Source organism: Osmerus mordax, chromosome 3 (assembly GCF_038355195.1).
Source record: "Osmerus mordax isolate fOsmMor3 chromosome 3, fOsmMor3.pri, whole genome shotgun sequence".
In the NCBI taxonomy this organism is placed as follows: Eukaryota; Metazoa; Chordata; class Actinopteri; order Osmeriformes; family Osmeridae; genus Osmerus; species Osmerus mordax.
This window is the reverse complement of record NC_090052.1, coordinates 8,747,632-9,004,436: the sequence shown is the minus strand read 5'-3', so window position 1 is coordinate 9,004,436 and position 256,805 is coordinate 8,747,632. Positions and strand designations below refer to the sequence as shown.

At 41.6% G+C, this 256,805-nt stretch overlaps 1 protein-coding gene and 1 long non-coding RNA gene across 6 annotated transcripts; one reads left to right on the top strand and one right to left on the bottom strand.

Annotated features, from left to right (window-relative positions):
• The first annotated feature begins 20,943 nt into the window (after positions 1-20,943).
• Positions 20,944-246,403, top strand: septin12 (septin 12). Of its 5 annotated transcripts, none has more exons than XM_067232400.1 (11): positions 20,944-21,194; positions 73,498-75,093; positions 156,448-156,828; positions 179,202-179,330; positions 205,887-205,968; positions 225,863-226,000; positions 227,099-227,216; positions 228,834-228,929; positions 229,207-229,303; positions 244,494-244,545; positions 245,576-246,401. In XM_067232400.1, exons 1-11 carry the CDS (start codon positions 21,137-21,139, stop codon positions 245,730-245,732), a joined length of 2,904 nt encoding a protein of 967 aa, XP_067088501.1. In that variant the 5' UTR covers positions 20,944-21,136; the 3' UTR covers positions 245,733-246,401. The 5 variants fall into 5 exon arrangements, with proteins under 5 accessions (XP_067088501.1, XP_067088503.1, XP_067088502.1 ...); XM_067232402.1 differs by having other exon boundaries at positions 229,207-229,251; positions 245,576-245,711; XM_067232401.1 differs by lacking the exon at positions 179,202-179,330 and having other exon boundaries at positions 245,576-246,403.
• LOC136941247 (uncharacterized) lies at positions 232,683-233,810 on the bottom strand. Its single transcript, XR_010876467.1, has 5 exons — positions 233,758-233,810; positions 233,569-233,646; positions 233,121-233,310; positions 232,942-233,044; positions 232,683-232,753 (listed from the first exon to the last, which is right to left on the bottom strand). It is a non-coding gene; the product is annotated as an uncharacterized lncRNA (long non-coding RNA).
• Positions 246,404-256,805: the final 10,402 nt, after the last annotated feature.

Genomic DNA, 256,805 nt, shown 5'->3' with positions numbered 1-256,805 from the left:
GGTTGAAAGTTTAAGTCTGTGTTTCTGTTTCCCCCACATAAAATTGAAGATTGCAACATGTAATCCAATCCAATAGCCACTGGGTGGTGCCAGAGGGAGCATAGAGCTGAAAAAGTTGATTTGTGTTAGAACATTCATTTTAATAACCGAATTACGAGAATGTAATGAGAGGGGAGAGGTGCTCCACCTTAATAGATCAGTTTTCTTACAATTAATTGACACAGTGCTTGTAACTGAGGGGTGGATAAAAAAAAACAAATATTTAAGGTTTGAACCACTGGTATATTTAATGGGAAAGCCATCTGTCTGGAAGAGTCGTATAAGGCCAATAGTGCAGATTTTCCCCAGTTAGTTTTGTAACCAGAGATCTGGCTGAAATTGTTGAAGACGTGTAGGAGGTGGGGAAGAGACTGAGGGACATTCTGAATAAAAAGCAGTATATCATCTGCATAGAGAGACATGTAGTGTTTGGTGTTGTGAACAGTAATAGGGTCATGATTAGTTGATTGCCGGAGAGCCTGGGCCACAGGTTCGAGGGATAGAGCAAATAGCAGAGGTGAGAGAGGGCAGCCTTGGTGAGAGCTATGTGAGACTGGAAATAGTTTGGAGCAAGTGTTACCTGTCATCACCATAGCTTTTGGGTTGGTATACAATAATTGCACCATCGCTAAAAATGATTTCCAAACCCCATGCGGCATAATACAGCCCATAAGAAGTGCCACTCGAGGTGGTCAAAAACCTTCTCCGCATCTAGAGACAGAATAGCATTTGATATTTCAGCAGTATGTGAAGTTTCCATAAAATGAAGAAGGTGACGTATATTGTCTGAGGCAAGACAATTTTTTATGAAACACGTTTGGTCTTCATGTACCAGAGAGGTCATAAATGTTCCCAGTCGAGAAGCTAGTATTTTAGCGTAAAGCTTCATATCTGTGTTCAAGATTGATAAAGGGTGGTAGCTTGAACAGAGAAATGGGTCTTTGCTGTTTTTTAGAAGCAAAGAGATAAGAGCTATGTTATTGTTATTAGAGAAAGATCCTTTGTAGCTTATCTCTGACGTATACAGAGCAGAGTAGAATATATGGAAACTGTCATTGATAGCCGCTGGGTTGGTACACAGATCACCCGTGGGGGATTTGACTGAAGTTATATTTGCAAGTTGTTCATTAGATTTCAGTTTAGAGGCCAGTAGGTGGCTTAGCTGTGCACTAAGGAGGTAATAATGTTGTCTAGTCCTGTGGATGAGGAAGTATGCTCTGAATCTAAGTGATTGATTAAAACCTTTATTGGGTGTGCTTTGCCTTCGGCAAGGGCACAACCTTTGTTCTCTCTCATATATATTTATTATTATTTATTTTCCCACCCCTAAGGGTCCCTCAATATTTGGACTACATAAGGCCGATATATGCTTCTGCGTTTTTCGAAAAACGGACACATGGGAATGCCCTCGTCTCAGTGGAACGCCCTCTACGAGCTCTCCGTCAGCCCTCGGAGAGCCCCGGAGAGCTCGACGTGCACCTCCTGAATTTTCTAACTATCCGTCGTAATTTCGGAGAGTGACGGAGAGCTACGGAGACCCCCTTGGCTGTGATTGGTCAGTATTAAGAACCGCTTGCGTCAGGGGCGGGGTTGCCGTGATAAACAGGACGAACAGAATCCTTTGACCGCCATTGCTGTAAGTTTTTACAATTCATATTTCAGCTAAACAGTACATGTAAATCAGCATCTGAATTAAAATGTGACGAGAAATGGGCAGTGTAGTTGCTGAAAATGTGCGTATTTTATTGATGAAACGGCTAATTTGTAAATTTGCTCCGACTTCTCGATAACCTAGGTAAATAAACACTCGACGACGACTTACAAAAAACCATTGAGCCACCTACTCTTCTGGCGGTGAATTGTTTTCAGCACCCACAGCCTACGGAGAACCATAAACAAAGTCTACCCGTCTGTATCCGTGCGTATCCGTGCGCCCGCCCATCCGTAAACGCACACGTTGTCGGCCTATAGACAACGTTGGTGTCAAAATGTTCGTCTTGGTCACGATTGCGTTGCTTGTATTGGGATTTATGTTCTGTTGCACGGTTTAGGACCATACAACGTTTTTGTGGCAAAATGTGCCTTGAATGCTATCTAGTTTGCTAGCCACTTCAGTGGTAGCCTAACGTCACAACGTCAGCACACGTTAGCAACAACGCATAGATACAACGTGCTTGTGAGACAGACAGCGATATCAGCGAGCCCTAGTACCGTAGCTAAAAGTTTAGGAAAGTTGAGGCTACTTTTAGCTAGGTACCTACAAACTAGTGCTGTCAAACGATTAAATATTTAATCGCGATTAATGTCATACTTAACTCACGATTAATCACAATTAATCGCACATTTTTATCTATTCTAAATGTCCCTTGATTTCTTTTTGTCCCATCATTTTTTCTCATTTTAATGCTCTTATCATCATGGAAAAGTGGATTGGATTGCTCGGTTCAACCGTTTTTTTTTATTGAAAACAACATTGCAATCGCCTGGCTTTGACGAGGGGGCGGAGAATTCGCATCAGCTGTGTGCTTGGCCATCAAGTAGTATTTCAGACTGGTAGTGCTGCGATGATAGCTCAGTTCACAACGACAAAACACACAGATCACTTTGGTCTTGTCAATGGAACCATTTGGCAACTTTTTAAAAGTAAACTTTTCATTCAGAATCTTATTGGCATCCATTTCGGCGTCTCGCACTCGCCATCCACTCAAAACGTAACGTTAGCCTACTACTCTTTAGCCGGCTTGCAAGACCAAACAAGTGTGCCTGTTGTTTTGTTTCCGGTCTAGCTAGATCCGGTGTGGTGTTGTAGTTTTTCTAACGTCAGTAGTTGTTGCAACTGTTGCAACAGCATGTGAAAAAAACTACAAAGTTTGCTAGGCCAAAAAGAACGTTAATCTTGTGATAAAAAAATGTACGCTGTTAAAATGGGTTTTCGTTAACGCCGTTAATAACGCGTTAAACTGACAGCACTACTACAAACATGTCTTAATCTGCTAGACATGTGGGTTCCCCTTCGTTCTTTTGGTGAGCAGTCTCACGAGCCCAACTTACCTGGCGTCATGGAGCCGAGCAGCTAAATACTTATTTACATTTACATTTAGTCATTTAGCAGACGCTCTTATCCAGAGCGACTTACAGTAAGTACAGGGACATTCCCCCGAGGCAAGTAGGGTGAAGTGCCTTGCCCAAGGACACAACGTCAGTTGGCATGACCGGGAATCGAACTGGCAACCTTCGGATTACTAACCCGACTCCCTCACCGCTCAGCCAACTATTTAGCACTAGCGTTGTTAGTGTAAGGGGAATCGTAAGGCCAGACCCTTGCGTTTGTCCCCAGCTGTGAAACAATTCGGTTAGATGTTCAGGGAGATAATTGACTCCTTAATATCTGACTCCAATGTAGAAATGTGCAAGTCCGTTACCTGTAACCTCGAGCGCTAAACAGTTAATGACATGAAACTCGGACGTCGGTAAAAATCGTCTGCCTGATCAGAGCACCGACCTTAAAGTATGCATACTCACCAATTAGCCGTTTATCTCTACTATGGATAAGGATTTAACCACTAACACAGTATGTAAACTGACCCCCAGAGTCTACGGTATTACCTTCGGAGCATGGAAAGTCCACTGTCAGAGACTCAGAGGCCTTAAGTTAAAACCTACTTCGAAAGTGTATGTCTAAAATTGCCTGGTTTACAATCTACCCAGACAATCTACCCAGACGCTCCCATGTTACCCCGCTCCTCATCTCTCTCCACTGACTACCTATCATGGCCCGTATCAGATTCAAGACCCTGGTACTGACCTTCCGAGCAGTGAACGGGACTGCACCCGTCTACATCAAGTCTCTCCTGCAGCCTTACACCCCCACCCGTCACCTACGGTCTTCTTCAGACAACCGCCTGGTGGTCCCACCGCTCAAGACCGCCCGGTCCGAACACAAGCTCTTCTCCTGTCTGGCCCCCCAGTGGTGGAATCAACTCCCCACCTCCATCAGAGACACTGACCGTCTCTCCACCTTCAAGAAAAGGCTCAAGACGCACTTGTTCCGGGAGTACAACGGTACTTAGGAATGGTTCGCTTGACCCGATGTTAGTTTCCTCAAGGATCACAATGACTCTTGCTTAGAGACTTGTTGCTCTTGTGGTTAGTGGTAACTGATTTAACATTTTTGTACTCGCTGTGATATATTGTTTTTATTATTGTTGTTGCTTGTTTTTTCCACAGGTACACTTGCACTTATAGCGGTTCATGTTGTTTAATTGGAACTTGTTTAACTACATGCTCTTATGGTTCTTCCCTTTGGCACTTACTTTGGTTGTTCACAATGTGTGCTTCATGTTTTGGCTACTCGCAATGTTTTTGTGGCTATCTTGTTGTTATGATCAGTGACCTATGCACTTTGTAAAGCTCTCTCTTGGAAGTCGCTTTGGATAAAAGCGTCTGCTAAATGAATAAATGTAAATGTAATGTAAATGTAAAATTAGTATTAGCCGTATCAACCCAACTAGATTAAGGTTCAGACAGGAGGACTCAGTATAGTATTTACTTGATACTTTATTTCACACGGTACAATACACGATTGTAATACTTCAATTTGGCATAATGGTTCTGCTCGCCGCGGCTCCCTGCCGCACCCAAAGGAGACACCGTCTCGACATCCAAGCAGAGAGCAGCGACGCATTCCCACCTAAGAAGATCAGGAGATACCTGTCTGAGCATTCCACCCAGCTGCTAGTCCAAGCACTTGCATATTGCAGGGACTCTAACCCTTGGAGAGGACTCTAACCTCCCCTTGGACAAAGACAACGAGTTCAGGGACTCTAACCCTTGGAGAGGACTCTAACCTCCCCTTGGACAAAGACAACGAGTTCAGGGACTCTAACCCTTGGAGAGGACTCTAACCTCCCCTTGGACAAAGACAACGAGTTCAGGGACTCTAACCCTTGGAGAGGACTCTAACCTCCCCTTGGACAAAGACAACGTGTAAACACGGTTGATTTCCCACCACTGTTGGTTTGATTAGGTACGGTGAAACATAGTAATTGTCTAAATTTGGTTCTCAGTTCCGAATAGCAGTACTTTGAATTAACAGGTGTCTGCTTACCTTTTTTTATGTTGAGGCGCCTCTGACGATTATGTCTGCCTCCTCGTACCGGTGTATGGGTCTTTCTCCCGATCTGTCGGTCGGGCCGCAACCCTCTGGACTCCCTCTTTTCAGCGTCGGGGTCACCATTTGAAGGATTCAAAATGTATGTGTCTATTCCAATATGTAATGATGGTATTCAATGACACAAATCTGTGTTCTAGAAAGAGTGGTCTGGAGTCGCAGAGGTCCGATAATATCAGCTTTAATGTAGCAGTTGGAAATCAACAAGTACAGAGCTCTGGGGTTGTCTAAGTTTCCCTACCCGCAACAGAGTTTTGGGCTGGTTCACGAAGTCCAACTGGCTATCTGTCCCTCCCCAGCATATATTTATACAGTGCAATTAAAACACAAGTATCAAAAAAGGGTTGAGCTTGTTCTCTCGTGCATCAGGGAGTTGTTCTTGCCTACGCGTCCCACCTGCTCGGGTGCCGTCTCCACCCGGTTTCAAGGTTGTTTCTGAAAATGAAGAGATAGAGACACAAAGAACAGCCTGCTTCCCACACCCAGTGTGAGACCCAATGTTTAAGCCTGAGCACACTTCTAAGTTCATAACTTTAATAAGCACAATGCGTAACTTTAATAAGCACAATATATTCTTTACCCCGGTAAATTGTAGAGCTACCTAACTACTACACTTCTGCTGTGTGTTTGCTTTCTTCCTTTTAAAAAACGTATCCATCACCACAAGCTGTCCCATGCGTTCTCTTGTCTCTAAGAAGGAATGAGGCAATTAGCTACTTGCTGCGACCCGGACGAATATTACATTACTCTGCCAGTCACTATATTACAGACACTCGACAATGGCATATTATTTGCAGATAACAATTAATAAGTGTTTTTTTTTCTTTAGACTAATCACCGTATGAATTGACTATTCATCCGGTTTGTTTTGGAAACGCTCTTTGACAATACTGTAAAAGAGGAGGGCCAAATGTAAAAATTAATACTAACCTTTTTATGTCGCCTTTTTACTTCACTTTTGGTCCCGTTTCCAAAACAAACCTCTCATCTGCTCTCTCTGGATCGTAAATCAAGCTGTTCCACTTAGCGCTCCCCCTAGAGGCCTGGATCACTTCCGTTGTGTAATCTGGATACAGCGTTTTTCAGTTTGAATTTGTTTTCGGGGTTTGCATGTGTTACGCCCCCTCCAATGGCTCGGAAGAGGAGGAGCACGTAACTGCCCAAGGCCACACAGTTGTCAGTGGTGAAGGGACAGGAGGGTTGCGCCAATCAAAGTATGCCACAACCAAAATACCGTACACACGGGTTTTAATAAGCACACAGATGCACGTAACATTTACATTATCACAAACAATAGGGAGGGAGGACCACAGACAAACGGTTAGGAGTAGGGCAGTGCCAGCGGTCTGTCAATTCAAAGAAATAATACAAAGAGACCCTGAGCTTCCCTACCCCTCTACTCCTGCCTGACACCTTCAATACATCACACCAAGTATCTCACACTTGCACTTAGTATCTCACAATACACTACACTACTCTATCTCACAGTATATTCTACAACTTACCTCACTGCTACAATACACAGGGTGACAGCTTCTGGCTTCTAACCTAGTGTATATAACAGAGAGTTACCTATGGGTATATGTAAACCCCAGGGTATCTTACCTAGCCCTACTCCACAGACGTCTAGGGTAAGGACCAGGGTTACAAACAGAGTAGGTCTACAAACAAACAAATAACAAAGCTTTCACAGTTCTCTCAATAACACACTTGCTCACACAAAGCTCTCGCCAACCTCCCTCCACCAACACATACACAAACTGACACTCTTATAGGGTGTGGAGCTCTCCTGATTGGCCAACGAGGAGCCTTGACGGACACGCCCACGTCATCAGCCGGAAACGCACCACATCTGAGAGGTACCAGATACGCTACGCGTACGAGCGTAGCATCGGACGCTCTCTGTGCAACGCGTACGCTCCGTGTGAATCCGTTAAATTCACTTCTGTTACGTCATGTACACCAACTACGTTACTATGACTTCATGTGCTAGCTCGCATCCCATCCAGCGACGGGATGTGCTAGTGTGGAAGAAATTGGGATTTCCTGTGTGCTTACATTAATCACTAATCAATAGAACTAGTCATTGGATACTAGTTAGTACGTTTATCATGTAAGATTGCTATTAATAACAGTATATTGTGTCTATGTGTCAGATTAATAGATGTTCGGGGTCAGGAGAAAGTACTGGCTAAACGGTCCTTGTCATGACTACAAGCAGAGCTCCAACTATGAACTCTCTAGTGTGAGAGTTGTTATGTGTTGGGAGCAGTGAATCTTTTTCTCTAAGACTGTTGTAACGTCATTCCTGCCTGACTGTCACAATCTATGTTTACATTCTTGTGCCCTATAAAAGATGGTCCTCCAGCTTTCGGAGCGGAGAGAGACCTGGTTGAGACCTAAGCTTGGTGTTGTGTTGTCATTTATGGTCAGAAGACTGGTTTTCTCTCCCAATCTGCAGATTGATAAATACGTATTAAAATCCAGAACTCAACTGAACTTAGTCACTCCGTTTATGAAGAGACGGACAAAACACTTTCTTCATCACTAGCACATCCCGTCGCTGTTACTATGACTTCATGCTAGCACATGAAGTCATAGTAACGTAGTTGGTGTACATGATGTAACAGAAGTGAATTTGACGGATTCACAGCATCAGCATCGGACGTAGCATTGGACGCTCTCTGTTTGTGGACAGAGAGCGTCCGATGCTACGCGTATGCTCGTACGCTCGCATCCAGTTCGGACAGGGTGTTAGTACGGTGGCCGACATGTGCAAACGCCCTGCAACTTAAGAAAACTAGTGCTGTCAAACGATTAAAATATTTAATCGCGAATAATCGCATTAATGTCATAGTCTACTCGCAATTAATCGCAATTAATCACACATTTTTATCTATTGTAAATGTCCCTTGATTTCTTTTTGTCCCATTATTTGTTCTCATTTTAATGCTCTTATCAACATGGAAAAGTGGATTGGATTGCATAGTTAGTGCAAATGTTTTTTTAAATATTGAAAGCAACATTGCCTGGCTTTGATGAGGGGGTGGAGAATTTGCATCAGCTGTGTGCTTGGCCATCAAGTGGTATTTCAGACTGGACGTGCTGCGATGATATCTCAGTTCACAACGACAAAACACACAGATCAATTTGGTCTTGTCAATGGAACCATTTGGCAACTTTTTAAAAGTAACCTTTCCATTCAGAATCTTATTGGCATCCATTTCGGCGTCTCGCGCTCGCTATCCACTCAAAACGTAACGTTAGCCTACTATTCTTTAGCCGGCTCGCAAGCCCAAACAAGTGTGTGCGGCGTGCCTGTTGTTTTGTTTCCGGTCTAGCTAGATCCGGTGTGGTGTTATAGTTTTTCTAACGTCAGTAGTCGTTGCAACAGCATGTGAAAAAAAATGAAAAAGTTTGCTAGGCCCAAAAGAACGTTAATCTCGCGATAACAAAATTAACGCCGTTAAAATGGGTTTGCGTTAACGCCATTAATAACGCGTTTAACTGACAGCACTAAAGAAAACGCATGCCAATTGACAAAACACAAGCAAATTAAAGGGTCGATTGATTGCAAAACCGATTTTATCTTGTCATAGTTGAAAAATTTGTAAAATAGACATACAGTGAATGTCAAAGTCCATTGAAACCTCTTTCCTATCAAAATATCACTTTTTGAAACTGCAACTTGCAAACGCCAGCTTTTGAAACAGATATATATGTTCCTGACTGTGTTTCATTTGAATAAATAACCCATACATGTGAAACTACAATTCACGATGCATGTTTGTCCAGAGCTTTGGTTATTTTTATCTAGCTAACTGAAGCTGAATTGAATCACGATATAGTTTGATTGCTAAGCTGTAATGTTCTACCCCCCTAAGTCGATCCAGTTTGCTTCGACAACAGAAGTGGAAACAACTAACGTAATCATTTCAAATGATATCTATTCGATCTGTTGAAAACAGTGTTGTGTAGACACAATAGATTTATTTGTACAATTTTATTTCAAGTCTCCACCTTCGTTGTTTCAGTGAGTGTTGGCCGTGTTGTAAACCAATCAATCAGCGCGCAGCTCATCTATATATTCATGAGCATATCATAAAAGGAGAAAACCTAGTGTTTTTTTCCCAGGAAAATTTCAGAGGATGTATCAGGGGGCATATAACAGTACCCGGGCCATTTTCAGCCCAACCAATGTTACATACCCTATTCGGAGACCTTAAGGAACAGTGTGAAATACCCCCAAAAAAACAGTCAATCACCCCTTTAAGAAAACATGTTCATTAATTTGACAACACATGCACAGCATTCAGCAAACGCGCTGCAAATATAGAAACGCACTGCAAATACACACAACACAACCAAATACATAAACACGGTATTTAGGCCAATTCCCTGACCTAAATACATCCACTGCAAACATGTATCATATTTTCATGTAGGCCTATATGTTAGTGCATGTAAACCAGCAGATACTATTTAAAAAAAAAATCCTGCATTAAAATAATGCATCATGACAGTTTGTATGATTTGAAATAGTCATTTCACACGAGCATTTAGTTATCGCGGCAAACAATTACACTGCACTGAACTGTAAGTAAAGTACAAAAAAGTTTAAATAACAAAACCAGTAATTATTACTTGTGAACGAATATCATTCACGTCTTACTAAACCTAGACACTCGAAAGAGACTTGTGAACGAGGTAAACAAATCCTTTCTGTTTCCTCTTCTGAGCCTATGCAGGTCACGTGAAAAATTATCCAAAGACCCGTACCCGAAGACCCAGTCAAAATGAATGAATCATTTCTGTTTCCTCTAGCTACCAGTACTGAGCCTATGCAGTAAATGTGAAAAATGAATCGTACCCGGCAGATGAACGAATCGTTCACCACCACCCGTGTCTTCGGATCAATGTTTCGTTCTTCTGCCAACCGAGTCTTCGGATCAATGACTCGATCATCGTTCAATCAGAGTTCATCAACCTAACAAAATATCAGAATTAGTCGATATTACCCCCTCCCTGAGTCACCACCTTACCGCGGTGGAGGGGTTTGCGTGTCCTAGTGATCCTGGAAGCTATGTTGTTGGGGGTTTTATGCCCCTGGTAGGGTCACCCAAGGCAAACAGGTTCCAGGTGAAGGACCAGACAAAGCGTGGCTCAAAAACCTACCATGAAGAAAACAAACAATGGTTCTCTGTTGCCCCTGCCCGGAAGCGGGTCACCGGGGCCCCCCCCTGGAGCCAGGCCCGGGGGTGGGGCTCGATGGCGAGCGTCTGGTGGCCGGGACTTTTCCCATGGGGCCCGGTCGGGCACAGCCCGAAGAGACAACGTGGGACCCCCTTCCAGTGGGCTCACCATCCGCAGGAGGGGTCATGGGGGTCGGGTGCAGTGTGAGACAGGCGGCGGCCGAAGGCGGTCCGATCCTCGGCTGCAGAAGCTAGCTCTAGGGACGTGGAACGTTACCTCGCTGGCGGGAAAGGAGCCGGAGCTGGTGCGCGAGGTAGAGAAGTTCCGGCTAGATATAGTCACAGCATCGGCTCCGGAACCAGTCTCCTTGAGAAGGGCTGGATTCTCTTCCACTCTGGAGTTGCCCTCGGTGAGAGGCGTCGAGCTGGGGTGGGAATACTTGTTTCCCCTCGGTTCGGCGCCTGTACGTTGGAGTTCACCCCGGTGGACGAGAGGGTAGCCTCCCTCCGCCTTCGGGTGGGGGGACGGGTCCTCACTGTTGTTTGTGCATACGCACCAAACGGCAGCGCAGAGTACCCACCCTTTTTGGAGTCTCTGGGAGGGGTGCTGGAAAGCGCTCCTCCCAGAGATGCCCTCGTCCTCCTGGGGGACCTCAATGCTCATGTGGGCAATGACAGTGAGACCTGGAGGGGCGTGATTGGGAGGAACGGCCCCCCCGATCTGAACCCGAGCAGTGTTTTGTTGTTGGACTTCTGTGCTAGACACGGCTTGTCCATAACGAACACCATGTTCAAGCATAAGGGTGTCCATATGTGCACTTGGCACCAGGACACCCGAGGTTTCAGTTCGATGATAGACTTTGTCGTCGAGTTGTCGGATCTGAGGCCGACTGTCTTGGACACTCGGGTGAGGAGAGGGGCGGAGCTGTCAACTGATCACCACCTGGTGGTGAGTTGGCTACGATGGTGGGGGAAGACGCCGGTCAGGCCTGGCAGGCCCAAACGTAATGTGAGGGTCTGCTGGGAACGGCTGGCAGAATCCCCTGTCAGAAGGAGCTTCAACTCCCACCTCCGGGAGAGCTTCGATCATGTCTCAGGGGAGGCCAGGGACATTGAGTCCGAATGGGCCATGTCCCACCGTGGATGACAAATCGCCAGCTTCTTTTGAGACAAATGATAATGTTAAAGCATCAGTTAACTGACGAATGATTCAGGTTCAAGATTTAGTAAAATAGTTTAACATTGGGTATAGATTTTAACTAAAAGATGTAGGTTAAAGTTTACCGGATTAATTTGTGATTGCCATCTATGTGCCAGAGGCAATTTGGTGCAGGAACATTATATTGATGGCGATATCAGAATCAGAATTCGGTTTATTCGCCATGTATGTTATACAAACACAGAATTTACTGTGGCAGGGAGGTGCAAAACACTAAACATATACAGATCTTAAATTAAGTAAAAGTACAAAAGTTTTCAGGAGGAGCAATGTGGTTTTCGTCCTGGCCGTGGAACTGTGGACCAGCTCTATACCCTCGGCAGGGTTCTGGAGGGTGCATGGGAGTTCGCCCAACCAGTCTACACATGTTTTGTGGATTTGGAAAAGGCGTTCGACTGTGTCCCTCGGGGGCTCATGTGGGGGGTGCTCCGGGAGTACGGGGTACCGGACTCCCTGATCGGGGCTGTTCGGTCCCTGTACGACCGGTGCCAGAGTTTGGTCCGCATTGCCGGAAGTAAGTCGAACTTGTTCCCGGTGAGGGTTGGACTCCGCCAGGGCTGCCCTTTGTCACCGATTCTGTTCATAACTTATATGGACAGAATTTCTAGGCGCAGCCAGGGCGTTGAGGGGGTCCGGTTTGGGGACCTCAGGATCGGGTCGCTGCTTTTTGCGGATGATGTGGTCCTGTTGGCTTCATCGGGCCGTGACCTCCAGCTCTCACTGGAGCGGTTCGCAACCGAATGCGAAGCGGCTGGGATTGGAATCAGCACCTCCAAATCTGAGGCCATGGTTATCGACCGGAGAAAGGTGGGGTGCAATCTCCGGGTCGGGGAGGAGATCTTGTCCCAAGCGGAGGAGTCCAAGTATCTCGGGGTCTTGTTCACGAGTGAGGGAAGGATGGAGCGCGAGATCGACAGGCGGATCGGTGCGGCGTCCGTAGTGATGCGGGCTCTGCATCGGTCCGTTGTGGTGAAGAAGGAGCTGAGTCGAAAGGCGAAGCTCTCTATTTACCAGTCGATCTACGTTCCTACCCTCACCTATGGTCACGAACTGTGGGTAGTGACCGAAAGAACGAGATCGCGAATACAAGCGGCCGAAATGAGTTTTCTCCGCAGGGTGTCCGGGCTCTCCCTTAGAGATAGGGTGAGAAGCTCGGTCATCCGGGAGGGGCTCAGAGTAGAACCGCTGCTCCTCCGCGTCGAGAGGGGCCAGTTGAGGTGGCTCGGGCATCTGATAAGGATGCCTCCTGGACGCCTCCCTGGTGAGGTGTTCTGGGCACGTCCCACTGGGAAGAGGCCCCGGGGAAGACCCAGGACACGCTGGAGGGACTATGTCTCTTGGCTGGCCTGGGAACACCTCGGGGTCCCCCAGGAAGAGCTGGTGGAAGTGGCCGGGGAGAGGAAAGTCTGGGCCTCCCTGCTTAGGTTGCTGCCCCCGCGACCCGACCCCCGGACAAGCGGAAGATGATGGATGGACAAAAGTTTAACTATTTCTAAGAAATAAACAATCTAAGAATACAACAATTTTAATATAAAATAAAATATATATAAACATAAGAATAGAATGAGCAGCGTGAATGGTCAACATAGTGCAATCGGATTCTGAGATAAAGTGGCTTATGCATACTGAATTGCCATTAGATGGACTTATAATAGTTAAATAAGTGAATGAATGTCAATGGGAGTCCTTGGCCTTGTTGAAGAGGCCAGTAGCAGATGGAAAGAAACTGTTCTTATGGCGTGAGGTTTTGGTCCTGATGGACCGCAGCCTTCTGCCAGAGGGGAGTAGCTGGAACAGGGAGTGACCAGGGTGCGAGGGGTCAGCCACAATCTTCCTCGCACGCCTCAGGGTCCTCGAGGTGTGCAGGTCCTCGAGGGTAGGCAGATTGCAGCCGATCACCTTCTCAGCAGTGCGGATGATACGCTGCAGTCTGCTCTTGTGCTTGGCAGTGGCAGCAGCGTACCAGATGGTGATGGAAGAGGTGAGGATGGACTCAATGATGGCTGTGTAGAAGTGCACCATCATTATCTTTGGCAGGTTGAATTTTTTCAGCTGCCGTAGGAAGTACTTCCTCTGTTGTGCTTTTTTGGTGAGGGAGCTGATGTTCAGTTCCCACTTGAGGTCCTGGGATAGGATGGTGCCCAGGAAGCGGAAGGACTCCACATTGTTGACTGGGGTGTCGCACAGGGTGATGGGGGTGAGTGGGGCTGTGTTCTTCCTGAAGTCCACAACCATCTCCACTGTCTTAAGAGCATTGAGCTCTAAGTTGTTCTGGCTACACCAGGTCACCAGGTTGTCAGCTTCCCACCTATAGTCAGACTCATCCCCGTCAGAGATGAGCCCAATGAGGGTGGTGTCGTCCGCAAACTTCAGAAGTTTGACAGACGGATGACTGGAGGTGCAGCTGTTGGTGTACAGGGAGAAGAGCAGAGGGGAAAGGACGCAGCCCTGAGGAGATCCGGTGCTGATGGACCGGGAGTCAGAGACTTGTGTTCCCAGCTTAACGCACTGCTTCCTGTCAGACAGGAAGTCTGTGATCCACCTACAGGTGGAGTCAGGCACGTTCAGCTGGGAGAGCTTGTCCTGAAGCAGGGCAGGGATGATGGTGTTGAAGGCAGAGCTGAAGTCCACAAACAGGATCCTGGCATAGGATGCTGGGGAGTCCAGGTGCTCTAGGGTGAAGTGGAGGGCCATGTTAACGGCGTCATCCACAGATCTGTTGGCTCTGTAGGCAAACTGCAGTGGGTCCAGGAAAGGGTCTGTGAGGTGTGCCAGCACAAGGCGCTCAAAAGACTTCATTACCACAGAGGTCAGGGCGACGGGTCTGTAGTCATTGAGTCCTGTTGGCCATGGCTTTTTGGGCACAGGGATGATGGTGGAGGACTTGAGACAGGCTGGCACATGGCATGTCTCCAGGGAGGTGTTAAAGATGTAGGAGAACACCGGAGACAGCTGGTCAGGGCAGTCCTTGAGGGTGGCAGGAGAGACAGAGTCCGGCCCAGCTGCTTTGCGGGGGTTCTACCTCTTGAAAAGTCTGTTAACTTCACCCTCCTGAATGGAGAGAGTTGTCACTGTAGAGGGGGGTGAGGGAGGAGGCCTCGTGGGTGGGAAGGGGTAGTTCAGGACAGTCCAATTGTCTTTCAAATCTACAGTAGAACTCATTCAGGTTGTTGGCCAGGCGGGGTCGGCGAGCATGCGTTGGGCCTCTTTAACCTGTGGACCCGGTGCCATGTAAACTCCGACCAAAATGAGTGACGCAAATTCTCGTGGCGAGTAAAAAGGTTTACAGTTTATAAAAAATGATTCCAGATCCGGAGAACAATGTTGCAGAATCACTGTCACATCTACACACCAGCCACTGTTGATGTAGAAACAAATACCACCGCCTTTGGTTTTGTCGGAGAGTGCAGTGTCCCGGTCAGCTCTCACGAGTTGAAAGCCTGCCAGATGTAATGCAGTGTCCGGGATCAAATCGCACAGCCATGTCTCCGTGAAGCACAAAACCGAAGATGAAAGAAAGTCCCTGTTTTTCACCATCAGTAACTGAAGTTCGTCCATTTTATTGCACAGTGAACGTACGTTGGAGAGGAAAAAACTTGGAAGCACTGTTCGGATTCCACGTCTTCGAAGCCGAACTAGCGCTCCCGCTCGCTTTCCCCTTCTTCGGTGTTTCACTGCATGAGCAAAGCCTAACGCGGCACTGGCTAGAATTCCCACTAAATCTGCTGCTGGAAGCAGAAAAGTGGGAAACAAATCCACAGGAGTTGTAGTCCTGATGTTTAGAAGTACTTCTCTTGTTAGATAACCCCGGAAATATTGGCAGAACACTGAATTAACAGACAAAACAAGACAAAACAAAGCGCACCTAGCAACCAAGGCAGCCACCATCGGCGCCATCTTGGATCTTTATAGTGTTAGGTTGGCAAGGGCTCAAAGTTCCTTGCCCTCTGGGTCTACTCTTTGGAGTGATTTGCTCACTCTTGCAAGGTCACACACATGGTAAAGGTAGGGAAATGTTATTTCATAATTGTATGACAACATATGAGATACGGTTTGAATGGAAAATAATATTAACAAATGTGATGTATACAGAAATTCACCTTGAAATTATAGAATAATAATGGAAGAACAATAATTGTGGGAGGGCCAAGCCTTAACAAGAAGCCTACATGTAAAAACTTACTTGGCACCAGATGACCTCTTGTACTGAGATAAGCTCTCATCATGCGGTATCCACTCTGTGGATGCTCTCAATGAAGTTCCAGCACCAGAGTATCCAGCTGTGCCTCTGTGACATCAGAATACATGGCTGACACGCTATTAGAGGAGAAAACCAGTTTGAGTAACATGAACCTTGTTAAGTAAATGATCATTGCAAACTGAAATAGACAACAGGGTTCTATCAGCAGTATAAGATGATGTAAACCAAGCTCAACTTATAGTTTGGATACTACTGACATGTATGGGTCAGTAGCCTCTACCTCTTCATATATTGTGGACACTTCTCTGGAAACATGACTTTGTAATATCCCCCTCCTCTGTCTTGTGTGGTACTGTTATTGATAGTGTGAAGCACTGAGACAGACTCGCGAGAGAGAAGGTAAGCCAAAGGTTTTTAATAGTACCTTTTGGGGTAAAACAAAAACAGTACTAAGAAAACTGAGAAATCTATGTCGGCGTGTCTCTTCGGTCTTCAAGGGTCTTAGCCTCTGGCCCTCCTGGCTCAATCGTTAGGGTTCTTCTCTCCTTACGGCGAGTCTGTGTAGCATAAAACATTTCCACATCAACCAACCTATCACCCCTTTTTGTCCCCTTTTGTACTCACCAGGAGTGGGGTAGATGAGCAACAGGTGTGCCTCGTTGAGGCTTTGCGTCTGTAACGAGGCCAACGGGCTGCCAGGCCCATGGCTGACAAGGCCCCCTGGTCACATATAGTCAGTTTAGGGTAACAGACTGTAAGTAACCTTGAACCCCACCCTACTTCAGATGTTAAATATATTGTAGTAGAATGTAAATTTAATATACATGTACAAATGCGGTTAGGGAAGCTAGTAATATGAAGGTTGCCAGTTCGATTCCCGGCCGTGCAAAATTACTTTGTGTCCTTGGGCAAGGCACTTCACCCTACTTGCCTCAGGGAGAATGTCCCTGTACTTACTGTAAGTCGCTCTGGATAAGAGCGTCTGTTAAATGACTAAATGTAAATGTAAATACATTCGACTGCTCAATCCTGGTTATTTCAGCCACTCTACTACAACACCCTGACATATCTTGTGCATGCATACTTATATCCAGTATCCTATTTACTATTCCTATAAAAGCTATTATAAACCTAGCTACTGTCAAATGTATTGTATGAATTAGCACACTTGCCTAATACAGTTGATTTTGACAGTAGGCTATAAACATCAAGTTAATTGTACAAACAGGGTAGAATAAACATAATGGAAAAAAATACGTTACCTCAGCCCATTTTTCTGCATTCTACGATGGATTGTAGTTATACTGACTCCGTACAGGGCTGCAATGTCTCTGTGCCACCTGTGGTGTCGAGGCCTGTTAGGGCAGAAAGTTCTTCCACCCTCTGGGAGATCATGTGCACCCTATCAAAAACATCAGTTAATGACACTGGATTTCCATGTACATCGTCTGCTAAGGCAGGGATTCCCAAACTTTTCAGCCCACGACCGCTAAAATAATGCTGCCAGTGACTCGCGACCCCCCGCATCCACGGAGGTGGTTTACGTATACGTGGGAGTAAAAATAGGCCCTGGACTTTGATACAGACCGGCCCACCAGAACCGGCCCCCGTATACGCCACCACAGTTAACCTGTTAATGAATGCACATTCTGTGTTTGATGTGATGCTGGAACTCGATAGTTAATGCGAATGCAAAAAAGTTTGCCTTTGTTTGAGCGCAAAAGAGTTTTAGAGCATTTTGTGTAAAATAAACATAGCCGTTTTTCAATTGGTAAAACCTTGTCTAGTGAAGATCTTTTTGTCTCCTTTTTCAGCCCCACCCTTACGTTTCTAAGCCTGGTTTTCCATCATTATTCTTCTCCCGGTGCTCCCGATGGCCAGTCCGCCTCTGCGGGGCTGTGTCCGCGGTGGTGGATTTTCAAGTCATATTATTTTAAATTCTCTTGCTGTCAGGGGGTGCTGCAGCACTCTCAGCATCCATTGTTCCCACGGCCATGGGTATTCCCTCTCCACTGACATCCAAAACTCAGCCAGTGTCTTGGCTGAGAACGTTGCCTTTAACGTTCGGTCGCTTGACAGTATAACTAATGCGTCCTCCTGGTCGGATGTCACATGGTTTGCCGTACTTACAGAGAATGGACAATCAAAAGGCTGGTGGCTTTTTTATTTGCATGCATTAATTTAACAATTTTTCACTTGTAAAAATGTTGGATAAAATATGCTATTTCTAATTGTTTTTAAATGTTCCTTAATTTCTGGAAATCATCTCGCGACTCCCTGAGATCATCTCGCGACCCACCGAGGGGTCACGACCCCCACTTTGGGAACCACTGTGCTAAGGCAGTGAGCGTTGCAACAAGTTCTTCTTTCGCCATAATGTTGTTAGCAACGAAGTTGAGTCTGTTTCCCCCCCCAAAAGACTACTCTGCCTCTGATTGGCTGGTACTAGTTACCTTCGTTGGCTAGGTTAGGTTTCGGCAGCATTTTTCTCTATGACTGGGTTTTCAGTTTTAGAGGTAGCCAATCAGAAGCAGAGTAGGGATGGGTCTTCCCCTGAATACTGGTGGGGACCCTCCTTGATGGGAGGACAGACAGATTGCATTCCCATTTGAATTTTGCAACAAAAAGAGTGTGATCAGAATCAGAATGGGTTTTATTCGCCATGAAAGTTCGCACAGACAAGGAATTTGCTTTGGCAGGAAGGTGCATACATAAAACATATAGGAATCTTACATTTAAATACTATACTAAGGGTACATAACTAGCAATACTAAGTGGAATTAGAATTAAAGTAAAATATACAATAGAATATAAAATTAAATATAAGTTGCCGCAATTTACAATATGAAAATACAAAAATACAAATATTTACAGAAAATACTAATGTTACAAGACACAATTGTGTGATGCAGTGCAAAAAGCAATGTGTTTTAAGGACATTAAGTCATAAAAGTCAGTGTGAACCCTTGGCCTTGTTGAAGAGGCCAACAGTGGAAGGGAAGAAACTGTAGATGCGAATGACTGGGGGCGCTGTTTTGCTACCACATTGAATTCCATTTGAATAAAGAGTCAAAAAAATCTTGCCAATATGATATGCAATGAGCTTTCATTCAAAATGTTAATCAAAATAATACTCACTGAATTGTGGATTGCATTTTGCATATTGAATTGTCATTTGACAACTGCTTTCCCATTTGAATTGCGGATTGCATTGCCACTTTGCACATTGAATTGCCATTTGACAAATGCATTATCATTTGAATAGAGTCGAAAAAACATTGTCAATATGAAATGCAATGCAATAAGCGTTCATTCAAAATTGTATTCAAAATAATACAAACTGAATTGCGGATTGCATTGTCATTTGCACATTGAATTGCCATTTGACAACTGTTTTTCCATTTGAATTGTGGATTGCATTGCCACTTTGCACTTTGAATTGCCATTTGAAAAATGCATTTCAATTTGAATAAAGACTCTAATATACTTCCATAATCATAGCTAACCACTCAGCAGGCATAGAGCTCAATAACGATGAGCTAATAGATTAAATTAGTCGATAATACACAACAATATTGTTTAAAGATCCTGTAAAGCAAATTCCATGATTTGCTTCTCAGTACATTATATACGTGTGAAATTAGTTCCTGAAAGCATATCTAAAGCGCGAAAACTTTGTCGCACTGAAATGTGGAGTTAGATCGTACAACAGTTTCTCTTCCGTTTTCAGATCAGGTTTTAATGGGCGGAGCCAGGAAATTGGCCATCTACGTCATTTTGACCCATCTACGTCAGATCACTGAATGGCTCCTCCTGCTGTACTGTTATTGTAGCCTACATCAGCTAGCTAGCTAGCTTCAGGATGTCTCCCTCCATCCGCAACTGCATCTTCCCTGGATGCAAGAACTTCAGCTGCGCTGCAACGCTATTTAATTTCCCTATTGATGAGGAAAGGAAAAATAGGTGGATTGATTTTGTGAAGAGCCATGCTGATGGAAAGCTTCGGATAAACTCCAACAGCCGCCTATGCAGTGACCATTTCACGGCGGATAATTTTAACATGGACCAGACAGACAGGGTTCAGGGACACACGGCTTCTCTTGCATTGCGGAGCCGTACCGAGCATCGCCCTCCCGGCCGTTCCTCCTCCGGTCGCACCTGGACCATCCACCGCCGCCAGCAGTTCATCACTCAGTTCTGTGTGCTTGTTATAATTATACAAAATAACTTTTCCAGAGGTCTCTGCTATGAGTTAATGCAAACCGCTAACTTGATATTAGGCTACTCGGTGTAGAATGATGGTATTTTGGTGAAATGGTAGATAATGTGCTAGAAGTAGATGGAGAGCTCAAATGGACACCAGAGACAGCTTTTACTCCTGTGTACCAGCTTTTACTCCTGCTCAGGGGAACATTTCATTTATATGCATTTGTATGTTTGACTCATTGAACAAATAAATTCTAATTATATACTGTTTTGTTCGGCTTGAAGTAGCGTCCATTATCCAGACATCCCAAGTCTCCCGGAAGGTCCGGGAGTCTCCCGCATTTCAATAGCGGCTCCCTGACGCCCGCAAATGCTGTACAATCTCCCGGAAATCGTGGATTTTGTATTTCGAGCGAGCAAGAGACTGTCTAATGGTCATTTCTGGTAGAGATAGGTGCATATCGCGCATTCTTAGGTGCATATAACACATTCTTCTGTGGTGTGGTGAACTTAAAACTCGTTTTCAATTCCACTTTACAGGATCTTTAAGCTGTAGCTGAAGGTCAACGCTGATGAACCGCTGGTATGAAGTGTTCCCCAGCACCCCGCCAGCTCTATTCTGCCAGAAAAAAACGCGGTGAACACGCCTCATAGCCTTTAAAACTTTCGGATGCCTGTTCTTCATCTCGCTTGTTTTCGAAAGTTTGTCTGGGGAGGGGGCGATCATTTGGGGACAGAAAGCAAAGGGAGATCGTATCTCGGTTCTAAGTTCTGCCTGTGGGTGCTATGTGAATTGAAGGTTTTTTTCTTCACATACCTATCATCTGCAAGGGGCAGGACTGTTTGCGGGGGAGTCGAGAGGGAGGCGCATTGGCCCAGAACCGCTCAAACTCACTAGAAGACAGACGGCGTTAATGCAGCGTGCACTCGGATGCGAGTCGAAAAACAAGAAAAACGCAACTCTTTTGTTGCAGCAGAAACCTTTCAGACAAAACCGTATTTTGTTAGGGCATTGCATAGGCTTTTTATTGATAAGGAATACAGCTTGGTGTTGAACTGCAACTTTTTCTCAGTGTTTTCCAGCAGCCAGCAGGCGTTTCTGTGCAGTCATGATGTCTGAAATTTCAGTGAATGACCACCTGGAGGGGATATTATCAGATTTTGAAGGTACGTAAGATGACACAACCTTTGAATTAAATACGCGCTACATCAAGAGAAGCTTCAATTTGAATGTCATTTTGTGAAACATGGCTTGGATAACGTCATAGTAAGGAAATCTGCCATCTTAGTAACGTCTAATTAGGTGCTGCAGAATGTACTAAACAGCACAGTAAATTCAGAAGCAAGTGTAATGTTATTGACCCAGATCAGGACGCAAAATGTCCTTCACTCTTGACTGTCGTACAAGGCCCAAACAAAAACAGGCTATGTAGTAAAATAATTTGTCCTTTCTACACTGTGCCAAAGCTATACAATGGTCTATGGTTGAGGGATTTAGGGGAACTAGTGCATAATGCCCGTGATGCAGTCGGTGATTAAGATGTCAGTGAAACACACATACAGATTACTTGAAGTATAGATTGTGCATAGTGCCCGTGATTGGTGGCACACACACACAGATACCTGGAATTATAGATAGGGCACAATGCCGGCGATTATGTCGGTGACACACACAGATGTCTGGAGTTCCCTTGATGCCGCTGGTGATGACAGTTCTTCTCAGTGGTTTTGGTACCTACAGTTAGGTCCATAAGTATTTGGACATTGACACAATTGTCGAAATGAAACAATCAAGATGTGCTTTAAGTGCAGACTTTCAGCTTTAATTTCAGGGTATTTACATCCAAATCAGGTGAACGGTGTAGGAATTACAACACATTTTATATGTGCCCCCCCCCCCATTTTTAATCAGAATCAGAATGGGATTTATTCGCCATGAAAGTTTGCACAGACAAGGAATTTGCTTTGGCAGGAAGGTGCATACAATAAACATATACCTAAAAATATGTGGACTAACTATACTAAGGGTACATAAACTAGCAGTACTAAGTGGGATTAGAATAGAATTAAATATACAATAAAATAAAATATAAATTGCAATAAATTACAATATAAAAATACAAATATTACAAAAAATACAAATGTACAAGATACCATGTTGTAATGCAGTGCAAAAAGCAGTGTGTTTTAAGCAAGAAGTCAGGGACCAAAAATAATTGGACAAACTAACATAATCATAAATCTAATTGTCACTTTTAATACTTGGTTGCAAATCCTTTGCAGTCAATGACAGCCTGAAGTCTGGAACCCATAGACATCACCAGACGCTGGGTTTCGTCCCTGGTGATGCTCTGCCAGGCCTCTACTGCAACTGTCTTCAGTTCCTGCTTGTTCTTGGGGCATTTTCCCTTCAGTTTTGTCTTTAGCAAGTGAAATGCATGCTCAATTGGATTTAGGTCAGGTGATTGACTTGGCCATTGCAGAACATTCCACTTCTTTACCTTAAAAAACTCTTTGGTTGCTTTCGCAGTATGCTTCGGGTCATTGTCCATCTGCACTGTGAAGTGCCGTCCTATGAGTTTTGAAGCATTTGGCTGAATCTGAGCAGATAATATTGCCCGAAACACTTCAGAATTCATCCTACTGCTTTTGTCAGCAGTCACATCATCGATAAATACAAGGGAACCAGTTCCATTGGCAGCCATACATGCCCACGCCATAACACTACCTCCACCATGCTTCACTGATGAGGTGGTATGCTTTGGATCATGAGCAGTTCCTTCCCTTCTCCATACTCTTCTCTTCCCATCATTCTGGTACAAGTTGATCTTGGTCTCATCTGTCCAAAGGATGTTGTTCCAGAACTGGACAGGCTCTTTTAGATGTTTTTTGGCAAACTCTAATCTGGTCTTCCTGTTTTTGAGACTCACCAATGGTTTACATCTTGTGGTGAACCCTCTGTATTTACTCTGGTGAAGTCTTCTCTTAATTGTTGACTTTGACACAGATACGCCTACCTCCTGGGGCCCGTTCTCCGTACGTCGCTAACTCAGTTAGCTGGATTTGATTGTTGACGATTTGTCATTATCTTGGATTGTTCGGTTCTTCGAAGCTCATCCTGGACTTGCTGTCATAGCAACAGGTCCGTAAGCTTAAACCTGCTCGGGAGCAGGTTTATTTTATGTAAACATGAATAGATTGAGGCTTTACAAGCAGAGGTGATACAGGAAGTCTGTCACAGACATGTCTTGTCCGTTTTTACTACAGGAACCTGTTGCAGAAGGTGCAAGAATAATTAGCAGAATTTAACATGAAACCGAATTAATTGCTCATTGCGTGATAGATAGGCTCCTTAAGCACAGCGCGATATGCTAGCCTATACTTTTTGAGAGGATAACCTATCGTTTTTTTGTGAGGATGTCATTTACATAATACATTTGTTGAAACCACATCATATGACATTAAAGATGATAAATGAAAATATGAAAGTATGAAAACAAAAAAAACATAGCTTACTGTAATAAGCGATAAAACACGTCACTCCTCTACATTTAATTTGGTCTGCTACTTTTTGCCAGCCCTCTTTCTTGGATTTTGCAGACTTTGAGGTGTTCCCTGGCGTTCTGATAAAATCTTCAAATTCGGAGTAACCTTCGAGCAAGCTGTTGCTCTGTTGGCTCTGTTGCGGAAAAAACAGGGCGCTCATTTTGGCCACGGTGAGCAGCCATAGACTTATGTGAGCAGCCAATAGCAGCGTTGCTGATCAAGGTTTCTACTATCGATACATACCCCCTTTTAGACCAACGTATAACTCAATCCAGCTATACTAATCATAAACAACAAGTGTGTTCGAAGAACCGAATTAGCCAGATCATGATAAGCAAGATGATGTCATCTTGGATGTGTCATTTGATCTCGGATGTAATAAGCGAACTGTTGTGAAGGGGTTTTTCTTCACCAGGGAAAGAATTCTTCTGTCATCCACCACAGTTGTTTTCCGTGGTCTTCCGGGTCTTTTGGTGTTGCTGAGCTCACCAGTGCGTTCTTTCTTTTTAAGAATGTACCAAACAGTTTATTTGGCCACACCTAATGTTTTTGCTATCTCTATGATAGGTTTGTTTTGATTTTTCAGCCTAACGATGGCTTGCTTCACTGATGGTGACAGCTCTTTGGACTTCATATTGAGAGTTGACAGCAACAGATTCCAAACACAAATACCATACTTGAAATGAACTCTAGACCTTTTATCTGCTCCTTGTCAATGAAATAACGAACTCCCTTTATGAGGGAATAACATACACCTGGCCATGGAACAGCTGAGCAGCCAATTGTCCAATTACTTTTGGTCCCTTAAAAAGGGGGGGGGCACATATAAAATGTATTGTAATTCCTACACCGTTCACCTGATTTGGATGTAAATACCCTGAAATTAAAGCTGAAAGTCTGCACTTAAAGCACATCTTGATTGTTTCATTTCAAATCCATTGTGGTGGTATACATAGCCAAAATGATGAAAATGGTGTCAATGTCCAAATACTTATGGACCTAACTGTAGTAGATGAACCTTTGGCTGCAATCACAGCACTGAGTCTGTGTGGATATGTCTCAATCAGACTGGCACATATGGATTTTTCTCCATTCTTCCTTGCAAAACAGCTCAAGCTCTGTCAGGTTGCTCGGGATCGGGCATGAACAGCTCTTTTCAAGTCCAGCCACAAATTCTCGATTGGACTGAGATCTGGGCTTTGACTTGGCCACTCCAGAACATTCACTTTGTCTTCGAACCATTTCTGTGTAGCTTTTACATTTACATTTAGTCATTTAGCAGACGCTCTTATCCAGAGCGACTTACAGTAAGTACAGGGACATTCCCCCGAGGCAAGTAGGGTGAAGTGTCTTGCCCAAGGACACAACGTCAGTTGACATGACCGGGAATCGAACTGGCAACCTTCGGATTACTAGCCCGACTCCCTCACCGCTCAGCCACCTGACTCAGCTTTTGCTGAATGCTTGGGGTAGTTGTCTTGCTGGAAAATAAATTTTCTCCCAAGTTGTAGTTCTCTTGCAGACTGAGTCCGATTATCCTCCAGGATTTGGCGATATTGTTCTGCATTCATGTTCCCCTCTACCTTTACAAGTCTTCCAGGGCCTGCTGCTGAGAGGCATCCCCAGAGCATGATTCTGCCACCACCATGCTTCACGATGGAGATGGTGTGTTTGTGGTGATGTGCAGTGTTTGGTGTTTGCCAAAGATTGTGTCTAGTCTGATGGCCTAAAAGCTAAATTTTTGTCTCATCAGACCAAATAACCGTATTCTAATTGACTTTGGAGTCTTCCACATGCCTTTGGGCAAATTTCAGGCGAGATTTCATATGAGCTTTTTTCAACAGTGGCTTTCTCTTTGCCCCTCTCCCATACAGCTTCGACTGGTGAATAACCCGGGCAACAGTTGTTGTATGTACAGTCTCTCCTATCTGAGCCACTGAAGACTGAAGCCTCCCTCACCAGTTTTGTTCTTGCCCGGTCACTCAGTTTGTGAGGACGGCCAGCTCTAGGCAGATTTAAACAAGTGCCGTACTCCTTCCATTTCTTAATGATGGATTTAACTTAACTCCGTGGGATGTCCATTGAGTTGGAAATCTTTTTGTAGCCATCTCCTGACTTATACTTTTCAATTATCTTTTCTCTGAGTTGCTTTGAGTGTTCTTTTTTCTTCATGTTGCAATTGTAGTAGGAATACTGATGAACCAGAGACTGGACCGCCCAGACACAGATGTTTTTATACTACAATCACTTGACACACATCAACTGCACTCAAGTGATCTCCATGAAATAAGCTTTTTTTGCAAATTCTTGTAAAAGGGTAATTATATGTACCATGATTTAATGTATAAAAGTAACAAAAAGGGAAAACATCCAAGGGGGTGAATACTTTTTATAGGCATTGTAAATGGTTTTGGACATTTGTATTTGTGTTCAGGTACAGTATTAAATGTGCATTGCCATCATCAGTAGTAGCTATGCGAGAGCAAGCACTTTTCTTCTCCAGAGTGACAAACCCTAACGAAAATGTATTGGATTTTTAAATGTAGAACTCCTTTCGTTTCTGGGCTACACGGAATGGGTGAGACCTTTAGACTGTGAGCGTTATAAGTACGAAGGTTCAAGTGGTATTTTATGGAAGCAAATCGTGACCAAAATTTAAATTAAAATGCATTTGCAGAAATGCTTTTTCATTTTAAGATTGCGGCTACATTATTCGACTCATAAATAAAATTAGTAATCAATCATTATATTTGCATTCTCTTCTTCAAGACTGCACATTTTATGCCATAATCAAAAAGAAAACAGAGCGGACATAGTTTTTTCGTTTTCGTGGTCTGCCCGCAAAGTACTATGGAAGCAAATCGTTACCAGAATGCAGAATGCAAATGCATTCCAGAAATGCATTAGCATTTTAAGAATGTGGCTGCATTATTTGACTCATAAATGAAATTAGTAATCAATCATCCTATTTGCATTTTAATTTTCTTCTTCGAGTGCTCAATCTTTCACTTAATTAAAATGAAAAAGAAAGACATTTGAGATTAAATTTTCAAAACATGCCCCAGCAAATAGATACCAAAATTCCATTTGAAATGTATAATTTGAAAATTAATTCATTTTAAGAACGTGGCTGCAAAATCGTGACCACAATTCAAATTCAAATGCATTTCCAGAAATGCATCTGTGTCTGGTACCGGTCCGTGGGTCATTTCGTACCGGGCCGCACAAAAAAGGATTAATAACATTATTTCCTTTTAATTGATTATCAGAGTCTGAAAGACGTTTTATTCTGAAAAATGACCTGATTCTCTCCTTCTCCGCGGGCCTTTTTCCCTGAGCAAAAAAGCTCTGCAAAGACGTGTGTTTACTAATTTTTTTGCAAGTTTGTGGGCTTTATTGAGTGGTATCATGCGCGTCTCTTCCTCTTGACACATGACAAGTGATAGTTACCACTCAATGAAGCCTGTTTGAGACAACAACTCTATCGGTGTTTTGGATGAAGGCTATCCTGAGATCGCCACTAAAGCACTGAAAACCCTGCTTCCATTTAACATCAAGCAGGATTTTCTGCCGTGACAGCAATCAAACAAAATTATGGAATAGGCCTAAACTGGATATAAGGAACGCACTTCGGGTGTCACTGTCGTAGCTTATAATCACACACAACAGTGGGACTGACTGACACATCGAAAGCTAGCTAGTAACAATATAACGATGGAAAACCAGGCTAAGAAACTTAAAGATGGGGCTTAAAAATTAAGAGACAAAAATACATCACATTCACTAGACATTGTTTTGTCAATTGAAAAAAACGTCTGTTTATTTTATATAAAACTCTCAAAACTATTTTTCGCTCAAATCAGCTAAACTATTTTTCTCGTGCGCTCCGCGCACTCGCATTAGGTTTGGAAGTCACTAACTAGGATCACATCAAACCCAGAATGTGCATGCATTTGCAGCACAGCTGTCCAGGGCCTATCTTTCCTCCCAGTCCGTCCCTGCCGGTCCGTGAAAATATGTCTTACATGAAAGCGGTCCGTGGCGCAAAAAAGGTTGGGGACCGCTGCTTTAGAGGACGCATAACAGATCATGGCCTTCCCTCAAATTGTGCAAACACTGTTAGAATTAGCTGAGCAGGTAGAATCAGTTTTTGCACAATTTGAGGGAGCGCCATGATCTGTGATGCGTCCTCTAAAGACCCGGCAATTCCATCAATTTCCCGGCACATTTGCAATGTAATGCAATGCAGATGTGCACACCGCCCCCTACCGAACAAGATGGGTAGCTCGGTCAGCAGGGAGCTGAAGAAGAGCGGCTACTGACGTCACTCTGCTGCGCCGCTCAGATTGCTTTTTCGTTTTTGAATTATGGGCAGTACTTTGCGGGCAGACCACAAAAACGACAAAGCAATGTCCGCTCTGTTTTCTTTTTGATTATGTCATAAAATGTGCAGTCTTGAAGAAGAAAATGCAAATAGAATTATTGATTACTAATTGTATTTATGAGTCCAATAATGCAGCCACATTCTTAAAATGAAAAAGCATTTCTGCAAATGCATTTTAATTTTCAAATTTTACATTTCAAATTGAATTTTGGTATCTATTTGCTGGGGCATATTTTGAAAATTAAATCTCAAATGTCTATTTATTTTTCATTTTAATTAAGTGAAAGATTGAGCACTCTTGAAGAAGAAAATTTAAATGCAAATAGGATGATTGATTCCTAATTTCATTTATGAGTCAGATAATGCAGCCACATTCTTAAAATGAAAAAACATTTCTGCAAATGCATTGTAATTGAAATTTTGGTCACAATTTGCTTCCATAGTATTGTACTGCGACCTTAGGAACATCGGCAACACAAAAGCAGGGAGCATATAAATGCCGACATAAGATTCAAGCTTCTGGGGAAAAAACGCTTAGACCCCAAATGTTTTTTTCTGTCTTCCCCCCCCAAATTTGTTACCAGCCGCCACTGCTATAGTTCTTAGATCACAATTGAAATTCTCTTGAAGTACTTGTTCAACCTCCACATCATCTATTCTAGTCAAATTTCCTGTAGCAGGGTTTGCTCGTTTAAGATTAGCAATATTTAATTTATAACAAAGTATCTAGTTCTGGGGGGACCACCTCATAATTTGTTTAAAGGGACTGAGGAAACCTTATTTAATAATATTTAATAATGGCCTTTCTAATGATAGTCTAATCTTAAAGATCCTGTAAAGTAAATTCCATGTTTTGCTTCTAAGTACATTATATACGTGTGAAATGAGTTCCTGAAAGCATGTGCAAAGCGCTAAAACTTTGACACACTGAAATGTGGACTTAAATCGAAGAACAGTTTCTCTTCCGTTTTCAGATCAGCTTTTAATGGGCGGAGCCAAAAAATGCCCTATCTACGTCATTTCGCCCTATCTACGTCAGATCACTGAATGGCTCCTCCTGCTGTACTGTTATTGTAGCCTACATCAGCTAGCTAGCTAGCTTCAGGATGTCTCCCACCACCCGCAACTGCATCTTCCCTGGATGCAAGAACTACAGCTGCGCTGCAAGGCCATTTAAGTTCACTATTGCTAATGAAAGGAAAAATAGGTGGATAGATTTTGTGAAGAGACACGTTCATGGAAAGCTTCGGATAAACTCCAACAGCCGCCTCTGCACTGACCATTTCACAGCGAACAGTTTTAACATGGACCACAGACAGACGGGGTTCACCAACACACGGCTTCTCTTGCAGCGCGGAGCCGTACCGAGCATAGCCCCTCCGGCCGTTCATCCTCCGGTCGCACCTGGACCATCCACCGCCGCCAGCAGTTCATCACTCAGTTCTGTGTGCTTGTTATAATTATACTAGATAACTTTTCCAGAGGTATCTCTGCTATGAGTTAGTGCAAACCGCTAAACTGATATTAGGCTACTCGGTGTAGAATGATGGTATTTTGGTGAAATGGTAGCTAATGTGTTAGAAGTAGCATAGTTGGAGAGCTCACTGTCTGCTGTCTCTGGTGTCCATTTTTACTGTTACAGCTCAGGGGAACATTTCATTTATATGCATCTGTATGTTTCACTCATTGAACAAATAAATACTAATTCTATACGGTTTTGTTCGGCTTGACATAGCGTCCATTATCCGGGTCGGAGGTAGGCACTAGGCAGCGAGGGGCGTAGCTTCAGCTTCTTTTAGTCGACACGCCCCCCCAGTCTCAAGGAGAGAAGACTGCAGATTTTTTCACGATTTCAAAGCCTAATTTAATATACTTGTCGGTTCTTTTTTCATTCGAATTTGGATGGGTAGTTAATAACACATTATTCTGTGATGTGGCGAACTTAAAACTAGTTTCCAGGTCCACTTTACAGGATCTTTAAGTAATGAATTCTATGAAAGTAGAGCAGATGGGATAACACGAGTATTATACACAATGATTTATTTAAGTAGATGTAATTATTATGAACAAATACCAGAGAAGTTATGGGTTAGTCTTGAGTTGAACAGTACAGTAGGGCCTAGCCTATACTATAATGAGAGCGAGATACACAATGGCTATGTGGAGAGCGCGTGGGGAGGGGGAAGGGAGAGAGAGAGATAGGCCTCTTTAGAACAATGGTGGACAGTCTATGAGTAACTCTAAACCTAAAGAAAGTTAGGTTAAACCATTTGCAAACTAAATCAAACAGACAAATTAAATCACAACATGCCAATGTCACAAGTAAGAAATGTAGCAATGTCGCTGTTACTTTTGTTGGTTTGAAGAAGAAGGGTCAAAGTTCCGTTTGTTGTTGTCAAACGATCCGTAGTGTAGAACAAAGGAAATCTTTCGTCAAAGTTCCTGGTGGTCTATTGAGTTGCTGATTGAGAAGAATAGGTTAGACTTGTCGCGAACACTTTCAGGTGAATCCTTACGAAAAAGCGGGCGTGACTGTGTGTTGTAGGTTTTTATAATCCAAAAGAAAGGGGGGGTATCCTTGTGAAGGTGAATTCTTTCTTTGGTCAGTTACTCCCCACCTGGGCGTCATCCTGAGATTCGCGTATAGGTGTGAAGTGGTTGATAACCTTTGAGTTCAGTATTTCAAATGTTCATGGAATGCTTATACTTCAAAATATAACAATACAACATTCATAAATGGTTTTGTTCGTATGATACAATTATTTGGATCTAAAATTGATCAATTCAATCAATTCAAACAACATTCACAATAATAAGAAAAGCACACATTACAACACATCAACTACTGTCATTGAAATAGTGTCCATGAATCGCGTCGTCCTTGGGATAATGTTTATAAATCCATGAAAAGTAAGTTTTCCTCAGATTCCTTTGTCTGAATTATGTGTGGCTTGTGTGGCCTACCTTCTGACCCCATGCTGGACCAGAAGCTTTGAAGCTTCTCCTGAAAATAAGAAAAGGGGGAAACCCCTTCCTCTTGTCGCGGGTAGGAGAAGGGTGTGTAGTACCGTGTTTTGTCTGTTGGCGCTGCGTTACATGCCAATGCTGTGGTAGCCTACTTTCATGCAAATGATTATGTAGCCTTCATTTGTCTGCTGTTTCCAACGTAATTAATAACTAGAATATAATCAAAATGTAGTATTTTGGTTCTCTGTTAAAACTAGAAGCACCAAGCCATTTTTTACTTATAGCACTGTTAGGGGTCAAATTGACCCATGAGTCTACAGACAGGGGCGTTGTTACTGATAGGTAATGATCGGTAGATGGCGCTTGTTGTACATGGTCTTAAAATGAACGTGCCTTTGTCAATCTGTCATTTATTTCCGTGTTGTTAGTCGGTGATTATTTCATTAGAGTGTTTGTTGTCATTCAGCAAAATTTCATTTATCGGCTAAAGAGTGTCAAACATGTTGTGGGTTAGGCTAGAATGCATGGTCTATAGTAGCCCGACATATCAACATTTTATAGTCGGCTGACAAGATTGCGCTGTCCCCAGTCAAAGGTATAAACAAACACAGGGACATCATAAACATTCAATGGTCTAATTAGATCCAGTTATACTGGCAAAACATGTAATGTTCTCCATTTGTTGTCAGAACACGGTCCAAGTATTGCAAAAATGAGACGTATGAGCGATGTATAATTGTTAGGAAATTCTAGGCTATAGGGTTTACTTACATACTTGATGTTAGCTCGTTGATGCTTAGCCTATTCAATTTAACAACTTTTGGAATGACAAGACACAGTGGATAATATGTAGAAATAATATCAATTTGGTTTTATGTAGGCTATTGTATTACTGTAACATTGGGACTCCAGTTTCAAGTGTAGATGGTGGGTTACGTAAGGGCAGTAGCGCATGTAGAACTAAAGTTGCATTTGAAAAATCAAGTAAACAGCTACAACATCTAATACAAATAGCCTAAGTTTTTTCCCTTTACATCTACGGACTAAATAAAATAAATAGGCTAATCTTGGGTACTGCATTTTTTCACAGGATTTCTTTTTTTTTTTGAGCTGGTAACCCGTGGATGCATCTTCCAGGCTGTTTGAAAGATGCGATCCCCCCTAATGATCGATTGCATAGTTAATCAATGCATTTGGTCTCAACAGTTCCTTTCAATGGTATAGCTTACTCAAATCCAGTTACGCAACATTCCAAGCATTCCATTCTGATAGGCCTACTTACAGCTCAAGAATAAATATAATTTAGCTTACTGTATGCAGGGAAAAGCGTAAGAGAGATTTGGTTTTAGTAGCCGAGGTGGGGGCAGATTAGCCTGGCTCTGCCCTCCTACGTACTTCCGCTCAATTTTATTTTTGCTTCTGTACATAGGTCTGGCCATGAGGTACGTAAGTCAGATTTTTCAGGTTGATTTTCTACCGGCGAATCAGCGAACAGAGGGAGTGGCTGAGAACGATGACGTTGATGTCGTGAGCTAGTTTGTGTTGTAGTTCCGTAATGGCGGCGGAGAAAGATGCGAGCAAAGCCATTCGGTCCGTTGTGGCAACGCTGACGAATATCCAACAGCTAAAGCCGGAGCAAGAACAAGTTTTGCTGAGTTTTGTTGGTGGCCATGATGTTGTGGCCCTCCTCCCCACGGGGTTCGGGAACAGTTTGATTTTCCTGCTACGGCAGCTAGCTCTGTTACAGTAGTGGTGAAGGAATTGGCTAAGGCGAACGCTAGCGATTGGTTATGGCAGATTAGAGTGGCTCTGGGCAGATCCAATAGTTTTAAACTTCAACAGAGTACCCGCCTACAAGGAAGTCAACGCTTGTCAATGGAGGGAGGCCAGACTCTCTGTACAAATGCAATGTATGAGAGTCTGGTTAGGACCAGGCTAGGGGCAGATTAGAGCAGTGGTAAATAAAATATTCTGCATCTAAGGGTGTGTTCACACTTGGCAGCTAGGTTTGGTTTGATAAAAACAAACTTTGATGCGATTGCTCTGTTAGCGAACCAGGAGTATAGGCTATAATACAATTTTGGGGTCCGGACCAAGAGATCCAAGAGAACCGAACTACAAGTGTGAACACGACAGTCATAAGGTCCACCAGCGATGAGCATCCTAATTAGAAACTAGCATAGAGTTTTTTCACAATTTCGTGTTGATATAAACACACAAGTCACAGTCACAACAATTTATTGTTCAGAGAGCAAACATTTGAGAGCAAGATAAACGGGAGAGCAAGCAGAGATCGTAGCTTCTGGCTTCAAAGTTCCAAACATATACTTCTCTCATTTTTGCAAAACTTGGATCGTGCCCTGTCAATAAAAAAAAGAACAATAACTGTTTTGCCAGGATAACTGGATCTATCAGACCCTTGAATGTTTATGAGACTATTTCAATAGCTCCTTCTGTAGACCTACTGATCGCAAACTGTAGATTGAGTATCCACTAATTCGCTTTACATACATATATTGTAAATTTTCATTTTATTGGCTAATGATTCATTTCATACAACTATCAATCCATAACTCAAGAAAGAATATGAAAGAGAGGCCTTCTTTTCTTCCCATAGTGATCTGTCATGACTAGGGACCCTGCAGGAACAATAGAACAATAGCTGCCCCTCACTCTCCCTCTTTGTTCTTCTCTCTTTCTCCCTCTTTCTCTCTGCATCCCAGTGTTTAGACAGGTGTTGATCTGTGGCACTAAACAAATTATCCGTGGCTCTAGCCACATAAACAGCGGTCATTATTGCATTTGTGTGCCTGAAAGGACTTTTTTTCCCCACCTCAAAAACATCACGTCAGTGTTGCAACATATTTTTTCTCATTTAGGTGGGTCTGTCAGGGTAGTTTACAATTTTGTAAAATCTAGTTGCCGGAATCCTAATTCCTCGCACATTACTCTTGTATGAGGGGAAAAACAGTGTTGGACCACAAAATATGAATACATTCCTACAGAATACAGATTTTTTAACTGCGTTAATTTTTTTAGCACACGATTAACGTTCTTTTGGGCCTAGCAAACTTTGTAGTTTTTTTTCCAAATGCTGTTGCAACGACTACTGACGTTAGAAAAACTACAACACCACACCGGATCTAGCTAGACCGGAAACAAAACAACAGGCACGCTGCACACACTTGTTTGGGCTTGCGAGCCGGCTAAAGAGTAGTAGGCTAACATTATGTTTTGAGTGGATAGCGAGCGTGAGACGCCGAAATGGATGCCAATAAGATTCTGAATGGAAAGGTTACTTTGAAAAAGTTGCCAAATGGTTCCATTGACAAGACCAAATTGATTTGTGTGTTTTGTCGTTGTGAGCTGCGCTATCGTCGCAGCACGTCCAGTCTGAAATACCACTTGATGGCCAACACACAGCTGATGCGAATTCTCCGCCCCCTCGTCAAAGCCAGGCAATGTTGCAATGTTGATTTCAATATAAAAAAAACATTTGCACTAACTAAGCAATCCAATCCACTTTTCCATGTTGATAAGAGCATTAAAATGAGAAAAAATTATGGGACAAAAAGAAATCAAGGGACATTTAGAATAGATAAAAATGTGCGATTAATTGCGATTAATCGCGAGTTAACTATGACATTAATGCGATTAATCGCTATTAAATATTTTAATAATTTGACAGCACTAATTCCTAATACTGTGAATATAGGCTGACAGTTGCACAGACAGATTGTTGTTTTTTTTCTGGTTGTTAAAATCTTTGGCTTAGCACACACCTAACATCGGGCCTTGACTAGGCTTTTTTTTTACCTAGGGTAGGGATGTCAACAGAGAATGTGAGCGTACACAGAAAATATGCATGAATTTGAGCACAAAATATTGTTTTTTGGGGGCGGGCGCTGGCGGGTTGTTTGCCCGGGGAGCCATACAAGCTAAAACCGCCTCTGCTTGGAAGCATTCAATGACTTAATCCAGAGAGTGTAAATGAGCCTCTTTTGGTTTTTAAAATCTGACACGTTAGCCTCTTCCATGTGCAGCATGAATGAAAAGAGACAAGCAACTGTTTTGGTATAAAACACAACTATGTGTCTTCCAAACCAGCACAAACACTCCTTACTCAACTCCACATGGGTCAGTGCCAACCATTTGCATAGGTAGCTGCTCTCATGTGACAGCCTCTTAATTCAAACTGCTCACAGAGGATTGATTCCCGCCGCTGACGGCTATGGCTGTTGGCCGACCGTCTGGGTGGGGGGATGGGGGGGAGAGTGTTCTGAAATGATCAGAGTTCCTGGTAAATCAGATTTATGGAAACTGGACTTACAGGACATGTGCTTTGGGGATATGTTATAGTAGGGCCACAACCGGGCTCTTTGAATAAAATAAAAAACAGCAGGGGTTACAGCTGCAGATAGAGTTTAGTAAAGTGAGTTATATGGTCCTTGGGTTGATGAGTGTGTGTGCATGTGTTTTGATGTGCTCATGTGATATGATTAGTGAAGTATGCAAAGGCAGGTATAAAACTTGAATGTGAAACTAAACAAAAAGTCGAATTAACTCTGATCTATTTTTAACCTATAGGGCTGAGATGAAAGTCTGTTAGTATTCCTTTGACAATAAAGACGTTTTTTGTCTAGACATGATGAATCTAGGTTCATACTTGCTCTGTATATTGTCCTTGAATTAAATCAGAAAGAAGTGAAAACATAGTGAGACCGGTTGTGGTTATTTGAATGTGAGTAATGTGTGACGTCCCAGTTTGACGGATTCGAGCATGTGCAGGTTAAGGGGGAGGGGGTCTGCCTGTCACATCCTGGTACTGCCATCAAAAAAAGGGCTCAGCCCCCAAATTGATCAGAGAAAGTCTTGACTCTCTGACCCAGTGACACACACTCACTCACACATATACAAAGGCCCTCAGCCAATAGTCCTTGGCTCTTCGGTCATGCTGATAAGTGGCCATCTATAAATATGAAGAGTATTTCTTGTCCCCCCTCCCCCACATACACACAAATACCTTACATGTACACCCCTCACATTCTAGGTGGTGTTACGGCATTCCACAGTTGCTGTAAAGATAGAAGCTAGACTCTCAAACTGTAGACACATCCTAAAGGCCGATATATGCTCCTCCGTTTTCCAAAAAACAGACACATGGGAACGCCCTCCTCTACGGGGAACGCCCTCTCCGAGCTCTCCGAGTACCCTCGGAGAGCCCCTTTTCTTGCGTTACTTGCGTTACTTGCATTACTGCAATCTGCAAATCGGGAGGAACAACAAATCAAACTTCCCTTTACAGTAGGCTACGTGTGTTTGCTTAACACTCATCGCTTGACTTGACTTGTAATGCTTGACAACTTTTAGGTTGATGTTCACAACTTTTTTGTCAGCTTTGCAGTATTGAAAAGCATAAAAGAGAGATCTGTCCTCATTATAATAAGAATTTGAGTTGATTTGGGCATATATATTGTTATTTGGCAAGTGCATCTCAGGTGATGTTACGGAGTAATCCAAAAGTAATGTAACTAGTTAGTGTAACTACTAGTGAGTAATCTAGTAAAGTAAAGCATTACTTTAAAAAAAGTAACTAGTAATGTGTAATCTATTACTTTTTTTGAGTAACTACCCCAACACTGTCCCCCACACATAAACAGTGGTTCTTCAACACATAATTAGCATTTTCCTGTTAAGAAGTGCGTCAAGATCTGCATGTGGGAAAATAACCATGGGTCTCCCTGGTATTGTGTGTGTGTGAATGTGTAGGGGCACTTGGGTGCTCGCCTTTATTGGAATGGTCAGAGACATTCTGTGTGGAATGTGGAGGAAGAGAAGGGAGCAAGTACCTGACAGGCCCGGGCGTGTCTCTCCTTGCATAGATGTCCACAGGCCAGTACTGCCTTTGGAAGGCCTGGTCCTCCAGCATAACTATTTTCCTGTAACTCTCCATATTCAAATCTTACCAAACTTTATTTATATTCCTTCAAAGCTATGTTCTACAAATTGCCATTTTAGAATTGTATAGAGTCGATGGATGTTTTTCTACAGGTACACTTTTGCACTTTTGAGTTTCATGTTGTTTAATTGTAACTTGTTTAACTGCATGCCCTTATGGTTCTTCCCTTTCTTGGTTATTTGGTTTTTCACAATATATGCTTCATGTTTTGGCTGCTCACAATGTTTGGGGCTATCTCGTTGTTATGATCAGTGACCTATGTATGCACTGTTGTAAAGCTCTATCTTGGAAGTCGCTTTGGATAAAAGCGTCTGCTAAATGCATAAATGTAAATGGATATTTCAACTTTAAGGAACAGCAATAGTATTCTGGGGTCAAATTGACCCGGGGCCTGTTTAACCATCCAGAAGTTGTAAAAAATGTATTTATAGCCCTAAATATAATGTTCAGATCAATTACTATCAATGTAATAAATATTTAGTGTAATAAAGTTTTTTTTACCGCTTACAGATCATGGTGTACGTGTGATTTTCACTTGTTTTTACCTTCTTTTTTTAATGCTCCGAAAAGTATTCCAAATATTTTTTATGTATTTTACTCTGAAACATAACGTGGGGGTTAAAAGTAATTTAAACGTTTTTTTCAGAAAATATATCTACTTATTTTTTCACTTGTTTTTATTTATATTCTTTGAAATAGTGTCAGTAATAACTTTCACAGAGTAAAAAAGTTGTTTTAGTTACATTTGGTGATAGAGTTTACAATAACGTCACTAGAATAAATATATTTTCAAAGACAAGATGGCTTGAGACTACTTTTTCCCTAAATAGGTTACTCTGAAGGCCTTTATACCCAGAGAGCTCATTTATCAACATCTTTAAGGTTATATACAAAGATACATTTACCTCTAGACTCTGGACTCACAATTAGAGGTGGATTAGTTAGTGTTTCTCTGTGTGTATGCGCTTGTGTGTGAGGGGTGTGGTAGAATGGGGGTTTGAGGAGAGTGTGTACAAACCATATGGTCTGGGGCTCCACTCTCACTCTGGCTGCTCCAAAAGCCCTCCCTCCTTGACTGCCTTGGGCGCAAGCTGAGTTGGGGTCTCAGTGACTGACACACACACAGTCCCCACATCTTAACTATTTGTTACCCTCATGACCTACAGGAGAGTGTGTGTGTGTAATGGGGCATGTTTGGGTACGTCTGTTTTACTCTGGCTGGGGCGGTACTTCCTCATGTGCCAAAGATTCCTCTTTTGATTTTCTGTCTTTCATAGTAGCGCCTAGGCTAAGCCTTGTCATGGCAGACTAAACCCTGTGTGTTTCTATTAGGTAGTAAGTGCATATACCTGCCAGCACACTGAACAGAATCCTGTCTGCAAAGGAAGACAGATACGCACGCGCACACACCCACACTCACCCCTACTCTTTGGTTAAAAAACATACTGTAAAGACACACACAATCATAACTATTCCATTGAAAGAAGTAAAGACACACAAACACGTACACACACACACCTACTCATTGAAAGACAGACACACTACACTGGAGAACATTACATGTCACAAATTGACTTCTTCAAGCAGTCAGAATGAATCTGCTTTTATTGGATAAATTGGGGAATTTCATCCCAACCACCACCGACTCTACCAACCAACCAGGGGTCTCTTATATTCCGGAGGCCTGTTCCATAAAGTGAGTTTACAGAATAGACCAGGCTTATGTCAGTTAGTCAGACTCATTTAAAGTTAAAGCCAGCTCAACGTAGTTCGAACTCAGTTACTATGGCAACTTATGCTTCGAAACTAGCCTGGTCCGGGGCAGGCTAACTGTCAGGTTTAGCCTGTGTTGTTGCTTAACCAGACATTCCTGTAACACTGATCCAATGGGAAAACGATGATTTACCACGGACATTCTCATTTTTTCATTCTCATCACTTCAATATGTAGGCTACGATAGAAAATCAACTTAAATACATAGGCTACAACTTCTAGCCTAATGCATTAAACAATGATGAACAATGATTTCAGAATGATACAAACCTACATAGCCCATGTTAAACATATGGTTATATGGTAGTTTGTGATTTCAAATGTTTAGGCATCAGGCATAGGCCTATATCTCAATCTAAATTATCCCAGTATAATTATCATAGCTACATATCTGTTATCAGTAGCCTACCATTGCAAAACGAACCTCAATCCATACATCTATCCTTCACTTTCCAGACACAAAAACCATGTTAAAAATTTAGGCTACTGGATAATGTATTGATTAATAGTAGGCTATTTATAAAACAATGTAAAAAAAGTCAATTTAATTGAATGTGTGAGGGTGTATGTATTTTTCATCAATGAAGTAAAGTCTATAAAAAAGGACCTTGACCTACGTAGCCTATCGTTCACGTCAATCATGGCGTGTCATTTTATTTTGATGAAGGATGAGGGAGCTGCTTAAAGGGAACGTCCTTTACGGAAGAAGACACGTGGTCTTGTGCATTGCTTTTTGCCGTGGTGGATCTATATAGTCCATGTTCTACCTCACGCGCAATTAGCTTGACTACTTAAATCTGACTTGAATTAGTAGGATTGAGTGAGCTGAAATTGGCATTAATGGAACTGCTTTAGCCCTGCTTGACTTGTTAAGCTAATTCAAGTCAGGTTTGGGAGCGGTCTTTATGGAACAGGCCTCAGATCCAGTGCTCTCCTTGCAACGTCGGCGTGTCTTTCAGGCTGGCTGCCAAACCTGCAGTATCTCATGGGGCTAACTATATTCCCTGTTACTGTACTGAATGTATTGCGTAACGCACACACACACAAACTAGCATCAAAACATTTTCCAGTTAAAAGTGAATAGGGACATTGTGCTTTGATAGGTTGATAACACAGAAATTATCTCCCATGGTGAATGCTGGCAAGAAAAACACAGTTTAATGACTTTAATGTTGTTTTCGCATTAGAGGAGATGTGACCCCCTAAAGAGTAGTATGTCAACAGGGTGAACTCCAGGAAAAGTGCTATCCTCACCTGAAGGGGGGCGGCCTGTTTCCCACAAACTGAACAACAAATTAGGAAAGAGACAAGAAAGCTACTTACTTTTTTCAAGTTCCACCAAAACAGCGGACACACACACACGGTCTGACATCCAAAAAACTAATTGTTCTCACAACTAAAACTAGAACAAGCACTAACTTTACACACACTCATTCCCAGAAAAAATCGGTGAATGCTTTGTGTGTCAGTACGTATGTGTAGTTTCTCAGGGTTTCCTGTTTTTATCAGATACAGCAGGCATTGTGTCAGAGAAAAGGATTAGGGTCTATACCACTGTGAAACCTTGAGGTAGTGGAGCCATAATACACGCACACATAGACACACTAAGAGAGAGCCAAGCAGAGACAGGGCGCTCAACTACCACCATGATTATTTCCCCTGTGTTTGACAGGGTGCCAGCAATTACCTGATACCAGCTCCTCTTTACCTCCAACTAGTCTAGGGCAGGTTCACACATGCAGCCCAGCCCAGCCTGGCCAAGTCCTGCCCTCCCTTTCTGACTGACTCCTGAAGCCCTACAACCCTTAACCAGTGGCCTCTGCTTTCCAAGCAAATGCAGTGAGTGACTTGTCGTTCGTGTTATCTTATGATAGTGATAATTGCACATCCAAACAGTGGACCAGCGAGGCTATGGAGGATCTGCGGGCATGCTTGGACTCTACTGACTGGGATATGTTGATGATTGCTACCAATAGTCTTTATGAACTCACAGAGACTGTGACGTTGTACATCAGCTTCTGTGAGGACTGCTGTATTCCAACACGCACTAGGGTGAACTTCAACAATGACAAGCCCTGGTTCTCTGCAAAACTCAGAAAGTTAAGGTTGGTGAAGGAGCAAGCGTTTAGGAGTGGGGATAGAGACAGATTCAAGGAGTCGACGAACAGGTTTAGCAAGGCGGTGAGAGGGGCTAAACGGCTGTACTCAGAGAGACTAAAACACAAATTCTCTGCTAACGACTCTGCTTCTGTCTGGAGAGGGCTCAGGCAGACTCCCGACTGGCAAACGACCTGAACGAGTTCTACTGCAGATTAGAAAGACAATTGGACTGTCCTGTACTAGGCCTCCCCCCCACCACGACTCTCTCCATTCAGGAGAGAGAAGTTAACAGACTTTTCAAGAGGCAGAACCTCCGCAAAGCAGCTGGGCCGTACTCTGTCTCTCCAGCCACCCTCAAGCACTGCGCTGACCAGCTGTCTCCGGTGTTCACCACCATCTTCAACACCTTCTTGGAGACATGCCATGTGCCAGCCTGTCTCAAGTCCTCCACCATCATCCCTGTGCCCAAAAAGGCCAAAAAGGACATAATGACTACAGACCCGTCACCCTGACCTCTGTGGTAATGAAGTCTTTTGAGCGCCTGGTGCTGGCACACCTCAAAGCCATCACAGACCCCCTCCTAGACCCCCTGCAGTTTGCCTACAGAGCCAACAGGTCTGTGGACGACACAGTTAACATGGCCCTCCACTTCACCCTACAGCACCTGGACATCCCAGCATCCTACGCCGGGATCCTGTTTGTGGACTTCAGCTCTGCCTTCAACGCCATCTTCCCCGCCCTGCTTCAGGACAAGCTCTCCCAGTTGAACGTGCCCGACTCCACCTGCAGGTGGATAACAGACTTCCTGTCTGACAGGAAGCAGTGCTTTAAGCTGGGAACACACATCTCTGACTCCCGGCCTCTTCAACAAGGCCAAGGACTCCCACTGACATTTAACTATTATCAATTATTAGTCCTTCCGACACCTGTTGCACTACGCACAAGCCACCTTATTTGCACTATTGCCCATTCATATTAATGTATATATTTTATTTATATTTGTGGAGGCTATCCTATAAGCCTCAGTGTGGACGGCAAAGTGTTCCCAACGCGTAGCAAATAATCCTTGGTCCAGACATGAGCTCTCTTTGGGTGGTGTTCCTGTTTATTATAAAGGTAGAAATGTGTACATAAAATTGGTCTTTTCACCCAGTGCTGTTTGCTTAATAAACAAGATTCTGTCGGTGAAGTGGGTTTCACGGCTACGGTAAGAACCGTGTGTTCCCCGCCATCCACACCTTTCCCTAATTGATTAATCACACCTGTAGATATACCCAATTCCCAGTGACATGCCACACCCAGTGCAATACTACCCCAAGTGGCTAAAATAAGTAATACTAAATAAACCTAACTAAAAGGTGGATAGAAATGGCTCCTACACACCGGCCCCATAATTGTGAATATTCAACCACAATTACCCAAATTACCCAATTAACTAAAGAAGCCATTTGTGCAGGGCTAATCTAAGTGTGAAATCTTCTTTTCATGAGCCTTTGAAATCACAAACTACCATATATGTTTTACTATAGAGAATCAGAATTCGGTTTATTCGCCATGTATGTTATACAAACACAGAATTTACTGTGGCAGGGAGGTGCAAAACACTAAACATATACAGATCTTAAATTAAGTAAAAGTACAAAAGTTTAACTATTTCTAAGAACTAAACAATCTAAGAATACAACAATTTAAATAAAATACAACAATTTAAATAACTGAGCCGTGTATTGATACCATTTAGAGTGATGCTTGTGAGTGATCCTCTATATAACCGAAAGTATCAGTAAAGAGTTTGTGAACTATATTCTCCTGCATGGTTATTCGTTTTTTAAGTGTAGAAACGTAACAGTTTATATGTTTATTGTTTGCACCTTCCGGCCACAGTAAATTCTGTGTTTGTGTAAACTTACATGGCGAATAAAAACAAATTCTGATTCTGATAAAGGCTAAACTATTCTGCTTAATCTGCTCATACACACGGCTGCGTAGCCATATTAAATGGCTTCAACAGGATATTAGAGCTAGCTAGTCAGTTTGGATTGTCATAGCTGCGGATTTTCATCTATGATGAAATCTAAGCCATCACTAAAATAACTACAAATAAGCCATAAACTAAAGTAAACTATCTACTGTACTTAGTCTAAACATTACAACCTTAACGTTTTGATGACATGGTTTTTAATGGTTGTATTGTACAGGGTAGTTTGTAGTCAATAGGAAATGAATGAAACTCATTATGTAAGAAAATAAGTACGTACACACACACTGAATTGGAAAGTCATCAAAGCTTTTGCAGTATGAACTGACATGCTGTTCATCCAATCATAAAAAGTATCCAAGTATCCAGAGAGCATTATTTGGGGGCAAAGACTCTTCAACAGCTCTGGTCTTTCGTGATGTTCGTTGGATAGAGACAGAAAGGGATAGTTGAGCCTTTTAGTAATATTACTTAATAGGGGAGGGGGGGGAAATCAATTTGCATTTGAATAATCGCGATTCAGTCTTTTTGGGATTCATATTGATTCACAAATTTCCCAAAATTATTATTTTTTGTATAACAATGAGTTTACTAAACTGCAAGAAAAACTATAAATTTCAAGGTTTTGATGCATTGTGATTTTTTTCTTCAATACTTAACAGCCTATCACAGTCATATAGAAACAAGGAACACTAAACTGGAATCAAATGTAAGCATATATTCAATCGAAGTTTGATTAAAAATCGAGACTGAGGAAGTATTTAATTCGTTTTCTTAGTTTTAGAAATTTATTTTTGTGTTCAGTTACTGTAATTTATTCAATTCGCCTTGCCATCATGAGTAGTGTGATATTAGCTAGCGGCGTGTACGAGAGCAAGCAATTTTCTCCTCCAGAATGACTAAACCTACCTAAAATGTTATGTAATATGATCGATAGGCTATACAGTATGATCATATCATATTTTCTACTTAGAGGTATGGAAAAAGGGGATCATCTTCAGATGTGTTACATTACCCCAGTTATATAGTAAATTTGCATTAGGTTTCTTGTAGGATTATTGCTTCAAACAACACGCGGTATGTTTTTTTTATGTATATATTTTTTTTATTTTTGTTTTGTTTATCATTGTTGTGATATCTGATCTTTTCAAGGCTAAGTACATTCCCCATTTCTCTTAGCCACATCTCAAAACTTGATACTGAGTCACTTTTCCACATAAGCACATTATTTATTTTTTTGCCACAACCATACCTAAAGAAACAGCTTGAGCTTCATATGTATTAGCCAAAAGTAGAGCCCCTGTCCCTCCTAAGATCGCAACCAATGGATCTGGTTTCAAATTCTTCTCAAAGGCTTTAGAGAAGCATTGGAAAATATCAAACCAGTAAGATGACAACTTAGTACAAGACCAAAGAGTAAGAGCAAGTGTTCCTTCAGAAATATTACATCTGTTACAAAGTGGGGATGTCGATGGGTCAAACTTATGTAACTTGGTCCTGCAATAGTACAACCGGTGTAATGTCTTAAACTGTATCAAGTTATGTCGGACATTAACTGAACAATCACTTATATTTGCCAGACATTGTTCCCAGAACCCCTCGCCTATCTCCTCATTTAACTCACTGGCCCATGCCTGTCTGTGAGCAGAGGAATCTGTAGGTGTACGCTCAGTGGCGGAACTAGAGTTTTATACATGGGGTGGCCAAGGCTACTTCAGGGGGTCCATAGTCCAGAGTCTTGGGTCACTGTTTTCATTAATATATACAGTATAATCTGGGTCTATAAGTGTTGGAACATCCAAAATATTTTTAGCCAAAAAAGCTCAAGCACCAGGGACTTATAATAGCATTTCTGTGTTACAGAAATAACACAGTGCATAGTTTATTTATAAAACAAAGTGAAATTACACACCCCAAATTTTTTGCAATTTGACTTGACAGGTAGCAGTAATCAAACAGAAATGGACTTGAAAAATATAAATAACTTGGTGCCCAACCACATTACAAATTTACAGTATAATATTTATGTTCATATATATTATGTTAACTAATAGCAAAGAAAAGTTTTGGAATTGGCCTAAACAAGACCAAATTAAATCTGTGTGATAAGAAACCCTTTGGATGTAAAATTTTAGAATGTCAGTGTACAAGCTAGTACACAGTGCAGGAATTATTTATTATACCTACTAACACAGATATAAACACAATGTTAGGCTAAATTGGGAACCGATCTCTCGTCTATCTGATTACCGTATTTTTCGGAAAATAAGCCGCATCGTGTATAACAGTGCGTTCACACTGCAGCGATGCGAGCGACAACATGTTTTCCATTCATTTTCTATGGAACCAGGCGAATCACTTGCGTAGTGCATTGTGGGTAGCGACGCGACCGAGTTGAGATTTTCTCAACTTTATGCAAATGAACAGCGATTTTCGCTAGCGATGGCCAATCGGAGTGTTTTCTTGTTTATCGTAACGTAGCAACCATGGTGAACATTTGTGTGGCTGCTTACCCAGTCCTGTACGATACATAGCTGTATTTGTACAGAGATGTTAATTTTTTTAAACGATGCATGGCGCAAGGTTGCCGAAGTTGTTGGTGCTTGTACTTTCAAATTCAGTTTAGTCACATTATGTAACTTTGTTCTGTGGTAACTAGCTAGCTAGCCCGGCTAGAACTCCCTACTGTATCGTATCGACAGATTAGCAGAGACTTCGGGTAATATAATAAAACGTTTTTAGAATTCAGAATAACACAATTTATAAGTCTTTGGTTTTTTTGTAACAATGATAAATTAAAACTTTTGGAGGGGGGGCCAGTAAAAATTGTCTTGGGGCCAGTAAGTTTCAAACCCACTGGCCCGGTGGGGCCAGTGCCAAACAAAAATTATGTTGAGCCCTAACATGTCAACGTGTATGTCTATTACGGCAATTCCATTAGAAATCTTCAGAGGCAACACTGTACCTGAGTGTTAAGTTAATATTCTCTACAGAAATACCTGCATTAGTGAAAAATAGAGGACAAACCTAAAATAATGGAATCTCATCTCCCTTGCGGCACAGTGTGAAATGTATTGTGCTTTCTTCTTGAATTTTGTCTCTCTCGCTCTCTCTCTTTCTCTAAATCCTTAAACAGTTTTGTATTTTGTATACAAGTTGTATTTTGATCAATGTTGCGAGTACTTAAACCCAAGTCTGCACACTTGGCCATGACAACTACAACAGTGACTTTAGAGAACTACATTCTACATTAATCTGTTAGAAACGCTCCGAGCGTGGTGAACTGCAGTGTGAACGCACTGTCAGAGTCAGACTCGGCTCGCCCACTGGCAGTGTGTAGTACTGTCTTCAATGCCACAGCTATGGCTAAACTTTATTATGTCAAAAGAAACATTCTCATTTCCGGCGCTTTCAAACCATCAGTGAAGTGTGGCTAGCAACAGCAGCTAGCTTGCCTCTAGCAAACTTCTTTTGAATTAGCCATGTCCCCCTAAATTAATGTCAAACTTGTTTTACGTTTTGGGGGGCATATTTTCAGTTAGTAGACGGTACTGTTTGAATCGCAATTCCATCTGAAGTACTGCCAGTGACAACGTTGTTACAGTAGCTTGTTTCAAAGGGGGTTCGATTGTTTCAAAGGGTGTTCTTAATGAATTATGCAATATGAGGAGGCTAAATGCTTGAAAATATCACTAGAAGGGAAAACGGACCCACCTGCAACCGACGCAAGCAAGCACACCCTACAATTTCCCCTGAAATTGTACCCTCTCTAGTTTTTTTTAGCTTTCCCACTTTGAAGAAAGTCAGGAGTCAGGTGGCTGAGCGTTTAAGGAATCGGGCTAGTAATCAGAAGGTTGCTGGTTCGATCCCCGGCTCTGCCAAATGACGTTGTGTCCTTGAAACAATACCTGACCAGCCATGCTAGCAGACAGCACCTGGTTTGCGTGACAGCTAAGCGGATGGTTGACAATCCATCTTCGAGGCCGTTGACCATGCTGGTCAGGAATTTAAATGTAGATGCCCATCCCAATCATTGCATGATTTATAACAACGGCATATCACGTAATTAAGACGGGCCAGCCGTTCGCCTCGTTCCCCCAGGCTATTGAACTGCAGCAGAAGAATGGTGTCGACTTGGGTACTTAGTATCATACTGATGAAATGCTATGGAAGCTTTTATATATTAGTATTGAGGGACCAGAGGTTTCAGTTTCAGCCAGACAGAGTTGTGCAGAGATGGCTGTCAGCAGGGAAGAGAGCACGTCATGTTTGAGGTTAAAAGTCAATAGTTTTGCTGACTATTACCTTTTTATTTTTTTATCACTAGAAATGTGATTTCATTTTTGTTCTTTTTATATCCAGGATGTGTTTAATAAATGGTTAAACATGTTAACAGAATAACACAACTTATAAGTCTTTGGTTTTGTTGTAACAATGATAAATTACAACTTTTGGAGGGGGGGCCAGTAAAAATTGTGTTATGTTGAGCCCTGACATGTCAACGTGTATGTCTATTACGGCAATTCCATTAGAAATCTTCAGAGGCAACACTGTACCTGAGTGTTAAGTTAATATTCTCTACAGAAATACCTGCATTAGTGAAAAATAGAGGACAAACCTAAAATAATGGAATCTCATCTCCCTTGCGGCACAGTGTGAAATGTATTGTGCTTTCTTCTTGAACTTTGTCTCTCTCGCTCTTTCTCTTTCTCTAAATCCTTAAACAGTTTTGTATTTTGTATACAAGTTGTATTTTGATCGATGTTGCGAGTACTTAAACCCAAGTCTGCACACTTGGCCATGACAACTACAACAGTGACTTTAGAGAACTACATTCTACATTAATCTGTTAGAAACGCCCCCGAGCGTGGTGAACTGTGGGAAGGCGAGCGATGGCAAGCGATTTGCGTCGCTGCAGTGTGAACGCAGCGTAAGGCGCAACCCCCCAGAATGAGCACTTTGTGTTTGTAAATCGGAGTATAAACCGCACTGGAATATAAGACGCACTTTGAAAGAAAACAACGTTACCGTTGCGCCAGTTAACGTTGAGCGCACCACTGCTCACGATTGATTACTTGCCATCTAACTAGACAACATTCCCAATCAGGGTGAACACTCAAATTCTCTAAAGACCATAGCATCACACATTTCAAAACAGAACGAACACAATTATAGAACTCCAAACAATGCTTATTGCTAATGCCCTTAACTAAGTAGCTTTTCAGCTTGCCGGGCATTCTGGGTACCAAGAGCAATGCACGAGTATAGACCAATTATCACCCTACGTCACACCACTGTCAAGCATGCTCAACTGCGCATGTCGGCTGCTAAAGACGAAATTCTCCCAGGTATAATACACTTGGAGTGTCGATCAGGTCATCATATATCTCTGGCCACTGGATTTTAGAGCTTGACATTAACTTTTTGAGGCACTTGTCCTTTGGACAAGTACATTTACGTTTCATTTGTCCATGCACAAAAGTCACTTGACCCCCGATACCTTTAAATAGCCTGACCAAGTGATAGGGCAAAACTAGCCTGGCTAACGGAGGTCGCTTTCTCAGGCAAATTAATGAAACAGGCTTGGTTACAGAAATCCGAGATGCTGGCTATCTTCACCAGGCTTGTATCTACAAAAGGCAGTCCTCCCTGACGTTTATAGTGTAGAATGCAGTGAAATACAACATTGTGCACACTGCCAGTGAGCGACCCAAGTCTGACTGAGGCTAACAACGTCCAAACAGTGTAACAGGGACACAGTCTCACTCAGATTTCCAGTTTTACACAAATCACAAAAATAAAGGGACCAGCTGGGGAAGGACTGAAATTCTTTGTGTCTATTCCAATTTGTAATGATGGTATTCAATGACACATCTGTGTTCTAGAAACAATGGTCTGGAGTCGCAGAGGTCCGATAATATCAGCTTTAATGCAACAGTTAGAAATCAACACGTCCAGAGCTCTGGGGTTGTCTACGTTTCCCTACCCGCAACAGAGTTTGGGTTGGTTCACGAAGTCCAACTGGCTATCTGTCGCTCCCCAGCATTTATTTATACAGTGCAATTAAAACAGAAAGATGAAAAGAGGGTTGAGCTTGTTCTCTCGTGCATCAGGGAGTTGTTGTTGCCTACGCGTCCCACCTGCTCGGGTGCCGTCTCCACCCGGATTAAAGGTTGTTTCTGAAAATGAAGAGATAGAGTTCCGTAGAGATCCGTCCACTGCAAACACGTATCATATTCTCATGTAGGTTAGTGCATGACATGTGCACCAGCAGATACTATTTTAAAAGAAATTCCTGCATTAAAATAATGTATCATGACAGTTTGTATGATTTGGTCATTTATTATCACACTAGCATTTAATTATCTCTGCAAACAAATTTCAATGCACTAAACTGTAAGTGTAAATGTAAAGTGAAAATAACAAAACCAGTCAGTATGATGACTTGAGCGAATATCATTCACGTCTTACTAAAACAGCGGCCACGCGAAAGTGAATGAGGAAACTGTTTCCTCTACTAAAAAATACAATGCGGGTCACGTGAAAAAAGGATCCAAAGACTCGTAGAAAGACTTAGTCGGGAAATGAACTAATAATTTCTGTTTACTTGGACGAGCCAAACCTTAAAACTTACTTCAAATATTATGCCTTTTTCAATTGCGAAAAGAGCTTGTGGAGCTGTGGAAATATTCTCTATTCTGCTGTCTTTTCTTCTGTATCTCGCAACAAACGTCTCTTCGATTTGAATAATGCACCGCAACACAGCAAAATAAATGCTTCTTTCAACAAGAGGTCAAATGAGATGTTAATCAGCATCAAATTTCCAGTAGCAAATTACATTTTGGGGTGGCCAATCAGATGTCAGGGGTGTCCAGTGCCACCCCGGACACCCCTGTGGCTCCGCTACTGTGTACGGTAAAGTTTGATAAAAAATATGAGACCGCCCCTTTCCAGAGGGGGTCAAATCTGTTGGTTAAATTTAGAATTTCATGGCAGGGTTTGTTTTGATAACTGGGTATGTGTTTTTTAGTGAATTCACATTTGAAAGTATCTGAACAGATTGGAAGCTGGAATTGAATACAAACTCTGGAGCTGAGCAAAAGAAGCAAAGATACCCTCTATGTATAGTGAATTTAATTCACATATCCCTCTCTCTTGCCACATCACAAAAACAAAGTTGTTCATGCCAGGGGTAAAGGCATGATTATTGCATATTGGGCTATCCAAATAAGTACCATGTGCTTTTATGTACCATTTGATATGACTCCATATTTTCAGAGTGCTGGCTATGATAGAGCTGCCACTGTAGCCTGTTTTTTCTACTTTGGTGGGGCTATTCAACAGGGCTGGGAGTGAAGTGCTCCTGCATAAAGAGCGTTCCAGTGTTAATCAAGCTGTACAATCATCTGAGTCAGCTGGAGGCCTTTTCTTCCACCAAGCTATGATGGACAGTTGAGTGGCCCAGTGATAGAGTTTGAAAAGAGGAAGACCAAAGCCTCCCTCCATTTTTGTCTGACACAGATGTGTTTTTTCTATACGCACTGTTTTATAGCTCCATATGAAGGGGATTGTTATTGAATCTAACTGCTTAAAGTATGATTGAGGTATATAGAATGGGATTCCTTGGAAAATAAAAATAAATTGAGGCAGCGCCACCATCTTAATTGCATTGATCCTCCAAACCAAAGAGGGACCCTATATCAACGACCTACAGCTAGAATCAAAATAAATGGAAGCCTATCTAACAAGTTCGATCTACAGAGATCAACCAGACAGGGATGCTGTTTGTCACCAACCCTGTTCGCATACAGCAAATGTTTACTCCTCGACAGGTCTGCAAACGCCTTTGTAAACCGAGATTTGTTAAAACATTTGTTAACCGGTCTCGGTTAACAAACCGTTAACAAACCAAATCGGAGGCGACAAAGCGTTTGCTGACCTGTCGAGGAGTAAACATTTGGTTTCTTATATACTACAACAATACGTGGGAAGATCACAAATCAAACAGGTCGAATCTGGAGCAGACGCCATGTTGTCCGAGCAATCAGCTGCACTTGCACTGGTGATGTCACTACATCTCCAAGGCAACATATCAACAACATCAATTCGTCTTCTGTCTGCTTCAGATACTTCTTTAAAACGGGAAGCGATTGCGGGGCCTTTGCGGACCTGTGCAAAAACCATATTTGGTTGTTTTAGTTTTTTGGGGGGCAATTTAGGCTACTTTGGGAGTCAGGTGGCTGAGCGGTGAGGGAATTGGGCTAGTAATCCGAAGGTTGCCAGTTCGATTCCCGGTCATGCCAACTGACGTTGTGTCCTTGGGCAAGGCACTTCACCCTACTTGCCTCGGGGGAATGTCCCTGTACTTACTGTAAGTCGCTCTGGATAAGAGCGTCTGCTAAATGACTAAATGTAAATGTACTTTGTTGCCGAGCAGATGCCACGTTGTTAAGGTCAATGGCTACATCTCCAAGGCAACCGCTTGTTGCTAGGTCCGTAAAAACGTTTATTTACCTCTGCGAACTTTCAGGAGGTATATAAACGGATTTATTAACTTTTGAGAACGTCTTCTGGACCAATAGGAACAGCGTATTGGTCCAATTATTACACTAGTATATAAGAAACTTTATTAAACCATTGGCCCAAGCCATACGCGAAAATAGACAAATCCAAGGGGTGACAGTGCGCGGTGTAGAACATAAGGTCGGCTTCTTCGCAGATGACATCATTGCATTCCTTGAGCGGCCTAGTAAATCGTTGCCTGAATTGCTAGACTCTTGAACACATATGGAGAGCTATCAGGATACAAGATAAATATTACTAAAATCCAAGTACTCACCATCAATTATACACCACCAAAGGAGATCACGGAAAAATTCAATTTAAATTGGAATCTAAAGAAAATTTATTATTTAGGGGTAGAAGTGACGAGAAACTTATCAGGACTATATAGGGCAAATTATGATTGGATTAACCGAGAATTATTAAAAGATATACATAGATGGACCACCCTAACATTGGATTTTAGCTCAAGGATTGAATTAATAAGAATGAATGTATTACCCAGGCTTTTATATTTGTTCCAAGCATTACCAATAGAGATACTGAACACAATTCATATCATGGGACAGGATGATATCCAGATTCATATGGGGGGGAAGAGGCCAAGAGTGAGATTCAGAACTCTCCAGCTAAAGAGGGAGAAGGGGGGCCTGAGTCTGCCGAACCTGAAAGAATACTTCCACGCGGCCCAGCTGAGATATGTTAATTGTTGGTGTAAACTGGATTATGAAGCAAAAGGGAAAGAAATTGAAAAATCATTTGGAATGTGTCCGATACAGAGTATTATAGGAGATAGGGAAACATTTAAGAAGGTTAGAAATCAAATAGATTCGATCACAAAATTTACCTTGGAATTATGGTTCAAATTACTTAGACATAATAAGGCGGAGAAGGGCGCAAATGTATTGAAATGGGTGGCTTTTGATAGCAGTTTTAAATCAGCTGGATGGAGTTGGGGATTCGGACAGTGGGTGGATAAGGGCATTACGGCATGGTGCACGCTGGTGGAAAAGTGGAAGATAATGAGTTTTCAAGACTTGAAAATGACATATGGCCTGGATTGGCGGGAATTGTACAAATATTTACAGATATGGGATTATTATGGGAAACGGATTGGACAGGGGCTCTCTCTAGAAGTGAACAAGGTGATACAAGTAATGATTGATACATATAAAGGAAATCGGGTCAGGACTACAACTACATTATATAAGGCATTGATGGATGGCAAAAGCACAACAAGGTATACAGTTAGGTCCATAAGTATTTGGACATTGACACAATTTTCATCATTTTGGCTCTGCATACCACCACAATGGATTTGAAATGAAACAATCAAGATGGGCTTTAAGTGCAGACTTTCAGCTTTAATTTCAGGGTATTTACATCCAAATCAGGTGAACGGTGTAGGAATTACAACACATTTTATATGTGCCCCCCCCCCCTTTTTAAGGGACCAAAAATAATTGGACAAACTAACATAATCATAAATCTAATTGTCACTTTTAATACTTGGTTGCAAATCCTTTGCAGTCAATGACAGCCTGAAGTCTGGAACCCATAGACATCACCAGACGCTGGGTTTCGTCTGGTGATGCTCTGCCAGGCCTCTACTGCAACTGTCTTCAGTTCCTGCTTGTTCTTGGGGCATTTTCCCTTTTCCATTTTCCCACAGTTTTGTCTTTAACAAGTGAAATGCATGCTCAATTGGATTTAGGTCAGGTGATTGACTTGGCCATTGCAGAACATTCCACTTCTTTGCCTTAAAAAACTCTTTGGTTGCTTTCGCAGTATGCTTCGGGTCATTGTCCATCTGCACTGTGAAGCGCCGTCCTATGAGTTCTGAAGCATTTGGCTGAATCTGAGCACATAATATTGCCCGAAACACTTCAGAATTCATCCTACTGCTTTTGTCAGCAGTCACATCATCGATAAATACAAGGGAACCAGTTCCATTGGCAGCCATACATGCCCACGCCATAACACTACCTCCACCATGCTTCACTGATGAGGTGGTATGCTTTGGATCATGAGCAGTTCCTTCCCTTCTCCATACTCTTCTCTTCCCATCATTCTGGTACAAGTTGATCTTGGTCTCATCTGTCCATAGGATGTTATTCCAGAACTGTACAGGCTCTTTTAGATGTTTTTTGGCAAACTCTAATCTGGTCTTCCTGTTTTTGAGACTCACCAATGGTTTACATCTTGTGGTGAACCCTCTGTATTTACTCTGGTGAAGTCTTCTCTTAATTGTTGACTTTGACACAGATACGCCTACTTCCTGGAGAGTGTTCTTGATCTGGCCAACTGTTGTGATGGGGTTTTTCTTCACCAGGGAAAGAATTCTTCTGTCATCCACCACAGTTGTTTTCCGTGGTCTTCCGGGTCTTTTGGTGTTGCTGAGCTCACCAGTGCGTTCTTTCTTTTTAAGAATGTACCAAACAGTTGATTTGGCCACACCTAATGTTTTTGCTATCTCTCTGATAGGTTTGTTTTGATTTTTCAGCCTAACGATGGCTTGCTTCACTGATGGTGACAGCTCTTTGGACTTCATATTGAGAGTTGACAGCAACAGATTCCAAACACAAATACCATACTTGAAATGAACTCTAGACCTTTTATCTGCTCCTTGTCAATGAAATAACGAACTCCCTTTATGAGGGAATAACATACACCTGGCCATGGAACAGCTGAGCAGCCTATTGTCCAATTACTTTTGGTTCCTTAAAAAGGGGGGGGCCACATATAAAATGCATTGTAATTCCTACACCGTTCACCTGATTTGGATGTAAATACCCTGATATTAAAGCTGAAAGTCTGCACTTAAAGCACATCTTGATTGTTTCATTTCAAATCCATTGTGGTGGTATACAGAGCCAAAATGATGAAAATTGTGTCAATGTCCAAATACTTATGGACCTAACTGTATAAAATAAAAATGGGAAAAAGAATTTGACATGGAAATATCTGACGATGAATGGAATAAGATGGGGGAAAAACATAAGACAACAACCTGTTCGCAAGCCTGGAGAGTTTACATTTACATTTAGTCATTTAGCAGACGCTCTTATCCAGAGCGACTTACAGTAAGTATAGGGACATTCCCCACAAGACAAGTAGGGTGAAGTGCCTTGCCCAAGGACACAACGTCATTTTGCACAGCCGTGAATCGAACTGGCAACCTTATGATTACAGGCCCGATTCCCTCACCACTCAGCCACCTGACTCCAGAGTTTTCCTGGAAACATCTGGTACGGTTCTTAATCACACCTAAAATATCAAATAACTATTCTGAAACAAGAAAGTCATGTTTGAGGAATTGTGGGTCATCTGAGGCTAACCGTGCACAATACATATATTCTGGAATTGTCACAAAATAATAGGGTTTTGGGGAATGATCCATAGGATAACACAAGAGATTCTGGGATACGAATTTCTTATGAATCATGAGATGATGTATCTGTGTATTTACACAGAGATCTATTCAAGATACTCATGGTTGCAGGTAAAAAGGCCATTACAAGGAAATGGAGGACTGAAGATCTACCCACTCAGACCCATTGGGTGGACACAGTAGAGGAAATATATATTATGGAAAGACTGGCACACAGGCTACGGCTGACCGGATCACAGATGGACAGTAAATGGAGGAAGTGGACTTTATGGCAGTTGACACAGACTTGACATGACAGCAGGTTTTTAATTTTTAATTTATGGTTGTCAATGTTGTTGATGACTTGTTGTATTGGTATTCTTATTGTTGAATAAAAAGAAAATACTTTTTTTTAAACGAGTCCAGTGGTAGCCTAGTGGTTTGATATAATATTGAAGAATTACATAAATTATAATATCTGGGTTTGGGTGTTATGTACCGTGTTGAATGGGTCTTGGTCTGGAAACGTCATGGTTAGTTGCAACCTTTCATTGCCAATATTGACAAAGCGTTAAGAAACTTGACTTTAATCGAACGATCGCCTCACTTTTCAATTTGAAACAGTAAATCCAAAGGTATGGGTAATGTCTTGAATGGTCTGGCTTCACTTCAGGTCTCACTAAATGGTACGACACCGGCATGGCATAATGGTGAGGCTAGATAGTTGTAGCTAGCTGCCTTCTTATCGACATAGCTATCAACATAGTGGCAAACTAACAACGTAGCGGTGGAAGTGATTGTCTGCTTTGGAGAAGTAGCGACGTAGCGGTGGCAGTGATTGTCTTCCTTAGGCGTAGCGACGGTTGCTAGCTTTTTTAGTTAACATTACCTGACACTAATCACCCCCATACTACCTGTAGCTACATCTTGCACACAAACACGGTGCTCGATCAGTCTTAGACATCGATCACAAAGTCTTAAATAGTTTATGTTTTGTAGAGCACTTATCCGTAATAAATGTAGTCTTTAAAAAAACGTCATTTTGAAATAGGTAAATGTATTTATTTATTGATGTAGGTAAATACATGGTTTATTTCATAGACATATTTATTTATGTATTTATTTACCTATCTATTTATTTAATTTTGAGTAACACAGCGTTCCATAGCTAGCGAACAGAACAAGAACATAAAGTGGAAACTTTCAGTATCAGTGAATTTTGTTACATAAATGTATTTACTGATGTGAAAGCCTACCGCGATTTAGCTAATGCGATTAACAAAGGCATTCACAATTAAATGAAACTAAGCAAGGAATAGGCCTATAGGGAAATTTGCTTTTACAACTGATATTCAGCTGCTTTCAAAGGGGCTGGCTAGCGAACAGAATGACAATATAAAGTGGATATACTTTCAGATATATCAGTGAATTGTTATAGAAATGAATGTGTTTACTGATTTCAAAACTGCCAGCACATTGCAAATGTACAAGCGCTGTATGGTGAATTAGGCATACAATTATGACAACTGGCTCATGACAACCATTGTGCATGTAATGACTTCTGTTATGAACTAAATGTTTAGATGTTAAGTCAAGTCAAATGTATTTATAAAGCACATTTAAAAACAACTTATGTCGACCAAAGTGCTGTACAGTCAAAATATATAACCAGCTAGACATATTTTCGGACATGACAAACAAACAAAAATTCCTACCCAATTGCAGACTCAAATGCTAAAGAAAAAAGATAGGTCTTAAGGTGGGGTTTAAAAACATTGCTACTAGTAGAGGACCTAATGTATAAAGGTAGGCTGTTCCACAATTATGGAGCAGCTACAGAAAAGGCACGATCTCCTTTAAACTTCAAACTAGACCGTGGAACGCACAAAAGCAGTTTGTTGGACGACCTAAGGGTCATTGAGGAAGAGGGCTGGCTGGCTAAGGAGGTCTGAAATATAGGAGGGTGCCGATCCATTTTGGGCATTAAAAACAAATAAAAGAACCTTAAAATCAATCCTATATTTAAAAGGTAGCCAGTGGAGAGAGGCCAGTACAGGAGTGATGCTTTCTCTTGTGCTGTTAAGACAAATTAACAGAGAACCAATATAGTACATTTTGATCAACATAACATAAGCAATTTATAACTTAGGAAACAGCTGACAAATGAAGGCTATATAATCATTTGCATGAATGTAGGCTACCACAGCATTAGCAATTTGACTAGAATAGATGTGGAGGTGAACAAGTACTTCAGAGATGACAGAGAATTGTATTTGTGATCTGAGAAATATAGGTACCAAAACCAATGAGGAGAAATGTCATCACAGGCTGCATCACGGGCACTGCACTATCTATCTATAATTCCAGAAATCTGTGTGTGTTCCACCAATTTTTTATCATGGGCACTATGCACTATCAATACTTCAAGGAATCTGTATTTGTGTGTTTCACTGACATCTTAATCACCGACTGCATCATGGGCACTGTGCACTAGTACTGCAGATTGAAAGTGGTCCTTGGCATGCCCTATGTGTGCAACAGACCTTGGATGTCTGAAAAGTGGAACATGTAACTGAAAATCGGTGTGTTATTGCATCATTATGAATTCTGATTCTGATTTCATTGAGCTGTCAGTTTGACTGGACAGCAGAGAAAACCTGTTGAGATTTTACTTCTGCTTTTCAACACCAAGCTGTACTGCCTAGACATACGGCATAATACAGTATGTGCACAGACACAGGAGCAATTTTTTTTGGGTGATATACACACACTGTGAATTTACATTTATTTCTCTCTGCTATGTCGAGATCCAAACCTATTAATTACACTGCACAAACACTTTCCCCAGACTGGTAAATAAAACACTGTAGTTTAGGTGTCTTTTGGTGATACCACATATATTCACACAGACACAGACAAACGCGCACACACACACACACACTCAACACAACAGTGGCAGTAGGAATGAGGGTCCTGGTCTTTACATGGTGATGTCATCTCAGCCTCAAAGGAAGATCAAACAACAAGGCCTGTAATTACCCCTGCCAGTCTCCCCCTAACGGCCCTCTGTCTGACTTGTTAGGATGTTCATACTGTTGCACAGGCTGACCTAGGCTGTAAACATCTAGAGTAGACCATGATTATCCATAGACCTGCCTCTAGACCTGTAGACCAATTATCACCCTACGTCACACCACTGTCAAGCATGCTCAACTGCGCATGTCGGCTGCTAAAGACGAAATTCTCCCAGGTATAATACACTTGGAGTGTCGATCAGGTCATCATATATCTCTGGCCACTGGATTTTAGAGCTTGACATTAACTTTTTGAGGCACTTGTCCTTTGGACAAGTACATTTACGTTTCATTTGTCCATGCACAAAAGTCACTTGACCCCCGATACCTTTAAATAGCCTGACCAAGTGATAGGGCAAAACTAGCCTGGCTAACGGAGGTCGCTTTCTCAGGCAAATTAATGAAACAGGCTTGGTTACAGAAATCCGAGATGCTGGCTATCTTCACCAGGCTTGTATCTACAAAAGGCAGTCCTCCCTGACGTTTATAGTGTAGAATGCAGTGAAATACAACATTGTGCACACTGCCAGTGAGCGACCCAAGTCTGACTGAGGCTAACAACGTCCAAACAGTGTAACAGGGACACAGTCTCACTCAGATTTCCAGTTTTACACAAATCACAAAAATAAAGGGACCAGCTGGGGAAGGACTGAAATTCTTTGTGTCTATTCCAATTTGTAATGATGGTATTCAATGACACATCTGTGTTCTAGAAACAATGGTCTGGAGTCGCAGAGGTCCGATAATATCAGCTTTAATGCAACAGTTAGAAATCAACACGTCCAGAGCTCTGGGGTTGTCTACGTTTCCCTACCCGCAACAGAGTTTGGGTTGGTTCACGAAGTCCAACTGGCTATCTGTCGCTCCCCAGCATTTATTTATACAGTGCAATTAAAACAGAAAGATGAAAAGAGGGTTGAGCTTGTTCTCTCGTGCATCAGGGAGTTGTTGTTGCCTACGCGTCCCACCTGCTCGGGTGCCGTCTCCACCCGGATTAAAGGTTGTTTCTGAAAATGAAGAGATAGAGTTCCGTAGAGATCCGTCCACTGCAAACACGTATCATATTCTCATGTAGGTTAGTGCATGACATGTGCACCAGCAGATACTATTTTAAAAGAAATTCCTGCATTAAAATAATGTATCATGACAGTTTGTATGATTTGGTCATTTATTATCACACTAGCATTTAATTATCTCTGCAAACAAATTTCAATGCACTAAACTGTAAGTGTAAATGTAAAGTGAAAATAACAAAACCAGTCAGTATGATGACTTGAGCGAATATCATTCACGTCTTACTAAAACAGCGGCCACGCGAAAGTGAATGAGGAAACTGTTTCCTCTACTAAAAAATACAATGCGGGTCACGTGAAAAAAGGATCCAAAGACTCGTAGAAAGACTTAGTCGGGAAATGAACGAATCTTTTGTTTCCTCTAGCTACCAGTACAGAGCCTATGCAGGTCACGTGAAAAATGATCCAAAGACTCGTACCCGAAGACCGAGTCGGGAAATGAACTAATAATTTCTGTTTACTTGGACGAGCCAAACCTTAAAACTTACTTCAAATATTATGCCTTTTTCAATTGCGAAAAGAGCTTGTGGAGCTGTGGAAATATTCTCTATTCTGCTGTCTTTTCTTCTGTATCTCGCAACAAACGTCTCTTCGATTTGAATAATGCACCGCAACACAGCAAAATAAATGCTTCTTTCAACAAGAGGTCAAATGAGATGTTAATCAGCATCAAATTTCCAGTAGCAAATTACATTTTGGGGTGGCCAATCAGATGTCAGGGGTGTCCAGTGCCACCCCGGACACCCCTGTGGCTCCGCTACTGTGTACGGTAAAGTTTGATAAAAAATATGAGACCGCCCCTTTCCAGAGGGGGTCAAATCTGTTGGTTAAATTTAGAATTTCATGGCAGGGTTTGTTTTGATAACTGGGTATGTGTTTTTTAGTGAATTCACATTTGAAAGTATCTGAACAGATTGGAAGCTGGAATTGAATACAAACTCTGGAGCTGAGCAAAAGAAGCAAAGATACCCTCTATGTATAGTGAATTTAATTCACATATCCCTCTCTCTTGCCACATCACAAAAACAAAGTTGTTCATGCCAGGGGTAAAGGCATGATTATTGCATATTGGGCTATCCAAATAAGTACCATGTGCTTTTATGTACCATTTGATATGACTCCATATTTTCAGAGTGCTGGCTATGATAGAGCTGCCACTGTAGCCTGTTTTTTCTACTTTGGTGGGGCTATTCAACAGGGCTGGGAGTGAAGTGCTCCTGCATAAAGAGCGTTCCAGTGTTAATCAAGCTGTACAATCATCTGAGTCAGCTGGAGGCCTTTTCTTCCACCAAGCTATGATGGACAGTTGAGTGGCCCAGTGATAGAGTTTGAAAAGAGGAAGACCAAAGCCTCCCTCCATTTTTGTCTGACACAGATGTGTTTTTTCTATACGCACTGTTTTATAGCTCCATATGAAGGGGATTGTTATTGAATCTAACTGCTTAAAGTATGATTGAGGTATATAGAATGGGATTCCTTGGAAAATAAAAATAAATTGAGGCAGCGCCACCATCTTAATTGCATTGATCCTCCAAACCAAAGAGGGACCCTATATCAACGACCTACAGCTAGAATCACAATAAATGGAAGCCTATCTAACAAGTTCGATCTACAGAGATCAACCAGACAGGGATGCTGTTTGTCACCAACCCTGTTCGCATACAGCAAATGTTTACTCCTCGACAGGTCTGCAAACGCCTTTGTAAACCGAGATTTGTTAAAACATTTGTTAACCGGTCTCGGTTAACAAACCGTTAACAAACCAAATCGGAGGCGACAAAGCGTTTGCTGACCTGTCGAGGAGTAAACATTTGGTTTCTTATATACTACAACAATACGTGGGAAGATCACAAATCAAACAGGTCGAATCTGGAGCAGACGCCATGTTGTCCGAGCAATCAGCTGCACTTGCACTGGTGATGTCACTACATCTCCAAGGCAACATATCAACAACATCAATTCGTCTTCTGTCTGCTTCAGATACTTCTTTAAAACGGGAAGCGATTGCGGGGCCTTTGCGGACCTGTGCAAAAACCATATTTGGTTGTTTTAGTTTTTTGGGGGGCAATTTAGGCTACTTTGGGAGTCAGGTGGCTGAGCGGTGAGGGAATTGGGCTAGTAATCCGAAGGTTGCCAGTTCGATTCCCGGTCATGCCAACTGACGTTGTGTCCTTGGGCAAGGCACTTCACCCTACTTGCCTCGGGGGAATGTCCCTGTACTTACTGTAAGTCGCTCTGGATAAGAGCGTCTGCTAAATGACTAAATGTAAATGTACTTTGTTGCCGAGCAGATGCCACGTTGTTAAGGTCAATGGCTACATCTCCAAGGCAACCGCTTGTTGCTAGGTCCGTAAAAACGTTTATTTACCTCTGCGAACTTTCAGGAGGTATATAAACGGATTTATTAACTTTTGAGAACGTCTTCTGGACCAATAGGAACAGCGTATTGGTCCAATTATTACACTAGTATATAAGAAACTTTATTAAACCATTGGCCCAAGCCATACGCGAAAATAGACAAATCCAAGGGGTGACAGTGCGCGGTGTAGAACATAAGGTCGGCTTCTTCGCAGATGACATCATTGCATTCCTTGAGCGGCCTAGTAAATCGTTGCCTGAATTGCTAGACTCTTGAACACATATGGAGAGCTATCAGGATACAAGATAAATATTACTAAAATCCAAGTACTCACCATCAATTATACACCACCAAAGGAGATCACGGAAAAATTCAATTTAAATTGGAATCTAAAGAAAATTTATTATTTAGGGGTAGAAGTGACGAGAAACTTATCAGGACTATATAGGGCAAATTATGATTGGATTAACCGAGAATTATTAAAAGATATACATAGATGGACCACCCTAACATTGGATTTTAGCTCAAGGATTGAATTAATAAGAATGAATGTATTACCCAGGCTTTTATATTTGTTCCAAGCATTACCAATAGAGATACTGAACACAATTCATATCATGGGACAGGATGATATCCAGATTCATATGGGGGGGAAGAGGCCAAGAGTGAGATTCAGAACTCTCCAGCTAAAGAGGGAGAAGGGGGGCCTGAGTCTGCCGAACCTGAAAGAATACTTCCACGCGGCCCAGCTGAGATATGTTAATTGTTGGTGTAAACTGGATTATGAAGCAAAAGGGAAAGAAATTGAAAAATCATTTGGAATGTGTCCGATACAGAGTATTATAGGAGATAGGGAAACATTTAAGAAGGTTAGAAATCAAATAGATTCGATCACAAAATTTACCTTGGAATTATGGTTCAAATTACTTAGACATAATAAGGCGGAGAAGGGCGCAAATGTATTGAAATGGGTGGCTTTTGATAGCAGTTTTAAATCAGCTGGATGGAGTTGGGGATTCGGACAGTGGGTGGATAAGGGCATTACGGCATGGTGCACGCTGGTGGAAAAGTGGAAGATAATGAGTTTTCAAGACTTGAAAATGACATATGGCCTGGATTGGCGGGAATTGTACAAATATTTACAGATATGGGATTATTATGGGAAACGGATTGGACAGGGGCTCTCTCTAGAAGTGAACAAGGTGATACAAGTAATGATTGATACATATAAAGGAAATCGGGTCAGGACTACAACTACATTATATAAGGCATTGATGGATGGCAAAAGCACAACAAGGTATACAGTTAGGTCCATAAGTATTTGGACATTGACACAATTTTCATCATTTTGGCTCTGCATACCACCACAATGGATTTGAAATGAAACAATCAAGATGGGCTTTAAGTGCAGACTTTCAGCTTTAATTTCAGGGTATTTACATCCAAATCAGGTGAACGGTGTAGGAATTACAACACATTTTATATGTGCCCCCCCCCCCCTTTTTAAGGGACCAAAAATAATTGGACAAACTAACATAATCATAAATCTAATTGTCACTTTTAATACTTGGTTGCAAATCCTTTGCAGTCAATGACAGCCTGAAGTCTGGAACCCATAGACATCACCAGACGCTGGGTTTCGTCTGGTGATGCTCTGCCAGGCCTCTACTGCAACTGTCTTCAGTTCCTGCTTGTTCTTGGGGCATTTTCCCTTTTCCATTTTCCCACAGTTTTGTCTTTAACAAGTGAAATGCATGCTCAATTGGATTTAGGTCAGGTGATTGACTTGGCCATTGCAGAACATTCCACTTCTTTGCCTTAAAAAACTCTTTGGTTGCTTTCGCAGTATGCTTCGGGTCATTGTCCATCTGCACTGTGAAGCGCCGTCCTATGAGTTCTGAAGCATTTGGCTGAATCTGAGCAGATAATATTGCCCGAAACACTTCAGAATTCATCCTACTGCTTTTGTCAGCAGTCACATCATCGATAAATACAAGGGAACCAGTTCCATTGGCAGCCATACATGCCCACGCCATAACACTACCTCCACCATGCTTCACTGATGAGGTGGTATGCTTTGGATCATGAGCAGTTCCTTCCCTTCTCCATACTCTTCTCTTCCCATCATTCTGGTACAAGTTGATCTTGGTCTCATCTGTCCATAGGATGTTATTCCAGAACTGTACAGGCTCTTTTAGATGTTTTTTGGCAAACTCTAATCTGGTCTTCCTGTTTTTGAGACTCACCAATGGTTTACATCTTGTGGTGAACCCTCTGTATTTACTCTGGTGAAGTCTTCTCTTAATTGTTGACTTTGACACAGATACGCCTACTTCCTGGAGAGTGTTCTTGATCTGGCCAACTGTTGTGATGGGGTTTTTCTTCACCAGGGAAAGAATTCTTCTGTCATCCACCACAGTTGTTTTCCGTGGTCTTCCGGGTCTTTTGGTGTTGCTGAGCTCACCAGTGCGTTCTTTCTTTTTAAGAATGTACCAAACAGTTGATTTGGCCACACCTAATGTTTTTGCTATCTCTCTGATAGGTTTGTTTTGATTTTTCAGCCTAACGATGGCTTGCTTCACTGATGGTGACAGCTCTTTGGACTTCATATTGAGAGTTGACAGCAACAGATTCCAAACACAAATACCATACTTGAAATGAACTCTAGACCTTTTATCTGCTCCTTGTCAATGAAATAACGAACTCCCTTTATGAGGGAATAACATACACCTGGCCATGGAACAGCTGAGCAGCCTATTGTCCAATTACTTTTGGTTCCTTAAAAAGGGGGGGGCCACATATAAAATGCATTGTAATTCCTACACCGTTCACCTGATTTGGATGTAAATACCCTGATATTAAAGCTGAAAGTCTGCACTTAAAGCACATCTTGATTGTTTCATTTCAAATCCATTGTGGTGGTATACAGAGCCAAAATGATGAAAATTGTGTCAATGTCCAAATACTTATGGACCTAACTGTATAAAATAAAAATGGGAAAAAGAATTTGACATGGAAATATCTGACGATGAATGGAATAAGATGGGGGAAAAACATAAGACAACAACCTGTTCGCAAGCCTGGAGAGTTTACATTTACATTTAGTCATTTAGCAGACGCTCTTATCCAGAGCGACTTACAGTAAGTATAGGGACATTCCCCACAAGACAAGTAGGGTGAAGTGCCTTGCCCAAGGACACAACGTCATTTTGCACAGCCGTGAATCGAACTGGCAACCTTATGATTACAGGCCCGATTCCCTCACCACTCAGCCACCTGACTCCAGAGTTTTCCTGGAAACATCTGGTACGGTTCTTAATCACACCTAAAATATCAAATAACTATTCTGAAACAAGAAAGTCATGTTTGAGGAATTGTGGGTCATCTGAGGCTAACCGTGCACAATACATATATTCTGGAATTGTCACAAAATAATAGGGTTTTGGGGAATGATCCATAGGATAACACAAGAGATTCTGGGATACGAATTTCTTATGAATCATGAGATGATGTATCTGTGTATTTACACAGAGATCTATTCAAGATACTCATGGTTGCAGGTAAAAAGGCCATTACAAGGAAATGGAGGACTGAAGATCTACCCACTCAGACCCATTGGGTGGACACAGTAGAGGAAATATATATTATGGAAAGACTGGCACACAGGCTACGGCTGACCGGATCACAGATGGACAGTAAATGGAGGAAGTGGACTTTATGGCAGTTGACACAGACTTGACATGACAGCAGGTTTTTAATTTTTAATTTATGGTTGTCAATGTTGTTGATGACTTGTTGTATTGGTATTCTTATTGTTGAATAAAAAGAAAATACTTTTTTTTAAACGAGTCCAGTGGTAGCCTAGTGGTTTGATATAATATTGAAGAATTACATAAATTATAATATCTGGGTTTGGGTGTTATGTACCGTGTTGAATGGGTCTTGGTCTGGAAACGTCATGGTTAGTTGCAACCTTTCATTGCCAATATTGACAAAGCGTTAAGAAACTTGACTTTAATCGAACGATCGCCTCACTTTTCAATTTGAAACAGTAAATCCAAAGGTATGGGTAATGTCTTGAATGGTCTGGCTTCACTTCAGGTCTCACTAAATGGTACGACACCGGCATGGCATAATGGTGAGGCTAGATAGTTGTAGCTAGCTGCCTTCTTATCGACATAGCTATCAACATAGTGGCAAACTAACAACGTAGCGGTGGAAGTGATTGTCTGCTTTGGAGAAGTAGCGACGTAGCGGTGGCAGTGATTGTCTTCCTTAGGCGTAGCGACGGTTGCTAGCTTTTTTAGTTAACATTACCTGACACTAATCACCCCCATACTACCTGTAGCTACATCTTGCACACAAACACGGTGCTCGATCAGTCTTAGACATCGATCACAAAGTCTTAAATAGTTTATGTTTTGTAGAGCACTTATCCGTAATAAATGTAGTCTTTAAAAAAACGTCATTTTGAAATAGGTAAATGTATTTATTTATTGATGTAGGTAAATACATGGTTTATTTCATAGACATATTTATTTATGTATTTATTTACCTATCTATTTATTTAATTTTGAGTAACACAGCGTTCCATAGCTAGCGAACAGAACAAGAACATAAAGTGGAAACTTTCAGTATCAGTGAATTTTGTTACATAAATGTATTTACTGATGTGAAAGCCTACCGCGATTTAGCTAATGCGATTAACAAAGGCATTCACAATTAAATGAAACTAAGCAAGGAATAGGCCTATAGGGAAATTTGCTTTTACAACTGATATTCAGCTGCTTTCAAAGGGGCTGGCTAGCGAACAGAATGACAATATAAAGTGGATATACTTTCAGATATATCAGTGAATTGTTATAGAAATGAATGTGTTTACTGATTTCAAAACTGCCAGCACATTGCAAATGTACAAGCGCTGTATGGTGAATTAGGCATACAATTATGACAACTGGCTCATGACAACCATTGTGCATGTAATGACTTCTGTTATGAACTAAATGTTTAGATGTTAAGTCAAGTCAAATGTATTTATAAAGCACATTTAAAAACAACTTATGTCGACCAAAGTGCTGTACAGTCAAAATATATAACCAGCTAGACATATTTTCGGACATGACAAACAAACAAAAATTCCTACCCAATTGCAGACTCAAATGCTAAAGAAAAAAGATAGGTCTTAAGGTGGGGTTTAAAAACATTGCTACTAGTAGAGGACCTAATGTATAAAGGTAGGCTGTTCCACAATTATGGAGCAGCTACAGAAAAGGCACGATCTCCTTTAAACTTCAAACTAGACCGTGGAACGCACAAAAGCAGTTTGTTGGACGACCTAAGGGTCATTGAGGAAGAGGGCTGGCTGGCTAAGGAGGTCTGAAATATAGGAGGGTGCCGATCCATTTTGGGCATTAAAAACAAATAAAAGAACCTTAAAATCAATCCTATATTTAAAAGGTAGCCAGTGGAGAGAGGCCAGTACAGGAGTGATGCTTTCTCTTGTGCTGTTAAGACAAATTAACAGAGAACCAATATAGTACATTTTGATCAACATAACATAAGCAATTTATAACTTAGGAAACAGCTGACAAATGAAGGCTATATAATCATTTGCATGAATGTAGGCTACCACAGCATTAGCAATTTGACTAGAATAGATGTGGAGGTGAACAAGTACTTCAGAGATGACAGAGAATTGTATTTGTGATCTGAGAAATATAGGTACCAAAACCAATGAGGAGAAATGTCATCACAGGCTGCATCACGGGCACTGCACTATCTATCTATAATTCCAGAAATCTGTGTGTGTTCCACCAATTTTTTATCATGGGCACTATGCACTATCAATACTTCAAGGAATCTGTATGTGTGTGTTTCACTGACATCTTAATCACCGACTGCATCATGGGCACTGTGCACTAGTACTGCAGATTGAAAGTGGTCCTTGGCATGCCCTATGTGTGCAACAGACCTTGGATGTCTGAAAAGTGGAACATGTAACTGAAAATCGGTGTGTTATTGCATCATTATGAATTCTGATTCTGATTTCATTGAGCTGTCAGTTTGACTGGACAGCAGAGAAAACCTGTTGAGATTTTACTTCTGCTTTTCAACACCAAGCTGTACTGCCTAGACATACGGCATAATACAGTATGTGCACAGACACAGGAGCAATTTTTTTTGGGTGATATACACACACTGTGAATTTACATTTATTTCTCTCTGCTATGTCGAGATCCAAACCTATTAATTACACTGCACAAACACTTTCCCCAGACTGGTAAATAAAACACTGTAGTTTAGGTGTCTTTTGGTGATACCACATATATTCACACAGACACAGACAAACGCGCACACACACACACACACTCAACACAACAGTGGCAGTAGGAATGAGGGTCCTGGTCTTTACATGGTGATGTCATCTCAGCCTCAAAGGAAGATCAAACAACAAGGCCTTTAATTACCCCTGCCAGTCTCCCCCTAACGGCCCTCTGTCTGACTTGTTAGGATGTTCATACTGTTGCACAGGCTGACCTAGGCTGTAAACATCTAGAGTAGACCATGATTATCCATAGACCTGCCTCTAGACCTGTAGACATGCCTCTACACCATTAGACCTGCCTCTAGACCTGTAGACATGTTGAAAAGAAATCGAGGTAGAAAGTTAATTGAGGTTCTATAATATAATTGTAATAGGCCTAGCTCACGCCTTTTCAAAGAAAAAGGAAAATCTGTGTGAATCAGAAAAAAGCTTTAACATGGAAAGCCTTCTTGAAAAAGCTTCAAATGACAGTGGCAAATGCAAGTTTAACAGTAAAATGTTGAAAACGTGGCTTCAATACTAGGACTTAACTGTCATTAAGAAACAGACGCACACAAATCCAAGAAGACCTCAACACCATACTTTCAAAAATATTGCTTCCAACGCTCCATGACATTCTCTGAACACCCCCTGGTGGTACCACCTCCATAGAGAAACACTTGTTTAGACCTGCTTTGCACCATTATACCTTTCTCTAGACCTGTAGACCTGTCTGTAGACCTGCCTCTACACATTAGATCTGTGTCTTAATACACATAATGTGGTCAGGGGGTAGAGAGGGTCGTCTGTTATCCGCAAGGTTGGCAGTTCGATCCCCGACTCCTCCAGAACATGCGCCTACGTGTCCTTGAACAAGACGTTGAACCCCCAAGTTGCTCCCGATGGGCAGGCTAGTGCCTTGCATGGCAGCTCTGCTGCCATCAGTGTATGAGTGTGAGTGTGAATGAGAGGCAAAAAATGTGTAGCCTTTCTGTTCCCTAAAGAAAGGGCCCTGAGTTATTTTAACTTCTATCATCTTCAACATTAGTTTGAGTTCCTGTATTTAACTTATATTAACTATTACACTCGATGAGCACACACACTTTCAAAGTAAAAGGAAATACACACTCAGGTATTTTTACTCTACATGCACCTTTAGTGTACTTTTAGAAAGAAACACATTGACCATACATCAATTGTATGCTTATATAGCTAATAATAATAATAATAATAAATATAGCTGCAAGCAGCAATGGGGTGGCCAAGCAGGTCAGATGACCCAGAAGAAACTTTAGACATCCTCAGAAGAGGGTTCCGAGTACACGCAGCAAGTTTGGTGTGAATCCATCAAAGATTTGCTGAGATACGACACAACTTTCTGTTTGGAGATTTCGATTGGCTGTACATAAATACATAATTTTTTTTAATCAAAAATTATTTTGATAATTTGTGTGAGAACTGCAGACATCCCAACCCCCCCCCCCCCCCCCCCCCGGGCGCAATATGCACCTGTCTCTACCATTGGACAGTCTCTCGCTCGCTCTAAATACAAAATCCCTGATTTCTGGGAGATTGTATAGCATTTGCAGGGAGCCACTATGGAAATGTGGGAGACTCCCGGAACATCCGGGAGACTTGGGATTTCTGGAATTTCTTTGACTCTATACAGCTAGACTACAGGTAGCTAGCGACTGTGGTGTACCTGGCTTCCTTTGCAGTGGCTTACAGTCTCGCTAAACAGTTAATTGGTGACATGACAGGCTCGTCGTCTTTGGCGAACCTCACACGGTGCCCTTGCCAGGACACCAACTTATCCTAGTGAGCTATTCTCAGTGCTGGAAAATAATGTGTTCAGTTACTGTGTAAAAATATAAGCAGTTTTTCCTGTGGCAAGCTGTTGTCAGATTTGGCCCAAGTTTAAACAGCTGTAATACAGTCCTATTTTGACATGTCAAAGTGATGGGGGTCTGTGATCCAAATTAGGTGAATATTGGATACATTTTGTAGGAGTAGGCAAAAAAACGTTTTATTCATTCATTCAAAATGACGGCCGCATCAATTTGGCTGGTATCACAAGTTAACATGTGTCAGACACGGGATCGCCCCCTAGAGGTTAGATGACACAACCTTTTGTGGACCTCTTTGGAACAAGGCCCTGAGCACCTGTATCAAGTTTGATGTTAATTCTGCAAATATTTCCTGAGATGATCTCACACCCTGTTTTGGCGGCTTCATCGCCAACTTTGATCGGCTATACCGGAAAAACAGTTTTGAAAATCTAAAACAATGTGAAATATGACCTCACTTCTTTTATGGTGGCTTGGTTGACGTCTTTGATTGGCTGTACCAGTCAAACGGTTTAGAAAATCAAAAAACCATGTGATATCTCTTGTGAGGCTTGGTCTGAAGATCTGTGCCAAATTTGGTGAAGATTGGACAAACTTTATAGGAGAAGTAGTGAAAAAAACTTTATATTCATTCATTCAAAATGGCGGCCGCATCAATTCGGCTGGTATCACAAATTAAAATGTGTCAGACACGGGATCTCCTAAGATATCACGAGACAAAGGAATCACTTAAATAAGACAAATGAATCAACAGTTATTGGTCAAAACAAATTGTTGCCTATTGTAGCCCCCCCTAGAGCTCAAATGACACTACCTTTTTCTCTTAATAACAGGGTCCTGACTCCATACACCAAGTTTGGAGTCATTGCATCAAAGATTGGCTAAGATATGACCTCACTTCCCTTTTGCCGGATAAGTTCCTGAATTTGATTCGCTGTAACTAACAAACGGTTTGTGAGGCTTAGTCTGAAGATCATCTGTGGCCATTTTGAAGAAGATTTGACAAGAAATGTAGGAGGAGTAGCGAAAAAACACTTTTCCTTAACATTGTCAAATGGCGGAGAATCTATATAACTGGGTATGATGTCATAGTGTGTTGAACTCGTCTTGATCCAGGGAATCCAACGATACCTCATTTTGGAAAATGAAGCCCTAGCAATTAGCCAAGCATGCATATTTCAAATATTCACAATAAATCTACTTTTCATCTTACATCCAACTTTTTCTCAGATTTGTGTACTAAACATTGTCAAGAGCCTTCATATGAACTTGTGATTGAATCAGAGTATCAGTTTTTGACCGGCGGATGTGTAAAGAATATTTTAGCGTTAGCGATAAATGAGATTTCCTTTAATTTACTCATTTTTGGAGATATGAAGTTGTGCAAAGGCACATGCACATGGTAACATGTTGTAGTGTCTTCCTCATGTGTGGAACAGATCAAGTCCCTAGGGCAATGTGGCACTTATTTATGGACACATGAAATATGTGCCACAGGTGCAAATTCAACCTTATGTTAATAATTTGACAATTTTGGAATATATTACACATTGCCTATCACAATATACAAAGACATATGTCTTACAAATCATTTTCGTGTTTCAAGTCAATCGGAGCTACGGTTCATGAGGAGAAGAATTGTGGCGTTTTGGACAAATCTTTATTGTACAGAAAAATCCTATATGGCAGCCGTTATAGGTTCTAGAGGCTTTTTTCTTCCTCATGAGAAATAAGGCATATGTAATACATTTCAGAATTTTGGGACAAATGGGTGCAAATAGCTTCACTTTCAAATTAGGCAAATAGAGGCGTGGCCTGTAGCACTACCTTCTGTCTAAAGTGGCCCATGTTTGGTATGATAGTTACTAATGTGCTGCAGTTTCAACATGCCAAATTTCACAACTTTTTCAATTACTGGTCTAGGGGATGCCATTGACTTCAATGTCACAAGAATAATAAATATAGCTGCAAGCAGCGATGTGGGTTCCTCCGCAAAATGGCAAAATATTATAAAAATGTACATTGTAGCAGATCAAGAGAGCAAAACTACTTCATGTTTGGCCAACAACAATAGGCTGAATGGGGATTTGAACTCATGAGCATAAGGTTACAAGTCAGTCTCTCTATCCTCTCTGCTACACACCATCTGTTAGGATGTTATGAATAGAAAGGGCAGAGTATTAGCTTTGAGACAAAGGTGAAGAAACGGTTGACATTTCAAGGTGAAATTGCATGAAATTGCGCATGGTATTTCAGAATGATGTCATCTTGTTAAGATGACATCATTACTAAACAGATAATCAACATTATGCTCAAAGGCTGTGGCTGGATTCAAACCTGTGACCTTACACATTGCAGGACACCGTCTCAGCCCATTGAGCTATTCTCAGTGTTGGGAATGAGTGTGGTCAGTTACTGTATTTAAAAAAGTAAGCCATTTCTCCTGTGGCAAGCATTGTTAGATTTGGCCAAAGTTTGAAACAGCTGTAATCCAATCATATTTTGACATATGAAGGTGAAATTGCGTATGGTACTTCAGAATTATGTCATCCTGTTTAACTAAACAGATAATCAAAATTATGACAGGCCCAAAGACTGGCTGGATTTGAACCTGACCTTACACTTTGTAGGACACAATCCCACCCCATTGATCTATTGGCATTTTGGAGTAACTGGGCGCAGGGGAAATCATGGGAAATCATGACTTTGGGCGTGGCTTATAGCGCCACCTAAGGGCGTATGTGGGCCATTAGCAGTCTGGGAGTAGTGAGTGACCTGTTATATCATTGGACCAAATTGTAAAAAATCGGGTCGGGGACTTTTTGAGGTATTGAGCCATTTCATGGAGAAGGGGAAAAATAATAATAAATATAGTTGCAAGCAGTGATGCAGGTTCCTCCGCAAAATGGCAAAATATTATAAAAATGTACATTGTAGTAGGTCAAGAGTTGGACAACAAGAGAGCAAAAGTACTTCATGTTTGGCAAACAACAACAAGCTGTATGGAGATTTGAACTCAAGAGCATGTGGTTGCAAGTCAGCCTCTCTGTCCTCTGCTACACATCAACTGTTGCATTTGGATGAATAGAAAAGGCAGAGTAATAGCTTTCGTCAGCTTTGGGACAAAGTTTAAGCAGCTGTAATTCAGTCATCTTTTGACATATCAAGATGAAATTGTGTATGGTACTTCAGAATGATGTCATCCTGTTTAACTAAACAGATAATCCAAATTATGACAATCATAAATTGAGGCTGGATTTGAACCTATGACCTTGCACTTTCCAGTCACCATCTCAGACCATTGTTGTTGGATTCAGCCAAAGTATAAACAGCTGTAATTCCAACATATGTTGACATATCAAGGTGAAATTGCATATGGTACTTCTGAATGATGTAATCCTGTTAAATTAAACCGATAATCAAAATTATGACCTGCAAAAAGATGAACCTGTGACCTTACACTTTGTAGGACACCATTCCAGACCATTGAACTATTCTCAGTGTTGAGAATTTGCAAGGTCAGTTACTGTATCAAAAAAAAGTATTGAAACATATGAGACGAATTCATCGTCCTCCAAAACACAGATTTTTCTAATCTAGACTACAGAATAGGCCTTAAATCTTAAATAACAGGATAAACATGCTTAGGCATTTGTTTTATAAAATATATATTAATAGGAGGGTGCTGAGCTTAATTATGCTGCTGTTCATATGCTAAACAAGTTGTAATGCACTGCTTATAACTAATGCAGTTTTGATAGACACTTGTGCACCTTTCAAAATAAAAGCGCACCATCAGATGTTTGGTAACTTTGGGTTTGGGGCCCACCAGTTGAGAAATACGGCTCTAGACTGAATACCTACCTCTAGACCCATACATTTATCTCTAGTTACCTCAAGAGATAAGCTAATGCTGACATACAGTAGTTGCTTTTGGACATGGGCCTACATCATATTCCCTTGCAGTGCTCAAATTAAATAATTATAATTAAATCTCATTAAGCAACTAATTACAGGCCATTCATTGACTACTGAAATCGTACTCCTGAGCTACACCCAATGGGGCAGTCTTAAAAATGTAAATGAGTAAAAAGGTTTGCCATGGCATCATAGATGTTTCTCTACATCCTTCCTGTTCCACTGATCCTTCTCTCCCTCCTCCCCCTCCCTGTAGCCCTGAAGCGATCATTCGACATTGAGGATGTGGACGACATCCCCGCCTTCTCTCCCACCTCCCCCATCCCCTCCCCCATCTCCCCGTCCACCCATCTCCTCAATAAGAGCAATGAGGGGCGGGGCCTCCTGCCCCCCTCCCACCACATTAGTGTCTCATCACCATCCTACCGACAGCGCATCAGCCTGGGCTCCTCCCCCAGCCTTGCCCAGAGCCCTGTTCTGAAGAGCCGCATGGTGTCCAGCTTCTCCTTCAACCGCGGCACTACCAACCGGTCCGCCGTTGCTGTCAACAACAACATTGATGGAGGAGGGGGTGGGAATGGCGGCATCGCCCGTGCAGCTTCCTTCCAGAGCCGGTTCAACCCAAATGGGTTCTCATCCTCTTTCATGTCCGGGCCTGGGAGCGACTACGACAGCCTTCACAGCTCCTCGTCCAGCTTGGACTACTCTGTCCAGGGAGGGGGAGGTGGAACCCCTCTCTCCCCTCTTCACAAGCTTGGGGGTGGTGGCTGCAGCCACTATTCCAGCCCCCTGCCACTTGGGGAGTATGGCAGGCCTCAGTACCCCCAGCAGCCCCAGTGTCTGGTTGGAGGGGAGGTGGCTCTAGGGAGTCCAGCCCTTAAGAAGTTCTCCTCCCACGGGAACGTGTTCCACTCCAACCTTGAAGGGCCCTTGGAGCTGAGGGCTTCGGAGCCCCATGGGGTCAGCCACGGATCCATGCCAAGCCTGGAACTCCAGATGGTGGACGCAGGTGGCAGGGTGGCAGAGGTGCGCAGAGTTGGGAGCAGCAGTGTTGGGGGTGGAGGAAGGATGTCGCCTGGGACAAAATATGCCAATGCTGGCGGGAATTGGAGTGGGACGGGCTCTGCCCACATGCGCCAGCATAACCCCAGCCTCTTCGGGAAGGATGGCTATTACTCTACCCCGGCTGGCCACAACCAGTTCCAGATCCAAGCCCAGGACTCAGCCAAGCCCAAGGAGACCCAGCGCCTGAACAAGTTCCCCCTGGACCTGGACAACCTGGTGGGCACCAGCGGCAGCTCTATGGGTCCGACCCCTGCCAGCCCCCCTGTACAACCTCCTCGGAGCCTCCCTATCCCTCTCCAGTGCCCCGGTGGCCCTCCCTCCGGCCCCAGAAGTCCCTTGGCCTCCCTCAGCAGCCTGGACAGTGCTGACACTACCCCTCTTCGCTCCTCCCCCCGCAGCCCCCCCTCCTGTCCCCCAGGCTCGTTCCTTGTTCCAGATGTGAGCCGCTCCCCGGTGCCCTTCTCCCCGGCCCAGACTCCTCGGACCCTTGACCTGCTCTCCCGGTTGCAGGTAGCCACTGCCAGACCTAGCCCCACCCTAGTGGAGATGGACGTGAACCAGACCAGTCAAGAGGTTAGGGAGAGCGTGAGCTCCATCCTACAGAGAATTGCTTCCTTTTCCAGTCCCGATGCTGCTCCCGCCACTGCGTTGCCGCAGCGCAGAATCCTAAGCAACGGGGTAAAAAGGAAGGGGACAACATCGCCCATGTTGATGTACCAGGAATGCGTGCCCATCCCTATGCCCGCTTTGGTACCATTGCAGATACAGGGACCGAAGAGAGAGCAAGGTAAGAGTGTACATACTGAAATGAAGGTGCAAATGTACAAGATACCATTATTGTAATGCAGTGCAAAAAGAAGTGTGTTTTAAGCAGGAAGTCATTAGAGTCAGTGTGGTCCCTTGGCCTTGTTGAAGAGGCCAACAGCGGAAGGGAAGGAACAGTTTTTGTGGCGTGAGGTATTGGTCCTGATGGACCGCAGCCTTCTGCCGGAGGGGAGTGACTGAAACAGGGAGTGTCCAGGGTGGGAGGAGTTGGCCACAATCTTCCTCGCTCGCCTCAGGGTCCTTGAGGTGTGCAGGTCCTCAAGGGTAGGCAGATTGCAGCCGATCACCTTCTCAGCAGTGCGGATGATACGCTGCCGCCTGCTCTTGTCCTTGGCAGTGGCAGCAGCGTACCAGACGGTGATGGAGGAGGTGAGGATGGACTCAATGATGGCTGAGTAGAAGTGCACCATCATTGTCTTTGGCAGGCTGAACTTCTTCAGCTGCCGAAGGATGTACATCCTCTGTTGTGCTTTCTTGATGAGGGAGCTGATGTTCAGTTCCCACTTGAGGTCCTGGGAGAGAATAGTGCCCAGGACGCGGAAGGACTCCACAGTGTTGACTGGGGAGTCGCACAGGGTGATGGGGGTGAGTGGGGCTGTATTCTTCCTCCAGTCCAAGTCCACAAGCATCTCCACTGTCTTAAGAGCATTGAGCTCTAAGTTGTTCTGGCTACACCAGGTCACCAGGTGGTCAGCTTCCCACCTATAGTCAGACTCATCCTCACCTGAGATTAACCTAATAAGGGTGGTGTCGTCCACAAACTTCATGCCTGCCTGTCTCCATTAAAAGCAGTCGTGCTGTATATTGTCTTTGCTGTCCCGATATACACAAATGCTGTATTCCAAAAGTTCATTACTGGAAACCCTGACAGACTTTTAGAAACAAAAAATTCAAACTCATGTCCAGTCCACTGATAGCACTAGGGCTCAGTCGACTAGTCGATTTACTGGTCATATGCTCTTGGTCGACTAAGATTTTTTTTAGTCGAGCTGCCGTATGGCAGTGTGAGATCTGATTCCCGCTTGTGTCATCATTGCTGAATTAACTAAATGTTCTATAGAAATTGTAGATTATATTATTTAAGACAAATAAAGCAACTCAAAATATATATAATTTAAAAGAAAAGGTGTTACTGGTTTCCCTTTCGTTAATCTGCGCTTTGTTTTGGTTTGGTATGTTGCACACGGCACAAGCACAATTGGCTGCCGAACTACAAACTCTGCCATAGCCTACTTTGTCTGTGTTATTAGTCAAAATGGCAAAGAAATCTTGGTATGGCAGCATTTCATTAAAGTACATTTACAATTACAAAGTACGGGGTGACTCGAAAAACGTTGAATGCAAACCCTACCAACAACGGTTTATTTTTCATAGTTCAACGTCGAATATGATGTAGCCTACCACCTGAAAAACGTAAGTTGTGCTCTACTAGAGCCGTGCTCTACTTCACTCATGCTAACGCGCTGGGTTGAAAAATTAATATGCCTATTATAAGAATCACATCCAAATCGAATGACATTATCTTCTCTGGCCAACAAAAGACAACAAAATCTTTCTCTGTTGCACCGTTCCCCACTCAGCTTCTACGTAAGTTCGCATGCTGCAAGTTTTCAGGCAGTGATAAGCGCGCTCTGATGATTTGCATGTTAAACAAACATTATTTATAATTTGTAGTACATTGTAAGAGATACTAAATACCATCGACATTCGGTTACAACAGGACTGGTGATACGAGTCTTATTATTAGTAGGCTATTAGCGGCTGAATCTGCAATGTCCAGCAGCCATTGAGTCAGATCGGGAAAATGTTTGTACGTTTTTTTTGGTGGAAAAAAAAGCGTTTCAAATTTCGATTAGTCGATTTTCAGACGTTTTAGTCAAGTCTTGGTCGACCAAAGAAAATCTTAGTCGGGGACAGCCCTAGATAGCACTGTAGAGCACTGTGGTTTCCTGTAAAGATCATATTGCTCTGAGTGTATGTGTGCACAATGTGCATGTGTGTTTGTATTAGTGAGTGTGTGAGAAAGAGAAAGACAATACCTCTTCAAAATAATTACATAATTCCTTCGTTAATAATTTGTTACACAAAACTTTATTATATTAAATATTAATAAAAAATTATTCACACCTTCACAAAAAACACACGCCCAACCCCAAATCCACACATTTAACACCCTATACAAAATTCACAACCCATTCAACTTTCTTTACCTCTACAAAATCCACACGCCGTACCAAAAATCTACACATCTTACACCCTATAATACCCCCTTTCCACCAAAGTGAACTGGGAGCTAGTTCGGAGCTGGTGCTAGAGCCAGTTCGGAGCTGGTTCAAGAACGGAGCCTTCTAAGAACCGGTTTGCTTTTCCACGGGCTAGACAGCCACCACAGAGCCACGTCATTACGTCACTATACATCTCATCTTTCCCAGCAACGCTAGCGCGGCAGCGTCAAACACAAAACAGAGCCCTTCGAAAGGCTGTTTATCAATCCGAAGAACGCAAGGTTGAGATGCGTGTTTTCTTGGCTATTGCACAACACCCTGGACTCGCAGCAGTATGACAACACTGGCATTATCAGCGCAACATTTTATAAACTTTTGCTGTGTAGTGCTTGTGTACTACATGTGTGTTAAATATAGGCTCAATAGCTCAAAACGTTTGTGTTTGTCATTTCACTCATTTGATAGGATTATGATAAAACACAGCAACTAGTGCCTGCACTAGTTTCTAACTAGGTTATCGAAAAGTTGGAGCAAATTTACAAATTAGCAGTTTCATCAATAAAATAAAAAGAATTCAGCAACTACACTGCCCACTTCTCGTTACATTTTAATTCAGATGCTGATTTGCAAGTACCGTTTTGCTGAAATATGAATTGTAAAAACTTAGAGCAATGGCGGTCAAAGGATTCTGTTTGTCTTGTTGGTCACGGTAACCCTGCCCCAAGCGGTTCTTACTTGGTTCTCAAACTAGTCCAGCTCCGCAGTGGTGCTATTTGCGAACCACGTACAAACCACTTTTCCGGTTCTCAGTCTATCGAAAGAGAAAGAACTGGGAGTCAGGTGGCTGAGCGGTGAGGGAATCGGGCTAGTAATCCGAAGGTTGCCAGTTCGATTCCCGGTCATGCCAACTGACGTTGTGTCCTTGGGCAAGGCACTTCACCCTACTTGCCTCGGGGGAATGTCCCTGTACTTACTGTAAGTCGCTCTGGATAAGAGCGTCTGCTAAATGAAAATATATGTATGTGTTGAACTTGTCAAACTTGTCTTATTCTTATTTCTTTGTAATATTTTACCTCCGCACGTGCTATATATGTAATTGCTAGCAGCACACGTTCGAGACATAACTTCACTGTGTCCAATCCCGACCGCCGTAAACTCCTATTGTCCAAACCCGAACGGGGTTTGGACAGTTTCCGGTCTTTTTGCCAGCATTTTCTTTTGTGATCGCCAGCAAAGTGTAAGTAGTATTATTTTAGGCATACCAAACAATCTACGTGTCAAATTTCATGAACATATATGGACGTTTACATGTCTAAATAATATAGGAAAGTTACTTTGGCCGAAAGACCACTCGGCGACACTCGGGCGACACTTGGGCGACGATCTTTACTCTGACAAGTGTGTCTGTGTTGTCATTGTACTGCTACTATATGGGTTAGCATATGAGTGTATTTCAACGCTAGCTTAACACTACTTTGTCTAGCCAATGAAAATACACGATCATGTGTGACATGATCTGTAGTCGAGGGGAGGAAGGGATGGGGGCTATCAAACTTTGAGAAGAGTTCAACAAAACATCCAGCAGGTGGTGGTATACAGTCAAATTGAGATTTTATCGCATAGTTTGGAGATGTTGAAGCGTGATATCTTATTGTGGAGGACATAACTACGTCCCCGGATATGTTGACAGCATTGATGGTCAGTTTGGTGACCCTGGATCAAGTTAATATCCCCATAAAAACAGCGGCGAGTGTTTACTACGAGGATAGAAGTGCGGTCTAGTTTGGACAAGGGTAGCGCACGGCTAATTTACCGGCGCCAGCGTCTTTTTACCGGCTCTAGTAAAGGCTAAGCTAACTCTAATTTTATTTAATTAACAATATTTAGCTTGAAGGGTAAGAAGTTAAAGCTTAACGTGAAATCAGTAAATCAGCTGAAAACGTGATACGATCATTTTTATCAATATTTGAAGTGGCATTTTATCAGAATGTTAGCTAAAAACCGGTCGGGATTGGACACAGTAACGTTAATTCCTTTGTGCTATAACCTGTGTGTATTGACATTGTTGTATTTGTGTATTCTTTTGTATAGTTTTACGGTGTCTACGTCAGACATCAGTGAGAACCCTCTGCCTCCTCGTGCTTCCACCAAGGGGTTGCTAACAGAAATTGTATATTATATTATTTAAGACAAATAAAGCAACTCAAAAAATATATAATTTAAAAGAAAAAGTGTTACTGTTTTCCCTTTCGTTAATCTGCGCTTTGTTTTGGGGTTTTTTGCACACGGCACGAGCACAATTGGCTGCCGAACTACAAACTCTGCCATAACCTACTTTGTCGGTGTTATTAGTCAAAATGGCAAACAAATCTGTGGTATGGCAGCATTTCATTAAAGTACATTTACAAAGTACCGGGTGACTCGAAAAAGTTGAATGCAAACTCTGCCAACAGTGGTTTATTTGTCATAGTTAGACGTCGAACATGATGTAGCCTACCACCTGAAAAACGTAAGTTGTGCTCTACTAGAGCCGTGCTCTACTTCGCTCATGCTAACGCGCTGGGTTGAAAAATGAATATGGCTATTATAAAAATCACATCCAATTCGAATGACATTAACTTCTCCGGCCAAGACAACAAAATATTTCTCTGTTGCACCGTTCCCCACTCGGCTTCTAGTAAGTTCGCATGCTGCACGTTTTCAGGCAGTGATCAGCGCGCTCTGATGATTTGCATGTTAAATAAACAATATTTTTAATTTGTAGTACACTGTAAGAGATAATACATAATAACCAATCAGGCATTTTGTATTATATCGGCATTCGGTAACAACAGGACTGGTGACACGAGACTTAGTAATTAGCTTATTTTATAGCGGCTGAATCTGGAATGTCCAGCAGCTACATTGAGTCAGATCGGGAAAATGTTTGTACATTTATGTTTGTCTAGTTGTCAATCTCCCTTCTTACGTAAGCTATGTATTTCTTTGATATTATCTCTTAAAACAGTGAGGTAAAACATCACACAAAAGGGTTTGATAAAAAACATTGTGACATTTATATAAAAAAAAAAAAAAACGTTTCAAATTTCGATTAGTCGATTTTCAGAAGTGTTTAGTCGAGTCTTGGTCGACCAAAGAAAATCTTAGTCGGGGACAGCCCTAGTATGATTGATCAGATAAGATTTGTACTGTCTCACACTGTTCCTAATTTTCCACTCCTAAATGCCTTTTACCAGTTCTGCTCTTCATGGAAAACTGTTTGAGGGCTTATGAGTCGTGTTTCACAAATATTCGCTGTGCTCTTATTGCTTTGCCGGAGAAGCTGGTTTGTACATGTTACAACGGCCTCTTTGACACCTTGGAGAATGTTCCAAACTTCGGGTCAGAAAAACAGGGCCTGCTCATTTCACTTGTGCTATCATGTGTGAAAGAGAGGGTATTTATGTGTCTGTTATGCACAAAGAGTGGCAGATGGGTCTCTCTTTTTCTCTTTCTGTCTTGCTCCCTTTTTTCTATCCTCAAGATATCCTATGCTATTCAAACTTTTATCTCTGCGCATTCTTATAGCAAGCCAGTGCCACTACACACAAATAATGTGATGAGATGTTCATGAGAAAATGTGCAAAAGCCAGATTACATTTATATTTTAGTCATTTAGCAGACGCTCTTATCCAGAGCGACTTACAGTAAGTACAGGGACATTCCCCCGAGGCAAGTAGGGTGAAGTGCCTTGCCCAAGGACACGTCAGTTTGCATGACCGGGAATCATACTGGCAACCTTCGGATTACTAGCCTGATTCCCTCACCGCTCAGCCACCTGACTCCCTACTGTTTACAGATGTCTGTGTAAGATTTTTGGGTGTGCAATGTGCTGGCTGAAATGACAATGCACTGTACACTCAGTACAGTATACGCGTATTTGTGGGTGTGTGCATTGGGAAATTGTATGTGCATGTGTGTTGCATACAAATGAAACTAGACTATACGATACTGTGCAAAGTCTTAGGCACCCAAGATTTTTGTAAATATTGGATGCCTACTTGTCTTGCAATGTAGAGAGACATTTTCATTAGTTCTTAAAACATTTTTGCTTTGGTTTCTAAATTATTTGTGCAAACACTTTTTCACAGTACTGTACATACCTGTGTGCGTGTGTGTGGCCTTGTTTATCTAACCTTGCGGGGAACAAATTTCTAGTGAAACATGAAAAACTTGACATTGTGACACAAGGTCAAGTTTATGAAATGCTTTTTCCAGAGGGATTTAGGGGTTAGAATTTGTGCTATTGTCAGAATTAAGGGTTAAGGTTAGGGATAAGTGGGTAGAGAGAACACAATTTTGAATGAGATTGAATGGTCAGGCCCCACTAGGATAGAAAAACAAACTCTCACATGGCAGTTATATCATTAATTTTGTTATGCAAGTTTGTGTGGGTGTAGGGTTGTGTTGCTGTTGTTTGTACTGTGTTTTGATGTGGGTTTGTGTCAGTGTTTGTGTGAGTCCAAAATTGTCCGACAAGTGTATTCTATGCATTGGTGGAGCTAAGGCATAGATTGACTGTATCTTGTGTCAAAGTTAAGGAGGGAGAGAGACGATAAAAGACATAGTAGGAAATAGTAAGGTATGAGGAGTCATAAGACGAGGATGTGCATAGGCAGGTCCTGGTAATAGGAGACTTTAACCCTGGGGGCCCGATATTCTCTCTAATCCCCCTTTTCTGGAGAAAGAGAGAGAATGATGGTAGATTGAGGGAGAAGGAAATGGGATGATTTGATGGGATTAATTAAATCCCTGCTTTTGAAATATTTCCTGTCACGGGGTAGGACATTCTCCAGGCATAAAATAGAATAGGAGCTTGTGTGTGTGTGTGTGCGCATGCACACATGCACGTGCCACTGTTCACATAGTATAGGTGTGTACTTGCAATCTGGTAAACCTCCCTTCTACCTTCAATGGAGGATGCCTACCGCCATAAATAGGATGCTTTAACAGCCAGGCTTTAACAGACATCTTTTTCCAAGCTCTCATGTCCTCCAATGACAAAATAGTCCTGAGGAATATCAACACTGACATGGTTTTACTACCGTATTTCTTCGATTAAACGCTGCAGCGTTTATTACACAATGATCATTTTTGGTGCAGAGTTTATTCGAGAGCGGCGTTTAATTAGTAAGAGATTTAGTGAATTGCAGCTGCAGTGCGGCCATAGACGAACAAAGAATAGACAAGGAGGTCAAACACAAAGCCTAGTGTAAAATTGAAGCCGCGCGTGTGCCTACATTGTGTAGAAATCTGAAGCAGCAGGCCGAAATGCGAACTTGGGGTTAATGAAAGGCGAATTTGCGAATGGTGAAGTCAGTTACCTCGCTATGTTGTACATGTAATTGTTGCAATTAAATTATAATAATGTATCATTTGTTTTCAACCAATGTCATAATTTAGAATTATATAATTGCATTCAATATAATTATGTGACTTTATTTGGTAAGAGTACAGTGCCGATAAAAGTTTAAGGTTGTTATAGCTGATGTTAGCGATCTAAGGAAACCTCTATTCCCTTGTGTACAGCATGCAGCCAACGAGGTATGTTGTTTTGTGTCTGTATTTTACTTTGGTGAATGTTATTTACATGCTGCGCATGTCATTGTATATTCATATTAAGCTAATGTGGTCTTTATTTTCTCGTTATACTGTGTGTTTAGTTTTCACAGTGGATTTGGAGAAGAAGCTTCAAATAAACCTGTAGCAAGAAAGCCACTTGTGTCTACCAGTGCTTTGAGGGAATTATAGTACACTTGTGATTTACTTGTGTAATAAATACAGTGTTTTAATTTAACCAATTAAATAACTGTTTTCATTTTTTTTGTTCATGTTCATTTTTGGTGCGGCGTTTATTCGAGGGCGGTGTTTATTTGAAGAAATACGGTAGTTTTTTAGAACATCATAAATTGTCGCCATTTTAACACGTCCCTCAGTTCCATCACAGACATGACTCCAGAAGTCCAGTTCTGATGAAATACATTGTGCATTCTTTCATAATCGGTCACATGTCACAATTGCTATTTCAGACTTACTGTGAGGAAAGGGATTGTTAAGTTATTGGTAAGGTATCTGGATGTGATCACTTCTCATGAAGATACTTTTCCTCTTTAATCTGTAGCTTTAATGTGTGCTGTAGCCCTGTGCTGCAGCCCTGCCTTGATAATGTTCTTGGTGGCCTGACATCATATTTACTTGTTCATTTTTGTTCTGAAACCTTCTCTATCTATAAAGAAGCTCTCACTTCGGAGAGTCTTTGCAAAGCCACCATCGAGACCCTTGTCTCATTGACTGTCTAAAGTTCAGTATTATTTTCTCTAGCTGAGGCCCTTAACCCTTGTGTTCTCTTCGGGTCATTCTGACCCATCAGCCATTGTTACCCACCGTCGTATTAAGACAACTTTACTGCATACAAAAACAAAGTGAAGCATTTTCTTTTAACCGTCGGGCTGTCTCAGACCCCCCACATTGTGAAGGTTAAAAGAAAATTCTTTTTATTTGTTTTTGTATTGGGTAAAATTGGGTAAACACAACGGTGGTTCGTTATGAAGCTTTGGGTCATGTGACCCGAAGGCAGCACAAGGGTTAAAAAGTTAGCTCCCAGCGTCAAGCGTCAAGGTTTCACCACCATTCAAACGTCCATTCCGTCAACACTGCAAGCAAGCCCAAGCGAAAAAATATCACACCTTATATGTATACTTACAAACTGGAAGTACAAGCACACTTACATATATGAAAGTTGTCCATAAGTATGTGAATATACAAATCTGGATTTTAAAATGTATACGTCGAGTTGTGCAGAAAATCTGTGTCAATTTATTCATCAATTTAATTAAATGTACTAAGCTCAAATTTAGTAAATTTTATATTACATTGAATAATGCTTTTTCCATAGGGAGTACAACAAGCAGTGCATGCATTAACTTATCATCATAATGCTTCTAGGGGGCTAGAGGTCTTCTTATTTATTTGAAGGATAGTTGACTTTATTTATCATGGGGGGTGAACCTTTGACACCACAATATCCCTCCACACACACACACTTCCCTTTCTTCTGTCCCTGTCTTCTCTCACACATGCATGCAAACATACAAGGGGAGAAAAGTCCAGTTATTCTATCAGCATTTCAGCATGAGTGGAATTTTTCTACCAATCATGTGTGTGTTTTCTTGGATTTTCTATCAGAAAGTGAGTCCAGTCTGGTATGTGTGTTTGTGTGCATGTGTATGAACCCCAAACCTGACCGACTGTGTGTCATGCTTTTGTGCTGAGTCACAGGCTCTTTCTCTATTGGCCAACAGCTAATCTAAAGTTTGCTTTGGTTGGTGAAGCCTCGGAGCATTGATCCGCAAGGTATGTGATGTTGGCTCAGGGTTTGCAGGCAGTTAACTGAGGATTTGCTTGCAGTTCTCTTTGGGTTTGTTGGGGATTAGATGTGTGGCCCAGATCCATTGTTTTGACTCATCATAGTCCTTAATCTTCAACAGTTATCCAGTAACATCATTGCTTGTAATGGCACAAGCTTGATTACCAACGGCTCTGGCAAATACCTGCCCACAAGCTTGATTGACATAAAATTAGACCAGTAGCCTACATCTCTCTTTTTTTTTGCTCTGGCGTTTCTGTACATGGGCTACTATAGTTAAGTTACTCCCTTCCCAAAAGCTACAATAAAGCTGAGGGTAGTATATGACCTGGAAATCAGAATAAGAATTGAGTTTAAAGGCCATATGGCAGGTTTATTTTTCCAACAAATTTGCACAATTTGCTTGTTGGTAATAAACATTTCAACTGTTATCCATTGTATTTGATATTGTTGGGTTTCACAAAACGGAATACGAAAACGTTGCTACTTTTTGCATTGGTTTTCTTTCCCCCACAATGCATGCATGACGTCACGTTGGGGAGACGACAGACCAAAGCCCGCTTACGGTGCGTTTACACTGCAGCGATGCGATGTGAGTGACAACAAGTTTTCCATTCATTTTCAATGGAGCCAGGCAAATCGCTTGCGTGGTGCATTGTGGGTAGCGACGCGATCGAGTTGAGATTTTCTCAACTTTATGCAAATGAAAAGCGATTTTCGCTAGCGATGGCCAATCTGAGTGTTTTCTTGTTTCTTGTAACGTAGCTACCATGGTGACCATTTATAGCTTTCTAGGTTTCAAGATGGAGGAGAAACTGCTTGTTTGAGTGGCTGGGTACCCAGTACTGTATGACACGCCTCTGTATTCGTACAGAGATGTTAATATAAAAAATGATGCATAGCGCAAGGTTGCCGAAATTGTCGGTGCTCCTGGTGGGTATTTTGTACTTTCAAATTCAGTCTAGTCACATTACGTAACTTCATTCTGTGGTAACTAGAGCTAGCTAGTTAGCCCGGCTGGGATTCCCTAGTTGTATCGACAGATTAGCAGACACTTCGAGCAGGGGCGGAGCAAGGGTTGTGTCTCAGGGGGGGCGGAAACTGATTTGGGGGCCCCCCTGTTATTAACATTTTGCAGTGCAATAAAATATAACAATAAAAAGTAACCAATGGCAACCTCTATTGTGAACAGCACATATTAGCCTATATAATAAATGTGTTCAGTCATCATAGCCCCTAATGTGCGAACAAAATGTAGGCCTAGGCCACTAGCCTCGCATTCAGCATTCATTAGAATCTTTCACACACAGTAGGCCTACACAAATCCATGCATAACATGGGTTTAATGATCTGTCCATTTACCAAATACACTATATTCAAACTCAACTATAAGAGGTCATAAGCCCCCCAAAATGAAGTTAAAGACAGTAGCCTATAGTCATCTTAACAGTGACAACTAGGGGTGGAACGGTACACTGAAGTCACTGTTAGGTTCATACCACGGTTCAGACATCACGGTGCAGTACGAGTTCGGTACAACGGAGGGAAAAGCAAAACAAACTAGGTTCCTCTACGAGTGAATACGGGCGCATTGAAGATGACATGTAAATTCCAATTGCGTCAGTAATTTTTTTGGCCGTATGTGTATCTAATGGCTTGTTAAGCACTGTAGGGAGGAGAAGTTGGACAGTTTTTTATGTCTCGTTCCAGTAATTGGCACACCTGGGTGATGGCGTCGGATATTTTTAGTCATTTAGCACACGCCAGATGCGTTATATGCGTTAGCATGTTAGATGTATTTCCACTCACATACCCCACAAGTTATGAAAGACAGATTACCTAATTTTTTGAATTAAATCGAGCTTTGAGAAATTCCTCAACTCTGTGATATCGGCAGACACCGCTGCTGTCATTTTGACTTGAATTTTGCGGGGATTACGCTTACAATGTAGCTGGTGTAATGACGTTAGCTGCGCAAATGTCCAGTAATATCTCGATTTTAATTGGTTCATGTTTGATACATAACGTAGGTGATTACTAGCATAACATATTTACGTGCAAAGGCACAGCAGAGTGCTTTTCAACGTACATGTTGAAGAATACAGGATCGAAGTGCTTGTCGTCCGCAGTGAATGGACAGTAAAGGCTTATTCTACAATTTTTTTTGTAGCCTATTTGATTATGCGTAACTGCTACATTTGTCATCGTAACGTCTAAACAATTGGAATAACACACATATTGCATAAACAGTAAAAATACAAATACAAGATTATTAAATAAAATGATTTAATAAACATTTTTCCGTTTGAATTTTGGCAGGGTAGGCAGTGCCTACCTTGCGTACCCAGACAGCGCGTCACTGCCCACAACTGCTGAACAACGCCGACACACAGTGCTTGTCTTATCCACCACTTTCTCGCCTGTACTACTGTAACTAAATGGGAAACCGAAGTTTTCCCAAACTTGCAATCTTAAAAAGGCCAGCGGGTCCTCTATCTCGCATGTGCCACCACCACTCGCCATACTCGTCCTTAGTGCTGCTAGCTAGCCCATCTCTGACTCACGGTGGCGCCAATCAGAGCTTCAGAGCTACAGATTAGATGTCCCTAAAGAACACGAGCATCTAACAGTAGTTCCGCATTACATTAATTAATTTGCACGCGAGTTTTATTTATTTTTATACCGTGTATTCTCCGTGTAATTTCATGCACCGAACTGTGACGCCCGTACGAATACATGTACCGTTCCACCCTTAGTGACAACTAATAATAAAAAACATAGGCCTATATAACAATTCTTTCAGCAACAATTTGGACAAGCTATACGCGAAACCAAGCCCCCATAAAAAAAAATGAGTGTGCAACTCACACACGCGTGACGCGCACTGCAGTTGACCACCTACTGGCATGCTACGATTGAACAAAAATTCCCCTAGACTATACATTTAGCAGACGCTCTTATCCAGAGAGACTTACAGTAAATACAGGGACATTCCCCCCGAGGCAAGTAGGGTGAAGTGCCTTGCCCAAGGACACAACATCAGTTGGCATGACCGGGAATCGAACTGGCAACCTTCGGATTACTAGCCCGATTCCCTCACCGCTCAGCCACCTGACTCCTCTGACTCCACTATAATCATTTTCTTTTCTGAACTGACATGTATTGTGCATCTCTCAAAACCAGCAAACTCATAGCCTACACACAGGTCAAACACAAACACATTATTTATAAATTTCAGACGGCTGAAAGTCCTCTCTGCCTTAGAATCAGAATCAGAATGGGATTTATTCGCCATGAAAGTTTGCACAGACAAGGAATTTGCTTTGGCAGGAAGGTGCATACAATAAACATATACAATATGTGGACTATCTATACTAAGGGTACATAAACTAGCAGTACTAAGTGGGATTAGAATAGAATTAAATATACAATAAAATAAAATATAAGTTGCCGTAAATTACAATATAAAAATACAAAAATACAAATATTACAAAAAATACAAATGTACAAGATACCATTGTTGTAATGCAGTGCAAAAAGCAGTGTGTTTTAAGCAGGAAGTCATTAGAGTCAGTGTGGTCTCTTGGCCTTATTGAAGAGGCCAACAGCGGAAGGGAAGAAACTGTTTTTGTGGCGTGAGGTATTGGTCCTGATGGACCGCAGCCTTCTGCCGGAGGGGAGTGACTGAAACAGGGAGTGTCCAGGGTGGGAGGAGTCGGCCACAATCTTCCTCGCTCGCCTCAGGGTCCTCGAGGTGTGCAGGTCCTCGAGGGTAGGCAGATTGCAGCCAATCACCTTCTCAGCAGTGCGGATGATACGCTGCAGTCTGCTCTTGTCCTTGGCAGTGGCAGCAGCGTACCAGACGGTGATGGAGGAGGTGAGGATGGACTCAATGATGGCTGAGTAGAAGTGCACCATCATTGTCTTTGGCAGGTTGAACTTCTTCAGCTGCCGAAGGAAGTACATCCTCTGTTGTGCTTTCTTGATGAGGGAGCTGATGTTCAGTTCCCACTTGAGGTCCTGGGAGAGGATAGTGCCCAGGAAGCGGAAGGACTCCACAGTGTTGACTGGGGAGTCACACAGGGTGATGGGGGTGAGTGGGGCTGTGTTCCTCCTGAAGTCCACAACCATCTCCACTGTCTTAAGAGCATTGAGCTCTAAGTTGTTCTGGCCGCACCAGGTCACCAGGTTGGCCGCTTCCCACCTATAATCAGACTCGTCTCCACCAGAGATGAGCCCAATAAGGGTGGTGTCGTCCGCAAACTTCAGGAGTTTGACGGACGGATGACTGGAGGTGCAACTGTTGGTGTACAGGGAGAAGAGCAGAGGAGAAAGGACGCAGCCCTGAGGTGATCCGGTGCTGATGGACCGGGAGTCAGAGACTTGTGTTCCCAGCTTAACGCACTGCTTCCTGTCAGACAGGAAGTCTGTGATCCACCTGCAGGTGGAATCAGGCACGTTCAGCTGGGAGAGCTTGTCCTGAAGCAGGGCGGGGATGATGGTATTGAAGGCAGAGCTGAAGTCCACAAACAGGATCCTGGCATAGGATGCTGGGGAGTCCAGGTGCTGTAGGGTGAAGTGGAGGGCCATGTTAACTGCATCGTCCACAGACCTGTTGGCTCTGTAGGCAAACTGCAGGGGGTCCAGTAGAGGGTCAGTGATGGATTTAAGGTGTGCCAGCACCAGGCGCTCGAAAGACTTCATTACCACAGAGGTCAGGGCGACGGGTCTGTAGTCATTATGTCCTGTTGGCCTTGGCTTTTTGGGCACAGGGATGATGGTGGAGGACTTGAGACAGGCTGGCACATGGCATGTCTCAAGGGAGGTGTTAAAGTTTTAGGTAAACACCAGAGACAGCTGGTCAGCGCAGTGCTTGAGGGTGGCTGGAGAGACAGAGTCCGGCCCAGCTGCTTTGCGAGGATTCTGCCTCTTGAAAAGTCTGTTAACTTCACCCTCCTGAATGGAGAGAGTCGTCACTGTAGAGGGGGGGAGGTGGGAGGCCTCCTGGGTGGGAAGGGGTAGTTCAGGACTGTCCAATTGTCTTTCAAATCTGCAGTAGAACTCATTCAGGTCGTTGGCCAGGCGGGAGTCGTTAGTGGAGTGGGGGGCTCTGGGCTTGTAGTTGGTAATCTGCCTGAGCCCTCTCCAGACAGAAGCAGAGTCGTTTGCAGAGAATTGGTGTTTTAGTCTCTCTGAGTACAGTCGTTTTGCCTCCCTCACCGCCTTGCTAAACCTGTTCTTCGACTCCTTGAAACTGTCTTTGTCCCCACTCCTAAACGCGGCCTCTTTCTCTGACCTCAACCTTCTGAGTTTAGCTGTAAACCAGGGTTTGTCGTTGTTGTAGCTTACCCTGGTGCATGTTGGTATACAGCAGTCCTCACAGAAGCTGATGTATGATGTCACAGCCTCTGTGAGCTCATCCAGACTATTGGTAGCAGTCGTGAACATGTCCCAGTCAGTGCAGTCCAAGCACGCCCGCAGATCCTCCATAGCTTCACTGGTCCACTGTTTTGATGTCCTCACAGCAGGCTTACAGCGCTTTAGCTTCTGCCTGTATGCAGGAATCAGGTGGACCATGGCGTGGTCAGAGTGACCCAGTGCTGCTCGGGGGACCGCATGGTATGCTTTGCTGATTGTAGAGTAGCAGTGATCCAAGGTGTTTCCTAGCACTGTTTATCGGAATTGTCATGTACCTAAATGCGATAAAGAATGGCAAGGTTGGGGAAAGCACGGTCCATGTTGTTGTCAATGAGAAATGGTAGGATGCTGTGTGTGTTTAGTTCATTATTTTCCATGCTCAGCTCACGGTACATAGTACGAAGTGTAACAAATTCATCAACCACATAATCGTCCTTAGACAGATATTCCGAATAGAACTCCGCAAGCGCTCTAACTTTCCGAGCAGCATCAGGGTGACAAAAAGAATTCGGGTTCATCACAGCAAATTTCTCAGCCATTCTCCTGAAATCAGCAAAGCAAACTGCAAAAGTTTACTCAACGTCTATCCTGTCTACTACGTCTCTACGTCATGTAAACAAATTGAAAATGTATATATATTTAGTAAAATTGTCTTTTAGTTCATCCCCATGCTTGATTGAGTAACAGGAATGAATGAGACACTAAAACCACCTGATGATCACGATAATCCTTGTTCATACTAGCCCAGGAACACTGCGCCACAATAATAATCTCACCTACAATGAAGGAATCTGATATATTTGCTAAGACATTGCACACAACTATATGGAAAAACTATATTTTGTAAAATTGTCATGGAATGGATGCCATGGCATGTCATGCCATGCCATGGATACAATCAACGTTTTGTTGCCAAAGAGAAATTATGAAAAAAGAAAAACAAAATCATATATCTCGGGCCCCCCTCGGGTGCAGGGCCCGGGGTTTACGGCGCCCCCACCCCCCTCCGCTACTGACTTCGAGTAATATAATACAACGTGTTTACACGTCAAAGTGTATGTCTATTAAACAGTTTTCAAATAATGTCTTTCTAGCTGAGGATTGCAAAAAAAAAAGGAAACATTTAAGGGACAGCTACAAGAGGGAAAATAACAAGGAGACAGAGTTGGGCAGGAGTGGAGCAGGCCTTTCAAATCACAAACCTTGGAAGTATGCTGCTGTGATGGGGTTCCTGGCTCCATTTATGGAGTACAGGGACTCCAGCAGCAACTTCCAGAGGCCTGCCACCACATCCTCAGTCAGCCAGGTCAGTGAGGATGAAATAGAGCAGACAGCCACACAGCCAGACAGCGAGCCAGGCGAGCCAGGAACCCCTGCCAGTGAGGCCAGAGCTTCCCCTGCTAGTCAGGCAGCAGCAACCACTAGCCAGCCCCCAGCATCCTCTGGTCGAAAGATGGTGCACAAAGAGAGGCTGTCGGCATTTGAGGAGAGGATGATTGGTGCTTTGGAGATGGCACAGACACCTGCTCCTCTTCCACCACCTCAAGCAGAGGACGAGGCTGAGCTTTTTTCTCCCTGTCCTGAAAAGACTGCCACCAGCTAAGCGGTCAGAATAAAAATTTTATATTCACCGCTTGTTTTTTGAGGCAGAGATGCAGGCCACTCAGTGATGTGTAATAAACCAAAAATTGTCACTGACAGAACTTTGTGTTCCTTTTATTGAATTGGGCTGTTAGGTATTAAGATACTATTATTTATTATGAATGGTTGGTAGTGAAAATTAATAATGATAAGAAAAACAACATGACCGCATAATGATTTAAGCTCATATTTTATGAAAAGAACATTCTGGAACTGTTTTCCTTTTTGTGATTAATGTGGATGGCTCTTAAAAGAGCCTTTGTTTCTCGATGACATTGGCTATACAACTGATTGCTGCCAGGGCACTGCACCTTCTGCGTTGAAATATGCAGTGAATGCATCCCTCACGTGAATTGCTGCACGTGCAGCATTGTTGCTGCTCAGTCGTGGAGCCTCCTGGAGACCTGCCAACTCCTCCTGGCCGGGTCTGGCTTCTGGACATCCACTGGCCCCTCTCCCTGGACCTCCGGATGAAGTTGTGGAGGATGCAGGTGGCCTTCACACACACCTCCGCTATTGCCGGGTTGACACAAATGACACGACGATACATTCTCCACTGGCTGGAGAGAATACCCAACGCACACTCGACTGTCAACCTGGCACGGCTGAGGCGGTAATTGAACATCTTCTTCTCCCTGGCGAGGTTTGTCCCAGGGAAGGGGCGCATGAGGTTGCTCCGCAGAGGAAAGGCCTCATCACCCACGAAGACGTGTGGCAGTGGTCCACGTGGCTCTGCTCCAGGGATGTTGCAGTTCTCTGGGAGGTCCAGGATTCCATCTTTCAGGGCCTCACCAAACGCAGAGTTCCCCAGGGTCCCACCGTCACTGTTCCATCCATAGCCACCGACATCGATGACCCGGAACATGTTGTCGGCGTCCACAACAGCAAGGAGAACGATGGAGAATGTCCCCTTGTAATTGCGGGGTCTTCTCCGGTAGTAGAGCAGGGCGATGAGCAGGGTTCTAAATTAACTTTTTTGATCACCAGCCAATTTGGCTGGTAACTTTCTAAAGTTGCCAATTTTTCTTATGTGTAGACTACATGCGGCAATCCTTACAAAACATGACAACATTTTCATTGTCAAACACAAGCCATTCCCGACCCGTCAGCCATTTGGCATAACATTTTATTTTCTTCGTTTCTCTAGTGCTATCAATATCCTCATCCCCTGCCTCGTTCCTCTTCTCGCCCCCAGAAGTTTGTCCTAACCACCGCCGCATTAAGTTAACTTTTTACTTTACTTTACTACTCTAGCTAGCTCTTATTACCTCCTATGATCCGCTATGCTTCGTTTTACTTCTTCCTTGTGTTTTCTGGTGGACGCTCCGTTCGTTTCCACGGTTTCTCGCGCCGGTTTAACTTCAACTGTGCGCAGCCAATGGGCGTATAAAACGTTATCACGTAGCATTACGGCACAGTGTTCATGGGAAACTTAGGAAGTACTGCCAGGGGGATAAATGACCAAGAACCATGCCGAGAACAGAGCCTTATGTATCATTCATCGAATGCCTCATGTATCACCGGCCAAACTGGCTAGTGAATATTTACCGCCAAAATGAATTTTAACCCGCATTTGGCGGGTTGGCGGGTGTTAATTTAGAACCCTGGCGATGAGAGCATTCCTCTGGACGTTATTCATGATGAATGATAGAATATTGATGGAGAGCACCTGTATTTATACCAATGTATTCCCCTCCAAAAATATATAAATAGCGGGAGGGAATTTAATTTGTTGGTTCTAAATACAGGGTGTGGTTATCTATAAAAATCCAGCTAGGCCTATACAGTTATTTACAATGTTACTGAAAACCTTGTTAAAGTGCTAGCTAGCTTGCAGAAATTGTAACTATTTCAATTCATTAATAATAAAAATGAGCTAAACACTATAAATACAACATTATACAACATGGACCATAGACAACTCTGCATTCCAGCCGGCTCAAAACCCGTTACATAGAGTGCGGATGGCATTTAATCTTTCACTCGGTCTAAAAAAGTTGGAAAAAAATAACCTATTGTGTGCAATAGATAAGATCATGTCAGATCTAGAAAGAGTATCGGATTTTTGCTTAATGTGTGTAAAAGTTATATTTTGTCTGCACACTTTGCCATGACATTATACGAACTACAGCAGTGACTTTAGAGAACTACAACTCTGCATTAATCTGTCTGACACGCTCGGCATCGCTTGCCATCGCTCGCCTTCCAAGCGATTCGCCTGGCTCCATAGAAAATTAATGGAAAACATCGCGTCGCTGCAGTGGACACGCACCGTAACGCTGCGTTCACACTGCAGCAGAGCGGGCGACGCGTCGGCTTCCAATTCATTTTCAATTAAACCAGGCGTTGACGCTTGCGTAGGGCATTGTGGGAAGGCGAGCGGAGCGTTGCAAGTTGGATTTTCTCAACTTTATGTAAATGAGGAGCGTGAAAACGCTAGCGTTGGCCAATCGGATTGGTTTCTTGTTTCTTGTAACGTGTTCGTCATGAACATTTCTAGGTTTGACAATTTCAAGATGGAGGAGAAACGTATGTGTCTGCACACCCAGTTCTGTTCAGAACAAAGTTACTAATGTGACGAGCCTGAATTTAAAGAATACATTAAACTAATAATGCATGGTGCATGGTTGCCGATGTCGTCATTGTTCCTAGTGTGTTTTTATAGCCTACTTTTAAATTTAGTCTCGTCACATTACGTGACTGTTCTGTGCCACTGCTAGCTCGCTAGCCCAGCCTACAAACGACTGGTTGAGTGACCGGTGGCGTAACATGTATTCTACTGTAATCTTGCACTTACATAAATGTTGTGTAAAAGTGGTATTTTGATCGATATTGTGTGAACACAGGTTTCACTGGTTTCATTGAAAATGAGTTGGAAGCCGACGCCCCCCGCCGCCCGCTCCGCTGCAGTGTGAACGCAGCGTTACAGTGCGTGTCCACTGCAGCGACGCGATGCAGAGTGTTTTCTTGTTTCTCGTAACGTAGCAACCATGGTGAACATTTCTAGCTTTCTAGGTTTCAAGGTGGAGGAGAAACTAATTGTTTGTGTGGCTGCTTACCCAATCCTGTACGATACATAGCTGTATTCGTACAGAGATGATAATAAAAAACGATGCATGGCGCAAGGTTGCCGAAGTTGTTGGTGCTTGTTAGTGATGGGCATTCCGGCTCTTTTTCGTGAGCCGGCTCGTATGGCTCATCTCACCAAAAAGAGCCTGCTCTTTTGGCTCCCGAACGGCTCTTTAAAAAATACATGTTTTAACTATGAATTTGACTATGATGGGTGTGAAAACAATTTGAATTAAATTATGAAATGAAATCATACTCGACCGTAACCACATATCTTTAAAAATGCATTGATTTGTCATGGCTCTCCTCCGAGTTTTGACTACTCTCTGACTGTGTGTGAGTTGGCTCGGCCCTTCCTCATGCAGGATTGACAGGAACAGAATGTGAGGATGATTGTGTGCGCCTTTAAGCCTACAAGTATTTTTTTGTTGTTCTTTGAATTAGTCAATTATTTTAAATACAATTAAAATTCATTATTTCATAATAATTTAGTTTTTATAGGCTGTATTAATCTATTAAAAATAGTCGGCTCTTCAGATATGCGAGCCAGCTCCCAACGTTCACCTTCAAGAGCCGGCTCTTAGAGCCGGATCGTTCGCGAACGACCCATCACTAGTGCTTGTACTTTCAAATTCAGTCTAGTCACATTACGTAACTTCGTTCTGTGGTAACTAACTAGCTAGCCCGGCTGGAACTCCCTATCGTATCGACAGATTAGCAGAGACTTTGAGTAATATAATAAAAGTTTTTTACACATGTCAACGTGTATGTCTATTAAACTGTTTTGTATTTTGTATACAAGTTGTATTTTGATCGATGTTGCGAGTACGTAAACCCAAGTCTGCACACTTGGCCATGACAACTACAACAGTGACTTTAGAGCACGGTTTCCCAAAGTTAGGGTCGCGACCCAAAATGGGTCACATACACTTTTGTATTGGATCGCCAAATGACAAAGAAAAAATGCATAACAATTCTATGATATGTGAAATAATTTTCCAAATTCAAATAGAAGATGAGCGTTCTTTTTGCTACACTAGTCTAGTCAGCACAGATGCTGCGTGCGAGGCGGTTTACCCCTCCCCCTTTCTTCTCACGATCCTGGTCCACGTTTACCCGCTCTCTCGCGGAGTCTGGGCTGAGGTAACATTAAGAGTGACTTCTGTGGTTCCCTTGGCATGCATTGCGAGATGTCAAAACGAAAATATAAAGAAGAGTTTATAAACGTTGGCTTCACCAAAGCCATTCGAAATGCAGAGGAGAGACCTCAGTGTGTTTTATGTGGGGAGGTGCTCAGTAATGAGAGCTTAAAAAGAAACAAATTGGACAGACATCTCCAAACGAGACATTCTCAGCATCGGGGCAAGTCAAAGGAATTTTTCCTGGGCAAAGAAGAGACTTTCAGCAGACAGTGTTTTGACAGCGGAAATGTAAGTAAGAAGCATTTGAAATGTTTTGTGTGTCTGTTAGTTACAGTGCAAATGGTTATTTTGTGACTAAAATGTATGTTGCTAGCTAACGTTACATATAGCTAACGGCGACAGCCAATGCCGCGCGACCTTCCGCCCCCGGCTTGTCCCTATGTGGATTAGGCCGCGAAGTGCATTTATTGGGTGTGCTCAAGCCTTCGGCGAGAGCCCAACCTTTGTTCTCTCACATATATATTTATTTATTTATTATTTATTTTCGCCCCCCTAAGGATCAGTCAATATTTGGACTACATACACAACGGCGGTGTCAAAAGGTTCGTCTTGGTAGCGATTGCGTTGGTTGTATTTTTATTTACGTTCCGTTGCATGGTTTAAGTAGAAATTGTGTTTTTGTGGTGAAAAGTGAAGCTAACGGTGGCTAATTTGCTAGCCACAGTCACTGACGTTACTAACGTCACTACGTCACTAACGTCACGAAAACACGCGTTACTACCTGTAGCAGAACATTCGTTTCACATCTGTTAACTTGGGGGATAGCTAGGCTAACTATAGCTTTACTGCAAGGCAGCTGCAGGAACGCCACAAGCAAAGAGGCCAGGGTGATAACTATTTACTCATTTTACTTTGTGATGTGAAACACAATTATGAAATGTAATGTACAATATTAGCTGATATTATTAAGGAAGTAGGCCCACATCTACTTTTGGAAACGGTAGTCTACTATTTCACTGAAGCATTAGCATCATGACATTAGCCTCTGTTGCCCGGGCAACACATACTACAGTGGTCTATGATGCATCTGTTTTCAATCTTTAAAATAAACATTCCTCACAAATACATTTTCGTTGTAGGATTTATTATGACATTACATTACAAGTAAACGATTTGTGGGTGAAATTATCATTACCTGTGGTTTCAAACCAGTGTTGCTCACTGCAATGCTGTAGCCTACGCGAGACACTACAAAAACATCTACACAGCTGTAGGAAGTCAAATGGCGACAGAACATGTTCGGCACTCCCCTTACTTAATCAAAAGTCTATCTAATTACTAACCTGAACTTCATTGCCACAGCCTAAACGTTGCCAATCTGTTCATGAAAATAATTAATTTCAGCCTAAACCGTACAACGGAACGTTAAATCCAATTCAACCAACGCAATCGCTACCAAGACAAACACAGCAGTAGTCTAGTACTGTACCGTAGTAGTACAATTTACCGGGGCAGCTTCTCCACACAGGGCTATATCGCATTTTGCGTTGTTACTGACAATGATCGCTACCAATGAGCTTTTTATGAATGAGCGATTTTCCACTAAATAAATGACAAGCTTATTTACGTTTTGGGGGGCATATTTTCAGTTAGCAGATGGGACTGTCTGAATCGCGATTCCATCTTCTACTGCCGGGTAACGTCGTAGAATAATCTTCAAAGGGGGTTCTTTATTAATGAATGAATGCAATGAGTAGGCTACATGCCTGAAAATATCACGAGAAGGGAAAAACTTAAAATGACGTTTAAGTCATAGAGATTAGGTCCATTTTTACACCGGTCTGCCAAATTTATTCGTTTTGATTCAACGATGAGGCTGCCTCTTGCAGGGGAAATGAGAAGACATCTATTTCATTCTACACTTCACTCGTATTTTAAGTTGTAAATGAGCAGCAAAAAAAAATGCCTTTAAATCTATTTAATCTTTATAAATAATAAGTATGCATTTTCATATAAAATATACAGAAATCAGTTGTAAAAATTTCATTCAAAAACGGACCCCTGTGCAACCGACGCAAGCAAGCACACCCTACAATTTCCCCAGAAATTGTACCCTCTCTAGTTCAACTTTGTTTTGACAGTGTGGAAGAGTCATTAAAGTGTGTATTATGTTAATATAGGTTAAAGGCCATTTCACACGACTCGCGTAGGCCTATGTGCTGCAGATAAAATGCATGGGAATTAATGAAAGAATACAGAGTCTGTCCCACTCTCAAATAACACAGTTGCAACTAGAATCAAAGACATGGCAGTGGACATCCAAAAGTCAGTTACAGGGGAAATAATGGAACACAAAATATTTTCACTGCAGCTAGATGAGTCTGTTGATGTTGCTGGGATTCCCCAATTAATGGTATTTTCCAAATACATCAGTGGTAAGGATATGAAGGAGGAGTTCCTGTTCTGTGACCGGCTGCATACAACAACAAGGGGAGAGGATATTTTCAGAGTGGTGGACACAAATTTGAAAGATCTCAAATTGGAATGGATTAACTGTATTGGAATTTGCACTGATGGTGCCAGGAACATGACTGGGTGCAGGTCTGGTTTTGTGGCTCATGTTCGTAAAGTGGTACCAAATGTGAAGCTGACACATTGTATCATCCACAGGGAAGCTTTGGCCAGCAAAGCATTACAGCGTGACCTAGGAGAGGTTTTTGATGTGGTTGTGAGAATTGTGAATCTAATCAAAAAGCGACCATTACAATCAAGGCTCTTCACAGAGCTATGCAGGGAAATGGGAGCAGAGCATGAGCACCTGCTCTTTCACTGTGAGGTGAGGTGGCTCTCCAGGGGAAGAGTTCTGCAGAGAGTGTGGGAGCTGAGAGAAGAGGTCATGGCCTACCTCAAAAATGAAGACCCTAACCTTGCCAAGCATTTTCAGGACAAGTATTGGCTGGCAAGATTTGCATATCTTGTGGACATTTTCAACAACCTCAACACACTGAACAAAAGCCTTCAAGGAAAGGAGAACAGCATTTTGGAGCTGGAAGATGGAATTCAAGGATTTGCTGCACGCCTGTCTCTGCTGCACGCCTGTCTCGGAAACATTGCCACAACTGGCAATGTTTCCGGTCCTCTCTGCCTACCACGAGAAGACGGGTGTCCCCCTGAGTGACTCTGTGAAGCAGAACATAGTTGAGCACATGTCTGGCTTACAGAAGAACTTTAAACAATACTTCCCAGACTCACAGGGATCTCAAAACCTTCAGTGGGTGAAGTATCCCTTCCAAGCTGTGCCATCACTAGAGTTGGGTCTAAGTCAGACAGAGTTAGAAGCATTGGTCACACTGCAGGTCAACAATGGCAGTAAGATGCTATTTGAGACAATCACTCTCTCTCAGTTTTGGATTGCTCATCTCCAGCAGGAAGAGTTCTCTTGCTTGGCTAGCAAAGCTGTAAATGTGTTGATTCAGTTTGGTACCACATACTTATGTGAATCTGGGTTTTCTACTCTAGCATACCTGAAAAACAAATACAGAAACAGACTCAATCCCCAGCATGACCTCAGAATAGCACTTTCACAAACCAAGCCCAGAATAAATCTTCTGGTTGAAAACTTCAACCAGCCACATACTACTCATTAGATTTAATTGTGCCTTAGATGACATATTATACCCCTTCTGGCATGTCAGGCCAATAGTATCATTTTAAAATAAGCCAGTAAAAATGTATCTGAATGTTGCTCATTGTTGGTGTTTAAAGTTGAGGGATGTTGGGAGGGGGAGTTGAGAAAGGGGTGACAAATAGAAAGAGTAGAAAATGTTTGTTAATTTAAAAGTGGTACAACATTGTATGAGGTGGAGATAAAAAAAAATATTGCACTCAAGACATTTTATTATTGCTGTCATGTGCTTTTATGATTAAATAAATAAATTTCATATCCATTTTAAATTCATAGTTGTGTTCTGTATCAGTAGTTAAAAAAATATTGATGTTATCGCAATTTATGTAGTATTTTTATGTTTGGGTCCCAGGGAGACACCATATTTCTCTTTTGGGTCTCGAGCAAAAAAAGTTTGGGAACCCCTGCTTTAGAGAACTACATTCTACATTAATCTGTTTGAAACGCCCCCGAGCGTGGTGAACTGTGGGAAGGCGAGCGATGGCAAGCTATTCGCGTCGCTGCGTTGGACACGCACTGTAAACGCAATGTTAGAGACCATTGAAATCGATTAGAAATAAACACTAGGCTAGTACCAGAGAATGTCTAATATGGTCTCTGCTAGCACCATCAAAACGTGGGACATCTAATCGGAAATGTGTACAACGTCGGGGAAAATATTTTTTTAGGGATGATCTTGGGATTTTACAGGTGGGACTGGCAAGTTAGCCCATAGCTAACCCATAGCTAGCATGATGTATTCTAGATCTAGATAAGTTTACCGGTAGTACTAGTCTACTTATCTGAACCACAGCTACGACATGATTGTCCGGGACAAGTGGATTTTTTTTGTAGGGCACGTGGAAGAGAAATGTACTTGCCCCACTGGACAAGTTTAAACTCAAACTAAATAAAATGCCATGTTACTTGCACTGGCCAGCTTTCAAATACTGAGGATAGCCTACCGAAGTTGAGTTAGCCAATGTCGTTAGCGATGCTAGCTAACGTTAGTTTGCTAGCTGTATATAACATTCACTGGGTCTTGCAGTTGTTTGATTGACTGAAATTATTATGAAATGTTATGTTCTACAACCCATTTGCCTACTTTAGCAAGTCACAGTATTTCCAAGCCCTGATAGTGTAACTGAGAAGACGCAGTAAATAATTCCTCTTTCAAGTAAGCCCCAGTTAAAGTGTTGAGCATTAAATTAGCTGCACGGTCTGTGGAGATATTGGGACCAAGCTGCAATACAGTACATAACAGAAAGTGTTTCATTCTGCAGAAATTGTGTAAATGTAGGCTACTTGTCCAAAGGACAAGTGCCTCAAAAAGTTAATGTCATGCCCTGAATAATGCCCTGAATGATCACTGTCACTAGATATAAAGAAAACGTTGACTTTCACTCGGTGCTATTCACTGACAGTAAAAAATGTTTTTGTATATGTGCACTGCTGTTCGTAGACTAGCTCCAGAGCTCTTTGCTGCATTGCTCAATGATAGCAACTCACCAGGACACTTCACCAACTCTCCCTTCATTCTCCTTGGACCATCCATTTAATTGGCTTTGACGGCCATCAGGTCTCGGCAATTCCTCATTTGCCCTCTCATGTCTACTTGGTTCAAAATTATACGACTGCGGTCCATCATACACCCCAGACAGCATTTACATCTGTGCCAGATCCGTTTTCGAATCAGCAGATTCGCGCAGCAGTCGCACTCACTATGCAGATCTGCACCAAATTTGCGCCAGACCTCTATAGCAATTCTGGCTGTAACATTCCGTCCGGCGGTTGCGGCGCCGATCCTGGGCAGCTGCGCAGACCAGACGCGCCACAACTGAATCGAGTCCGCCCGGCAGGTGTGGGCCGGATCAGAGCCATATACAAATATGATAAAAAATATTTTTCTATGGCTCTGGGCCGGATCCGCGGGAGCTGCGCAGACCAGACGCGCCACAACTGAATCGAGTCCGCCCGGCGGGTGTGGGCCGGATCAGAGCCATATACAAATATGATAAAAAATATTTTTCTATGGCTCTGGGCCGGATCCGCGGGAGCTGCGCAGACCAGACGCGCCACAACTGAATCGAGTCCGCCCGGCGGGTGTGGGCCGGATCCGCGGGATCTGCGCAGACCAGACGCGCCACAACTAACGGAACGCTTTTCCCCCACATAAACCTGCCACTCTATCTGACTGTAGAGTGGAAGACCGCAGGCTGCACCGTCTTTGTGATTGTTGTGATTTGTGATTGTTGGTAAGTGCATTATAGGCCTAAGTAAAAATGTAAAAGTAAACTGGTGTTGATGTCATGTTAGTCTGTAGTCTTTTTTTTTAAATGCTGTAATGTTCTCTTTTGCCTGTTTTAAAATAAAATAAAACGTTCGGAAATTACAAATTGCGTGGGTATTTGTTTGGCCGTTAATTGTCTGATAGCCTAAGTATGAATCACAGACCAGGGCCTGATGAGCCCTTGATGTGAGTCGCGGATCTGAGCCAGATCCGCACCACACGTCATGGCATTAATTACTGTACTGGGCCACTTATGGCCCAGATCTGTCTCTGATCCGTAATTCGAACCTGTTCCGGTATTGGGCCGTTGAAAAGGATGATCCCGGTCCAGGTCCGTTTAGCGGATCTGTGCCAAATGCTAATGAAGACCTGGTCCAAGTCTGGCCCAAGGACATTTTGCTGTCTGGGACATAAGTGTTTTTTCCCACCTCTTCATCCCAGTCAGTCGCCACAGTTCTAGTAATAGGCTGAGGCTACCAAGCCCCCACCCCTCGGCTTGAAGCAACGGCCCCGGTGGATGTAGGTGGTATTGCATTTCTTGTTAGACTTCCGGCTCTTCCGGTCGTTTTTATTCTATTAACTCCAGTCAACATTTACAAAACTATCTCCCCCAATAATTTTTGTTCGATTCTCGAACCTGGCTCATACCTCTAGCTTTTTCATATAAGATTTTTTCCAAATTTGAAACCAATCCGAAATGGGTAAACTGTAGCACCCCATTTATTTGCTTACTTCAATAAAAGTTGCCTGCAAATCTGCTCGCGGATACTAACAGGGCACGAGCACAAAAGTTCACATTGGCCGGCTGTTTACGTCATCACGTAGGTGCGTGCAGCTGTGAAATGCTAAACAACTTGAATGGAAAGAAGTTCAATGCAGATGTTATGAAAAGGAGCAGCATTTAGTTTCTAAATAATCGTGTTTGGTGAACAAAATAATTCTACATTTGGTTTCCATTTGGAAAGCGGAGCGAGGTAATATGTCAGGGAGTCAGGTGGCTGAGCGGTTAGGGAAGCGGGCTAGTAATCAGAAGGTTGCCAGTTCGATTCCTGGCCGTGTCAAATGACGTTGTGTCCTTGGGCAAGGCACTTCACCCTACTTGCCGGGGGGAATGTCCCTGTACTTACTGTAAGTCGCTCTGGATAAGAGCGTCTGCTAAATGACTAAATGTAAATAATAACCAAAGATAACCGTTTTGGCCTTATTTTCACATTAGTTGTGTAGTTGTGTTGTGTTAGTTGTGTTATTTAAAAGAACCTACTGTACCAGCTAACCGTATATGCTACTAGCTTGTCTAGGCACGTACGTCTGAGGTTGTCAGAATAATGTGGTGTAAACTAAGTTTGTAAACTTTTATGTTTAATATAAATATTTAACAGACTAACATGACATCAACACCAGTTTACTTTTACATTTTTACTTAGGCCTATAATGCACTTACCAACAATCACAAATCACAACAATCACAAAGACGGTGCAGCCTGCGGTCTTCCACTCTACAGTCAGATAGAGTGGCAGGTTTATGTGGAGGAAAAGCGTTCCGTTAGTTGTGGCGCGTCTGGTCTGCGCAGCTCCCGCGGATCCGGCCCACACCCGCCGGGCGGACTCGATTCAGTTGTGGCGCGTCTGGTCTGCGCAGCTCCCGCGGATCCGGCCCAGAGCCATAGAAAAATATTTTTTATCATATTTGTATATGGCTCTGATCCGGCCCACACCCGCCGGGCGGACTCGATTCAGTTGTGGCGCGTCTGGTCTGCGCAGCTGCCCCGGATCGGCGCCGCAACCGCCGGACGGAATGTTACAGACAGAATTGCTATAGAGGTCTGGCGCAAATTTGGTGCAGATCTGCATAGTGAGTGCGACTGCTGCGTGAATCTGCTGTTTCGAAAACGGATCTGGCACAGATGTAAATGCTGTCTGGGGTTCGGATTGGTTTTGGATTGGTTTCAAACTTAGCAAAAATCAGGAAAAGTTATTCTATGAAAAAGCTAGTAGTATGAGCCAGGTTCGAGAATCGAACAAAAATTATTGGGGGAGATAGTTTTGTAAATGTTGACTGGAGTTAATAGAATAAAAACGACCGGAAGAGTCGGAAGTCAAACGCGAAATCCAATACCACCTACATCCACCGGGGCCGTTGCTTCAAGCCGAGGGGCGAGGGGTGGGGGCTTGAGCCGAATGAGCCATATTGAATGAGCACAGGGAGAAATGGCTTGAGTTGCCTGCCCTGTTGTAGCAAGTTCAGCAAATGGTTTTCACACATACATGAAATGTTAATGTAGTTTATTCCCTTTATTTTAAAACAGATTTGATTTTTCTGTCAAGAACGTTTTTACGTTCATGACATGATGGCAAATATTATATTATGTTAAGCGTGAGCATAGATTGTTGACATGTCTATCTGGAGCAAAGACGAAGATTAATACTTTAACTGATAACCACAATAAGAAATTATATAAATATGATTATTCTTGCCTTCAGAAGCTTTTGTTAAACACACCCATTATTCTTTTTTTTAATCGTGTCATCAAGCCAGACTGCTTTTGTGGGACAATGAAGGTCCTAAGTGACTATGTTTCAACCCCACTTATATCTGATGGAAACGTCTTGTATATAGGCCTAGTTCTGTTAATATGCCCCTTTCAAAGGCAAATGTTAAATAAAGTAGCCTATATTTTAGACACACTTCTCAAACTTTTATTTATTACATTATTTCCAAGTCTTATTAGTTCACGATATATCCATTAATAGGCGTTTTGTTTTGTAGGTTGAACATATATACACAGGCCACATTTCTACACTGATATGTAAATTGAAGGCAGTGTGAATTTCGTGGCATTTCGTTTGAATATACAGTTGACAGTAAGCTATGGTAAGTCTGCATTATGGAAGATTTCTGTTACCAAAATAACTATTAAGCTTTCTTTGCCTGGCGAGAACAACGACGGAGCTAGGTGTTCATGTTAACAGTTTATTTAATCCGATACAATACCTTGGAAATCAAACTCAAATCACAAGAAAAAAAGCAACATATGTGATGAGTTCCATCTAGAATAGCCCTATATTTAGCCCTATAGCCTATTTCTAAAAACCAAGTGAAAGGAATACTATACAATGACAGCATACAATTCCGTAAAGTTTGCATCATGTCTCTTATCGGACTTGTACCCCATTCTGCCACTGCACTGCCTTAGCTCACACGCTGGCGACCATATCTATGCTCGCGACTGGTTGTCGCAAAGTATGACGTGTACAGCTAGTTGCAAGCGTGAACGAGTCTCGGAGCTAAGAAAAAAGTGAGCCACTGTTTAAAGCTAGACCGGAAGAGTCGGAAGTGGAAAGATGGCGCGGTCCGGTTTCGCGTTCTCGCTTGCCACTGCGCCACTGAGCACTTTTCATAGAAATGAATGGGGACGCCATCTTGGAAGACAAAAGTTGCTTCCTCTAGTAATATTAACTCTATGGAGGCTACTCTCCTCCACGACTCCCCAACGTGACGTCATCGCCTAATTGCGCTAATATGCTAATGCTAACACCAAAAACGAAAACAACTGGTCTTTAACACCATTTGGAGACACCATTTGGAGATATTTTAAATGATATACATATCTTGAGTGCTTCATGTACCCATTAATGAACAGTAGTGTTTAACCTGCCATATGGCCTTTAATCGCCAAGTAAGTAGTCACAAACAAGGAATTTACTTAATTTAAGGCCAGACACCACAGGTTAATAGGGTAAAAAATTTAACTAAAAGATATCACCACTAAACTTCCCCAGTTGATTACTTATATCAAGACAATGTTTTTTTGCATTACAAGTTTTCTGAATATTTTATTTGGATATGCAAATTGTATGCAAATGAGGCATAATTTAATTAAATATGCATACTTTTCCATAACTGAAATCTGATTATTGGTTAAAGCTAGGTAAAAACTTTTTGTGTCCTTTTGTTGATACTTTGAATATGAAGTTTTTTACAGAGGATATTTTTGATATCTCTTTTTATCACTTCAGAAATCAGAAAATACTGTCAACACTCATAAAAAAACGATTTTCGCCACTTTTTTGGAATAAAACTCCCAATAAATCAGGCTCTGAAATATTTATAAACAAACCCCTCTGTAAATCCCTAGACAAAGTAAATAGGAATATAAATGTAAAGTTTGATGTATGTAAGTACTACATAAGTGGAGATTTCACGCTCAGAGCATGAGAAAAACCTCATTTTGAGAAAACGGCCTTTGAAAAATATGTGTTGTAAAATTTTATACAAATGTATTTGAAAGCAGTATTTACAGACATAATATCTCATCAAGATCTTAGCAACAACAACAGACAACATCCCAAACACATTAAAACTGAAAACTGAACCAGCATTGGCCTTTAACTGAACAGAACTGTAGTAAAATACACCCGCACAGACACACACTGCTACTAGAACTGCCACACTGATTTGGTGGTTGTCCATCCTGCTTAACTTAACTTAACCTAGTTAGCCTAATCATTGTGTTTGCAGCCTAGTTCTCCATGCCTGCTCCATATGTAACCCCCTCATCCACTTCCTGCTTGTGTCTTTTCAGTTTTTTTTCTGTGCTCAGACACTTGCGCCTATGTTTCATGCTGGCGGTAACAGCCTCAGCTTTTGCAATTCTGAAACGATCAGTTTCCCTCATTGCATCCACAGTAACAATAGTGCTCTGAAGCCACAACCTCTCCATCACAGTGAGCATGGCAGAGGCACCTTCATTAAAAGTAGAGATGGCCATACTGGCTGCTGCCTCAACCCTGCTTTTCCCTACAAAGACTGTTTTTGGACACCGCGCCCATATAACGGAGTTGAGGCACTCGTTTGTATTCTGAGTGCCTCCATGCTGCATTCGCTGCAGCAGGCTGTCACTCGACATGCGGTGGTATACTGGAATAAGCTGCTTCCCCACCTCTCGTGTTAAAAAGTTTCCAGCATGGTGTGTATGGCTACCTGGTGTTTCCTCATTCTCCTCTGCCTTCCTGTACCAACACCAGGAGGGATTGCACCTGGTGTGCAAGGGGTTGTCATCAGTGGACATACAGTGGAGGAGACTTGCCCATATTGCTGCCTTCATCCCATCTATTGAACCCTGGTTGTTCAGTATTGCCCCCCTGTAATAATTCTGTAATGTTTTACATTTACTTGCAGTCAGCTTTCCCACACCCTTTCCTCCTAACTTCGCCTGTGCACTCAGTTTTCTCAATGCTGTTCCCATTCGCTTGTGAGCATGATTGATGCACTGCAATTTGACAATTTCATGCCCAGGGTATGGGTTCAGTGCAACTACCTGCCTAAATGCTGCACTATCCCCATGTGACAGCATCTCAGTGTACCGCACCTGGTGGCGAGTCACAGACCTGGCCCACATCCTCTTTGCTGACTCCTGCTCCATTGCCTTACTAGATCCAGCAAAGTTTTTAGCACAGTCATTGTGTGTCTCTCTCCAGCTGTCAAACTCCTGCTCTGTTATTTTATTCTCTCGCTTGGCATTGTCCTTCAGAGCAAAAGCATGACAATAAGAGGATAGGACCTCATAGTCTATCACCAGTCCTGAAAGGAGGTCAATGCACACACCAATCCCATAGTGAGAGGTGAAGCCTCTTTTCTGCCAGGTGCTGTTAAAAGACATGCTGATGTTGATTACTGCGTCTGCATCCTCCCTCAGCAACTCTGCCACTTCTGGGTCAACATCTGCGTAAGCCTGCCTGATCTGCTCCCTGGTCTTGTGAAGTGACTCCAGCCCTCTCTCAATTTCTGCCACAAAAATGAAATGTATAGTGTATCACAAACTGTTCACCTGGTTAAGTTTTGTTGATACAGTATACATGTATTTTTACTTTGTGGGAGAAGTATGTGGGAGTCTTTGTGGGAGTCAGGTGGCTGAGCGGTGAGGGAATCAGGCTAGTAATCCGAAGGTTGCCAGTTCGATTCCCGGTCATGTCAACTGACGTTGTGTCCTTGGGCAAGGCACTTCACCCTGCTTGCCTCGGGGGAATGTCCCTGTACTTACTGTAAGTCGCTCTGGATAAGAGCGTCTGATAAATAACTAAATGTAAATGTAAGTATGACACACAATAAGAATAACCTCTCTCCCTCGCATCCTTTGTAAGCTGCCTCCATGTCCTATCCAAATCACATACTAATTGTGTGTTATGTTTCTGCCACAAAAGGAAAAATAAATGTGTACTGGTAGGCTACATTATTTAAATATGTTTCATCTTTCTTCACTTTGACATCGTAAGGAAAAGTCTGTCCTATAAAAGTAAAACTGACCACATAATGCTTTTATGAATGAAATATTACTTTATTATTTTGTAACCAGATAGATTGAGGCTACAGTGGAGCCATCAGTAATATAGGGGAGGGGGGAGAAGAAACACAACAATGCCACACTTCATAAGTTTTCAATAGTGCCACCAATTTTACAGCTTGAGTGAGAGAGATGCATTTATTGCTCCCCCATAACTTAAGGTTTTCTAAACCCTGTTTCCATACCTGTCACTCTCTTGTCATGTCTCTGATAGGTTTTCAGATGAAGTGCAGGTATCCCTAACACTTTACCTATTTTCTTTAGAGCAGCATACCCCATCCCTAACTCATGCGCTAAGAGCACCATTCGCACATTCACATCAAACGCGACGTCGTTCCTGGTTCCGTCTTGAAGACGCGTAGATGAGTAGACACTTTTGCAGTACCTCTCTCTTTCACACAGACTACACTCAAGTAGTAAACTGCTGCAGAACCCATGATTCTGCGGATCTATATTAATTTTAAGGCCTGTCCCTGCGCAATTAGGACAGATTAACTCACTGACAAGTTCATTCAAACGCGCTACATGAATGATCAGCCACTGCTGTGTGGCGCGTTCTTCACCCTCGCTATCTCCTAATTTACTGAATGACAATTTACGTTTGGATGCACTTTGTGAAGGAATTTCATTATCTGTTTCGATTGTTGGTCTAATTTGTCTTCTTGCTAGTAATAATTGTTGTCGTCTTTTCTGAGAGGGTTTTGTCTTCGTTGATATTGGCATTTTTAGATTTAAAGGTCCCGCTAAAAGGCAACCTAAACAGGAAGTGTCAGAACACGTCACGTGATGCATTTGAACGAATCACGTTGTCAGAAATGGATACTAGCCAATGGGATTTCGTTTCGAGGTCTAAACCCGCCTTTGTACTTTCACGATTGGTGGTTGGTACAAAGGAAATGACCATGTTTGGATCCGATAATACCGTGCAGGAGAAAGAGAGCTTTCCAACGATACCATTGATGACATGGTGCAGACAACGGTCGCAGTACTGTACGTTACGTTAGAATGCTAACTTTTGTTGAACTTGTGAGAAATCTGCCGACGCAAAGAGACAAAGTGTACTAAAATAAACACCTAAATGTGTATTTTGGATGTTTGCTTTCAATTAGTTTGAAAATAGACATGTTTTAGAAGCAAAATAGCCAAAAATCTCAAAATTGACCAGTCGATGATAAAACGATATTTTTGCCTGCCGTGTCTGGCCTTAACAAAGAAAATGTAGAGAATGTACAACAAAATAAAATAAACAACTGGCAGAGCTATACAATGTAATATAAAATTAAAAGAGCATCAATACAAGAGAAGCAGTGTACTCACTTTTTATTGACGATTTGGAGGCCATATAGTACACAATGTCCATGCTCAAGTGCAAGTAACAGTGGAAAGCTGCATGGCCCTCTGAACAACACTGGATTATTACCATACAGATACCTTTTGATACCATTTTACCCTTGCTTGGTGGCTGCAGTGGTTAAAATAGGGTAACCTAGTAATAAGCTCAAGCCCAGAGCCCCCCACTCCACTAACGACTCCCGCCTGGCCAATAACCTGAATGAGTTCTACTGTAGATTTGAAAGACAATTGGACAGTCCTGAACTACCCCTTCCCACCCACGAGGCCACCTCCCTCACCCCCTCTACAGGGACAACTCTCTCCATTCAGGAGGGTGAAGTTAACAGACTTTTCAAGAGGCAGAACCCCCGCAAAGCAGCTGGGCCGGACTGTGTCTGTCCTGCCACCCTCAAGCACTGCGCTGACCAGCTGTCTCCAGTGTTCACCTACATCTTTAACACCTCCCTGGAGACATGCCATGTGCCAGCCTGTCTCAAGTCCTCCACCATCATCCCTGTGCCCAAAAAGCCAAGGCCAACAGGACATAATGACTACAGACCCGTTGCCCTGACCTCTGTGGTAATGAAGTCTTGTGAGCGCCTTGTGATGGCACACCTCAAAGCCATCACAGACCCTTTCCTGGACCTACTGCAGTTTGCCTACAGAGCCAACAGATCTGTGGATGACGTCGTTAACATGGCCCTCCACTTCACCCTACAGCACCTGGACTCCCCAGCATCCTATGCCAGGATCCTGTTTGTGGACTTCAGCTCTGCCTTCAACACCATCATCCCTGCCCTGCTTCAGGACAAGCTGTCCCAGCTGAACGTGCCTGACTCCACCTGCAGATGGATCACAGACTTCCTGTCTGACAGGAAGCAGTGCGTTAAGCTGGGAACACAAGTCTCTGACTCCCGGTCCATCAGCACCGGATCTCCTCAGGGCTGCATCCTTTCCCCTCTGCTCCTCTCCCTGTACACCAACAGCTGCACCTCCAGTCATCCGTCTGTCAAACTTCTGAAGTTTGCGGACGACACCACCCTCATTGGGCTCATCTCTGACGGGGATGAGTCTGACTATAGGTGGGACCTGGTGAATGCTCTTAAGACAGTGGAGATGGTTGTGGACTTCAGGAAGAATACAGCCCCACTCACCCCCATCACCCTGTGCGACTCCCCAGTCAACACTGTTGAGTCCTTCCGCTTCCTGGGCACCATCCTCTCCCAGGACCTCAAGTGGGAACTGAACATCAGCTCCCTCACCAAAAAAGCACAACAGAGGATGTACTTCCTACGGCAGCTGAAGAAATTCAACCTGCCAAAGACAATGATGGTGCACTTCTACACAGCCATCATTGAGTCCATCCTCACCTCTTCCATCACCATCTGGTACGCTGCTGCCACTGCCAAGGACAAGAGCAGACTGCAGCGTATCATCTGCACTGCTGAGAAGGTGATTGGCTGCAATCTGCCTACCCTCGAGGACCTGCACACCTCGAGGACCCTGAGGCGTGCGAGGAAGATCGTGGCCGACCCCTCCCACCCTGGTCACTCCCTGTTCCAGCTACTCCCCTCTGGCAGAAGGCTGCGGTCCATCAGGACCAAAACCTCACGCCATAAGAACAGTTTCTTTCCATCTGCTACTGGCCTCTTCAACAAGGCCAAGGACTCCCATTGACATTCATTCACTTATTTAACTATTACAAGTCCATCTAATGGCAATTACAGTATGCACAAGCCACCTTACCTCAGTATCCGTTTGCACTATGTTGACCACTCACGTTGCTCATTCTTATTGTTATTTTTATATATATTTTATTTTATATTTAAATTGTTGTATTCTTAGATTGTTTAGTTCTTAGAAATAGTTAACCTTTGTACTTTTACTTAATTTAAGATTCGTATATGTTTAGTGTTTTGCACCTCCCTACCACAGTAAATTCCGTGTTTGTATAACATACATGGCGAATAAACCAAATTCTGATTCTGATACTGTGTCCTCAGTTGTGTGAGCGTGGTATATGTCCATAATCTTCCCCTTCAGTAGGCTACTTCATTCAGTATTATTCATGTTATTGGATTTTGCAGTTACGACGTAAGGCGCACATAACACACACACAGCCTCCCTTCCTGAGAGTACCTGTTAATTCGCCTACTCTAATTTGCCATCTTTTCCTCACTCGCTCCCATGGCCCTGTCATGGTCACTCTCCTCCTCCTCGGCTTCTTCCCTGACCCTGTCAGTATGTTTCTGCCTCTCTGAGCCAGCCACCTCCCTCCTTCCTCTACAGGTATGCTGATGTTGAAGCAGCTAAAGCCCCCCCCAAACATGTTCGAATTTTTTGCACATTTTGTGGCATTCGCCTGTAGATTTTTTATATTTTTCTCCCTTAACTTTTCAGCGCCTCCATTGCGCTTTTGTGGTCGTTTCTCCATTTTAGCGATGCTAAACTTTACCGACGCTAAACCAGCATACGCATTAGCCAACAGGCCCTGAGACACGAGTATGAAAAAAAGGCCTATAAATTATATTGCCGATTCGGCCCAAAAGTGCGTCGGCCCACCGGGCAAATGCCCGGTATGCCAGATGGCCAGTCCAGCCCTGCACAGGATTTCTTCTTTTTTTGTTGTTGTTGTGGATGAATCTTTCAGGCTGTTTGAAAGGAACAATATCCCATCCCCCCTTCTAATAGGTGCGTTCGACATCGACTTTGGCTGCATGAAACGACCAGCGACAGTTGCCGTCTGCAGTCGGGGAGGAGTTAAAAAAATGCCTCCTTAAAGTCGGACATTCCTACTTCTCGTGGTTTGCTGCGTTGACGTCAGTCAGGGCCGATCAAGCGCTGTTTGCTTACTTTATCGCTGAAGAACTGCATGTTTGCGAATTTAATTGGGTGTGCTCAAGCCTAAGGCTCGCCCACTGGCAGTGTGTAAACAATTTTGTATTTCACTCAATTCTACTCCAAAAACGTCAGGGAGGACTGCTTTTTGTAGACAAGGGCCTGCTAAAGATAGTCAGTATATCTGATTTTTCAAGGCGAGCCTGTTTCATTCGTCATATGCCCTGAGAAAGCGACCTACGTTAGCCAGGCTAGTTTAGCCAATTTCGGTAAGTCAGGCTATTTAAAGGTCTCTGACAGTCAGAATCACTGTTTACAAGCAAAGGTCGAGCTGGGGGGTATTCGTCGTAGCTCGCTAAGCGGTTTAGCGAGCTAATTTTCAGGCTAAGATAAAAAACGCCCCTCTTTTTGGTTCGTGGAAGCAACTTTCGATAAATCACCATAGTAACATATCAATTAGCACTAACCTGCTCCAGAGCAGGCTAACGTAAGTGTAGCTGGATAAGCTTGCCACACCCCCGGAAAATAACATGGCAGCTCCCTTTTTGAGAGACCCAGTTGACCAAGGAGCTATATTTTAGTTCGATTAGCTTTCCATACCAATAGAGTTCTTCGCGATTGCCAAGATCCTTTATTTCACACGGATGAGTTCTTGTTTGAGCGATATCAATTCAGCCGACAAGGACTCATTTATTTGCAAGACCTTCTCGGGCCGTACATTGCAAATATATCACACGCCGCAGCAAGCGTTATGAGCTTATGCTGCTGTATGTGAATATGTAACGCTATGTTTTAGGAAATGTCTTGTCTTATCTGTTGTGCCTGTGCTTTTTATATGTTTCACTGTGGGAGAGTGGGAAACGTCATATCGATTCCTTTTTATGTCTTGGCATGTGAAGAAATTGACAATAAACTTTAACTGTGCTTCAGACTCTGCATAGCCTTGAGGTTTTTTGCGTCAGGTATAGGCAAAATTTTTATACAGTATAGGCGATGCAGAAAACATTGGCAAAGCCGCAGCATGCGTTGCTGTAAGAAAAGTGTACTTGGCGCTTAACCAGCTGATGAATCAACTCATGATATTCCCTGGCCATGTCCCAGTCAATGAAATCAATGAGGGATTTACACATAGGCCTACATGCATATACACATATATAGTACATGATATAAGCTCAGTAGCCTACATATATCCTCATAAGTGTCTATGAATTCGTATCAATTATATACTCTTTGGCCTTGTTTTTATCTAGCGTACTTATTCTGAAAATTTCCATTAAGCCTACTGCCAGCAGGCACATTTAAAGAAATGTGATCTGATTGGGGTAATGAGGCACTTAAGATGAGCCTATACATTTCCCCAAAACTTTCTCATTTATAGCTTATCGGAAATTTTGCCAAGCTGCTTGTCTTGCTCTGGCAGCGGCGGTGTTTGACTTAGGCATGATAATATGTTTATTGTCTTCGCAGAGACAGACTCATTATAATAGTTTGCTCGGATGGCGAGAATAGCCTATCACCGCTCTCTCTTTCGTCTTTTCCGCCATCATACCGTTAGAAAATCACGGTTTTGGTGATCGACCTTTCCTGCCTTTTGAAGTAGGACGTGCACGTGCAATTTCCCTGATAAATTTAGCCTGATTGAAATTAACCACATGATTTGGATGCGGATCAGCCGTTGACGAACCGATATTTGCTGTTCTCACTCATCTCGCTAATGTTAGCGGGCTAAAGGGACAATTGATTAACTTAGCTTCAACCCTTACGACGAACGGGGCCCTGCTATGATAGCTCAGTTCACAACGACAAAACACACAGATCACTTTGGTCTTGTCAATGGAATCATTTGGCAACTTTTTTTAAGTAAACTTTCCATTCAGAATCTTATTGGCATCTATTTTGGCGTCTCGCTCTCGCCATCCACTCAAAACGTTACTTTAGCCTGCTACTCTTTAGTCGGCTCGCAAGCCCAAACAAGTGTGTGCTGCGTGCCTGTTGTTTTGTTTCCGGTCTAGCTAGATCAGGTGTGGTGCTGTAGTTTTTCTAATGTCAGTAGTTGTTGCAACAGCATGTGAAAAAAACGTCAAAAAGAACGTTAATCTGGCGATAATAAAATTGACGCAGTTAAAATGGGTTCGCGTTAACACCGTTAATAACGCGTTTAACTGACAGCACTAATAATAAGCAATAGTTAAATAAATATATAAAAACAAATATCTTAATAATTAATACATAAAACTAAACAGTTAAGAAGAAACTGATAATCAATAATTGGACAAAAAGGAGTATATTTTTTTACTATATTTCCATGTTCTAAATAATAAAAGGGATTGTGATTCCCAAAGGGAAATTCTTGGTGTGGTGATTCTGGGTATTGTTTGTCTATGCTAGACTCCATAGCCGAACTTAGACTTCTGTTCAATCTGGTCCTGATAAATACACCACACATGCTTGGAAGCTTGTGTAACTTATCAATAAGGGTTACATATACTTTTTATACTTAAGTATACTTACAAATTATACCTAAAGTATACTTCTTTTTCATAAGGGAATTGTAGCTATAGCTTAAACTCTACCATACTTTGTCTACAATTGGTGTTATTAATCGTTTAGGCAAAATGGAAAAGAAATCTGTGGTATTGGAAGAATTTTTATCAAAGTACCGGGTGACTCAAAACATGTTGAGTGCACTCTCCGCCAACAACGGTTTATATTCCATAGTTCGACGTCGAATGTAGCCTACTACTTGAAAACCGTAAATTGGCCATCGGATCATTATTTGTACAGTGTGTAGCATTAAGGCTTAGGATTTTTATGTTTCGGGAATGAAGTTGTCTGCTTATGCTGTGCTACTGTGGGTCTATCTGCATTTAATTCTGAACAACAGCCTAGTTTTCGATTTGAGAGACCGCACGCTAAATTGTTAGACTGTTACTAGTCAAATGGCTAAATTAGTTCTGTATATAAGTGTGTATAATCAAATACATGAAGCAAGATTTCAAGTTTATTTACTAAACTGAAGTTTACAATTTGAATAATCTAGGTTAAAGATATCACATCCAAATCGTAATGACATTATCTTCTCCAACAACAAAATCTTTCTCTGTTGCACCGTTCCCCACTCATCTTCTACGTAAATTCGCATGCTGCACTTTCAGGCAGTGATCAGCGCGCTCTGGTGATTTGTATGTTAAACAAACAATATTTTAAATATGTAGTACAATGGTTATTATTTATTATCTCTTACAATCAGGCATTTTTTATTATATCGGCATTCGGTAACAACAGGACTGGGGACATAAGGCTTATTATTAGTAGTGAAGGATTCATTTATCTATGTGTCTATTCCAATATGTAATGATAGTATTCAATGACACAAATCTGTGTTCTAGAAAGAGTGGTCTGGAGTCGCAGAGGTCCGATAATATCAGCTTTAATGCAGCAGTTAGAAATCAACAAGTACAGAGCTCTGGAGTTGTCTACGTTTCCCTACCCGCAACAGAGTTTGGGTTGGTTCACGAAGTCCAACTGGCTATCTGTCCCTCCCCAGCATATATTTATACAGTGCAATTGAAACACAAGTATCAAAAAAAGGGTTCAGCTTGTTCTCTCGTGCGTCAGGGAGTTGTTCTTGCCTACGCGCGTCCCACCTGCTCGGGTGCCGTCTCCACCCGGTTTCAAGGTTGTTTCTGAAAATGAAGAGATAGAGACACAAAGAACAGCCTGCTTCCCACACCCAGTGTGAGACCCAATGTTTAAGCCTGAGCACACTTCTAAGTTTCATAACTTTAATAAGCACAATGCATAACTTTAATACATGCCTCCTTCATAAATCCTGTTGTTATATTCACTCGTGCACAGTGCCCGTGATGCATTCAGTGATTAAAATGCCACACATATTAATAACTGGGATCATAGTTAGTGCCGTGCCTGATATGCAGCTGGTGATTACAGTTCTAGAATATGTGTTGTAATGTATTATACATTCTTTAGTAGCCTAATAGCAAATTTGATAGCAGCTGAATCTAATGTCCAGCAACTACATTGAGTCAGATCGGGAAAATGTTTGTACATTTATGTTTGTCTAGTTGTCAATCTCCCTTCATACGTATATGTATTTCTTTCAGATTATCTCTTAAAACAGTGAGGTAAAACATCACACAAAATAAATGGTTTGATGAAAAACAGTGACATTTATAGAAGAAAAAAAACGTAGCAAATTTCGATTATTCGATTTTCACAAGTGTTTAGTCGAGTCTTGGTGGACCAAAGAAAATCTTAGTTGGGGACAACCCTACAATTAATACATTACAACCAAGCAAACCCGGGGTGGGTAATCGGGAGAATCGGGAGAGTTCCCGGTGGGCCGCTTCACTTTTGGGCCGGTGGGCCGCTTCACTTTTGGGCCGGTCGAGGATTTTTTTGTTGTTGACATTTGCCACGTTAGTCTATCTTCTCTTAAAATAGGCTACACGCGTTTTGCATTCTGACATCGCAGCCTCTGCATGGGTTGTACCATGTGAGGGAGTTCTCCCCTCTCAAATAGAGTTGGTTGGGTCCATAGCCCGTCTTTTCCTAAAAGTTTTCTCAGATAGCCTACCGATAGCTGGGCCGGGCGACCCTACCGTAATAATATGCGTCAGAGAGGATGGATGGGAGCAGGGCCGGAGTGATGGCATCACTAGACAAGGTTTTACCAATTGAAAAACAGCTATGTTTGTTTTACATAAAACATAAAGCTCAAAAACTATTGCGCGCCATGCGCGCTCGCATTAAGTGTGGAATTCCCTTTCTAGCATCAGATCAAACCCAGAATACGTTGTTGGTTTGGGCTGAGCCCCGAATGTTTACACCGTCTGGCTCCGTGCCTGATTAACACTCGGATCGTTAATCAGTCTCAAAATTGGTATCAATATAAAACATACGATCCCTTTCTGTAATCATGATCCCCCCCCAGAAAAGTTCACCCCCAGTCAAAGCAGGCTGCATCCGGCCCTGTTTGGTATACAAAAAAAAGTGGGCCGGTCTTGGGCCTGAAACTCCCGGGCTGAAAAGTGGTCCCACTCCGGCCCTGCAACCAAGCTTGTGCCTCAATAACTCCAGACGTGATTTGAAGTGGATTAAATGCATATAAGTCTTAATGGGGATCACAGTTGTTATCCTCACTGATACCAAAAACGTGAGAGGATCTCAGCCATTTCTGTGTTCACCTTTTTCACTGAATTTCATCAGTAACTTTAGACTATGGATTGAAATAGGATAGTATATGGACAAAAGATTGAATGTAGGATATGATATCCCTCAGAGGTTATTTGTGTATGTGTGTGTGCCTGTGTGTGTTTAGAAGAAGTATAAGAGCAACTGTCTGCGTGTGTGCATCTCTCGTGTGTGTGTGTGTGTGTGTGTGTGAAAGTATGTTACAGACTTATGTTACAGAAAGTATGTTATAGATTAAAACAATCCCAGAATTACATGATGTTCTAAAGTGACTATTATTAATTTAATTTCTGTTTAATAAACCTTAAAGTTGTTATGCTAAAAGAACCAATAGGTTTGAGTAAAACCTGTGGATTTGCCTATATTTGACGTACTAACAGTCCTTCACAAGAATTTGTGTTGTATTCCAAACAATTGAAAGTGGAACTGCCCCATTTTAAACTTATGTACCTCTATGCCAGAAACTTTGTTGAGGTGCCATGCTAATGATTGTCTTTGCGAAACAGGGAGTTGTCCAGGACACTGCTTGTTGGGCGGAAAACATGCAAACACACGCGCAAAGACACATACACACACACAGGCATAGGTTTGGCAACCAGAACTTTGTCAAGCTCTCCTGCCCTCCTCAGAGGATCTGTGTCAGAAAGGGAGAGACAGCAAAAGGACAGAAAGAAAATGAGTGGGAGAAGAGAGACAGAACAAGGTCTAGTGTGTGTGTGAAAGTGAGGGTAGGGGAGCAGCAAGAGGGAGGTAGAGAGTGAAAGATTGGATTGTACTGTAGCTCGTTAAAAACCAGTTCATGCCCCATGGGCCAGGAAATGCATCATCCTCTGACACACAGCCCGTCACGTCCACACACACACGCCTGTCTGCTTACTGACATCCTGAATACTTCTATATCAGTTGAACGCCAGTGAATGCAGTCCTCTGACTCCTCCAGTCTCAACTAGAGGTAAAAAAACCGAATAGGGCTGTCAACACTAACTCATTTGGTAGATAACCTAACAAACTTTTTTGCCGTTATTATTGTTGTATCCCAACATTGGCAGTATTGTTTATATCACTATTTGATTTTGTGTTCTGGTATATATACTCTAGATCAACCTTTGCTGGACACAAATGTATTTATCAAATAACACATTACTGTGTAGAGTGATCTGAAGGTTGTGTGTATGTGTGTGTGTACATGCACATGTGGTAGCCCAGTGGAAGTCAGTGGAAAAATTGTGAATGTAGGTGAGTGTAAGGAGCAAAAGGCTCTCTTTATCCCTCCAACAATGACATGCATCTCCATAGAGACTCAGTGGGCGGCTGCTGGAGACTTTAACCCTCTCCATCACTCTCTGTTTCTCCCACTCTTTCTCACTCTTCCTTACTCCCACCTCCCTCTCTCTCTAACTGTCACTTCCACCCTTCCTCTCTCTTTCTGTTCCTCTTTCTTTCCCTCTCTCTTACTCCCACCTTCTCTTTCTTTCTGTTTTTCTATTTCTCCCTCACTCTTGCCCTCTCTTATTTAATTTTGTACCCCTCTTAGCCTGATTGTTATGATACCATCTCACTGAATCAATGAGAAAATGCACATTCTAGTAAAAGACAACTAGAGAACATCCCTGCGCACTTAATCAAACTTCCCATTTAACTTAACATATACAGTTCTATGGACATATGTGAAGCCCTCTGTGACATGCTTGCGTGTAAAAAGGGCTATACAAATACATTTTGATTTGAACATATTCAATATGACCTTAAAGATATGTTACGGAAGATTTTTCTCCTTATATCTATCAGGAAAAAAAAACATCTAATCAAAACAAGACATGGGTTTGTAAAGTTGAGTTAGAATATATGTAAATTAGTTTGACATTTTAACTTCATGATTTATTTTTGGACGTTGGAGGCAGAATGATTCAAATGGTACAGGAAGATGTGTGCCATGGGGGAGTCCATTTACATTTTGTTTTTTTAATAACAAATTCAACAGAAAAATCTCAGGAAGGGCTCAGTTGGTCTATACCATAATACCCAAGTACTCGGTGGATGACATATACACACACATCGGGATGATCTTAACAGGAGACATTTATTCGGCTCAGTTTAAAGCTTAAACGAGACAGAGAGAAAAAGAGTTCTAACTCTTTGTTTTGTACATCAAGACTGCCACTTCATTATGTGAGCTGAAATAATGGTACAAGCTTTTGTTTTCTTCCCTTTTCTTCCTGTAGGAATATAGAGAGGGAGAAAAGGAGAGTAAGGGGGGAGAGAAAATAGTGTAAATGAGAGAGGGAGAAGGAGAACATGAGAGAGATTCAGGGAGATGATATGAGAGATGCAGTGATTGAGAAAAAGAGTTAGATGAGAAAGAGAGATGGGGGAAGAAAAGGAGGTGAGGTATTTAGTTGCTTCCCTCTTCAAAGAGCCACTGCGTTTTTTCCTACTAATTGATTATATACAGTTAGGTCCATAAGTATTTGGACATTGACACCATTTTCATCATTTTGGCTCTGTATACCACCACAATGGATTTGAAATGAAACAATCAAGATGTGCTTTAAGTGCATACTTTCAGCTTTAATTTCAGGGTATTTACATCCAAATCAGGTGAACGGTGTAGGAATTACAACACATTTTATATGTGCCCCCCCCCCCTTTTTAAGGGACCAAAAATAATTGGACAAACTAACATAATCATAAATCTAATTGTCACTTTTAATACTTGGTTGCAAATCCTTTGCAGTCAATGACAGCCTGAAGTCTGGAACCCATAGACATCACCAGACGCTGGGTTTCGTCCCTGGTGATGCTCTGCCAGGCCTCTACTGCAACTGTCTTCAGTTATACCACCACAAATCTGTATACAAATCCATTGTGGTGGTATACAGAGCCAAAATGATGAAAATTGTGTCAATGTCCAAATACTTATGGACCTAACTGTAGGTCAATTACTTGCGTTCGAATGCAGTCAGTGGGATATCCCTCCATCTTGAGTTAGGAGCACTGACGGCACATCCACTCGTGTGTAAATGAGTCTTGGGAGGGGTGGAGATAAAGAGGGATGGGGGGAGGAGGAGTTGAAGCCTTCTCTTGGGATTAGTGGAAGCTCCTTGGTCAATCTGCATCTAAATGGCCTGTGAGCTGCTTTTAGCTGTTGCACAGGGAGGGAGAAAGACAGAGTTAGAGAGAGAGAGGCAGTCAGAGAAAGAGATGGAAAGCAACTGAGTGCAAGAGGAGGAGAAGAGGGGAAGGACAGATACATCAGCTCCACCACCTTTCTGGCACTTAGGAAAACAGACGAGAGGATGAACTGTTAAGAGAGAAAGAATAACTTTTCTATTGCCTTTGGGACAGGCCTGCTATAAGGCCAACTGTGTAACTGTGAACCAGTATGTTGAGAAAGGTTTTGTGAATGAAAGAAGGTAAGAATGTTGCTTTTTTCATACCCACCCCTGTTTCTTTATGAGCAGCATTCAATCCACTTCTCAAACAATGAAGGCTGACAGGATTGTTCCAATACATGTAACTGCACAACACTGCAGCAGCAGTGTTGAGCAGTTACACATGAGCTGCAACTCTAAAGAATGAATAGCTAAGAAAGGCAAAAGTCTATATAATTAAACTAAGATTGTAGCTTCCAGTGCCTCCTATTGGACAAAACAAGCAGCAGTTTTGGATTTTGTAAAACTGTCTGAATCTCAAGATGTGTGAAACATTGTGGGCTATCTTTTCCTTTTCATGCTGAGTACCATTTTAGCAAAAGATTGTTTAGACTTGAGTAAAACATTGACCGTTTCAAGTGAAAACAAAACATAACCAACAAAACCAGTTTGTAACAGTGTTGTGCCAATGCATACTGGCAGGTCATATATCCATTCAATTTAATTTCTATAAAATAAAGCTGTCAACTGTCACAGTTGTCACTGCAGAAATGTTACAAAATGAAAAGTACAATGTCAAGAGACCAGTTCAATCCACTTCCTCTTTTCACCACAGTATTTCTGCAGAAGCAGAACACAGGTCAGAAACTCTTTTCCTGTATGTGTCAGAAGAGTTTCATGTTGATGCAACCGACATAGCAATCCTTGATTCTATGTCGCAATAGCAATTGTTATACTTATCAAATGATTTGGCTATTGACCTCCCACCCCCCTCACACACACCCACAAACACACACAGTAAAACCATCCATATTTAGTGAGGTCATTCATACCTCCATACAGATCACATGTAATGACTTCCCTTCAATTGGGGAATGACTGGAGTTTAAGGTGGGTTATTTGTTCAACTGAACCAAAATTCTCCCAAATTAATGTATGAAGATTTTGTACTTTTTCGCAACACTTGGCGCTTGTGTATTTGAAATCCTTGGCAGATTTATTATCCAAAAATAAATATGTATCTGAAATGTACCTGGTAAATGCGGTGTGCATGGCTGTCACTGAAGTATTGCAGCGCGAGTAGGAAGTACAGTTCTTATTTTTTTTTATAGAATAACCTAGCTTAGACATGCTTTTCTGAACAAATTGTTTTCTCTGACAGTTCTGCATGTTTCCCTGTATTGGTAAATTAATCAATTAAACTTGGTTCTTGTTTTAGTTCTAGTAATTGCTTTCTTTGTAACTATTAACTGAATATACAGTATATCATTAATTGGGTGTGCTCAAGCCTTCGGCGAAAGCACAACCTTTGTTCTCTCACATATATATTTATTGTGAGAATGCTGTTCAGCATTCTCACTATTGTTTTTCCAACTTCTTAGTTCTTCCGCCGTTATTTGTCCTTTAACTAGTCCTGCATACTTTCACCGATTCCTACAATTTTGGTATCAAAACGTTCAGCTCCTTCAGGAGATGTGTGCTATGTCTTTTGGTATTTCTCACTTTTATACTAGAGACTACTATAGATATTAAGGTTTTTGTGCAAATTATTCTCCCATTAAAAGTAATGGTAAATCCTTTCAAATCATTAAAAAGCTTCCTCCTCTTTCAAACGTAACTACTTCAGCATACTTTCAGCTAGAGACACCATTCAACCTTTAAAATGTTTACAAGACATTCAGCTATTCCCAAATGATTCAGCTTTTTCAAATATTCAGCCAATTTTGAATTATGACAGTTTCAAATACATTTAAATGTTTGCTCCTTCTTGATTTTTATGAAGTGGCACACCGCTGCCTGCTCTTTTTCTGATATTCAACTAAATTGTCAAACAAATTCCTCTAACGTTCATATAGTTGAACTTACAGAAACAAGTTATACCTTAAACTGTAGGAAAAATTGTCCTCTTTCAGCCAATGTAACTACTAAAGAGCTCACATCTACAGATTTTCAGCTATGAGCCTTGAAGCGAGAGCAGGCTTTCAAATTTTCTCACTAACTTCAATGGAGAGGTGGGTAAAATCCGTCAGAGGAAGGAAGACGATTTCTAAACTTCCAGTAGAGACGTATTTTTGCACAGACATATAAAGGACATCTCTAGTTTCGGCAGAGTCTTGGGTCTTGAAGGATTCAAAATCTTTGTGTCTATTCCAATATGTAATGATGGTATTCTATGACACAAATCTGTGTTCTAGAAAGAGTGGTCTGGAGTCGCAGAGGTCCGATAATATCAGCTTTAATGCAGCAGTTGGAAATCAACAAGTACAGAGCTCTGGGGCTGTCTACGTTTCCCTACCCGCAACAGAGTTTGGGCTGGTTCACGAAGTCCAACTGGCTATCTTTCCCTCCCCAGCATATAATATACAGTGCAATTAAAACAGAAAGATGAAAAGAGGGTTGAGCTTGTTCTCTCGTGCATCAGGGAGTTGTTCTTGCCTCCGCGTCCCACCTGCTCGGGTGCCATCTCCACCCAGATTCAAGGTTGTTTCTGAAAATGAAAAGATAGAGACACAAAGAACAGCCTGCTTCCCACACTCAGTGTGAGACCCAATGTTTAAGCCTGAGCACACTTCTAAGTTTCATAACTTTAATAAGCACAATGCATAACTTTAATAAGCACAATACATAACTTTAATAAGCACAATACATAACTTTAAGACATGCCTCCTTCATAAATCCTGTTGTTATATTCACTCGTGCACAGTGCCCGTGATGCATTCAGTGATTAAAATGCCACACATATTAATAACTGGGATCATAGTTAGTGCCGTGCCTGATATGCAGCTGGTGATTACAGTTCTAGAATATGTGTTGTAATGTATTATACATTCTTTAGTCTTGGAAAATATCCTCATTTTATTGATTGGACGTGTAGTTTTGCGTCTAGGTCAACTTGTTTGAGGTGTGGATGCTAGGTAAATGTTCGTTTTTCTCTCTGCCTAGCTCGTTAGCTATCACAGCTGCGCCATCACCGTGGCAACCAAACAGACACGCACCATGAACGTTTTTGAAACTGCCAAAGGAGTTGTATTTCTGACCGCACAGACACATAAAGGATATCTATGGTTTCGGCAGAGTCTTTGAATGAAATATACGTAATTATGTGGGCAATTTAGAACAGCGGACAGATTCGATATTTGATCTTTTGTTAGTTATGGCCATTCTAGTGACGCTACTGTCATCATGGCTGCTAATAGAACGGCGAAACCAGGTCACATACAGTCTAATAACTATCATTCATTACCTAGCTACAAACAAATGCTTCGTAACTGAAGAGTATTTACTTTTTATTTGCGATATTGACAACAGAGGTTAAGGAACTTGTCTTTAATCAAAAGATGGTTTCCGTTTTCAATTTGAAGCAGTAGATCTAGCTTACGTAGGACATTTTCCATTGCATCCTCTCTAGCTTCACGCCTTCGGTGATTATTCAAGCCTACGGTGTTAATACAGTCTGTAAAAAATACCACTTTGACACACTTGCAAGAAATGATCCGCTGGTTAGATGTAGCATGATCTTATTATTTAAGTATAAAAATCTCACCAGGGACAACGACAACATTGGCAACCCTGCACTATGAATTATTATTTTGATGTCATCTTAAATTAAGTGTCTGAACAGGACTGGGTGTGCTGGCACACATGATTAGTTTCTCCTCCGTCTTGAACCTGAAACCTAGATTCTAGGTTAGAAATGTTGCCAGTCTGTTGCCAATGACCAACGGTTGCTACGTTTTTCCAGCAAGGTCAAGTCATTCCAGTGTTGTCCTTTTAACTTCAAATTCGTTCAACCCAGACTTCAGCAACTGGTTTTCTGCTAAATGTTCACATTTTCCTGCAGCTCATCTTTCTGATTTTTTGCCCTTATTGTTTTGCATTTTTCTTCTTTTCTTCTATTTTCTTCTGTTTTCTGCCTTCATCTTGTTCCAGGTCTTTTCAAAAATACCTTTCACAGCAGTACCTTCCAACTGCCAGTACTTTTGCATTTTTCTTCTCTCTTCTGTACTTTTCTGCCTTCATCTTGTGCAGGTCCTTTCTAACATACATTTCAGGACTTTTGAAACTCCAGCAAATAATTTTCTGCAAAATGTTCCAATTCTTCAGAATTATTTATCTTTTTGCATTTTTCTTCTATTTTCTGTAGTTTTATACCTCTGTCCAGCTCCAGCCCCTTTCAAAAATACCTTTCAGGCGCTTCAGTTTATAAGTTTCTACAACATGTTCACAATTTTCCGCTTTTTTAGCATGGTCACTGCTGTTTCGCAGGAACAGCCGTTTCTAGTTATAATTTATTTTTGCCCCCCTAAATCTTTGTCAATATTTGGCCTACATAGACAACCTAGGTGTCAAAAGTTTCGTCTTGGTAGCGATTGAGTTTCTTGTATTTTTATTTACGTTCCGTTGCATGGTTTAGGCTCAAGTTAAGTTTTTGTGGCGAAAAGTGAAGCTAACGGTGGCTAATTTGCTAGCCACAGTCACTGACTTTACTAACGTCACGAAAACACGCGTGACTACCTGTAGCAGAACATTCGTTTCGCATCTGTAAACTTGGGGGATAGATAGGCTTTACTGCAAGGCAGCTGCAGAAACGCCACAAGCAAAGAGGCCAGGGTTATAACTATTTACTCATTTTACTTTGGGATGTGAAACACAATTGTGAAATGTAATGTACAATATTAGCTGATATTATTAAGGAAGTAGGCCCACATTTACTTTCGGAAACGGTAGTCTACTAATTCACTGAAGCATTAGCATGACATTAGCCTCTGTTGCCCGGGCAACACATACTACAGTGGTCTATGATGCATCTGTTTTCAATAGTTAAAATAAACATTCCTCACAAATACATTTTCGTTGTAGGATTTATTATGACATTACATTACAAGTAAACGATTTGTTGGTGAAATTATCATTACCTGTGGTTGTGGTGTTGCTCACTGCAACGCTGTAGCCTACGCGAGACACACTACAAAAACATCTACACAGCTGTTTAGGAAGTCAAACGGCGACAGAACATGTTCAGCACTCCCCTTACTTAAATCAAAAGTCTATCTGACTACTCATCTGAACTTCATTGCCACAGCCTAAACTTTGTCAATCTGTTCATGAAAATAATTAATTTCAGCCTAAACCGTACAACGGAACGTTAAATCCAATTCAACCAACGCAATCGCTACCAAGACGAACACAGCAGTAGTCTACTGTACTGTACTGTAGTAGTACAATTTACCGGGGCAGCTTCTCCACACAGGGCTATATCGCACTTTGCGTTGTTACTGACAATGATCGCTACCAGTGAGCTTTTTATGAATGAGCGATTTTCCACTAAATAAATGTCAAGCTTATTTACGTTTTTGGGGGCATATTTTCAGTTAGCAGATGGTACCGTTTGAATCGCGATTCCATCTTCTACTGCTGGGTAATGTCTAGAATAATCTTCAAAGGGGGTTCTTTATTCATGAATGAATGCAATATGAGTAGGCTAAATGCCTGAAAATATCACGAGAAGGGAAAACTTAAAAGGACGTTTAAGTCATAGAGATTAGGTCAATTTTTACACCGGTCTGCCAAATTTATTCGTTTTGATTCAGCTATGAGGCTGCCTCTTGCAGGGGAAATGAGAAGACATCATATTTCATTCTACACTTCACTCGTATTTTGAGTTGTAAATGAGCAGCCAAAAAAAATATGCTTTTAAAGCTATGTAATCTTTATAAATAATAAGTATGCATTTTTATATAAAATATACAGAAATATCAGTTGTAAAAATGTCATTAAAAATAGACCCCTGTGCAACCGACGCAAGCAAGCACACCCTACAATTTCCCCAGAAATTGTACCCTCTCTAGTTGTTATTTTTGCCCCCCTAAGGATCTGTCAATATTTGGACTACATAGACAACGTCGTGTCAAAAGTTTAGTCTTGGTAGAGATTGAGTTGCTTGTATTTTTATTTACGTTCCGTTGCACGGTTTAGGCTGAACTTACGTTTTTGTGGCAAAAAGTGCCTTGTGTCAACAAAGGGTACTCTGTGCCAACGTCACAACATCAGCACACGTTAGCAACGACGCATGGATACAACGTGCATGTGCTGTTGCACAGCGAGTATCGTATTGTGCCGTGGTGTACTAGCAGCATCATACATGTACATTAAGCAAATCAAGACTTGCATGTACAGTAGTAAGTAATGTCACATTAAAGAATGTATTTAAACTCAAGCTTGTGTGGTGCATCGCTGGCTTCAGTGCCACAGCCTAAACTTTATGTCAAAAGAAACAATCCCCTCACTCAGTGAAGTTTGGCTAGCCACCGCAACTGAACTAGCTTGCTCGTAGCAAACTTCTTTTGAATTAGCCATTTCTCCCTAAATAGATCAAAAGCTTATTTACGTTTTTGGGGGCATACTTTCAGTTAGCAGATAGTACTGTTTGAATCGCGATTCCGTCTGAAATACTGCCAGTGACAACGTTGTTACAGTAGCTTGTTTCAAAGGGGGTTAATGAATTATGCAATATGAGTAGGCTAAATACTTGAAAAATGTCACTAGAAGAGAAAAACTTCAAGATCCTGTAAAGTGGAATTGAAAACGAGTTTAAAGTTCATCACACCACCTCAGCCTTGGCCAACACAGCATTTTACCCGTGCTTTGCAACTTTACAACTGGCTCTGGAACCAATCGTCACTCCTAATGCCTATACCTCACAGCCAATCAGGGGCAAAGTAGGAAGAGGTTCTCTACATTCATCTAACCTCTTAATTCTGCTCTCAAAGTGCACTAGATTGGTGCATTTAACTTTAAAATGTAAGAAATCTTCTTCCGGGGGAGCATGCCCCCGGACCCCCCTAGAGGGTCGGGGGTTCGGTGTGTCGTTCTCACCTTTTTTACCTCTGACCTGTATGCATGCTTGGCAGTAATACAGGAGTAAAAATGAACATCAGAGACAGCAGACAGTGAGCTCTCCAACTAGGCTACTTCTAGCACATAGCTACCATTTCACCAAAATACTATCATTCTACACCGAGTAATATAGTTAGCGGTTTGCAATAACTCATAGCAGAGATACCTCTGGAAAGGTTATCTAGTATAATTATAACAAGCATACAGAACCGAGTGATGAATTGCTGGCAGCGGTGGATGGTCCAGGTGCGACTGGAGGAGGAACGGCCGGGAGGGCGATGCTCGGTACTGCTCCACAGTGCAAGAGAAGCCGTGTGTCCGTGAACCCCATCCGTCTCTGGTCCATGTTAAAACTATCCGCCGTGAAATGGTCACTGCAGACGCGGCTGTTGGAGTTGATGCGAAGCTTTCCATCAGCGTGGCTCTTCACAAAATCAATCCACCTATTTTCATTTCCTCATCACTATGGAAATTAAATAGCGTTGCAGCGCAGCTGAAGTTCTTGCATCCAGGTAAGATGCAGTGCGGGTGGAGGGAGACATCCTGAAGCTAGCTAGCTAGCTGATGTAGGCTACAATAACAACACAGCAGGAGTCGTAACTGAAGTGGAGTTGGAGGACCTCTACCGTTTCACCGGGTGAGAGGAAGAGCCATGCAGTGATCTGATGTAGATCGGTCGAAGTGACATAGATCGGTAATTTTTTGGCACAAAACCTGAGCTGAAAACGGAAGATAAACTGTTCTACGGTCTAACTCCACATTTCAGTGCGACGTTTTCGCGCTTTGCACATGAACTCATTTCACACATATAATGTACTGAGAAGCAAATCGTGGAATTTACTTTACAGGATCTATAAGGGGACGGACCCGCAACCAACGCAAGCAAGCACACCCTACAATTTCCCCAGAAATTGTACCCTCTCTAGTTAAAGGTGACATGACATGAAAACTTCACTTTAGGAGGTTATTTAACATTAATATGAGTTCCCCTAGCCTGCCTTTGGTCCCCCAGTGGCTAGAATTTTCGATAGGTGTAAACCAAGCCCTGGGTGTTCTTCTCCGCCTTTGAGAAAATGAAGGCTCAATTGCTGTTTGAAAATTTCCTTGTGATGTCACAAGGAGGAAGGTTACCTCCCCTCTCTCTGCTTTGCCCACCCAGAGGATCTGGCCCGCCCATAAGAAACTGAGCTACGACCGTGCAAGTGTTTTTATCCTTGAGAGACATCATGGCTTGCAAACGAACGAAGCATTACATTTCCTCAGTTTGGATGTACAAAGGAAAAAAAAATCTTTTTACAGTTCCTTCATCCGAGCCTCTGAAGACCCAGTGTCTTAATTTTATTTTCTCTGGAAATGCGCCTACACAACTTCTGTTGTAGGCGCATCTGTTTTGTATGTCTGCGCCAAACACTTCAGCCACGACTGTTTCCTCAACTTGAGCTAATACAAAACTGGCCTTACTGAAATTAAATTCTGGATCAGTACTAACTCTCCTTCGTCCAGCTACTAACCTCGGACAAGTAAGTTAACTAACGCTATATCATTTTGTAGCTTTACTGTATATGGTTACCTAGCTTGCAACCCTTAGAATGTGGCTGTAACATTAGCTCTGCAGCTAACAGCTGAGTTACCGTCGCTAATGTAAAGGTAGCATCAAGTATGTGTGTGAATACACATGCTGTAACGTGAGTGTTGTACACTTCTTTGTTATTTGGATAACCATTCTGCTGTTGGTGTTATGGCGCGCGCGATATCCGCCTTTCCCCTCATTTAAATGACTGAGTGTGTACCTCTGCAAACCAGGGTTATCAGATGACAATAGGCAAATTCGAGGCATCTTACAGCAACGGGCTACAGCCGTTGCGATACATCCATTGTAAACATTAGCTCATGGTGCCGCCCCTCCGCTCCTCATTAGCATTTCAAGCTACAGACACAGATACAGTATTAGGGGACCACTAAGGCCTATATAAAAGCATCCAAAAACAGCATGTCATGGGATCTTTAACTGAATAGAATGATCGATATTGGCATAAAACAGAGAATAAGGTTCAGGCGGCATCAGGCTATTAATGCTAGGGACTCAGGAATCATGCGGGGTGGACAGGTCCATGACTGATCGTTTCTTCCCAGAATATTTACGGGTAGCCAATGGGACTGACATGAAAAACGGTAAACGGCAACTTGACAAACGGCCCCAACAAATACCCCTTGCCGGATTCCTTGGCTATTTAACTTGTCGACAACGTTGTGCTCCTTGAGAGCAGATTGCAAATTAGAACACACATGAGTGACAGTGGGCAGACAACTCAACCCAGCCATAAATCTCTCACGCAACCCAGTGAGGACATACTTCACAAAACATTGGTTAGGGTGTCCGCTCAGGGCTTCAAACATCCTTCAACGAGGTTGGAAGGATGTTTATTCATTTCATGGCCTTGCCCGCCGGTTGGAATCGACATGGGCAGGTCGACTTTGGATGTCTGTCCGAGCACTGACTGCAAACGTGAAGGAATTTACAATTAGGAAACGTGCATACCCCCTCATTAAAATACATACAAACATTAGTGGAACCTGTTGTAGACACCTGGCGTTTGAACGAGTGACGCTCCATGCCACTAGAACCAGGTTTCATATTGTGCAAAGGACCACCCACTGTGGAAGACACAGTGTGAGGGCAAAACCCACTCGAGTGGGAGAAGGAACCGCACACAGAACACGACAGAAGAAGGAGCCCAGTGAACGTGCGGCTAACCAGCTCCAGATCCAACACGGACCAGTCCAGACGTTGATTGAACTGCTGGACGTACAGGGCAGCAGGAAAAACTCTTGTGGTACTCGTAGAACAGGGGCCCCCCATAGGAAAGTGACAGGTCTGCGATGATGGCCAGATATGTGTCCAGTTCGACGCGCCACTCGGGGAAACCTTCGCAAATGGTTTCACAAAAAAAATGCCACCGCGAATTCGCCCATAGTCTAAAGTTTTGGTCAGCCTGGGATCGGTGTCCTGTAGAATCACGGCCACATTTCCACACAGTTCCAAGCGGTTCTCAAAAGATTCAGGCCCACACAGCAGAATTTTTACCAAATTAACGTCTTTACCTGCCAAAATGTGCTCACGGAGATTAGATGGGATAACAGCCGACGGAGGCAGAAAGGAGGCCCCGGAGACCATGGTTGGCACCGCGCTGGCCAAGGTGTACGAAGGCCGCACCTCCTGCGCAGCAAACTCAACCCATCGGCGCGGCAACGGGAGAGGCGACCAAGGACCTGTCTCCCTCGAGGTGCTCTTGCCTAGAGCCTTGCTCCTCTTGTTGGTTAGTGGTAACTGATTTAAATTGTTGTTGCTTGCTTTTCTACAGGTACACTTGCACTTATAGCGATTCATGTTGTTTAATTGTAACTTGTTTAACTACATGCTCTTGTGGTTCTTCCCTTTGGCACTTATTTTGGTTGTTCACAATATGTGCTTCATGTTTTGGCTACCCGCAATGTTTTTTGGCTACTCGAGCAACCGTGGAGTAACCCTGTTTGCTCTTCCCTGGAGCTTTGTGGGGGACGGGATACACCGGCTCCTTCTCTCACACATCCACAAAACGTAGGAACAGATCCTCGTGCGACAGCCTGACTGGAGGAGTAAGTCCAATCGTATAAAATCCGTCCAGAAGGCAAGGAATAGGCCATTTCCTCGATTGGCACAGGCTGCTTCAGCGCCAGGCGAGAGCTGCGGCAAGGTTTGAACCTATCGGCCGAAGGGATTTCCGCGCCATCATTACTTCCATCTCAATCCAATGAGTCCTCATTGGAAGCATGCCCTTCCACTTCGGAACCAGATCAATCGGACATAGCGAATGACACGAGAAACACTACATGCAGAGTGCAGTGATATCCTGGTTAAATACCCCACCCTGCTAAAGGTGTGCCCCGACTGCATGATATGACGAGATGCTAGTGACGCGCTAAGGTCTCGGAGTCTTCTGCAGGAACCAGCTCCGCCCGAATCATGTTCACATGTGGGTTCTTCTTTGCATGATAGAGCTTTAACTTACATTTGTGGATGGCATGGCAAACTGTGTTCACAGACAATAAGTTCTGCAGGTGTCTCTGAGCCCATGCAATGATTTACATTACAGAATCATGCCAGTTTTTTATGCTGGGAGCGCGAGTGCCTGAAGATCACAGGCATGCAGAATTTATTCCCCCTTGTTCCTTACACAGAGATTTCTCCAGATTCTCAGAATAATTGTATTATATTATGTATTGTAGAGGATGATATATTCAAAGTCTTGTTTTTTTTACGTTTCTAATTTTACGTTGAGGAACATTATTCTGAAATGGTTCCACAATATGTAGATCCAGTTTTTCGCAGATTGGTGAACCTCTGCTCATCTTTACTTCTGAGAGACTCTGCCTCTCTAAGATACTGTTTTTATACCCATTCACTTACTGTTATTAATACCCACTCACTTACTGTTATTAATACCCAATCACTTACTTTTACTGACCTGTTTGCAATTAACCTAGTTAGTTGCAAAATGTTCCTCCAGCTGTTACACTTACTTCTTTCATCCTTTTATTGCACCCGTCCCAACTTTGACAGGTGTTGCGGCTATCAAATTCCAAATCACCATATTTTTTCCTTAAATGTGTACATTTCCTAAGTTTGAACATTTGATATGATTTCAATGATCTATTGTGAATGACTTATGAGTTTATGAGATTTGCAAATCATTGCATTCTGTTATTTACATTTTACACAGCGTCCCAACTTTTTTGGAATTGGGGTTGTAAAAGTGTTGATGCCATAACCACTTTCTGAGGCCATGATGGTACCAAAAAGCACCTCCACAGCCAGATAACTGGTGTTACCCACTATTTACATAAAGTAATCTTGGAGTGTTTATCTTGAAATGGGACAAGTCAAGTTTCCTTGATGAATGTTAGTTGGCATGTTATGATCACGTGTCTCTTCTCTGTCTGTCCCACTTTCTGTCTCTCTGTCTGTTTCAGTCAACCCTTGCGGGATTAGTTCTGTCCCGATAGCTCCGGTGACCAGTATTTATAGCTGATCAAATCATAGAGACTAACAGCTCCTGCTGTGTCAAAGTATGTGTGTGTGTGTGTCAGTTTTTGTACACTTTCATGAACAAGTACTAATTTTATAGGTAATTCTTCCTCAACTACATAATGTGACTCTTGACACGCAGTTTTGAACAGTTAATAGAAGTCCGGCATTATTAGTGTTTATTCACTGGCTGTCTACTGTATGTGTGTCTAATTACAAACACATATGCAAGAGTTATATGTTCCATATGTTAAACACATACAGTACATTATCACACTGTTTCATGTTCATAGGCACAAAAACTAAATCTTTTGATGCGTCGCTGTCTTCACTGCCACAGCCTAAACTTTGTCAAAAGAAACATTTTTCATTTCCGGCGCATTCAAACAATCCCCTCAGTGAAGTTTGGTTAGCAACACAGCTAGGCTAGCTTGCTCATAGCACAATTTACCGGGGTCAGCTTCTCCATGCAGGGCTCTAGACCAAATGGTTGCATTTGGCATTGTTACTGACAATGATCGCTTCCAGCAAACTTCTTTTGAATTAGCCAATTCCCCCTAAATAACTGTGAAGCTTGATCCAACTTTTCAACTATTCCACCTTGCAGGGGAAATGCGAAGGCAACCATTTCATTCTACACTTCACTTTTTCTACTTTGAATTGTAAATGAGCAGCAACAAATGTATGCTTTTAAATCGATGCAATCTTTATAAATAATAAGTAGCCATTTTTATATAAAATATACAGAAATATCAGTTGTAACATTTACGTTGGTTGCAGACACATCTGCAACCGACGCAAGCAAGCACACTACAATTTCCCCAGAAATTGTACCCTCTCTAGTTTTACTTGATCTACAATGGGAGTAAATTGTATATGCCATCTATAAATTATGCCAATTATCTTGCTTTAGCCTATTTAGCCAGAAAAAAAACTTTTGAATTTGGGCCACAAATGAGTTATGCTAAATGTGATATATTTCAGTGAGGAAAGACTATTTGACCCCCTGCTGATTTTGTACATTTGCCCACTGACAAAAAAATGATCAGTCTAGAATTTTTATGTTAGTTTTTTTGAACAGTGAGAGACAGAATAACAACATAACTATCCAGAAAAATGCATGTCAATTTGTAGAAATTGATTTGCATTTTAATAAGTAAAATTAGTATTTGACCCCTCTGCAAAACATGACTAAGTACTTGGTGGCAAAACCCTTGTTGGCAATCACAGAGGTCAGACGTTTCTTGTAGTTCGCCACCAGGTTTGCACACATCTCAGGAGGTATTTGGGGATTTTGTCCCACTCCTCTTTGCAGATCTTCTCCAAGTCAGTAAAGTTTCGAGGCGACGTTTGGCAACTCGAACCTTAATTTCCCTCCACAGATTATCTATGGGATTAAGATCTGGAGACTGGCTAGGCCACTCCAGGACCTTAATATGCTTCTTCTTGAGCCACTCCTTTGTTTCCTTGGCCGTGTGTTTTGTGTCATTGTCATGCTGGAATACCCATCCACGACCCATTTTCAATGCCCTGGCTGAGGGAAGAAGGTTCTCACCCCAGATTTGACGGTACATGGCCCAGTCCATCGTCCCTTTGATGCGGTGAAGTTGTCCTGTCCCCTTAGTAAAAAAACACCCCAAAGCATAATGTTTCCACCTCCGTGTTTGACGGTGGGGATGGTGTTCTTGGGGTCATAGGCAGCATTCCTCCTCCTCCAAACACGGCGAGTTGAGTTGATGCCAAGTAGCTCGATTTTGGTCTCATCTGACCAAAACACTTTCACCCAGTTCTCCTTGGGAATCATTCAGATGTTCGTTGGCAAACTTCAGACGGGCCTGTACACATGCTTTATTGAGCAGGGGGTACTTGCGGGTGCTGCAGGATTTCAGTCCTTCATGGCGTAGTATTACCAATTATTTTCTTGGTGACCATGGTCCCAGCTGCCTTGAGATCATTGACAAGATCCTCCTGTGTAGTTCTGGGCTGATCCCTCACCCTTCTCATGATCATTGCAACTCCACAAGGTGAGATCTTGCATGGAGCGCCAGACCGAGGGAGATTGACAGTTCTTTTGTGTTTCTTCCATTTGCGAATAATCGCACCAACTGTTGTCACCTTCTCACCAAGCTGGTTGGTGATGTTCTTTTAGCCCATTCCAGCCTTGTGTAGGTCTACAATCTTGTCCCTGACATCCTTGGACAGCTTTTTGGTCTTGGCCATGGTGGAGAATTTGGAATCTGATTGATTGATTGCTTCTGTGGACAGGTGTCTTTTATACAGGTAACGAGCTGTGCTGTGCTCTTAATCTCAGCTCCATACCTGTATAAAAGACACCTGGGAGGCAGAGATCTTTCTGATTGAGAGGGGATCAAATACTTATTTCAATCATTAAAATCTAAATTAATTTATAACAATTTTGACATGCGTTTTTCTGTGTTGTTTTTCAGTTATTCTGTCTCTCACTGTTCAAATAAACCTACCATAAACATTCTAGACTTATAATTTCTTTGTCATTGGGCAAACGTACAAAATCACCAGGGGATACAAAAAAAATTCCCTCACTGTATTTGTCCTATACTATCGGTGCACAATTGTTGCGCTTTTGAAGGACATCGCCAATGGGAGATTAATATATGGGCGTTTCAACCACCACGTAAGGTATAATATGGGAGTTGAAGGGGTGTGGACAACTATCTTGTTCATGTGCGCACAATCACAAGTTGGAAGTGGAATCTATTAAGACAAACGTGTGATATTGGTCGCGTATGCTTTGTTCATGAATCAGAGATGGAGTTTTCCAGTTTGAATTTACGCCTTGTTTGATACATTGGACACCAGGGGCCCGTTCTCCGTACGTCGCTAACTCAGTTAGCTGGATTTGATTGTTGACGATTTGTCATTATCTTGGATTGTTCGGTTCTTCGAAGCTCATCCTGGACTTGCTGTCATAGCAACAGGTCCGTAGGCTTAAACCTGCTCGGGAGCAGGTTTATTTTATGTAAACACGATTATATTGAGTCTTTACAAGCAGAGGTGATACAGGAAGTCTGTCACAGGCATGTCTTGTCCCTTTTTACTACAGGAACCTGTTGCAGAAGGTGCAAGAATAATTAGCAGAATTTAACATGAAACAGAATTAATTGCTCATTGCGTGATAGATAGGCTCCTAAAGCACAGCGCGATATGCTAGCCTATACTTTTTGAGAGGGTGTCATTTACATAATACATTTTTGAAACCACATCATATGACATTAAAGATGATAAATGAAAATATGAAGAAAAAAAACATAGGCCATTACCGTAATAAGCGATAAAACGTGTGGTCACTCCTCTACATTTAATTTAGTCTGCTACTTTTTGCCAGCCCTCTTTCTTGGATTTTGCAGACTTTGAGGTGTTCCCTGGCGTTCTGATAAAATCTTCAAATTTGGAGTAACCTTCAAGCAAGCTGTTGGCTCTGTTGTGGAAAAAACAGGGCGCTCATTTTGGCCATGGTGAGCAGCCATAGACTTATGTGAGCAGCCAATAGCAGTGTTGCTGATCAAGGTTTCTAGCTATCGATACATACCCCATTTTAGACCAACGCATAACTCAATCCAGCTATACTAATTATAAACAACATGGGTGTTCGAAGAGCCGAATTAGCCAGATCATGATTAGCAAGATGAAGTCGTCTTTGATGTGTCATTTGATCTCGGATGTAATAAGACCTGCGATCTTCATGCTGCTGGCCTGGCTCTGTCCCTGGCAGGGGCAGAAGAGGCCACAACACCACCTCCAGTAGATGTCATGTTTGCAGCTACTACCAGGGGTGGATTAATAGAGTTTTGCCCCCGGAGTGCTGCATCCATTGTGGCATACCACTGCCAGGTGGCAGCAGTGACCCCTCCTGCTTCCACCCCTTTCACTAATGGTGGGTCTCTCAGCTCCTTAATGAAGGTCTACTACAGCATCACAATTGCTTGTATTGCAATTATACCTTACTGGTTTAAAGTATATTTTTGTATTTCATCGTCAGTTGCTGCCAAGTGCATTTGGTGCCTGTTGGGTTGCACCCAAATAAATAAAAAAAATGTGTGTGCACACACACATATTAAAGAATATATTGTGCTTATTAAAGTTATGCATTGTGCTTATTAAAGTTCTGTCTTATGAACTTAGAAGTGTGCTCAGGCTTAAACATTGGGTCTCACACTGGGTGTGGGAAGCAGGCTATTCTTTGTGTCTCTATCTCTTCATTTTCAGAAACAACCTTGAAACCGGGTGGAGATGGCACCCGAGCAGGTGGGACGCGTAGGCAAGAACAACTCCCTGATGCACGAGAGAACAAGCTCAACCCTCTTTTCATCTTTCTGTTTTAACAGAAAGATGAAACAGAGTCAGTTGGACTTCGTGAACCAGCCCAAACTCTGTTGCGGGTAGGGAAACGTAGACAACCCCAGAGCTCTGTACTTGTTGATTTCTAACTGCTGCATTAAAGCTGATATTATCGGACCTCTGCGACTCAAGACCACTCTTTCTAGAACACAGACTTGTCATTGAATACCATCATTACATATTGGAATAGACACAAAGGATTAAAGTCCTTCAATATACAGTGGCAAGAAAAAGTATGTGAACCCCTTGGAATTAACTGGTTTTCTGCAGTAATTTTCCATAAAATGTGATCTAATCCTCATCCTAAATCACTACAATAGCAGGGCTCTACAGTGCGAGTGTTTCACTCGCATTTGCGCCTAAAAACACGTATGTGCGAAGTATTCAAGTATACCATCGATTTCACATGGAAAGCAAGTGACAAGTCACGACTGCACGATGTGAACATGGCATGATGACGCGCGAGCGACGATTTGCAACCAATGGGCCAGAGCCATATAAAAAGAGAGTATGACACTCTGATTTCACCGACACGTGATCACTTGCTAGCTCTAATTAGATGTACTAACTATGCTAATAACAGAAGACTTTGTATGCCAACGAACAGCAATAACTAGAACTAATTTGACAGACTATAAACCAACGACCTTCTGGTTTAGAAAATATTATAAATAATGCATTAATTTGATCAATTTACCAGCTAACTTGCTTCGGAACACTGAACATGGATGGGGTTGAACGTTGGAAAATACAATGTTTGGGACTATAGGTCGCAAATGACACGCTTTACTGCCGCCTTCTTCGATTACAATGGATGTCTATGGAAGTGTCGCAACTCTCTTTTTATATGGCTCTGGGTCTACCTAGCTTTGACTACCAAGCCTTTTAATCCGTGGCGTGCTTACATAGTCTATAATGTCCCAGTGTTGTAAGAAAATATTATAAACTATATTCATGTTTCATAAAGTATTTGTTCTAGTTCTATCAGAGTGAAAGTCTCTAGTTGTCTAACAGCATTAACTGTTAAGTCAGTGGCGCTGTTAGACAAAACTGTACTGGGGCACAGGCCCCTATTCATATCCCTTCTTCCAAGCGTGTTGCGCACAATGCACTACTAGGCTATAGAAACTCCCCTTGCTTAACCCACTATGTAACAGTTCGGGGACACAAGTTTGATATCAGCTTTGGCAGGGACACCTATAGTTAATGCAAGCTACAATTGTTTTTAGCTTCATGTAATATTGTTTTTATGTTTAGTAAAAATAAGATGATCGGTAGGCCTATCATTTAGAAACTTTCTTTAGTTTTGTAATGTTTTCTTAGCCTACCTCAATTCTGACTTGTGTGCTGAGTCCGACACCTGGACTTCTGTGTGCGTGCTGCAGTGGCTATTTGGCAAGCTCAGAAGAGCGCGCTGACATGCATCGGTTTGTGTTTTCGGTTAAACTGCTTTGATTTTACAAGCGTTGATTGAGATATTGCGTAAATTTTCTTTTAACTCAACCTTTCAAGATTTACTGGGGCGCAGCAGATTTATACTGGGCACGTGCCCCTGTAAAAAGGGTCTAACGACGCCCCTGTGTTAAGTTATGTTTAATAAACAAATACAATTTAAAAAAAAACACTGCTCCTAAATTTCTTTGTGTGCTCCAAAGAAATTTCATTTAGGAGTACATGTACTCCTTGGTGAAAACATTAGCGTAGAGCCCTGAATAGGCAAACACAATGTGCTTAAGATGATAACATACCCAACAATTCAAATTTCTCGTGTCTTTATTGAAACGAAACATTCACAGTGCTGGAGGAAAACGTAAGTAAACCCATAGACAAATTACTTAAACGAAAGAGAATTGGAGGAGTTAGCCTGCACACCTGGGGCCACATGTATCAAACTCTGTGTAAATTAATCCTAAAAGTATGCATATGAAGAAAACGTGAAATCTCCATACACCATGTCTTCTCAGATTTATAAACACTGCGTACGCGAATGATATCACACTTTTTTCTCCATAGATTACACTTAACTTGTGATTGTTCCCACATGAACACGCTTATTGTCCACCCCGTCAGCTCCCATAGTTTACCTTACATGGTTGTTGAAACTCTCATATTTTGTCAGGTTTCTCAATAACCTTTTAAATTAACCCATTGTGAAAAATGTATGATTCTTAATATGAAATGGTTAATGCTGGGTACACACCACAAGATAATCGGTCTGATTTTGGGACGATTTCCCCCTTCCGACAATCTTAGGTAATGTCCCGACAATCCTAGGTTATATCCCGATCATCTACAGATTATTTATCAGATTTTCCCTTGGTGTGAGGTGTGTTACGAGTGACCGAACTTGCTCAGAAGAACGTCGGAGCCGCCCCCATCGCGAATTGTAAATATTCAACATGTGAGGGGAACCCCGAGGACAAACACCACACACTATAGGAGCAAAACGGTTAAATCTAGGATTTTTTTGTCCTCATGTCTGTGGTCTCTCACATTTTGAAAATATTAAAATATTAAAAAAAGATTTTAGTGTGTACCCAGTAGTGGTGGAACGGTACAGGCGTCACGGTTCGGTGCATGAAATAACACGGAGAATACACGGTATAAAAATAAATGAAACTCTCGTGCAAATTAATTAATGTAATGCGGAACTACTGTTCTGCAGATCTACTGATCTGATGAAGTGAAAAATAAATGGTTTGATCTGAAATCTGAGGGAAAAAAACATATTTCAAAACATCGAAGACAGATGGCTGTTACAAATAACCATGAGGACTGGTCTTGGTAGCCTAAAGCGTCCCAATAGGTACTCTTCACTCTGCAAATAAATCGGTATGGTCACGGAAGATGTGTTCCCTCCTCAGGGCACGATCTGCAAAATTTTGCAGCAGCAATACATATGCCCTTGTGTGGTGTAATCCTAGTGTGCGGAATAGGCCTACTTTGGGCCTATAAATACCTTGATAAGTCACTTATTATTGGATGGCAAGGTTCACAGTTAACATAATTGATATGAATTGAAGGCTCAAGACGCACTTGTTCCGGGAGTACAACGGTACTTAGGAATGATTTGCTGGACCTCATGTTAGTTTCCTCCAGGATCACAATGACTCTTATTGAGAGACTTGTTGCTCTTGTTGGTTAGTTGTAACTGATTAAAAATTATTGTACTCGCTGTGAAATATATTATTGTTGCTTGCTTTCTACAGGTAAACTCTTGCACTTTTGAGGTTCATGTTGTTTAGTTGTTTAATTGTAACGTGTTTAACTACATGCTCTTATGGTTCTTGCCTTTGGCACTTATTTGGTTTTTCACAATGGATGCTTCATGTTTTGGCTACCCGCAATGTTTGGGGCTATCTCGTTGTTATGATCAGTGACCTATGCACTTTTGTAAAGCTCTCTCTTGGAAGTCGCTTTGGATAAAAGCGTCTGCTAAATGAATAAATGTAAATGTAAATTGAAGGCAAAGCAAGTCTAGTTTATTTATATAGGCCTAGCAATTCATACACAATGGCAATTCAAAGTGCTTTACAAATGAGCAGTGTGTAAGTGTAGCGTGTATTTGTTAAAACAAACATATTATGTGTCAAATAATGACAATTATAAGTTGCAAAATTATAAAGGAGAGAAGTATTCAATTTTAAAATATAGCTGCAAGCAGCAATGAGGTGGCCAAACCGGTAAAATGAACAAAAAACATTATAGACATTCTCAGAACAGGGTTCTGAGTAAATGCAGCTTTTAATCCATCAAAGATTTGCTGAGATACGACCCAACTTCCTGTTTGCCGGCTTTGCTGCAGATTTTGATTGGCTGTACCGATCAAACCGTTTCGAAAATCTAGAATAATTTTGATAGTTTGTGTGAGGATTGCCATGACTATATACAGCTAGACTACAGGTAGCTAGCGACTGCGTTGTACCTAGGGATGAGTATTGATAAGATTTTAACAATTCGGATTCCATCAATTCCTGCTTATCAATTACCTTCCTTATCGATTCTCTTATTGATTCTTATTGGGCAAGGGGGGAAAAAAGAGCACAAACAGGTTAATTTACATAAATGTTCTTTTATATAATTTTCTATAATGATACACACCATATACAGTATGTATACATACACATTTACATGATGTCGTTGCTCTTCTTCTACACTTCTATTTGACCTTGGCTGAAAATGGAAGATTCTATAGCTAAGCTATGTCAGTTATAGCTACGCTAGCTTAGCTATAGAATCTTCCACTTTCTGCCAAGGTCAAATCATCTAATATGACAGTGTCGCTCAGTTTAGTTAATATTGGGTTAACACGACAATGCGAACGTTTGCTGATAACACGCCCTCCGATAATTAACGTGAAGTGATAAATAATGGGAGACGAATGTCGGAGCAAAAATGTATGCTTCAAACGACGGGACAGAAGATAACTTGATCGACTACACACAATAAAGGCAAATTGCTTCACACAGTGACAAGTGGTTGTGATCACTTTTGAGGAGTTTAGCTCACCTTTATGAAGCGCAAACGTTAGCTGCGCTGCTGCGTGCATCGAACACATACCATTCCAGTAACTTCATTCCATGCTGTGTGTTCAAATGCTTCTTCATATTTGTGGCATTACCTCCCTTCGACGAAATAGACTTTTTACATGCGTTACAAGTGGCGTTGTCATTTTTTACTGTGTGAAATACAACCAAACTTTAGAACACTTCTGCCTAGTTGCCATGTTCAGGGTTCTTGCAGGTTTCAGCAAGTCAAATTTAAGACCTTTTTAAGACATTTTAAGACCATAAAGATTGAAATTTAAGACATAATCAAAGAAATTCTGAAAAAAACATTTTATTTCAATGAATTCAGTCATTGAAAAAGCATAAATGTAATTTACACGTAAAACAATCACATTAGTAATTTTTGAATATTTTTTAGGCAAAGTTTGCAGCGAGCCTTGTACCTGGAGCTGGGTATACCGCTTGTAACCAACAGCGGAAATCGCTGTGATCTAGCCATGTCTCGTTGAAAGTACTTTCCCATTTTCCACACGTAGCCGAACTTTAACAAACTCTGAGAAAGCGCAGACGTATTTCGCGGGCAGGTGTTGCATTTATAACAGGATTTGTAGTTTTATCACCGTGTACATACCAACACCAATATCCCCCAGAAAGAACTACAACACACCGAACCAACGTTCTGAGGGCAGCGTTCTGCTGGTTTCGTTTGTAGAGCTCCGCTTTGTAGGCTGCGACTCAATACCTTTTTGCTACTTTGTCATAACTTTCTGTGGCCAGCGGTTCTGGAAATGAACGAGGGTAAAACCTTTTTTGGACCTGACTAAATGAAATTTAAGACCTCGGATGAAAATATGGCCGTTTTAAAGACATTTTAAGGCCTTAAATTTCAAGTTCCGAATTTTTGACTTTTTAAGACCCCGAGGGAACCCTGCATGTTTGCTGCAGTCTGAATGAACTATAAAAGTTTGCGCATGCGCAACGGCACAGAGAACCGTTAGCAGAATTGTTAGAATTTGGCTGATGATTCCAAGGAATCGGTTCACTGGGAACCAGTTTATAAACAAGAACCGGTTCTCGATACCCATCCCTAGTTGTACCTGGCTTCCTTTGCAGTGGCTTACAGTCTCGCTAAACAAAAAGCCAGTGACATGGCAGGCTCGTTGGCTTTGGCTGGATTTGAACTTCTTACGTTGCCCTATCCTGAGGGGGAGAGAAGGAGAGACCTATCCTCGTGAGCTATTCTCAGTGCTGGAAATTACTGTGTTCAGTTACTGTGTAAAAATATAAGCGGTTGTCAGATTTGGCCCAAGTTTAAACAGCTGTAATTCAGTCCTATTTTGACATGTCAATGTGATTGTGGTCTGAAGATAATCTGTGCCAAATTTGGTGAATATTGGAACATTTTGTTGGAGGAATAGGGAAAACACTTTTTATAAAACGTAAAATGGCGGCCGCATCAATTCATCTGGTATCACAAGTTAACATGTGTCAGACAAGGGATCGCCCCCTAGCGGTTAGATGACAAAACCTTTTGTGGTTCTCTTTGGAACCGGGTCCTGAGCACCTGTACCAAGTTTGATGTCAATTCAGCAAAAATTTCCTGAGATATGATCTCACTTCCTGTTTTGGCGAGTTCATCGCCAACTTTGATCAGCTTTACCGGAAAAACTTTTGAAAATCAAAAACCATGTGAAAACGTTTGTGAGGCTTGATCTGAAGATAATTGGTGCCAGATTTTTGCTTATTGCAGCGCCACCTAGAGGTGAAATGGCATGACCTATTGGACCTCTTTAGAACAGGGTCCCTAGTCCTTATACCAAATTTGGTGTCAATGCAGTAAAGAGGTGCTGAGATATGAGTGGTAGCGAAAAAAATGGCAGCCACATCAATTTGTCTGGTATCACAAGTTAACGTGTCAGACACGGGATCTACTAAGATATCACAAGACAAAGGAATCATTTAAATAAGACAAACAAATCAACAGTTATTGGTCAACACACAATCCTGCCTATTGTAGTGCCCCCTAGATGTCAAATGTCACTACCTGTCTCAGATCTCTTCATAAGAGGGTCCTGAGTCCATACACCAAGTTTGGAGTCAATGCATCAAAGATTGACTAAGATATGACCTCACTTCCCTTTTTCCAGATCAGTTGCTCAATTTGATGTAACTAACAAACTATTTCGAAAATCAAAAATCCATACGATAACTTTTGTGGGGCTTGGTCTGAAGATGATCTGTGCCAAATTTGGTGAATATTGGAGAAACTGTATAGGAGAGTTAGCGAAAAAACTTTATATTCAAAATGGCGGCCACATCAATTCGGCCACATCAATTTGATTGGCTGTAACTAACAAACGATTTCGAAAATTAAAAATCCATACGATAACTTTTGTGAGGCTTGGTCTGAATATCATCTGTGGCAATTTTTTAAGAAGATTCGACAAAAATTGTAGGAGGAGACACGAAAAAACGCTTTTCCTTAACATTCAAAATGGCGGAAAATCTATATAACTGGGTATGACGTTATAGGGTTGGACTCGTCTTGATCCAGGGAATACAACGATACCTCATTTTTGAAAATGAGACGTGGTTCAAAAGTAAAGTGTGTAAACACACCTTCAAATTTGACCCATTGGTGGCGCTAGAGGGTTTGAAATGGAGACATGAAACTTGGTGAAATTGATGAGGGGACTGGCCCCAAAGAGTGTGCCAAATTTCAGAACTTCTGACAATACGGTTCTAAGAGCTTTTTCCCTTTTCCCTTCTCGTGATATTTTCAGGCATTTAGCCTAATCATATTGCATTAATTCATTAATAAAGAACCCTCTTTGAAGATTATTCTACGACGTTACTGGCAGTAGAAGATGGAATCGCGATTCAAACGGTACCATCTGCTAACTGAAAATATGCCCCCAAAAACGTAAATAAGCTTGACATTTATTTAGTGGAAAATCGCTCATTCATAAAAAGCTCACTGGTAGCCATCATTGTCAGTAACAACGCAAAATGCGATATAGCCCTGTGTGGAGAAGCTGCCCCGGTAAATTGTAGTACTACAGTACAGTACAGTAGACTACTGCTGTGTTCGTCTTGGTAGCGATTGCGTTGGTTGAATTGGATTTAACGTTCTGTTGTACGGTTTAGGCTGAAATGAATTATTTTCATGAACAGATTGACAAAGTTTAGGCTGTGGCAATGAAGTTTAGGTTAGTAGTTAGATACTGTAGACTTTTGATTTATGTAATGGGAGTGCCGAACGTGTTCTGTCGCTGTTTGACTTCCTAAACAGGTGTGTAGATGTTTTTGTAGTCTCACGTAGGCTACAGCGTTGCAGTGAGCAACACTGGTTTGAAACCACAGGTAATGATAATTTCACCCATAAATCGTTTACTTGTAATGTAATGTCATAATAAATCCTACAACGAAAATGTATTTGTGAGGAATGTTTATTTTAACGATTGAAAACAGATGCATCATAGACCACTGTAGTATGTGTTGCCCGGGCAACAGAGGCTAATGTCATGATGCTAATGCTTCAGTGAAATAGTAGCTATCAGCTAATATTGTACATTACATTTCACAATTGTGTTTCACATCACAAAGTAAAATGAGTAAATAGTTATCACCCTGGCCTCTTTGCTTGTGGCGTTTCTGCACCTGCCTTGCAGTAAAGCTATAGTTAGCCTAGCTATCCCCCAAGTTAACAGATGCGAAACGAATCTTCTGCTACAGGTAGTCACGCGTGTTTTCGTGACGTTAGTAACGTCAGTGACTGTGGCTAGCAGGCTTTAGGCCTGTTAGGCTAGGGGAGTCAGGTGGCTGAACGTTTAGGGAATCGGGCTAGTAATCAGAAGGTTGCCAGTTCGATTCCCGGCTGTGCCAAATGACGTTGTGTCCTTGGGCAAGGCACTTTACCCTACTTGCCTCGGGGGAATGTCCCTGTACTTGCTGTAAGTCGCTCTGGATAAGAGTGTCTGCTAAATGACTAAATGTAATGTAGCAAATTAGCCACCGTTACCTTCACTTTTCACCACAAAAACGCAATTTCTACTTAAACCATGCAACGGAACGTAAATAAAAATACAACCAACGCAATCGCTACCAATACGAAACTTTTGACACCTAGGTTGTCTATGTAATCCAAATATTGACGGATCCTTAGGGGGGCGAAAATAAATAATAATAAAAACTTGAAAAAGCTGTTCCTGCGAAACAGCAGTGAGAATGCTGAAACCCTGAATGGGAATAGCTGACCATGCTAAAAAAGCGGAAAATTGGGAAATTTTTGTAGAAAGTTATAAGCTGAAGCGCCTGAAAAGTATTTTTGAAAGGGGCTGGCGCTGGACAGAGGTATACAACTACAGAAAAGAGAAGAAAAATGCAAAAAGAGAAATAATTCTGAAGAATTTGAAAATTTTGCTGAAAATTCTTTGCTGGAGTTTCAAAAGTCCTGAAATGTATGTTAGAAAGGACCTGCAGCAAGATGAAGGCAGAAAAGTACAGAAAAGAGAAGAAAAATGCTAAAGTACTGGCAGTTGGAAGGTACTGCTGTGAAAGGTATTTTTGAAAGGATCTGGAGCAAGATGAAGGCAGAAAAATTCAGAAAGATGAGCTGCAGGAAAATGTGAACATTTAGCAGAAAACCAGTTGCTGAAGTGTGGGTTGAACGAATTTGAAGGTAAAAGGACAACACTGGAATAACTTGAACTTGCTGGAAAAACGTAGCAACCGTTGTTCATTGGCAACAGACTGGCAACATTTCTAACCTAGAATCTAGGTTTCAGGTTCAAGACGGAGGAGAAACTAATCATGTGTGCCTGCACACCCAGTACTGTTCAGACACTTAATTTAAGATGACATCAAAATAATAATTCATAGTGCAGGGTTGCCAATGTTGTCGTTGTCCCTGGTGAGTTTTTTATACTTAAATAATAAGATCATGCTACATCTAACCAGCGGATCATTTCTTGCAAGTGTGTCAAAGTGGTATTTTTTACAGACTGTATTAACACCGTAGGCTTGAATAATAACCGAAGGCGTGAAGCTATAGAGAGAGGATGCAATGGAAAATTTCCTACATAAGCTAGTTCTACTGCTTCAAATTGAAAACTGAAACCATCTTTTGATTAAAGACAAATTCCTTAACCTCTGTTGTCAATATCGCCAATACAAAGTAAATACTCTTCGGTTACGAAGCATTTGTTTGTAGCTAGGTAATGAATGATAGTTATTAGACCGTATGTGACCTGGTTTCGCCGTTCTATTAGCAGCCATGATGACAGTAGCGTCACTAGAATGGCCATATGTCTATGGCCATAACTAACAAAAGATCAAATGTGTCTGCTGTTCTACATTACCCACATAATTACGTATATTTCATTCAAAGACTCTGCCGAAACCATAGATATCCTTTTGTGTCTGTGCGGTCAGAAATACAACTCCTTTGGCAGTTTCAAAAACGTTCATGGTGCATGTCTGTTTGGTTGCCACGGTGATGGCGCAGCTGTGATAGCTAACGAGCTAGGCAGAGAGAAAAACATTTACCTAGCATCCCCACCTCAAACAAGTTGACCTAGACGCAAAACTATACGTCCAATCCAAAAAATAAGGATATTTTCCGAGACCCAAGACTCTGCCGAAACCAGAGGTGTATTTTATATGTCTGTGCGGTCAGAAATACGACTCTATCGGCAGTTTCAAAATCCTTCTTGCTTTCTCTGACTGATTTTACCCACCTCTCCATTGAAGTTAGTGAGAGAATTTGAAAGGCTGCTCTCGCTTCAATGCTCATAGCTGAAAATCTGTAAATGTGAGCTCTTTAGTAGTTACATTGGCTGAAAGAGGACAATGTTTCCTACATTTTAAGGTATAACTTGTTTCTGTAAGTTAAACTATATGAACGTTAGAGGAATTTGTTTGACAAATTAGTTGAATATCAGAAAAAGAGCAGCGTGTGAGCAGCCAGCAGAGTGTGCCACTCTGCTTGCTTCTCATTCATAAAAATCAAGAAGGAGCAAACATTTTAATGTATTTCAAACTGTCATAATTCAAAATTGGCTGAATATTTGAAAAAGCTGAATCATTTGGGTATAGCTGAATGTCTTGTGAACATTTTAAAGGTTGAATGGTGTCTCTAGCTGAAAGTATGCTGAAGTAGTTACGTTTGAAAGGATTTACCATTACTTTTAATGGGAGAATAATTTGCACAAAAACCTTAATGTCTTAAAAAGTATAAAAGTGAGAAATACCAAAAGTCATAGCCAACATCTCCTGAAGGAGCTGAACGTTTTGCTACAAAAATTGTAGGAATCGGTCGAAGTATGCAGAACTAGTTAAAGGCCAAAAAACGGCGGAAGAACTAAGAAGTTGATATAATAATAATAATAATAATAATAAAGAGAAACAGGAAAACAATAGTGAGAATGCTGACAATAACTAGAAAAGGCTGTTCCTGCGAAACAGCAATGAGAATGCTGAAAACCTGAATGGGGATAGCTGACCATGCTAAAAAAGCGGAAAATTGTGAAACTTTAATAGAAAGTTAAAAGCTGAAGCTTCAAAGCAACCGAAAGGTATTTTTGAAAGGGGCTGGAGCACCATTCCAACAATGATTTGAAAGGATTTACCATTACTTTTAAAGGGAGAATAATTTGCACAAAAACCTTAATATTTAAAAAAGTATAAAAGTGATAAATGAGAAAATACCCGCAAGCTGAAAGGTGAAATTAATAAAAAAAATGTGTGCTAAAAAAGCGGAACCAAAACCATGCTAAAAAAGCGGAAAACTGTGAAAATTTAGTAGAAAGTTATAAGCTGAAGCATCTGAAAGGTATTTTTGAAAGGGGCTGGAGGTGGACGAAGGTATAAAACTACAGAAAAGAGAAGAAAAATGCAAAAAGGGAAATAATTCTGAAGAATTTAGCAGAAAATTATTTGCTGGAGTTTCAAAAGGCCTGAAATGTATGTCAGAAAGGACCTGCAGCAAGATGAAGGCAGAAAACTACAGAAAAGAGAAGAAAAATGCAAAAGTACTGACAGTTGGAAGGTAATGCTGTGAAAGGTATTTTTGAAAGGACCTGAAGCAAGATGAAGGCAGAAAACTACAGAAAAGAGAAGAAAAATGCAAAAGTACTGACAGTTGGAAGGTAATGCTGTGAAAGGTATTTTTGAAAGGACCTGAAGCAAGATGAAGGCAGAAAACAGAAGAAAAGAAGAAGAAAAATGCAAAACAATAAAGGCAAAAATTCAGAAAGATGAGCTGCAGGAAAATGTTAAAATTGAGCAGAAAACCAGTTGCTGAAGTCTGGGTTGAACGAATTTGAAGGTAAAACGACAACACTGGAATGACTTGAACTTGCTGGAAAAAAAGTAGCAACCGTTGGTCATTGGCAACAGACTGGCAACATTTCCAACCTAGAATCTAGGTTTCAGGTTCAAGACGGAGGAGAAACTAATCATGTGTGCCTGCACACCCAGTACTGTTCAGACACTTAATTTAAGATGACATCAAAATAATAATTCATAGTGCAGGGTTGCCAATGTTGTCGTTGTCCCTGGTGAGGTTTTTATACTTAAATAATAAGATCATGCTACATCTAACCAGCGGATCATGTCTTGCAAGTGTGTTAAAGTGGTATTTTTACAGACTGTATTAACACCGTAGGCTTGAATAATAACCGAAGGCGTGAAGCTATAGAGAGAGGATGCAATGGAAAATTTCCTACATAAGCTAGATCTACTGCTTCAAATTGAAAACGGAGACCATCTTTTGATTAAAAACAAGTTCCTTAACCTCTGTTGTCAATATCGCCAATAAAAAGTAAATACGCTTCAGTTACGAAGCATTTGTTTGTAGCTAGGTAATGAATGATAGTTATTAGACCGTATGTGACCTGGTTTCGCCGTTCTATTAGCAGCCATGATGACAGTAGCGTCACTAGAATGGCCATAACTAACAAAAGATCAAATATCGAATCTGTCCGCTGTTCTACATTGCCCACATAATTACGTATATTTCATTCCAAGACTGCCGAAACCATAGATATCCTTTATGTGTCTGTGCGGTCAGAAATACAACTCCTTTGGCAGTTTCAAAAACGTTCATGGTGCGTGTCTGTTTGATGGCCACGGTGATGGCGCAGCTGTGATAGCTAACGAGCTAGGCTGAGAGAAAAACGAACATTTACCTAGCATCCACACCTCAAACAAGTTGACCTAGACGCAAAACTACACGTCCAATCAATAAAATAAGGATATTTTCCGAGACCCAAGACTCTGCCGAAACTAGAGATGTCCTTTATATGTCTGTGCGGTCAGAAATATGTCTGTACCGGCAGTTTCGAAATCGTCTTCCTTCTTGCTTTCTCTGACGGATTTTTACCCACCTCTCTCTCCATTGAAGTTAGTGAGAGAATTTGAAAGGCTGCTCTCGCTTCAAGGCTCATAGCTGAAAATCTGTAAATGTGAGCTTAGTAGTTACATTGGCTGAAAGAGGACAATTTTTCCTACATTTAAAGGTATAACTTGTTTCTGTAAGTTAAACTATATGAAAGTTAGAGGAATTTGTTTGACAATTTAGTTGAATATCAGAAAAAGAGCAGGCAGTAGAGTGTGCCACTCTGCTGCTCATTCATAAAAATCAAGAAGGAGCAAACATTTTAATGTATTTCAAACCGTCATAATTCAAAATTGGCGGAATATTTGATAAAGCTGAATCATTTAGGAATAGCTGAATGTCTTGTGAACATTTTAAAGGTTGAATGGTGTCTCTAGCTGAAAGTATGCTGAAGTAGTTACGTTTGAAAGAGGAGGAAGCTTTTTAATGATTTGAAAGGATTTACCATTACTTTTAATGGGAGAATAATTTGCACAAAAACCTTAATACATTAAAAAAGTATAAAAGTGAGAAATGAGAAAAGTCATAGCACACATCTCCTGAAAGAGCTGAACGTTTTGATAAAAAAAATTGTAGGAATCGGTGAAAGTATGCAGGACTAGTTAAAGGACAAAAAACGGCGGAAGAACTAAAAAGTTGGAAAAACAATAGTGAGAATGCAAAACAGCATTCTCACAATAAAGAGAAACAGGAAAACAATAGTGAATTCTCACAACTAGAAAGGCATTTCCTGCTGAAAATGCGTTGGAATGCTGAAAGATGAAATTATTTTTCTTAAATTGCAGAAAATACAGAAATGAGAAAATACCCGCAAGCTGAAATGAATGTCAAGAAATGTGTGAGTCACACAAAAGAGGCAGTGGAAACTGAATTGCATCATCTAACAACGCTAAGAGCTGAAATACAATGCGGGAGAAGCTGAAAGCTGAACTGTTAAACAGAAGAAGAAGTAGGCCTAGGCTAGCTAGTCATAAAAAGAATATTATAGTCTTATCAGCTGAAATTATAGTTGGGATAGTAATAGCAGTAGCAGATGTGTGCATTGAGTGCGTTTACTCGGCTTTCTTAGTAGGATTCAATGTGTTGATGGAATGAAACATTACATTTAGTCATTTAGCAGACGCTCTTATCCAGAGCGACTTACAGTAAGTACAGGGACATTCCCCCGAGGCAAGTAGGGTGAAGTGCCTTGCCCAAGGACACACCATCATTTTTCACGGGCGGGGAATCGAACCAGCAACCTCCTGATTACTAGCCCGATTCCCTAACCGCTCTGCCACCTGACAAACATACAGCAGTAGGGCCGATACATATGGAAGCAAATTGTTACAAAAATTCAAATGAAAATGCATTTCCAGAAATGCATTTTCATTTTAAGAACGTGGCTGCAAAATCGTGACCACAATTCAAATTCAAATGCATTTCCAGAAATGCATTTTCATTTTCAAGAACGTGGCTGCAAAATCGTGACCACAATTCAAATTCAAATGCATTTCCAGAAATGCATTTTCATTTTAAGAACGTGGCTGCAAAATCGTGACCACAATTCAAATTCAAATGCATTTCCAGAAATGCATTTTCATTTTAAGAACGTGGCTGCAAAATCGTGACCACAATTCAAATTCAAATGCATTTCCAGAAATGCATTTTCATTTTAAGAACGTGGCTGTAAAATCGTGACCACAATTCAAATTCAAATGCATTTGCAGAAATGCAAAATGAACGAAAAAGCATTCTGAGCGGCGCAGCAGAGTGACGTCAGCAGCCGCTCTTCTTCAGCTCCCTGCTGACCGAACTACCCATCTTGTTCGGTAGGGAGCGGTGTGCACATCTGCATTGCATTACATTGCAAATGTGCCGGGAAATTGATTGAATTGCCGGGTATAGTCAGCAGTCAGGTCACGATTGAATTGTGGTCACGATTTTACAGCCACGTTCTTGAAAATGAAAATGCATTTCTGGAAATGCATTTTAATTTGAATTGTGGTCACGATTTTGCAGCCACGTTCTTAAAATGAAAATTTATTTCTGGAAATGCATTTTAATTTTCAAATTTGACATTTCAAATTGAATTTTGGTATCTATTTGCTGGGGCATGTTTTGAAAATTAAATCTCAAATGTCTATTTCTTTTTCATTGTAATTAAGTTAAAGATTGAGCACTCTTGAAGAAAATTAAAATGCAAATAGGATGATTGATTACTAATTTCATTTATGAGTCAAATAATGCAGCCACATTCTTAAAATGCAAATGCATTTCTGGAAATGCATTTGCATTTTGGTAACGATTTGCTTCCATAGATACAGGAAGACACGGCGACACTTTGTTGCAGAAGGATGATGGTGCAAGTTTTGTCCATGGAGCATACAACGATTAATAAAAAGAAACATGTAGACGCGTTTATTGAGTAATCGCATAAGTAATTACACATGTAAACGGAGTAATCGTATTATTGGCATAAACCGACAATTGCTAGTAATCGGGTTTCTCATGGTCAAGTAAACGCACCAATCACCTGTGTGAGAGACTGAGTGGTGCGTGTCTGTCGTTGCCACGGTGATGGTGTAGCTATGATTGCTAACGCGCTGAGGGCAGAGAAAAACAGAAATGTAGCTACAATCCACACCTCAAACAAGTTAACCTAGACGCAAAACTGTACGTCCAATCCCAAAAATAAGGATATTTTTCGAGACCCAAGACTCTGCCTAAACCAGAGATATTCTTTATATGTCTGTGCAGTCAGAAATAGACTCTACCTGCAGTTTCGAAAACGTGTTCCTTTTGCTTTCCTGGTGCGTGTTTGTTTGGTTGCCACGGTGATGGCGCAGCTGTGATGGCTAATGAGCTAGGCAGAGAGAAAAACGAACATTTGTTCTTTTTGCTTTCTCTGACGATTTTGTCACCAGATTTGCATTGGTCTCTATGGGGCGAGAGTTGGACTTTGTCTCGCTTTCGTGGGGCTCTGAACAAATGTGTACGTCTGTTGGATTCAACAGACAACTGTCTACGACCAGCACATAATTAGCTATCTATTGATCCAAAAATGAAGCATGAAGAGCGAAAATTGTGGCAATGCTGGTAAACTAGAAATATTTTTTCAACGACTCCCGAAGCTGCCCTCCACTCTAAGCGTTTCAGTCTGCACTCTAGGGTTTCACGTACACACCCATGTAAATGGCTTGAAAAAGTCATGAAACATAATCAGTGATATTGAAAAAAGTTGAATAGATATCAAAAAGCTGAATTATTTAAAAATAGTTTAGGGTTTTGTCAACATTTTAAAGTTTAAATGGTGGCTCTAGCTGAAAGATTGAGGAAGAAGAAGGATTTGGAAGTTGAAGAAGTTTAAAGAAGTTTGAGAGGATTTGAAAGAAAACTCCATTGGAAACCCATGTAAAAAATATTATGAATATTGATTTATATTAATTCAAGCATAAGAGGTACAAAGCTGAAAAGTCATAGCACCCATGGCCTGAAACTGTTGAATTTTTTGATTTATTGTTGGAATGCAGCATTCCAACAATAAAGATTCAAAGAACAATACTTGGAATGCTGAAGCAGCATTCCAACAACTAGAGAGGGTACCATTTCTGGGGAAATTGTAGGGTGTGCTTGCTTGCGTTGGTTGCAGGTGGGTCCGTCCTGTAAGTTTTTCTCTTCTTGTGATATTTTTGAGCATTTATCCTACTCATATTGCATATTTAATTAAGAACACCCTTTGAAACAGATGCGAACCCCCTTTGAAACAAGCTACTGTAACAACGTTGTCACTGGCAGTATATTTCAGATGCAATCACGATTCAAACAGTACCGTCTGCTAACTGAAAATATGCCCCCAAAAACGTAAATAAGTTTGACATTAATGTAGGGGGAAATGGCTAATTCAAAATAGGTTTGCTAGAGGCAAGCTAGCTGCTGTTGCTCCACATTTCACTGATTGTTTGAAAGCGCCAGAAATGAGAATGTTTCTTTTGACATAAAGTTTAGCTGTGGCATTGAAGACAGTACTACACACTGCCAGTGGGCGAGCCGAGTTTGAAAGTTACGAAAGTAAGAAAATACTCATCAGAGATCGACAACAGCTGACGCAATCGTCAACAGAGGCTGACGGGGCTCTCACGTAACAAACCAATCAAAGTTTTTATAGCAACCTACATTAAAATCTCACCATCTGGCTGTCTTCAATATGGTCATATCGTCATAAAATTGCCCTCCTATTTTTTGGTGTAGAATTGACCGAACTATAAAATTACTAAAATACTAGACTACTATGATGCTTGCATGGCTGCCGCCTAGGCAGTCTCACCGGCGACCCGCACTTGCTCAAATTACAAAGACTTTCACGACCTTAATCAAAAATCTGAGATGGCAGTTCCACTCGAAATTGCTTTCTCAACAAAGCCCAATGGTTGGTAATTTTGGGGGTTGGCATTTTTCACTCATAATCCAAGCTCCAATTTGCGTGCTAGAATGTCTATCACGATTTAGGTCAGGCGATTGACTTGGCCATTGCAGAACATTCCACTTCTTTGCCTTAAAAAACTCTTTGGTTGCTTTCGCAGTATGCTTCGGGTCATTATCCATCTGCACTGTGAAGCGCCGTCCTATGAGTTCTGAAGCATTTGGCTGAATCTGAGCAGATAATATTGCCCGAAACACTTCAGAATTCATCCTACTGCTTTTGTCAGCAGTCACATCATCGATAAATACAAGGGAACCAGTTCCATTGGCAGCCATACATGCCCACGCCATAACACTACCTCCACCATGCTTCGCTGATGAGGTGGTATTCTTTGGATCATGAGCAGTTCCTTCCCTTCTCCATACTCTTCTCTTCCCATCATTCTGGTACAAGTTGATCTTGGTCTCATCTGTCCATAGGATGTTGTTCCAGAACTGTACAGGCTCTTTTAGATGTTTTTTGGCAAACTCTAATCTGGTCTTCCTGTTTTTGAGACTCACCAATGGTTTACATCTTGTGGTGAACCCTCTGTGTTTACTCTGGTGAAGTCTTCTCTTAATTGTTGACTTTGACACAGATACGCCTACCTCCTGGAGAGTGTTCTTGATCTGGCCATCTGTTGTGAAGGGGTTTTTCTTCACCAGGGAAAGAATTCTTCTGTCATCCACCACAGTTGTTTTCCGTGGTCTTCCGGGTCTTTTGGTGTTGCTGAGCTCACCAGTGCGTTCTTTCTTTTTAAGAATGTACCAAACAGTTGATTTGGCCACACCTAATGTTTTTGCTATCTCTCTGATAGGTTTGTTTTGATTTTTCAGCCTAACGATGGCTTGCTTCACTGATGGTGACAGCTCTTTGGACTTCATATTGAGAGTTGACAGCAACAGATTCCAAACACAAATACCATACTTGAAATGAACTCTAGACCTTTTATCTGCTCCTTGTCAATGAAATAACGAACTCCCATGAGGGAATAACATACACCTGGCCATGGAACAGCTGAGCAGCCAATTGTCCAATTACTTTTGGTCCCTTAAAAAGGGGGGGGCCACATATCAAAAGTGTTGTAATTCCTACACCGTTCACCTGATTTGGATGTAAATACCCTGAAATTAAAGCTGAAAGTCTGCACTTAAAGCACATCTTGATTGTTTCATTTCAAATCCATTGTGGTGGTATACAGAGCCAAAATGATGAAAATTGTGTCAATGTCCAAATATTTATGACCTAACTGTATGATAGAGAACAAAGGTTGTGCCCTTGCCGAAAGCAAAGCTCACCCAAGGAGACCACTTGGTCTAATTGGTCTATTAAAAACAGTCTACTGTATCCCATAGACTCTATGGGATACAGTAGACTGACATAATAGAGAAGTCTTAAGAACGAGTAGTATTTAAGATACTTAAATATACCTTACTTATCCTCAAGTAAGGTATGAGGATCAAAGGGTTTGTGAGAGGGGGGTGGGTAGGGAGGAGAGAGTAGAGAGACAGTTGAGAAACAGTGGTAGGAGAGAAATTATAAGGGAGCTTTCAGTTAACTCACACACTTAATTAAATCAATTTGAGTGTCAGTGATAAAATACAAACCCTGACCTGTGTGTGTGTACCTGAGTGTGTGTCGTGTGTGCACTGATTCCAGCCTCTCTTTCTCCCCCACCAGATAAGACAAAGGAGCTGGAGACAGAGACATTCACCACCCCGATGGAGGACAGGCAGGCGGAAGAGATGGGGCCGGATGCAGGGTTAGAGGGGAAGGAGGGGAAGAAAATATCTGGGGACAAAAGAGCGGATGAAACAGCAGAGGACGAGAATGTGGACGAGGACAGAGGAATGAAGAAGATAGGGCTGGAGGAGGGAGAAGAGAGAAAGAAGGCGGTGGAGATGGAGGGGATGTTGCCCCCCTGTTCCACAGTCGGGTCGGGTCTACAGGGTAGCATTAAAGGCAGCGACCTGTTTGGATACGTGGGCATTGAGGCCGTGCTGGACCAGATGAGACGGAAGACAATGAAGGCAGGCTTTGAGTTCAATGTCATGGTTGTGGGTAAGTTAGGATACACACATACACATTCTGACATTTAGATATGCATATACTGTACATGTTTCACTCAGTTATACTTAACATATTCTTGAATATATTATTTCTATTTGTTTCCCTTTCTCATGCTTTCTGACACATCCCACTCATGCTAACATACGCAGGACACATTTTCTAAAACACACATCCAATATTACATAATAACTAAGTAGATCTAAAGAACTGTACCCTACATATGGTGTTTCATTAGAGGTGAACTGAGCATGCAACATCTTTTCCTTACCCACAGAAAGTCAAAGCAGGTGAACAGGAAAGAGCCTAGTGGCAAAGTGTGTTTGTGTCTGTATGAGTGTATATCATTTGTGTGTGTTTTGAACTTATCTGATGCAAAGGTGAAATATTCCTTTTTTTTCTGTTTGGGGGGTGTAGTCCTTTCTTCCAAGCTTGCTGCGTGCAAAAAGTGTGCAACACAATGCACTAAACAAACTTCCCTTGTTTAATCTATTGTACGTACAGTTCTGAGACGCAAGTTTGATATCTGCTTTGGCAGGGACATCAATAGTTAATGCAAGCGCAAGCCGATTTATTTAGCAATAATTTGAGCGCAAATACTTCTTGGAGATATATAATATGTTGGACTTGTATTGTTATTCTGTTTAAGTTTGTTACATGTCTTGTTTGTTTACTATGCAATTCAGTGGGCGAGTGAGCCTCATCATGGGCATGGCTCAAATTCCAGCCACCTTAGCTAAGAGCTAAGTGCTAAGTTTAGTCAGAAGCACCATACAGTTTACACTTACAGTAAGGCATTTAATGTTAGCCAACACAAACTATTATCCATTATACAATAGTCTGTCAACAAATTTTATTTTCTAGTGTTCGAGAAATTCAATCTTGCAGACACATCAGTTTGTGTTCTCTGTTAAACTGCATTGATTTCACAAGCGCTGATTTGGATACTGCGTTTCTTTTTTCTGGGAGTATCAATCTCAATGAATGCACTGACTAATAAAGTGAATTCTTGAAACTCGAACTTGAGATTTTACTGGGGCACAGATTTACACTGGGGCATGAGCCCCAGTAAAAAGGGTTTAGCGACAACCCTGTTACCAAAGCCTAAACAGTAGTATGAAGTTATTCTCTAGTATCTGGTCATGCTAGTGCAGTGGTGCTTTCTTTGTTTGGTCCGTCTACTGTTTTAGCATGGGAGCAAAATACCACACACACACTCCACTCTACCTGCTGAGATTGTGTTCTTTTAGTGGAGCAAAATTACCTCTGATCCCCTCATCAACACACACACACTTGCTCTCTCTCTTTCACTCTCTTTCTCTCTATCACTCCGTCACCTCTCTATCTCTCACTCAGTTTTTGAACCTTCTCAAGCTGACAGGCTCCTCACAGTGACTTGACTGTCATTCTGAGCAATCACTGAACTTCACCCAATGGTTATCAAGTCCATTTGTGTCTGGGTGTGTGTGGGATAGTGGCGCGCCAAAGGGCCACAGCCACCCTGATACAATCACTGGCCAGCCCTTGTGAGTCGTACAGGAATGTCTAGTGGTAAACGGGCGTTAGCTTATGTGTAGTCTATTCAAAACACACACAATATCAAATATAGCTGCAAGCAGCAATGAGGTGGCCAAACCGGTAAAGCAGGTAAAATGAACAAAAAACACTTTAGACATCCTCAGAACAAGGTTCTGAGTGAATGCAGCTTTTAATCCATCAAAGATTTGCCGAGATACGACCCAACTTCCTGTTTGCCGGCTTTGCCACAGATTTTGATTGGCTGTACCGATCAAATCGTTTCGAAAATCAAAAAATAATTTTGATAGTTTGTGTGAGGATTGCCATGACTATATACAGTTACACTACAGGTAGCTAGCGACTGCGTTGTACCTAGGGATGAGTATTGATAAGATTTTAACAATTCGGATTCCTTATCAATTCCTGCTTATCGATTCGAATCCTTACCGATTCTCTTATCGATTCTTATTGGGCAAGGGGGGGTGGAAAAGAGCACAAACGGGTTTCTTATATACTAGTGTAATAATTGGACCAATACGCTGTTCCTATTGGTCTAGAAGACGTTCTCAAAAGTTAATAAATCCGTTTATATACCTCCTGAAAGTTCGCAGAGGTAAATAAACGTTTTACGGACCTAGCAACAAGTGGTTGCCTTGGAGATGTAGCCATTGACCTTAACAACGTTGCATCTGCTCGGCAACAAAGTAGCCTAAAAAACCAAATACGGTTTTTGCACAGGTCCACAAACGCCCCACAATTGCTTCCCGTTTTAAAGAAGCATCTGAAGCAGACAGAAGACGAATTGATGTTGTTGATATGTTGCGTTGGAGATGTAGTGACGTCACCAGTGCAAGTGCAGCTGATTGCTCTGACAACATGGCGTTTGCTCCAGATTTGACGTGTTTGATTTGGGATCTTCCCACGTATTGTTGTAGTATACAAGAAACCAAATGTTTACTCCTCGACAGGTCTGCAAACGCCTTTGTTAACCGAGACCGTAGGTCGAGGTTTACAAACAAATCGTTTTGCATATATAAATCACAAGAATAAACAGTAAAAATACAAATACAAGTTTATTAACCTGTACTACTGTAGTAGTACTACCAGTTACAGTAGTACTACCTGTACTACTGTAACTGAATAGGAAACCGAAGTTTTCCCAAACTTGTAATCTTAAAAAGGCTGGCGGGTCCTCTATTTCTCGTGGGTCGCCACCACTCGCCATACTCGTCCTTAGTGCTGCTAGCTTGCTATCTCTGACTCACGGCGGCGCCAATCAGAGCTTCAGAGCTTAGATGTCCCGAAATAACACGAGTATCTAACAGTAGTTCCGCATTACATTAATTAATTTGCACAAGAGTTTTATTTATTTTTATACCATGTATTCTCCGTGTAATTTCATGCACCGAACCGTGACGCCCATACCGTACGGTTCGGTACGAATACATGTACCATTCCACCCATAGTAAACACACCTTCAACTTTGACCCATTGGTGGCGCTAGAGGGTTTGAAATGGAGACATGAAACTTGGTGAAATTGATGAGGGGACTGGCCCCAAAGAGTGTGCCAAATTTCACAACTTATGACAATACAGTTCTAGGGGTTGCCATAGACTCCCATGGAAGATGTGTAATAATAATAACTAGAGGATACAATTTCTGTGGAAATTGTGAGGGTGTGCTTGCGGCTGCCCCAGCTGCCCATAGTCTCCTGGTGTTTACTGTTATCAACCATTCAGTGTGTTTTTACATTGGTTTTAGACAGCAAAGAAAATGTGTGTAGGTTGTTGGTCAAATCGTCCCGTTATCTGGTTACTAGGATTATAATTCCTTGAGAGCAACCATTAGTTGACATGTAATTTTGTAAACTTGTAATAAACCATACAACCAACCTTTCTTCCAGTTGATAGGCAACATATATACAAACTAGATTCATTCTGAGCCTAGCCGAGTGGCTACAGGTGCTGGCTCTAGATATAAACGAACAACGCAAACTGTCTGAGGTAAATTAGCTAGCTCTAACTGGCTACGGCTAGACTAGATTCATTCTGAGCCATAGAAAACGTCTATGATTTGGTTTCATTCGGTTTGCGCTGACTGTTACCGATCACAATGCTAGCCTAGCCGAGTGGCTACAGGTGCTGGCTCTAGATATAAGCGAACAATGCAAACTGTCCGAGGTAAATTAGCTAGCTAACTGGCTACGGCTTGACTAGATACATTCTGAGCCATAAAAAACGGCTCTGGTCTGGTTTCATTCGGTTTGCACTACCGATCACAATGCTAGCTAGCAATACCTAGTTTCATTTTCCTGTCAGATGTAGCTCTTCAGTATTTTTGACGTAGTAAACCTAGTCTATATATTGTAATGTCTTACCTTGTGACTGACGATTGAAAAGCGAATAGTTGGCAAAATATGTGACAGCACTGACGATCAGGAACGTGAAGATAAAAGCGTTGGGGAAATCGCAATGGACAAGCCGTTTGATTTGTCAAGGCTTGCAAAGCAGATAGCCTCGAAAGCCAAGTGATCGGATTGCGTGTAATACCTCAGTATTTACAATGGTCTGGGCGAATACTCGATTCTTATTGGTTGCAGGGGTGTCAGTTATCAGGTGCTAATGGTTTAAGTAGTTCCAGTAAAACTGTCTGTTCACCGTTCTAAAGTATTGCGCTGGCTACATATGAGCCTGTAGGAAATGCATGTCTGAAATAAGTAACCATAACAACAGGGACGCAGTCAAAGTCTCCGTTTACAATTTTGAAAGACTATAACAAGCTGTAGTTACAATGATGGGTAACTTCAATATTTCTTTTAACCTATTTGGAAAATGTAACTTTTCTGAATTTACTGTGTCAGTGTCACGTAACCACTTATCTTGGCCGATTATTTTGTTTGTGAACATCTTAATAAGCTATTGATTTGAGGACAATGACATAGCTGGCCAGCTAGATAGCGCTAGAGCTAGCACTACAGTAGCTAGTCGTATTGTCAAACATACTGTCAAAAACAATTAACAGTTTGTCAACCGTACACAATGTTATTTCCTTTAAATCTTGCTAGCATAACGTTAGAGCTAGCTTTCTGGCTAGCAATAGCTCAGCCAAAGGAAAGCTTGTGTCTAGGCTGAGCGGACTATAAATATCAGAGTAAGCTTCTTTGATCAGTTCATTATGATTACAAATGATGCAGGCCGCCACACATACTTAAACAATTCTAAAATGGCCGCGGGGCAGTTACACGACAGTAAACAAAAGTTGCAAGACACCCAATGCAACTGCCACGACACACTTGCATACCACTATCAACAGAACAGTAACTGTCATGTACCAGTGGAGGCGCTGTCACGTACCACTAGCTACTGTCATGTACCACTCGCTCCACTGGCACGTACCACTAGCTACAATACAGTACAGTTTCGGTTCTAACTGCCTCTCGCCTTTTCTTGAGGTTGTCAAATGTCCCATGCAAAGTCACTCAAAACACGGGTTCGATTCCAGGCTCTGGCAAGAGTATTTACCTCTAAACTGGTCAATATATATACAAATCTGACAAAAGACCAGCTCGACCTTTGCCTGTAAACATTGATTCTGACTGTCAGAGACCTTTAAATAGCCTGACTTACCGAAATTGGCAAAACTAGCCTGGCTAACGTAGGTCGCTTTCTCAGGGCATTTGACGAATGAAACAGGCTCGCCTTGAAAAATCAGATATACTGGCTATCTTTAGCAGGCCCTTGTCTACAAAAAGCAGTCCTCCCTGACGTTTTTGGAGTGGAATTGAGTGAAATACAAAATTGTTTACACACTGCCAGTGGGCGAGCCGAGCCTGACTATGAGGCTAACGTCAAAACAATGTACCCCCGGGACGCAGTATCACTCCAATTGCAAGTCCACTAAACACAAAAATTATCGGAGCATCTGGCTAAAAGCACAATTCCCACATCTCCTAAAGGCTTCCCTCCTCAACCTTTTTCGTGTAGACGTAACTGTAAAATGGTGAACTTATGAACATGACGCGACCAAGCATGGCTGCCGCCTAAGCGCCTATGCGGTCTCCCTGCTGCATACGCTTATTACAAAGACTTTCACGCCCCAAATCAAAATTCTGAGCCGACAGGTCTGTGGGGAATTGCTTTTTCTCCTAAAGGCTGGCCTCCTCGACCTTTTTGATGAAGAATTCGTCGAGATGCAAAATGATTCACTCATTAAAAACACAGAGGAAAAAAGCTAGAGCTGGCTACTTTTCGAGTTCGGTTTTCCGTCACTTCAGACTCACGATCTAAAAGGTCTAAAAGTGCTAAAACCTTCACCATAATTCATGAGTAGTGTACTTTCACAAACCCAATAATTAATTCTAGCTTAAAATGTGTAAAAATAGGACTTACCAAAAGTGGCTGCCTCCAACACGGCTATCACGCGATTCCAGTTGAAAACAACAATGGCCGCCGGAAAGGAATTTATATTCGTAACGGCGAGATGTGATTGGAAGCGAAATGAAACTGGGGCTAAAAAACGAGGGTGGGGGCTTGGTCAGCACACAATTTCAAGAAAGCATGTGTGTGTGTGTCAAGGGAAGGCTGAGTGTGTGAGAATTTGGAGCACGCGCGGGGAGCAATAAGTCAAGCATGCATGTTTCAAATATTCACTAAAAATCTTACAGTCAACTTTTTCTCAGATTTGTATACTAAACATTCTCAAGAGTCTTCATATGAACTTGTGATTGGATCAAAGTATCAGTTTTTGGCCGGCGGATGTGTAAAGCATTATTTTAGCGTTAGCGAAAAATTCGATTTGCTTTATATCAATCATTTTTAGAGGTATGAAGTTGCCTTTGCACATGGTAACATGTTGTAGTGTCTTCCACGTGACATACCAAGTTTGGTGTTGATATCTCAAAGATTTGCTGCGATTTGACCAAACGTCCTGTTTGGTTGCTTTGTTGCAGATTTTGATTGGCTCTACCGGACAAACGGTTTTGAAAATCAGAAATCCCTACGATAACTTTTGTGAGGCTCAGTCCGGAGATCATCTATGGCAATTTTGAAGAAAATTCGACCAAAAATGTAGGAGGAGTAGCGAAAAAAACGAGTTTCCTTAATCTTTATTGTACAGAAAAATCCAATATGGCGGCCGTTATAGCTTCTAGAGGCTTTTTTGTTCCTCATGAGAAATAAGGCATATGTAATGAATTTCAGAATTTTGGGACTTATGGCGTGCAAATGGCATCAATTTGAAAATTGACATATTGAGGCGTGGCCTGTAGCGCCACCTATTGTCTCACATGGCCCATGTTTGGTATGGTAGTTACTAATGGTCTGCAGTTTCAACATGCCAAATTTCACAACTTTTTACGGTACTGGTCTAGGGGCCGCCATTGACTCCCATGGGTAAAAAAATAAATAATAAATATAGCTGCAGGCAGCAATGGCGGGTTCCTCCTCAGCATTGCAAACCATTACAAAATTGACATGACACAGACATGTATTTCATACATGTACACAACATTTCAAGACAATTGGATCAATGGCTGATTTGAAGTCATTTTTTGAAATTCTTCACAAATTGTCACTGTAGAGAAATATCAATGCTGCCGACATTATGGGTTCTTGAGACTTCTTTGTTCCCCATTGGCAATATGGCATGCGTACCAACTTTTAGACATTTTGGACTGACAGGGTTAAAATGCCACCCTTTTGAAAGTGACAACTTTGAAGCGTGTTCTGTCAGGCCACCTGTGCTCTGGTCAGGCCCATCATGCAGAGATCCATTCTTTAAAAGCTTTGATTCCAACAATAACTTTATGAAAGTCAGAATACACTTTAGTTAAGGACGTATGTAGTTTATGTACTACTACTGCTTGCTCTGCCAACACACTTTCCCCATCCATGCTGTTTCCCTCTTTCCCAGTGCAGGTGGTGCGGTGGCCGCATGAGGTTTAGGTGTAGTCCAAAAGTTGCCTCCCACAATCAAAACATATTAACCGCAACATTGTTTTCCAAATTTCTCAAAGGTGGCTTGAAAACCACAGATATTGACTCTCTTCTTGAGTAGATCTCTTTCCAGAATCAAGATTAGCCTCATAGGCAATTGGTCTGGTCTAGGGCACAGCCCACGTTCAGCTCCTTGCAAGTATAGCCTGTGATAGTAAAATGGCCGACTCTCTGTTCCCATTAAACTACACAGCATGCACACTCAAGGTGACCAACAAGATTATATTAACTAACAAACAATAACATTACAAACATCTAACTGAACGAACACAACAACTGAAATCCCTTGCGTAGCTGTTGTTTTTTTAAATGCCGCACTGCATGCTGGGTACCCAAGAGCGCTGACGCTGATTATCTAGCTGTGCTCCAACTGCGTGATATGACGAGATGCTAGTGGCGCGCTGAGGTCTCAGAGTCTCCTGCCCGAGTTCAAGTTCTGCCCGATTAGCAAGCTATTTTTACTAATGTTTTGTTAGCAATTGAATGGTAATGCAAGCTAGCTAAAAACAATGTTAGATAGCTTGGCTAAACTGGTTTTCATAGCAACAGAAATCAACAAATCAGATTAGTCGAACTTTATTCAGAAATGGGGGGATGGCGGGAACATTAAAGGTGTAGGTACAGTAAAAGTGAAATGGAACGCGTCTTTCTGCCTTGAAGCTGCGTGCGCATCAACAAGACCCCATCTATAGACAAGTTTGAGTGGTTTCTATTCAGATGAATAATCATTGGATTCAGGTCAAAAGTCTATCACTTGAACTAGTTTCATCACTTAAAACACAAAGTCAGCAGCTTGGCATACTGGCACATGGAAAGGATTAAACATTTAGACTTTCATCAAAGTAATGCTGTCTTGTCCTTTTTCATCAATGTCCTCAAAAAAGCAGGCTGCAGAGCTACTGTGTCTGTGGGGTGACTGTCTCTGGAGGGCTGGCAGGCAGGGGCAAGCAGGGCCTGCAGGCAGGCAGGCAGGCCAGCTGGATGAAGCTGTCCTGGGGTCAGGGCTGAAGAGAAGCTGTCCAGCTAGAGAGGGGTAGTCCAGCAAGGGGTCTGTGTGGATCTCACCATCCTCGAGTCTGTTGCATCCTCTGTTGAACTCTGTTGAGCAGGCCTCTGCATGACCCTCCAGACCTGTCAAAGTGAAGAAAGGGTCCATGTCAGTTGTGAAAAATGAAGCTTTTCCCATCTACACTTGATACAGACTTCAGTTTTGACTGTGAAATGCAGTGTCATTACTTGAACTTGAATCCAAATGTGTTGACCTCATGGAGACCCATGCAGTCACTCAAAACATGGGTTCGATTCCAGGCTCTGGCAAGAGTATTTACCTCTAAACTGGTCAATTTATACACATCTGACAAAAGACCAGCTCGACCTTTGCTTGTAAACAGTGATTCTGACTGTCAGAGACCTTTAAATAGCCTGACTTACCGAAATTGGCAAAACTAGCCTGTCAGTGGGCGAGCCGAGCCTGACTCTGAGACTAACGTCTATGCGGTCTCCCTGCCGCATAGGCTTATTACAAAGACTTTCACGCCCCAAATCACAATTATGAGCCGACAGGTCTGTGGGGAATTGCTTTTTCTCCTAAAGGCTGCTCTCCTCGACCTTTTTGATGAACAATTCGCCGAGATGCAAAATGACTCACTAATTAAAAACAGAGAGGAAAAAAGCTAGAGCTACAGTAGCTACTTTTCGAGTTCGGTTTTCCGTCACTTCAGAATCACGATCTAAAAGGTCTAAAAGTGCTAAACCTTCACCATCATTCAAGAGTAGTGTACTTTCACAAACCCAATCATTAATTCTAGCTTAAAATGTTTAAAAACAGGACTTACCGAAAGTGGCTGCCTCCAACAGCCGGCGGATGTGTAATGCATTATTTTAGCGTTAGCGATAAATTCGATTTGCTTTATATCAATCATTTTTAGAGGTATGAAGTTGCCTTTGCACATGGTAACATGTTGTAGTGTCTTCCACATGACATACCAAGTTTGGTGTTGATATCTCAAAGATTTGCTTAGATTTGACCAAACGTCCTGTTTGGTTGCTTTGTTGCAGATTTTGATTGGCTCTACCGGACAAACGGTTTTGAAAATCAGAAATCCCTACGATAACTTTTGTGAGGCTCAGTCTGGAGATCATCTATGGCAATTTTGAAGAAAATTCGACCAGAAATGTAGGAGGAGTAGCGAAAAAACGTGTTTCCTTAATCTTTATTGTACAGAAAAATCCAATATGGCGGCCGTTATAGCTTCCAGAGGCTTTTTTGTTCCTCATGAGAAATAAGGCATATGTAATGAATTTCAGAATTTTGGGATTTATGGCCTGCAAATGGCATCAATTTGAAAATTGACATATTGGGGCGTGGCCTGTAGCGCCACATATTGTCTCACATGGCCCATGTTTGGTATGGTAGTTAGTAATGGTCTGCAGTTTCAACATGCCAAATTTCACAACTTTTTACGGTACTGGTCTAGGGGCTGCCATTAACTCCCATGGGTAAAACATAATAATAATAATAAATATAACTGCAAGCAGCAATGGCGGATTCCTCCAAACATTGCAAACCACTGAAAAATGTATATTCTTTACAAATTGTCACTGTAAAATTCCATGCTGCAGACTTACCAATGGGATACCAAATCTGAAATGCAATACCATCAAGATCCACAAGGGCTTTTATTTCAAGCCAAGGAGTGAAGGGAGAGGGCTTGGTGAGCCTACCCTTTCCAGAAAGCCTTGTATCTTTGTGTATCAGGGCGTGGCCTGTAGCGTCACTTATGGGTGATATTGGGCCATTTGTGGTGTGGTAGTTACTCTTGGCCTATACTATCAATGTTTCAGGATTTTGAGAACTTTTTACCATTGTATACAAAATCGGAAATGCAATACCATCAAGATCCACATGGGCCTTTGCTAAAGACCAAGCAATGAGTGGGGGCTTGGTCAGCCCACAATTGCCTGAAATGTTGTGTATGCGTCTCGTCAAGCTTGCGAGTGTGTCAAGGGAAAGGCTGAGTGTGTGAGAATGTGGAGCGCGCGCGCTGAGGAGCAGAGGGAGACATTACATTGGAAATTTCATTAGCAATTAGCCAAGCATGCATTTTTCAAATATTCACCAAAATTCAACTTTTCACCTTACAGTCAACTTTTTCTGAGATTTGTGTACTAAACATTCTCAAGAGTCTTCATGAACTTGTGATTGTATCAGAGTATCAGTTTTGCACCGGCGAATGTGTAAAGCATTATTTTAGCGTTAGAAATAAATTAGATTTCCTTTATTTCAATCATTTTTGAAGATATTAATTTGCCTTCTCACATGGGAACATGATGTAGTGTCTTTCACGTGACACACCAAGTTTGGTGGTGATATTTCAAAGATTTGCTGAGATTTGATCCAACTTCCTGTTTGGTTGCTTTGTTGACGATTTTGATTGGCTGTACCGGACAAACGGTTTTGAAATTCAAAAATCTGTTGAAGAATTCAGTGAGGGTTGCTCTGACGATGATACCTGCCAATTCTGGGGAAGATTGGACAAAAATTGTAGGAGAAGTAGCAAAAAAACGTGTTTCCTAAATCTTTATTGTACAAAGAAATCCAATATGGCGGCCGTTATAGGTTATTGAGGCTTTTTTGTTCCTCATGAGACATAAGGTATATCTAATGAATTTCAGAATTTTGGGACAAATGGGATGCGAATGGCATCACTTTGTAAATGGAAAATTGGGGCTTGGCCGTAGCGCCACCTATGGATAATGGTGCGTCATTTGTGGTGTGGTAGTTACTCCTGGCCTATACTATCAATGTTTCAGGATTTTGAGAACTTTTTCTAAAATGCATTACCATCAAGATCCACAAGGGCCTTCACTTCAAGCCAAGGAATGAGTGGGGGCTTGGTCAGCCCACAATTGCCTGAAATGTTGTGTATGCGTCTCGCCAAGCCCGCGCGTGTGTCAAGGGAAAGGCTGAGTGTGTGAGAATGTGGAGCACGCGCGCGCTGAAGAGCAGGGGAGACATTTCATTGAAAATTTTGTTAGCAATTAGCCAAGCATGCATGTTTCAAATATTCACATAAAATCGACTTTTCATGTTACAGTCAACTTTTCCTCAGATTTGTGTACTAAACATTCTCAAGAGTCTTCTTATGAACTTGTGATTGAATCAAAGTATCAGTTTTTGACCGGCGGATGTGTAAAGCATTATTTTAGCGTTAGCGATAAATTCGATTTGCTTTATATCAATCATTTTTTGAGATATGAAGTTGCCTTTGCACATGGTAACATGTTGTAGTGTCGTCCACCGATATACCAAGTTTAGTGTTGATATCTCAAAGATTTGCTGAGATTTGACCCAAGTTCCTGTTTGGTTACTTTTTTGCTGATTTTGATTGGCTGTGCCGGACAAACGGTTTAGAAAATCAAAACGCCATGGGATAACTTTTGTGAGGCTTGGTCTGAAGATCATCTCTGGTCATTTTGAAGAAGATATGACAAAAATTGTAGGAGGAGTAGGCTTTCAAAAGTTTTTGATACAACCGGAAATAGCGGAAAATCTATATAACCGGAAATTGACGTCATAGGGTCAATTTCCTATGACGTCCCTATGTCCCCATAGGGACATAGGGTTCAAAAGTTGCATGTGTAAACACAAGTCCAACTTTGACCCATTGGTGGCGCTAGAGTGGTCTGATGGGATACATGAAACTTGGTGTAGGTATAGAAGGAACTGTCCTTAATGAGTGTGCCAAATTTAACAAAAAGTTATCCAAGGGTTCTAGGGGCTGCCATTGACTCCCATGGAACTAGAATAATAATAATAAAACTAACAATAACAATAGGTTTCCTCCTTACGGAGGAATCCTAATAAAACTAACAATAACAATAGGTTTCCTCCTTACGGAGGAATCCTAATAATAATACTAACAATAACAATAGGTGCCTCGCAGCTTCGCTGCTTGGCCCCTAATAATACTAACAATAACAATAGGAGCCCCGCAGCTTCGCTGCTTGGCCCCTAATAAAACTGACAATAACAATAGGTTTCCTCCTTACGGAGGAATCCTAATAAAACTAACAATAACAATAGGTTTCCTCCTTACGGAGGAATCCTAATAAAACTAACAATAACAATAGGTTTCCTCCTTACGGAGGAATTCTAATAATAACTAGAGAGGGTACAATTTCTGGGGAAATTGTAGGGTGTGCTTGCTTGCGTCGGTTGCACAGGGGTCTGTATATTTTATATACAAATGCATAGGGCCTACTTATTATTTATAAAGATTGCATAAATTTAAAAGCATCTTTTTGTTGCTGCTCATTTACAACTCAAAATACGAGTGAAGTGTAGAATGAAATATGATGTCTTCTCATTTCCCCTGCAAGAGGCAGCCTCATAGCTGAATCAAAACAAATAAATTTGGCAGACCGGTGTAAAAATGGACCTAATCGCTATGACTTAAACGTCCTTTTAAGTTTTCCCTTCTCGTGATATTTTCAGGCATTTAGCCTACACATATTGCATTCATTCATTAATAAAGAACCCCCTTTGAAGATTATTCTACGACGTTACCGGCAGAAGATAGAATCGCATTTCAAACAGTACCATCTGCTAACTGAAAATATGCCCCCCAAAACGTAAATAAGCTTGACATTTATTTAGTGGAAAATCGCTCATTCATAAAAAGCTCACTGGTAGCGATCATTGTCAGTAACAACGCAAAATGCGATATAGCCCTGTGTGGAAAAGCTGCCCCGGTAAATTCTACTACTACAGTACAGTACTAGACTACTGCTGTGGTCGTCTTGGTAGCGATTGCATTGGTTGAATTCGATTTAACGTTCCGTTGTACGGTTTAGGCTGAAATTAATTATTTTCATGAACAGATTGTTTAGGCTGTGTCAATGAAGTTCAGGTTGGTAGTCAGATAGTTTCACCTATTGAAAGACTTTTGATTTAAGTAAGGGGAGTGCCAAACATGTTCTGTCGCCGTTTGACTTCCTAAACAGCTGTGTAGATGTTTTTGTAGTGTGTCTCACGTAGGCTACAGCGTTGCAGTGAGCAACACTGGTTTGAAACCACAGGTAATGATAATTTCACCAACAAATCGTTTACTTGTAATGTCATAATAAATCCTACAACGAAAATGTATTTGTGAGGAATGTTTATTTTAATGATTGAAAACAGATGCATCATAGACCACTGTAGTATGTGTTGCCCGGGTAACAGAGGCTAATGTCATGCTAATGCCTCAGTGAAATAGTAGACTACCGTTTCCGAAAGTAGATGTGGGCCTACTTCCTTAATAATATCAGCTAATATTGTACATTACATTTTACAATTGTGTTTCACATCACAAAGTAAAATAAGTAAATAGTTATCACCCTGGCCTCTTTGCTTGTGACGTTTCTGCAGCTGCCTTGCAGTAAAGCTATAGTTAGCCTAGCTATCCCCCAAGTTAACAGATGCAAAACGAATGTTCTGCTACAGATAGTCACGCGTGTTTTCGTGACGTTAGTGACGTAGTGACATTAGTAACGTCAGTGACTGTGGCTAGCAAATTAGCCACCGTCAGCTTCACTTTTCGCCACAAAAACGTAACTTGAGCCTAAACCATGCAACGGAACGTAAATCCCAATAGAAGCAACTCAATCGCTACCAAGACAAAACCTTTGACACCTAGGTTGTCTATGTAGGCCAAATATTGACTGAGTTTTAGGGGGGTAAAAATAATAATTATATATATGTGAGAGAACAAAGGTTTGGAGATTATTCTACGACGTTACCCGGCAGTAGAAGATGGAATCGCGATTCAAACAGTACCATCTGCTAACTGAAAATATGCCCCCCAAAACGTAAATAAGCTTGACATTTATTTAGTGGAAAATCGCTCATTCATAAAAAGCTCACTGGTAGCGATCATTGTCAGTAACAACGCAAAATGCGATATAGCCCTGTGTGGAGAAGCTGCCCCGGTAAATTGTACTACTACGGTAAAGTACTAGACTACTGTTTGTCTTGGTAGCGATTGCGTTGGTTGAATTGGATTTAACGTTCCGTTGTACGGTTTAAGCTGAAATTAATTATTTTCATGAACAGATTGACAACGTTTAGGCTGTGGCAATGAAGTTCAGGTTAGTAGTTAGATAGACTTTTGATTTAAGTAAGGGGAGTGCCGAACATGTTCTGTCGCCGTTTGACTTCCTAAACAGCTGTGTAGTGTAGATGTTTTTGTAGTGTGTCTCGCGTAAGCTACAGCGTTGCAGTGAGCTACACTGGTTTGAAACCACAGGTAATGGTAATTTCACCAACAAATCGTTTACTAATGTCAGAATAAATCCTACAACGAAAATGTATATGTGAGGAATGTTTATTTTAACGATTGGAAACAGATAACGCTACATCATAGACCACTGTAGTATGTGTTGCCCGGGCAACACAGGCTAATGTCATGATGCTAATACTTCAGTCAAATAGTAGACTACTGTTTCCGAAAGTAGATGTACTTCCTTAATAATATCAGCTTATACTGTACATTACACATCACAATTGTGTGTCATATCACAAAGTAAAATGAGTAAATAGTTATCACCCTGGCCTCTTTGCTTGTGGCGTTTCTGCAGCTGCCTTGCAGTAAAGCTATAGTTAGCCTAGCTATCCCCCAAGTTAACAGATGCGAAACGAATGTTCTGCCAAAGGTAGTCACGCGTGTTTTCGTGACGTTAGTGACGTTAGTAATGTCAGTGACTGTGGCTAGCAAATTAGCCACCGTTAGCTTCACTTTTCGCCACAAAAACTTAACTTAAGCCTAAACCATGCAACGGAACGTAAATTCCAATAGAAGCAACTCAATCGCTACCAAGACGAAACTTTTGACACCTACGTTGTCTATGTAGGCCAAATATTGACTGAGTTTTAGGGGGGCAAAAAGAAATAAAAAAGAAATAAATAATAATAATAATATATATGTGAGAGAACAAAGGTTGTGCCCTTGCCGAAGGCAAAGCACACCCAATAAAACTAACAATAACAATAGGTTTTCTCCTTACGGAGGAATCCTAATGATAAAACTAACAATAACAATAGGTTTCCTCCTTACGGAGGAATCCTAATAAAACTAACAATAACAATAGGTTTCCTCCTTACGGAGGAATCCTAATAATACCACCAATAACAATAGGTTTCCTCCTACCGGAGGAACCCTAATAATTATAAGAAAAGGTAGAAAGACTTGAGGTGGCTGCGCCGCTTCGCGGCTTGGCCACTAATAATTATAAGAAAAGGTAGAAACACTTGAGGTGGCTGCGCCGCTTCGCTGCTTGGCCACCAATTATTTTCCTCATGGAGGTGTCAGTATGTCACTGTATGACCACCATCCACATGATCAAATGTCCCTCCTGGACGCAATGAATGCTGGATTCTTGGACATTGCCAGGGATTGATCAGGCATGCCAGAAGATTCTTTCCTAGGTGTTTTGCCCTAGATGAAATAAGATGTGATGTGGATGAGAACCTATGGCCAAATGCAGAAGATTACAGTAGCATGCCTATTGTATCTGTATCAGTGGATGGTGTGTATACAAATTCTTGTATTCTGGAATTAGTTAGAAAAAAAGATATACAACATATTGAAGCATACTGCATCATGTCTGATTAATTCCAGTAACATATATTGCAGTGAATTCTAAACAGTAGAGAGGTGTCCTTGTTTTACATAAGAAAACATTGTATAATGGTACCTGTTGTTCGTGATTTTTAAGTCATTGTTTTGTGGGTGACAAAGTATGTTTGTTGGCTGTCAACCTTTGCTAGTGTTATGGAAGAATTAGTTGATTTGAGACATGTATGAAGTGATTTGGTAGTTTTAGTGCATTTTGAATGGGAAAATAACTGCTGGGCCGAGCTGAAAGTTGGTTAGGAGAACTGGGTGAAGAGTTTTGAAAAATTTACCTAAGTATTGAGAAATGTGTCCTAGCGACTGTAAAAAACTGTAATGTCATAGTTAACTCGCAATTAATCGCACATTAATTGGCCACCAATTATTTTCCTCATGGAGGTGTCAGTATGTCACTGTATGACCACCATCCACATGATCAAATGTCCCTCCTGGACGCAATGAATGCTGGATTCTTGGACATTGCCAGGGATTGATCAGGCATGCCAGAAGATTCTTTCCTAGGTGTTTTGCCCTAGATGAAATAAGATGTGATGTGGATGAGAACCTATGGCCAAATGCAGAAGATTACAGTAGCATGCCTATTGTATCTGTATCAGTGGATGGTGTGTATACAAATTCTTGTATTCTGGAATTAGTTAGAAAAAAAGATATACAACATATTGAAGCATACTGCATCATGTCTGATTAATTCCAGTAACATATATTGCAGTGAATTCTAAACAGTAGAGAGGTGTCCTTGTTTTACATAAGAAAACATTGTATAATGGTACCTGTTGTTCGTGATTTTTAAGTCATTGTTTTGTGGGTGACAAAGTATGTTTGTTGGCTGTCAACCTTTGCTAGTGTTATGGAAGAATTAGTTGATTTGAGACATGTATGAAGTGATTTGGTAGTTTTAGTGCATTTTGAATGGGAAAATAACTGCTGGGCCGAGCTGAAAGTTGGTTAGGAGAACTGGGTGAAGAGTTTTGAAAAATTTACCTAAGTATTGAGAAATGTGTCCTAGCGACTGTAAAAAACTGTAATGTCATAGTTAACTCGCAATTAATCGCACATTAATTGGCCACCAATTATTTTCCTCATGGAGGTGTCAGTATGTCACTGTATGACCACCATCCACATGATCAAATGTCCCTCCTGGACGCAATGAATGCTGGATTCTTGGACATTGCCAGGGATTGATCAGGCATGCCAGAAGATTCTTTCCTAGGTGTTTTGCCCTAGATGAAATAAGATGTGATGTGGATGAGAACCTATGGCCAAATGCAGAAGATTACAGTAGCATGCCTATTGTATCTGTATCAGTGGATGGTGTGTATACAAATTCTTGTATTCTGGAATTAGTTAGAAAAAAAGATATACAACATATTGAAGCATACTGCATCATGTCTGATTAATTCCAGTAACATATATTGCAGTGAATTCTAAACAGTAGAGAGGTGTCCTTGTTTTACATAAGAAAACATTGTATAATGGTACCTGTTGTTCGTGATTTTTAAGTCATTGTTTTGTGGGTGACAAAGTATGTTTGTTGGCTGTCAACCTTTGCTAGTGTTATGGAAGAATTAGTTGATTTGAGACATGTATGAAGTGATTTGGTAGTTTTAGTGCATTTTGAATGGGAAAATAACTGCTGGGCCGAGCTGAAAGTTGGTTAGGAGAACTGGGTGAAGAGTTTTGAAAAATTTACCTAAGTATTGAGAAATGTGTCCTAGCGACTGTAAAAAACTGTAATGTCATAGTTAACTCGCAATTAATCGCACATTAATTGGCCACCAATTATTTTCCTCATGGAGGTGTCAGTATGTCATTGTATGACCACCATCCACATGATCAAATGTCCCTCCTGGACGCAATGAATGCTGGATTCTTGGACATTGCCAGGGATTGATCAGGCATGCCAGAAGATTCTTTCCTAGGTGTTTTGCCCTAGATGAAATAAGATGTGATGTGGATGAGAACCTATGGCCAAATGCAGAAGATTACAGTAGCATGCCTATTGTATCTGTATCAGTGGATGGTGTGTATACAAATTCTTGTATTCTGGAATTAGTTAGAAAAAAAGATATACAACATATTGAAGCATACTGCATCATGTCTGATTAATTCCAGTAACATATATTGCAGTGAATTCTAAACAGTAGAGAGGTGTCCTTGTTTTACATAAGAAAACATTGTATAATGGTACCTGTTGTTCGTGATTTTTAAGTCATTGTTTTGTGGGTGACAAAGTATGTTTGTTGGCTGTCAACCTTTGCTAGTGTTATGGAAGAATTAGTTGATTTGAGACATGTATGAAGTGATTTGGTAGTTTTAGTGCATTTTGAATGGGAAAATAACTGCTGGGCCGAGCTGAAAGTTGGTTAGGAGAACTGGGTGAAGAGTTTTGAAAAATTTACCTAAGTATTGAGAAATGTGTCCTAGCGACTGTAAAAAACTGTAATGTCATAGTTAACTCGCAATTAATCGCACATTAATTGGCCACCAATTATTTTCCTCATGGAGGTGTCAGTATGTCACTGTATGACCACCATCCACATGATCAAATGTCCCTCCTGGACGCAATGAATGCTGGATTCTTGGACATTGCCAGGGATTGATCAGGCATGCCAGAAGATTCTTTCCTAGGTGTTTTGCCCTAGATGAAATAAGATGTGATGTGGATGAGAACCTATGGCCAAATGCAGAAGATTACAGTAGCATGCCTATTGTATCTGTATCAGTGGATGGTGTGTATACAAATTCTTGTATTCTGGAATTAGTTAGAAAAAAAGATATACAACATATTGAAGCATACTGCATCATGTCTGATTAATTCCAGTAACATATATTGCAGTGAATTCTAAACAGTAGAGAGGTGTCCTTGTTTTACATAAGAAAACATTGTATAATGGTACCTGTTGTTCGTGATTTTTAAGTCATTGTTTTGTGGGTGACAAAGTATGTTTGTTGGCTGTCAACCTTTGCTAGTGTTATGGAAGAATTAGTTGATTTGAGACATGTATGAAGTGATTTGGTAGTTTTAGTGCATTTTGAATGGGAAAATAACTGCTGGGCCGAGCTGAAAGTTGGTTAGGAGAACTGGGTGAAGAGTTTTGAAAAATTTACCTAAGTATTGAGAAATGTGTCCTAGCGACTGTAAAAAACTGTAATGTCATAGTTAACTCGCAATTAATCGCACATTAATTGGCCACCAATTATTTTCCTCATGGAGGTGTCAGTATGTCACTGTATGACCACCATCCACATGATCAAATGTCCCTCCTGGACGCAATGAATGCTGGATTCTTGGACATTGCCAGGGATTGATCAGGCATGCCAGAAGATTCTTTCCTAGGTGTTTTGCCCTAGATGAAATAAGATGTGATGTGGATGAGAACCTATGGCCAAATGCAGAAGATTACAGTAGCATGCCTATTGTATCTGTATCAGTGGATGGTGTGTATACAAATTCTTGTATTCTGGAATTAGTTAGAAAAAAAGATATACAACATATTGAAGCATACTGCATCATGTCTGATTAATTCCAGTAACATATATTGCAGTGAATTCTAAACAGTAGAGAGGTGTCCTTGTTTTACATAAGAAAACATTGTATAATGGTACCTGTTGTTCGTGATTTTTAAGTCATTGTTTTGTGGGTGACAAAGTATGTTTGTTGGCTGTCAACCTTTGCTAGTGTTATGGAAGAATTAGTTGATTTGAGACATGTATGAAGTGATTTGGTAGTTTTAGTGCATTTTGAATGGGAAAATAACTGCTGGGCCGAGCTGAAAGTTGGTTAGGAGAACTGGGTGAAGAGTTTTGAAAAATTTACCTAAGTATTGAGAAATGTGTCCTAGCGACTGTAAAAAACTGTAATGTCATAGTTAACTCGCAATTAATCGCACATTAATTGGCCACCAATTATTTTCCTCATGGAGGTGTCAGTATGTCACTGTATGACCACCATCCACATGATCAAATGTCCCTCCTGGACGCAATGAATGCTGGATTCTTGGACATTGCCAGGGATTGATCAGGCATGCCAGAAGATTCTTTCCTAGGTGTTTTGCCCTAGATGAAATAAGATGTGATGTGGATGAGAACCTATGGCCAAATGCAGAAGATTACAGTAGCATGCCTATTGTATCTGTATCAGTGGATGGTGTGTATACAAATTCTTGTATTCTGGAATTAGTTAGAAAAAAGATATACAACATATTGAAGCATACTGCATCATGTCTGATTAATTCCAGTAACATATATTGCAGTGAATTCTAAACAGTAGAGAGGTGTCCTTGTTTTACATAAGAAAACATTGTATAATGGTACCTGTTGTTCGTGATTTTTAAGTCATTGTTTTGTGGGTGACAAAGTATGTTTGTTGGCTGTCAACCTTTGCTAGTGTTATGGAAGAATTAGTTGATTTGAGACATGTATGAAGTGATTTGGTAGTTTTAGTGCATTTTGAATGGGAAAATAACTGCTGGGCCGAGCTGAAAGTTGGTTAGGAGAACTGGGTGAAGAGTTTTGAAAAATTTACCTAAGTATTGAGAAATGTGTCCTAGCGACTGTAAAAAACTGTAATGTCATAGTTAACTCGCAATTAATCGCACATTTTTTTTGTCGATCCCCTTCTGATTTTGTACATTGCCCACTGACAAAGAAATAATCAGTCTATAATTTTAATGGTAGGTTTATTTGAACAGTGAGAGACAGAATAACAATGAAACAATCCAGAAAAACGCATGTCAAAATTTTTATAAATTGATTTGCATTTTAATGAGTGAAATAAGTATTTGATCAGAAAGATTTCTGGCTCCCAGGTGTCTTTTACACAGGTAACAAACTGAGATTAGGAGCACTCCCTTTAAGAGTGTGCTCTTAATCTCAGCTAGTTAACTGTATAAAAGACACTTGTCAACAGAAGCAATTAATCAATCAGATTCCAAACTCTCCACTATGGCCAAGACCAAAGAGCTGTCCAGGATTGTCAGGGACAATATTGTAGACCTACACAAGGCTGGAATGGGCTAAAAGACCATTGCCAAGCAGCTTGGTGAGAAGGTGACAACAGTTGGTGCGATTATTCGCAAATGGAAAAAACACAAAAGAACTGTATCTCTCTCGGTCTGGCGCTACACGCAAGATCTCACCTCGTGGACTTGCAATGATCATGAGAAGGGTGAGGCATCAGCCCAGAACTACACAGGAGGATCTTGGTTTCCATGGTAACCAAGAAAACAAATGGTAACACTATGCCGTGAAGGACTGAAATCCTGCAGCACCCGCAAGGTCCCCCTGCTCAAGAAAGCATGTGTACAGGCCCGTTTGAAGTTTGCCAATGAACATCTGAATGATTCCGAGGAGAACTGGGTGAAAGTGTTGTGGTCAGATGAGACCAAAATCGAGCTATTTGGCATCAACTCAACTCGCCGTGTTTGGAAGAGGAGGAATGCTGCCGATGACTCCAAGAACACCATCCCCACCGTCAAACACAGAGGTTGAAACATTATGCTTTGGGGGTGTTTTCTGCTAAAGGGACAGGACAACTTCACTGCATCAAAGGGACGATGGACCGGGCCATGTACCGTCAAATCTTGGGTGAGAACCTCCTTCCCTCAGCCAGGCCATTGAAAATAGGTTGTGGATGGGTATTCCAGCATGACAATGACCCAAAACACACGGCCAAGGCAACAAAGGAGTAGCCAGAGAAGTGGCAAGAAGAAGCACATTAAGGTCCTGGAGTGGCCTAGCCAGTCTCCAGATCTTAATCCCATAGAAAATCTGTGGAGGGAGCTGAAGGTTCGAGTTGCTAAACGTCAGCCTCGAAACCTTAATGACTTGGAGAAGATCTGCAAAGAGGAGTGGGACAAACCTGGTAGCCAACTACAAAAAAACACCAAGTAGTAAGTCATATTTTGCAGAGGGGTCAAATTCTTATTTCATTCATTAAAATGCAAATCAATATCTACAAATTTTGACATGTGTTTTCCTGGATTTTTACATGTATTCTGTCTCTCACTGTTCAAATAAACCTACCATTAAAATTATAGACTGATACTTTCTTTGTCAGTGGTCAAACATACGAAATCAACAGGGGATCAAAAAAAGATTTCCCTCACTGTATGCCTGTCACCGTGTGTAGGACTATATATCAGCCATTCTTTATTAATCCATTCCTTGTTCTTTCTGTAGGTCAAAGTGGTCTAGGAAAGTCCACTCTTGTTAACACACTGTTTAAGTCCAAAGTCAGCCGCAAGTCCTGCACTCCCAACTACGAAGAAAAGATATATAAAACTGTGAAACTGCAATCAGTCAGCCATGGTGAGTATATTTACATTTAGTCATTTAGCAGACGCTCTTATCCAGAGCGACTTACAGTAAGTACAGGGACATTCCCCCGAGGCAAGTAGGGTGAAGTGCCTTGCCCAAGGACACAACGTCATTTAGCACGGCCCGGGAATTGAACCAGTGACCTTCTGATTACTAGCCCGATTCTCTAACTGCTCAGCCACCTGACTCCCTATATGCACATGCACACAATTCTACTTTCACACAAACATATTCAGATGAACAAACACACACATACATGTTCAGACTTTTCACAAAGCAAAACACACACACATTCAGTCACTATATAGACACATATATACTCACACACAGGGACGCTAAAACAAACAGTGCCAACCAAATCAAATAAAAATGTATTTGTATTGCCCGTTTTACAAGCAATGTCAAAGAGGGCTTCACATACGCCAATAGAACTACACCAACCTAAACCCTCAAGGAAGACAAAGAAAAACTCAGAAAAACTTACTAGAGGAGAAAAAATTGAAGAAGCCTTGGGAGGAGCAATTCAGTGATGGATCCCCTCCTCCAGAGACGGTTGGTGAAACAGAGATGCAGAACACAGGCTTAACATAGTCATACAGCAGGGAAGTGTCAATGGGTGTTGAAACACCAAAATCCAGTGTTCAACTTGGGTAGAGGTAGCCACAGGGCTGGGGACTGTGATCGGCGCAGCATCACAGGCCGGGGGACTAGCTCCAGCTTTGGCAGACTGTCACAGATCGACATCCACTTGCGACCAGTTACAGCGTTGACTGACCCACGGCCACGCAGACGCTGACAGCTCAAACCCCCCACACCACAGGGGATGTGTGGAGGAGGGACAGAGAATGCCAGGAGCATGGTTGTTTCAACCACGGTGAAACAACCCTTGCACATACACCTCGCACACACTCTCCATTAACAAGCAGCTTTGCCTTTCCTGATGATACTGAACTGTGCCTGCCCTGTTTTAATGCTGCTACAATGCTGCTACAGTGCTGCCAGCTTTTGGTTCTTGTGTGTGCGTGTGTACAGTATAGATAGCTAGCATACAGAGCTCATGCTGAGAGAGACTAATGCGTGGTAATAGAGAGAGCTGTCTGTGAAAGTGCCAGGTTGACCTGGAGTCCCACTGTCAAAAGGATGGAGTGGTGCTCATTTCTCTCTCTCTCTTTTTCTCTCTCTGGAAGGCTTACATGTTCTCACTCCTCCTTTGCATTTTATTAATATGATGCCCAAGAGATGGCCTGGTGACTTTACCTCATGTGGCACAGTCTCTCTCTCCCCCTTTCCCTCTCTCCACCTCTCTTTCTCTGTAATGGTGAAAGTTAGATGAAAAGTGGTGATAGATATGACCGCAAGCCGGTCCATTCGCATTTGTTTTGGAGTTTCTAAGACCTCCAAGTAGGAGCAGTCTAAAATGTATCTAGATTTAGACTCTAAATGTCTACCAAAAGGAGAATTTGTGAGAATTAGAATAACTCACCAGGTCCCTCCCCCCTCCCCCCAGCCCCTAAAACACACACACACACACACACAGCATAGGCACACAATAGTCAGCATGGAAGCGCACACAGAGCAGAACAGATTCTCTCATAAAATTCAAATATATGCATCGGCTACAGTATTGGTAACACAAGCCGTGATGACGTAAATATACGCTTGCTACTCAAGCACCAGACAATGCCACGTTTGTTGGTGATTGTATATCATGAACAAATTACCCTTTTGTCTTTGGAGCTGATCTCACCCACCCTCCATGCCCCTATAGTGCGTCTTGACAAGTAATGGACAGTATGTACTAACTACTATGAGATCAGGATAAATGTTGGATGGATCTGTCTACAGGCTACAGATTGCTTATGCTACAGTACAACCATAGACAACCGTAAATACTGTATATTTATGGAATTAGGATAATATTCGTATATATTCATTTTCTGCATCTGTCTTTTTTTCTATGTTTAGAGTGTTGGTCAGTGATTTGAACTGTATGTTTCTGAAGATACACTTACAGCTACATGTACCAAAACCAATATGAACGTTTTTAAAACTTTCAAATCCATGTGTTGTGAGAGTAAGGCCAAATCCCAATACTCTGTCTTACCCCTACCCCTTAACCCTAGCCCTTAGTTTTGCGCATTCACATGAGAGTAAGTGGTGTCCCAATACTCTTTTTGATCGAGGGGTAGGGCTAAGACGAAGGGATATACACCCCTTAAAACCAAGTGTGTTTGGGAGCTTACTTGAAACCTAGGGGTATGTGAATACTAGTGTAATATACAAGACTCTGGTACTGACCTTCCGAGCGGTGAACGGGACTGCACCCGACTACATCAAGTCTCTCCTCCAGCCTTACACCCCCCCCCACCCCCCGCCGCCACCTACGGTCTTCTGACAACCGTCAGGTGGTCCCACCGCTCAAGAGCACACGGTCCCAACACAAGCTCTTCTCCTGTCTGGCCCCCCAATGGTGGAATCAACTCCCCACCTCCATCAGGGACACTGACTGTCTCCTCACCTTCAAGAAAAGGCTCAAGACGCACTTGTTCCGGGAGTACAACGGCACTTAGGAATGCTTGGCTGGACCTGATGTTAGTTTCCTCCAGGATCACAATGACTCGTATTGAGAGACTTGTTGCTCTTGTTGGTTAGTTGTAACGGTTTCAAATTCTTGTACTCGCTGTGAAATATTTTACTGTTGATAGTTTTTTCTACAGGTACACTCTTGCACTCTTGTGGGGAGTTTCATGTTGTTCAATTGTAACTTGTTTAACTGCATGCTCTTATGGTTCTTCCCTTTGGCACTTATTTGGTTTTCCACAATGTATGCTTCATGTTTTGGCTGCTCGCAATGTTTGGGTTGTTATGATCAGTGACCTATGCTCTTTTGTAAAGCTCTCTCTTGGAAGTCGCTTTGGATAAAAGCGTCTGCTAAATGCATAAATGTAAATGTAGTGTTCAAAATGAACGAATCCTTACAAGGACTCGGGAGCGAGTCCTCTCAAATAGTGATTTGTTCCTTTTTCTCATGGCCGTGCATCGGGACAGTTGCATAGGCTCAGTCGAGGAAACAGAAGTTATTAGTTAATTTCCCAACTGAGTCTTCGGGTACAAGTCATCGGATCCCTTTTCACATGACCTGCATAGGTTTAGTAGAGGAAAGGAAGGAAAATGAACGAATCCTTTCGACTTTCTCTACCAGTACTGAGCCTATGCATGTGAAAAACGATCCAAAGACTTGTACCCGGATTCACGGTCGGCAGATGAACGAATCTTTAACCCGGACTCACGGTAGGCAGAGGAACGAATCTTTAACCCGAAGACTCGGTTGGCAGAGGAAAGAATCTTTAACCTGAAGACACTGTTGGAAGGGGAACGATTCCTTTGTTCGGGTACGAGTCTTTGGATAATTATTCACGTGACCTGCATAGGCTCACCCCTGGTAGTGAAAACCGAAACCTAAGAAACCACGACTGTGTCTTCGGATAATTTTTCACGTGATCTGAATACACACGCTCAGAAAAGAAAACAGAAAGGATTTGTTTTGTCATTCACTTTTGCGTGACTGCTAGGTTTAGCAGTAAGACGTGAATGATATTCGTTCTTTGATTACAGGTGACATCAATCTTTGATTTGATTACAGGTTTTGTTATTTTGATAATTTTAGCAACTTTTGTTTAACTTTACTTACAGTTCAGTACAGTGTAATTGTGTGGGGTGATAATTAAATTCTAGTGTGATCATGAATAATTTCAAATCATACAAAGTGTCATGATCCTTTGTATTTAACCCCCCGCCCCGTCGAAATGAACAAATGACAAAAAAAAAAAAAAAACATTTTCATGAACGAGATTCAAAGAACCGTGTCCATAAAATGATCCAAACTTCCCATCACTAGTGAATACTGCGCTACCTGCAACAATGGCGGACAGATCAGGCCCTCGCCAGCTCTCCACTGGTGTCCCACAGGGCTCCGTCCTTGGACCCCTCCTCTTCTCTCTGTACACCACCTCACTTGGACCAATCATCACCTCCCATGGCTTCTCCTACCACTGCTACGCTGACGACACGCAGCTGTACCTGTCGTTCCCCCCGACCGATCCGGGGATCTCAGCTAGGATTGAGGCCTGCCTCACAGACATCTCCGCCTGGATGACCGAGCACCACCTCCAGCTGAACCTCGCCAAAACAGAACTTCTCATCATCCCGGCTAAACCCTCCATCTCCCACGATCTCTCAATCACCCTGGGATCTGCGACGGTGACCCCTTCATCCTCTGCCAGGAACCTTGGGGTTACCATGGACGACGAGCTCTCCCTCACGGCCCACATTGCTGCGGTCTCCCGGTCGTGTAGATTCACCCTCTACAACATCCGGAAGATCAGGAGATACCTGTCTGAGCACTCCACCCAGCTGCTAGTCCAAGCCCTCGTCCTCTCCAAGTTGGACTACTACAATCTACCCAGACGCTCCCATGTTACCCCGCTCCTCATCTCTCTCCACTGGCTACCTATCATGGCCCGTATCAGATTCAAGACCCTGGTATTGACCTTCCGAGCAGTGAACGGGACTGCACCCGTCTACATCAAGTCTCTCCTGCAGCCTTAAACCCCCACCCGTCACCTACGGTCGTCTTCAGACAACCGCCTGGTGGTCCCACCGCTCAAGACCGCCCGGTCCCAACACAAGCTCTTCTCCTGTCTGGCCCCCCAGTGGTGGAATCAACTCCCCACCTCCATCAGAGACACTGACTGTCTCTCCACCTTCAAGAAAAGGCTCAAGACGCACTTGTTCCGGGAGTACAACGGTACTTAGGAACGGTTCGCTTGACCCGATGTTAGTTTCCTCAAGGATCACAATGACTCTTGCTTAGAGACTTGTTGCTCTTGTGGTTAGTGGTAACTGACTTTAAAAAAAAATTGGATTCGCTGTGATATATTGTTTTTATTATTGTTGCTTGCTTTTTTTTCCACAGGTACACTTGCACTTATAGCGGTTCATGTTGTTTAATTGTAACTTGTTTAACTACATGCTCTTATGGTTCTTCCCTTTGGCACTTATTTTGGTTGGTCACAATGTGTGCTTCATGTTTTGGCTACTCGCAATGTTTTGTGGCTATCTTGTTGTTATGATCAGTGACCTATGCACTTTGTAAAGCTCTCTCTTGGAAGTCGCTTTGGATAAAAGCGTCTGCTAAATGAATACATGTAAATGTAAATGTAGATCATCCAGAGTCCCATAAATGTAATATTTTCAGCTTGAATAATTGATAAAAAAATTATGACAATCTTGTTCTGTGCTCTACACTGTCTTGTACATATGTATTTGCGACCATGTTCTTAATTGAAATCGGTAGTTTGCTACGCTAACGTTACATTGCTGATTTGCACAACAGTCCCGCATTTCTCTGATTAGCCTTGAATGGAATCCATGCATCTCTACAGTTTTAACTAAACTCCATTAGCAGCAAATTTCGTTTGATATCAGTTAGGGATGGGTATCGACAGGGGCGCCGCCAGGAATTTCGGGCCCCATGGCAAAAATTCAAACGCCCCACCCCCGCGGCGCAAATCGGACAAATGACGTGTCGTGGTTGGCGCCCTCTGCTGGTAGTGCAGGAGGGTTCATTAATGGATTGCTTCTTGGAGTTCGATAGCAATGGGGAGACTGGGGTGCTGCTGACTCATCTGTTGTTAAGTCTGTTAAAAGGGGCAGGGAGTCGGGACAATGATTTAATCTGAATATCTTGCTAAATGTTTTCCTGCACTGATTAAATGTTGATGAAATGTAGGCTAACACTGTACCCAGCTACCAAAATGACGTCCCCAGGACATCCCTTGTTAGCTGTGTAGCTAGATAGCTTATATGGACATTAAACCAACAGGTTAATACCACTCACAGATTGGCTACCCACCTTTCTTGGTAAAAAACTGGGTTACTGATTGAAACCACCAATAACATTACATAGATACAAATCGTCAAAACATTGACAACCAAAACCACAAATCAAAACATTGGTACATCTCTGGCAAAATAAATAGATAAAACAGATAGATGTTCTGCGTCATACCTTCAAAACTCTTTCCCTCCTATAAGCTCTTTTGAAGAACCCACCTCAATAGAAATTCAAGATATCATTATGAATTAAAAAAATGCAGCCCCTGGTCAAGACGAAATAAGCGCCTTTCTCTTAAGACAGATTGTTCCCGAAATTCTAGAGCCAATAACACATGTTTTTAAGACTTCTCTGAGAAACGGAATAGTGCCAGCAGACCTAAAGAGAGCTAAAGTTATACCACTGTACAAAACTGGAGATCTGTGTCTTTACTAATTATCGTCCAATATCAATCTTACCGGTCTTCTCAAAAATCATGGAAAAGGTAGTTTATAAACGGATTGTGAATCACCTAGAAGTTAATAATATATTATACACACATCAATATGGATTTCGAAAAAAATACTCGACATACATGGCACTCTTACAACTTATTGATAAAATCCCTACATCTCCAGAAAATAACGAATATACTATAGGAATATTTCTTGACCTTTCCAAAGCATTTGATACAGTAGATCATAACATACTTCTCAAGAAACTATTCAAATATGGATTTACCAACTCCACCCTACGTTGGCTAAAAGACTATTTGACTAGCAGAAAACAGTTTGTCTCCAATCAAAATAATACTTCCTCTGAAAATGTATTAACATGTGGTGTACCACAAGGATCCATTGTTGGCCCCCTCTTATTCTTAATTTATGTTAATGATTTGGCGTCCGTATCCAAAAAATTATTTGCCGTTATTTGCAGATGATACCAATTTATTTTTATTTATTCATTTTATCCCACGAAAATGTTGACACTTTAGTGACATCTATGAATAATGAATTGTATAAGTAAATCAATGGTTCAAGGCAAATAAATTATCTCTCAATGTAAAAAAAACTAACTTCATTATCTTTGCAGGCAGAAACAAGAAATATGATAAAGAAAAAGCTAAGATCTATAGTAATGACAAAGCTATCAATCAGGTAAGTCACACCTGCTTCTTAGGCATAATAATAGACGAGAAACTTTCTTGGAAAAACCAAATTGATTTTGTTTGTAAAAAATATCCAAAAACATTGGCATCATAAGGAAAGTCAAAACCTTGCTATCACGAAATATATTCATGATTCTTTATTACAGTTTGATTTATCCTTATCTAACTTACTGCAATATAATATGGGCTAGCACGTACACAACATCCATCAAACCTCTTTACCTCTTTTTCTACAAAAGCGCTTTGTACGAATTGCAGCAAATGCCTCTTTCACAGCACACACAGCAGCTCTGTTCCATGATTTAAATGTTATGAATGTATTTGATATTAATACATTTCAAATGGCCTTATTTGTCCATAAGATTGTTCATAATAGCACTTACCTACCTCAACATTACAAAAGTTTTTTTAACTTCATCTCAGATATTCACCACCACTATACAAGACACCAGAATTTTTTAAGACCAATCATGACAAAATGTAGTCTAAAACAACATACAATAATGTTTAGAGGCCCCACCATATGGAATAATCTAACCCAACTGCAACAATCTTGCTTGTCATTCCCCGTTTTCAAAAAACTTCTAAAAAAAGATTTCATAGAATATCCAAGCACTACTTTCACCTGATTTGTTGTTTTCTGGTTTGCTTTCCTTGTTTTGGTTTTCTGTTTTTCTGTTTTTCTTTTCTTTTACTTGACACCCTGATATACATGTAAACACTTCTATGCATAATTTCGACTCATTTCTTTTGCAATTTGTTAAATATATTTCGTATCGATCGCGTATTTATTATGTTCAATGATATAAAATGAGTTTCATTATGTATTTTCAGTTAAAATGTAAACGATTCTCTTTGTTTTAATTTTGTTTCACATGTGAAATTAACTTATAATTCATATAGATAATTTATGGTAAAATTTCGACTTATTTTATTTGTTTATCTTGGAAAATTTTGTTTAGTTTGATTAATGTATAATATTGACTATTAAGTTGTTGGGGTGGGGCCCACGAAAAACCACATAGGTTTCCACCCCTTTTTTCTCTCTTCTTTTGTATCTTTATATTGTTTTAATCATTGTATAAATGCTAATAAACAAACAAACAAACCCTCTCTTTTGTCTATCCTCTCTTTCTTTTTTCTCTGATTTACATTTACATTTAGTCATTTAGCAGACGCTCTTATCCAGAGCGACTTACAGTAAGTACAGGGACATTCCCCCGAGGCAAGTAGGGTGAAGTGCCTTGCCCAAGGACACAACGTCATTTTTGCACGGCCGGGAATCGAACTGGCAACCTTCAGATTACTAGCCCGACTCCCTCACCGCTCAGCCAACTGACTCCCGACTCTGATCTTTTCCGAAACCCTAATTTGTGTTTACGGCCCGACATTCTAGCGACTAGCGCATCTACTAACTGCAACTAAACACCGTCACCGATAAGTGCGCTAAGGCAGGATCAAACCATTTCATGCAGATACAGGGGGATGGTCGGTCAATATGGATGTTTACTTTTTGGTCAATAGGGATATTTAACCTTTATTGCCAAACACAAGTAAAAACAAAGAGATCATTCATTGTATTATTATATTTTAAATGTATAATATACTCGATGATGGTTTATATAATATAATAAAATTGTATATTACTTTTTGCCTATTCTTTGGGGCCCCTGTCAGTCAGGGGCCCTTAGAATCGTCCTAACTTTTCCCCCCTATATGGTGCCCCTGGGTATCGAGAACCGGTTCCTGTTTAGAACTGTTCCCAGTGAACCGATTCCTTGGAATCATCAGCCAAATTCTTTAACGATTCTGCTAACGGTTCTCTGTGCCGTTGCACATGCGCAAAGTTTTATAGTTTATTCAGACTGCAGCAAACATGGCAACTAGGCAGAAGCGTTCTAAAGTTTGGTTGTATTTCACACAACAAAATGACAACAACGGCACTTGTAACGCGTGTAAAAAGTCTATTTCGTCGAAGGGAGGAAATACTACAAATATGAAGAAGCATTTGAACACACAGCATGGAATGAAGTTACTGGAATGTCATGTGTTCGATGCATGCAGCAGCGCAGCTAACGTTCGCGCTTCATCTCTAACTATCTAAGGTAGAGCTAAACTGCTCAAAAGTGATCACAACCACTTGTTACTGTGTGAAGCAATTTGCCTTTATTGTGTGTAGTCGATCAAGTTATCTTCTGTCCCGTCGTTTGAAGCATACATTTTTGCTCCGACATTCGTCTCCCCTTATTGATCACTTCACGTTAATTATCGGAGGGCGTGTGTTATCAGCAAACGTTCGCGTTGTCGTGTTAACCCAATATTAGCTCAACTGAGCGACACTGTCATATGATATGATTTGACCTTGGCTGAAAATTGAAGATTCTATAGCTAAGCTAGCGTAGCTATAACTATATAGCTATAAGGGAGTCAGGTGGCTGAGCGGTGAGGGAGTCGGACTAGTAATCCGAAGGTTGCCAGTTCGATTCCCGGTCATGCCAACTGACGTTGTGTCCTTGGGCAAGGCACTTCACCCTACTTGCCTCGGGGGAATGTCCCTGTACTTACTGTAAGTCGCTCTGGATAAGAGCGTCTGCTAAATGACTAAATGTAAATGTAAAATGTAAATGTATAACTGACATAGCTTAGCTATAGAATCTTCCATTTTCAGCCAAGGTCAAATAGAAGTGTAGAAGAAGAGCAACGACAAAATATAAATGTGTATGTATACATACTGTATATGGTGTGTAGCATTATAGAAAATTATATAAAAGAAGATTTATGTAAATTAAACAATTAAAATGCTAAGTTTAGTAATGGATTAAAAATTGATATGCTCAGTTTAATAATGGGACACGCGAACGTTTGCTGATAACACACGCCGCCCCGATAACGTGAAATGATCAATAAGATCAATACTAATGGGAGACGAATGCCGGAGCTAAAATGTATGCTTCAAACAACGGGACAGAAGATAACTAGATCGACTACACACAATAAAGGCAAATTGCTTCACACAGTAACAAGTGGTTGTGATCACTTTTGAGCAGTTTAGCTCTACCTTAGATAGTTAGAGATGAAGCGCGAACGTTAGCTGCGCTGCTGCATGCATCGAACACATGACGCTCCAGTAACTTCATTCCATGCTGTGTGTTCAAATGCTTCTTCATATTTGTAGTATTTCCTCCCTTCGACGAAATAGACTTTTTACACGCGTTACAAGTGGCGTTGTTGTCATTTTGTCGTGTGAAATACAACCAAACTTTAGAACGCTTCTTCCTAGTTGCCATGTTTGCTGCAGTCTGTCTGAATAAACTATAAAAGTTTGCGCATGCGCAACGGCACAAAGAATCGTTAACAGAATCATTAAGGAATTTTGCTAACGATTCCAAGGAATCGATTCACTGGGAACCGGTTCTAAACAAGAACCGGTTCTCGATACCCATCCCTACCTGTCACCTTACTCTGTGTTCCTCCAGCTGTAAAATGTAACAATCGAGGCTTACAAGTGCACTGTCTAGACATGAAATGAAACCATGAAAACAGGTGTTGGTATTTTTGTCCAAATTTAGATCATGTTTTTTTTTACTCATATATGGAAATCTGCAAATATTTGAAGAATATATGGTTATTTGAATATTTGCACCCATTAAATCAACTAGCGGATAAAATCCTCTTGAACGGTTACAAACCTTTTCACACTTCTCACAGGCAGATAATGGGTGGGAACTGGTTGCTGCTTAACTCAGAATCAGAAAGGGTTTTAAACACCATGAAAGTTTGCACAGACAAGGAATTTACTTTGGCAGGAGGGTGCATACACTACCAGTCCTAGCACATTTGGCGCCCTAGGCAAGATTGATCACCCCCTTCCCCCCCCCCTATAGGCCTTAGTGGTCCCCTAATACTGTATCTGATGTGTCTTTCCCGAAATTCAGCCTTGGTGCAGAATTACAGCCACTACGAGCAGTCCCACAATGAGCTTTCCTCAGGACGTGCTGTTTCTGTGTCTGTAGCTTTAAATGTTATGAGGAAGAAAGAGGTGGGGCTAACTGCCATGCTTTGGTCATTTGGAAGCCATGATGTCTTGAGGAAAAAACAATATCGCGCTCGCACGGACGTAGCTCATTTTCTCATTGGTGGGCCAGATTCTCTGGGCGGGCAAAGCAGAGAAAGGGGAGGTAACCTTCCCTCTTATGACGACATAAGGAGAAGATTTTCAAAACCGAGCATTTGAGCTCTCATTTTCTCAAAGGCGGAGAACAATACCCAGGGCTTGGTTTACACCTATCGAAATTTCTAGCCACTGGGGGACGAAATGCAGGCTAGGGGAACTCATATTATTGTTAAATAACCTCCTAAAGGGAAGTTTTCATGTCATGGGACCTTTAAATAAGTGGTGTAAGTTTAGACAAGTCTAACTATACTATACACAAGGTGAAAAGTCTAATTAACTAATACTAATTAATACTAAGGGGACAGGTATGTAGAATAAAATAAATATAAAGTGTAAAATAGCTATAATGTACAATATAAAAATAATAATAATACAAATAGGGTGCTTAGTGCAAATATGACATGGGTGTAAAAATGGCAAGGGTGCAATATATGGCAATGTTTAAAGTCTGTGGTTTAAAGTCTGTGTGAACCCTTGGCCTTGTTGAAGAGGCCAGTGGCAGTGGCAGATCCACCCCCAAATACTGTATATGGACATCGGCATTTCAACTGTGCTACCTAGCTAACTTGGCATGACTGTCACTTCTCTGCATGTTCGGTACATAACAGTAACAGAAAAACACGAACATTCTTGCCTACACATAAGATGATCACTCAGGCCCTAAACAGGACAGATAGATGAATATTAAACGTACCCAAGTGCAACAGACGTATTTGCGCTAGTCGTCTGCAGTCACACACGGCCGATCTTGACCGCACCTGTGCTCAAACTCGGCACCTCCAACTCCGCAAGTGCGACCACTACCAGCTATGCCAATGAAAAGCTAGCGATTTGTTGGTGTGGGTGGTCCGTATACATACTTGAGGAGTGAGTTTAGCCAATTCACGTCAACTGAGGTGTTGTGAATCGTGTAGGCCTACATTGGTTCATTCCCATCGTACATGTTCTACATGTAGCCCTTCTGTTCCCTAATGGTCTAACAAAGGGCCCTGAATTTGTTTAAGTTAGCTATTTGCCTTATGGATTTTGAGTTCCTATATTTAACTATTAAGTATAACTATTACCTCGACGGTCACATACACATTAACAGTAAAAGGAAATACACGCTCTGGTAAGTTTATTTTACGTACACCTTTAGTGTATGTAAAAAACAACGCATAGACCATACATCACTTTGTAGGCTAAATACACACCACACATTCACACCCAAGCCGCCAAATAACGAATAATCCCAAAATAAAAGTTGTTGCAGGCCTAATTTGATGCTGGGGTGCGGTGAGACCCTAAAACAATGGTTACTTCACTCATATGAGCCAAACAAACAACAGTACCTTGTGCAATGATGTGTGTCTGTGTCTGTCAGTAATATATCTCCGTGGATAGCAGGATAACGAAGAATAGTAGGTGTCCAATGCAATGTCGAGCGTTGATGTCAGCGTCTTTCATCCAGCATGTAGAGGAACCATGAGCGATGTCCGAGAATCTCACGGCGCTATCTGGTTTCTCTGTTTGATGAAACTCTTGTGCAGTTGTCCCCGCGTTGGCAACATATAAAACTAAACCTACTATACACAGTGGCGGGCCGTGCATTTCACGCCTAGGCCTTCAGTGACGTCATACTTAGTCCTACCTAAACTAATACACCTCACAATAGCATCAATTTGACACCACGGCTGGAGAATCCATACAGAATCACACTTACACATTACATCACCTTAATATAGGCTAGTCGAGCAACACTTAATTTCCGGAGCATTGAAAATCAAAAAGCTCGCATTCACAATTAAGAGTAGAAAACTAAGATCACGGATACTGTCAAAATTCAAAAATAAAAGGCGATTATAAGAGATGAGTCAACAAAGTTTGTCCACTAAAGTCCACCAAAAGTACGCTATGTGAGCTTAAACAAGTTTGTCCAATAAACTGTGCATTATTGCCGTTTCACATAAGTCACCAACGAGACGATAACGAAACAAACTATTCATTGAAAATCAAAGTATTTGCATCTGTTTTTGAGAATATTTGAAACAATTGAACATGTTGGCGCAGCTGTGACCTGTGAGTGAAGTCATTAAAAATACAAAATTAAAGGCTTGCACTTACCAACACGGATCTTCTCCACAGCACCTATTTGAAAATAAAATCCATCCTCCTTTCTTTAAAAAAAAAAACTTCAATGGCTCTGCTGTACAGTTTATCTGTGCGTTTCAGTTCCATCAAAAGGTCCTTTTCTATGGACATGGAGGCTAATGCTGAGAGTCGTGTCTGTCCGGTCGTGTGTCTGGCATACGTTTTAATTTGCTTTAATGCCGAGAATGACCGCTCAACAGAAGCAGTGGACACAGGGATAGTCACAGCCAAACAGGCCAGTGCATAAAGTTGTCCCATACTCTCGCTCAGATTTTTGCTCCAAAGAAAATGATGGAGATCAGCGGGACTTTTCCCTTCGAAATCAGCCATGGCATACATCACAGTCAGTTCTGTTTAAAGTCGGGGAAGGTCAAACAGTGTTCCGTGGCTCTGTGTTAGGCTGGAGAAAGCTGTTTGCGGGAATTTTTTCCTGTATGTCTGAAAGTGTTGGGGGTCGAGAAGGGAGAGAAACATCAACATTTCGTGGTCGTGAAATCGATTCCGTATCTGGGAAAGAATGTTGTCCAGAATGCTGATGTGAAGTTGTTGGTAGTGTGCACGCAGGTCACCTTGCGCCGCGCCCTGACCTCTGCGCCAGCTTGGACCACCCGAAAAGCTCACTGTTTCTTCATATATCTCACTGAATTTGCCCGTAGCTCGCTCAACTGTGTCACAAAACTTGTTCACCCTTGCCATGCAGAATTGTACATCCAATGATTTTGTCTGCAGCATTCCAAAAAGCACATCAGCATACTCAAAAATCCCATTGAATGTGTTAAGCAAAAAACAAAACTCAAAATCATCCAGACGTGCATTAAATCCATCTGCACAAAGCACAGTGTCCTCGTCATAGTCATCATGGTGTTCCAAGATGTGTCAAACAACTCCTTCAACGCAACTCTCTTCTCAAAGACTGCATTCACCAATCTTGATGTATATTGCCACCGCGTTGGCGCAACGTGAGGAAGACGCCGTTTGCACAAGTCATCCAGTAATCGAGTGCGTTTCGGGGATCTGGAGAAGAACGCAGCTAGGCCATTCAGGTTGGCAAAAAAGACCTTGCACTCTTTGAGCTTTGAGGCCCCTTGAGTCAGAACTAAATTAAGACGATGTGCATAACAGTGAATGAATAAGGCCATAGGTGCCCTCTCCTTAACTTTGGCCTGCACTCCATTTAGTCCAGATGCCATTACTGCTGCGCCATCGTAACACTGGGCCACAACTTTGTCCAGACAACATTCATATTCTTCAAAGAAATTGAAAATAAGAGCGGCAAGATCATCAGCCCGCTTGCCACTGGTTACATCTACATATTTGACAAAACGCTCCTTGACACCAGTGGCCGTCACATAGCGCAGGACTAGTGCGAGCTGTGCCATGTTACCCACGTCTGTGGTTTCGTCAACCATCACAGCTACAAAAGGGGCCTCTTTGATCTCCATTTTGATCTCCTCTCCCATCACTTCAGCAATAGCATAAATGAGGTCGTTTTGTATTTTGCCTGATGTCCCAGTAAACACCCTGTTAGTGGACAGGTGGTAATGCAAGTCTGGGTCATGTTCAGCAAGAAAAGAAAGAAGCTCCACATAGTTACCTCTATTTGAGGACTGGGGGTTTCGTCGTGTCCCCTAAATGATAGTTCCTGTTTTCCCAGAAACATGACACAATCCATCAGCCTTTTCAGTATCTCCCTGTTTTTTTTCACCCTTTCGTTGTGGAGCTCCGTTTCCCTGCGCACCTGTTCGCTGAGTTGCAGATCCACTCGGGTGTCACCAAACGTTTTTAAATGCACCATAGCTTGTAAGTGCCCAATCGTGCTTTGATGTGTTGTTGCAGCCTTGGTCAAACAAGCTAAGTTGGCAAATCCAGTGTGGCTCCAAACACCAAATCGATCAGTTCCAAGCAACAAGCATTCCCAGCAGTATAATTTGCAGCGTTTCTCTGAAGCTGTGAGCCACGGGTACCTTTCATAGTTGCTAGCTTGAAAATGCCGGACAAACCCCTTTCCCTGCTGGGACAGGCTACTTAGCATAGGGGTTGGCCGACCTCTTCTCACAAGGTCCAGCTTTTCCTGAAAGGTCCGTCTTGAAAATGGCGTGGCAAGTATATCGGCAACCAAATCTAGTTCTTCTACTTCAGCCATCGTGGGTTTAAATTTGTTGAAAACTGACAGCAATGAGCGACAGCAGTTGAACGGATCGATCTCTCTCGCAAACGGATTGTCCTCTTTCAGGCTTTCACGAGTGCTTATCCAATCACAGGACGCGTACATAAAGTTGAGCGTAAGGCCTTCTAGCTGGCCTTGGTGTCGAAGACTCGAGATCTGATTTGCTATCGCAATTGACCTTCTCCGTTCACTTACAGCGCACGGGAGCCTGCTCTCTTAATTCTGAAGGCCTCAGGCAGATTTCATAGAACCTGACAACACAAGCTAGCTGAATTATGATTGGATAAAAACTCTACCACGATAAACAACACTGTCAGCAGCTCAACCAAGCGAATATAACACGACACGAACAGAACAGACTACGGAGAATATTTGTTGTTATTTCTGTCAGTGTATTTATGGAACGACATTAAGATGGTCGGGGGAATTATGAAGAAAAAATATATAACCACAACATTTTGTAATAATTTAATTTACATATTTTTGGAGTATGTTTAGGCCAGCAGAGAAGGCCTTGCAGGCCCTGACGGCCCGCCACTGACTATACACTGTAAAAAGTAACATTGTAAAAAAACAGGAACAATCTGGCAGCTGTGACGCCAGATTAAACCCATTAAATTACAGTAAAAAAAAAAAAATCATTAACATTAATTAACCGTAAAATAATTGTCATTTTCCTGTACCAAATTTACAAGATATATCTGTAATATTACATTACAGGCTGTTCTTTGCCAGTAAATATGACTTCTATTAATTGAACTTCTCTGTAAAAAAACAGCATTTTCAATAAATAAAAATATTAAATAGAGCCAAAACGAGATATAACGATTTAACATGTTCATTCAAAACAAGTCGTGTGCTCAACAATCACCATCCACAGTAATCAGCATCCAGAGACTACAGATATTACCGGCACTTCAGATTACAACTGTAGCGCCGATTAGCTGTGCGAATTGGAGAGGAATATTGCTCACCGCACGTTAAGCTTATAAGACAGGTTAGATCGCGATCTAACTGGACAACATTTACACTCAGGGTGAACACTTAATGTATCCAAACTACAGACCATCACATTACACATATCAAAACAGAACGAACACAACAACAAAACTCCTAACAATGCTTATCTAACTAAGCTTAAACCTTTAACTCTGTAGCTTTTCAGCTTGCCGCGGGGCATTCTGGGTAACAGGAGCGTTGCCGCTACACAACTATCTAATCAACTTTCCTTCGTCCTACTCTGGAGTCTTTACATTTATTCATTTAGCAGCCGCTTTTATCAAAAGCGACTTCCAAGAGAGAGCTTTACTAAAAGTGCATTGGTCAATGATCATAAACAACGAGATAGCCCCAAAAAGGATTTTGCAGGCTTTTGTAGTCATTAGGTTCGTTCAACATGGACTGCGGCTGCATGAAACGACCGGCGAGAGTAGCCGCTTGCAGTCGGGGAGGAGTTGAAAACGGCTCTGTAAAGTCGGACATTCCAGCTTCTCGTGGTTTGCTGCGTTGACGTCAGTCATGGCCGATCAAGCGCTATTTGCTTTCTTTACTTTATTTATAATTAAATTTAGTCTTTCCGTTAGTGAAGAGGCGGACTAAAACCCTTTCTTCAACACATCTTTTATTCAATTAAACAGTTTGGTCCAGATTTGAGCGTTGGCGAAACTGAAGGTGTCAGAATAATTACAAAACACGCGTCAAAGTTGTCGTGTGTGAGTCTGGCCATTCATGAAATAGCTGTGTCGTAATTAGAACCCTTGCAGTTGCTCTTGAGAAAATGCCCTCGGCTACACAGTCGGCAGTTCTCAAATCGATCTCACGGTACTTTGATGGCTACGTCACAGTGACTTAGCCTCGGCGCCGTCTCAAGTCGGACAAAAAGTCTAACCAGAATTCACTGTTTCAAGTCAGCCACCTGCAGCCAGCTGCAGCGCTGCATGAAGTCAGTTCATGTCGAACGCACCTTTTGATATTGACTGGTGCATGCTGGGATTTCATGACGTCAACTACCCGAGCTCAGTTCACAATTCAAGGTTCCTATGTCTAAACCAAAAATTATCTTATTAAGTTATTTGTCCGTGGGATGAAAGTAAATATCTGCAAAATAACTGTTAAATTAGCTAGTTTTGATCAAGTGAAATTAAGTGTTTCAACAGAACATTTGTGAAAATGTTATTAATATTTGTAAAAATAAATTAAAAAAAAGTGTATTTTTAAGTAACAACATTTGGCTGCAATGTTTATGTAAAATTATAAATGTACAGTTTGCCATTGTCTTTTTATCTGAGCACGTATAATTCACAGAAAAAGTGCGGTAATTTCATCTCTTTTTTTACAGTGTATTAAACCGTGTTGGTTAAACAGTACTAGTTCATTCACTGTGTTAGTGAAAGGCACTCCGCGGCTAACAAGATAGCTAGTAATTTACACACGAGTAGCTACACTATAAATTGAGCAGATATGATCTCTTTTGCTTCTTGCAAGTAGAAGGAATATCTGGGCCCCGTTCGTCGTAAGGGTTGAAGCTAAGTTAATCAATTGTCCCTTTTGCCCGTTAACATTAGCGAGCTGATTGAGAACAGAAAATATTGCTTCGTCAACGGCTAATCCGCATACAAATCATGTGGTTAATTTCAACCAGGCTAAACTTATCAGGGAAATTGCATGTGCACATCCTACTTCAAAAGGCAGGAAAGGTCGATCACCAAAACCGTGATTTTCTAACGGTATGATTGCAGAAAAGACGAAAGAGAGAGCGGTGATATTCTCGCCATCCGAGCAAACTATTATAATGAGTCTCTACGAAGACAATAAGCATATTATCATGGCTAAGTCAAACACTGCCACCGCTGCCAGAGCAAGACAAGCATCTTGGCAAACAATTGACGATAAGCTAAATGCGTAAGTTTTGGGAAAATGTATAGGCTCATCTTAAGTGCCTCATTACCCCAATCAATCAGATCACATTTCTTTAAATGTGCCTAAGTAGGCTTAATGGAAATTAATAATCGAATGAGATCTTGCTAGCGAAAATAATAATCCCAACTTTTTCAGAATAAGTAGATAAAAACAAGGCCAAAGGGTATCTAATTGATACGAATTCATAGACACTTATGAGGATATATGTACTGAAAGCGCTTATATCATGTACTATATATGTGTATATGCATGTAGGCCTATGTGTAAATCCCTCTTTGATTTCATTGACTGGAACATGGCAGGGAATATGATGAATTGATTCATCATCTGGTTAAGCGCCAAGTACACTTTTCTTACAGCAACGCATGCTCCGGCTTTGCCAATGTTTTCTGCATCGCCTATACTGTATAAAAATGTACCTGACGCAAAAAACCTCAAGGCTATGCAGAGAGTCTGAAGCACAGTTAAAGTTTCAAGTAGCTTTATTGTCAATTTCTTCACATGTCAAGACATAAAAAGGAATCGATATGACGTTTCCCACTCTCCCATAGTGAAACATAAAAAGCACAGGCACAACAGATAAGACAACACATTTCCTAAAACATAGCGTTACATATTCACATACAGCAGCATAAGCTCATAATAAAGCATAAAGATTTCTGCACCGTGTGATATTTGCAATGTACCCGGACACCCTGCGGAGAAAACTCATTTCGTCCGCTTGTATTCGCGATCTCTGAAAGACCCTCTAAAGCAAATTCCATGATTTGCTTCTCAGTACATTATTGACGTGTGAAATGAGTTCCTGAAAGCATGTGCAAAGCGCGAAAACTTGGTCCCACTGAAATGTGGAGTTAAACCGTTGAACAGTTTCTCTTCCGTTTTCAGCTTCCGTTTTGTATAGGCGGAGCCAAAACCCGACCGATCTAAGTCACAGCGACCTATCTACGTCAGATCACAGACGGTTGCATTCTGTTACTCAGCTGGTAGGATGTAAAGACAAAGTAATTAACACATAAAACACTCAGAGACTGCAGGTAGGTCTGTTCTGATATCTGCAATTGATTTAGCTAGTGTTCCTTCTGTTGCTAAATTCAATAAATTCGAGGGGGCGGAGCTTCAGCTCCTTCAGGTGACACACACCCTCAGTCTCAAGCAGAGAAGACTGCTGATTTTCTCACGATTTCAAAGCCTAATTTAACATACTTTTTTTTCATTCGAATTTGGATGGGTAGTTAACAACACATTCTTCTGTGGTGTGATGAACTTAAAACTCATTTTTAATTCCACTTTACAGGATCTTTAATCTCAAATTCTATTATCGTACACGCGGACTACAAAAAACTTTCCGCCATTCTTTCCTCTCGCATCCCTTCATTATTTTTTCCTACTCCCTCTCCACCAATCAACAAACAGCAGATACCACATCATTACCATGAACTCTTCACAATAAAGCATGTACCTTTCTAAATGTCTAAATCTACAACATTGTTTCTTTCACAATAACTTTAACTGTTAAACATATCCTTTAAAGGGGCGATTGATTGCAAAACCGATTTTACCTTGTCATAGTTGAAAAATGACAGTTTGGTGTGTAAAATAGACATACAGTGAACCTCAAAGTCCACTGAAACCTCTTTCGTATCAAAATTTCACTTCTCAATACTATTTTGAAACTGCAACTTGTGAAGGATTGAAATTCTTTGTGTCTATTCCAATATGTAATGATGGTATTCAATGACACAAGTCTGTGTTCTAGAAAGAGTGGTCTGGAGTCACAGAGGTCCGATAACATCAGCTTTAATGCAGCAGTTAGAAATCAACACAAAGAACAGCCTGCTTCCCACACCCAGTGTGAGACCCAATGTTTAAGCCTGAGCACACTTCTAAGTTCATAACTTTAATAAGCACAATGCATAACTTTAATAAGCACAATATATTCTTTACTTGTGACGTCACAAGTTGCAGCATCAACTTTGTCACGCCCCAAAATTTACATTTACCGGCCATCTGGTTTTCTGGTCCAGGAACATAAACGGAGGATGATCTCCGACACTTTTTTTAGTTAGCTGCGCGCTGCTCTGTACTTACACAGGAATTACAAATAAGAAAGTTAATACGTTTTCAAGATATGGAAAATGGAGTGCCGTAAATGCAGTGTTCCAGGCTGTACCGGGAATCCTGACACTTTTCACCATCTTCCCAAAGAACAATACAGGCATGGTTGATGTTTATCTATGGGAATATCCGTATTTATTAACGCTAATTTGCAAGGAATGCAAGAACAGCTAGATAGCGAAAACACCTAGACTGTAGGCATTTAAACTAGTTTAGCTTGCTAACGCAAGACCATAAGTAGAATGTGTGATGATTTAGCCTAGTTTATTGGCAATGGGGCTAACGTTATTTTATGTTCCTGACTGTGTTTCATTCAAATAATTAACCTGCGTTGTCATGTAAATCTACAATTCAAGATGCATGTTTGTCCAGATCTATTTTTCAGCAAGATAGCTAGAGCTAACTGAGTTTGTTTGCTAAGCTGTAGTGCTAACGTTACCCACCTAAGGCGATCCTGTTTGCTTCGACAACAGTGGAAAACAGTGTTGTTTAGACACTATATTTATTTGTTCGTTTTTATTTCAAGTCTCCACCTTCTTTGTTTCAGTGAGTGTTGTTGGCCGTGTTGCGTCTTTGCTCCGCAGCTTCACTCATTGTAAACCAACCAATCAGTGCGCAGCTCATCTATATATTCATGAGCATACAATAAAAGGAGAAAATTTCACTGGATGTATCAGGGGGCATAGAACAGCACCCGGGCCATTTTCAGCCCAACCAATGTTACATACCCTATTCTGAGACCTTAAGGAACAGTGTGAAATACCCCAAAAACCCAGTCAATCACCCCTTTAAAATATAACATTTTAAACTCACTTATTACTATCACGTATCTCATTTATAACTATACAAAATATTAACAGGGTTACTGTAACGGTGCAGCTGCCTGTTACCGCTAACATTATACCTGAACAAGACAAATGGAATAGCCAGACCAAGATACAAGAACAATGTTTATTTTGCACAAACACAACAACTATATCCCACCACAATCACTGCATCGGTGAGACAAAAACATACAACATACCGTTGATGAAGAAAGTGTTTTGTCCGTCTCTTCATAAACGGAGTGACTAAGTTCAGTTAAGTTCTGGATTTTAATACGTATTTATCAATCTGCAGATTGGGAGAGAAAACCAGTCTTCTGACCATAAATGATAACACAACACCAAGCTTAGGTCTCAACCTGGGGGGTGTTCGATCAACGTCGATTAAGGAAAAGCTAGACTTATCTCGCCAAGTCTCACTTACTTTAGCGAGAGTTCCGTTCCATTAAGGTGGCTTATTTTAGTTCTAGCTACGTAACCAAGGTAATTTATACTTCGGAACTAGCCTGATCCGTGTCAGGCTAAAAGTCAAGCTAAACTAAAATGTGTTGCAAATAATTTCAAACAGGCGGAAACAGAATCTCAAAAGACAGTTCCGTCGAGTAAATTCCTGCGCGCAAACCACTTTAGTCCGTGTTCGGAAACGTAAATTCAGACTTTTTGAAGGGCAGACATTAATGATTTAGCTACATGTTTACTTAATCTCCCAAAAATATATTAATTTAAATAAACAAGTTTAGAAATAATGTCACTTTTGTTTTCAAAAGCCATTGGTTAATTGACATAAAATAAGGACTTAGAAACTAAGCAGAGCGTCTAGACAAGTTACAATCAATTATGGCGTATCCGTTCTTTGACAACCCTGTGGTGGATGAAGGTGCTCAGATTATACAAAGAGCGTTTATCCCACCAGCCCCAAGGGTCTTCAGAGACAGAAGTAATGGTACCCTGACCAGTATCTGTGGAAGAAGTATAGGTTCAGCAGGCCCAGCATAGTTTATCTAGATAAATGTAATTGTCATTCTTAAAAAAAAAAAAAACATAAATATATATATATGAAATAACACTTTAGCAACTCTTAAGGATGGCAATGAACACATAAGAGCAGCCTACCATCCTTTGTAAAAAGTAATAGAAAGGAGAGTAGACTATAATAGTAGAAAGGAGGGTAGTAGACTGCAGTCTATGTAGGTAGGCCTAGACTATGTAGTCTGCTGGAATCACACACAAGGAAGCAAACCCACTGTAGCCAAGCCTTGACACTGTTCAGTCTGTCTGCATCTGTCTATGTCTTTGCATGTGGGACATTCTTGAACGGGCAACTATGCCAGGAAATATGAAGGGTATACCTTGCTTCAAAGTAGTACCTGAATATTATCATCAGTTTTCCAGGTAATCTTGAAACACAAAGAATCAAGGAGGACTTTTTATTCAATTGTATAAAGTATTTTCATTGTTTAAAGTAGCCTATATGTTGACAAGCCTGTATATTACCTCTCCTCTGGCTTCCCCAATATTATAGGTGCAATATACTGTCCCCATGGGTATATCCAGGCCCATTGGAAGACTCAGGGGGTGACTGCCTGGTGCCCCCATGGTTGAAAGTGTTTCTAAAATGCCCAGAGTGGCAAAAATTAGACCAAGTGCCCTACTGTCTGCCATTCACATTGTGAAATATGCTTGAGTGCACAGGATGCCCCATGCAATAAATGACAGTGTGCCCTCTATAAATGTAACAAGAGTTCCTTTATAGTATAGAAAATGTGATGCAGTACCCTATAAGGTGCCCTTACAATGGCCTAAATTGGACTGTTCCCATGCCCTTACTTCCAATGGAAAAAGGTGCTGTTATGAAGTGCCCTTTATGCTGCCCCTACATGACAGTGTCCCAAATGTTGCCCTTTCCAAAGAAGACAGATTCTGTGCCCAACAGTCTCCCCTAATGTTCCCAGTAGGGCATGCTTTCCCAAAGTGAGGCTGTGACAACACTTGGCACAGCCACAGTCTGTCACTGTCCAAGCCCCCTCTGGATCTGTGGAGGCAGACTATGTTAATTGGAAATACTCGTAATATAATAATGATAGTCATGCTGAGCAATTTTAAATGACTGTTCTGCCAAACAAAGTGTGCAGTTTGGGTCACCTTCTGATCTAAAAAGTCAGTGCTGGATCTGTGCAATACTAGTCATTTCAGTGAATCCCCATTTAAGTCATGGTTATCTTTCCCTTTTATCTTAAAACTCAGCATTTAGCCTATCAGTTAATAAATGTGTGTGGCAAAGTTATTTTGAAGTAATTTTTGATTTTGTTCAAGATGTGAAGACAAAAACATTAACCCACAACAAGTGCAATTAACCATGGCCTTCTTCAGTGTTTTGAATTGTATCCTACAATTTTCAATTGCTGCCACGTTCTTTTTTGGGCTATTATTCTCAATCTCCTGTTGAGAATATCGACCATAGGCTAGCCTGCCAGAACGGTTTCAGACAGCTCATCAAATTACGCTAATTATCAGTAGGCCTAAATGCATATATATATATATGTTAAGTAGATTTGGTAGGTCTACAATTTACGCATTTTAACGGTCGTAATGGTTTGACAAGTGGTCTCCCTTGCCATGTTAATTGCGGCAACATTGCCCTTTTAGGGAACAAAAAAACTCAAAAAATCAATTTACGCTGCTGAAACAACACACCTCTGCTGCTTTACGCTATACTTTTTGCGACATAACTCCTCTTTTCGACGATCGCCTGATCTGGGCTGCACAGTCTAAGCTTATTGAGGTCTAGCTTGAATTAGCGTTGCCTGTTAGTGGAACGGGACGTTAGTGGAACGGCTTGAGGCTTAAGTCTAAATTGACGTTTACCCAAGTGAGACTTATTCGTGTTAGCGCGACTTGCGTTAGCGACGTTGATGGAACACCCCCCTGGTCTCTCTCCGCTCCGAAAGCCGGAGGACCATCTTTTATAGGGCACAAGAATGTAAACATAGATTGTGACAGTCAGGCAGGAATGACGTTACAACAGTCTCAGAGAAAAAGATTCACTGCTCCCAACACATGACAACTCTCACACTAGAGAGTTCATAGTTGGAGCTCTCCTTGTAGTCATGACAAGGACCGTTTAGCCAGTACTTTCTCCTGACCCCGAACATCTATTAACCTGACACATAGACACAATATACTGTTATTAATAGCAAGCTTACATGATAAACGTACTAACTAGTATCCAATGACTAGTTCTATTGATTAGTGATTAATGTAAGCACACAGGAAATCCCAATTTCTTCCACACCGTCACGGAAGAGCCATCCATACATCGCATGACGAACATTGTACAGAGCTAAACAGTGTCGAACTTCTTACCGTGCGGTGGCACGTTTGACGTCCTGCGTCAGGACAGAGGAAAGACCCGACGTAAAGTCGGGAGGGTCTTTTGAACGTTGGTACACGGAACGTAAGACGTTGTTGGTGGGATGATAGGGGTGTTTGTATTATGTGATCACTGGGGAGCTATTTAGAGGGCTAAATAATTATATAACATGATTGTATTTGTATTAACCTATCTGTATTATTATAGTGAATGTATTTATTGATAGTTAGGCGGAATAGATAGTATTGTAAGGATAATTGATTTAGGATAGGTATAATGGGTTAGGCTGCGCAAATAAAATTCCAGAGCAGAGCAGGTTGAGGGCATATGGGTCTAAGGTGAACAACAGACAACACCTCTTACAGTTGAGTCGAAACTTACATGGTGAAATGGCCAGAGTTAGTTCAATTAATTATCGAAAGTGTCTTTGTTATTTTGTTATTGTAAATTATTGTTTGGAGTTTTTTTCTTTTCAATGTTTTTCTCCATACTGGGATGTGTGCCTGCTGCCACTGGCTAGTAAAACTTTTTGTATTTGTCCTAAATCTTTGAAACACTGCCTCCAAGCCTTTTTTTCACTGCTGCAAAGTCAGCCATCCTACTGTTACATACAACATGAACAAATCTATTAGATTTCAACTGTAGATTGTTTCACCAGCAGCGATGTATTTGTTAATACCAATGGTTGTAAATGATTAGTAACAGTAAACATACATACAATCACAGATCTTTGGCTTGTCTGAAACTAAGTGACAATAGCCAACAAAACTATGAAATATACTAATCACGCCGCCAAAACTCTACAAAACATGCCGACTTTGCTTACAAAGTATGAGTATTTGGTGATGCTAAAATTTTATTATATTGAGTGACTTCTTCAACACTTTCTTAATATGAGGGCTATACATATAGCAATAGACAACTAATACGATTTTCTGACCCACTATTCCCATCTGACCTTGCTGACGACCACCCTCTATGGTATGTACTTTGCTGCTGACAGAAATAGAATAGAAACTCTCAACCCCCTTCTCCTTTGCCCCCCATTAAGTCTAACCTACTTTGGCATTTGAGATGGGAAAAGTTGGGGATGGGGCTTTTTCTTATTCCTCTTCCTGCAAACTTTAGGCCTTCAGCGGAAGAGTGAGATGGTTGCACAACCTCCTGTCCCCGTCAGTTACTGTCAAGCACTGAAAATGTAGTTAAAAACTATTAAAAGTCTGTAAAAAAAAGACTCTCCAAATCTGCTCTCCCAGTCACTGTGCCTCTGTACTTTATTGCTGGTTACATTGGCTGTCACATTTCCGCTCTCAGAATATTCCTGGTATCTACACCTGAAGATCCTCAAATTATAGTGTTTTGGATGCAGAACATGCACATGTCTACATAAACAACACACACTTGTGCACACCCATTCATTCAGGCTAAATGTATATCTCTCAGGTGTTTTGCGTTCTTGTATTGCTCCACTTTTCTGCTGCAAAATACACATACTCTCTGTTGCCCATACACTCTTTTTCTTTGTCTCAATTACAAATATTGCCATAAAGTGTCTAGGTGATGGTTGTTTTGCTGGAAAGCATCTGCTGTTAAACATGCTTCACTGCTTCATAAAAAGTGAATGCTGTTATGTGCTCCTGTATCTCTGTCCTTCCAAACTCTTGTTCTCTTTGGGAGTTTACCACAAATGTGTATTGACCAACCTTTAGTCTCTGGTGACTTTTAGAAGAAAAAACTATCTTTAAAAATAAATCCGCTTTCTTTCTCTGTCTGGCTGTCTGTATTTCTCTGTGTTTGTGTAGTGATCGAGGAAAACGGAGTCAAGATGAAGCTGACGGTGATTGACACCCCAGGCTTTGGAGACCAGATAAACAATGAGAACTGGTGAGTGAGCAAAAGAGAGGGACAGACAAAAGGCACGTGTGGATAAAGAGTGTGGGTAAAGTCAGTATGTTTTAATAAAAATAAGAAATTTGAACAATTCATTAAGCATTATACATTCAAAATGTACACCTGTCTAGGTATTATGATGTAAGTTTACAGTATAGTTCTACAATAAGGAGGAATGTCACAACACGTTACAAATGTAGTTGATAAGTTATTATGAATTGTAAATGTGATAGGTCATAATGCAATCTAAAGGTGATAGTGATGTCACAATGTATTTTAAACAGCTAAATCCAACCACATTTGAAGTGTGTTAAGCCATAATAGATTCTAAATATGAGTGTGTTTACATGACCATGAGAAACCCGATTACTAGTAATTGTCGGTTTATGCCAAAAATACGATAACTCCGTTTACATGTGTTTACTCAAGAAACGCGTCTACATGATTCTCTTTATTAATCGTTGTATGCTCCACGGACAAAACTTGCACCACCATCATCCTTCTGCAACAAAGTGTCTTCCTGTGTCAACACATTGAGTCCTACTAGACTAGCTAGCTACATATTACACACTTCTGCTCGGCGTGTAGCTTCTATAGTTGTTACTAAGTAACAACAAGTAACAACTAAGTTAACTTTGTTGTGCGAGCACCCAAAAAAAAAAAGTTAAACAGTTGTCCTCTCCGTGTTAGCAATTTATTTATCATTTCAATCAACCATGGATTTTAGAAAATGTATTCGCTACGCAGTTGTTACTTTGTTGCTGATGCAAAATCAAATGACAACAGCGTACATGTTACTTTTAATAGTGACGGAAAGTAGACAACGTCGTAATCTTATGATTCAGGCATCTACGCTCTACACTCTATCCATCACAAATGGACAGATAACCTGCTTTCCGACAAGAAGGCGTGGATGCTGGATGCGTGTCAGAAGTAAAGACTGGTGGGAGCAGATAGTCCTAAATGAATTCACCGATACCGAATGGAAGGAGAACTTCCGTGGCTCATTCATGAGGCTATGTGGACTGATGACAGAGGTCATGAGCCCTCAACAGGAGACTGTACGTGCCCCCTACCCCTACAGATGCGAGTAGCAATTTGTCTGTATAAACTGGGAAGCTGCTGTGAATACAGATTAGTGGACAACCACTTTGGGGTCGCTAAATGCACTGTGCAGAAATGCATGTACATGTTTTGTAAGAGTATGATGTCGTCAGTCGTCAGGCAACTAATTAAAGTCCACTCAGTGGAAGAGGCCTGTGCAACTGCAAAAAGATTTGAAGAAGCATTCTATATTCCTCAAATAGTAGGATGCATTGATGGCACACCCATTCCTGTTTTGGCCCTTGACTGATGGATACTCCGATTTTGAGAACAGAAAGGGCTGGACCTCGTACATTCTCCAGGGAGTGGTAGATGACACTTACTGCTTTTGGAATATAAGTTGCAAAGTGCCAGGAAGTGCACATGATGCAAATGTTCTAAGACAATCAATGGGCCTCATTCTCGAACGCAATTAAGAAGAATTTAAGAAGGAATTTCTTCTGAATTGGATTTAGGAAAACATTTGGCATTCATGAAAGTTTTCTCATCTGGGGTTTGTTCTGAACTTCAGAAGACTTTCCGAACTCGAAATAGCAGTCGTAAATCAGCCAGAGTTGTCTCAAATGCGATTCCTTAAAAAACCACAAGGGGAATCGCATTTAAGAAAACTCTCTGTGTTAGAAGTGTTACTGAATTTGTGAAATCGTTGGTGATTGCATTCACATCAACTCTACAGACATCCTCGGATTATTAGCATTATAATATAATTGTAATAATTTACCTTGCTTAGTGTGCACACTGTTAGATCCAGTGGAGAACAATTCCACTGCCCATCTTACTGGTATGATGTTGTATGTGACAAATAAAACCTTTAACTTGCACTTGGACTTGAACATCATATAAATTCAACCAGGCCATCCAATTATCACTGATCACTCGACCTATTTAAAGGGACGAGTGTGCACCCTAGGCATACAATATGGCACAACTGCTTTTCGCTTGGACATAACGTGCGTTCCTGCTTTCCTAATTTTGTTGATTCTGACTGCACACGTCACTGCTGTTGCGTGCCCTTATAAGGAGCTGTCGGGGCGTGTATGTATGCAAATTCAGGAGCACAACTTGCACACAGGGCTTTCAACTTAAGAAAACTCTTCCGGGAGAGCACAGCTCAGAAAACGTCTGCTGCGTAGGAACACATTTTCAAGCGTTCATGAATTTGGCGGATGTCTTTTTCTTACGTTGTTTTTCCGAAGCCCGTAAGAAACATTTCAGAAGAAACTTCAGAAAATGTTTGAGAATGAGGCCCAATGTTGTTTAAGAACGCACATCAACTTCCAAAGACACCAAGAGAAATTGAGGGTAAGGCCATAGATTTCTTTATCCTTGGCGACCCAGCTTATCCCTTTCTGGACTGGCTGATGAAGGGTTATATCCACTCTCAGGCCCTAACACCACAGCAGTCCTTTAATGCATACCTGAGTTCTGCCAGAACTGGGGTCGAAATCGCCTTTGGAAGGCTCAAGTCAAGATGGAGGGTTCTTCTGAAACGAAGCGACTTTCATTTCACGTTCAACTTTTGTGAGAGTGAAAAAGATGGCATCAGCCATACTTGGATGGAGGAAGCAGCAAGTTTGGAAAGGACAATACCCCAACCAGGTTTGAGAGCAAACACAACTCCAGACCCAGGAGGTCAGGCTGTTCGACGAGCCCTGACTACTTACATGGCAGCAAACTTTCGACTACGGAGACGGCACATGCGCTAGAGCCATAAAGTATTTTAAGAGATTTTCTGTATAGACCCATTTTTAGGTGTATTGTAAACAATGAATATGATATATACACATCTTAACAAAACATTAACAAATATACATCATAACCGTAGAATTTAGCAACAGTGCAACTGTCTGTATTGGTAATACTTTCTTTTATTTGGTCCAATCGGGGGTAGGATGGGGTGGGCCTGGAAGGGGGTGTTTTGTGTGTAAGAAAAAGGAAAATTCATGTACATGTACTGATGTGTCTCTGTTTATAATCTAGCCTATATTTCTCAGTAAAAAGAGGTTTAAAAAAAACTAACTAGAGAGGGTACAATTTCTGGGGAAAATGTAGGGTGTGCTTGCTTGCGTCGGTTGCAGAGGGGTCCGTTTTTTAATGACATTTTTACAACTGATATTTCTGTATATTTTATATAAAAAATGCATAGCCTACTTATTATTTATAAAGATTACATAGATTTAAAAGCATAATTTTTTTCTGCTCATTCACAACAAAAAATACTAAGAGTGAAGAGTAGAATGACATAGTTGTCTTCTCATTTCCCCAGCAAGAGGGAATGGTGATCAGCAGCCAGTGATAGTTGAATAAAAATGAATACATTTGGCAGACCGGTGTAAAAATTGACCTAATCTCTATGACTTAAACGTCATTTTAAGTTTTTCCCTTCTCGTGATATTTTCAGGCATTTAGCCTATAGAAAGCATTCATTCATTAATAAAGAACCCCCTTTGAAGCTTATTCTATCAACAACGTTACCGGCAGTAGCTATCTCAGATGGAATCGTGTTTCAAATAGTACCATCTGCTAACTGAAAATATGCCCCCAAAAACTTAAATAAGCTTGACATTTATTAAGGGGAAAATCCCTCATTCATAAAAAGCTCACTGGTAGCAATCATTGTCAGTAACAACGCAAAATGCGATATAGCCCTGTGTGGAGAAGCTGCCCCGGTAAATTGTACTACTACAGTACTAGACTGTGTTCATCTTGGAAGCGATTGCGTTGGTTGAATTCGATTTAACGTTCCGTTGTACGGTTTAGGCAGAAATTAATTATGGACAGATAACAAATGGACAGATGGACAAAGTTTAGGCTGTGGCAATGGAGTTCAGGTTAGTAGTCACTAGTCAGATAGTTTCACCTATTGAAAGACTTTTGATTTAAGTAAGGGTAGTGCCGAACATGTTCTGTCGCTGTTTGACTTCCTACTGTAAACAGCTGTGGAGATGTTTTTGTTAACTAGCTACTAGTGTCTCGCATAGGCTACAGGCTGTAGCCTACAGCGTTGCAGTGAGCTACACTGGTTTGAAACCACAGGTAATGATAATTTCACCCACAAATCGTTAATTGTACTCTAATTTCATAATAAATCCTACAACGAAAATGTATTTGTGAGGAATGTTTATTTTAAGGATTGAAAACAGATGCATCATAGACCGCTGTAGTATGTGTTGCCCGGGCAACAGAGGCTAATGTCATGATGCTAATGCTTCAGTGAAATAGTAGACTATTGTTTCCGAAAGTAGATGTAGTTACTTAATAATATCAGCTTATATTGTTCATTACACATCACAATTGTGTGTCATATCACTAAGTAAAATGAGCAAATAGTTATCACCCAGGCCTCTTTGCTTGTGGCGTTTCTGCAGCTGCCTTGCAGTAAAGCAAGGCAGCTGCCAGAAGTTAACGAGCTGCTAAACTAAAGTTCTGCTACAGATAGTCACGCGAGTTTTCGTGACGTTAGTAGCGTCAGTGACTGTGGCTAGCAAGTTAGCCACCGTTAGCTTCACTTTTTCGCCACAAAAACCATTTCTACTTAAACCATGCAACGGAACGTAAATAAAAAAACAAGCAACTCAATCGCTACCAAGACGAAACTTTTGACACCTAGGTTGTCTATGTAGTCCAAATATTGACTGAGGCTTAGGGGGGCAAAAATAAACAATAACTAGAGAGGGTACAATTTCTGGGGAAATTGTAGGGTGTGCTTGCTTGCGTCGGTTGCACAGGGGTCTGTATATTTTATATAAAAATGCATAGGGCCTACTTATTATTTATAAAGATCACATAGATTTAAAAGCATCTTTTTTTTGCTGCTCATTTACAACTCAAAATACGAGTGAAGTGTAGAATGAAATATGATGTCTTCTCATTTCCCCTGCAAGAGGCAGCCTCATCGTTGAATCAAAACGAATACATTTGGCAGACCGGTGTAAAAATTGACCTAATCTCTATGACTTAAACGTCCTTTTATGTTTTTCCTTTCTCGTGATATTTTCAGGCATTTAGCCTACTCATTGCATTCATTCATGAATAAAGAACTCCCTTTGAAGATTATTCTACGACGTTACCAGCAGTAGAAGATGGAATCGCGATTCAAACAGTACCATCTGCTAACTGAAAATATGGCCCCCAAAACGTAAATAAGCTTGACATTTATTTAGTGGAAAATCGCTCATTCATAAAAAGCTCACTGGTAGCGATCATTGTCAGTAACAACGCAAAATGCGATATAGCCCTGTGTGGAGAAGCCCCGGTAAATTGTACTACTACGGTACAGTACTAGACTACTGCTGTGTTCGTCTTGGTAGCGATTGCGTTGGTTGAATTTGAATTAACGTTCCGTTGTACGGTTTAGGCTGAAACTAATTATTTTCATGAACAGATTGACAAAGTTTAGGCTGTGGCAATGAAGTTCAGGTTAGTAGTTAGACTTTTGATTTAAGTAAGGGGAGTGCCGAACATGTTCTGTCGCCGTTTGACTTCCTAAACAGCTGTGTATATGTTTTTGTAGTGTCTCGCGTAGGCTACAACGTTGCAGTGAGCTACACTAGTTTGAAACCACAGGTAATGATAATTTCACCCACAAATCGTTTACTTGTAATCTAATGTCATAATAAATCCTACAACAAAAATGTATTTGTGAGGAATGTTTAATTTAACGATTGAAAACAGATGCATCATAGACCACTGTAGTATGTGTTGCCCGGGCAACAGAGGCTAATGTCGTGATGCTAATGCTTCAGTGAAATAGTAGACTACTGTTTCCGAAAGTAAATGTACTTCCTTAATAATATCAGCTTATATTGTACATTACACATCACAATTGTGTGTCATATCACAAAGTAAAATGAGTAAATAGTTATCACCCTGGCCTCTTTTCTTGTGGCGTTTCTGCAGCTGCCTTGCAGTAAAGCTATAGTTAGCCTAGCTATCCCCCAAGTTAACAGATGCGAAACGAATGTTCTGCCAAAGGTAGTCACGCGTGTTTTCGTGACGTTAGTGACGCAGTGACGTTAGTAACGTCAGTGACTGTGGCTAGCAAATTAGCCACCGTTAGCTTCACTTTTCGCCACAAAAACTTAACTTAAGCCTAAACCATGCAACGGAACGTAAATTCCAATAGAAGCAACTCAATCGCTACCAAGACGAAACTTTTGACACCTACGTTGTCTATGTAGGCCAAATATTGACTGAGTTTTAGGGGGGCAAAAAAAAAAAGAAGAAAAATAATAATATATATGTGAGAGAACAAAGGTTGTGCCCTTGCCGAAGGCAAAGCACACCCAATTATAACTCATAACTCAATCAAAATATGTTTAAATTATTATTGATAACAATAAAACAATTACATTTACAAGTTTTTGTATTCTCTGCCCTTATTTTCAGTGGTTGATTGCTCTAAATCATAATCGGAAAAGACTTGTTTTGTAGGGGGATATGATTGATGAAATCCTTGAAATAGGTAGGGAGGAAACATGGGTTGGGGCATGGTGTTTCGCAGGCCGTCTAGTAGAAGGCTGACAATCCACTCTGTGGACTGAGAACTTGCCTCCACAACTGCCAAAATCATTCTTTCTTCTCTGTTATGGCTCTCAGCCAGTTGTGTTGCCAGTAGGGGTGGAACGGTACATGTATTCGTACCAAACTGTACGGTACGGGCGTCATGGTTCGGTGCATGAAATAACACGGAGAATACACGCTATAAAAATAAATGAAACTCGTGTGCAAATTAATTCATTTAATCCGGAACTACTGTTAGATAGTCGTGTTCTTTAGGGACATCTAATCTGAAGCTCTGATTGGCGCTGCCGTGAGTCAGAGCTAGCTAGCAGCACTAAGACGAGTATGGCGAGTGGTGGCGACCCACGAGAGATAGAGGATCCGCCGGCCTTTTTAAGATTGCAAGTTTGTGAAAACTTCGGTTTCCCATTCAGTTACAGTAGTACAGGCGAGAGAGTGGTGGATAAGACAAGCACTGTGTGTCGGCGTTGTTCAGCAGTTGTGGGCAGTGACGTGCAGTCTGGGTAGGCAAGCTAGGCACTGCCTACCCTGCCAAAATTCAAACGTAAACATTTTTATTTACACATTTTCCCATTCAAGTGCCTCGCCTATTTGTGTTTGGAATCTGTTGCTGTCAACTCTCAATATGAAGTCCAAAGAGCTGTCACCATCAGTGAAGCAAGCCATCGTTAGGCTGAAAAATCAAAACAAACCTATCAGAGAGATAGCAAAAACATTAGGTGTGGCCAAATAAACTGTTTGGTACATTCTTAAAAAGAAAGAACGCACTGGTGAGCTCAGCAACACCAAAAGACCCGGAAGACCACGGAAAACAACTGTGGTGGATGACAGAAGAATTCTTTCCCTGGTGAAGAAAAACCCCTTCACAACAGTTGGCCAGATCAAGAACACTCTCCAGGAGGTAGGCGTATCTGTGTCAAAGTCAACAATTAAGAGAAGACTTCACCAGAGTAAATACAGAGGGTTCACCACAAGATGTAAACCATTGGTGAGTCTCAAAAACAGGAAGACCAGATTAGAGTTTGCCAAAAAACATCTAAAAGAGCCTGTACAGTTCTGGAACAACATCCTATGGACAGATGAGACCAAGATCAACTTGTACCAGAATGATGGGAAGAGAAGAGTATGGAGAAGGGAAGGAACTGCTCATGATCCAAAGCATACCACCTCATCAGTGAAGCATGGTGGAGGTAGTGTTATGGCGTGGGCATGTATGGCTGCCAATGGAACTGGTTCCCTTGTATTTATCGATGATGTGACTGCTGACAAAAGCAGTAGGATGAATTCTGAAGTGTTTCGGGCAATATTATCTGCTCAGATTCAGCCAAATGCTTCAGAACTCATAGGACGGCGCTTCACAGTGCAGATGGACAATGACCCGAAGCATACTGCGAAAGCAACCAAAGAGTTTTTTAAGTAAAAGAAGTGGAATGTTCTGCAATGGCCAAGTCAATCACCTGACCTAAATCCAATTGAGCATGCATTTCACTTGCTAAAGACAAAACTGAAGGGAAATGCCCCAAGAACAAGCAGGAACTGAAGACAGTTGCAGTAGAGGCCTGGCAGAGCATCACCAGGGACGAAACCCAGCGTCTGGTGATGTCTATGGGTTCCAGACTTCAGGCTGTCATTGACTGCAAAGGATTTGCAACCAAATATTAAAAGTGACAATTAGATTTATGATTATGTTAGTTTGTCCAATTATTTTTGGTCCCTTAAAAAAGGGGGGGCCACATATAAAATGTGTTGTAATTCCTACACCGTTCACCTGATTTGGATGTAAATACCCTGAAATTAAAGCTGAAAGTCTGCACTTAAAGCACATCTTGATTGTTTCATTTCATATCCATTGTGGTGGTATACAGAGCCAAAATGATGAAAATTGTGTCAATGTCCAAATACTTATGGACCTAACTGTATAGGCCTATTGGTTAAGTGAAAATACAAAGCGAGTTGAGTGCTTGACTTATACCAAACAGAAACAGTAGGCTAGCCTACAACTCACCTGAGTGGGGGAGGGGGGGGGGGGCGTTGTAACTGTCACCTGCTCGTCCGCCACAACAAATCGCTCAACTCGTCATAAAAACAACAAGTCTCATGATCACTTCCACTAGTGTTATTGTGGCTCTTTGTTTTGAAGTATGCCTGCTTTAAACTCTTCCACCAGCATCGAATTTGCTCAATCGAGCGAATAAAGCCTGCATCCTTCATTTTTTGTCCCACCAGTTTGTACAATTCCGCATTACGATGTTTCCGTCCGTCTATGAATTTGAATATATTTAACTATTTTAACTGAACTAGCATATATTTAGTCTCCTCTTCAGACCAAAAGTGCTATGACTTAACTCTAACAGCCATGGTTGAACTAAACTGTTGATGCTCACCGTTACAAAATAACCGTTGAAACATTATATCAACTTTTACATTTACATTTACATTTATTCATTTAGCAGACGCTTTTATCCAAAGCGACTTCCAAGAGAGAGCTTTACAAAGTGCATAGGTCACTGATCATAACAACAAGATAGCCAAAAAACATCGCGAGTAGCCAAAACATGAAGCACACATTGTGAACAACCAAAGTAAGTGCCAAAGGGAAGAACCATAAGAGCATGTAGTTAAACAAGTCACAACCAAACAACATGAACAGCTATAAGTGCAAGTGTACCTGTGGGAAAAAGCAAGCAACAGTAATAAAACAATATATCACAGCGAGAACCAAACATTTTAATCAGTTACCACTAACCACAAGAGCAACAAGTCTCTAAGCAAGAGTCATTGTGATCCTTGAGGAAACTAACATCGGGTCAAGCGAACCGTTCCTAAGTACCGTTGTACTCCCGGAACAAGTGCGTCTTGAGCCTTTTCTTGAAGGTGGAGAGACAGTCAGTGTCTCTGATGGAGGTGGGGAGTTGATTCCACCACTGGGGGGCCAGACAGGAGAAGAGCTTGTGTTGGGACCGGGCGGTCTTGAGCGGTGGGACCACCAGGCGGTTGTCTGAAGAAGACCGTAGGTGGCGGGTGGGGGTGTAAGGCTGCAGGAGAGACTTGATGTAGACGGGTGCAGTCCCGTTCACTGCTCGGAAGGTCAATACCAGGGTCTTGAATCTGATACGGGCCATGATAGGTAGCCAGTGGAGAGAGATGAGGAGCGGGGTAACATGGGAGCGTCTGGGTAGATTGTAGACCAGGCGGGCCGCCGCGTTCTGAATCCTCTGAAGAGGGCGGGTTGCACATGCTGGGAGACCAGCGAGCAGAGAGTTGCAATAGTCCAACTTGGAGAGGACGAGTGCTTGGACTAGCAGCTGGGTGGAGTGCTCAGACAGGTATCTCCTGATCTTCCGGATGTTGTAGAGGGTGAATCTACACGACCGGGAGACCGCAGCAATGTGGGCCGTGAGGGAGAGCTCGTCGTCCATGGTAACCCCAAGGTTCCTGGCAGAGGATGAAGGGGTCACCGTCGCAGATCCCAGGGTGATTGAGAGATCGTGGGAGATGGAGGGTTTAGCCGGGATGATGAGAAGTTCTGTTTTGGCGAGGTTCAGCTGGAGGTGGTGCTCGGTCATCCAGGCGGAGATGTCTGTGAGGCAGGCCTCAATCCTAGCTGAGATCCCCGGATCGGTCGGGGGGAACGACAGGTACAGCTGCGTGTCGTCAGCGTAGCAGTGGTAGGAGAAGCCATGGGAGGTGATGATTGGTCCAAGTGAGGTGGTGTACAGAGAGAAGAGGAGGGGTCCAAGGACGGAGCCCTGTGGGACACCAGTGGAGAGCTGGCGAGGGCCCGACAGTTTGCCTCCCCAGGAAACCTGGTAGGATCTTCCCGACAGGTAGGATGAGATCCACTGGAGTGCAGTGCCAGTGATGCCCATCTCAGAAAGTCTGGCGAGCAGGATCTGGTGGTTAACCGTATCAAACGCTGCAGAAAGGTCCAGCAGAATGATAACGGATGACCTGGAAGCCGCTCTGGCAGACTGGAGGGCAGTGGTGACTGAAAGGAGGGCAGTCTCTGTGGAGTGGCCAGTCTTGAAGCCCGATTGGTTGGGGTCAAGCAGGTTGTTCTGAGAGAGAAAGTTAGACAGTTGGTTAGATACAGCACGTTCAATTGTTTTTGAAAGGAAGGGTAACAGTGATACCGGTCTGTAGTTCTGGAGAACGGCAGGGTTAAGGGAGGGTTTTTTGAGTAGAGGGGTAACTCTAGCCTGTTTGAAGGCAGAGGGGAAGGTGCCAGAGGTGAGAGAGGAGTTTAGGACATGGAGAAGAAAAGTTATGATGGAGGGGGAGATGGTTTGAAAGAGAGGGGAGGGTATAGGATCAAGGGGACAGGAGGTGGGGCGATGAGAGAGAATGAGGTCAGAGATCTCTGCCTCAGACAGGGGAGAAAAAGAGTTTAGACATTTAGTTGGGTCAGTCATGGAGGGTGAGAGGGTAGGAAAGGTGGGTTTAGGGAACCGACTGCTAATGTCGGCGACTTTTTTCTCAAAGAAGGAGGAGAAGTCGTCTGCTGTCAGGGTGGAGGGAGGGGGTGGGGGAGGTGGGTTAAGAAGGGTGGAGAAGGTAGAGAAAAGTTTGTGGGGGTTTGAAGCAGAGTTAATTTTGTTCAGAAAGTAGAGGGTTTTAGCACCAGTTATGTGAGAAGAGAAGGATTTGAGGAGGGAGTGATACTTATCAAGGTCCAGACCGCCTTTGGACTTGCGCCATCTCCTCTCGGCTGCCCGAAGGGTGGACCGTTCTTCACGAATAACATCCGTAAGCCACGGGCAGGAGGGAGAAGATCGTGCAGGCCTGGTTGACAGGGGACAGAGAGAGTCAAGTGATGCAGTTAAAGTGGTTAACAAGGTGTCGGTGGCAGTGTTAGTGGGGTGGGACGAGAACTCGTCAATGGGGGGGAGGGAGGATGTTACAATAGAGGAGAAATGGGAGGGGGATAGGGAGCGGAGGTTGCGCCGGAAAGTTACAAGGGGAGGGGAGGTAGAAGGAGTTGGAGGGAGAGAGATAGAGAATTGGATAAAGTAGTGATCAGAAATATGCAGTGGGGTTACAGAGGTTAAGTCAGTGATACAGTTACGTGTCAGGATGAGGTCTAGCTGTTTGCCTGCCTTGTGGGTCGCCGGTGTGCTCAGCAGCATCAGGTCGAAGGAGGTCAGGAGAGACAAGAAGTCGACGGCCTGAGTTCCTTGGAGGTGGATGTTGAAGTCCCCAAGGACTATCAGGGGGGTTCCATCATCCGGGAGGACGCTGAGGAGCATCCTCCACAAAGTCGGCTAGCGGGCCTGGTGGGCGATAAAGAACAATTAAGAATGCTTTGATAGGATCAGTTAGCATCGCATAATGGTGTTCAAATGATTTGGCAGTAACAGGGAGTGGTGTGGATGTGTATTTAATATGTGGGGAAAGAAGCAACCCTGTCCCACCACCCCGCCCGGTTGAGCGGGGTGAGTGAGTGAAGGAGTGGTTGACGGAGAGAGCAGCTGGAGTTGCAGTGTTCTCAGGGCGGATCCATGTCTCTGTCAGCGCAAGGGCATGAAGAGAAGCATGAGATGCAAACGCTGGGATGAAGTCTGCCTTGTTCACAGCGGACTGGCAGTTCCAGAGCCCTATAGAAAGAGAGAGGGCAGGTGGAGAAGATCTGGATAGGTAGCAAATGTTAGAAGTTGACCGTATATACTTTGTGATATATCTACGTCTACGGGTAGTGTAATGAACGGGAATGCTGAAGAAACACATGCTAGCTATAAATATGTTGTAGGTGGATTAGAATACAAATAGGGTGATGCTTATCAGAAGAGGTGATCCACCACGTCGGCCATCCTCGGACGACTCCCGCAGGTAGACTCCCTGTCTTTGTTCGACCGAGTCTTCGTGCACCGAGGCTGCCAGACGAGGCTGCCTCTGCAGTGCTACTCGCCTAAATATGCTAAAGGCGCAGCTGACAATGGCCCTAATTATGTAAACAAAGCCAGGGTCTCACTCGGCGGCAAGTACCCTGAAACTCGATCTCTAGCTAGCTACCTATTGACCAATTTAGCTGCTATACCCTTACCCTCTGTCAAAGTGGCAAATAATTAGCAAAACACAAATGAATGAAACAAACTCTGGTTACTTACAGTCAGATGGCAGTCACGAAGTACACTCAGTAAGACACTATTAGCTCTGAATCTGATTACAGAAGTCAGGGCTGATTTAACCAAATTCTACAATGGCCCTAATTATGTAAACAAAGCCAGGGTCTCACTCGGCGGCAAGTACCCTTTGTTGCACGAGACGGTTGTTGTTTATTTAGATAGGCAAAATTAAATTAAATCATACGCGCTGTGACTTCAAAACAAGTGGCAGACATGCGCAGTTTTCAAAAACAGTTTCTAAAGAATCGAATGATTGGGCAAAAATCCAGGTGTTTTTATCGGGTTATGAATACGCCAATTAAGACCTTAACCCGACTTCAGATAATCAGATAAAGGCGTTTACATGATCAGTTTAATAATCGCATTATTGCCATTATCGGGTTATGATCAGCGTATTAGTGTGCATGTAAACACTCTATGACAGTTATGTTAAAATATGGTCTAACACTCACATTTAAAATGTTTAGAATATGTTTTACTTCTGTATTATAAATATGGTAGTTAAGTCTGAATACAACAGTCAAGACACATCAGCCATAATAGTCTAGTAGCCAACTAGGTGAACCCAGAAATGTTGAGTACACCAAAGTTTCTGTATACCCCAGTATACAGAAACTGCTGAATGCTAATTTGCATATGTTGAGCAATTAGCACAATTAGCATTATTAGCTTAATCGTTCAATTTGACCACATATTTTGCAATGTATGGCCAATTCCTACAATATTAGAGTCTTTTTAGAGGATGCTTGATTCAATTCTGGCACTTTCATACTTTAAAATGGTAATTGAATAACACATTTGGATACATTTAGACACATTTGTTATAAATGTTGGACAAAATCTAAGGTTATTTTCATGCTAAACACAATAATCTTACATTTCAGAATCATGAGTGCTCTTGTGAATGTTAAAGCATTTTTTTCAGGGTGTAGTGAAGCTGAATCCCCTCCTGATACTTGATTCAAATTTGCATTTCTGGAGGAAAAAGCATTGCAATTCCAATAAACTCCTTGGGGTTAAACATTTAGTCATTTAGCAGATGCTCTTATCCAGAACGACTTACAGTAAGTACAGGGACATTCCCCCGAGGCAAGTAGGGTGAAGTGCCTTGCCCAAGGACACAACGTCAGTTGGCATGACCGGGAATCGAACTGGCAACCTTCGGATTACTAGCCCGATTCCCTCACCGCTCAGCCACCCTGTTGCCTCATGTGAGCGGAAGCTGAGAAGGCCAGTCTGCTTGTGAGGTGGCTAGGGTGAACAGATGTCACCAGAGTCACAATGTAAACACTTTGATGGTGATTGGGTATCACCTCTGGCACACCCACTAAACGCGGTTAAACTACCTCAAAAGCTGTTGGGCATCGTAACCACCAACCACATGACGAACCGGTATGTAACGTAACGCTGTTGTATGTCCCCCATGTGCGATCAACGAACTATGTACAAATATACATGCCATACATGCCATACAAGACAGGCCCCGCAAGTCTCTAGGGTCATGCCCTAAAGGCAGAAAGGCTGCCCAGGTTGTTCCGCAAGTTGCAAGATCCAACGAGGATCCAGTTAAAACACCGCCAGACGCAAAAGTTTAAACTGAGTCTGGGCAACCCGGGTCAGCCCGCCAGACGCAAGACTAACCAAGAGGGCCTCACCTCTGCACCACAAAAAGCACACACTGGCTACCACCTTCAGGCAAACGGCTATGCCTCACAATTAATCAACAAAAGGCAGCCTCCTCATCTTCACTATCCTCGTCTGTTCTGTCATCATTTTTCTCCAGATCCTTCATCACTCTCTTTGTGTTCTTGCTGTTGAGTGAGTATGTTGCAGCATATCACATCATTGCCTTTGCAGGAACAATAACTTGAACAGGCCAGACCTGCAGCTGCACAGCTACACTTTGCTGATGCGCAAGGTTTCAACCCGGCTTTGCAACCACAGCTGACAACATCTAACAAAGCCGGAGGAGCAACTGGACTTGAATCCTGGGTGGGCATAATCAGTTCCTCCTCCTTCCTTTAGGCCCATCTTCTTGTCCCATTCAAACAAAGTTATATCCACAGCCGGTGGATCAGCCTGGTCTGCTGCTTTCCATAAGAGCACCTGTAGGTGGGCACGTCTTCCATGAAGGTGCATATTACGCTCTGTAGGGGTAGTGTTTTCAGTGCTGGGGGCCTTTTGCGCTTTCGGTAAATGTCATACCGAGCTGCATCCAAGGTCACAGAGTTCCTCTGATTGTACAGAACCAGAAATAAAGTCCTTGTTGCTTTGGTGATCTGTAAATCTGTGGCTTCTGTCTCTCCAATACAGTGGAGAAGCTTGCCAGGTACAACTCTCATGGCATTGAGTGCAGATACCTTCCCAACAGGATATGAGGTGGTATCACATCCTGAAAGAGCATGCATGGCCAAAATGGAACAACGATGGTCACCCAAGTTCTTTGCAGTTGCATTTATGCTGAGAACAGTGCCATTCCATTTTTTCATCTGTAGGATAGTTGTGATACCAACCTTCCAACACCAATAAACCATAAGCACAAAGACATCTGTGTCATCACTAAGAATGCGAACAGTTGAAGCTCATGTCTGACAGCATCTAACATGTAAGATATAACTGATATCAGCCTAATCATGAGTGTCAATGCTGTCAGCTTTACTGACCATCACGATCTTACTTCCTACATTGAAAGTACACAGAAGTTCGCTCAGCCTTTGCTTGTTGTCCTTGTTTTTCAAAACTTTGTCTCGACTAGGTAGAGGTGTAGTCAATGAGAGCTTGTACTCTGTGGAGCTCTCCCCTGCTCTTCTTTGTCTCTCATGGTCCTTGGCAGACACCTGCAAATATTTGTCAAAGATGACAAATGTTTGGGTGTTGTAACAACTAAGCCGATGTCCCATGCTGGCTGCAAGATCTGCCACTATCCCAGACGATGGCCAACCACGTGATAAATGAGCTGAGATGCATCCACAATGACAACATCTGGTGGCTGGGGATTGCAAACTGGAATTCCGAGCTGCTGGACAAGCACTGATTTATTGCCCTTTCGGAGGCATCCATTGTCATCAATGATTGACATAAAACTAGACTATGCTCCTTTGCTTTACAACATGCTTATTACAACAGCTAGCTGCAACAGCTTATTTGCATTAAAACATGACCGTACCTCAAAGCTTTTAACAAATGTAGGTTAGCAACATTCACAATGTGAGTATATTGTGTTCATCATGAAAATAACCTTCAATTTCATCCGAAATGTATTAAAAACGTGTCTAAATGTATCCAAAATTGTTATACAATTACCATTTTGATGTCTGAACGTGCCGAACGTGTCTATGCACTGTAAAAAAAAAAACTATTAAAAAAACAGGAACAATCTGGCAGCTGGGACGCCAGATTAAACCCATTAAATTACAGTAAAAAAATATATATATACATTAACATGAATTAACCGTAAAATAATTGTAATTTTCCTGTACCAAATTTACAAGATATATCTGTAATATTTACATTTACGTTTAGTCATTTAGCAGACGCTCTTATCCAGAGCGACTTACAGTAAGTACAGGGACATTCCCCCGCAAGTAGGGTGAAGTGCCTTGCCCAACGTCGTTTTCACAGCCGGGGAATCGAACCGGCAACCTTCTGATTACTAGCCCAATTCCCTAACCGCTCAGCCACCTGACCCCAGAATATTACATTACAAGCTGTTCTTTGCCAGTAAATATTACTTTTATTAATTGAACTTCTTTGTAAAAAAAACAGCATTTCTAATTTTAAATGTGTACTATGATAAGGAATACTTCGAAGACCTCCTTAATTCCACCAACACGCTTTCCGACGTGGAGGCAGAGTCTTGGGACATCGGGGGGGCCCTTCTATCTCTGGGGCTGAGGTCGCCGAGGTGGTTGAAAATCTCCGTGGTGGCAGGGCCCCTGGGGTGGATGAGGTCCGCCCGGAGTTCCTTAAGGCTCTGGATGTTGTAGAGCTGTCTTGGTTGACACGACTCTGCAACATCGCATGGACATCGGGGACAGTGCCTCTGGACTGGCAGACCGGGGTGGTGGTTCCCCTCTTTAACCCGTTAAGGAGTAACGTCACACATATGTGATCGTTCGAAAGCGGGCCCCACAGAGTACCGTCACACGTGTGATTCTGAACATTCCAACCGACTATTTTCCGATAGACAAAAACTATATGAAAAACGCTATAGTATGGCTTCAAAATTTACAATTAGGAGGCTAAGAAGTAACACTAGCAGGTAGTAGCATTGCTACGAGTATTATGCTAGGTTGCTAGGTAACGGAAGCTAACTAAAACTAGCTAGTTTCCGTTTTGGAAAAATAACTCAATGTGCAATGTGGTTTTCGTCCGGGCCGTGGAACAGTGGACCAGCTCTATACCCTCGAGTCCTGGAGGGTACATGGGAGTTAGCCCAACCAGTATACACATGTTTTGTGGATTTGGAAAATGCGTTCGACCGTGTCCCTCAGGGGCTGTGACCTTCAGCTCTCACTGGAGCGGTTCGGAACCGAATGCGAAGCGGCTGGGATGCGAATCAGCACCTCCAAATCTGAGGCCATGGTTGTCGACCGGAAAAGGGTGGAGTGCAATCTTCGGTTCGGGGAGGAGATCTTGACCCAAGCGGAGGAGTTCAAGTATCTTGGGGTCTTGTTCACGAGTGAGGGAAGAATGGAGCGCGAGATCGACAGGCGGATCGGTGCGGCGTCCGCAGTGATGCGGGCTCTGCATCGGTCCATCGTGGTGAAGAAGGAGCTGAGTTGAAAGGCGAAGCTCTCTATTTACCAGTCGATCTAGGTTCCTACCTTCACCTATGGTCACAAACTGTGGGTAGTGACCGAAAGAACGAGATCGCGAATACAAGTGGCCGAAATGAGCTTACTCCGCAGGGTGTCCGGGCTCTCTCTTAGAGATAGGGTGAGAATCTCGGTCATCCGGGAGGGGTTCAGAGTAGAACCGCTGCTCCTCCGCGTCGAGAAGAGCCAGCTGAGGTGGCTCGGGCATCTGATCAGGATGCCTCCTGGATGCCTCCCTGGTGAGGTGTTCTGGGCACGTCCCACTGGGAAGAGGCCCCGGGGAAGACCCAGGACACGCTGAAGGGACTATGTCTCTCGGCTGGCCTGGGAATGCCTCGGGGTCCCCCAGGAAGAGCTGGTGGAAGTGGCCGGGGAGAGGAAAGTCTGGGCCTCCCTGCTTAGGTTGCTGCCCCCACGACTCGACCCTCCGTTACCAGAAAGTTTCTCGTGCGCAACAGAAAGTTTCTCGTGCGCACCAGAAAGTTTCTCGTGCTCACCAGAAAGTTTCTTGTGCGCACCAGAAAGTTTCTCGTGCTCACCAGAAAGTTTCTCGTGAGCACAAGAAAGTGTCTCGTGCGCACCAGATCTTTTTTTTTTCTTCTTCATGTCCCTTTAGGGGCTCCGTATAAACCCATGTTGTGACACGTTTTCTTTTTACTTCAATGTAAAAATACAGCATTTTCAATAAATTAAATATTCAATAAAGCCAAAACAAGATATAATGATTAACATGTTCATTCCAAACAAGTCGTGTGCACAACATATAGCATCCGGATGCTGTAATCAGTATCCAGATATTTACAACAGTAAATACTCTGGAGTCTTTACATTTATTCATTTAGCAGACACTTTTATCCAAAGCGACTTCCAAGAGAGAGCTTTACTAAAAGTGCATTGGTCAATGATCATAAACAACGAGATAGCCCCAAAATGGCTTTTGCAGGCTTTTGTAGTCTTTGATATTGACTGGTGCATGCTGGGATTGCATGACGTCAACTACCCGAGCTCAATTCACAATTCAAGTTTCCTATCTAAACCAAAAATTATGTTATTAAGAAGTTATTTGTCCGTGGGATGAAAGTAAATATCTGCTAAATAACTATTAAAATAGCTAGTTTTGAAATTATGTGTTTTAACAGCACATTTTGGTGAAAATGATATTATTATGAAATTATGTGTTTTAACAGAACATTTTGGTGAAAATGTTATTGATATTTGTTAAAGAAACTGACATTTTTGTGTATTTTTAAGTAACAACATTTGGCTGTACTTTTTATGTAAGAATATACATTTACAGTTTGCCATTGTCTTTCTATCTGTATTTCCTGTAATTCAGAATCACAGAAAAAAACACGTATAATTTACAGAAAAAGTGTGGTAATTAAAAAAAAGAAAATTACAGTGCGGGCTGGCTACTAGACTATAACATTATGACCACCTGCCTAACATTGTGTAGGTTCCCCTTTTGCTGCCAAAACAGCCCTGACCTGTCAAGACATGGACTCCACTATACCTCCACTAGGCCTCTGAAGGTGTGCTGTGTATCTGGCACCAAGACGTCAGCAGCAGATCCTTTAAGTCCTGTAAGTTGCGAAGTTAGGCCTCCATAGATCAGACTTGTTTGCCTAGCACATCCCACAGATGCTCAATTGGATTGAGATCTGGGGAATGTGCAGGGGTCAGCATGGGCACCCTGACTAGTCTGAGGCTACGCAGCCCTATATGCAACAAAGTGCGATGCACTGTGTGTTCTAACATCTTTCTATCAGAACCAGCATTTCTATCAGCAGCTCGTCTGTTGGATCGAACCATACAGGCCAGCCTTTGCTCCCCACTTGCATCAATGACCCATGACACTGTTGCTAGTTCACCGCTTTTCCTTCCTTGGACCACTTTTGATAGGTATTGAGCACTGCAGACCGGGAATACCCCACAAGAGCTGCAGTTTTGGACATGCTCTGACCCAGTCGTCTAGCCATCACAATTTGGCCGTTGTCAAAGTTACTCAAATCCTTACGCTTGCCTATTTTTCCTACTTCTAACACATCAACTTTAAGGACAGCATTTTCACTTTCATTCCTAATACGTATATCCCACCCACTGATAGGTATCATGATAATGAGATAATCAGTGTTATTCACTTCACCTGTCAGTGATCATAATGTGATTGCTGATTGCTGTACATACAACACTGGTTGTAAAATAATAAGCGTTCTAAATAAGATAGTTCATCCAAAACACATTATAAATGTGTTTGTTAAATCATGAAGCATTCTAAATAGGGCAGGTTGGTGAAGTCAGGTGTCTCTGCTTTGTCCACAGCTGGGAGCCTATAGTAAAGTATGTCAACGAGCAATATGAGAAGTACCTCAAGGAGGAGCTCCACATCAACAGGAAGAGACGGATCCCTGACACGCGTGTCCACTGCTGCATCTACTTCCTGCCTGCCACCGGACACTGGTTAGCATGCGTGTGACTTTGTTTCCTGTTTGAATTCAAATTAAATACTAAATGACTAAATGTAAATACAGTAAATTCCAATGAGGATTAATTGATCTACACCATACTATGTTTTGTATAACAAGTGTTTATGTAATTATTTTGTTATGACACTCTTACCATTTGACATATACCCAAATTAAACACATATCTAAAGATATAGTTTATCAACATTTATAAACTCTCACCCAATTTTCCACCAGACTTATTGAGAACTTTGCTACAATATTGTAACTTCCTCTATGACTCACAATGAATGCTTTTAGGGCAAAATTAGAAAGAATACAGCCGTGAGGGGGAGGTCCCACAGTTAAGTGTGAACTTGTGCAGCAGTTCAGTTTTTTATGTAACCTTAAACACCAACACAGTGTCAGCCTCCCAGTCTGAAACAGGGAAACAAGCTCTATATAGGAACGACCTGCCCCAAGGCCATGCAACACAGTTACAGACCTTGACAAGCATGTTATACACAGACTAACACACAAGTTCAGGTTCGCTTTATTTGTCATTTCACCATAATTAGTGCACATACCTACAGTGTAACACAAATTCAAGCAACACACAAGTTCAAGTTTGCTTTTTCATTTAGCTGTATAAAGTACAATACATCTATACAGAGTAATAAAATGTCATGCCGCACAGGCACTTGGTGCTACACACAGAAACACACTTTAACAGCTGTAAAACGGACAAATACTGTCTATAAGTGAACTGTGACCAGAGTGGATACCGACCAGAACGTATATACGATGTCAGATATCTAGACTGACATCTGAATCAAATCTGATAGTATAGTACCAACTAGCTAGTACCAACATCTCAGCCATTGAACTCTGGACCCCGGTGCAGTCTGGTTGATGACACCTAAAAACAGTCACGAGGGAGGAAGAATTGTTACCCCCACACACACACACACAAGAAATAATGCATTATGTAGCATTATGCTTGTGAAAAGGTTTATGATGGAAGGTTTAGTTATGTAACACCCTTTCACCAGCAGGTGAAACTACATAAATGTTATATTATAATAATAATAAATTTTATTATCTGTTTGTCTAGGTTACGCCCCATAGACGTGGAGTTCATGAAGAAGTTGGGAAAGATAGTGAGCATTGTACCAGTCATCGCCAAAGCAGACACACTCACAATCGAGGAGAGACTGGGGTTCAAACAGAGGGTGAGGAGAAGACACACTATGCAGATTATCAACCTTACAGAGACGAGTTTTAACCCTTGTGTTCTCTTCGGGTCATTCTGACCCATCAGTCATTGTGACCCACCGTCGTATTGCGACAACTTTACCGCATACAAAAACAAAGTGAAGCATTTTCTTTTAACTGTCGGGCTGTCTCAGACCCCCCACATTGCAAAAGTTAAAAGAAAATGCTATTTATTAGTTTTTGTATTGGGTAAAATTGGGTAAACACAACGATGGTTCGTTGTGAATCTTTGGGTCATGTGACCCGAAGGCAGCACAAGGGTTAAAATCTACTCTCAAGTTGTCAGAAATATTAATCTATCAAGCATTGCACAGTCAGTCGGTGAACAAGTTTAAGAAAGCTTTATTGCTTGCGACCGGCCCACAAGGAGACAAAAACGATTCCCGGTCATGCCAACTGACGTTGTGTCCTTGGGCAAGGCACTTCACCCTACTTGCCTCGGGGGAATGTCCCTGTACTTACTGTAAGTCGCTCTGGATAAGAGCGTCTGCTAAATGAATAAATGTAAATGTAAATGTAAAAACATCACACTCCATTGTGCTACAAAGTTTGTCTGCTAGCATGATGTGCTAGCTACCTATTTAAACAGAACCGCTCTTGACAGTCATTGGTTAAAACAAAGGCATGCAAATGTCCCATGGCTCTTCTTCATTGGCTCCTTGCATAGACTTGGCGCGCGTGTGTGCGTGCGTGTTTACGACATCAACCCTGATTGAAACACAACAACAGGAGCTCCGGTCCTGGGGTCGTAAAAGCTCCATCACATAAGTGTCAACAAATGGTCACCAGACCTTGCGTCTCCACCTATAGTCCTTGTCACACAGTATCTTAAAACAACCACAACCCCCTCTTCTAAGTCCTCAGCCCCAAGATAAGGGTATTGTATGTTTACCCAGAGTTCAGATTTGGGGGTAGGCCTCTTTGCACCCAAGAAATGCTCAACACAGAATCATTCTTATACAGGATAAATGTGTTACATCTTCAATTTTTGAAGAAAAAAAGTGCCTACTCTTCATCTGATATAATCTATTCATCCTTGTTCTTTGTATACAATCTATTAATCTCTCTCACCTCTCACCTATCTTTACCCACTCTGCCATTTTGTTAACATTTCTGTATTTGCCGTATCTTTTCTTCCGTCCTCCTCGACCCATTTCCCTCCTCTCTCTCCTCCTATGTATCTCACCTTCACCTCTCTCTCCTACTCTCTTTTATTTCTGTCTTCCAACTGTAAATATCTGTCTCTTATTCCTTTCTTACACTCAGCCTCCAATGGGAGTGAGAGAAAAGCTAGGCTTTGGTACAGTACCCATCCTAACTCCTCAAGAATACCTCTCCACACACCAGCAATACTGTCTGTTTGTACAATACTACACACTTTGTTTGTGTACATGAGATAGTGTTGCTTGCAGGCCGACGTTTTCTTTGAAATGTGATCCTACAGTATACTACTGCGGAATCTTTACACGAGCAGCGCCTTCATAAATAATGGTACCACTGTGTAAACAAAACACTTATTTTGCTCTCTTTCTTTCTCCGTCTTTACTTTCCTGTTGACTTTTGAACCCTGACAGATAAGGCAGGACCTGCAGACTCATGGAATACGTGTGTACCCTGAGAAGGAGTATGACGAGGACACAGAGGATAGAATACTCAACAACAAGATTCGGGTAAATGTATTTGAAAGGACATCCACTCCATCTTCGGTTAAAGTGTTCAATATATTCAATGATACCATGTAATGACACATTCTGCAGGTCTTGTACATTACTATACAGTATGTATAGGCCACGTTCACCTTGTCCTTTAGTTACATTTCGGAGGGAGGGAGACAAGCTGTGCAAGTAAGCGTCTTAGAGTAATGGTTGAAATCAACACCCTTTGCAGTGTTTTTAGTTATGTCTCTGCTGTTGACGTCACTCTCGTGTCTTAATGTCCCACTTGCAGGAAAGCATTCCGTTTGCAGTGGTGGGGACGGACAAGGAGCACCAGGTGAATGGGAACAAGGTCCTGGGTAGAAAAACAAAATGGGGGATCATAGAGGGTGAGTGTTCAACAGACGCTTAATCTCTACTACCGAAAGACAGTACTTTTTGGTGGCATTATCTCACGATAATCGAATAGGTTAACGCAGTGGTCATGAGGACACTGTATGAGAAGAACAATCAGGATCAAGGGGGGGTTATGCGGGTTATGATCAGAGTGATGATTATGAAGATTCATGATTCCACAACATAGCTGATAGTGATGTTGATGGTCATAATTATGATGATAATTTATGATTTCTGTCATGATGATCCTGAATGACAATGATTGACACTCAGTGGACGATAGTGTCTGACAATAAGATTATGGTCATGGTTATGTTCAAATTTAAGGTAGACATGAAGGAAAGCAAAGTAGTCCAGGCAAAACTAGAGAGGGTACAATTTCTGGGGAAATTGTAGGGTGTGCTTGCTTGCGTCGGTTGCAGGTGGGTCCGTCCTCTAAGTTTTTCCCTTCTAGTGATATTTTCAAGCATTTAGCCCATTGCATATTTCATTAAGAACACCCTTTGAAACAGCTGCGAACCCCCTTTGAAACAAGCTACTGTAACAACGTTGTCACTGGCAGTATATTTCAGATGGAATCGCGATTCAAACAGTATCGTCTGCTACTGAAAATATGCCCACCAAAACGTAAATAATAAGTTTGACATTAATGTAGGGGGAAATGGCTAATTCAAAATAAGTTTGCTAGAGGCAAGCTAGCTGCTGTTGCTCCACATTTCACTGATTGTTTGAAAGCGCCGAAAATGAGAATGTTTCTTTTGACATAAAATTTAGCTGTGGCATTGAAGACAGTACTACACACTGCCAGTGGGCAAGCCGAGTCTGACTGAGGCTAACGTAAAAAACAAGCCGCGATGTCACTCAAATTCCAAGTTTTACACATATCACAAAAATATGCTGACCCGCTGGCTGTCTTCGCAATCACCATATCTTTAAAACACTGCCCTCCTTCTGATTTTTGATGTAGAATTGACCCTGGTACGAAATGAAGAAAATACTCGTCAGAGATCGACAGCTGACGCAATCGTCAACGGAGGCTGACGGGGCTCTCACGTAGCAAACCAATCAAAGTTTTTACAGCAACCTACATTAAAATCTCACCATCTGGCTGTCTTCACAATAGTCATATCGTCATAACATTGCCCTCCTTCTGTTTTTTGGTGTAGAATTGACCGAACTATAAAAATACGAAAATACTAGACTACTGTAGCGAACCGCACAGACAGATGTGTGTGGCATGTTGGGCTGTTGTGTTTTGTGGCCATTGTTCAGTGTTCGCGGGGTCTGACATGCCGATCAACCTGCCATCTGCCAATCACAGGAATGCACGGAATGTTCGGTTGCAGGGCATCCTGGTGGTTGGTGGAGGGGCATGGGGGGGGGGGTTGGGCTGAAGGGATGGGGCATTGTTAGGACCAGGTTTGACCCTTTTAGCGCTCTCTCTTACGCCTGGGTTTCAAGAGCTGGTCGTGATTGTTCTGTGTGTGCTAGTACCATTCTGTTAGTTGATTTGGCGTAGGCTATGGCCAAACAGTATCCTGTGCATGCCTGTTGCTTTCGGACCTAGGCTGGTCATTACACTACTATGACGCTTGCATGGCTGCTGCCTAGGCAGTCTCACGGGCGACCCGCAATCGCTCAAATTACAAAGACTTTCACGACCTAAATCAAAAATCCAAGATGGCAGTTCCACTCGAAATTACTTTCTCAACAAAGTCCAATGGTTGGTAATTTTGGGTATTGGCATTTTTCACTCATAATCCAAGCTCCAACTTGCGTGCTAGAACGTCTCTATCACGTTGTATCCATGCGTCGTTGCTAACGTGTGCTGACGTAGTGACGTAGGCTAGCACTGAGTACCCTTCGTTGACAGAAGGCACTTTTTGGCACAAAAACCCAATTTCTACTTATACCGTGCAACAGAACGCAAATAAAAATACAAGTAACTCAAACGCTATCAAGACAAAACTTTTGACACCTAGGTTGTCTATGTAGGCCAAATATTGACTGAGTTTTAGGGGGGCAAAAATAAATAATAACTAGAAACGGCTGTTCTTGCGAAACAGCAGTGAGAATGCTGAAAACCTGAATGGGGATAGCTGACCATGCTAAAACAGCGGAAAATTGTGAAAATTTAGTAGAAAGTTATATGCTGAAGCGCCTGAAAGGTATTTTTAAAAGGGGCTGGAACTGGACAAAGGTATAAAACTACAGAAAAGAGAAGAAAAATGCAAAAATATAAATAATTCTGAAACATTTAGCAGAAAATAATTTGCTGGAGTTTCAAAAGGCCTGAAATGTATGTCAGAAAGGACCTGCAGCAAGATGAAGGCAGAAAACTACAGAAAAGAGAAGAAAAATGCAAAAGTACTGACAGTTGGAAGGTAATGCTGTGAAAGGTATTTTTGAAAGGACCTGAAGCAAGATGAAGGCAGAAAACAGAAGAAAATAAGAAGAAAAATGCAAAACAATAAGGGCAAAAATTCAGAAAGATGAGCTGCAGGAAAATGTGAAAATTTAGCAGAAAACCAGTTGCTGAAGTCTGGGTTGAACGAATTTGAAGGTAAAAGGACAACACTGGAATGACTTGAACTTGCTGGAAAAACGTAGCAACCGTTGGTCATTGTCAACAGACTGGCAACATTTCTAACCTAGAATCTAGGTTTCAGGTTCAAGACGGAGGAGAAACTAATCATGTGTGCCTGCACACCCAGTCCTGTTCAGACACGTAATTTAAGATGACATCAAAATAATAATTCATAGTGCAGGGTTGCCAATGTTGTCGTTGTCCCTGGTGAGTTTTTTTATACTTAAATAATAAGATCATGCTACATCTAACCAGTGGATCATTTCTTGCAAGTGTGTCAAAGTGGTATTACAGACTGTATTCCCAGCTAACACAGTTATGTTGCCCTTACGTTGCCGCAACGTCACTCGATGACCAAACATACGTTGGGACCGTGCATCTGTGGGACGCCAGAAGGTAACCGCAACGTAATCTTGTAACGTTGCCAGTCCGTAACCGCGACGTCATGGCAACGTTATTTTCCGACGTTGCCAGTCTGTAACCGCGACCACCTAGCAACGTCATTTTCCGACGTTGCCAGTCCGTAACCGCAACCTCCTAGCAACGTAATTTTGTGACGTTGCCAGTCCATAACTGCAACGTTAACTAAGTAGCCTATATTTCTAAATTCTACTGCTTATATTGGGGCGGTTCATATGCAGACCTCATTTGCCCAAAAAGCTACTTGTTCTTGTATAATAGGCTACATGGTAGCCAACTTTAGGAGGACTATGTTTGTGTGATGTGTAGCCTAACTCCAGCTAATCATAAACAAGGCTGCATTTCCATGTAACATTGTCATTTTATTTCAAACAAAGCGCCAAACAGTGAATTAAAATCTTCTGCCAGTCCCCGCTACAGGTCCTGTCTGTTGGCCCTGACAATGAAGCACAAAATAAGTTAGTGTTCTATCAACATAATTGCACGTGTAAAAGGGGCTATACAAGTCATTAAAAAATCACATCTAAAATAATATACATCATAAAAAAAATATGTGATTCTAGATTTTTGTCACATAGCCATGTGAATGGTTGGATATGGAAGCTGCAATCATGATTCATTCACCTGGCTTGTTTTGAATGGGCTGCCGGGGTGTGTTTGAGTGTCTCCTCTATGAGGAGCTCCACAGCTTTCTCTCCCAGTCCCGTCTTCCACTTCATCACAGCGTCTGGAAGTCATGAACTTATTGTCAGCACCAATGTGAACGTTGAATGCCATAGTTCATGGCATCTCCAAACACTTACCAGTCTCTTTCGCAACTCCAGCATCTTAAGGCGCTCCTCAAGGTCTTGGAGTTCAGCCTGTGTTTGGCCACCTGTAGGTCCATCACTGGCACCTCTTCAGTGTGTCTGCCCTGTAGTCACCTGAATAGGAGAGCCTCTCGCTGGTTCTCCTCCAATGTCTCCATCTTCCGGAGCATAACCTGTAATGTGTCTGTCATTAAAGACAAGTAAAACAAGTTTACAAGAGTTAGCATGATTGGCATACACTGTGGTTCTTCTAGATTAGCTGTAACATTGATGTAAATAACAAATGTTACCTTGAATGGTTGTATACAAAGCATTAATATGATGTTAATTTGTTGTTTTGACAAATATGTATCCCCCGCCACGATCAGAACAACTTAGGTATGCCTTACAATGAGTTGGCAATGCTATTGAGAAGCTTTGAGTGTCTTATATTTGCACTTGCCTGGCTGCCAGCTGTTTTCCTGGGCCCCCAATGGTTTCACCTCCACCAGACCAGAGTTGACATCTAGGGGTATGGCATCTGGTGATGCAAAAGTTTTAAGTCATGCTTTTGCTTCAAAACATAGCCTTTAGGGTTGCCATGGCTCATACAATTATTGTCACTGTTATAAACGGTCATTCATTACTTTACCATCATTTCCCAGGGACACAGTGCTAGGCCGTGTGACGGTGGTAGGATAATCTGTACAGAAATGTACATAGTTTTAGCATATTGATATTAAAGGAGTAGCATTGCACATATGTGATCGTTCGAAAGCAGGGCCCCACAACGTAGCGTCGCACATGTGTGACGCTACGCTGAACATTCCAACCGTCGATTTTCCGATAGACAAAAACTATATGACAAACGCTATAGTATGGCTTCAAAATTTACAATTAGTAGGCTAACAAGTAACACTAGCAGGTAGTAGCATTGCTACGAGTATTATGCTAGGTTGCTAGGTAACGGAAGCTAATTAAAGCTACCTAGCTGCCGTTTTTCGAAAAATAACTGGTGGAAGCGTCGGAAATATGTAGAACTCACGCATCTAAAGGTTAAAACGAATAAACTTATCCAAAAACAGATGTCATGTACAAATTGGAAAAATTAGTGACATGATAATTTTATAGACGCCATTGCTGTGCATGCCATGACCGACTGTGATCAAAACGTGATCAGCCACGCTAGCTCCGCAGTCTTTGAAAATTCAGGGCTACTAGTAAATAAACTATTTTGGGACACAGTTCTGAACATTTATTTTCACTGATTCTTTTGTGGGTGATTTGTGAGACGCTAAACTTTCATGTATGCATTTTCAGTATTTCAACATAACTTTCTGGAGGGTTTAACCTATTACCTCGAGGTAGTACCTAGATCTAGTTGGGTGTGCTCAAGCCTTCGGCGAGAGCACAACCTTTGTTCTCTCACATATATATTTATTATTTTTATTATTTATTTTTGCCCCCCTAAGGATCAGTCAATATTTGGACTACATACACAACGGCGGTGTCAAAAGGTTCGTCTTGGTAGCGATTGCGTTGGTTGTATTTTTATTTACGTTCCGTTGCATGGTTTAAGTAGAAATTGCGTTTTTGTGGTGAAAAGTAAAGCTAACGGTGGCTAATTTGCTAGCCACAGTCACTGATGTTACCAACGTCACTGCGTCACTAACGTCACGAAAACACTCGTTACTACCTTTGGCAGAACATTCGTTTCGCAGCTGTTAACTTGGGGGATAGCTAGGCTAACTATAGCTTTACTGCAAGGCAGCTGCAGAAACGCCACAAGAAAAGAGGCCAGGGTGATAACTATTTACTCATTTTACTTTGTGATATGACACACAATTGTGATGTGTAATGTACAATATAAGATGATATTATTAAGGAAGTACATCTACTTTCGGAAACAGTAGTCTACTATTTCACTGAAGTATTAGCATCATGACATTAGCCTGTGTTTCCCGGGCAACACATACTACAGTGGTCTATGATGTATCTGTTTTCAATCGTTAAAATAAACATTCCTCACATATGCATTTTCGTTGTATGATTTATTCTGACATTAGTAAACGATTAGTTGGTGAAATTACCATTACCTGTGGTTTCAAACCAGTGTAGCTCACTGCAACGCTGTAGCCTACCCGAGACACTAGTGTGAGTAGCTAACAAAAATTCCTCAGTTGTTCAAGTCAAACGGCGACAGAACATGTTCGGCACTCCCCTTACTCAAAAGTCTTTCAATAGTTGAAACAATCTGACTACTAACCTGAACTTCATTGCCACAGCCTAAACTTTGTCAATCTGTTCACGAAAATAATTAATTTCAGCCTAAACCGTACAACGGAACGTTTAATCGAATTCAACCAATGCAATCGCTACCAAGACGAACACAGCACTGTACTGTAGTAGTAGAATTTACCGGGGCAGCTTCTCCACACAGGGCTATATCGCATTTTGCGTTGTTACTGACAATGATCGCTACCAGTGAGCTTTTTATGAATGAGCGATTTTCCACTAAATAAATGTCAAGCTTATTTACGTTTTTGGGGGCATATTTTCAGTTAGCAGATGGTACTGTTTGAATCGCGATTCTATCTTCTGCCGGTAGTCGTAGAATAATCTTCAAAGGGGGTTCTTTATTAATGAATGAATGCAATATGAGTAGGCTAAATGCCTGAAAATATCACGAGAAGGGACAACTTAAAAGGACGTTTAAGTCATAGAGATTAGGTCCATTTTTACACCGGTTTGCCAAATGTATTCGTTTTGATTCAGCCTGTCAGCTGCCTCTTGCAGGGGAAATGAGAAGACATCATATTTCATTCTACACTTCACTCGTATTTTGAGTTGTAAATGTGCAGCAAAAAAAAGATGCTTTTAAATCTATGTAATCTTTATAAATAATAAGTAGGCCCGATGCATTTTTATATAAAATATACAGACCCCTGTGCAACCAACGCAAGCAAGCACACCCTACAATTTCCCCAGAAATTGTACCCTCTCTAGTTAGCTAGCGAAATCCTAACGTAAACAATGTGAATCTGATAGCAGATAACCAGGCTAAATAGCCTCAAACCTATACGTAATAGCATGCCCCATGTAATTTCTGCAAATACGTTTATATATTTAAAACTATTTCTGTAAAGAAACTCACCTTTGATGTAGCTAATTTCCAGTTGAAATCCAATGCGTAGCGTTAGTCCTACAAGACGGTTGAACCCTTTTCTTCTGAAACCCCAGTTTCAGCGATGCGTTGAAATGGGCATGCGCAAATTGGGTCAGACTGAGGGGCATGTTTGCTAAGGAAGAATTGTAATATTCTGTGATGACTTGTCTTTGGAAATTAAACTCTTCAGAGTCGCTTACCTTTTGGTCACATTTAACAATTTTGTATTACAAAATTATTGGAGCACACATTTGCATTGTGTGTCATACAGCTTTGGTGTGCTGTACAAAGAATGTATGCTTAATCATGTTACACATCACACATTGATTGCTTTTGTACATGTTTATAGTAAAGAATGAAAGACTAAATTATATTCCAAATTCAGTCTTTTACTTATTAAAGCTATGTTCCTGCATATGAGAAAATTGATGACCAGTGAACTTACCAGCGAAATTATAAATAGTAAATAAATAGTAAGCTGTCTTTCAGCACAAAATAGTTATAGCCAACAAACGTTGTGTATCCATTTCAGTAGCCGAGAGAAAATAGTCCCGTACGTGTGGCTGTTGGTATGCAACGGACAAACAGCATTGTGAACTTCACAATTTGTTAGCCAAGCTAGATCTCGCACCATCTCATTCATTCTCAATGCTCATTTTATAAAAGTTGCCTTTAAAATAACAACAATGACAATGGGACACTTTCAATAAAATAATATTTAATTTAAACATTAGGCCTAAACATTCTAAATCATTCAAATGTAGGCACTGGGTATAGGCTATACTATAGTTACGAGTTACTCGATAAAATAAGGCTGTTGGTAAGATTAGGTTATATTGATTGGATTTCCATTGCGCACAGTGCCGTAGAAATAGAATTTATAGGCAGAAATAGGCAACGTATGTTTGGTCATCGAGTGACGTTGCGGCAACGTAAGGGCAACGTAACTGTGTTAGCTGGGAATACAGTCTGCAATACCCCTTTGAAATAGAATTTTGATAACGCACCAATATGGAACGCTCCTCAGCTTAATTGTAAACAGGTGTACAGTTACTTTTTGAGTGCGCACTAATATGGAACGATTCCCGTTTAAGGTAAATGTAAAAAGGCGCACAGTACTTTATCGCTCAATAATGCACACCCCAGAACTCCCTCTCAACCAATCAGAATGCTTGATTTCATCCACCCGTATTATAATTACGTATATTTCATTCCAAGACACTGCCGAAACCATACATAGCATAGACATGTCTATGATACATATCCTTTATGTGTCTGTGCGGTCAGAAATACAACTCCTTTGGAAGTTTCAAAAATGGTGCGTGTCTGTTTGGTTGCCACGGTGATGGCGCAGCTGTGATAGCAAACGAGCTAGGTAGAGAGAAAAACATTTACCTAGCATCCACACCTCAAACAAGTTGACCTAGACGCAAAACTACACGTCCAATCAATAAAATTAGGATATTTTATATTTTACAGAAGTATGTCTCTACCGGCAGTTTCGTCTTAATCGTCTTCCTTCTTGCTTTCTCTGACGGATTTTACCCACCTCTCCATTGAAGTTAGTGAGAGAATTTGAAAGGCTGCTCTTGCTTCAAGGCTCATAGCTGAAAATCTGTAAATGTGAGCTCTTTAGTAGTTACATTGGCTGAAAGAGGACAATTTCCTACATGTTAAGGTATAACTTGTTTCTGTAAGTTAAACTATATGAAAGTTAGAGGAATTTGTTTGACAATTTAGTTGAATATCAGAAAAAGAGCAGGCAGCAGTGTGCCACTCTGCTTGCTGCTCATTCATAAAAATCAAGAAGGAGCAAACATTTTAATGTATTTGAAACTGTCATAATTCAAAATTGGCTGAATATTTGAAAAAGCTGAATCATTTGGGAATAGCTGAATGTCTTGTGAACATTTTAACCGTTGAACCATTCAACGGTTAAAATGTTCACAAGACTAAATTGTTGAATATCGTTTGCTATCACATCGTTTGCTATCACAGCTGCGCCATACTTTCTCTAGCTGAAAGTATGCTGAAGTTTATGTTTGAAAGAGGAGGAAGCTTTTTAATGATTTGAAAGGATTTACCATTACTTTTAATGGGAGAATAATTTGCACAAAAACCTTAATATCTTAAAAAGTATAAAAGTGAGAAATACCAAAAGACATAGCACACATCTCCTGAAGGAGCTGAACGTTTTGATACAAAAATTGTAGGAATCGGTGAAAGTATGCAGGACTGGTTAATGGACAAAAAACGGCGGAAGTTGGAAAAACAATAGTTAGAATGCTGAACAGGCACACAAGCCTCCCCACCACGAAAAGGTAGCAACAATCTCCAGTGGAACCTCAAACTCTGGCACTGCACTTCAGTGGATCTCATCCTACCTGTCGGGAAGATCCTACCAGGTCTCCTGGGGAGGCAAAGTGTCAGGACCCTGCCAGCTCTCCACTGGTGTCCCACAGGGCTCTGTCCTTGGACCCCTCCTCTTCTCCCTGTACACCACCTCACTTGGACCAATCATCACCTCCCATGGCTTCTCCTACCACTGCTACGCTAACGACACGCAGCTGTACCTGTCGTTCCCCCCGACTGATCCGGGGATCTCAGCTAGGATTGAGGCCTGCCTCACAGACATGTTACCCCGCTCCTCATCTCCCTCCACTGGCTTCCCATCACGGCCCATATCAGATTCAAGTCCCTGGTACTGACCTTCCAAGCAGTGAACGGGACTGCACCCGAGTACATCAAGTCTCTCCTCCAGCCTTACACCCCCACCCGCCACCTGCGGTCTTCTTCTGACAACCGTCTGGTGGTCCCACCTCTCAAGAGCGCCCGGTCCTAACACAAGCTCTTCTCCTGTCTGGCCCCCCAGTGGTGGAATCAACTCCCCACCTCCATCAGTGACACTGACTGTCTCCCCACGTTCAAGAAAAGGCTCAAGACGCACTTGTTCCAGTACTTAGGAATAATTGGCTGGACCTGATGTTAGTTTCCTCCAGGATGACAATGACTCTTATTGAGAGACTTGTTGCTCTTGTTGGTTAGTTGTAACTGACTTAAAATTATTGTACTTGCTGTGAAATATATTATTGTTGCTGGCTTTTTCCACAGGTACACTTTTGCATTTCTGAGACTGTTTAATTGTAACTTGTCTAACTACATGCTCTTATGGTTCTTCCCTTTGGGACTTTTCAAAATGTATGCTTCATGTTTTGGCTATCCGTAATGTTTGGGGCGATCTCGTTGTTATGATCAGTGACATATGCACTTTTGTAAAGCTCTCTCTTGGAAGGTCCGTGTACGGTCCGTATACCTTGTGGCCATTGGTTTTTCTAATTTGCAACCCGTGTTGACAAACGCAAAATAGGGCCGTAATATCGTTTTGTCACTTTAGTAAATCGAAAACACATTTAAGTATAACGGCTTGTTTTTGGTTGTTTCGTTTTTTTTGGAATAATGAAATAACCATATAACACAAATGGTATAACGAGCCATTAATCGTTGTTTTGATTATTCCATATCCTTTATGCTGATATCTGCAAAAGATGAAAAATAGGCTCGTAATATCGATTTGTCCATTTCGGAAGTCAGAACCAGATGATGGGGAAAGGCTTGGTTTCCGTTGTTTTGTTTCATTTTGGAATTACGGAATATCCATATAACACAAACGGTGGTATAACGAGCCATTTACTCATTTGTTTGATCGGCCGTATTATGCATACTGGCACAAGTGAAAAAGAGAGAGAGGGGAGAGATGTGAAACTATTGGGGGTGTTATTACTTCCGAACACCAGAAGGCAGCAACGACTAGCTTTAAAAAAAATCCTGTGATCTGTAGGCCTACAATCTTGACGACATAGCAGCAGGTTCTTTAGTAGAAGACACACACACCAAACTGGAGGCACATGTTGACGGAGTTTGCTAGTTGATACTTAGTTAATAAATCTTTGATGAACCCTAGTTTATTTAATATATATTAGAAACATTACAAAACGGGGCTCCAGTGTGTGTTCAAACAAGGCCAAAAGTGCTAAACGTATCAGTTGAAAAAGACAATCACACCCGTGCGCCAAACCCTCCCTCCCCCCACCTAAATTACTGCTTTCAGCTCTGTTGTACGTTTTAATGAAGTGCATTGAGGCAATCATAGTGAGCAAGTTGAGGTCATGTGGGCTACCTTTGCAGTTTACATAGAAACACAACTGACAGATGCACTGTTGTGGATACTTTTTTCAAAGTTCTGATCAAATTCTATGTCCAAATTTAACTTCTTCAAAGTCCAAAAACAGCACGGAGCAGCAACGAGAGGGTTCCCAGGAAAATCTGATTTCCTTTGTCTGTGTTGCACCTTTTATATCAAACAAATTACACCCCTGAACTTTAATGAAGTGCATTGAGGCAATTGAGCAAATCTTCCCTTTTTATTTATAAAAAAACTTAATATTATTTTCTCATGTAACTTTTATTCAGTTTGGATTAAATGTAGAGTTAACTTGACCGAAAACATTACATTTAAATCTATTCAATTTTGCAAAAGGCCATTGTAGTGACAATACAATTGTTGTCCTTACATCCTTCAATGTACAACACGTTTTAGCCTACATCAATGCATTCATACCCTGTTACACACAATTTAAACATGTCCTTTGAAAGAAAATTGCTGTTCTGCTTGTGACGATTCGTATGTCAGCCTACACTTTTGTGCTTAAAGTTAGTATACTAGCTTGAGACCACCATAGCTATGGGAAGGAGATTGAATGCAATTAGAGGGGTGGCTGTGTCTACATACAGTGTTTCTTGTTGTTTGTTTATAATTTGCATATAAATATGTACGCAACAGTTAGTTCCAACCAAGTAGGTCTACTTTAATTGGACAGGAGGCATTCCATGAGTGCTGACATTTGACGACCTCAGACAGCAGGGGGAGGGGGTGCGGCAGTCACATTGGGGCCAGAGGTTCTGTTAGAGGGGCCAGTTACATTAAACATTAGATGTGGAGATACGTGGATTTATATGCCGGAATGTTTTATATACAGTACACAGTCATCTTTTGTGCAGAATACAGAGAGAACAGAGTATAGAGACTTGTTTAAACAATTGGAAAGTGTGAGAAGGTAAAGAAGTGAGTGGAGAAAGGAGAAGCAGAAAAGTGCAACACCCTCCCATTACCATTATCTCGAATTCACTCTCCTGAGTCTCATCTGTGTTGTATGTCTGCAAACTTCTATAGTATGGGCCTACACATTTACATTTAGTCATTTAGCAGACGCTCTTATCCAGAGCGACTTACAGTAAGTACAGCGACATTCTCCCCGAGGCAAGTAGGGTGAAGTGCCTTGCCCAAGGACACAACATCATTTGGCACAGCCGGGAAGCCGGGAAGCTGGCAGGGAAGCTGGCAACCTCAGGAGTCAGGTGGCTGAGCGGTTAGAGAATCGGGCTAGTAATCAGAAGGTCGCTGGTTCGATTCCCGGCCATGTCAAATGACGTTGTGTCCTTGGGTAAGGCACTTCACCCTACTTGCTTCGGGGGGAATGTCCCTGTACTTACTATAAGTCGCTCTGGATAAGAGCGTCTGCTAAATGACTAAATGTAAATGTAACCTTCAGAATACTAGCCTGATTCCTTAACCGCTCAGCCACCTGACTCCCTACACGGAAGTTATTAAGTCATTGGACTTGTGTGGGGAGGGTTTGACAAGTGTGATGACTGTATTCCTCCACAGATACCATGGGCTTGGACATGGAGTTGGACCAGTTCCTATTCGCTTTGACTTGATGGGTGTGACCTGTGAAGAATTAATGGCACCATGCAATGGTGAAGGGCTATAACAACTGCAACTGGTGTTGGAAAACACATGTAGTAGGGCAGAATAGAGGAACTGGGCACAAGGTACTGGTTTGGTCCCTGGTTAGTCCCCAAAAACGTGGCAGAAACAGCAGAAAATATTAGATGGCATTGCATCAAGGCCCAATTGGGGCAGAAGTCATAGGATATTTACAATTGTAGTAGGCCAATAGATCTGTTTTAAAAGTTCAGGGGTGTAATTAGTTGGATATAAAAGGTGTAGCACAGACAAAGGAATTCAGATTTTCCTGGGAACCCTCTCATTCCTGCTCCGTGCTGTTTTTGGACTTTGAAGAAGTTAAATTTGGACAGAGAATATGATCAGAACTTATAAAAGTATCCACAACAGTAACTCTGTCAGTTGTGTTTCTATGTAAACTGCAAAGGTAGCCCACATGACCTCAACTTGTTCACTATGATTGCCTCAATGCACTTCATTAAAACATACAACAGAGCTGAAAGCGGTAATTTAGGTGGGGGGAGGGAGGGTTGGGGCGTGCAGTGTTTCTTGCATGGGTGTGATTGTCTTTTTCAACTGATACCGTCTGGCACTTTAGGCCTTGTTTGAACACACACTGGAGCCCCGTCTTGTAATGTTTCTAATATATATTAACTAGCAACCTAGCAAACGCGGTCAACATGTGCCTTCAGTTTGGTGTGTGTGTCTTCTACTAAAGAACCTGCTGCTATGTCGTCATGATTGTAGGCCTACAGATCACAGGAAACTTTGTTAAAAAGCTTGTCGTTGCTGCTCTCTGGTGTTCGCAAGTAATAACACCCCAAATCATTACACGTCTCTCCCCCTCTCTCTTTTTCACTTGTGCCAGTATGCATAATTCGGCCAATCAAACATGAGTAAATGGATCGTTATACCATTTGTGTTATGTGGTTATTTCATTATTCCAAAAAAAGGAAACAACCAAAAACAAGCCGTTATACTTAAATGTGTGTTCGACTTACTAAAGTGACAAAACGATATTACGGCCCTATTTTGCGTTTGTCAAAACGGGTTGCAAAATAGAAAAAACAATGGCCACAAGGTATACGGACCTTGGAAGTCACTTCGGATGAAAGCGTCTGCTAAATGCATTAATGTAGATGTAACTCTCCCCTCCAACGTCAACAGCTGCAAAGTTCCATAGTCTTCGGGTCTTTTACCAAATGATGGAGTGGAAAGGGGGAAGTGAATGTATGGACCCAAAAGACTGGTGGTGGCATGTTTTTGATGGGAGATTTATGCCAATAATGACCATCAGGTCATTGGCAGTAGGATGATTGGATGAAGATTGGGCCGATGTATTTGTCATACATATGAATGGTGTTTCTGCCTATGCAAATTAGGACATATTCAATAAGTGTGGAGCTCATGTGCATATTCAATCTAATTTCAAAAGAAACTTGTAATACAAAAAAAGTTACTTTTCATGTATACTTTTACTATGTAAAGTTTTATTGTGGTAGGAGTAAAGGAAAAAATTAAGCCTATTTGGGAGTATTTTGGGCATATTCGACTACCATAGTGTATAGCTCATTTGCATATTAAAATTCATTTTCAAAGAAACTTGTAATACAAAAGATTTACTTTTCATGGGTGGTTTCATTGTGTAAAGTTTCATTTTGATAGGAGTAAATGAAAAAAATAGCCCCATTGGGGTGTAATGTTGCCTGGCCTTAGTGGCACACTATTTACATTTTACATTTAGTCATTTAGCAGACGCTCTTATCCAGAGCGACTTACAGTAAGTACAGGGACATTCCCCCGAGGCAAGTAGGGTGAAGTTCCTTGCCCAAGGACACAACGTCAGTTGGCATGACCGGGAATCGAACTGGCAACCTTCGGATTACTAACCCGACTCCCTCACCGCTCAGCCACCTGACTCCCAATGAGACACTATGATGAGACACTATGATGAGAATTAAACATATTTCCACAACTAGGATTTCTTAGGACTTTTAGTATGTTGTTCTGGACACCTCATAGAAATGATCTATGCTCCAAAAAATATTTTACAATTAGTCTGTCGTAAAACGCTACTTTGCCTGGACTAAAGGGGCACAAGAAAGGGAGCCCTTGAAGAGTACCATTATCTACCGAAGGCAATATGACTTGTCAAGGTAAACTTTATAGCTTATAACTTGCAAATGGGCTTGATTCAATGAGTTTTCATGCTCAAGTTTGTACAAATCATGGTGCTAAAGCACCTAAACGCTATCAGATTAACCTGCATTGCCACCTAGTGGTTTGAATGAACAGCAGGTTGCTGCCACTGATCATACTGACTATAGACATGTCTGTGAACTTTCCAAAATGTTTGTGAACTTTTTGTTGAACCAGATACTAAAACTCATCATCGTCATTTTGTATTTCTTTGCAGTGGAAAATGTGGCACATTGCGAGTTTTCCAACTTGCGAGACCTGCTAATCAGGTGAGTTCTGCTTGCATGTGTTGGAGTAGGTCGGGGGGTGTATGTTTATTAATAAAATCCCATTAAATAGTTTTAGTTTGATTTTGGGTAACTGGCTTCTCTTGGTAATGAGCACCCGAACATGAAGCAATCCAAAAAAAAGAGAAAGAGAAACACTCACATGCAATGCATTTCTTGTGTGAGGGTAGAGGAGCTTTCTCTTGTCACTCGCGTCACATGCACTTCTAATCTTTGGTCAGGTCTGGTTTGACCTGGTTAAAAGCAAAAAGTCAAGCCTATAGATATGATAAAATAAAGAAAAAGCTTCTTTGCTGACAACTGAATGAAAGAACAGCACTGAGAAATCACAGAAAGCCTTGGCTCTGATTAGGGAACATTACATGTGGGTCATGTCAAATTAATGTGTTAGTTTGTTTCAGTTCCTATGCTTGTTAGCCAAACACATATACACTGCCGTTCAAAAGTTTGGGGTCACTTAAAAATGTCCTTATTTTTCAAAGAAAAGCACTGTTTTTTTCAATGAAGATAACTTTAAATTAATCAGAAATACACTATACATTGTTAATTATGGTAAATGACTATTCTAGGTGGAAACGTCTGTTTTTTAATGAAATATCTACATAGGTGTATAGAGGCCCATTTCCAGCAATTATTACTGTATGTGTTCGAATGGTACATTGTGTTTGCTAATTGCCTTAGAAGACTAATGGATGATTAGAAGGATTAGAATTAGAATGCCAAAGGTCTGCAATGTTGTAATTGCTGCAAATGGAGCATTATTTGACGAAAGCAAAGTTTGAAGAACAAAATGTATATTTTAAATAAAAATAATTATTTCTAATAATAATAATTAACCTTGTAAATGTCTTGACTATATTTTCTATTCATTTTGAAAGTTATTTGATAAATAAAAGTGTGAGTGTTCATGGAAAACACGAAATTGTCTGGTTGACCCCAAACTTTTGAACGGTAGTGTAGATTTATAATTATGTCTGATCTGGTGGGTTTTGATTATGTTCTTTCCCCCAAGATCTCACCTGCAAGACCTGAAGGGCGTCACCCATTACATTCATTACGAGACATACAGGGTGCGGAGGCTGAACGAGAGCAACATGAACGTCAGTGCACTGGGACTTTCCTCCTTCCCGCTCGAGAACGGAACGAGCGACACGGAGAGCCACCTCTGAGAGGATGGGAGGACAGGGATGCGTGTTGCGTGTGCACCTTCCTGCTCACAGCTTTTTTTGTAACTCCGCTTTTCACTGTAACTATCAAAGGAAACAATCTCTATTTCTCCCCACTCTGACCCCTTATCAAAATAATAGAGAATTTACGAGTAAGGAATCTTTTTTTTACCCCAAATAAGGAAAGATGTTTGTTTAGTTTTTTTGTGACCTGGGTTGGGAATTAACCAAAAATCTTAGTTAAAGGTTTTACTAAAGACATTATGTGAATTGCATTTTCTGTAGAATAAGTATTTTTGTGACACGGTCCAGTCAAAAGGGGATGTTGTCGGCTAGGTCATTTCTCCGTTTTGTACAAATTGTGAAAGTGCAGATTGTAAGCTTTCAAATTATTATGTCTCATGCATCGAGCACCGGCCGCAGTGAAGAAAAATAAAACAATATTCGCATTCGATCCTAGATATGTGTTTTATCATCCAGTATTTTTGCACGGACTACATTGCACTGTACCTGGCCTTATTATGGTTCAAGTTATGTGTTAAGTTGTTGGTGCAAATCGCATATTCTGAAAACAGCCTGAAAGATGTAGCCTATTCACGGTTTACCAGGTTAAAAAAATTTACAATGCAATGCCAGAAAATAGCCAATTAATTATATTTAGTCCGTGGATGTAGGCTAAAATGAACGTATGACAAAAATGTACGGCGAACACGCACCAGCTGGGTGTACGCCTGCGTGTAAAGGCCGAAATATGCTTCTGCGTCTCCGTTTACGGATGGGCGGGCGCACGGATACGCACGGATACAGACGGATAGACTTCGTTTAAGGTTCTCTGTAGGCTGTGGGTGCTGAAAACAATTCCAGAGTTGGTGGCGCAACGGTTTTTTGTAAATCGTCGTGGAGTGTTTATTTACCTAGGTTATCGAGAAATTGGAGCAAATTTACAAATGAGCCGTTTCATCAATAAAATACGCACATTTTCAGCAACTACACTGCCCATTTCTCGTCACATTTTAATTCAGATGCTGATTTACATGTACTGTTTAGCTGAAATATGAATTGTGAAAACTTACAGCGAAAAACGGACACATGGGAACGCCCTCGTCTCCGTGGAACGCCCTCTACGAGCTCTCCGTCAGCCCTCGGAGAGCCCCGGAGAGGTCTTGTTTAGTTGTCCGTGATCGCACAAATCCACTGTTAATTTTATTGGTGATCTATTTCCAAGCTGATTGTTTCTGTTTGTTTGTTTGTGTTGATATTATTAAATTTCCCCGTGAGAACGCTTCTATTCTGAGTAAACAACTCGAGGTTTTCTAATTTATCTATCAGTAAAATGTATTTTCCTTTTTTTCTCTCTCTTTTTTAAATCATGGCTTGTTTTGAAGGGAGATAGGCTAGCTAAGTGGCTCTTAAATGTGTTGCATGGCAACGATCAACGCTTTCGCATTTTCACAAGGACGCGCATCTTAAAACCAGGCGTAGCTACGACCGTGGCCTGTCAAGCTTGGTGCACTCGGTGTAAATTCAAATCACAAAGTCGGACGTAGCTAAGACCGACGTAGGACTTAAGACCAACTTTTTTACGCCCAGCTGGTGCACTCGGCTCCTGGAAGCTTAGGTAAATAAGAACAAATTATGAGTATTTAGTGATATTTAGCCAGAAGGTGGAACGTAAGGGAGATACCCTTTCCAAAACTTGTCAGGGCGTAATAGTCTGTGAAAGACCCAGAGAAACACAAATATCCGACGAGGCAAAAACCCACAATTTTGGAATCCCTGCCGGACGCTTGTTTTAGGTCTCGAGTAAAAGAGTACCGGGTAAAAGAGTACGTCTGGTCACCCTAATTCAACACTTAACTTTTGTAATATTCAAGAAAATGAAAACTGTAGCGGACAATACGGGATACCGACAACGTCCCCTTTTTTGACTGGACCGTGTCATATATTTGGTGGTTGGTGGATCACCAATAAAAAAAAACTGTGCGAGTTGCAGCATATTGCTGCTGCCATCGACTGTGCCAGTGAGACCCCGAGTCGAGATACAATTTGAAAACAAAAGCGTTTTGTTATGAACGGTATTATAACGGTATATAAGTTTGGACTGATAACGAGGACGTACAGTGTAGCGATTGTGCGGGAGCTTCACGGCTGTATTTCCAGTTTTTGACAATGATGATATAAATATATTTAGTTATACACTGTGTTCTGCAGTTATCTAAAGGTTGGATATATTATGTTATCCTGTATTCCATGCAGTGAGGGCATCTCCTCCTCCTGCACCCAGTGGACAATGTGATGTTGAGACAGCGCTGAATTTTGATTTAAGATTTGAGTTAGATTTTACAAGGTGTTTATGGACAATTATTACTCAGTACAAGCGCATGTAACACTGCTGGATTTAATCTTCATGATAATAATGATATGGAGTGAAAAAAACATGCGTGAGGAAAACAAAATATATAAATATTATGAGTAATCGTTCTTCCCACATTTACTTTCTGCAGTCTGACTACAGTACGGTCATCTGTATCGCCAATTCCCACCGTTTCCAAAATGTGATCATCAGATTTTGCGTGGAGGGCCGCACATTCTCCCGTCAAGTTAGTTTTTTATAAATCACAACCTTTGCGTGGGAAGTGGCGTACGCACATTTTCAGCCCTGTTTTGTGCGTAAGCCAAGTTTATAAATGAGACCCCTGGGGGGTGTTCCATCAACGTCGATTAAGGAAAAGCAAGACTTATTTCTTCAAGTCTCACTTACTTGTGAGAGCGGTTTGTAGAAGCTGTCCATACACTGTCAGCCAGAATAGTAATAATTGTATTTGGATTAAATATGCACGCGTAATATAATAATGATATATTCTTAGTCATGCTGAGCAATTTTAAATGACTGTTCTGCCAAGTAAAGTGTGCTACAGTTTTGGTCACCTTCTGATCTGAAGTCGGTGCTGGATCTGTGCAATATTAGTTATTTCAGTGAATCCCCATTTTAGTCATGGTTATCTTTCCCTTTTATCTTAAAGCTCAGCATTTAGCCTATCAGTTAATAAATGCGTGTGGCAAAGTTATTTTGAAGTCATTTATTAATTTTGTTAAAGATGTGAAGACAAAAACATTATTAGCCCTCATCAAGTGCAATTAACCATGGCCTTCTTCAGTGTTTTGCATTTTATCCTACAATTTTCAATTGCTGCCACGTTCTTTTTTGGGCTATTATTCTCAATCTCCTGTTGAGAATATCGGCCATAGGCTAGCCTACTGTCAGAACGGTTTCAGACAGATCATCAAATTACGCTAATTATCAGTAGGCCTAAATGCATGTGTTAAATAGATTTGGTAGGTCTACAATTTACGCATTTTAACAGTCGTAATGGTTTGACAAGTTGTCTCCCTTGCCATGTTAATTGCGGCAACATTGCCCTTTTTGGGGGGACAACTCCAAAAAAACTCAACAAATCAATTTACGCTGCTGAAACAACACCACTCTGCTGGTTTACGCTTTGCTTTTTGCAACATAACTCCTCTTTTCGACGATCGCCTGATCTGGGCTGCACAGTCTAAACTTATTGAGGTCTAGCTTGAAATAGCGTTGCCTGTTAGTGGAACGGCTTGAGGCTTAAGTCTAAGTTGACGTTTACCCAAGTGAGACTTATTCGTGTTAGCGCGACTTGCGTTAGCGACGTTGATGGAACACCCCCCTAGTCCAGATGAGTGTATCCTTTGCGCCAAAACAGACGACACAACTTCGAAATTCGTTTAAATGTGTTTCCAAGATAATATAGTGGTGACGACTCGCAAGCTAACTTTTAATGTCCTTATAAGTACGTCCAAGGTGGAAATACAGCTCAACTAAGCCTCTTTCTGTAATTTCCACGCATTAAAACAGCAGATCTAATGCACGCTTCTGTGCATGCGGTATCTGGTGCGCACCAGATACTTCAGCGTGGTAACGAGAACGTTTCTGGTGTGCAGCAGAAAGTTTCTCGGGCGCACCAGAATTTTTTTTTCTTCCCCATGTCCCTTTAGGGGCTCCATAGAACATTTACACTTAGTCATTTAGCAGACGCTCTTATCCTGAGCGACTTACAGTAAGTACAAGGAGGGTGAAGTACCTTCTGATTAATAGCCCTAACCGCTCAGCCATCTGATCCCCCCCGAATAGAACTGTAAGTAAAGTACAAAAAAGTTAAAATAACAAAATCTGTAATTATTACTTGTGAACGATGCAGGTCATTTGAAAAATGATCCAAACACTGATACCCGAAAGAAGGAACGAATCATTTACTCCCGTCTTTGTATCAATGTTTTGTTCTTCTGCAAACCGAGTTTTCGGATCAATGATTCGTTCATCTGCCGACCGTGTGTTCGGGTACGAGTCTTTGGATCATTTTTTTTCGTGATCTGCATAGGCTCAGAAGAGGAAACAGAAAGGATTTGTTTACCTCATTCACTTTCGCGTGACTGGTAGGTTTAGTATAGTAAGACGTGAAATTTGTTCACAAGTGATAATTACAGGTTTTGTTATTTTTACCTTTTTTTCTCAGCCACGAGAAAATGAACAAATCACTCTCTGAGAGTACTCGTTACACCCGAGTTATACTAATGATTCGTTCAAAATAAACGAATCGTTCACGAACAACATCACTATCACATTCCCCGGAAGGAGGGCTACAACACACAAAGAGAATACAAAAAGTGAACTCTGAAACATGATAGTGTTAGAGTGATGTCGACGTAGAGGGATATGTGAAAGTGTTTCGAAAGTTTTTACTCTGCAAAGCCAATCTTTGCTAGTCTATGTAGTATATACTTACCAAAGGCTTGCCACACTGTTTTGAAAACTGGAGACATCTGCTTTAGGAGAAATGCAAGGTTTTTAGTAACCTTGCAAGTTTCTTTTTGATAATACATTTTAATTACTTGCGTAAATACAGCAATGCAGGTTATATTCCATGGAGCCCTTGACCTCTGTGGAAGAGATAACATATGTCAATGACGTAATACAAGTATTGTTAGATATTGTAGTTCACCTTATGAAAGGCTCCTGAATATATGTATTGTAACTCACTGTTACGTAATTAAGAAAAATATCTAGGAATATTTACACAAATGTCAGACACCCTACTGAAGGCTTACAAATGTATGTCACACACATAGGGTCCTATGTCCAAAGTACAGTAAGATAAACTTTCGATGTAATTCAGATTTGTGATGATTAATTTTATCTCACTGTTACCTATTGAGACTTTTCATTAACTTTTCATTGTGTATAGACTACTATTCCTGCAATTTCTTTCCAAATTGATGATGTCGTTCATTTCATTGGCATGTTCAAACATGCTATTTTTATTTTATTTGGTATTATTTTATATTTCCTGATGATGCAGCATCTTTGGAAGAAGCCAATAGAAAATAAAGGCTTGACCCACATTTGAAATAAAAGGCAGTGTACCCAAACAACATTCAACATTAATAACATTCCAACTTGAATGTGAGGGTCAGAGTATGAATCCAACATGTCTTTGAATTCCATCCATTGTTTAGAGTAGATAATCAATAAAAAATAAATTACAATTAAAGTTACACCCTCAAATCTCTTTTTGTGTTCTCACAGTTTGTTCACGGTTCATTTGCTGTGGATTAACATTGCATTGAATTTCTATGCTTGACCAAAGCTTTTGTACATGAATAAATACATACACTACCGTTCAAAAGTTTGGGGTCACCCAGACAATTTCGTGTTTTCCATGAAAACTCACACTTTTATTTATCAAATAACTTTCAAAATGAATAGAAAATATAGTCAAGACATTTACAAGGTTAATTATTATTATTAGAAATAATTATTTTTATTTGAAATATAAATTTTGCTTTCGTCAAATAATGCTCCATTTGCAGCAATTACAACATTGCAGACCTTTCCGTGGAGAAGGAGAGAATCAGAATAAAACGTCTTTCAGACTCTGATAATCAATTAAAAGGAAATAATGTTATTAATTATTTTTTGTGCGGCCCGGTACAAAATGATCCACGGACCGGTACCAGTCCAAGGACCGGTGAGCACCGGTTGGGGAACGCTGCTCTAAAGACCCGGCAATTCAATCAATTTCCTGGCACATTTGCAATGTAATAAAATGCAGATGTGCACACCGCCCCCTACCGAACAAGATGGGTAGCTCGGTCAGCAGGGAGCTGAAGAAGAGCGGCTACTGACGTCACTCTGCTGCGCCGCTCAGAATGCTTTTTCGTTCACTTTGCATTTCTGCAAATGCATTTGAATTTGAATTGTGGTCACGATTTTGCAGCCACGTTCTTAAAATGAAAATGCATTTCTGGAAATGCATTTGAATTTGAATTGTGGTCACGATTTTGCAGCCACGTTCTTGAAAATGAAAATGCATTTCTGGAAATGCATTTTAATTGTCCATGCAGTTTTTAGAAATTCTGCATCGATTATGAAAACAAAATGAAAAAAGTTTCGAATTAGTAGCGGAAAATATTCAGTCACCGTGGCTAGACGATCTATGATTTATGTATTTATTAAATAGGATTTCCTTGTATTTATTTATACTTGTACACTGTTGATATGAAGAATTTGTATCTCAAAATGAACGTGAACCTGACCGGAAGGTGAAGAAAATAGTCTTACTAGCTTATTATAATTATACAATTTTCTGTTTTAATCTTGCGCTTTGTGCATGCACTGTACAGCACCGGAGAGAGATTAGTTGTAATAAGTATATAATTAATAGTTATGGGGAAACGCACTTAATTAGCGAAGATGCGGACGCACAGGGTACCCTTTCGCGTCAGTATGAGACGTACTGGGGTTTCAACTGACTCCAATGTAAACCCATTTGCGGCAATATTGGACGCTTTGAGCATCATTCCCATTGGACCATTCGCGTCAGTATGAGACGTACTGGGGTTTCAACTGACTCCAATGTAAACCCATTCGCGGCAATATTGGACGCTTTGAGCATCATTCCCATTGGATAAAAGAAGGGTGGGCTGCAGTTGTATACGGAAGAATTTTATTATATCCTTAAATATTGTTCAACCCCAAAACACGAAAGTATCATTGATAATTCACCAATAAGATGGGTTAATGTTATGTCCATCCAGTTTTTAGAAATTCTGCATCGATTCTGAAAAAAAAAGAAAAAAGTTTCGAATTTGTAGCGGAAAATCTTCAGTCACCGTGGCTAGACGATCTATGATTTATGTATTTATTAAATAGGATTTCCTTTATACTTGTACACTGTAGATATGACGAATTTGTATCTCAAAATGAACGTGAACCTGACCGGAAGGTGAAGAAAATAGTCTTACTATCGTATTATAATTATACAATTTTATGTTTTAATCTTGCGCTTTGTGCATGCACTGTACAGCACCGGAGAGAGATTAGTTGTAGTAAGTATATAATTAATAGTTATGGGAAAATGCACTTAATTAGCGAAATATTAAAAAAGGTAGGACAAGGACATGAGAAAGGATCAACGCATTTGTATTGGAACAACCCCCAGAGGCTGCCCTGTGAATTTTACCGCGGTAATTCTTCAGTGCGTTTTCATCCCTCTTCCGGTAAGTTAACACAAATTTCTTGCTCTGATACTGGCATGCAAAGTTGTATTTTGAGGAACGTGCATGTTTTATCTTTAATATTAAAAGGGACAGTGAGTGTTTGACAATGTTAAGATTATTCGCATTTATGAATTTTTATTTACAATACAAATGGGATATTAGCTAGTGGTAGCTAGTCTACCTAGCTTGTCAGTTTTACCTTTCTAGTTTCTTTGAGCGGGCTGATCTCCTCCTGAACGGGCTAATCTCCACCTGGAATATACAATAGTAGGCAATCTCGAATTGCAGATTCAGGCTAGGGTTTACCTTCCTATCCAATACTATTGTATCTTACTCGCAAATCAGTAATGGGACTAATAGATTTTAAATCAATTGAATCAGTGAAGAACATCTCAAGGTCTGATCTTTAGGTTAGTTATAACCATGCAACACACTTAATTGTAATCACTTGTCTTTATCTTTCTTTGCAGCTCCAGTACACTTACCTTGTCCCTTCACCTCAACCAACCTTTGACCTCCCATACATAACCCAACGGCTCTTTTAAGAGCCAACATCTATCTGTCTACCTACCTATCTACTTATCTATCTACCTACCTATCTATCTACCTATCTATCTACCTATCTATCTACCTATCTACCTATCTACCTACCTACCTATCTATCTACCTACCTATCTGTATCTGTCTATCTCTGTGTCTAAAATGAGTTATTTGGAATCAGATCCTGATACTTTGGGGTTGGAGGAAGAGCTTCAGGATGCCAATAACCTCCTTCAGGATTTGGAGGTATTGTTCTTAAATGTTTGCATTATTGTGTCATAATCATTCAAGAAAATGTGTTGTCTATGTTGATTATAATTCATTATGTTAGCTTCATTTTTTACAGCTAGATTTCAGGGAAATAGTAAATCAACAAGCCACTTGACTATTTTAGGTAGTGAAAGTTTACTGCAAAACCTCTATTAGAGTTTTTCAACAGCAAGCCTCCAGTAATGTATTACTAATAAACACAAATATTATTTATGTTTGTTAATGAATTCATAAGCAAAATGCATTCCTTCACGCAACATTGGGGGAACATTTGTCCAAATGTCACACATCTATATTTTTCCAGTCAACTGCGGGTATACATTTTGTGGATTGGGGGTGTATGCTGTTATTGTTTATTTAAACAATTAACATGTTCAATTTTTACCATTTGTTTTTCATTGTTAGTGCGGCTGTTACCGATACAGAGGCCAGATCGCGTCTGTGGCTGTTCAACAGGCGAAAGTCATGTTTCACATTCTTATAACCATAAATGGTAAGTGGACATTTTGTCACACACAATACACACGTTGTGTATTACATTGTAATATACACACAATGCATGTTAAATGATTTTAGTGCATGTTGCACATTGCTATCTTGTTTGTAATTATCCTGGGTACAGTGTGGGCACTTTCCAAAAATGTGCCCTTATGTCTAATGATTTGGATTTACTGGAGGGTTGTAAGCAACATGGAAATAATGCATGTCTTTCTGAACCCATGGCTGAATTTGTAATTTTGTAGCCAGCACGTACTATTTAAAAATGATAAAACTGTAAACAGCTGTTGCCTGCGTCTGGTCTAAAGCATACAGAAGGTAAGATAAATTACAGAATTACTTAATTCACTGACTCATTTATCCTCCGAACAGGTCGCTATAACCTTGCATTGCCAGTGGTGAGTTGCACCAGCTGTGGCGCGACATGGTCCCCCTCCATTAAGGACATCCATGATGGTGGATACTGGCCTGGCACAGTTAATTTCTGCACCCTCTTTGCCACTGATGTCTTTCAGTCTTTCTGTGACATCAAGATGGCCGCACCAGGGATGTCACTTAAGGCATATGTCCATATGCTTGACAAGAGAACAGTGCACTTTGGAAGAGTACGTATAAATGTTTTTTGCAACATCAGTTTTAATGGTGACTAACATATACAAATATATTTTGATTAAAATCTTTGCTGTGTTTTCCTTAAACCTACAAGACTGGCAAAATATCAGCTGATACTGGGAGTCAGTTGGCTGAGCGGTGAGGGAGTCGGGCTAGTAATCCGAAGGTTGCCAGATCGATTCCCGGTCAGGCCAACTGACGTTGTGTCCTTGGGCAAGGCACTTCACCCTACTTGCCTCAGGGGAATGTCCCTGTACTTACTGTAAGTCGCTCTGGATAAGAGCGTCTGCTAAATGACTAAATGTAAAAAAAAATGTATGATACCTTCAGCAAAAGCTTCTCGGAGTGGGTTCCTGTAAGGTTTCAGGTGGAGAAGATATGTCAGGAGACATTTTTCAGCTGCCCTGCCTGCACTCCAGAAATATCGCTTTAAATCAAATGCAAGGTACTCTACATTACGTATGACATGTATGGATTAATATAACCCTAACATAGTCCTGATGAACAGTTTATCAAATATGAATATGTAAAACATTTCTTTGAAAAACACTGTATTGTGTCAGCACTTCAGAGCACAGCAACTTTGAAGACATCTTCATTTTAAAAGATGAGGAGGTTGCTGACTTTGTAAGCCACGTCCACAGACGGACAAGTCATGTACGTAGAATTATTTTTGTATCATTGCTGACATGGTACTATTTTAGTGTAATTATAAATAATTTTTGCAGTCATAAATCAAAGTTATTTATTGTTCTGTAAACAGAACACAGTCTATACCTGTCACTATTAGTAGATGTTGCCAGTAACAACCCTGATACGGTTTGATCATTCATACTGGATGTCATTTATGTTTTAATTTGAATGTATAGGTGTCAGAAAAAGGGGCTTGTGGATCTTCAGCTTGGACAGCAGCCGTTATCCAGGAAGTCCACCAGCAAACTGGATGAGGAGGGGCTTTCAGTCATGCATGCAAAGGCACACACTGGGAAATGCGAGGTATATGGTAGCTTTAATTACAAATTTAGTGTTAGTTTGAGACCTTTTTCTGGTAAGATGGAGTGAATTTAGCAGTAACTATGTGTTCACTTCTTTACAGATTAAATGGGGAGGCGCTTTTCAGGAAGGTGCAGGCTCAACAATTGGAGAAGAGGTTGAGCAAGTGAACAGTTTCCTGTCCAGAGCAGCCATCACAACCAAGTACATGTCTAAAGCAGGTATGTGTGTGTATGTGTGTGTGTGTGTTCCATCCAATCTCCTGTTAAATAATAACTATTTTTACACACTGGCCTTGAATTTAGGTCGAACAGACATGCTGACCCTCCTGGCTTGGGGGTGGAATAAAAGGAAAGTGGAGAACATGGGCCGCACTTTGAGCCAGAGATACCTTAAGGTTAATTTGAACCTTGATATTGATATCATAATGAGAAAAACACTAGTAATGTAAAGACATACAAAGCCAAGGGATTGACTTTATTAATGTAATTATTAGACTGTAAGGATGCTTAAGGAACAAGTGGAGAGCCTGGATGCTACCAAAGATGAGCTGGGCATAGATGACAGCACAATGCA

What these genes read in the sequence shown, in the direction of transcription:
- septin12 (XM_067232400.1), top strand. Translation starts at nt 21,137, where the DNA reads ATGATGTCTGAAATTTCAGTGAATGACCACCTGGAGGGGATATTATCA. An exon ending in ACTGCAATCAGTCAGCCATG is followed by an intron (nt 179,331 to 205,886) that starts GTGAGTATATTT and finishes GTGTTTGTGTAG; the next exon opens with TGATCGAGGAAAACGGAGTC. An exon ending in AAAATGGGGGATCATAGAGG is followed by an intron (nt 229,304 to 244,493) that starts GTGAGTGTTCAA and finishes ATTTCTTTGCAG; the next exon opens with TGGAAAATGTGGCACATTGC.